The sequence below is a fragment of the Melospiza georgiana genome, chromosome Z (genome assembly GCF_028018845.1).
Source record: "Melospiza georgiana isolate bMelGeo1 chromosome Z, bMelGeo1.pri, whole genome shotgun sequence".
In the NCBI taxonomy this organism is placed as follows: domain Eukaryota; kingdom Metazoa; phylum Chordata; class Aves; order Passeriformes; family Passerellidae; genus Melospiza; species Melospiza georgiana.
In genome coordinates, this window is record NC_080465.1 from 31,206,709 (window position 1) to 31,495,066 (window position 288,358).

The window sequence follows — 288,358 nt, forward strand, 5'->3', positions numbered from 1 at the left end:
AGCTCCAGAGACATATGAGACAACACATGCAAAAATAAACCGATTTCTAGTTCCTGCTAGGTCACTGGATCTCAGTGTCTTCAGTTTAAGCGGACCACTTTAACACTTCTGTGTTTTGGTGCCACATCAGATGCAAGAACACACAAAACTTTCACTATGGTCAGCTAAGCTGTCTTAGCCCATTGCCTGTAAAACTTGTTCCAGGAGCAGTATACATGCATGCTTGCCTACACCCAAAGACTTCTGTGTGTGTGTATATCCATCTATCTGTCTGTGTGTGTGCATAAATATATACATATGCAGAAGTGTCAAAATACTGCTTGATGTGCCTACCTCTTATTTTCACAATCTTCACCTATGATATTCCATGTGCTTGAGATGCAGGACTGACATGGATAGAAAACAGTAAGGTTTAATTTCTAAAAAGTTACATCTGTGATTAATATTGCATCCAAAATGATAAAATTTTGCATGGTTCCTCTATCTAGTGAAGTTATTGGCAGGACTATTCACAGAGTACCATATTTCAAGAAAATAGTGCACTGAATTTGCAGTGAACTTACTCAAAACGCGTAGAGATAAGCCCTGCTCCCAGACATCTACCATCCTTCCAGCCAATTCACGCCTTTTCATAGTATGCCGTGAGAAACTGCAGGTGCTTTAAATACATTCTGCATTATCATCACCCCCTTGACCCCCCTAAAAAAGGAAAGGAAAAGGAAAAAGTAAAACAGCTGTCATTAACTTATGGTTGACTGTGAATTTGAACCAAAATGTTGAAACCATAAGGCTCTTCTGGATTTCTGTGGTATATGACAGAAGTTTGACAGGCAACCCCTACAACAAGTATCAGGCCCCCAAAGCAATGAAGCAGAAAATAAAAGTGCTCCCAAACATGTTTAAAATTATTAATCTCACTGTTTCGCTTTGAAACAAGGAACAAAAATGGAAGCATTCCTATTCCCTATTGAAAGTAATCACAGTTTTATATCCTGCAGTATTTACATAGGGAGAGCTGTTTATTTAGAATCCTTGGTGATAAGGACACGGCAAGCTCATAACTTATTATATATTCTCTTTTCATTTTGTCTTTTTTGGGGCTAGAATTATGTATATTTTATGATAACCCAAAATGACTTATACATAAAAAATACAGACTTTAAAGATAAAAAGGATTAGTAGCAGGTAATGCATTTTCCATGAGTGGCTATAGGGCTCTCAGTTCCAGAATGTACGGGCTGCATACAAATGAATTGATAAAAGTCTGAGGCTGCGGATGGGTAGAAAGGCTCATGCTTTGCTGGAGATGATTCTTAAAGTTACAATAAATCAGACAGACAGTGTCGGCCTTTGAGGATAAACCTGTGATGGCTTGTTGTGCCTCTTTGAATCGCCTCAGAGGCCCAGGGACTAAAAAGTGCCTAGATGTCACATTAAATCTACCAGGAGGATGGAGCACTTCAAAGAGGAATGCAATCAGATCTGATGGAAAATACATTTTCTGAAAGCTACTGACAAAAAAGTAATCTTTGATGTGGATGTTGAATAACAATTGATATTGTCTTTCCTGACATTTTTCATTATTGCTGTCTTATACAGCCTACTTCATGTATTAAAGCAATATTAACTGTTTGACAGGGACAAATCCTCAAACTATCACATAAGCAATTGTTTCTGAATTGTCTTAGCCCACTGCCTGTAAAAGCTGTCCCAATAACTGCTTTTAAATATGATGGTATACTCCTTTCCTTGACTACCTAGACAGTGTCTGAGCCTTGGTATAATACAATAGATTCTAGGGGATATTAAAAATGGTTAGGTGGTTATGAGGTGTCATTTGATTATAAGTAAGGTGCAGCAGTGTTTTCTGAAGGTGACTTTTAATGAGAGAAGTCTATAAAAATTTAGTCTTTATTATTCCCATTCTACAATACACATTTATACCAAGTACATCTACCCAGAAATTTTGAATCTCCTACAATACTTGCAGCTTAAAAGCAGAAAAAAAAAGAAATGTACATTTATGCAAAGGAATAAAGAACTCTGTAGCTACACAAAATGTGCAGACAAATCACCCAGTTTTTACTGGAGAGAAATTCATGCAGATCTAAAGGATACATGTCATTTGAAAGGCCTGAATCCCTCTTGAGGTTTGATGTCTTAACTCCCTACTGTAACAATGTCCTATTTTGCCCAAGATCTCTATAAATCTAGACCCCCTAAATCCTAGATGACCTCGAGTTACTGACGAGGTAGATGGAAAGGCAGCTGTAGCTCTAATCAGGCTGGTATACAGGGGTTAATTGCACTAGCACCAGGGAAAGGCACATGCAAGGATCCCCAAACCTGAGAGTAAATTGCAAGAGTGAGGTAATCTACTGCTCTCAGGCACTTACATGTTACTGGCATTTCTGTTGCACCATAAAATAGTAAAGCTGTGGATGTCCCTGTTTACTTCCAATTTTCTTGACAGTCTTCAGTTTTTCACATACCCGGAGGGTGGTTTCACCAGCTTTTTCTCCCTTATCATGACTACCAGTATCAGAGCCACCACCAGCAGCCTTCTGTAACCACACGTTTCAGACACTTGGGTTTTTTTTATGGAAGGGTCCCATGGTAAAGTTTTCTGTGGAGTCTCTACCAAGGGAAAATTTTCAATGCTTTACAGTGAATCTGTTGTATAGCATAAACAGAAAATAGAATTGTTTTTAGAACGGTCCATAGAGAAACTGAAATAACATCTCTGGCAGGATAGAGAAAGCAGTAACACTGACCAACTGCATAGTGCACAGCTGCAATGCATTAAATATTTTAATTGAGCAAGAAAGTTTGAAAGAGGGTTCAGCTACACCTCTGTCTGCTACACAGAAACATTCTTCTGTTGCATTCTGACAGGGAGGACAGCTTTCATTTGCCACTCTTCTGCATCACTCTTTGCCTTGCCAGTATGTGTGCTCTGGAAGGCAGTCATCCCCAGGAGGACAAGGATAAGTCATGCTGCCACTAAGATTTCTGCCAAAACATAGGTGATGCATGGCTGGTGCCAAGTTGGCAGATTCCCTGGGGCCAAACATTCAGACATACTTTGTTTCTGCCCAGAAGGCAGTTGCTGTCTTCTCATGAATCAGACACAATGAAACCTCCTTCTCTTGGATGACTTGCAATTGATGAATGACTCTACTTCCACCCTCAAAATAAATAAATAAATGCATACATAGGGAAAAAATACATCAGCAACATTCTCAACAGCTTCCAAGGCTATTTTCTTATCTCCCAAGCCTGACTCTTGTTTTATTATTTCAGAGTTAGCCAAGGCCAAAAACATCCTGTATATATTTCAATCTGAAGTCCTCACTGGCCCCTTTAGGACTCCAGCTCCTTGACACTTCAAGTCCAGTTCCACCAGGATGGATTTCTTTTCTTTCCTGCTCTCTATTGCTCTGTCCCTGGTGGGAACTCCTCCACTCTCAGGTTTCCTAACACCTTTCTTCTGATTTATTGAAATGAGGCTGCTTGGCCAGCTGAAACTTCTTTGAAGTCAGGGGATACTTCAGATGTCAAGTAATGAAATTTCCTCTCTCTTTACTTTAGACTGCTGCCTGTGTTTGTAAAAATCTATGAACTACTAACCATTAAAGCTGCATACACAGTGTACTCCTGGCACTAATTTTGTAATCCTACAGTAAATGGGGAAAAGAAAACCACATACATTACTCTGTGGAAATATTAGAAGGATAATTGTTGGGGGCGGTGGGAAAATAAAGACCCATAAGCTGGCAAAAGATGTGTAAAAAGCTTTTAGTTTTGCTTTTGCTATTGAGGTCAAGCTAACAATACTCCCTCTGCACAGGTCATGGTTTGACAATAGAGAAGGTCTGGCTAGCCCCACATCAGAAATACTGCAGACACATGTTATAAGGTAGCCAACCAGTAGGAACTCATGCCACTGCTCCACATTTGGCCACAGTTTTCTGATGGGTTTTTACTGGGCATGCAGGCTTTACAGCAGATACACCATTGTCTATATGCCTACAGCCAGCTTCATCCCACATGCTCTGACACTGACTGAAGCACTGGCATGTGCCCTCACATGACATGTGCTGCTGCTCAGTCTGGCAGGGTCTGGCAGCACACAGTTTTGACTCTAAACATGGGGCAGCTGCCACTTCCCTTGCTAGTTTGGGGCTTAATTATATAAAGCACAAAAATAGAGTGCACTACTGCTAGGTTCAATAAAGGACAGTAAGGAGCTATCAGCAGGTCAGTGTGTGAAAGAAATCCAGTTTTGCACTAATGAGGACAAAGCAGCTGTGAGACAGATGATTTCCAAGGCAAGCAGCCAGAGCATTTGTCTGGGACTCCAGGCTCATGGTGATCCTCTCAAAGATGAATTTTGGCTACATTGAATGGTCAGGAAAAGAAGGAAGAGGGGAAAGGTCCAAGTTGTGACTTCTTCCCATGGTATCCTTAAGCAACCAAGTTGCTCCTGCTAGGTAGCCAACATCCAACACAGCATCAGTACAGCAACTCCTATGATTCAACCCAGTTCCACGCAGAAACCACAGTCCTCTACTTCAGCTGATCATTTTCATATGTACAAAGAATCGGACTGCCATGACATCTTGGAGGCTTTGAATCACTGCTTCCAGAGAGGAGGAGCCCAAATATAGCACTTCATTTTGCTTATGCACTTGTTCAGCTTTTGCACACATACCTTTGCATATTGAGCTGGGCTTAGAGATTCACAGCTTTCCTGAGCAGATCTGTGAAAGGATGCAAATTGCTCCATAATTACCTAGATGCCTTATGGAGGCCTGTGCACTCAATGTCCAATTTATAACCAATCAGCCCTGTACAACAAGCACCTCCACGTACAATAACAGCTGATTCTGTCTGGCTCTCAATTCTTAGAAGTTATAGCCCGGCAGGAAGTAACAAGACAGTTTTAGAAAGCTGTGCAAGTAAAAAGAATCATCAAGGTCACCATTTTCAAAAGTACCCAGAGCTGCAATGAAAGGCTAAGCAGATGGTGTGTGGCACAGAGTCAAACCTCTCCTAGCTATGGTCTTTTTTTTTTCCAGCTCCTCTGAAAAAAAGTGCGTGGAAAAGTTGTCTACATAAAATCAGCTTTGATTTTCAATATTTTGCCTTAAGATCGTTAAACTATCCATTATACTGTCATGTTTTCAGAAACAATCTGATGAGCATGTAATTCTTTGTTGTATCTTTGAACTGGTAAGAGCTTATATATAAGCAGATATTTGTATGGCAGAGAGTTCAAGAATTCAAGATTCTGGATTTCTTACTTCTTCCTGAAATACACTGATTTAAAGGGCAGAACTATTACAGGAACACAAAGTATCATCTTCACACTGGTTATACCAGGATCAGTATTCTTGAGTTCTGTTCCCTCTTTTGTCACTAACTTACTCTTTGTCCACGCTGTGGTTTTGGTTGTGGGTTACATTCACACTGTAAATTAAAGGAATTGTGTAACTAGTAGTTAGTTAACTATAAGGTAATAAACCCTCTACATGAACAATGTGTGTTGGCTCCAGCCATCGGCCAAATTCACCCCAGCCACTCCCTCACTGCCCTCTTCTGCCAGGTAGGAATGAGAAGCAGGGAAAGGGAGAAGACTCATGATTGAGGGCACAGACAGTTTAGGCTGTGAAGCAGAAGCTGCACACGCAGGCAAAGCAGAGCGGGGCACTCCCCCGGGCAAGTGCACGTCCCAGCGGGCTCCCCAGGAAGCCGGGCCTCAGCACAGCTGGGCCTGGCTTGGGAGCACGGGCACCGTGAGCCTCCTGCCGCCCTCCTGCCGCTGTGCTGGGCACCATGGGCCATCTCCTCATCCCTGGGAGCAGCTCTGCCCTCTGTGTCCCCTCTCAGGCACTTGCCCGCCCGGACCCCGCTCATTTGGAAGGCGCAGGGTGGACGAGAAACAGAGAAAGCCTCGGCACTGCACAAGCGCCGTTCACCAGCAGCTGAAGCTCTCAGGATTGTGTTACCAGGCTTGTTTTCAGCACAAATCAGAGAAGCAGCACTTTCTGGGCTGCTCTGAAGAAAATGAACTCCATCTCAGCCAGAAGCAGTGTGATGAGAAATGGAAATGAAAATGGAATTGGAATTTTTCATTCCTCAAGCTGCAAGGAGCAGTCATACTCTAGGAGAGCTGCACTGGCCTCTAGATAAAAGTGGAGAATCCAGGTAGTATTCTGGCATCCAGAAGTGGCATATTTTTTAGTATCCTCCCAAGAGACTAAGGCAAGCATTTCTCCATTGCTAATATATTTCAAAGATTGTTCTGCCCAGCAGATTTTCTTGATGATATGTTCCTTCCCATATGCCTAATTGATTCCTCCTGCCTGACAAGATTTTCATGGAACTCCCCATTGAGGCCTCCATTGCCAATCCAAGTGAAGTACAGAAAATGCTACCTAGATGTACAAAGAGCTGTATCTTTTCTCCTCCTGAGGCAGACTAAGACTTGTGCCCCAATAGTATCCTGACATCTGTCAGCTGAGGGAATTTAAGACCCAGCTTTGATTTTTATTTCAGATTCATGTAAATGGCTCTTCTGCTCTGTAATTACTTTGCTGATAATTACACAATTACTCTCATTTATAGTAATCATTTAAAAATGAATTGATGTTAGCCTAGTCTAATTTGCAAAATAAATTAAGCAAATTATTACTTCATTTTAAATCAAGTAAATCTACCCCTCCATTATGTTTGCCTGCATGGTGCCACATCCCACTGGGATGCTGCTGGACATTGATGGCGTTCATGACAGATGCAATTGTTGCAGCCTCACTATAATGCAGCAGGGGAAAGACTCGGGGGTGTTGCTACCTCTGGTTGTGTGGGATTTTGCTTTTCCTGAACTCCTGTTTAAACTGACCACTTTGATCTTTCTCATTATGAAGATTTATACCATCATCTAGTGGAACTCCCCTTAAACTACAACTCTTTAACTCTTCTACTCTGCACTTGACATGCAGCCTGAGATGGGAAGAGCAGGCAATAAGGTTGTTGTATTCAGGTTACTATATATAGGAGGATTTTTGACACCTCCAACAGCAGGAAAATTTGCCATAACTGCTGTAATTAAAATCTTGCTCAGTATTTGCCTAATGTCACATTAAATCCACATAATGCTGCTGCTCCCCCACCCCACCCATCTCCCAGTGTTATGCTTCTATATCTAGAGACATAAGTACAGCAGTAACCACAGATAAGTTTGTTGTATAGAAAGGAAAAAATCCTAGTTTTAAAAGCATACCAAGAGAACAAACATGCAGCCTATGCTCTCTCCACACCAGATGATAAACAGTGCCTAAATGAAAAAGGTATTTCATCCTAATTTCTCATCACATTTGAATAGACAGCATTTCCTCTTCTCTTGTTGCAATCACTCTTGTGTAGCAATACATGCATGCTTTTATCAGGCATAGAAATAATTGCCTGATAAAAGTTGCCATTCTCACGGTTAATTCTCTCAGCTCTGAAAAAAACAGCATCAAAGATATTTCCTTATTTAATTCAGGAGTTCCCCCAGACATCTTCCAAATGAGTTTGTTCTTCCTAATCCAGGAAAAAACGGGGACTTATCTATAGTCCTATACTGCTTCAGGGCATCTAGAGGAGCTTCCCACTGGCAGAAGCAGCACACTAATTCCATGGCATGGAGTTGATTAAGAGATTAAATCAGAGGTAGTGTGACTTTACATGAGTGCATCAGTCAGGAGGTGCATTTCCTGTCCAGGGCTCATGCCTCACACACTGGTTCCTGGCTGTGTATCTCCCTCTATAGCTGTTGATGGAATGCAGTGTACACCTCTCCCCAAAACTGGGCAAGCTGAGGAGGAAGCCTTGTGCCCCCCAAGCTCATGAAATGCACGTGGTGAGGTGCACACAGTCTGCTCCATACATTATTGCTCATTTCTGATTTAGCTGTGGCTGTTGGACCACAAGGACCTAAGGAGTAATTCCAATGACTATCCCCATGCTAGTAGCCCATCAGGTCAGACCCAAGATCATGCCAGGATCCGTACCAGGTATCCTCTTCCTGTTTCTATTTTGTGATGGTACCCAGTGAGCAGCTACATCAGTGCTAGCCCCGCTACTCCAGAGCAGGAGTGGCAACTTCTATTTCTTATTGGTACATACAGTTATTTTCCCACAAAATATTTTGTCTCCTTTCTACTGTTGCAGCAGGAGCCAGTTGATACTGCTGAGAGCCTTTCTGGGAAAAAGCGCTGACCATGCATCCATGCTGTGGATTAGTTTGCTTTCACTCTGATTTAACACTAACATAATTTTCTGTGACCAAATGCCTGATGCCTCCCTCTCCCCAAAGGCATGATTATACCCCTTCAATCCCAGGCATATGAATTTCACAACAGTCAAAAGACAACGTAAAGGAGAATAGTAATCCAGTGTAACAGCACTTCTCTTATAATAAAGTGTACTAGAGAGCTACAGTACAGCTGTTTCATCTAATCTGAAGCATGTGCAGTTCATATTAATCGTTAATTTAATCTGCTTTTAAATCACAGTAAGGTGAACAACAACAAAAAAGCGTGACCTGTCTTTCCTGGAGGAGCCGAGTCACGTTTCTCTCCAACTTCTCCATGTGACAGAGTGGTGCTACAATTAAAGCACAATAATGTGCTTGTTATTCAAGTCAGGCATTAGTTCTAGTAATGGGGTGCTTGGTGGCGAGATGGATTTCCTTGTTAGGAGCTAAGCAGAGGATTAGCTGAATTCTCCATGGAGAAATCTTGATTTGTTCAAGGTCTTTCATGTTTTCTACAGAGAAGGGATTATGTCTACTTAAAGAGGGGGCTTGCTTTAAAAGCTACAAAGTATAAGAAAAGGATTTAGGGCAGTCGGGCCTGTGGTTAAGTAGCTGAGGGGTAGAGGGAGTTTTAAAGCAGTGGATTATTTAAAGCCATAAAGTTCAAAAAATAATTGGTTTAGCACTACTGGGTCAATGCAGAGTAACATGCTGGAAAGGCAGTTAAGCATAAGCTAATATTCATTTTACTTCAGCTAATTATTGCAAGGATTCAGAGTAGAGGGTGAAAGAAGAAATGTTCTAGCTCTCTTATTTGTGGTCCAACCATATGGTACGCACTCCTTTGCTTTGCTATAGGTATATGTTGTGACATGCATTACTCACCCAGCACAAGAATTGCAGAGGGCTTTTTGAAGCCCTAACACTGTTCTTTGAATGAGGACATGAAGCAAACCATTAAAAGCCTTGTAAAAGAGTTGTAAAATTCATAGTCTTCCTAAAGCCTCCTGTCTCAAAGGCAGCTCTGCTCCCTCTTCCCTTCAATATCCTCTGGAAATATCATTAGTTCACTTTAATTGCAATCGGACTTTCATGATCATCAGTGTCTCTGAGAAATCTAAGCAGAAGCATCCTGCCTTCCTGTTCAGGGGAGTGGCCCAGCCCTTGGGGGTTATGCCAAAAGCCTGGCAATGCAGGAGGCACAGGGAACTACCACACTTCAGTAGAGAGCATGCTTGGCATTGAGGGAAGAGGTGCAGGCTGCAGTTCACACTTTCACCTTAGTCATGCTGTGGGTTCACAGCAGAGATCTGATGACAGCAGAAGCAAATCTCAGCACAGCTGGAGAGAGAGCCCTGTGTTCTCCTAGACAGACAGGCCAATCCTAATGGATTAAGGTGTCTAGAGATGTTACTTCCATAGGTAGAATAACAAAATGAATCATCACAACCTGAAGACAACACAAGCACACAAAAAAATGGATGGATGGTTGGAAGTAGCTCTTTAAAGCTGTCCAGGATGGACAACAGCTCAGAAACCAGAGAGTGGTGGGAAAAAAGGTGTCTTTAGTCATTCACTGTGAACAGTTCAGTGAGTTTAATGAAAGGTAACAAAGAGACATTCCGTAGGGTGGTGGTAGATATACTCTCCAGGCAGATATACTCTGGGTTGGTTGTGGAGAATGGAGAAGAAGTAGGAGGTGGCAACGTAGAGCTCAGTATGATACAAAGCATTGAAAAGGAGAAAGTGGCTAGATTTGGGTGTCACATGAGGAAACTGAAATGGGCTTGTCCTTGCCTTGTACAATCTCATATATTCACATGTCGCACATTGCATACAGTCTGCAGACCAAAATATGTTGACAAACAGGTTGGGAGTTTTTACTAGAGCCTCCAAAAAACTAAGGTTCCACAAGTGAATAATGAGGCAGAATTATAGGAGCTAATTATGCATGGCTAAGTGACACCTCAGTGCATAGTGGGGAGACATAATATGAGATATCAAATATTCTAAAGCTAGAAAAACATAAGTAATGAATGGAGCTATTTAGAGAATATATAAAGTAAAATGGATACAGAGTCCAGAAGATGTTCAGAATGTGTGTCTAAAAATTTACTGAAGTAGCAAATATTCTCCCCAAGGGAAATTGCAAACCTGATTATTCCGAAATGGTAAAATATGTATAAATTCAAGATTAAGAAATATATATCAGAGAAATGCCACAGGTGGGAAAAATGAGTAAATTTTTGCATCTGATATCCCAATATGAGTCAAGGTACATTGGGATCTAGACAAAGCAAGATATTTGGCAAAACATATGCAATGTTTATTTTGGCAGATTCAGCCAAGCACCTGAAATCCATTAATATCCATCCAGTTATCCTTGCAAGGGTTCTGCAAGGTAAGAGGGACACATTTATTAGCATTCTATGGGTCTCAAATTGACATAGTCTAAGAACTAAATCCCCAGTGAGATCAGGCATTGCCACACAATTACTGACCTGACCTAGCTCAAGCCATGAGTATGTTTGCCAATGAAGTTAACATATGGCTACTTTTATTCTACTATCAACACAGAAACATTGGCAGTCAACTGGTGAGTTTGCATCCTCTGCCATGACCAGTAGACTCAGACTAGATTCTTTAGAGATGTGTCCTCTGCATGATTTCATTTCCAAATACCAGTAAACTACTTTTATCATGATAATGCAGGTCCTATTCCTGGCTCTTAGTACAGGTTGCCTATGTCAGACTTTCAAGAAAACATTGTTCCTCATTTTGTCTTGACCTAGTCCCCCTTCAAAGTGAAATATCAACATTTGCAAACACTGTATCATGAGGGGAACTAATTTATTCCTTTTTTTAAATCTTTTTTTCTTTTGCAAAGTGCTTTGGATGAAAGGCAGGATAAAATTCAAAATACTGTTTTTTTCCTTGCAAGTTCCATGCCATTGAGGAGGTGAAAAGGTTCCTTTGAACAAAAGCTGTTGATTTATCTGCATTTTAGTGACTTCCTTTGTTCCCTGAAGCTGCATATTTAAACTTTGCTATGCAGGAATTTATTACAGATACAGGAGGCCAGAGCAGCCTTTTTAAAACTCAACTGCTCTACTCTGACCAAAGTTTAGGGATGAAGTAGAACTGAATCCACTGGCATTACAGATAATTGCTTTTTGTGTTTCAACATCTTTATGGACTTGAAAAATAAAAAATACAAACATAAAACCCCACCCAAATGAAAGTACCAACTACAGTCATGATTATTAAGACTGAGGTAAGAGTATCTAGCCCCTATTTATTACCTTTTTCCTGGTACAAATAATTCATTAGTATCTGAAAACACTCTGTAAATTCCTACTTTGGTAGCTCAATACAATAATTTACCACCACTGCCTTCTAGCATCACACATGGCATCTCTTCTGCATGAATACCCAGTAGCTATACTAGAGATGCCAGTGAGTCATCATTACCGGCATGGCAAAGAAGCATTTTACTGTCATAACTCCCAGTTCTCAAACCAGGCACACATTTTTCACATCCTGATTCATCTTCAGAAGTAAAAGTGACTGTGTGAGGAACTGCAAATAAGCAAAAGCATTCACACTGGTAATGACTTAAACCACTCTGACAGATGGGTAGTTTTCTGATAAATTGAAAATTGCATGGTGGTGGTGTTAATTTTGACGCTTCATTTTTTTAACTTCAAATCAAAACAAGACTGGAAGGAACAATTAGGGTCATATAGTCACTATTTAATCTGGTGTACAGAACACCCACTCTGCACAATGCTACTCACTAAGTGCTTTTGGAATCCTTTAGCAAACTAACACAAGCTGATACAGAATAAAAGCAGTCCCCAGGGGAGTGGCATAGGATGCCAAGCAAACAGAACCAGCCTCACTTTCAAGCACAGCCTTTCCTCGACCTGGTCAGGTGTCTGAATGAAGAAATGCCTGTAGCCTTCTCATCGGGTGTCTGGACGTACTGCTGCCAGCCTGTCTCAGAAGCAATGTGGTGCCTGCCCCACAGAAACCTCACAGCCCTGTAATCCTTCTCACTGGAAAACAGCTTGAAGGGACAGCCAGAACAAATCTTGTGTAGCCATGGTGACTAAATCCAGCTGGTATCTATCGAAGGGTTCATCCCCTTTCCCTTACATGTATAAGTACATAGCCCATGTAATACATTTGACACCATTAGGTATTCCTGTCTTCATGATTTTATCCTTCCTATTTTAAATCGCTTTGGTTCCCATGTAGCCTTTTGCTACTTAAGTAACATTTAGAGTTTCCAGAATACTATCTCCATCATCTCTGGTCCGTGGAGAGGGACAGCAAGGGAATAAGACATTAGAAGGATGTTTGAAGAAGGAAGACTAAAGTTTAAATCTGAATGCAATTCATCAGATTTAAAGAAACAAAAGCAATCAACAATCACTTCTGATTCACCTCTATACCTCTGAAGAACAGGTACCGCCTAAATTAAAAAAGGAAAAATAAATTCCTTATTTGTAAAAATCAGTTGAATTTTACAGTACTATATACATAATGTCTGCATTTCATAGTATATCCAGTGAGAGATCTCTAATCTCTGTCCCATCATTTCAAATATTTCCATGTTCAAACTGGCTTCTTTTGTAAGTAGGCTTTTGTGTCTGATACATATATATTTTAACTGGACTGATATGGCACAGTAGAGACATCCAGTGGTTTGTTATATTATTAAACTCATGATTGTCACTGAAGATATAGCACAGAGTTATTTCCATTAGCTAATGGTAATTTTAATTTCACTTCAAACACAAATCTAAGATTTTATAATAATCAGCACTAATTTGGGAACTTGCAGCAATCTGACATCAGATATTTAATTTGCCACACATCTAGTTTCTAGTGATTTATGTGAAACACAAGCTCCATTTATACTAAGGTATAAATTTCAGTCATAGTCAAAGTAAAGATGATAAAGTCAATGGAATATTGTCAAGATACTGTCAGAGGATATGGGCCAATCTAGTTTGAAAGGCATGCCTATTAGGATTCCTTTGAAGAAAACACTGGTTTGGCTTGACTTACATTCTCCGTCTAGGTATGCTGGGAGACAGAACAAGAGTGTGGGTTTACCCATCTTTGTTAACTCACTAAATGGCAGCAAATACATTATAGCACTTGAGGATGGAAAGAAGATTGCTGGGAGCCAGCAAAGATCTGGCAGCTGAGAGAAAGAAGGCAGCCCAATAGACAGAGACAGAGATTTAGCAGCTGAGTGATGGGGCCAGAGCTCTGGAAACACAGAAATAAAAGAGAAATGAAATTTTGAAAGCAGATGAGGGGAAGAGACAAGCTGGATCAGAAAAAGACAACATCAGAGAATAAGAGTCTGTTCTGACTTACAATCTGCAAAACTCTATTTAGGTTCAGTGAGGCTGTACAAAACATAAGTCAGGGTTGCTTGGGTAGAATAAAATCCTTAAAAAAACAAAAAAAACCCTAAAACTAGCAGGCCATAGAGAAGCACAAAGGTATGCAGCTCATCAAAGAGGCTGCAAGACTGTGATTTATTAAAGTGCTGCCATTGCTAAGAGATTGATCTTAAATATGTTTAACCCAGTAGGAGTCTTTCCATGGACTCTGGATCAGGCTCTGAAACAGCATTGCTTAACTGGCTGATAAAGTGAATAACAGCACGTATCTTTTATACTGACAAAAGTGAGGAGGAGTTTTTTAATTGCTTTGGTTTAGAAAAGTCATTTACAAACAAAAAGCAAAGCTGGCAAATGCACAGTGCCCTGTTAGAAGGAGACAGAGGCAAGTTAACACCTATCAGTGTTAATTAGTAGTTGGCATATTTACACTCTACTGTATTTACTATTGCCACTTTTTTCATCCTTGCAATAGATACACATGCAGGTAGCTGAGAAGTGAACTCTGGTTTAAACCAGTGTCCTCTTCCTTGTGGTGACTACAAGCATGCAGCCAGGGAGAAGTAAGAAAAGGACCAGTATATCCCTGTGTCTCATTCTACCACATATTTTTTTGGTCACTACATGCTTCCACATGAAACAATTTTATTAATACAATTTGAAATAAGCAGCACAGTTTCAGAGACCAAAAAGCAGAATATTACATTGTGCCAGGAGCATTCTCAGTTCTGACCCTTTTCTTACAGTTAGATCTACATGTAAATCTCTCAAGACCCTCTTACTCTGCAGATAAGTAAAATTGCAATGTTTTTTATTGAATGGGCTTTGGAAAGCTACATATCAGGAGAAACTGTAAATCATCTCTGCAATGTAAGAATTTGGCTTCATTCTCAGACTTGACTTGATACTAATACAATTGCTTGCAAGACCTTAATTTCTGGACTTGATTTCTTAAACACAGAACTTTTCACTCAGACTTGCTAGCATAAGCCAAGAATTCTTCTATCTCTGTCAGAAATGCATTCACAGACCTGAATTTGAGGGCAAGGTAAATGGAGGGATAATTTCTTCAAGTGAACAAAATAGCTCTGCCTGCACTAATGCTTTTTAACATCTGCAAAGTGAGGCCAAACTTCAATAGCTGACAGAGCATTGTGTTGAAAGAGGTGACAGGGCAACAATTTAATTTTTATTGAACCGTGTTTCAAAAAATCAGTATGGGCACAAATTATAAGCTAGTACTCACAGTGAAAATAGATCACCAGGTTTCCAGCACAATTAGCACCTACCACATTCTTCTCCAGATACCACTGAAATATTACAGGTGACATTCAGCAGCAGTTTTTCTTCAGTGTCTAGTATGTGATATAAAGAATGTATCACGGGTTTTTTAAACCTCTGCTCAGGCAAGAAATAAAACAAAACAAAACCACAGCCTTTCTCAAGCTGCCTACCAACATCTCCATATCAGCTGGGCAAAGTAAGAGCAGCTTTAGGGACACTTTAATATTCAGTATCCATGCTTATTCACATATTGCATGTTCTTCTGATCCCATGATCCTGTGGCAAATTATTCTCTTTACTGTCACCCCTGTTATTGTGGGGAACAGAACTGCCTCGTGTTTCCTGGCTCATTTCACATAGATATCAAATGAAATATTGTTCAAGTAGGCACTGTTGAAGAAATCATTTGCACCTTTATTAAAAGTTAACAGAAGCTGCCAGCACTGGAATGCACGTATGTAACTAACTTTGTACGTGGTCAGTAAAAACAAGTACTTGAACCCCTCACAGCTCATAGTGTTTCATTACAATATGTATTTGTGTAAAGATGCCTTTTTTTCTTTTAAGGCATCTTCTCATAGGTTGTTGACCAGAACGGAGAAATGGAGTCACTTCACAGAACCTTTAGATGGATTTTCTTGATTTCTATTTCCATTGTCTTAGATTTCCACACGTGCTACTCAAAACAAAATCTGAATTCAGTAATAAAATTAGGTATTAAATGTTGAGTTAAATTTTAATACGTTTAATTATTCTGATCATTGGGAACTTAAAATCTATTACTTATGAAACAGACCAGAAGATTTAAGACAGAATTGTATTCCTGATGGGCTTTAATCCATAAAACTAAAGACAGAGAAACAGTGATTTGACCAGTGATACTTCCACCTCAGGCTGAGCTGGCCAGCCTTTATTTTAGCCCAGTCTTCCCAGCATCAGTTTTGTGTAACATTTTTAAGAGATTTCTGGTAGAGCTCCTTAGAAAAATTATTTTGGACATATGTTCTTCATTTTGATGGCTGAGCAATAAATCACTATTGTTACACTGCCAGTGTTTATGAAGTTTTTAACATTAGAGTCCATTTAAAAGTAAAATTTCATCTTGGTGAGAGAAGAAAATTTGCTGTAATCTGTGAATTTATCATGAAAACCTCAGAAGGAAAACAACCTTTTCTAAATAGATGTTCTTTCATTCTACGCCAGCTACAGAAGGTGCTAACAAAAGAAAAAGAGCAGTTGAATACGTACGAAATACCAGACTGCAGGGCAGCCCAGGACACAGTTGAGGTAGCAGGAGATTGCAACTAGCTTCTCTTCTGAGCTCATGGATAGTTTTCAAATATCAAGAGCTTTGATCTGGATTGTTCTATCTCTTGAAAGACTACATTTTACCACCTCTGTTCTTCATAACTGTCAGTCCCATCACAAAATATAATTCTCTGGATACTTACTTAGATCTGTAAATTATATGTAGTACAGTGGGTGGTAGAGGAAAGTTGCATTCTTTGCACATTGTACCCTAAAAGGCACAAGACAGGCTAAAGTCTACCAGGATATATATGACTGACTTTCATCAGCTCAGATGCTGAGCACTCACTGTCATTAGTGGTACAGGATCCTTAGAGCAAAGAGAAATTCTTCTTTTGCAAATAAGGAGCCTTGAGCAGAGGGAGTGTAAGTGATTTCCCCAGGTCACAGGGAATCCATGACACTCTGACAAGAGCTCTCTCTGAGCCTCCTCAGATTTCAGTTCAGGGCACTGAGGTTCTTCCACCTAATGGCCACCTCTCTGGGACACCTGCAGTCTTTCTCACTTTTAATTCGTATGTGGCTAGTTAAGAAAAAGGCTAAGGGATTTTTCAGACAACTAAATCTGCAACATACCTAGAGTCCTTTCAAAAAGCATGCTTTGAATGGAATGGACAGCTACATCAGAAGATATATGCTATGATGAGTTGAAGAATGCAGAGCTCAGATGATTCATTTGTCATCATAATAACCTCTGGAAACAGAGGGGAAAGGGTATTTTATTTTTAAATTTAATCTAGATAATATCTAATGCAGCTGAAGAATGTTTGCATTGTCTTCCACTACATGGGTGAGTAGAAGAAAATGAATGTGAGGTTTCTCATGTTTTCTGTGTGACAGAAAAAGAATCAAAAAATGGTTTTGAATCTATACACAGGAGACCATTTATCACAGGACTTATGTTTTGAAATTGATTTAGAAGAGCAAATGCTGACTGGAGCTTTTCCCTAAAAAAAAATCTAATTTTGAGATTTGAAGGAAAACCTGGTTCAGAAGGATAGAAGAGAAACAAGCAGATTCCCTGTTCCTTTCTGTTCCTGAACAGATCAATATCAGCAATTACTACTCATTCTGACAGCTTTCACAGAACTCTCAGCCCCATGTTTCAAAATCACGAACTACACATAGCTATGAAACTTACTTGAATTAGTCCAAAACCTAAAAATAGACAGGAATAGAGGACCTTGACAGGTGTGGCACAGCACTGAATAAAGAAGTCCTAAAAGGAGTTAAAAATAAATAAATAAAATTTTAAAAATTAAAAGTTTTAAGAAGTGAAATTGAGGAAATAAATGGAGCAATTATTTACCAAAAATACTTTTCTCTACCTTTTATTTACCTAACTATAACCAAGAGCTCAGGGCTATGCTGGCTACTTAACATGTGTGAGGAGCCAATTTATTTGTCTCAACCCGGACTGTCTGCGGGGGACGGGTTGCACGTGTGCCACGTCCCGGAGACGGCCGGGAGAAGAAGGAGGAAAGCCTTGTCTCTGGGGGTGCCTTTGCCTGGCACCATTTCATGTCCCACGGGGGACAGGCAGTCAGCAAGGGAACCCCGAAGGCTCTGTACCCAGGGACGCTCTCCCGCCGGGCGGCAGGAGGTCTCCGCCCGCGGGCTGCGCTGGCACACCGGCCTGGGCCGTGCTCTCCTGTCCGCAGGCGGCCCTGGGGAGGAGCGGGGCGCATGGAAAGGAACCGCACCCCAAGCTCCGGGGGCTGTTCTGTCCCTTGCCTTTCGACTCTCTTGGGAGGGCTTTTCGAACTCGCTTTTGGAGTCCTGCCTCGCTGGCCCTCGCGTCTGTGCTGCTTCCCTGAGTCCCTGGCCAGGCCCGGCCCGCTTCGTCCCAGCGGCCTGACCCTGCGTCCGGCCCTGCCGCCTCCGAGCCTGACCAGGCCGCTCCTGGCCGCGACCCTGCCCGATCCCCTCCCCTCGTGTCCCGCCGCCCTGCCCGGGCTCCTTCCTGCCCGATCCCCTCCCCTCGTGTCCCGCCGCCCTGCCCGGGCTCCTGCCCGATCCCCTCCCCTCGTGTCCCGCCCGCAGGGGCCGTGCCCAGGCCGGCAGCTGCACAGCGCCGCCTCAGCGGGGACATGGCCCGCGCCTCCGGGGCTAACGCCCTCTGTCCCTCTGCTCCTCTCGCCTTCTCTCTCTACAGCCCCGCTTCTTTCCCATTTTAATTCCTCTTGCTCTGTCTTCTCTAGCCCTCTTAAGTAGGGTAACTCCGTTTTCTTTTTGTTTATTTCTTTGTTTGGGTTTGGGGTTTTTCGTGGGGTTGTTTGTTTTTGTTTGTTTGTTTGTTACCAATAAACGGTTCTCAGACACAATGTTTGCCTCGTTTGGCTTAATTTCGTTCCTGACCATCTATTTTTAAAAGAACTTCTTGTGGTTCCTCACAGTGGAATGCGACAACTTGCTACATATTATACTGTAAAGTAATGTCAAGCGATACAATTCAATTTGAACTCACACAGCCTGACCATCAAGGCAAGAATACTTACAGAAGAAGCAGTTACAAAATAAGCAGTTACCTGATGCTGAAATTATGGTAATTTAATCTAATCTAATTTTGGGAGATTGCTAAACTTGTGTTCTTGCTCAGCAATATTTCTTATAGGAAACTGGCAGAAATATGCTTATATAATTAGCAAGTTATACCAGACTTTCCTTGCTCAGTCCACCCATGCACCCTCTACCCTGGTTTGAGCCCTTTCACAATTAATTTCAGCCCCTTTTGCTTCCATATACATCCACTGCCATTTGAACCTTGTGGTTCTCAAAACCCCTGTCTGCAAAATCAATTTTAACCCATCCTGGATGCAGAAGAGCTATTACTTGAAGGGAGTTTTATGCCCTATTTCCCTGCTCACCAATGTGAAGACATCTGCACTCCTCTGACTGTTCTCATTCCCACCAGCTAGCCTCAGCTGCCAGGGGAAAACCTGTCCACTTTGGGAACAGAAAGGGAAACCATTCTCCAGCCAACCACTCTTTATCATTGTGTTAATAACCATGTCCCCATCTGTCCTCCATGTCCATCTGCTGTCCTCTGTCTTACACTGGGCTTGGACAGTCCTTGGTGAATGCATAGCCCTTGGTGACTATATTTTTGTCATACTTCTAAAAAACTGATTAGACTAAGCCTTGATCCATGCATAACAGATAATTTAAGAGAAAGAGAAGGAAGAATATTGTTATACAAAGACCCTTGTCCCCTGCACACCATAGTATGGTCCCAGAAAGGCCACCAGCTGTCTGCTCTGTTCTGAGAAGGGAGCTGAAAACAGGATCTCGTCTATCCCATTCCACCTGAGCACCAAACTAAAGACCCATAGCCACTTGATGGGATGTAAGTCAAATGGATTTTAGGGATCCTGAAGGCTGCCAAGGTGGGGCAGCAAAATGACTGGCCAAAATACATGAGTGAAAAGAAAGAGAATATTTTGAATGAAAACAGTGTGGGATCCATAGAAGATTTCATATTTTCCCAGGGGAGGTGGTAGGTAGGAGGGGGGGATTGTGATTGATTTTTTTTATGGATCAGTGAATGTGGCAAAAGCAAGGACCTATGTTGTACCTATAGCCAACAAGCATCAGTGTGCTGGAAGTGTTTAGATTTATGGGTATTTTTTATGCCTATTTCAGTAATGGTGTGTAAGTCTTTAGATAAATGAATTTATAAGACCCTGATACCACAGTTTTAACAATATTTTGTGTTTCAGCCCTTTCAGAATACCCACAGGACAGAGTAACATTTGCAGGACAGTGACCATGAACTATTGGAAATTCTCAGGATGAGACCCTAATTTCCATTATTAAAAAAAAAAATCTGTCATTCTAAAGAGATGAACCAGAAAAAAATAAAATACTTTTTCTCTCCATCAATTTATTCTGATCCAGTTGTAATATTCTGTTACTATTTCTGAAATCTGTAAATATCACAAAATGTGCAAAGACAATCATGTGAAATGCAAAATCCACAGGCAGAGCATTGTATTGCTCAACCCATTGGAATCTGTCACTGAACAAAGGAACCCGAAAAAAAAGAAAAAAACCCACTGTGTTGGAGGAAAAAATGTTCATGCAGACGCACAAACCAATAAAAGCAAGGAAGTTCTGAATCCAGGTCACTGTGGAGTCCTAAACACAGGCCTATTGTGTTTTGATGCAGCAGAAGCCCATATGGTCTTCCATTAGAGGGTCTCAAAGCAATGGGCAATGTTACCATACCATATGTGCTGATTTGAACTACTGTGATGATTTATGTTAGTGAGCATAAGGAATTTTTTTGCCTTCCCATTTTTTTCTTATTCTTGTTCTGTTAGCAGAAGCCTACAAATGGACAACCTTGTCACTGGGGGTTTCCAGCAATAATATTATATATTTCTCTGAAAAAAAAAGAGCAAAAAACTATAAGGCCAACAGAGCAGGACTTCATGTTTAAAAGCGAGTTGTCTAACCTGGAACTACAATTTTCCACCAAATGAAAGATCCCAGTTTGTACTTCAGTTTCACACTGCTTCAAATCAATTCTCTGCTAGGAAGCTACAAAAAGGCAGTGGCCAAAAATGAACCTTATGGAAATTTACCTCTCAGAATCTGAGCCCTACAATGCAGGTTTGTTTCTCAATTTCACATTCTAAAACAAAGCAACTGGAAAGATAATCAAACGTTAAAAGTATCAGTGAATAAAAAAAAAAATCTTGCTTTCTGGGACAAAGAAACAGTAATGTAGCTAAACAAAGCAATAAAAAAGCCAGCATCATCTCTCTTTTTATCCATAGTACAAACCACAGCTATCCATGACTTTTCTACCATGGATCGGTTCAGTGTATAAAAGTCACTGCACAACACCCAACAAACATGCTATTCATCCTGTTCTGCTAAGTATTGCATACTTTGATGTAAGATCATAAAAAAGACAAAACAGCCCACTAAACAGAGGAGCAGATTTCTTTCTCCTTTCCATGCTGTTACAGCTCTAACTACCCCACCCCACCAAATGTCATTGTCAAGTGTAACTGCTTGGTGAAGACACTGGTTGTAATCTATAGACTGAACCAGCTGAATAATTAATTCAGCTGACAATTGTTGCTTTTCCATATTTATAAAATGTCAAGACAAAAATGGCATAGAAGGAAACTTCAACAGCACAAAGATAGGAGATATTCAACCCCTTATAAAATCCTGGGCAGCTGCCAGCCAGCCAGCCATAGCAATTGCTCTCCTCCAACTCAATGCAACCCTCCAAATCAATTTTCCCTACACCTTTTTCTAAATCTCAGAGAAACACCAGGTGCTCCAATGTCAGATGGTGCTCTGAGCTGTTGATTTAAGAACGTGGAGGGGGAAAATTAAGATAACTCACCCAGTTATATGTGCATGGCTTTGTGAATAGAGATGCATATGGACTGTATGGGCAAACACACTGACGAGAGGTTGTGGTAGTTTTACAGATTCTTTCTTTATCATCAGCACATTTGCAATTGCCTATACACCATGGGAATTAAATCAGAAATCAAATAAGCTGTTCATATATTTTATAGAATTTACTAGCTAAAGCAAGGCACATTCTGCCAAAAAGCCAGTTGCAAGAAGGATCCACACAATCAACCCAAGGAAAGCCCACGGGGGTTTCTGTTAGGGCCAGATGAAGTGAACTGGGCAAAGCAGAACAGACAAGCCAGAAAATATGTGGTTGTCCTGAAACATATGCAAAAACAAGTGCTTAGGGCCAAAGTGCTGGCTAGAAAGTCAGCTTGCTTACCACAGGCAGAAAAGCAGACTCATCTCATCCAGGAAATGTAAATCATGTAAATCATGTCATTCCACTAAGTTACACTGAATCTACCAAATAGTGCTTTTAACAGAATCATTAATCCTTGTGTTTTGAAGTTGTTTAAATCCTTAATCTATTGACTTCCAAGTCCCAGATCTCAGGAAGGACAGAGCTCTGTTTGGTGTGAGGAGATGGCAGGGCTGGACAAATGCAGTGTATTCAACAGAAACAGCAGAGCATCCTTCTCCTGGAGTGAAGTCCCTCCCACGGTAAATAACGATCAGTTATATACTTCATCTCTATCTCCACCCAAGTGATGTCCCTCATGGGTCCATGCTGATGCTGCTGCCTTTTCCAACCTAGAAATGAAACTCAAGATAATTTTAATATGGGAGCTAATATAAAAGTGGATCTTTATTGAAGGTCTTGAGGGGCAGTTATGGAAAAGTGTCCACAGAAGCCCACCCACATAAGGTGAATACAGTTTTTATATGTTTAGCAAATTAGCATAATTGACAAAAAAGCACAAGTTAGGGGGACAAATGATGATGGAATTTCCCCCCAGGTCAAGCTCCTTCTCTGGAGCCCCCCACCTTGATGCTAGCTCTACTTTGTTAATGAAGATGTTTCTTGAAGAGTTGTTCTCAGCCTTGGTCCCAGGAAGACAGGAGAGATAGGATAGGGGTTTTGTATCTCCCAGGTCTTGGAGCTCTGGAATTTGTTTTGTCTTTCTGGCTAGGAAAAAGCCATGGAAAATTACTGAGAAAAACACTAATACAATAGGCTACAGACCTACAAATATATGTGTGAAGAATACAGAAAACAATACATATAAAAGGAAAAAGGGCAAACCAAAACAGCATCAGCACCAGTGTTATTTAAAGTCTTCATTAATGATGTAGATGAAGGTATCTAGTACACCCTCAGCAAATTTGCTGGTGACACCAAGCCAAGTGCTGATGTTGCCTGAAATACAAATGCCATCCAGAGGGACCTGGAGAGGATCAAGAAGTGGATCCATGGCAACCTCATGAGGTTTAACAAGACCAAGTGCGATGTGCAGCACCTGGGTTGGACCAACCCCTGGTTCTAACACAGGCTGGGGGATGAACAGATGCAGAGCAGCCCGGGGGAGAAGGATTTGGGGGTGCTGGGGGATGAGAGGCTGGACATGACCCAGCCATGGGCACTCCCAGCCCAGAGAGCCAAACGTGTCCTGGGCTGCATCCAGAGCAGCGTGGGCAGCAGGGCCAGGGAGGGGATTCTGCCCCTCTGCTCTGCTCTGCTGAGAGCCCACCTGCAGGGCTGCATCAGCTCTGGAGTCCCAGCACAGGAAGGACATGGAACTGATGGAGAGAGTCCAGAGAAGTGCCACAAAAAGAATTAGAGGAGCTAAATACTTTTCCTGTGAAGAAAGGCTGAGAGAATTAGGACTGTTCATCCTGGAGAAGAGAAGACTTTGGGGTGACATAGTTGCAGCTTTCCAGTACATGAAGGGAGATGCAGGAAACATGAAGAGAGACTCTTTACAAGAGCATGTAGCGACAGGATAAGGAGTGATGGCTTCAAACTGAAAGTTGGTAGGTTCAGATCAGATATTAGGAAAAACTTTTTCACTGTGAGGGTAGTGAGGCACCGGAGCAGGTTTCCCCAAGAAGTTGTGGATGCCCCATCCCTGTGAGTGTTCAAGGCCAGACTGAGCACTAAGCCACATGGTCTATTGGGAGGACTCCCTGTTCATGTCAGGGAGAATGGAACTAGATGGTCTTTAAAGTCCCTTCTAACCCAAGCCATTCTATTTTTCTAAGGTTCTATGATTCCATGACTCATTGAGCAAGTCCTTGTCTTGGCAACCAAATAGATAGGGGATGGATGGATGGATGGATGGATGGATGGATGGATGGATGGATGGATGGATGGATGGATGGATGGATGTCAATTGTCCACCAAGCTTCTCGATCACTTCTGTCTTCCATAGAACAGGGGGGAGAAAAATAACACAGAGAAAAATATTGTGGGTAAAAATAAATGCAACTTAATAAAGCAAAACCAAAGATTATGCACAGAAGCAAAGGAAAAGCAAAGTTTTGTTCTTTATTTCCCATCAGCAGACAATGCCCAGTTGCTTTCCAGGAAGTAAGGCTTCCAGATGCATAGTGGTAGCAGTAAAAGACAAATGTATTAATAACAAATGCCTGCTCTCCTCTTCTCTCTTTCTCTTAGTTTATATTGCCAAGCAGATGCCATATGGTGTGGAATATCCTTTTGGTCAGTTTGGGTCAGCTGCTTTGGCTGCATTCTCCCACCATCTTGCCCATCCTCACTGGTGAGTGGAGAAATGTTGGAAAGCCTGCAGTGATGCTGTGACAGCACTGCTCAGCAGTAGCTAAAACACTGGTGTGCTATCAACACCTTTCTGACCACCCGTGCAAAGCATGGCACTAAAAGGGCTGCTGTGGGGAAAATTAGCTTCGTCTCAGCCGGAGCCAATACAGTGGATCAGTCCAGCCGCAAATTAGTTCTTTCATTCATTTTTGCATTACGACAGAATACCTCACAGGGAAGCCTAAATAACTCCATTTTATCAGTTCTTAAAATAGAGTCAAATGTCATGCAGAACTTAATGAACTTGGAAAAGAACAGTAATCAAGCTGCAAAAAAATCTGATTTTTTAATCTCTTTTTATTTGATCCTAATCACTGTGTGCTATAGGCGGTCAGTAGACACAGGATTGGAAGATAAATAAATGCACCCTGGCAGCTGCCTCAGCTGCCACTGCAAGTGCTTTCTGACACATAATTAGAAAACAAATGGAAGATTAGCTTAATAATATTCATTAGCATCTAGCGAAACCAAGAGCGTTTCATGTTCAAAGCATGTTGGGCTTTTAGATGAGTTTAAGAAAATTCTGTATTTCCACCCTTCAGTTATGAGAAGACTGGGGGATGGGGAAAGAAAGGGAGGGAGGAGAGGTGGGGGGAGAGAGGGGGAGAGAGAGCTTGCACAGGGTTAACTCCTTTCTTTCTTGTCCATGCTATTTATTGATGTGGGTTTTTTCCACAAGTCTTTCTGCTGATCTTCAGGGCAGGAATAGTTAACAGAAAAAAGCAGGGCCTCCTTTCAGGCATTGTTGTTTTTCCATGCTCCCCTTCTTTTTTTTTTTTTCCTCAAATTATCCTAAGTAAGGATTTTAATGATATTCAGAAATCACGGCTGTCTTGCTGAATCGCTGTAGGACTGACCTCCCTTGACAGTTCTTAAATTATTCAGCTATCAAGGGCCTGCTAAACATTAAATTAAGCATCCTCTCTCCCCTGTCCTAAACCATTAAGTTATGCAAATGCACAGATAATGGGGCATATGACAGCTGGAGGCATTAATCAGGCAGCTCTGTCTCTGGGCTGTTGTTATGTAGAAACCGCATCTGCCAACAGACAGAAGAGACACAATTAGATCTCACTTAATGGAATAAGAAGAAACTACCGAGCTCTCTACACTCCTGTTAGGTTGTAGACCTGGGAGGGAATAAGGCACTTGGGAAATCTCACTCGCTCTCTGTTTCTCTTGCTCTCCTTTTTTTTAATACCTGTTCTTCCAATTGAAATGAAAAATTACCTGTAATTGTTATCATTTGCAAACAAAGCCTGTCAGAAGACCCACCCGCTGTTTACAATGGATGTTTTTCTTGTTCCTTGCTAAGGTTCTTTGGGGAATTTTCCTTCATTTGTTTTTTTAACTAATGCTCTGTCTTTTGCTGGAGGAGGGTGGAGGGGGAAGGAAGCAAATAAATGGGTCTCCCTTTACACCATTCAAATTACTGCTTTGAAAATGAACTGGCATGCTCAATCATAGCGAAAAAGCATATTGCTGAGGCATGACTCAGTTTGCCATTTTTACATATGTGATGATTTCTTTCTTATTACTTGCTAATTATTGGAGACCAGTCTTTGCAGGCAGATTTTTCTGGCACTTTTTAACACGTTTTCCCCCACAAAATTTCTTCTCCATCTAATGAGGTGGGTGGGGGTGGTGCCCAAATTTTGGGATGGCCTATGAATTTCTTAAAGCAGTTTGGAAAATAGTCTAAATAATTTGATGCAGCTTACTTTAAGAGTGGCTTTAAAAATCCTTGTTCAAAATTTGGGCTGTGATGAAACATGGATCAAAAAATACTGAGTTAGTAGGTAAGTGTGCACACATGACTCACTGTGTTAGAAAGGAACCTCTTTCCTATAGAGACTAACCTTATGTAATCTGCTGGAATTTCTGAAAGCCTTCATTATTAATAAAGTATATGATGAAATTTTCTTACTACAAAGATCTTTCACCCACGGTAAACTCTTCCCTCCTCTCTGAAAGAATACCTACTAAAACAACTTCATTAAATCCTTTAGACAAAATCTTTAATACAGGTATTTTCTCATGGAGAAGTGTCTTGGTTTGAAAAGACGAGTGTCTACTAAGGAAGGCAGGAGCCTCTCTTGAAATGGAAATGTAAACCTCCTCCCTCTGAATTATTGTCATTTTGAAATTAAGGGGCTTTTAGGCAAAGACATGGGAGCAGGAATAACAGTTCTTTATTAGGAAAATAAAAATAAAAATGCAGTAATAGAAAACAACACTGACAGAGTTAGAATACAAACTGACACCCTGTTGGTCAAGATGTTGGTAGCAATCCAATTAAATGGTGGCCACAGTCTTTTTGGAGCGACAGATGTGGTTCTGTTGAAGCAGTGAGCCTGTAGAAGGGTGTAGTTTTTCTCTGAAGGTTCAGTCATGGTGCAGATGAGCCTGGTCTTCCTCTGTAATTCAGTGGGAAAAGGCTTCCTGTGGTATTCCAAATCTCAGATTATATCCAGGTAGGAATGCTTGGCTCCCCCCACCCCGGGTGGAGCATCTCCCAATGGGATTATGTCATTTTATCAGTCATGCAGTGAGACTCAATGGCCTCTCCGAGCAGATATCTCCTCGGAGAGAGGATGGGTCATGGAAGAGATAAAGAAAACCACCCCACCTGGCTTTAACCGCTGACCTACTCACAGAAGATAACTGCCCCACCTGGTTCTAACAGATGGCAATGGAATACACACCCCCAGCCACATCTTGCATCACAACCTTAGATAAGAAGCTGATTCCCATTTTAATTCCCATTATGTGTTAACTTATTTAATAAAAGCAAAGAAATCGATCTTTACTGTTATCAACTTTGATTTTAGAAAGCAGTGACTTTTTTCTGGGACTAATGTGAGGATTAAGATGTTATTGAAGTAGTGGAACAGGTTAGTGAGCATACATCAGATTGCACACTGCTCCTCAAATAAGCCCAATATGTGCTGCATGCAATTAGTAATACAGATCTTTTTCTACCCAGCTGCCATGATCAGAACTTCTACCAAAGGCTTTACAAGCCAAACTGCTACCTGAACATATTGGTTGAACTTTTAAAATTGATCTCTAACCCCACACAAAAAATAGTCACTACCTCTTTCACTACTGAAAGCCTGAGACCTTATGAGCTTAACTGTCACCTACAGGTGAGCAAAGCTAGAACCCTATATCTAAGGAGGAAGAGAACAAATCTCAGAATCCCAAAACACCAGGTCTTCCTTAGGAATTCACTTTGGGGGAAAAAAGGAAGCCCTAGGACAAAAATTATAGATGGTCACAGCTGCCAGATTTCCACATTTAAAAGAAGAGAGAATGATAGAAAATGGAAGTTGCTTCTCTTATTCTGTGACTGAGTCTCTGACAAGCAGCTGGAGATCTAAGACCTTAAAACAGCACACCATGAACCAGTACTAAATTAAAGATGTGACTCTCTAATTACTTCCATTCATTTTGGTTTTTCTGTTCTTTTTATCTCAGGAGTACTGGGAATTTGGGCCAATTTACTTCATCTCTATCTCCACTTTTTATGCAGAGGACAATTTTTCCTACCAGTCCAACAACCTTCAAGGTAAGAAAAATAGAAGCCAGGTAGAACATAACATGACCAAATCTTATTACTTTCATTTTAATTTTTGGCAATCATGGTATTTCAGACATTACTCAGCTGCCCAGATTGTTTGATGTGTTTGCTCCCAGCGATCATATAGACACAGGTATCATTTCTCTTGTTTACAAAGTGCTCCCAGAGATCTGGATTATGAAGCTCTTTATAAACTTCTCAGCACCAAAAATTACATGCTAGCTTCATGTTCGTTTCTTCATTATTGAGATGTTGGATGGCTTCTGATTTGGGTTTGCAAGTCTTTATTGAGGTATTTTACTTTGAAGTCAAGTGTGTGGTGGTTTGACAGGAAATGGGATTTCTGGGACGCTGTGGTCAGGCCAATGGCTGCTCAGATTTTAATATTGGCACCTGGTTTGGCCATTGGGACATTGGATCCACCTCTGAGAACGCAGGATTAAAAGCAGGGCTCCCCCATGGCAGGTTCTCTTTGGATTTCTGGCGAAGGCAGCCGGTGACACCTCCCCTGCCCAGCTCTCCACTGCTGGGCGGGGGACGGGAAAGCCACTGGGCCTGGGAGAAGTGGGCCTGACCCTGAGGGCCCAAGGGTGGAAGCATCGAAGAACTACTGAGACATATTCCCCCTCCCCCCTTCTGGGAGACTGAGAGAGAGAGAGAGAGAGAGACAGAGCCATGCCTGGGAGTTACCTTGAAACTTGATAAACATGTGCAGCAGCAGGCAACACGGCTGAGAAGGAGGAAAGGGGGGGGAAGGAGGCAGTGATGTGTCCAGCCATCACTTGTGGGAGCTTTTAACCCCTTTGTGGACAATGAGAACTTTACAGAACATTAACCCTTCCTAGAGGAGAGATAAGAAAAGAGGATGAAGAAGGAAATGGGCAAGTGATGAAGGTCTGGGCCAGAGAGAGAGATGTTGGAGGAATGGAGAAGATGGAGTGGCATTTTTTGCTGGACTCTTTCTTGTATAGCCATGGGCTGTCTCCTTGTGATACAGAGACTGCTTCCAGGGGGAGGCAAGGCCTCAGAACCAGGAGGGTTCGGTGTGGGTTCCCCTTGGCCCCAGGGGGTGCAAAAAATGTGGGGGGGACAGGAGTCCCGAAGTTGAAACTATGCCTTTTTTGGAGTGAGACAAGGCATCCTTGAAAGAGGAACCCTAGAAGCAGCTCTGGTCCATGTGCAGTGGTGAGAGCACTGGGCATGGAAGGAAGATGTCACGATGGCAAATGATCTCAGGGTAGTGCCACGTGTGACAGGAAGCCCATGGCACAAGAAGGACTCCTTCTCCTCTTGATGAACTGAGGATTGATTGTTTGAAGGGTGGTGCCGGACTAAGAGTTGTTGATTTGGGGAATGTATTGTATTGGAGAGTTGGGGAGGAGGAAAGGTATTTATGAAGTTTTCATTTTCCTTGTGGTATTTTTTTTTTTCCTTCTCTTGTAGTTTGGTTATTTTCTTGTAGTTTGGTTAATAAAGTCTTCTTTATTTCTAAGTGAGAGCCTGCTTTGCTTATTCCTGGACACATCTTACAGCAGAAACCAGGGAGAGGGTATTTTCATGGGGGCACAGGCATTGTGCCAGTGTCAAACCATGACAAAGTGATACACAATTAACATCTTAGCTTTTCTATAAGGCTAGAAGTATTGTGTCAAATCAACAATATGTGTATAAATTATTGTGCACAAATTCTATATCTATAAATTGCATAAATTTCTGAATCCTTCACTGGAGAGGATGGGACAGATGCAGATAATCAAACCCACTGTTTGTCCCATATTGTATGCTTTGAGGCATTTAACTACTTTCTAGTTCCAGTTCTGAAATTGTGCTGACTGTGCTGAAATGTGCAGCATGCCATTAACAGTAAATAAAGTTATTTTTGAAATTCCTCCATGCCAATGCATACTAAGTTTTCAGTTGTATTTTTCAGAAGAAGCTAAATGGAGGTATCTGACCAATCTGAGTGCTTGTTCAGCGTTATGACAAGATAGATATGGCATTGTAATTAAATGCCTCTATAAAAATGCCTGAATGGAGCACTTACAACTGTTCCAAAATTTATCTAAGGTAGTCTTGGCCTATGGTACTACTTACAGTCTAACTACATACTTACAATAAGATATTTGCCTTTTCTGGCCATTGGTTATATTTTGACAAACATATGTGGGGATAATTTCCTGTGTGATCCTGTGTAGCAGGTGAACTGTAAAAAGACATACATATATATTGAATTCTATTAGAAGAGATTGAGCATATCAAGAGATAAAATACTTCATGATGCAGAAAACTTTTTCTTGCATGATGGCATCATACAGAAACTAGAGATCACAGCATACATCGGTATTTTAAGTAAGGAAGTACATGCACGTGGTTGTTGTTACTGCTTTTATTGGTGGCTCTCAATTTAATAAAATGTAATAAGATATTAAATAGGTTGCAGTAGCCATTCATGTTCATTCCTGTAATCACCTTGCTGTTTATTTGTTTCTGGCAGAGTTGCAACCATACAGGCTGCTTTAGAAAGGAGCGTGGCAGCACTATCTTCACAGTCTCTCTTAGGGAAAGTGTGTGTTCAGCAACACTTCCTTAAGTGAGACAACAGTGGAGAGAGCAGCACTGAAATTGTTGATTTGTGGAACAGCTATCTCAATCTTGTTCAAGAAAGCTTGTCCTGAAATGTTATTTTAAATTGATTTCTAAGCACCATAATTGATAAGCACCACTACAATAAGGTATTCTGCCAGCATATTTAAACATTTGGCATTTTTAGTATTTGGAATCCAAAAAAAACTACTGCCATCTTCATATGTGTTTTACACCATATATATAGGTACATTTATTTTGAGATTAACTGGGAGCTTAAAATGTGCAAGAGCAGTCCTATGCTGAATTTCTAAATTTGAAAAGAGAATTTGCAACATGTTCATCGTCTTGAATGTGCAAGTGCTTTTTCATATATGCTGAGTGGTAATATATCAAGCTAGGACTGAATATGCAGATTACTTTTTGAATGTAAGTTTACTATAAAGTTGACTTTTGAATGTATGTTGACTATGCATACATACATGCAAATAAACTCTTTGTTTTGTAATTTATCCCTCCATCCAAACCCTATTACAATGTAATGACTGAACTGTTGTTTATATTTGCCCCTCCTTCAGAGACAATTTTTTGCTACTTTATTACCTGGGACATAGCCCAGACTGGGATGTTTCTCTGAAATTTAGTGCTAACTTTCAGAAATTTAAACCTTCTCTCACAGCTTTTCCACCAATTTCATGACAATAAGACTCTACCTAGTGTAGTAATTTGACACAAAATTACATTGGTTTAGCCTATTAAGGCAGTAAACAACAGCTTTCACTGCTATACAGTGAGAAACGGTCACAAATATGTCGCAATTTAAGTCATCTATATCAGCAGAGTTACTATATTGGTCATTCAAGCTAAGCTTATTTCTGATATTAGCTGGTTTTTACTCACTGGCTCCAAAGCATAACCTGATAATTTCCTGCTCTGATGCTTTCCTTGATTGCTTTGACTGATTACCTTTTTCTCTATTCAGTACCACTTTTCTCCTCAAAATTAAGAATTGTGCCTGTGTCTTTACTTATTTCATATGTTTTCAGGTTTGGAACATTATAGTTTTCAAGCTGCACTTATTTTCTATTGAAGGATATTTTACACATGTCAACATTTCATACAGATTGCTATCTCTATTAGTAATCTCTGATATGTTTGGATTTTATTGTTCTGAAAGGAAATACATGCTTTTGCGCACGTTATTTGTCTGTGGACACCATTAGACCTTACTTACTGTTGCTCAGATACTGTATTTTCTTTTCAGGTCTGCTTTTTGCTTGGTTTTACAAAAAGCCAGTTGTTGAAATCCTGGTCTCTGGTGACTTCAGCCTACAATTTGATAAAGGATTTTCTCACTGTCACTTACCAGTTCCCTGAATTTCCCTTGCCACTGCTTGCCTTTGTCCTCACCTTTACACATTCTGTCAAGGCTTGTCTTTCCAAAGCTGTAGGGACAGGCCACGTTTCTCCATTCACTCTCCTTTGGGAGTCAGCCTCCACCTGAGTACTCATGGCCTACCTGCTTCCAAATGCATCCAAAGATCAAGCAGATACCCAGTTTACTGTCCAGAGAAATACAGTATTGGGCAGTTGCCTGTCTGGATAGGAGGAACAAAATTACCACTTGTGCTCATGGCCTATACACACAGGAAAATACTGCTGGCAGGTTTGCCTCAAGACTTCCTCAGTGTGAGTGCTTCCTGGACACTCACCAGCAGAATCCTCATCACATCAACAGATGCATCCTTCTCAAACTTGTCTCTGGTTGCCTCTGATCATTCTGCTTTTCACTGCCATCAGTCAACAGAAATGAATGCAAATCCACTGGTCTTCCACAAACTGATGATACTTCATCAGTCATTCAGATCCACCCCAATAGATCAAGCAAGACCAGCTTCTTATCAGGCAAGAAATTTGGCCCTTTAATTAACAAAACTTTGCCGTACCTAATTTCACCATGACAAGGGAGTTATTTTTCCATCTTATGCAGAGTATCATGGCACCATCTCTTTTGTACTCACTCCTCACACTGCACTACAGTGAGAACTCTAACCCTGCACATCCTGGGCTACAGGGGACTTTCAAAACAGTCTGTCAGTCTGCTAAAAATGTAATTTTCTAGGATGCGATCCGTGAATCTTTTAGTAGTTTGCATGTGAATTTACACAGAATTCTTTTCCGGGTTTCCATGTTTTCTATGAGACTTTTACAAATTTGTTAAACCATCCATTGGTCATTCACTTTCTATTTTCACCTAGGTGATTGATTTTTATAATGTCCCAGGCAGCAGGAGATTTCCAGTAAACACAAACTGGCTCACATCATTTATTTCACTCCCTTCCACCAGACCACTTACTCATTGCTTTCCTCAGATTGTTTTATTTCTGATAATATTAGACATTGAGATATCCCCCCCCCAATTTTTTTAGTCTATGTTCCATAATCACTGTAATGTATTATCTATATAGTTTGTATATACAAGGAGATATAAGATATTCACAGAATAAGATTTATGAGATAAAAGATAGCTTCTTTGTATTTTGTATAAAATCTGTCAGATATACACTTCTATTATGTGTCTCATATATAATACATTTTTATGTCTTGACACCCATGTTCATTATAGATATCAGCACTTCCTGAGTGGAGAGAAGCTGAACTCTGAGCCCTCCGGCCACCCTAAGTCCAGGGGCATACTGAAAATGATAATAATCCATGGTTTGTTTTGCCATATTACTTAATTAATCCAGCAGCTCTTGAATTGCATTCTTCTTTCACTGGATATTAAACCAACTTGTCAATTGTAATTGCAGAACTCCTTTTACCTTTTTTATCTCATTCAGGCCAGTCCTACTGAGTCCATCTTTTCTTGCATGATATTGCTTTAGTTCAGTCATTTTTAGTCCAAAGCAAATATACGCTATAGAGAATTGAAATAAAAAGGCCAGCAAGTGCATGAAATAATACTTGTAATTCATACATAAAATCAATTCATATTTCAAAATATTTTCATTATAAAGCTGTATCTGTTAGAAACATAATAAAACTTGTACAGATTGTTCTAATACATCAGTAGTCAATAACTTCAAGTTTTTAGGAAGTTTCCACTCTGATGTGTTAAAGGTGCATGAGTCTGTTCAAATGGAATGCCACTTGTACAGGAAAACAAGTACTTCCAAGGAATACCAGGTAACATTCAGTACTTGTAAAGTTGCTTCTTTCTCTGTACAAGCACACAAAGTTACTTTTAAAAATTAGTTGCACAGCTTTCTTGTCATCATTTAATTTTTGCCTTCCCTCTTCTATTGATGCTGAACAGGAAAACATATACAGACACAAAGAAAACACAAGCAAAGCATTAACAAATTAGGGTAAATTAATGACATTAGATCCATCACTACTTGAACCACAGGAATACCCACCTGGACATGGATATTCCTGGCCTTCAGAGAGACATAACCTTTGTGTCATCATTTGTGTTATTTTGCCCACCAAATATTCTAGAGTCAAGACCTGTGAGTAGCTCCCTTGAGTACACAGAACTTCAACCTTTATCATAACTGTGAGTGAGATCAGGCTCAAACAAGCAGATGTGTAGTCACATAGTTTTGCCAGCTAGAGTCTGTAAGTGAGCATTATCCTTTTTTGTCCTTTTTACAGAACAGTCCCCATTTTCACTCCTTCTTGAAAGATGTGGTCTTCACAAATCTTTTCTCTTCAAGTATCTACGTGTCTGATGTTTAACACCAGTAAAGTTTTTTCATTTCCCAGGGAGCTGAAACCTAAAAACTACTGAATCAATGCTAACATGTGATCTGCTCATCTTGTTTATCTCTCTGCGCATTAGTTTTATTTATTTTCTCAAGCATATTTAATGTGCAGTCTTGGTGGAGAATTATGTATTTCTAAATGATGCAATATTGCTGACAGAATTTACATGACGGAATCACTGATATTGATGTGACAGCCTTAATGTCTCTCTGTTTATTATTATGAAGTATCTTTGCTACAATGCAGAAAGTAGTATTCCTAATGCCCTCTTCACTCTACATGATTATTTGTGCTGCCCTAAAATAAAATCGTAATTCATTCTGGATAGTGACAGTGATCTTGACAATCAGTAACACTCATCCTCAGTGTGATATCCATTCACTGACTATTCCTTTCATTCCCCATTCTATGAAGCAAATTTCCCAGACTAGGCAGATACCTCCAGTACTCACTTGAGTCATCCGCATGAACCGCAGGCAGGCAGGTTGCCCCAGCCATGCAGGAAGCATGCTGCCACAAGGCACTAAAGATACTGCTACAGACAAGAAAAGGAAACCTAAACATCATAAAAGGGAGAAACTCAAGTTCTTACGTTACCCAAAGTGAGTTTTTTAGCATTTCTTAAGTGTTGTCTTAGCTAGAGCTCAGCATCATCATCTCATGTAGGCAGGAAGGCAGGCGGGAACTGTCTACAGTTACCTTTTCTTAAAATTTCTCACTGGTGCAATCGTTTTCTTGTAGTTCTGCCTGCCTGTTTATGGCTAAGTTTTTTAGATGCACAGAACTCAGCTATCTAAAATTCCAGCAGATTGTGCTATGCTAATCACTATTGCCAGCAAAGATCTAATGCAGAACTGACATAGCAGTTGCTTCATTTTAGAAAATGGATTGTAGAGAGAGTAGTACTGGCTCTGCCACTTACCCCAAGTAGCTATTCCCAGACTGCCTGAGAGCTCATTTTGCTGTATATGTTAAAGGTATGGGCTCTGTTATGCACTGTTTCAGCAACAGTAAATAAATAAATAATAATAATAAATAGCTGCAACAGATCCACCATCAATTTACAATCAATATTGTTCTTGTTTAAGGAACAATTCCCAATGCTGCCTCTCTTACCCAGCTGCAGATTGCCCATCCCTGGAATTGTTCAGGATCTTGAATGGGCCTCTGACCAGTCTTGCTCATGACAGGAGGGTTGGAAAAAAATGATTTTTATGTCCCTTCCAGGCCAAACCATTCAATGATTCTATGATTTTATAATCCCATGATTCTGCTAGAGTACAGTGAATTTCTCTACACTAAAAAAAAAAATCATTTATTTTAGTTTGTTTTGTTGATCTAAAAGTCACAGAGATGCTGCATTTGTGTAGTCCAAAATAAGCCACAGACTTACACTAAACATCTGGCTTGCATTTTCTTTTCAATAGCATAGAAGTTAGCCACATTTCAAGAGGTTTTAATTGCCCAGTAGAGTAGTCCTTTACTTTATTTCTGTATATTTCTTGTCACTATGAATTGCTTTCATGTGTGGAAGTAAGACAGCTCTTTGATTCAGTTTGGAAATGTTGATTTCCTGGTTACAATTCATAACAAGACAAAACAGGCTGGGTGATTATGGATCTGAGAGAAGGATGTAAAATCATCCAGAATTGAACTGGTATCTAGAGTACGGAGTGGTACTGACGAATCTACCCAAATCATCACCCCCTGAATTTAATTTTACCTTGAAGTCCTTGGAATTATTTTTACACAATTTTACTATACCAAAATGTAAAGATTAATTGGTGTTGTCATTTTAAAATGCCATAAGCAGATATAAAGCACAAAAGCAGTATTACAAGGATGGGGGGGTAACCAACTTGGTAAAGCCCACATAGAAAACAACTCCTACCATTCAGAAGTTTGTCCACATTATCACTTTTTTGCCTTATCATATCCAGCTCTTTTCCACCATCTCTAAGTCAATTGATAGGATTCACTGCCAGTCAGTTTTGTTTTCTTTACTATATTGCTGCAATGAAAAGTCCATCCTGTAACTCTTTGTTGCCCAGTGTACGAAGTCTCAGTTCAACTCTCAGCAAGTAGGAAACCATATAAGCAATCAGAAAAATGAGCTGACCTTCAATCTCAGCAGACAGACCTCATGTGTACGAAACAAGGAAAATGAATTCAGGATGGCCTTCTTCAGAGATATGGCTAGCTCACACTGGCAAAGCCAGGCATGTTGTTGTGCTTCTGCTGCAGGGAAAGAGGGCTTAGCTTTCCCAGGTACCAAACATCCAACATTCCTCAGCTCTGCTCTCACTGCAAACTACAGAAGACTGTAAAAGTTGTGCAGTCATGCCTGGCTAATTGTTTTATGCCAAGAGGCTTTGAAAGGAAACGTTTTTTAAAATCTTTATCATATCAGCTCTTTGCTAAGCGTTCTCAAACAAAAGAAAGCACTGCAAACACTACATGTTCATGGCAAATGGTGCTCAGTTAAAAAAAAATAAGTGCATCTTCCTTCAAATATTAGTGGCACAATCTGCAGGGGAATTATAACTTTTATGTGATTCAATGTAATTTTTCTATTGGCAAACATACCTCAATGTCAGCTGTAGGCAGAGACAAGGGAAGTCTATCCATGGTATCAGTTCCAGAAATAGGCTAAGAAATTATCACATTTGAAGCAATTTATAAAGGAAAAAGATGAAGGGTGAACTATTTCTCAACAAATAATGTTAGGGGGCAATTTAGAAAGCAATATGATATATGATAAGAATATTATTTTAAATCAAACACACTACTTGTAAATCACTCTACCCATTTTTTTCCCAAAGTTTAGCTTTTAAACACGTTTCTGCATCTATCTTAACCAAGTCTTTGTCTCCCTCCTGTGTTCAGACTGTTATTAACATGACTTTGACAGAAACAAAGATCTCTTTCAAGTATTTCCAGTCACTGCTTTAAAATAATTCCTTTTTAACTCAAGTCATATGTAAAGCCACTTTCATCTGAGAAATTAATATTTCTCAGATGAAATAAATACTTCACAGATAAAGGCAAATTCACATCTGATAAAAACAGGTCAGAAAAAATTGCAAACACCTTAACAAAATAAATGTCATCCCTTTGCAATTTATGATTGATTATTTTCCCCCCTGCTAAGATACTGCATCTAAAATTTCTTGGTACTTGCAATATACTAATTTTCAAAAACTTGTCCAAGACCTCTAAACCTTTCTTTTAACTGTCAGACTGCTGAATTTACATGGTGTCATCAAGCAATGACTTTCAAAAGCATTAACATCAGAAGGGGGAGAAATGATTAATGCATAGATGAAACATATCATTAAATCTTAAACTAATCAATTATTAAATTCTGCAATATCTAAGTAAAGTTGCTTGTTTTTATTTCCAAGGGATTATATGAAGCTAAGGTGGGTATATCATACATTTTTGATGCACACACACATCTATGCTTCACTCATTAAGTAGTGTGAGACTGCTTTAAAATAAATATACTGCTACATGGGAAAGACCCTTAAACATGTCATATAAAATCTACCCATTGATTTTTCCTTTATTTCCCCTTTATTTTCCTTTTTCTCATATTTTCAACAGCCAGGACAACTGTCTTTGTGAAATCAGTATGTATGAACTAGTATGAATGTAGTTTGTTGCTGTATTTTTATATTTTCTAGTGCTGAATGTGTTCCCCTTTCTAAGAGAATCTGTAGAGCAGAGTCTTTCTCTTTTGCTGTAACAGAACAAGTTCCCAAGTCAAATCACATTATTTGGAAGGCAGTGCATCTGATATTTGAATATTTGAACCTCCAGGGCAGTAGGAAAAGAGTTTCCAAATAATAAACACCCTTCAGAAATTTGTAGAAGAATGCTCCAAATATTAAAAAAAAAAAAAAAAAAAAAAAAAAAAAAAAAAAAAAAAAAAAAAGATACACATGAACAACTACTGTCCATGTGTTTGGTGTAAAAAGATGTTTATGAAAAGCCATAATTTCAATCTATTGGAAGTGTGGGATAAACCCACAACATGACACCTGTCTAGTTACTTGTCTCTTACTTGCTGTAAGTCTATTCCATCAGCAATGGCTTTTAGTCTTCCATTTCTCTTTGCTGCTATGTGTCTATCTCTTTCCAAAAGGAGAATGAAGACCTTAGGCCAAACCTTTTACTCATATCTGCTTTAGCCACACACATGCTCCTCAAAGTCGAGCCTGGTAGATTCCTTTCCAATAAGCTGAGGCTGATGATCCAATTTTAAAAGTATTTAAAGCATTAAAAAATACCTTTTAAAATGAAAATTACTTTTGTAGCCCTTTTGTCGAGCCTGGATATATTTGTTATCATTTCTGTTCCCACTTCTTGACTGCCCATGAGATCACAAAAAACTTCTAGATAATTCTTGGTTTGGTATGGTAAAATAAGAAGGAACTGAACAAAAATGTCTTTAGGCAAAGAATCTTTTATTTTAACCACCAGATTGTAAATAATTTGGTATAACATAGCCAATAATTATCTAAAATTTGCACACTCTTGTTATTATTGTGAATTACTTAGCATACATTAAATCATTGCAAACCTTTTGGGGATTGTACTCTAAAATGCTACCTCATGCTTACATTTTTGACCCAAAGGAGAAGTCAAAATTTTCCCCCTGTGTCTAACACTCAGTTGCTCTACCAGAAAATATTAGCAGTTTTCAAATCCTTCTATTTTTTTCAGGCACTGGAATTGTCTCTTATTCAGCAATCTGTGATCTGATTTTCTATAGACCTCTACCTTCACTGACCTCTACAGAACGGTACACATCTCTCTGAAGTTGTAACCCATCACCCTGGTATGTTATCACCATTCCTGTTTCAAGAAGAAATGAAATAGTTGTTAGTTTTATGGCTTTGAAAATTCCTCCAATAGGGGAACAGAGAGTACATTGAAGTGTTTCTCACTATAACCTTTTCTCATCTAGCTAAAGAGAAAGGCAGTCTAGTAGAGCTGGAGTAAGTCCTGTTCACAGAGATTTTTCAGCACTTATCTTCTATAGCATACCTGCATTTAAATATATTTTGTCTCCCTGAATCTTTGCTTTCCCCCTTTTCCATTTTCTACAATTCAGAAGGTAAACACAACCACAATAATGTGTAAATTGGATTTGTAACCCATCCCGAGGGGGTCAACACTAAGTAGGTCACAAGAACACAGATACTGATGGGGTGAGGAAGAGCTCCTGCGCTTCTGTCACACACCTCTTCTAATGCAATGTGATAGAATGATCTTAGACAAAATGTTGAGTCAAGTAGGTTTTTCTTTGGCCTTCGGAGATGATTTTGCTTAAGTGTTGACATACTTAATCCACCACTCAATAATAGTCTTGAGTAGTAACATTACTGAAAATTAGCTTTGAAATAAGCAGTAATATGAGTGCTTTGTTTGGCAATAGATGTTGCACGAATTCAGCTGCAGTTAGACAAGCCAAGGTTTCAATTACTGCAGACGCCATGGTGGAAAGAGGACCAGCATGTGGGCAGTAATTTTCATTGTTTGCTTTGCTCCTGTATCCTTTGATAGCCAGCTGGTGATGGATGGGAGCAGTGTAATGATGCAGACTCTCTTCTCTGAAAGCCGTTTTGTACAGCAATCCAGATATAATAAAACCCCATGAAATACCACATTTTTATGAACTGCTAAAGTGATATGACTGTTATATGTTGATAATGATGAATTGAAGGAGTAATTGGCAATAATTTATTACCCTTTACCTTGTGAGGAAATTACTCATACAGCTAAATTATACCAGTATATTATGAAAATGAAGTCATTCTCTTTCCAGGCAACTCCTCTTACAGCTAGAAGCCATGCCTGCTATTTTTACATCTTTCACTACTGTTCAGTTCTGAACTCCATGCAAAAAGAACTGCTCTTTCTCTTCTTTTTGTGGTACACAGAATGCTGTGATCTAGACAAGGATCACAGGATTAAAATCTTTTAACATAAATAATAGCTCCAGAATAATTTTGTAGCCTAAGGATATTGAAAGAAAATATTTCTTTATACAGCATATAATGATACAGTCTAATTTCCTGAACAAGTAACTGATTCAAGATAGTAAAGCAACAAATATCCTACTGAGAAAAAAGTTCAAAATTAATTAAAGAGGCAGAAAGAAATTATCTGAATAATTAGAAAGTCATCTCTAGTTGTTCAAAGCGAGATAAGCATACAGGAATATCTCTTTAGTTCTCATCTCTGAAAACAGATCAAAGATTACCTCCTTGGGATGAGAAAGAAATTCATTAGATCCTTAGTCATTCAGTGGAACCATTCACTTCAACAAAATTTGTCTTCGGTCAAGTTTGTAATTGCAGAGATGTGATAAATACACAAATAGCATGGAACATCTTTCAAAGAGCCAAAGGAAAGCTTTTGAGAGCCACATTGACAGTGGCATGAGGTCTCCTGAGCATTCTTTTTTATAGGAAATGTTTAATTGCTTTTTATTGAGCAGAACCTTTCCTTCTGCTTGTAAAAGAAATTATTGCTTTCTGCCTCTGGTTCAGTCAGAGGAAGTTAATAGTCCCAGTTTCCTCTGGCAAAAGACACAGTTAATGACTGGAAGACTATCATAAACAGGGTTTATTGCCCAAATTACAATCCAGTTCCTAACCAGCCTTCTCATTTCAAATTGCCCTCCTGGCATTTTGGTGATTTTGTGTCTTATTATCTGGTACACAGATAATAAGTTCTCTGATATTTTAAAACTTTACGTGCTTGTTTTTCTTCTTTTAATTTTTTTTAATTGTATTCACATTGCTGGAAATTGTTAAGTTCAGTGTGAAAGCTATATTTATTGACTTCACAACACCAAAGTGCTTCTCAACAGAAGTGATTCTTCAGCATGCAACAAAACCTGTGTCCAAATACAAAAAAGAAATTATTCCTTCTCTGCCCTGAAGCTGTTCCTTCTGGTGTAATATCTAAGGGCAATTATTAGGGCATGTATAAAAAATACGATTGTATAGGAAAATACTTGTGAAATCTTTAAGGTAAAAAAGTTAATAGAATACTACATATGTGATAATTTTATTCTTACTATGACATCATAAATGTACAGAGAGATTTGCAGTTAAACTAAAATCCCTGCTTTATAGTGCTATCAAGGAAGTCAAACATATTGACTAGGTGTAGCTGGTACTATGGTTGGAACATATTGTGAAATGACGAGACTTAAAGAAAAATTAAGTCAGATTTTCTGTAATTTACCAATTTAGCAATGAGAAGTGTTATACAAAGCAAAAGCTAAAAATTGTGTTTCTTTGAAGGGGATTTCAGAAAGGAAGATTTTGGGATTGCACACTAGACAATTTCTTTGCTATTACACCTCATACCTAGGTGTCAGATTTTCTAAATAGATAGATACATCCAAGACAGACATTAATTCAGAGTGAAATACAGTAGCAAGAAATGTAAAAGCCACCTTCCTGCCAGGACAAAGATATAATTACAAACACTGCATAAACCTAATCAACAAGTTGTATTGTCACAGATTGTCACAGAAATAACAAAAGTCTACAAAGAAAATAGGTTTGAAATGTGATCAAGTATCATCATGAACTCTAAAAGCCATTACTGCATTTATATCAAACAAGTCTCTAGAATTTTACATTATTAAAATATAAAAAGCCAAAACAAACAGGATAGAGGGAAAAAATCTTAAATTGTGGGAGAAAACAGTGATTATTTTAATTATATCACCCACTCCCTAAACTTCTGAAGCATCTGAAGACTTCCAGCGCTATCATGGCACTTCAATGATGCTGTCCTTTATAATTCAGACTGGTGATCTTTTAAATTTAAGTGTTGTGTAACCATCGGCATTGCAATTCTGAAAATATTTACTATCATTGCATCAGGATTTTTACATCTTATATTGGCATTTTTATACTCTAAATAAAAATAAATATATAACTTCTAATTTTTCATTGAAAATGAAGCGTCTGTAAAGGATTTCAAGACTTACAGGAAAAAACCCATCTATGTAGAATAGAGATAACATCTAGTTTGCTTATGGCTAAGGATTCATTCAAGGATATATCTATGTCTCTGTAAGAGGTGTTTAAACAGGCGCAATAAAGATAGTAAATATTTTGAACAATCAGGCTAATCTATTAGAACACCTAATTAATATTAATAGAGCATTTCAACGTCACTAACTGTAGCATACTACAGGATTGAATTAGAAATCAACAGTAGCAACTGACAGAGGACTGTGTAACCAGGGCATAAATGGAGAGTCTTCCAAAAATTGCTTATTTTTAGCTATAGTAAAGATGGTAAAAATGTATTTATTATTTCTAAAAAGCAAAGAGTGCTTTGAAGCACAGAATTTTGTTTAAGTCCAGTTTCAGCCTCACTATATTCTTTCCTTACTGTGGCAGTATTCTCTTTGGCTCAGAAGCTATTTTGTGCAGGGGGGATACAGAATAATAATGCAGAAGACTGCAGCTGATGACCAATCCCTTAACATTTTTATTTTCTGTTATAGCTGTGATATATAATCAGTGATTTCCTGAGTCTGGTACCACACCAGAGAGTCATGGACCATAGTACATGTACAGATTCTCCAGAAAAGCTGTCCCACTCCCTGGTTTCTGCCTGGGAATTGGAAGCTCTTCCACAACATCAGCAACAGCTGCAGCACAAACATACTACAAGAGTTGCATCAATCTGTGAGAAAAAGCCACTCTAAATTAACCCTGCTGAGCAGTGCCACTTTCAAGAGAGCTGTCCTTCAAATAAAAGCCATCAGACATTAAATTTGTCACTCTGTGTCTTTCAGCAATCAAGTGCCATCATTTCACTTTGACAGCAGAGAGAGGAATTAATCTCTATAAAAAATATCAAACAGACATACTTTGAGTAGTCCATGAAAGTGAAGTTGAGGGCTGGGTTGTTTTCTGCAGCAGGTACTTATGTCAACAATTCCAGCAAATGGAAAGAAAAAGGATATATAAACCAAACCAGAGCCTTACAACAGTAACGGAATGGCCACTTCTACAGCATTTCTACTCCAACATGTCCATTTTAAGACTCTCAGTCTATATTTCAACCTGACTAAATCCTGAAAGCCTTCTCTGAGTGAGAGGTAGACAATCAGAGGACTCGGAAATCATAGCCTCACATGGGAAGAAGCATGATACAAAGATAGCACCTTGCAGAGCACCCCTCAGGACAAAACTGCACCCTGATTTTTTCAGATCCCACAGTCTGCATAACACTTTAACAGCCCCATCTTATGTCTGCCCTACTCACAAAAAATGTCCCAGCACTCCATGCACCTACAATGCAGGCAATCTGATGATTGTCTCACAGCACAAACCTGCAAAACAGGAGATGGATAACATGAGGTTGTGGGAAAATAGGAGAAGAATAACCTGGGGTTGGTCTCTCTAAGAGGAGATAATCCCTAGAACGGATTAGTTCTACATACTCTGGCACTTGAGCTCCCTCCTCTCATCCGGGACACAACAGATTGGCATTATGGTAAACTCAGTAGCCTGTACCTCTGTTGGTAAGAAAGGCAGAATGTGTGTCACAGCTCCTACACTCTACAATTACTTTATGCATACCTGGTATGGGACCTTTATTTTTTAAGTGAAACAAAATCCGAACAGATTAATCTGATTTATCAGCCTTATAGCTACCATATGTTGGATAAGAAGATAACTGGTTTGGAGTTCTAAGAGTCATAAAGATCCAATTTATATCCACTTATTCCTGAACTAAAAGGATATATGTGGTAAGACACTATAAAGTATGGTCTAATGGACTATTAACAGAAGCATGCTAAAACTGTGTGGCAGACAGCCTTTACTTTTTATCACTAAACACTTCATTAATGACCAATTAAAGAATCCCCCTGAATTAGCTCATTTGGTGCTAGAGGTAAGTTTTTAAACAATATTTCAGAAAACTAAGTTGTTACCATGCAGCATATTGGAAAACATGGTGCATCAGAAAGATGTGCACCACTATTAATAACATGTCAATAAAGTCCATCATCCACCCAGTTACGCTTCCAGCAGTACTGAACATTACCTTGGGAAAATCAGATCTGGAACATTAAACACTCCCCTTAGTGACAGGAGTGGTGCAGCTGCAGCTAACAGGGACATCACAGAGCAGGCTGTTGCTATCTCTCATAAGGAAGGAACTGAAATAACTTTCAGTGACTGCAACAAAATACACTGTCTTGTTTAAAGCCTTGCTTCACTGAAATATTTACAGATATCTTACATCAATGCCCATATGCTAGTCTCAAGACTTCGGGTGATTTCATGGCATATTTTCAATTATTGTCCAAGGAAAAAAAGCACAAGATGGGCATCACAGTTTCAATGCAGGACAGAGAGATTCATCCCCCTCTCTACAAAACAGCAGTCACAGCCATAAAAAGCCCTCAGCTGTGAAGCTGAGCTATCTGCCCTTTGGCCAGTTTATCCCCAGTTGTCACAGATAAGGAAATAATTAAGAGAACAAAATGAAAAATGCATGTATCAGCAAAAGAATAATCAGGTCATTTGCTCCACAGCTCTTGCTAAAAGTGCAGGGCTACAGTCTTCTGGAGAGCAGTTTTTTCCTACAGGAGCATCCCACAGCCTGCTGCTACCTGAGCTGTGAAGAGACTGGTCCAAAGCATGCGGCTGGAGCCTGTCTGTTTCTCACCCCTTGACTGATGGCAGATGCACTCTGTCTCTATAAAACACTATGATGAAATATACCTAAATTTTTGGCCTTTAAAGCAGCACCTCCCCAAGAGCACTGAACTTGAGAGCACCTGGCTGACCAATCATCAGCAGCAATGGCATTTGCTTACACTGGCACCCAAGCCATGACTTCTCACCCACTCCACTCATTCCTTCTCTTTTGCACTTCATATCAGTCTCCGTGTTCCCACACTGCAGCCACCTAGCCTTGTATCTCCTGCACAATTTTGATCTATCTCCCTGCAAAGGGAACACTCTCTGGGGACCTAAGCCACCAATGTGACTTCTGAAAAATTCATAGCATGCCCAAGTTTAGGGAAGGAGCTTCAGCATTTCGTTGTAAGGACTTTTACAACTCCTGCACCAGAATATGAGAAGTTGCCATACCATGTCAATTAAGTAACACTGGTCATCTCTTCTTTTTCCTCACTGGCAACAGATCTACTTTCTTTCTGGAATTCAGAAACAGCTTAAGAATTCCTCTCATCTTTGCTACTATTTCCAGCTCAGTTTCTGAGTCTCTTATCTTCTCTTGCTCAAAATATTGTCTCAAGTGTGAATTGTAACTACCTCTGTCTTAAATACCTGTTATTGAATAATGGTTTTTGTAATAGGATAATAAAACACTGCACCATATTTTGTCATAGGCAGCACAGCTGTAATTTATAGTGTGTTTTATGCTTATTGTCCCTCAAACAATAGAAACTGCTTTTCATTCTCCTTTACCCTAGCATGGGACATAGTGTGCGTCCAGCCAAGTTCAGATTGTGTTGCTCTCTCTTCTTTAATCCTCATGTATTCCACTCAATATAACCAAAAGTGGCAGTGGCAGTGTTGAGAGCAGCTGCAAGGTTTTTGGGATCCTTGTTATGGCTGTGATGAACTGCAAAGTATCCTGCAATAAACTGTAATCAGTAGCACACCACCTTCAGCCAGCTAACCTGCCTGACTGAATGTGTGAATGGGGAGAGAGATTCAAGAAGTGCCATGACTCAGAATATGCCTGGAGTAGGACATATCAAGGCCCACTGCTAGTGAGGTCTCTGTCTTCTCCACTAGATCTTCACATCTTGTTTCTAAAACTTACAATCTGGTATCAGTTCTCTTTAATAGCAATGTAAAATAGATGTAATCCAAATAATTTAAATGAGCATAAGTAATGGAATGAGGGACATAAAATTCGCTTTTATCCTACATTTTCACAGTAATTAATTTTTTTCAGAGAATAATCACCACTTTCTAGAACTGAGCTTTTAAAAGTATTGCAGTAATTTAATATAGGGACTGTAATTTTTGAGGCTTCATTTTAGACAACATAATACCCCTTTCAGATATAAAAAAAATTTTGCAAGATAAACATCACTCTAAGAACAAACTCCAAGCAATGCCCACACTCAGCAGTCTGGGACATTTTAGTTCCTTTATATCACAGGTTTTGAGATGGGTTGCTAGATTAATATATTCTGTAAAACAGCCTAAAGATAATCCAAACATAGTCAGACATGTAACAACCAATTCTGTAACTGCCATTTGAATACTTAAATGAAATAAATTGCTCTTTCACAGTTCCATGCTGCAGTACCAGGAGCTCATGGTTTCTCAGGGACGTACAGCAAATTGTCCACCAATTGCCTGTGGTGGTTGGAATCTTTTCCATTAGTGAGCCACACCGGTAAACTGAGAAAAGAGATTCAGGCCTTGCAAGTCACATCAGAACTGTGGCCATCTCTGGTGATGCCCTGATTCAAGTAAAGCATGGCTTATCTGGCTCTTCACTCTTGTGCAACTCATGAACTCTGTGTTCCTGGACCTCTGCTCTACACAGAGCTGAATTGGGCTAAGCTATTAATTGTCCACAAAAGAAGATTTCTTCCCAACCTGAACTATGATTTGCTCCAAAACATTTAAGTTTGAAATGTGCACTAAGCCTTGAAATGTGCATTTTCTGACCTTTTTTGACCTTGCCTGGAATTGAATTTTCCAAATTCACTCATATCTAAGCACTGATCATTTGCTTTATACTGAGTAGTGCTCCATCCCAATGTCCTTCACACAGACAGGCACACAGAGTGTTTGCAAGCACTTGAGCAGAGGAAGAGGAAGCATGATGCTGTAAATCAGTGACCCCCTTCTGCTTTTGTGGATCTTAACCATGAGTATCTCCTGAGACAGAGAACTTCCCAGCCTTTCACAGATTTCTTTCACAATTTTCTAAATGGTTAGCCTGTTTCTTTGGTTTAACCTGACTGAGATCAGACTGATATACAAGGTTATTCTTTGTGTGAAAAGACATTACAAGGAGCCTTTCAGATTCTCTGGGGGTTAACACAGAGGATAATGGGTATCAACACTCCAGACTATTTATGCTGTCTTCTAGCATCTTCCTCTGTGAATACCATTTTATTATTTATTACATATACTTCTGGCCCAGTCTTATTCCAGAACTAAACTGCTTTAAAATGCTTTTTTGCAAAATATCCTTCCTTTCACAGACATGTGAGAGACACACAGTGTGCTGCTTCATATCTCATCCACAGATATTTGATCCTTTAAGTAAACTCCTCAATGCTTTCCATTCTGCATTGACCATTCTTAATATAATAAGCTCTGTATTTCCTACAGTCAGGAATGAGAATATTAAGTGAATTGCCTAAACAAAGTTTTTAGGAAAGCGAGAACTGGAAGCAAATATACTGAGCACAAGAGTTTTCCACTGCTGTTTGTTTTCTTTCAGTAAGGATTTAGCAATGCTCAGCAACATTTTAGCTCAATATTTAAAAGCATTATTTCAGTATTGCAGAGCAATACTGAATTGGTAATTCTATGCTGTGAACTTCCCCTATTATTCATTTTTCCCATTCCGAAATCAATTGTCACACAAACATCTATCATTTTGCCAGGTTTCACACTGATTGTGGTATGAATCTTGAACTGAGATTTACACTAGCATTTCCCCAAAGTAAAATTCTTGCTTCATCACAGAGTGGTTTGTGTTGCAAGGCGCCTTCAAAGATAGTCTATTCCAACTCCTATCCCTAGTCCTACGCCTGCTGTGGGTAGGGACTCCTTCCACTAGAACACGTTGTCCAGAGCTCCATCCAAACCTGAACACTTGAACTTCTTCCAGGGATGGGAGATCCACAGCTTCTCTGGGCAGCCTGTTCTAGTGCCTCACCACCCTCACTATAAAAAATTCTTCTTTATGTTCTATTTAAACCTAGCATTTTCAGTTTAAAGTTTAAAACAGTTATCCCCTTGTCCTCTAAGTACAGATCATTATAAAAAGTCTTGCTCTGTATTTGTTATAAGCTCCCTTTATATACTGAAAGGCCACAGTAAGGTCTCCCCAAATCTCTTCAGCATCAATGGAATAACTGTGGAACTATTTCCATATTGGATAGATAAGTCACATTTAAGGGTATATATAAAATAATGGGAATCAGCACGATCAGAACACAAACTAAAACATCATAAAACAAGGGTATCTAATATTCATCTAGACATGGTATATTTTAAAATTTAAAGGATCTGTGGTTGAGTTTTGAATGCATTTCCTTGCATGTGTATCACTGAATGGATATGACTGGAAGGCATCAGGGTAGGTCATCTGTTTCAACCTTCCCGCTCAAACAGGGTCATCCTAGAGTACAAGGCACAGAATTGTGTCCAGATAATTCTTGAACGTTTCCAGTGGAGGAGACCCCACGACCTCTGTGTGCAATCTCTTCTAGGGCTCAGTCAAGTTCTTCTTTATAGTCGAAGGAAAGGTCCTGTGCATCCATTTGTGCTCATTGCCTCTTGTCCTATTGCTCAGCATCACCAAGCAGAGCCTGAATCCACCCTCTTGACACTCTCCCTTCAGATACTTATTGACATTGATCAGGTCCCACTCAGTCATCTCCCCTCTGGGCTGAACAGGCCCAGCTCCCTCAGCCTTTCCTTGTAAGAGGCATGCTCCAGTCCCCTTGTCACCTTTGCTGCCATCCACTGAACTTGGTTCAGAAGCTCCATGTCTTTGTTGTGCTGAGAAGCTCAGAAGTGGACACAGCACTCCAAACATGTCTAACCAGGCTGAGCAGAAGAGCAGGATGATCTCCCTTGACCTGCTGGCACTGTTCTTCCTTGGACACACCAGGACACCATTGGCCTTCTTGGCCACAAGGGCAAAATTTGGGGGTTTTTTTCCATTCAGGAGCAGGTCAGAGCATCTAACAACCAGCACTGAGATGTCAAATCAATCAAAACTTGGCAGAGAGCTACCATCAGCATTCCAGATGTGGTTGTCTTCTCTGTGTCAAATGTAGTAGGGACAGAAATAATATTCTGGCTTTACACATACAAATGTGTGAAATTTGCATGAAAAAGCTAAAGGTTTGATGTTAATACAGTGGATTATTTTTCACTAACAAAAATGTACACTCTATTGCCACTTAAACATTCTGACTAGGGCTGTCAAACAAGCAATTTGATTTCAAAGTAATGCTGTAATTAAAACTACTGCTGGTGGGCATCTGGAACACAATGGGACTGCTTCTCTCATCATAACAGAGATGTAAAGAAGTAATTGAACAGAGAATTTTGTTCATCTGCAGCTATCGCTACAATACGGATCAAGTAAATTATACATTGGGGATACATTGTGTGCTTGTAGAGGGGAAGTGAGAGTGTAGTTCCTTCATTTAACTGACATAAGAAGTATGTTCTGCCTTGCTTCCCCATCTAGCCAGGTTTTTGCTACAGCCCTTATGGTTATAGAGCCCCAAAATAAGCAGTATTCCTCCCAGATGAAGAGGGTAGGGAAGCAAGGCAGAGGGCCATCTCTCCAAAGTGGTACACCAATAGGTGACAAAATAATAACTTAAAGTTGTACTATATTCTCATTGTTTTTCTTCTGTTTCTATTCCTCTCCTTTAAATTTACACAAACTAACTCTAAACCTTGCAATATATCCTCCTATTCACCAGCAGGCACCCAGACATACCCTGCTCGTACCCCACCACTAACATCCGATGCTTCCTTCAGAAGCCACAGAGCACATAGCTCTGGGGTCAGCATCACCCTTTCTCTTGCCACAACTGAGGACCCTTCACAGCACCACAGCAATGTCCTGTCTTGCACCAAACTGCTTCATATCACCAGACAGGTTTAGGAAACTGAAGACAAGCTTCCATGATGTACCAATCAAGAAGAGGTACCATTTAGGTGGCTTAGTAAAATACCTCCACTGACAAAATAATCTATTTCAGTGCTGGGAGACTAGAGCTGACAATACAACTCACATTACTGTCACATGTACTGTGACATCAGGCAAAGCACAATCACAACTGAGTCAAGTACTAACATTTCTAACACTAAGGCCAAAGGGTATGTCTTCACAATAAAAATGTGCCCAAAAGCAGCATGATTGGGGCTGTCCTGGAAAGAAAGAAAAGCCATAAGCCAGCGTGACCCTATCATACTGGCAGGGCACTAGCAGCTCAGAGGCTTTCCAGCTTTTATAATTCTTTAGGTCTGGTTTGCCAAGCTTCAAAACTTAGCACCAGAGTGTGAAACTTCCAAATTGGTTCAATTCCAAAGACTACTGCTTACTCTATGGAAGAATATTTACTAAGTTTTACAGTAGAGAGTTTGTTACTACCATCCCTAATTCTAGCAATATGTCTCCCAAGTCTCTTCAGATTACATCATGGAACTACAATATAGAATTATATCCAGATTGGTCTGTTACATTAAAAATTCTAAGCAGTTTCGTGGCAATTTCTCTTATAATAGTTTAGCAAATTTCCACTGTCTCACATGATTTCTTTACATCTCTTTTGTAATTAATCCATTTAGCAAAATATACAATTTTTTCATTTTATGCATAGTGTAAAGGTACGAGATACAATTCAAATTTTCTCAGATTTCAGAAAATGTACAGCTTTTGGTTTCCTTACATCAAATACACATTTATTCTTCAGCTACTTACAGAAAAATAAATCTATCCTTGCATCTCTTTGATCACTCTCCTCCAACCATTCAGTAATCCATCAGTAATTATAACTTCTTAATTTCTTTAGTCTAAAAGAGTGTTATTTAACACAGATTGTCATGAATCCTGGTTTTAAATTATCAAGAGTCCAATTGCTGACTGGAATGGGGAATCTTCTTTCTAATTAAATGGACTGATTTAATGTAAAAACTTACAACACTTTAATTAGGTATATCATTATTAAGTACAAAAAAGATCCTCCTCATTTTATTTTCTACCCAGACAAGAATATACAGTGAAAATTAAACATATACCAATATATTGCCAGACCTAGTAACACTTTCAGCATACCTTTGCAACTACTAATACATCAGTATATGATGTCTTTAATTCCTGTTTCATTCCAAACACTTACTTGAATGTCAGGAAGAGGCTTAAGCTTTTTATATCCAAACATCCCTGGGTATATTGAAAAATATTAAGTTACGAGTTGAAAAGAAAAAAATGGGATTAATTTAAACTGAAACAAGAAAATATAGAGCATCAGCTTACAGAAGAGCAGGACTGCCGCACACTGCTGCATGTATGAATCATTCCTCTCCACTGGAATTACTAGTTAAACAAGGATGTGGCAATCCAGACTTCCAGTTCTTATTTAAGTCTTGCCTGATTTACAGATGCTAACTACCATAGGAAGTTCTTATTGTAGACGACTGACAGGAATCTCTGGGACATTATACCCTCCTGAAGGACAGTCGACACCTGGACTAAAGCATCCCTCACCGAACACTGCAGATACAGAGGGAGCATGCAGCTTTCTCCTTTTAGGCCAGGTCTGGGAAAGACAGTGGCCAGAGACTTTTTTACTACAAAGGAGAATGCTAGAACGTGCTTTTGTGAAATCAAACACAAGAGGTAGGAGATAGAGATGATTCATTAGAAAAGGAATTCAAAGAATTGTTCATTGAAGAACTTGTCTTATGATTCCCTCTCCATTTGGGCCAACTCAGGTGAGACCAGTATTTTCTTTATTTTTTAACATCTTTTAATGTCTTCAGAGTATTCATATCACACCAAAAGAGCCCTGCTTCCAAACACTGAAATTACTAACCCAGTTTGTAAGTGCTGATGAGAAAAAAAGACCAGGAGTCTCAGCAACAGGTTGCTGCAATTCCTCCTACAAATCTGATATGGGAGAATCAGGATTTAGCTGTCCAGAAGGGCTCAAAACCCCAAATACGGACAAACAGCTTGGAAGGCTAGAATTGCTGTATGGACAAGTCTGAAACAAACCTCAAGTAAATAATTTATTCAGAACGTGCTTCTGTATTCCCTGTATGCCCCTCCCTTGATATTCAATCTACCATTGTCTGCTTAATGCAGTCTTCACTCTGTATTTTATTTCTACAAGATTTTTGCCTTCCTGAGTTAAAAAAATTGACAAGATGCTAGGCACAATTCAGAAGTAGCAAGAACTTCCTTGTCAGACTCATGAATCAGCTGCACAAATCAGTGCAAGCTTTTCTTGTAAACACACACAAAAGCATGCTTGCTAAGAGGAATGCAAGGCTACTACAAAATGCAAAGGTTGGCCATTTTTTAGAAAGAGATAAGCCAGAGTTACAGCTGCAAGCAAGTACAAAAAACCCAGAAAAATAAATTTTTGAAATTAAAAAGCTTAATATGGAATCCAAATTAGATATTTGTAATTGGCAGGGCAAAAAGGGTTCTTTAAGCATTCATAATAATACTTTTGTTTCTATAGCTCCTATAGGAAAGAATCTTCTTGCACAGAAATAAAACATACAGGAGGGAAGCTTGCTTTTTAGGGAAAAGGAGTACACCAGAATCTAAAATTCTAACACACATTAGTCTTGATTTTCATCCTGAAAATGAAAAAAATCAAAAAGTTTCAAACACAAAGGTACTTCACATCATGACATGATTAGATTTTATTTTTTTCACATAATTTACTTACTTTGATTAAGACTAAGTTGACAGAAATCTCCAAACAGGTAGTCTTAAAATGATAATTTTTCACATAGGAATGTAACTCAACCCTAGCACATTCCATTGACTTGTTCTGAGATTACATCAACGAAGGGATAGTACATCACTATCATTAATAAATTGTTACCACTGTACTGACGTTACACAAAAATTAAAAAAAAAAAAAGAAATCCCCATTGTGTGCCAAAGAGTTTAGTCTGAAACCAGCTGTAGCAATACTAAACACTCTGACAATAGCAGATAGCTTCTACACTAGTTAAAGTAGGAGATTAAAGTCAATATATGGACATTGGCAGTAAAGTCACAAGCTGAGATAAAAGAATAAATCAAGGGTTCTACAAGAGGAGATCCTCTGAAAATCTTTGTATAACCACAGTGACCTCTCTAGCCCAGGGTATCAAAGTGTGCAATAAGCTACAAGGACCAAGTGAGAAAGTGGGACCAAAATTAAGCTGCAGTGTCAGGAAAAGGCAGAGAAGACTATTATTTACTCCAGCTGGACAAACTTCCACGTAAAAAAGGCTACACAACTGAAAGAATGAAAAGGTAGAACAAACACTGGAGCAAGTAGAGAGGAAAAACAGTTAAGAAGTCTGCTGCACTTTGGGCTCAAAGTCAGTGCACAGAAAGTCACAGGCTCATTGAGTGGAATACAGCAATCCAGTCTGGCACTAGGTTAACAAATTAAAAGAAATTTTTTTGCAGCAGCAAATATGCATGCCCAAAAGTAACAATAACAACCTAGGAGTTTAATATACAAAATGCATAGAGAAATAAAAAACATCTTAGAAATTGATTTAATCAGACTCATGAATCTTAGGTTTAAACTAATAAATGTTAGTAGGAAAAAAGGCCCAGTCCTGCAGACCTTAACCACAACTAATTGCAATGGTTATGAAAGTACTTGTAGCATTGGAGCAGTAGTCGAAAGGCCAGATTCTCAAGTTAGGCATGCTGGTGTTAACTCCTAAGTACTACTGGTGTTACACTGTTGGAATATACCCCAGAAATCAATTAGATGTCCCTAGAGGCTGTGTCAGTTTACCTTCATTATGCAGTCAGAGAGTATTTGTAAAGCATTACAGAGAGCTTATGACAAATGTAGCTTCCTGAATTTTACTAAAAAGGAGGCATTGTTGAAGTCACTTGTAACTAGAATTGAGAAAGACTCAGATCCCTACCGTCTTAAAATGTTATTCATGTTTTAACCACACATTTTCAAATTTTGCAATCAACCATGATCAGTCTGGGGGATCCTCAGCAAAGCCAAAGTTGCCACATCACTGCAAGACTGGGCCTCTGTTCCATTCAGTTAATTAATATTGCTACAGGAACTAAAAGAAAATAAAACTTGTGCGCTACAGCTGTGCAGTACCACAGACATGTTAAAACCCTTTAGCTTTTATTTCATAGATGTGCAGCATGGCTCTAACCCATGGGCATTTATGACTGATGCATCTGCATGAAGCTTCTCATGAATGTTGCAAGCTTCTGAACATCTTCTACAGTCACTGCATTATATAAAGAGGCACGGATTCCTCCCACAGACCTGAATTGCAAATAGGAGAGAAAAAAAAAAGAACCAGAAAAGTTTTGTATATTCTAAAAAAAGACATTAGTAGCAGTCATAGACATTTAAATCTATTCCTACTCTAAAATTATAAAATTCACATTTATGTGCATGGGAAGCAATATTTAATTCTTCAAGGCAGGCTTGCAGTCTAGAGAAGCTTAGTATTTATTAGTTATTTACTGCTCCAAAGCTGTAGCCCAATAACATCAAAAAACTAATCCCACAAACACTACTGAACATTGGAAAGAACTCTTGCAACCAGGCAGACAAGCCATCTGAGACATTTTATACATTGACACAATCTGACCTCAAAAGATATCTTTGGCATCTGCACAGAGACAGATTTGCAGAAGAGAGCAGAATTAATGATAAAGCTCTCTGAAGCTCCCCACTTCACCTAAGCAGTAGCTGAGCCACCAGCAATCTCTGATTACAATCTCTAGACTGCTCATCTCAAGTGTTGCCAAACCAGTATGAGGAGCAGCTTATGTGTGAGAAAGGCTGGTAAGTCAATGCACAATGCCTGATGCTGTACCACTGCAGTAACAGATTGCTCTGCACAGCACAGACTACTTGACTAATACTTACCGATGTCCTTTCAGAGATATCATGTTAAGTTCCACAGCCTTCTCAAGGAATTTCTTTTCCAGGGCTTCATCGCCCTTGACACTACCAATGCGGAAAGGTACATTCATTCTGCTTCGGCTCTTTCTCTCCACTGGACATCTAGAAAGGTTGCAGAACGTAATGCTTAACCCACTTTGTGCTAAATTTGTATTTCAGCTATATGCAGTTTGAGAAATGAATAATCACACCTGTTTAAAACCATAATCAATCCTTCACAATCAAAACTGTCATTACTTTCTGTGAAAGACAGCAACCTTCCTTTTTTAACCAAGTACAATAATGGAAGTGGTAAAGTGGAAGGCTTATTAACCCTTCCTGACACACTCAGAATTGTGCCAGAGAAATGGACACAAGGCTTGTATACAGACAAAATTAAATTTTAAATAAATAAATAAAAATTAATAAACAGTTACTTTGGCTAGGTGAGGTAATTACAGGGAATTCTGACTAAGCCTAAAGCAGTTTCTTCTCTTACTCTTCCAAGATTGACTTCTCAACTAGCCAAAAGTGCTGCCAGAATTACACTCAGCTAAACAGAACTAAAGAAAATACAAGAACACAGCATAAAAAAATTTTCATAGATACTAGAAACTTCTCTCAGTGACTTCAGTGCACCTTCTAAATTAACATTACTCAGAATCATGAAGCAAAGAAGAGGTATCTCTAGAACAAATCCTGCAGTGCATACATGGCCACAGCATTACAGGAGATGCATCACAACTCCTTAATTTCCTAAAAATTTAGCTGAAGTGGAAAACTCAAGATCTGTGTAATTTCTCTTCAACTATTTTGTGAAGCTAAGAAATAACAGGGGAGGAAAAGAAGATTTAAATTTTTTTTAGTATTTCTGCTTATAAAGGAGATCTGAAGCCTTCAGGTTTATTTTTTTCTAAGTCTGATGATGTAGATTCTTGCAGACATTCAATATAAATGAGTGTTCATAAACTGCAGGTGGATTTCATACCTATTATGATGCTAATTGGAAATAGCATAGTGAGAGAGAATGAGTATCATTCTTTTTAGTTCCTCTCTTGTTCCTTTGTCCAGATGTCTCCATGATGAAAAGAAAAGAAAAATCCATCATAACACCTGCTGGTGCAAATCTTCTACTTCAGGTTCAACCAGGAAAAAAATGTTCAAAAAGGCCTATGCTTCTGAGCACTCCTATATCGGAATTACTGCAGCCATGCTTTAGTTTTAGAATATACAGTTGCTACTAGGCAATCTGATGTAATTCAGTGCACAGACATTGAAAAACAAACTACAAATGGCACAGAGCACTTCACGGAAGAAAGGTTCCATTTGCTAAATGGCTTGTCACATGGCTTACTCAGGGAAGCACGCCACAGATTAAGTGCCACGTTACAGCTGGGAAGGCAGCTTCAAATTAAACCTTCCTTTAAGTTATAGACACAATTTAAAAATTCACAGTCTTAACTGTATTGCTTAGGAAGCTGCATACAGCTCAGTTAGTGAAGCTTGTTCTGCTTTCCCAACTGACTATTTACCATCCCATTTGCATTGCATTTCCCACTCATTGCCTTACAGACCAACTTGCCAGATACAGATTTCTGTTTGTCACAAAATGTTTTTTTCAAGGCTTCATTTGCTTACTGACGTCTGTGAAAAACCCCCAGGATTTCCATGGAGTAGGATCACAATCCTGATCATGGTGATACTAAAGGGAAAGCTGTTTTCATTAACTAAATTAATAAGAAGAGTGTATTAAATATTATGATGAAACTTTATCCCTGACAATTATGACTGCAGACAGCTTTAATTTAAAATCCAAATTTAATTTGCTCTATCCTAACTTGGACTTGAAAGTAAATTAGGTCCCCACACTGTTGCTTTTACGCTGAAGGTGAAGGAAAATATTTTGCAGTTTCATGGTCAATTAGTAGTCTGAACTTGGCAAATAATAAAATTATTACAGTACCAGCTTTTAACTATGCACAGGTCCTATGAGCTCAAAAGTACCTTACTATTCTATGTAAAAGTCAAGAGGGTTAAATCTGCTTTGGAAAGCCAGCAAAAATAACTGAACAAAATCAACGGTGCATAAAGTACATAAAGAAAATGTATTCCATTTTGAGGTCTGATCTTTCTATTTTACTTCAGGAAGTGTTTCAGAACTTAACATAATTAGCAATAAAAATGTTCTGCTTACCAGAGACAAAACAGAGTCTTTGACTCCTGGAAGGTGGTAGGCAAAATACAAGGCAAAGGGGTCTCTACAATTTCTTACAGCCAATTTTCTCTGTTTTGGTCTACGTGCCACCAAGAGATTCCGTAAGCATACAAACCAGCATCTGCCTATCTATTCTTTATATACTCTTCTCCCACGCTCCTGTTTTGTTCAGTTTAGAATATGTTTTTAGTAGGGTTCACTACTAATCAACATTGATAAGTTGAAATAACTTCCTACTGGAATGAGACTTATCCTTGGACAGTTACCAAGCGAATGGTTCGCTCAAATGGTATCTCTAGGAGTCCTCAAAAAAGGTGACTTCAAAAATACAATTAAACTCTCAAAATTTATGAATATTTGGTTATGTAGCAAATATTGAAGCAAAGAGGGAAAGCATAGGAACTTACGAATAAAATCCATTAGATTTGTCTATAATATCATAAATCATCCGTGACTTGATTAAACTGTGTTTATCCATAGCTGCAGCTCCACCATTATTCTTTATCCATTCCAGTACCAATCCCATGATATAAATACTGCAAAAGGAAAGAACATTTTTCAGTGAAGTTATTCAAACAGGAAAAAAATAAGTCTTGTCTAATACTTCACAAAATCTTTCAGTAACACAATGCCGTGTTTGATTTAAGGGCACTTAAGACTAACAAATCAAAACCTAGACTATTTTACAAGTTATGACAACTCAGATAATGTTTCCTGTACACAAGATAAAATATCCTGAAATTCAAATGTCACACATATCTGTTGGACCCATTTTAATCCTTTGCACCATGGAAGGACATGTCCTGCAGGCTTTCTGCGGCCCAGCAGGGCTCCCAAAGACACCCCCAGACACGCTGCATGCGCTGCCAATTCATTGCCTACACAACGGCCTCTCAGGTCCTGCCCAGAAGCACTACACAACTGCCTAGTGGCAGCCAGATTCAGCAAAAAAGTTAATAGCATTTGCCCTGTGCAGCTGCTCTAGCAAAAATGCAGGAGTAAATCTCAAATACATGTACATTAATATGCCAGAAATGTAACCATATTTTCACAAATGTTAAAAATAAGAACTCTAATCCCATTTCTGTCTACAAAGACCTTTTGCCCACATGAACAGTGAAATTTGGTGAAACAAATTATGATGTATCACACTTGACTGTTACCAGTCAAGTTCTTAGTAGAGATCTGGAAGCCTACTGGCATCACATGGCTTGAGACCAAGAATTTCAATGCTGGTCACTAAGTGCAACACAAAAAACCCTTAATGCCTTTTGCCTTTGTGCTTTTGCTACAAAACTCAGCTTGTTCAAGTTCAGACATTTCCCACGACTGCCACAATTTACATAAAAACCTGCTCACAAGTTTTTATGGCCTATATCCAACAAGTTCATTCTTATGAATCCCTTCATTATTGATTCCAAGGGAGTGCTCAGAGAACATTACCTTACAAGTTTCCCTAACACATATCTAGTAGGAGGCTGTTTAAAATTTCGCTGCTTTTGATTTCTAAAGGGATGCCAGTACCAAATCCTTGAACAGTTCCAAAAAGCAGCAGAATAACCAAGATTACAGACTGCCATTTATAGGAAGTACCTTACTGCACTGAGAGCACAATCTTGCCACATTTATGACAGGACACTATCAACTATTTCAGTGTAAATTATTTAAGTGAAGCATAGACTATGCCCTTGGCAAATATACAGAGCCACATTCACATCTTGCCCTCACTTCCTTGAGCAAAACTTTTTGGACAAGTGAACTCCTGGAAGCCAGCCTTAGAATCATTCACAAAACCCCAGACAGCTGAAACCCTTTATCCTTCTTTTACATCAATCAAAATAACGTTTCTGGAACAACTTTAAGCACAAAATGCATTTCAGAGCTTGCAAATGAGATTTTTATAGCAAATTCATTGTTAATTTTAGCTAAACAGATTAGGGTCAAAGAGTCAACTATGTAGCGCCATGAGGTTAAAGCCATTAGCATCACCTTAATTTAATTTAACATTTTGCTGAAATAGCTTTTGCAAATTCAGTTAATATTTCCTGCCTGTTTGCCAGCAAACCATTAACAAGTGCAAGGAAAAGAGTACAGAAAAAGAGAACTAAGAAGCTTTGCCAGTTCCTTAAACTGGAACAGGCAGCTAGGGCCAAGCCAAACAGATGTGCATCCTGCCAACATTTCAGTCTGTTACATTCTGGATTCTGGAGCGTACTCCAATCTGAGTCTGTAGCATGAAGCGAAATCCGGCAAGACAGCGATGAGAAAGGAGAAACTGTTAGTTCAACTTTATTTTCAGTTCCCTTTACCACCCACTAATCTGTTAAGGCTGGTGTCAGATACTGAGTAACAACTAAAGCAGCACTTTTTTTTCAGAGGTTCTTTGCAACGGCTAAAATAAGGCTGCAGAATTTGATTTGTTGTGCTTTTCAAATCAGAGGAACAACACTGTGTCCAAGTACTGAGATAAAGCAGAACTTCAGTTTTTCAAATGGAAATAGCTTTGTACTTGGAAAACATGAATGGCTGGAATTAAAACCTGGCATATTTAAGCATACAGTGTCCAAAAACAGTATGTGTGACTTGGCAGTCAGGCACATAATCGATCATGAAATAGAGGTTTCATCAAGCACTGGAAAAGACATACATCCTGCCTATGCTACAAAGCTACATTGAGCAGACCAAAATCTGGAAATATTGAATAGCTAATTCTTACTGGTGTACCCAGCCAACAGGGCAGACAGGCTGCCAGTAAGAAATGCATAATTACAGCACTACATACTGTAGAGTATGCACACAACTTGGGGGAACAAGTTCTGCACTGTAACATCTGGCATAAACAAATGTTCACAAGATTTAGTGCTCTGTTGAGAGAGATAGCAGCTCCTATGTCATGGCAATGGTACACTGCAGTGACAATCAGCAGATTCAGGGATACCTAAATTGAGTAAAATTTGAAGTGATAGTCATGTGTAATGATGGAATTAAGTTACAGGGTTTATGTATGGGAATCACAGAACTTTGGGCCTGTACAGTAAGTGCATTTAACTTGTGTTGGAGATCATTGCAACCTAACTTTGCCATTCTGGAACATGCAAACAAACTATAAGAGCTGAGACTAATTATCAGTATAAAATTTCATTATGAAAATATCCTGAAAAGGGAATCTTTATTTTCAAAGTAATTTTAAAAGCTTCTGGGGAAAAAATGACAATTAGATAGAAGATTTACTTTAAATACTCATTTCAGAGGATGCTGGCATAAAAACTCTTCAGGATAAGAATGCGTAGATACTACTAGCTCAACAGCTAAGCATGCTAGTACTAAAGCACCATTTCACTAGTTATCAGAAGCTACAAGATAGCTACAACTTAAAAAAGCAAGGTATAGTCTGATCTGCTTCTTGCATAATGAAATCATCAACCACATGCCAATTTTATGATTTTGATTGCTAGCAATGTTTATAAAGCTAGATAAATTTTATCTTTGGATGTCAAACCAAACACTGAGATGGCGTCAAAGAGTTATGCAAAACTTCACAAGAGTAAAAGCAAAGCAGCTACTAAAATGGCTTTTAAAAAGTTCTTATACAGTTTCATTTCAAAACCAACAGTAGTGAAAGATGTAGAAAGAACAAGAAATATTTTAAAATATTAAAAGAATACATATTCTTGTAATATCATATACTATTTAAAACTTTAATCACAATATTATTTACCATTTTCCAGTAAAGAAAGTCAGTGGGGATCTGGAGGTTCAAATGCTCAGAACAATGTCAAGAAGAAATTAAATCAAACTATATTTGGATCAAGAAGCAAGTCTAAGTGCCAAATTACCTCCTTGCAACTGACTAGTGCTGTGCTCGTGTAAACCAGGACTGCATCCCGAAACTTCTACAATGGAGCTATGACATATAATATTAACTTTGAAAAAGGCTACATCTTCTGTGGCTGAGTCGCAGCAGGCAACGCAAAGCCTACTAGTCGCACAGCTGGACATTTCCCATGTTCTCACAGGAATCACGTGAAACACTCCAAGGTATCGGTGGCTTGAGGGCAAACACGGAACTTTGGAAGCTTTTCTAGACAAGAGCGGCAGGCGGCAGTGCGGCAGCTTTCTGATAAAGCATACCACACAGCAGGGTGAGTTACCTGTAGCATGGTGGAGTGTTATACAATGAGCTGTTTGCTGCCTGTGTTTTGTAATCCAGTACAACAGGGCATTCCTTCAGTGCAAATCCCAGCAAGTCCTCACGTACTATTACAACAGTAACTCCAGCACAGCCAACATTCTTCTGAGCACCAGCGAAAATCACACCAAACTTTAAAAGGAAGAAGAAAAGAACTTGGTACATGCATTCACTTGTAGATCTCATTACTGAGTAATACCCCAGGCACACTAGTCAGCTGAACAGAGAATGTGTTGAAAATTAGCAAGTTGTAGGTTAAAAGAAGAGTTAGCAGAAGTTCTGATTTGAAAGTGCACTTACACCTACTCAGCTGAGGAAGATAATCACAAATTTCACAACAGTTTGCTAAATGTTTATTTAATAGCTGCAAATAATTCTCAAGGCAGCCTGTTGCAATTTCACACTACTCCAAGCAAATTTACTAAAAACAAATTCCTACACAGTTCACACTATTTTCAATCCATCTGGAGTTTCAGAACAATCATCATAAAATTCACCTGTACAAAGAGGCAGATCAGGAAAGGCCAAGTTGAATGCATTAACAACTACTCCATTTTGCTACACACAGGTAAGAAAGGTCAAACATGCTGTTTCACTAGTCAGTAACACTTCTACAAATAGTATACTTTACAAACATAGTACAGGAGCAGAACATAGGCAGTTACTATCTGTGAAACAGACACCATAATCATGAGGCAGAGGAAGCTTTAGGAGCTTAAAAGAGGTTACGGATTTTTCATGACAGAGGCAGGATTCAAAAACTTATTAACAGTACCCTGCTGTAGCCATACACTATCTGCAGGCTAAATATTATTTAGAAAACATTTATTTTAGCTGTTATTTTCTTTTAGCAGGTATTTTCTTCATCAGTGAAGATCACACAGGAGATAAATAATCTTGGGCCACTATTTACATGAACAATGTCAACGTAGTTCAGTATGTTTTTATGAGAAAAAGGAAAACAGACATTGAAACCTCAAACCTGAAATGTCAACACTTCTATCATCAGACACTCAATTAACAAAGCACGACTTCCTTAATTTCACCGCTCAGCATCTCTAGCTGAGATGCCAAGACATTCAAATCCAGACATTTCAAAGTGCTTCATTATATGCATTAAATCTTGAAAATGCTTTGTGCAGTCACTATGTCCAATTGTTTACCTTGGAAACATCCACAGGTTTGGACAGGAAGTTTGATGACATATCACAAACCAAGACTGCTCCTTTGACATCAGGTACAAAATCAAACTCCACACCATGAACAGTTTCATTAGCACAATAATACACATAAGATGCATCCGGATTAAGATTCCAAGTGCTTGGGTCAGGAATGCCTAAGAGCCAAAAAAGAAACCCAGAGGTCACAAGTAACTTTCTTGGCATGCAGTTTTACCTGAACATGAAACTTAAGTGGAAACCAAGAACAATTTTGCCATATAGACTATTAATCATGTTGTTCCCAGGAAGATAACGTATCTGCAAAGTCAATACACCAGTGCATTCCCAAAATTCCCTGGTGAGACATCATTAAGTTTGCAAAACTTTTTGATTTTCACCCCTTATTCTTCAAATTATTTTCCTCCCATTGCAATTGCAGACTACAAACTACTGGCCTAGGGATTTAAAACAGCACTTCAGAGGAATTCAGACACAAGTCCAAGAATCTCCCTGCTGCCTCTGGAACCACTGAAACATCCAAACTCTCACTGACAAAGTTCTCTAAAATTCTGTTTCTGTGTAATCCCAGAAGCATTTAAGTCTTGTGCAAGCTCAACAAACACAAGGTCACCCACCTTTCTCCCATTTTAAGCTTTGCAACTGATTTACAAAGCTAAGATCTCCTCTGTCAACAGGCAATATACAGGCATGTCCTGACAGCACAGAACAGGTTTGGCATAAACCTGTTGCCCTCCCTTTCTTTTCTCCTCCAGGACGTGATGGGAGGTGGAGGGAAGGGTGGGAGATGGTACCATTGCCTCCATCATTATTTACTGGCTCTCCTCTTATCTACAGCTATGAAACGATGAATTACACTCCCCCAGACTGGAAAGTTGTAGCTTCAATTCCTTCCTGTGCCTCACAGAATATAAACTTACTTTCCAAGTTAGTGCCCTAATTGCCAGTTAATACACTAACTTGTATGGGAATATTCTTTGTCTTCTTGCCACTCTTTTTAGTTCAAGTGCTGTAATTTGGACCAGAGAGAAGAAAAGTGAGCAAAAGTAGCAGGAATAGAAACTAGATCTCATATTCCTGCTCCAAGAATTAATTATGTATATTCAGTGACACATTGGTGGGAAAGATAATAATTTAGGAATCCTTAAAAGCGGGTAAGAGAATTCAGGTCTCCCATGTCCTGGGTCAACAAAGACCTGCTTCTGAATTTTAGAGCATTCTTGTTACTGAGTGTACATGAAATTGAAATATCTCACAATATCCCTGTGAATAGCTTAAGAACTCCGTTAAATATTAAAAAAAAAACCTGAGTGAGCCCAGACAATTTCCCTACTTAGACACTTTTGTCTTGACACTTATTTTCTGGCATCTGCTCAGCCCCACTTCACCATTTTTTTCTGGTGGAAAATGTTAAGCCATTAAATAAATCTCCCAGTGTTGAACAACGAGGGGCATGGCAGACATTCTTTCAAGTGCTGGGCAGTCAACTCTAGTTAACATTCAACAGCCCAACAGCAACATTGGATCCATTTTTAGAGCGATTCTAAAAGCTACGCATTCACACGGACAGATGCAACCATCAACTTACTTGTATAGGCTCCTAGTTTGGGATGAACAATATTTACTTTGGCATACTTCTCTGCTTCTTTAGCTGCTTTTGCTGACCAGCCTCCAGTAACCACATAATCTGCCTGTCTTGCCTCCTTTAAACCAATAAGGTTAAGTGGGACTGCACTGAACTGAGCAGATCCACCTCCTTGAAGGAAAATAACTTTGTAGTTGTCCGGTATATTTCTGCATAAAAGAAATAACCATTTATGTTATTCCCAGGTTACACAGGATGCATACAACTTGATATTATGTATTTAACTGTAACTGAGGAAGAATGCTGCCATTTTAGAAGACTCTTTGCCTAGAGGTTAGATCAATCCCACTAACTTACCTCAGCACTGGTCTAGAGAAACAGCTTATTTAATAAATATTAAATATTTAATAAATATTAAATATTTAAATATTAAGAGTACATGCTATGAATTTTAGTGATTCCTGAAAAAAAGCTTCCAGCCCTGGCACTGCATGAAACAAACTCACTCCTGACTAGCTGTACACACAGACTTGAGCGATATTCCATCACAATTAATGCTGACTTTTAATTTATCTATTGGAAGCTTCATGACTTCTCTGTCATGAAGTGACCAAAGTGCTTACAGTAGCACTCAGCTCTGAGACTCTTCAATTTGAAAGTGCAACAGTACAGTGACGTATACAGGCAGAGCAAGTGCAATAGAGAGTTGCTCATACAATCACAAAAATTAGATATCCAAATTATTCATTAAAATCCCTTTGTCAATGATTCTGGCTGGACTGAGGGTCAAGCATTTGTGTTAAATGGCCGACATTATTAACTACTATGAGAACAGTAATTCTAATCCATTATATATTTATTTCAATTTTTTAAAAATGTGTCATGCTACGAGTAGGAAAAGGGCTCTTGCCTGATTATTCTAACACTGATCCACAGAGCTTTGTTAATAAAACAGGACTTATGGACAACGTTCAGATCGCACTTATACCACCAGAGAACTGATTTTTATTGTTTGCACTTATTTCTTTTAGTTCATGTCCTTCATTAATTCTATGAAGGTGACAAAAATCAAAATTTAAAAAAAACTCAGCTGGACACGTAAAACACATCATAACCTAATTAAAATCCATTGTCACCTTCAAAAACATAAGTATCAAATTTACATATAAGAAGATGGATATCCTCCTCAAAGTTATTACTCTACAACACACTCATGAAAAACACCACCAAAGAGGTGCTTTCAAGAACAGGTCTCCATATTAGACATTAGTGATGCAACTAGCACACGCATAACATAAAAATAAGCAGAAAGTAATTCACTTACAGCAATTCGCGCATGAGATTTTCAGTTGTATTTAGAATTTTTGTGAAATCTGAAGACCGATGGCTCATTTCTTTGGTGGAATAGAGAGAAGAAATAACATGAAGACGGTAATACATGAATTTGATTTTAAAATCATGTTAAGCTTTAAACCTTTTACACTACAGACCCAAAATGTCTGAAGGTTGTCCTTCCCAGTTCCTACTCTCTTTAAGTACATAAAAACTACTAAATACCCACAGAAGACTCATACCTGCAGTCTTGTCCAGATACAGGCAAATCCCATATGACCTTATTACCAATAGGAACAACCATAGGTGTCAGTAAAAAAATAGTCTCTAGAAAGATTTCATTCTTCCTCATGCTAAGAACCTTCTCTGCTGCTAATGCTGTAAGAAGTATATAATAAAGCACAGGAAAAGTACAGGTTTTGTTCTCTTACCTTTAGCAAGGCTTCTTCACACAGTAAAGCTAATAAAACATTAAGGACAATTACACAGTAATTCCTTCTAAATCCATAGGCTGTCTTCCACACGTAAGTGTACAATTTAAACATTAATCTGAACTGTGCAGAGACAGCTGCACGTTCTACTTTTAGCAACTAATAATATGCTCACCATCTTGATGATAAATCTTTTGTGCAACTGGGCTGAAAAACCAGCCAGCAGGAGAGCACTGCTTTCCTAATGGGAAGGATGCTATACATCTACGTGGTATCTATACACCTATATGGTATCTATACACATCTGTACAGATACACAGGTATTAGAAACTGAGCCAAAAAGACCAGGAAGTCTTATTAAACAATTCAGTTAAACAACAAAATAATGAAAAATGTAGATTTTTTTAAAGTCTTACCAAGAACACTTATACCAAGTCCTTTGTAGTCCACCAATTCTTTCTGTGCTTCTAATAACACCTATCAAAATAAAAAAATCCAGAAATAAATTAAGGGAATTTTCCACTATCTGGAGTCTCTGATGCATCATGCCTATGCCAGCTGCCCCATATTGCAATAACCTGACACTTGTCAAGTGAGAGTAACAGAAGTATACTTACCAATACAATTTTGCTGTACCTCCTAGCAGCTTAAGGCTTTTCATAAGATAACAAATTTAAATAATATGCTTGTTGTGGAGACCATGTTGTAAGTTATTATTTCAAATGCTACATTTCCAGATTTGTGAATGATTTCTAGCAGTTGAATGAAACTCTTGGAACTCTTACATCTAATGTTTGCATACATACTCTTTCTAAGCATGCATCCTAAACACCCACTCCCACCACTCCATCCTGCGTCCTTTCACTTGACTTGTGCAAATAGGACAACCAAAGTATTGAAGAAAACATAACAAGAAAGATCAGCTTGGGGAATTGGATATCTCAAACTGAGCCAGCATGACAATGACTGGTTTCACCAAACGAAGTTCCATACTTTCTGAAGACAAGCCTCCATCTTATTAAGAGTTAAGAAAGAAATTAAGCAAAATTTTGAGACAACCAAAAAAACCAGGTCACCAGCCAAGCAGTGCTTCAGCCATCCTTTTTTTTTTCTGCCTTCTCCCCTAGCTTTTAAATATGAACAAAGTAGCATGAGATTCTAACCACTGGATTTGCAGCTTCTGATTTTGGTAAATTCTTGTCTGAGAGCCAGAACAGTCTTGGCTGCTCTTAAAGGAAGGAGGAGAAGAGGGAGCCCCAGTAGAACCAAACAAATGCTGCACGCATGCACCCTGACAAGAAACTGCACACTCTGGGCAATTTCAGGAATAAGAAATCTACCTTGCTGACCCGGTATCTGCATGGCCTGTCAACTGTAACAGCTGGCTACCAAAAGGTCAACTAAAAGATTCTGAAGTTTTAACCACCACATTTTACAAGCAAACTTATCCATGCCAGAGAAGGAAGGAAAAAAAGTAAGGGAGAACACACAGACTGCTAGAGTAGTGCTGGCTAAACTGCTTGATAAAATCCAATTCTGTCAGTAACACTCTTAATCTGAAAACCTGCCCATGCCTCACAACAGACATCTATGACACAAATTATAATCTATGAATTGCTCCCTTTTTTGCTTTACTGAGTCTGCGTGCTTCATGGGCATCAGCCCACAATCAAGAGGAATAAATCATCGAGGTGATACAGCAGTCCACACAAGAGCACTGCATTTTCAAGAGGGTAAACAGATTAATAATAGGGAGCTCAGCTGTGCCCACCTGCACTCCTCCAAACTTAAATCCAGTTTTTAATCATCTCTGTCAGAGAGCTGGGTATGGAGGCAGTGCTGTGAGAGCCCCTTTGGAATCTAGAACTTGACACAGAACAACAAATTCCTTTGCAACAAAAATTTTTGCAACCTTATCCAGAAAGGGCATTTCCTCGAGAAAAGAGATGGGAGGGGAAAGAAACACAAACAAATAAAACCAAGAAAGTTGCTCCGCAGCAAATCTGTTAATCTAAAGAATTTTTTTAAATAATTAACACATAAAATAACAAAGAATACTATGAAGGATACTAAGGGAAGAACAACAACAACAAAAATTCCACAGCAGATAACCCTTAAACTGAGAGTGAGGTACGTACAGTTCGGCAGAAACCACCCCTCTCCATATGTAACTGTATAATCCATGGCTGCTGATGCAACTTTCCAGAGGGTTGAGTGTACATTATAACTTCTTATAAAAAGGCGTCTCAGGGAATTACCATGCTATTTATCAACTGACAAATTTCACACTCCACAGAGCGATCTTTGCGCGCTTAGGTCCTACTTCCCATCCCAAAATAACGATATAGGTGCTGGTGCCATTTCATCCAGCACTAAAAAAACCCCAAAAACAAAACCCTAGAGAGTATTCGAAGAAACCACACTCGAGCTCGTTTGCAAAAATCCGAGTTTATCAGGGAAGCTCGTTGTAGAATGGAAGACAAGAGGTTTTGGCGCAGCGCGGGTAAACTCCGGTAATTACATTTATCCCCCTATCCCTCGCTTTGCAGCCGGAGCCCCGCGGGGAGCCGGGGGAACGAGGACACCCAGCCCCGCCGTGCCCCTACTCACGGAGCGCGGCAGCTTCGCCGGCCCGGCGCCGAAGTTCGCGACCTGCCGCCCACCCTCCATCGCTGCCACGCTGCCGCTCCTGCTCCGTCTGCCGCGGCAGCGCCACTAGCCCCTCCGCTATAAACCCGCGGCCGCCGGGGCAGGCACTTTCCACCCCTGTCCCGGCCGCCCATTGGCAGCACTGCCACGGTGAGGCGGTGTGAGGGGAGGGGAGGCGGTGTGAGGGGAGGGGAGGCGGCGTGAGGGGAAGGGAGGCGGCGTGAGGGGAAGGGAGGCGGTGTGAGGGGAGGGGAGGCCGTGCGAGGGCGGGGCCGGGCCGGGCCGGGCGGGGAGGGCCAGGGGGCGCCCGCGGCGCTCCGCGGGGTCCCCACAGTGGCGCGCCCCCCACGGGCAGCGCAGCGAGCCGTGGCTGATGCAGCCGCCCACGCTGGGTGGGCGTGCGGACAGACGCAAAGACACAGACACACACACACACAGAGAAACACACACACGCACACACACGGTGAATGCACATCCTACTGTAACTTCCTGCCTATGCTTTTCCCCCACGCGGTTGCTGTAGTAGCGCTGGGATGCTTGTTCCCAAAGCAGTCTGGGTGAATGCGTGAGGACTTAAAAAGCAGCGACCCACAGTTACAGTGAATTTTAGGAGATCCTTCATATTTCATATGAAATGGCAAGAGGCAACGGACAGAACCTGATGTACGGAAGTTCCACCCTACTTACCTTAAGAAAGAACTTAATTGTACAAGTGACCATGCACTAGAACACGTTGCCCAGAGAAGTTGTGGAGTCTCCCTCACTGGAGACACTTAATCACCCAGGTACAATCCTGTGCAATGTATTCTAGTACGTCCCCGATAAAGCTGTCAAGCTGGAGATCACTCACTTTATCCAACCAGACCGTTTCTGTGATTCATCTTGAAAGAGATGATCTATTATTTTGTGTGAACTACTTGCCTTGTAGAGGAGGAGGATCCTAGGCTTCTATAAGCCAACAAGTGTCCGCATGTTGAGCAGTTTCCCCAGAAAGTCTGTTGCAGGCAATTTGCTATTTGAATTTCATCAGAGAGTAAAAACAGGAGGGCTGTGAAACTTGATCACCTTCACACAATGGATAGCATAGCTTGGACTTGCCTTGAGGTTTGCCAAATCCTAGGTTAATATCCCTGAGTACTAAAGCATTCCTCCCTCAGGTATCCATGGAACAGATCTGCAGCATCTTGATTATTTCAAAATACAGAGGTAATACAACTGAACTGTTGTAACTGAGAGAAAGAGACTTTTAATTAATTCCGTTTTCCAATTGTTTCAGGCAGAGATATTCTGCCCAGGTCAGTTTTCAAAGTTATTTTAAAGGTAGTAGCAGTAAACCAATTTTGATAAAGCAAGCCATGAAGTATGACTGAAAAGAGATGGGCATTGCAGAGCCCCATAATTTCCAAGTATCTTGGGCAAGATTCGCAATTCTCATAGGTAGCTGTATAAAGCACAGCTCTTGAACACATCAGATTGCCCAGTCCTTTCCTGTAACGCTGGCCCTATTTTAGTCTCATGGGTGTTCACCAAGCTAATCATCACCATTAATCATCTGTAGAGAAAACTGCAAGTATCGATGTGTGTTATTTTGTGAATTCTGAGATGTATATAAAATACAATCTTTCATTACCAATTGTTTCCCTGAAGAAATACTGACTATGTGAATTTGTTCCTTTTCCTGTCAAGCCAGGTGATACCTGGAACCACAAAAAGAATTTATAGACCACAGCCTGATCTGGTATTTAGTTGAAAGATTTTCATCTTAAGGAAGTTGTTTTGTTCAAAAAATTGTAAACAGAAACATTGGTATTAGAGCAAAGATAACTTTCATTTCAATGATAGCTACAACTTAAGAAAAATCTATCAAAATTGCTTTCAGACACCAGAATTCTTAAGAGATAATAGCTAACTTCACAGACGACACAGGCTGGATACATTATCTTAAAACACCAAGGTATTTTTAAAGTATGTCTCACACCACAATAGCAAGAACAACTGTGTTACTTCTTAGTTATAATTAAACAGAAACTGCTACTGAGATGCGTAACAACATAGATGTGACTAAAATTTTAGTTATTTTTACTAGTATCTGTAGGTAGAAGCAAGATCAAAAGATACAGGTGTCTCATATAGGCTTTTTTCAGTATTAAATCTGAAGTACCTGTGTAGGCCCAGACAGGCAATTTTAAAACTGCAGTTTGGCTAGGAAAATGGTATCCAAGGTAGTAAGGAGTAGTGGAAGCAGTCAGAAATAGTGTAGGTTGGGGATTCAGGTCAGGAAGCCTGCCTACTACTACAGAAAGTGCTTCAACATCCTGCCAGATCAGTCTTGAATCCTAACTGTGTGGCAAAAGGGAAATTAAAACTTTGGAGTTAAAAATGTACTTCAAATGCTGACACAAAGAGCTAGAACATGAAAATAGAAACACGGCAAGCTACTGCTGGTATCAGCTCAGAGCACTGATGGAAATACCAGTATTGGAGTTTTCAGTTCACAGAAGTCTTATCCTGACCAGAAGGGTCAAAAATAGCAGCTCCCACGAGATAGAGGACAACTCCACTGGAAGCCTTGTCACCGGGAAGCTTTAGAAAACCCTCTTCGTACCGTGCATTGATGGGAAGTATATAAAATTGGAAAGAATGTATAAATGTGAAATTTTGCTGTGGACAAGGAATCATTATGCTTTTGCAGACGGAAAGAATAAAGAGAAACAGTACAGGTCTCATTACAGTTTTGTTTGTATTGGATTGAGATTTCTCCTATTTTAGCATTTTGCCAGCAGCAATTATGATGTCATGTTTGAATTACATCAAAACCCATGAATTCCATCATGGAATCATGGACAATATTCATAGTCACTCAATATAAGCTTTCAAAACCATGATTTCCAGGAATGCTTCTGATTTCTACCATTTGACTGAGAATTTCAAGTGCCACAATTTCAAGTGCCATCAGTCCATGCAGATGAACCTGGATTTGTGTAATTAACACAAAAGCAAAGAGAGCAGTATTTATTATGACATATAACTGGAAAAACAAGACAGATTAAAAGTGTAAATAAGTCTTCAGAGTTTTCAGTGAACTTTTATTAAGTTCATTGTGACTTCATGTTATGCTGGACAGCAAAAACTTGATCAACTACTGCTGGAAAAGAATCAGCTTGCTCAAGGAGAGCATACGTACACGAGTTCTCTGTCTGGTACCACAAATGGACGTCATTATTAAAAGATAAATAATGCTGACTACATAGCAACCTGGCAAGCATTTCAGGAGGCAGCTGGGATGTCTGGTCCAGCAAACTAGTGAGATGAGCAAATTTTGGTGAAACCTTACACTTTGGTGGTTCAAACAATGGTTTGGGGCTATTTATTTTGTTTTTCAGAGATCGAAGTCCTGAACTGTGAAGAGTAGGTCTTCAGAAGACTAAGTGAAAAGTGAAAAAATATTGAGCTTTATGAGTAAACAGTAACATGTTCTCTAGCAAATAGTTGGCCTATTGATTTCAAGCTTTTAGGTCAAACAAGAACACAGACAATTATGTAAAACATTAACTAATAGCAAGAGAATGAAACTGTTTCTATTCCAAAACTCAGGGTAGGAAATGGTTTCCTAAAAATTAAAAATAAAAATATTTTTACTTTTCATTAGAATATTTTATTGTTAAATATATATAGAATACATATGTTTATATGTGTAAAATACTTTTTGTAAATGACTTTTTAAATTGTTAGAAAAAACCGTGGAAGTTCTGATGTATTCATGACAACCTCAAAAAAAATACTTCTCCCCAGGCAGCTTCAATCCACTGTCTCTGCCAATTTCAGATCCAACTATATATAAAGTATGCAGTACAGATTCTTACTGTGAGAACGCAATACCATAGCAGCAGTAACATGAACAATCCTTCATGTTTCTGATTTGACAGGAAAAAAAAACATTAAGTTAAAAAAAAAAAGGTTAATCCACTGAAAAAAACTATGCCCATCTAAATTGCAAACTGCCTGGTCAATTTTGCTTTAAAAGATGATTTTTTGATGTAATTCACACTCTAAATGCAAATATTGAAAAGCAAGTATGAGACAGAGTAGAGATCCATTCTGAATTAGGTGAAGTGTCTAGGAGAGGTGAAAAGTCTGTGAGGCCAAAGCTGAAGGAAGAGTTGGATGCCAGAGACAGCAAGACGACAGAGAAAGAAAAACAGAAATGACCACGAGGCCAGTTTGCCCCCGACCTAAGAATTCCTTTGATAAAGAAGAACTGGCGATAAATGTCACGCGGAATGAATATGTATGAACCTACTGTGAAACTGTATGCATATGCATTTGGAAAAATATGTGAAAAATAACAGATTAATATATTACCTTCTAATATTCCGAAATGACAAAGTCTGTACAAAGAACATACTTTCATTGTGCAATTACTTGTGCAATACTGCAATAGCTAAGGTAATCTTGTGCTATTTGCTCTGTAGGATGGAATTTGAGGATTCATGGGTTTTTTCATATTTGTCACGCAACTGGAGTCAGTAACTTCTACAGAGCCTGTGTGTTCCAGAAATCACATAGCAGATGACTGAGTAAAAAATAGTTACGAGCTGCTTTTTCTCCCAGTTCACGCTAAAGCATCCTGTCTAGTTCCTGTATGTCATAAGTATATTCTAGTTCAGAAGCAGCAAACCAGCTGCCTGTGCACAAGGACAAGAACAAGATGCCGGGACTAAATCCTAGAGTTTTAAAACAGTGATAATTCTCTTAGTTTTACATTCTCACATTTCTCTAGGTCCTGAGAGCAATCTGTGTTAGACTACACATCCTCCAGAGGCCCCTTCCAGCATGTGCTATTCTATGATCTGCAGTCATAGCACTAATGATGGCTCTATTTAAAGGTTTCCTATAGCAATGTTTCTGGGCTCATTTTTGACTCTGAAACTTCCGCTAATTTTCGGAATGTCATACTCACACACTGTTATGCAGGAATTGATGTTTGCCCCAAAAACATTTCTGCACTCCCACTGAAATACACTGAAAATAAACACTAGGAAAAAACTGTACTCAAATTAACTTTATTATCTCAAAAATCTGTGATAATGAAATCTGTATGTCGAGTCCCTCATGCGTAGTACAAACTCATGGGTATCATTTTAGCTGCATCACATGTTTTCAAAACTAAAAATCTAGTGACAAAGAATGTAAGCATGAAACAGGAATACTGAGCAGTATGCAATGCTTTAAAAAGTCCAAGTCTACAAAACTTTACAAAAAATTCACTAATTATACTGAGACATTCAAAACATAATCTTGCAAGTGCAAAGAACAGTTCAAACATTTTAGAACCACTTCAAATGCTGTTAACACTTGATATACTTTCCTGTATTTCAGAGACAGATCCTACAGTATCAGTTCCAGAGCTAACATTTACTATCTGCAGTCTACTTTTGTCTCCTCTCACTCCATTACTTGGAGCTGCTGTTTCATTTGCTAGAGGAATGTGTTTCTTAGAGGAATAATTTTTGCTTTTTTCACCAGGAATACCATTGGATATTCTGCTATCATCACTTCTAATTTGTACACTGGAATCAGCAAATGAATGCAGACTGGTAGCCAACTGCCTTGCCGAGTGATTTCCTTTTGCTTGTTCATTTTGTTTGACTCTTCTCTCAGATAATACTGGAGTACTACTTCGAGGCTTATTCTCTTTATTTTGGTTAATTGTTTGAGCTTCATTTTCCCTCCACAAACCTGGCTGGTACTGCTGTCCAGCAGCCTGAAGTTCTCTCTTTTCTTTAAGTGATGAAAAGGCATTATTCACAACCATCTGGGATTGAAATGTACCAGGAAGAGGAAGTTGGATGTCTCCACCTCTGTTCTGAAACAAAAGATTCCAATGAAAAGACAGGCAACTAGAGGAGAGGGACAAGAAAAAAAAAAAAAAAAAAAAAAAAAAGGCCAGTTTTGCAACTGCCACATATACTGGAGTCTGCAGAGCAAAATAGAGTCTTTACCTAATACAGGTAAGAGACAGAGTAATAGCAATTGAACAATCTCTATCACCTTTTAAAACAGATTTCTGAAGATTACTAGGGTGATAATGACACAGAAATTGGCACATTACAGTTTCATATCTAGCTTCAAATCTTTACCAGAGATGCATCATTTACACAAAAGCAGCCAAAACTTAATCACATCTATCATCCCAAAACACCTGCAATTCTTTATGTTTACTAGCAATTCACAGAAGTGTAGTCTCAACATTCTATACCACAACACCTAGCTGTTACAAGAACCCAAACTAATCACCAGTATTGGGAGGCAAGAACAAGAGTCTTCAAACCGCAAAACTGGAAATTCCCTCCACACTGTTAAAACAACCCCCAGATTTTTAACATTACATTTAAGGATCTCGTGTGTTCTTGAGGAAATTAAAACAGAGTGGAAGACTTTGGATGTAAGAAACACACTGGAATGCAGAGTGATTCTTGGTACAACAGTTTTATTCAACTTGGACATAGCTACAGGCCTCCAGTATCTAAATTTTTAACAGCCTTTAAAAAAGCCTGGGTTTTTTTTTTTTTTGTTACAGGAATTTTAATATCTCCTTTGAAAAATCCTCAAGGTTTACTATTAATTCACAGAGTAGAAGGTCAAACTTTATGCAATATTTACAAATATTACAAATTTGATATTACAATATTACAAATTTGTAGTTGCCTGAAGCTCATGTCATGGCCACAGAGAAATCTATCGGGACCGGACATATACACTATAATTATTTACAAGAAAATTTATGATTTTCAGTAGGTACATTGTATAGCCTCTCCTATAAGACCAGGGTTCTTCAAAACACTATACTTCATTACTAAATGTTTCTAAGAAACCTTATCATGATATTTTCCAATTTGAATGGATGCATTCCACTACTGGAACTTCCTATTTCAGACAAGGAAACAACAGAATTACCACCAAAGTTTAATATGTTGCAAAGTACTGCAGTTCGTGCTCCAAGTGGTAAACACTTTAAAAGCTTACATTAATCACTGAATTATTATGATCTGTATAAATGCAGCTACAGCAAAGGGTTGCAGTAATAACTTCATGAATCAGGGGGATTAACAGCTAAAAAGTACATTAAAGAGTATAAAGTAGAATTGCCTCTAGCATTCCTTATAAAGACTTACTTTGTTATTCTCGGTATGTTCCTGTCTTTCTTCTTCAAAAGACTTCTCCTTTACCACGTTCACAGGCTTACTGAGAGTAGCATTCATTTGTGGATGCCCCAAAATACCAAAATCTGATTGGTCTATCCCTGCTAATACAGCAAGCTGTCCAAGCCTGTAAGGTAAATGTTTAATATAAAATCACACTATTCTTACTTTTTGAAACTATTCTTACTTTTTGAAAGACTAAACATTCAAAACCAGAAGCAGAATCTGTTAAAGCTTTGAACATAGTTTTCTATTACTTTAAGTGAAGCTCAGAGTATCTTAACTTAGAAAAAACAAGCAGCTGAAGGTATTTTCTTGTCTTTGCACAAATTAGCCTGCAGAATCAAAACAAGTGTTACAAGGCTGAGAATGAAGTTCTCTAGTTAGCACTGAACTCAGAGCAGCATACTGGCAATGAGATTCCATGTCAGGCAGAACAAAGATTAAAACTCTGTCCATTCAAGCAGAAATTGATGCACATCTCCAAATTGCATAATCTCTTAACATGTCAATGACAAGCTTCACAAATACAATGATATTGGGTCACCTGCCAGCTTGTAAGTTCGCCAAACCAATCACATGTGGGTTTTCATTCTCAGTAAAAAGCTGCAGTCTATGCTATGCTATTAACTGATAGCATAGCATATGATAAAAAGAAGCTTACTGAGAAGAACATTCTTCATGACTGGGGATCCTGTAATGCTCAGTGAAGCTCCTTATTTACTATGAATAGACATAGGGCTGATATAAAGAAACTTTTTTCATGCAGTGAAATTGCATTTTTCCCTTCCTGAGAAATCTAAAACTCCTGTAGTAATGGCAACTCTACAAACCGATTGTCACAAAAATTAAAACACAGCCTTAGGGTGAACTTTACAGTAAGTCAGAATCATTGAATCATTAAGGTTGAAAAAGACCTCTTAATATTATCAAGTCCTGCCATTAATCTAACACTGCTAGGTTCATCACTAAACCATGTCCCCTAAGCACCACATCAAGATGTTTTCTGGACACTTGAAGGGGTGGCCATTTCACCACATCCTTGAGCAGCCTATTCCAATGTCTGACGACACTCTCAGGGAAGAAATTTTTTCTATGTCCCTTCTAAACCTCACCTGGCGTAACTTGAGGCCATTGTCACCTAGTTATATCACTACAATTTGCAAGTGGGAGATAGGGAGGGCAAATAAAGTCTTCTGTGATCTTCTCTGAATCCACAAAGTAGACTACAACGCATATTCATATAATTCCATTCTTGTGGATGAGACTGCCATGCTTGGTCATACAAACTTTACAAGCTGGGTTCAAGCTGAAATTCTTTGAAAAATGGAAAGGATGAACCATCCTCTGACAAATTGCAAATACAGTGGTAATACAAACTTCAGTCAATTTTCTGTTGTTGTTGTAGTAGTAGTAGTACTACTACTATTACTACTAGTAGTAACAATAAATACAGACTTAAAATACAAAGGGTGAAAATACAAATCCCATGTAGATTTCCATACTTCAATTTGTGAATGGAGAGCACAAGGTAACAGGACACTCTCTGAAGGCAGTTCAACTGCATTTTGAGCCTTTCATATGGTGGGAATGTTAAGAGCCAAAGATTAGTCTTTAGATTCACTAAAGACCTGGAAACAGGCTTTAATAGAAGCTTTTTACTCTTTTGGAATAGGCTTCTTGAAAGCCTTTCCTAAAGACAGATGCATGAACTTAGCTGAACAGTACTTAGATCATGCCTTTGCCACTAGGAAAAGACTAAACAATAGGTAATTTATTTAAACATTGGTCATTTATTTTAAAAACGGCTAATTTATTTTCCTTTGCTCTCTCAGACTACACACCTAGAAATCTGGCAGGGTAGCAGGCAGCATACTTCATGGTGAGGATAATTTTGAAAAGATCTCAGGAAAAACAGCAAGACTAAAAGTGACAACCTACCCAGCATCTTTAAGGAGGTCTAAAAAAGCATGAAACTTTTGGAAAGAGTTCTCAATGCTGCCTAGAACACCTTCATCTTCCAAAATCATGTTGGTTACTGACTGTGCATGAAGAACCTCGGATAGGGAGATATTTAGACTCCTTAATCTTGCATTTTCAATTTCCAGCTATGCAGGGAAAAAAAAAAAAAAAAAGAAATTTCTTTCATTTTCAGTTTAAAAGACCCCAAAATATCAAACCTCACCTGTGTGCCTAAACAGCAGCATCATAACTGATGTAACAAGATGCAGAGTTTGCTGTACCACACACTTTCAGGGCACTGTTGCATGAGCTCTGTGAAGGTCTGCTTATCCACAGATGCAGTTCTATGCTTCCATAGATATTCCTGCAGGCACTCAAAGCCACTGGCTTAGCACTGTCTTCAATATGCACAGAATGTTACAGATCAAGTACAAGCGGAAAAATTTAGCTTACATATTGTTTTACTTTGCATGTATTATATGACATGTTAACACCAAAGAATTTATTTTACCATTAAAAACTTTAATGAAGACAAATGCCCGCCTTATATTCACCCGTCTATATTGGGGGTATTATGCATACTACTGATAAGTCTCCCCTGCACTGTGCATCCCAAAACTGAAAGTTTAAGATTATTCAATCTTTCTCTACAACGACCAGTAATCAAATTGATGATGAAACTGAAAACTGCATGATCAGTACAGGATATACATGGTTTTGTGTTCGAGGGAAGCATTAACTCACTCATTGAAGATTACAGCTATGCAATCAAGTACTAACACAGGCTGTCTTGTATTTTTTATGAGAGGATGAAAAAATTACAGATTGTGTAGTGCACTGTAGGTGATAAATAAGCAACAAAATAAACACTTTTAGAGATTAATGCTACTCATTTTAGTCCATCTCCTGGTTCAAGGTGCTAAATCCAACCAGCCTACCCTTGATAGAGGAAGATTTCTTGTAGGGGGTGTTCAGCCTAAAAAGCATTTATGGATCTAAACAACAGACAGGTAGCAGAGCCCAATGGTGCACATCATATTACAGGAAGATGGGGATAGTCACACAAGAGGGCTACAATCTGTCTTTCAGAAGTGGGGAGTTCTTTGTGGGTATCTGCTGCGGGGTATCACCTGTTGCTAATATTTCAAAGGATATCACCGCTTTCACTTCCCCCAAATCACATGTAAGGACCAAATCCCTTTGCTTACACTACCTTACACTCAACTACATTACAAGAAATTCTGTTTATTCAGAATTTATTCATAATTCACGCAGAAGAGTATTTTTAGGTCAGCAACAGCAGAGGGGAAACAGACCTCACAATTCAACTGTGATAAGTTGTTCAGTTTTGTCAAAGCTGAACTGCACTTCACAAACAAGTGACATGCAGAAAACCATCCAATATGGTTAATGCCTGCAGAAATAAAACTTAAAAACCAAAGGTACAGAATAAACCAAACTGAACAACAGTTGCGACACACAGCTTTCAGCACAAATCATGGTTAGTGAGTTGGGAGACAAAGAACTATCTATGTGTACATACTGCAAATAGATTTAATCACTTTCTTGAGAAAAGCAAGTATCAGGATGTCCCAGATCATAAGTGTTTCAGAAAATGAATAAAACACATTGAAAGAGTAGCTTGAGCTGGAGTTCAAGGCTCTGGAACAGAATCAGTAGAACAAACATTACTAAACACAGATTTCATCACTGCCCTTAAGAACAGTAAACGGTCCACGTGACTTTGAACTGAAAATCTGGAAGTTACCACATTAGCAGTCATTGATAATTACCCCTAAGCAAGTGCATTCTCTGAGCAGTGCCTCCTTTAAAAGTAAATATCGTCAATAGTTAAGTATCTTTACCTCTAGTAATCGTTCCTCAGCCTTTACTCTAGCTTTCTGTTCTTCCTTTAGTTTTTCCATGCATTCTTCCAGCTCCAACTACCAAAACACAGATAAACTATAATGAAATTTATCTCAAAATGTCAGATTAACATGCAATAAGAAAAAGCTTAACAGCTAGCAAATGGTATTCCAAACATACCTTCTTCAAAAATACAAGACAGAGGCCTACCAGTAGACCATCTAGGATGCAAAATATTAAGACAGAGAAGTAGAAGTAAGTGTTATTCACTTAACAGATTTGTAAGACTGCAACAGATGACATGAAATTACAGTCCAAGTCTTTTTGGCCTATGACATAACCATCAAGAACATATGTTCTTCTCTACTTACCCTTCATTTTTTAAAGCATCATCTTTAACTAAATATATCTACATCATAAAGCTCAAATTGGGCTCTAACAAGAAATCCTTAGCAGCCATATCTAGAATTTCCAACTATACTCTTTAGCCAGGATTTTATTCCTTCCTTTATCCCTTCTTATAATTGTAAGAATACAAAATTCTGAAGAACTGTACTCTAAGTAGTCAGAATACAAAATTCTGAAAAGTAAGAACTGTACTCTAATTGGTTTCATTAGCTCTTCAATAAAAAGCTTTTCACAATTCTAAGGTTAGTGTTGAGTTAACAAGAATAAAAACAAATCCAAAACACCTAATAAAATATATTCTAGTCTTATTCATAAGATGCCTAAACTTGTATTTTAATTAAAATCTCAATTTCAGTAAGAGTAGTCAAGATTTGCAATACCACATTTTCTTGCATCCCAGCTGAGCATTATTGTCTTTAACTACAGCATTTGAACTAGGAAAACAAGCAAGAATTTTTGTTCTTGTACACCTTAAAAATCTTCTGATTTAAAAGGTGAAAACTGTTCGAATTATCATACTATTCTATTTTTCAGAGATTAGACTATACAAATTAACAGTATCCAAAACTTCTCCCTTTCACTTTGTGTACAAGCACATATATGTAAAAGGACACTGCATTTTGTACGCACTATATCAACCAGTTCTAAGGAGAATCAAAGATTCAAGTAGTACTGAAATAGTTTGTTTACTAGTAATAGCTTTTCCAATGCATACTACTGCACTTCATATAAGTAACCAACTGGGAAAATTAGTGTGCAACAGAATGCACAGTAAAAAAAAATCTTCTACAAATGCAAAGGTGTTATAAGTTGCAAGGTACTTCTGCAACTGGTTCCAAGATGCAGGTTCTACAACCACTTCAAGTGATGACTACGGGTCTGTCACTATTCCAGTGAAGCCCACTCCTAAAATCCCTAGACTAGTATCAACCAAGCAAACGCTGCAAGTAGAAAGCTAGTCATATTTTCATCATACTCCTATTTGAGCATCAAAGCAGATTTAGCACTATGTCTAACCTGCAGGCGCAGGGTGGGGGACAAATATCTAAGGAGAACCATCCACAAATATCATAATCTTACTGCCATCTATCTTTGAAGATGTGGAAATAATGGGAGCTACAAAACCTCTACATACACAGAAGCACAACACAGAAAGTAGAAACCGTAATGTTCTGCACTGACAACTTGGCAGTCCCACAGCCTAGCTTTGAAGACCAGTATTAGCTATCACAGACTGAAGAATTCTTACCTTTCCTTTTATAGTGCATGTGCACATGTATAATCATTCATATTTTGAAGTTTCTATGATGTAGGCTAGAACTCTACTTTAGAAACCATAGCTCTCTAGTATTTTTGTTGTGGATGGATTTTAGATAATTTTAAAGATGAAAGCGCTGACCTTTTTCTTGAAATTGTTGGTTTGTAATACTAAAGGTCAATGGCTTAGGCAGTAATCAAATTATTGCAATTTTTTAAACAGAAATGTAGATGTTTTGCAGTGATGTTTAAACTTGATTTATCACACTCTATATGTACATAGTATTTCATGGTTATAGACTGAGTTCATAACAAAACTGAACACTGCAATTGCATCTCCTCATAAGCAGTAGCAATGCCAGCATTTAAGGAAACTGATCTGTCACCATTATGTTACAACTATATGTACATTTTAATCTTTGATTTGCTTTCAAGAAATTCACTAGTTTACACAACCCCCTAGTCTCTGTGAAGAAAAAAAAATATTAAAATTGATATCAGAGAGGTAAATGTACATCCAAGCTACAAGACTAAGCTTTCAAGTATTACAGCCCAGAAGGATAACACTGATAGACTTTAAGATGAAACTGAATATCAAAAATACAGGTAGTCCTTAGAATTACCATAAGCAGTATGTCTGTTCAACACTAGACACAGGTATAAAACTGAAGTTTAAAAAATTATATTTAAAAAAAATTTAGTAACTGATCACCCATGTTCTTTTATTTGACTGCATCATACTTAAAAAAAAAAAAAAACCAGTCACAGTGTAATCTCTACTTCTTTGCAATTCACAAAGTAGTGAGATGTAGAAAGAGTTGCCCTGATAACTAATTAAGGGTAAAGTTCACCATTTAAATCCCTAGTTAAAATTTAGAAGTATGGGAGTTAACTACATACTTCATCAAAACCAACTGTGACATCTGATTCCCTCTAGTGGAAGGAGAGAGTATTTATCAATCATCAATTCTCATTTTTCATTTAAGCAGATACTAGGCTTTCACTAGCCAAGGCTTTTTTCTTTTTTTAATGAAAACACAACTAAGTACTACTACTAGTTATATTAAGTAGTATGCCTAAAGCCCCTTTTTCTGCAGAAGGATGTAGAGAAGTTCTCCAAAACTTGCATACTTAAGTGAAAGTCTGGTCCTTCAGTCACATCAAGAGATGCCTGGAGAGCTTTTTGTTGACAAAGCAGCAGTTTAAGGAACTCCCACCCCTTACTGTTTATTCCTACTCTGCATTCCCATTGTTGCTCTAACACAACTGGTAGTCCCCTGAACTGAAAGTCTGCTACCACCAAATACACTGGACTACCCTTTTCAGTTGGATCAGTTCCTCAAGGCATGTCCCCACACAAGCCACTGCATAGTAACAGCGGTTTAATGACAGTCTCATGATCAGACAAATGTTAAAAAAGGCACAAGAGGAAAAGATTGAACCCAGAAATGAAAAGGCTAAGAGACAGAGGGAAAAGAGACAATTCAGCGAGGCAAATTTGATAGTTTGATTCTGCTGTAATGCGAAACCTGCTTTTTGTGAATGTAACAAAAACAACGGGTGAGGCACAGAATCAAGTGCAGATTGCTTAACTGGTGCTATCTGATAAGCAACCATGGCCTAAAAAAGTATTTTGGTTTTCAAATTCAGAAAGTCATGAAAATCTGGACCTTTACAAGCACACAAAAATCAAAACTTGGGTAGGTTGCCAAAATTTGTGGGTTTCTCTCCAAGGAAGTTGAAATTAATCATAAATTGTCTCTTCCTTATAGCTGCCCTACATGTAGTACTACAGCTAACACTGATGTGTTAGCTGTGGTATGGTCAATATGACATCCTAGAGGTCAGTAAGACAGCCCTTCCCCACAGCACCAAACACTGCATGCCTCTGCTGTGTCTTATGAATATAATATTCTTCCCTCTCCAAAAAGCAAGAATAAATACATCAAAAGCTTTCTGCAAGCACAGTAGTTCCTACATACAGGTTTTTGGAGCAATTTACGCATGACATAGAATTCTATGACTTCAGACAAAGTGCTCTTGGTAAGAGTGTTGAAGCCACCACACAGCACAATGTCAATACATTGCACACTAACAGCAAAAGTTGCTATAAACTAAACCCTATAAACTAATAAAACTAATTTCCAGCAACATGTGAAAACCTTGAACAAGAGTTCTAGGGAGAAGAAGGTCTAAAGAAAAAGTATACATCAGCTGAAAAGGCTGGTAGTTATTAATGCAGTATTTGTACAGTCCTTTTGCTTTCCACAACTCTATCCCAGCCGAAACATTCCCACTACTAATAAACCTACAGCAAGTTAACTTAACTTCACTCCTCATACACAAAGACAGGTATACAGTCCAATATTTACACATACAAACAGCATATTCACCCAGCGTGGTGCTCTGACAACGACCTGCAAATCCAGACTGACTGTGTATCTTATTTACAGAAGTAGTCATTGCTTTCTCTGAACGGAATTAAAATCTCAAAACTTTAGAAACAGTTAACTCATTTATTCTGCCTGAGGGTGTCACCTTACAATAGTGTTAGATTACCTCAGCAGCATTACAGAGCCACTGATATACACCTTTTCTGCAACCCTTTCTTTTATAAGATTCCCAATCAAGATATTTGCACAAATAGTCTGTTTCACTACCAGGTAAGTTTTTTAAGTATCAAACAAATAGAAGGAATAATAAAAAGCAGATGAAAAAAGTTTACTAGGTTCAATTATAAAATGAAATTCAAACATTTTCAGCTATTTCTGTAATTATTTTTAAACAACAGTCATTTCTGTATTTTAGCTCTTAGAAATAACACTAAATTACTTTTATAAAGGAAATACTTGAAAGAAAATACTACAGGCAATAACATCAAAAGATCTGTGTACTATGATGCAAGATTGGAACAGAGAAATTACACATACTGCAGTTGTATTAAGTTATTCTGAAATCCTGCTCCAAAACTGGTTATTTGTTTTATTACAATTTTCTGAATAAAACATAGTTTAATTTATATAATCTGCCTTTACGGAGTCTAAGGCACTGAACATGCTTCTTACCTGTAACTGTTGATATTGTGCTACATCAGTCTTATCATCTAATGATTTCAACAAACCAGTCTGCTGGATAACGTCCTCTAAATCTTCTGTGTCTTCAGTTTCAGATGTAGAAGCACGTTCTAGTGTCACTTTCACAGGTACAGCTGTCTAGTTACACCAGAAAAGAAAACCATGCCCACTCATAGCATTACAATGTTTAGCAAATATCAAGATTAAATCATATCAAAAGCTTAATTTAAATACAGTTGTTTCCCAGAGTCCTTTACAATGTATACACATTGCCCAGCCATACATCTATGAAATAAATTTGCATAAAACAATATTAAAGAAAACAATCCTATGCGTGCCAATGTTGAGTATTTGTGGTGAAGATTTAGCAGCAGTCGGCCCCTGAAAGGCACAGCCAGGACTGCCCCACACAGGACACAGCCAGTCTCAGCTGACCCTTTGCAAGGCATAAAATGCCAGAAAGGCACAAGAGGTGGGAACAAAAAGAGTGAGAAAAAGTAGAGGGAACATCAGGCAGGGAGCAGGAAGAGGTGTTCCATGGTGGAGCCAATACTCTCATTCCAGCCAGGGAAGACCTGGGTCAGAGCAGAGGGATGGGTCAAAAGAGCTGCTGCCCACAGGCATCCTACAATACCTATGTTTTCCCAAAGGACTGCAGTCCATGGGAAGCCTACACCAGAGCAGAGGATAACTGGTGGCTTCTGCAGCCATCAGATCCTTCTGTGATGGAAATGAGATACGACGGAGAAGGAAGAAAGATGGGGTTTTTTCTTCTCCTGGTAGAGCAGCTCACAGAGAGGTGCAAAAATAAGCATATAATCCAAATCCAAGTCAGGAAAGATGGTGCAGAAAGCATTCAGAGAAAAATGCTGTTGGTTATTCCTATTGTCTATGGAGGGACTGTGCCTATACTCCAACTCAGCTAGCTCCTAAGACTAAGAACCCAAAAGATACAGAGATAGAAATTGAAGTAAACTAATTATCAAAGAAGATTCAACCAAAGGCTGATGTAAACTACTTTTTTTAATACACCTATGAGTGATAATCTTTAAAAGTATGTTCCAGTCTTAGCTTTCAGACAATGACAATGTGTTGAGAACATTTTCCTCTTTTTTTCAGGCAGCTACCCACTAAAATAAAACCAGTGTGTGAGAGAAACAGTACCTGAATCTTCAATGGCAATTCCCCAGCACAATCCGCTGCCCTGCCTCTGAAGTTCAGAAAAAAAAAATCAAAACCATACTTTCGAGGAAAGTTTATAATGCTCTGAACACAAAATTCTAGGACAGGTGAAGCAGAAAGAGTAAATAAACAGCATCAGACACTGCACTATATCCCTTTAACCCTCATTACATTCTCATTTTGATTAGTACTCCCTAGTTAATCATGATTTAGAGCAACACTACTGGATGCTAATATTAATATCTTCAATAGGCATCTTGCTTAGTTAATTATTTTGAACTAAAGTCAATAGGAGAATTTGGTGTTCAGTATTTTGAAAAACAAACTTAATTACCACAGTTGCAATATAGCATTAAGAAATTTTTTTGTTTAAATAATTATATAGTCTCCATTTTGAGCAGCCAAGATCTAGGGAATGGATTTAAAAAACAAAAACAAACAAGAATTGTTTCAAAAGACAGCTTTCATGTGTAGGTTTTTTTCAGTTTTATTTTAATTTACCGCTCTTAGATGATCACAATAATTATGCTGGTATTGAGTGGGGTGAAGCAGAAAAAAGAGGCAGGAAAATACCTAAGCACCGTGGACTGGATCTCAAACCAACTATATTAAAACTTTAGAATGCTAAACGTGCCTCTTCAGCTATGATACATTTGATAAATCATAATTAACAAAAGAACAAGCAGAGAAGGTAGATTTGGTTGTGGTGGGGTTTTTTGCTGCATATGAGTGGCTATCATGTATTTTTGTGTATTTTAAATCCTTACTAGAGAAGAATTTATGTAAAATCCTCAAAATTTATATAAACAGAAAAAACTCTGACAACAGTTACAACATTCTGTGTGTAACTTTCAAATCATATTTTAAAATGCTAACATTGCTCTCTACTGTATTTATCATGCAAATTTTATAGTTTAGTATTTTCTCTTGTACTATGAAAACCTCACCTGTATCTCTTTGCACGTTCTGCAGTCCGCCAAGGAAGGAAGCCCTTTGTGCCTGGTGGTAGTGGTTTTGGTGAGTAACTCTCTCTCACAGTAGAATTTTTCTTCCCAGGACTTACAGATTTTTTGGATGATAATCCTGAATTGAAGAGCAAGACCAGAAGAAAAGATAATTCATGATACCTTATTATTCACATGCGAATTCACAGCTTACTGTTCATAAAATTTTCTATGTGATAAATATAAATAAGGACTGTAGGAAATCTGCCATTCAGTCTAATTTTGCTAAAAAAAAAAAAAAAAAAAAAAACAAAAACTTGATCCAAAACCTTGAGATTATAAGATGGTATACTTAACAGCTGTTAGGTTGATGAAAGACAAGCTGGTTTTCAAAAAAGGAGGCAAAGCTTTGTAGCAGAAGAGCTTAGAGGGTTTTAGACCATCCACCACAGACATTAAAGGCATCTGTGTGTTTCAAATTGCCCTCTAGTGGCTTTAGAGTGAAGAACATTAATTTATTTATGGGCAAAATAATTAAAAATAAAGCTGATACTCATGCAGATGACTTGTACAGGACACCAGCAATCTCTTCCTTTCAGAGCAATAATAAGAAAAAGTAGGGTTTACTGGTCTGGTATTTTGCTGTTTAAATCATACAGCATCAAAGTAGACTGAAAAAGAAACCTAATGTGGATCATCATTAGAATATCTACCAGGAGTAATTAAACTTTTTATCAGGGCAAGAGGAGCCTCACATTCTCTCTAAGCCAGAAACCGGTAAGTCTTGAAAATTAATCATCTTATATTTCCTACAGTTAAACTAGTGAGAACCCAGATTATTGTTTTTCTGAGATCAGTACAATAACTGATTTTGTAATGGTTTAGAAATGCATCACTTTGTTAATAGGATTCAAAATCTCAACTCATTCTGAACATAATAACCTGGATAGTTTTCACCTTGACTTCATCTTTCTCTTAAAAAAAACAATCCCAAAGCACATAAAACCCCCACACACAACAAATAACCCCCAAAACAGAAAAAAAGACAAAAAACCACAAAACCCTCCACAACCACATTTGCCAGGCATTTTTTCCTCCCACTACCACCCAGATCACTTACCTCTCTGCTTCCAGATAACTAGAGTGAAGACAAGAGACAGTGAAATGTATTACAGTGAAATTTTTAGTAGCTTACTGAAAAATGTTGAGTATCAGTACTTAATTATAAATATTCAAGATACCTATGTTATTTTAAACATACTATTTATAATAGGCTTACATGAAGTTAAAAAATGTCTTAGAACACTTTGTACATCAGGTAAAAAATGCATGTTTGCTTGTTCTGGCAGAGGACAGCCTGCTACAAAAAGATTACAACAGCGGGAGAACTAGACAACTTACTACTGCCAAGCTTTGCAGAAGTGAAAGCTTGTGGAGATACAGAATAAATATGTGCAATGCTTCCACACATTTTAAAGTCAGCATATCCTACTATTTTTCCAGCCATGTTTCTAGCAGCACTAGAAACAAGAGTAAGTTTCCTACAGATATCAGCGATAATACAAGATGCATTATATCATTAAGAAGAAACATTTTTTTTCTATTTGGAGAAAAATGTTCTGTAAAACACTAATACTTAGAGCCATCATACATTTTTTTTTAATTTAAGCTCTTAAGCATTAAGATAAAATTTTCTAGACAAAATGTACTATAGACAGAAAAAACAAAGAATTACCAATCCGAATAGTGGCTTTTCCTTTCCGACCACTTCCTAGGACAATAGTTCTTTTCTTTGGCTTAGTTTTCAAAGCATCTTTGGAAGACGGAGACATCAGCCACTTAAACTAGAATTTGGTTTATTTTTTAAAGAAAAAGAAATCTGTTTAGCAACTGACAGCTGAAGAGGTGTTATTTAAAATTAGTTTGTCAGATCTAGAGAACACTGTACTTACAGGAAACTTTATAAGCTGTAAAATCAAGAAAAAACAGAAGTCTCACAAGGTCCAAATTTAAGCAGATGATAGTGTACATTACCAGAAAGTGTTCCCAAAACATCACTACAATATCCCATCCAGTATTATCCTTTCTCCTGTGGAAAACATTCTCCTTCTATAGCAAAAATCTCTCAGCATTAACCCTATAAAGAGGCAACTCTGGCTTCTGCACTTCATTCTCAGACAACTGGCTTGATAGGAATGACTGGCTCAGACCAAAGCTCTCCAGAGTAACAAAAGCCTCCCCAATGCAATTTTGTATTACTGATAAAGTCAGTATTTTAAAAAACACAAAGTTTATTATTATTTGCCTGTAATGAAAATTCATCCTTACAAAGTAAAAGCCCCAAAGTAAAATTAAGACAGTGATGATCGAAGGCCACAGCTGTACTTCAAATTTCACTTCCTTACACCAAGAGTTCTATTCTAAAGACTCCCCTTGCCCTGATAAAAAGTTTAATTACTCCTGGCAGATATTCTAAAATTACTCAGCTAAAATTACTTACTTTTCATTGTGCATCACTAATACAAGGTCTAGTGCTGGAGCAGTCATTGAATAAAATACAGATGACACTAACACAAAGCTTGTCTCGCATGGCCCTAAATCCCACATCAGAGTACTAGAAACAGTATGCCAGAGCTATTCCCATCTAAAGCATTAGAATGATTAAAATGCCATTACTGTGCTCTAAGTTTAATTCAAATTCATCATTGTCTAGAAGATCTTTTTCTTTTCACATTGGATACAATTAAACCTTGTATAAATTTTGCTGTGTCTCCAGGTGGGTCTGGTCCCTGCGCAAGTGAATTGATCATTTTAAACTAAAACATACCCAGAAAGTGTAAAATTAATTTGCAAGCTTCTAAGAGCAAAAGTAATTTTAATTTTGTTTTGCCAGACACCTAAAAGAGCAGCGTTACTAGGTTAAATCAAAAGTTCATCTAGCACATAGCCTGTCTCATCTCTGCTCTTGCTGTAAACCATCTAAGCATCCAAGTATAAAAACAGCAAAATATAAAACCAGTGCTCTGAAAGTATCCTGTTTTGTAGACACCTTCAATGGATTTTCCCTTGAGCTATTTATAGTCTCTCAGAAACCACACAAACTTTCGTCACCTATTACACTTGGACATACTTATGATTACATATCTATGATTTCACCACTACACAGTGCTGCTAGAATATAGAGCTTTTGTTTTAGCAAAGGCATCGATTAGCAGTAGACAATTACTCTTGCAAACCCAAAAAAAAGGTCCAGAACAGAATCAACTACATGCTACTGAAAAACAAACACTCACTTTTTACACAAAGCAGGATGGAAGGAAAGACAGATGTGACTAGCAGAAGAAGCAAAGCTATGTAGTAAGCCAATGGAAGTATTTCTTCATCCATGTTGTTAATGAAGTATAAAGAATTACTAGCAGTGCTAATAAAACTTAAGATACCACACTAACTGGCTGAATATAAAACTAAAGTCTTGAATCAAGTAATCTTTTAGTACATGGGAGATTTCCCAGAGTTGCTTCTTTCCGTGGTCTGGCTTTCCAATTATCTTTAGCATTTCCAGGTAGATGTTATTTTCACGTGATTCCTGTGATATTTTCTACGTTTTAATCCCATCTGCCAAGCAGAAAGAGTACTTCTTCACAATCAACCTCAACTTCTCAAAAAACATCTTCTAGAGATTGAAGTGCGGAACTGTAATAATCCTCCAGAAATTCTGTACACAAACTGTCAGTTTATTGGACAGTCTCTACACATCCACAGCTCTGTCTGTATTTAATCTTTTCAAAAACCAAAAGAACATTAAATTCCAACACAAGAACTGGGATTGCTGGGACTTCTTTGAGAACTGAATCACATTTCTGTATATTTGAACAGTATACCTAATGATAAACGGTCTAGATATTCAGTTTATGTGCATTACTGTGAACTCTCTGTGGACAGTTAGACCAAATTGAATGGGGGTAATGTACTTAAACTGAGCTCTGTTTTCATAGATGGTCTGCATTGAAAGGACAGGCTTGAACAACTTTAAAAATTTTGGGTTACAGAAGTTAGAGACAAGAAATAAGTTCTAAAATAAATTAAGTGCTAAATTCCAAATTGTGGTTTCCTTTACTTTTTAGTTAGAATTTACTATTACCATGTTGACAAGGACATATGTTGTAGAAAGCCCTCCAGCAGTCCTGGAGCAACATTTAATTAATATTCTATGGTAATACCCAAATACACACACATTTTCATTTTTCTTTCCATTAAATGGATATCCAGGTTTTATTATGTGTGACAGTTTTAATTCCATAAGAAATCATACATGGAAAGAAATACAGAAACATGTTCATTATAGTGGTTTTAGGTTTCCCCCTAGAGAGTGGCTTTTTTTTTTCATTTGTACTGAGTCAAACTTCTGTTTAGAACCAGAATAGCTGTTTCAGATTCATTCTGAAAAAAGTCATCCTTTAAAAAAATAAATGCAATGGAATCTATAAAGAAAATCCAAAATGTGTAAAACACACCTCTGAGTCAGCACTGCTTCCATTCTTGAGAACTCTTTCAATTATCTTTTTCATTAGACCATGACCTAGAATGAATTAAAACACGGTTTCAAGAATTTTCTGTAACAGACAATTCTTTCTGTGAACAAACAGATCATTGACTAGTAAGTAGATATTACATATCCTGGTTGTTCTCTTATGTTAAAAATGTTTAGCAAATTATCGTGGCATGTTCTTTTTTTCTTGAAAGTAGTTTACCTTTCCCCATATAGTTAATGAAGAAGAAAAAAAAAAAACCAACAACCACACAAAGAGAATAAATACAGACACAGATACATACCAATTAATGGATTTTTTCTTACATCAAGTACCACTAATGTTGTGTTAGTTTGAAGAGCATCTAATAATGACCTTGCTCCTTCATTGGATATTCCACACTGCTGCAAATCAAGCGCTAAAATGTTTAAGGAGGAAAAAAAAAAATCAGCAGAGGTAGTATAGCATTTAGTTAGTAATTTAATTTAATAGTTAATATCTAAAAAAATTAATCCTGCTGAAAACCTCCATTTCATAGAAAATGAAGCATGAGAACTGAGGACATGATGATAACAGTCATCAAAAAAGTGTAAAAACCGGAGTATTGCTTTCAAAGATCACAACTAGCACTTTTTAACATTAAGAAACAGCTGTTAACATCTGCAGAGGAGGTAATATGAACCACTCTACAACCACTGTGGGCAACCTGTGGCAGTGTTCAGTCATCCTCAAAGTAAGAGGGTTTCATCATGTTGAGGAAAAACCTCCAGTGTTTTCATCTCTACCCACTCCATCTTGCCTTGTCCACAGGTACCACTGGAGAGAGTCTGTCTCCATTTCCTTTACATCCTCCTTTCAGATATTTGGACACCTTGATTCCACTCTGAGCCTTCTCTTCTCCAAGCCAGAGTCCTAGCTTTCTCAGCCTTTTCTGAAATCGGAGCTGGTTTAGTCCCTTCATCTTAGAGGCAATTCACTGGACTCTCTCCAGTAGCTCCAGTTCCCTCCTGTACTGCACATTCCATGGCCTCACTTGTGCTGAGTAAAGAGGAAGAATCACCTCCCTCAACCTGCTCAAAAAGTCTTTGCTTAATGCATCCCAAACACTAATGGCTCTCTCTGCCACAAAGGCACCTCACTGTTTCATGGACAGCTTACTGTCCACCAGGATCTGCAGCACCCTTTCTGCAAAGCTGCTTTTCAGCCACACAGTCCCTACATGTTCTAGTGCACAGATTATTCCTGTCCAAGTGCAGGACTTTGCACTTCCTTTTCTTAAACACCATGAAGTTCCCATCAGCTCATTTATCCAGACAGCAGAGGTCCCTCTAGATGGCAGCACATCCTTGCCTTTCTAGGGATCCAAGAAAGACTGTAGTTTCCTGAGTCCTTCTTCCCAGACTTCTTGAAAATAGGCAAGACATTAGCTATCCTCCTCCAGTCCTCAGGCACACTCTCCCAAATCACCATGATCTTTCAAAGGCTACTGAGAGTGACCTCAAAATTACATCAGCCAGCTCCCTCAGCACTTGTGAACGCATCCCATTACGGCCTATGAATGGCTGTTTGTCCAGTTTAAGTATTCTCTAATCTGATCCTCTTCCATCAGGATGGATGTTATCTGTAGACCTGCCTCAAACTAGAAAACAAAACTATAAAACAGGTATTTTATTCCACACACAGAATGCTATGATTTACACCAGCACTATTAGTAATTTTGTATAATTACTAGGTATAGCAATACATATATTGCAGAACAAATTAATTCTCAAAGATACTGACAGACAATACTAAATAACACAACAGTATTCAGATACTTCAAAAGAGGAAGAGAAATTTCTTTGGGAAAAAAAAAGAGTACTCTTCCCAAGCAACACAGTAAGCTACTCCTCTGGCTGCAACTGTTATAACTGATAATTTTAAGTCTTCTGCCTGCCACTACTATATTTTAAGAGATGCAGTAGTGAGATATAGAGATAGTAGAAAAGATATTACTAGAGATAAAGAGATATGGAGATCCTGCTGAAATCCTTACAGCAACTAGTAACAAGCAGATATGCAGTATATCGGGAATTTGCTGGTATAGACCAAGTTCCACATTATATGGAATATCTTATTACATATACATTAGTATGTCTATAGTTACTATGTAAGGAAACTCCTGAATTACTCTGCTGCTCATTAGTAAAAGACTTAGTAATACCTTTTAGCCAAAGGTCCTCTCCTAGACAGTCCGCAAAGGCACTTGCTCCTCTATCTCCAACAAGCATGTTGCAGTTCAAAGTAATCCGCCTCAAACCTGTCATATATTCAAGGTCAGGTCTCCTGTAACGTAGGCTGTCAGCCCAAGCTTGACCATGTCTTCTTATTGCCTGGTGCTTTGCAAACAAAGAAGCTGTTAACAAGTGAAATGGCAAAGCCATAACTGAGGACAGGATGACAAGTTACCTTTTTCTGTAAACCATGTTCAATGGCTTGAATGTTGGTATAAGAAATATATGCTGGTATAAGTATTCCTGAGTTCAAGAAACAGAACTAATTTTTAAACCTTACTGTTAAGTCATAATTGTTGTGACTGCCCAGTTTGCAACGCAAATTATTAATCTTGGCTACAAATTATTTTATCACCTTCTTGTGACAGACACTTTCAAGGCACGTTGAATAGGAAATAAATACATACTATGAAAATTTTGTGCTTTCACAGAAATCACAATTAACACTAATTAAAACACAGTACCAGGCAGAAATCTCCTGATCATTTAATCAGCAGCTTCTGAATTGTAAACTTGATTATTCTTACTCAGAATACTTGAGACATTTTTCAAAATTATTGACAATGAAAGAAACACCCTGAAAACAGGTGTCAGATGTTTACAGGCCTAGTCCTTAAAGAAAATACTTTATTATTTATGTTTTTTTCTAATAAATAGCAAATTTAAATTCCACACCAGTAAACTAAACTACTTTTGTCATACAAATTCACATCTTTCATAAGAACATACACTTAATTTTGGTGTTCACACAAGCTCCTCATGAAGTGCTTTAACAGATTTTGGACTTTAAAGCAGAAGTAAAAAATTAAATTTATTAAGTTCTTACAAACACTCTATTCTAAGAAAGTTCATCAAATTACCTTTAATAAATTTGCTATATGTTCTGCCCCTCGCCACGTGAGGCTACATGCTGTGAAGTTAAGAAATCTGATAGTAGCTGTATTCTTTATACTCTGACAGATTGCTGAAGAAAACAAAAGCACACATGTTATCTACACACAGCATTTCCACATTATCAGAACATGCTTTTTCATCGGCCTATTAAGAGACAGCTTTAAGAGCCAAAAGCTTTGACAAAGAACTAGTGTTGAAATACAGACTATATTTTCAATACAATTAATGTGTTCTAAATTCATACATTTCTAGTGCAAATGTTCAGCAAAGAATACCTGAACAAGTTAGAAAATATTTGATTTCAATTTACTTATAGAAGCTTAAGCAAATCAGGAAAGGGTAAAGAAATACAAATGCTGTTTTAGATAAAAGTATAAACATCACTATAAAGTAGTATATATATTTACTAGCCTGAAGTGAAGAAATTCAAGTCTTTAAATGCTACTGAGTTATGCAGAATAAAGTAAAGATTGTTCTTATAATCTCCATAGACAAATTTAAAACAGGAACGGAAATACTGAAAATTTTGCATACCTATTTGGAAACTTAAAAGAGAAAAGTATATTTACAGGTTTTGATTCTGAACTTACTTTCCAACCCTCCATCTCCAATTGGACAGTGGGCTAAAGAGACATTTTCCAGAGATGAAGCTGTGGCCAAGCCCTGAAGAATAAAACAAACAATGTAGTTACCTGGTTGAAAAGAAGAAAGAAAAAAAAAAAAAAACCAAACCACTCATCCTCTGTTCCTTACAAGAAACTCTAGGGGATTCAAACAAAGGTCAAAACCAGCAAACATTCACCTTCAGTTTAAGTGCGTTCATTTCTTTAGCTTGCAGAAGAAGCTTGCCTGTGGGCAACCAGCAGCAACCACCCCCCCAGAAGACAGTCATGCGCAAACTGGAGCTTTCCAGTAACACATCTGAGGATCAATTTCTATCTCCTTGGTGTCCCACAACTTCCCTTCTACCACATACATGCACAGTGATTTCAGTCATAAGTCTATGACGTACACCTCAAGCACATGGCAGAGATGTTGCTAAGATCTTTCTAGTAAGCCTTGTGTTTCTGAGACATTCAGTTAAGACCAGGTCATGCTGAAAGTCTCAGCAGAATCATTCTTTATGTATGTGTAAAGACTACATAAGATAACTTTGCATGTATTGTCTGCAACAAATACATGCAAAGATTAGTTGCTACTATTCTCTGTTCTGGGCAATTTGTATATTTTGTACTATATGTACTATGTATTTGTACATACTATTATATTCCCACCTTTGTTAAAAGTGCTAGGTCTCTTTCCCTCAGAAGCAAACCCTGCAGTTCTAAATGTTTTAGTACATCTGATATACTGAGACAGCCTTTCACAGCTTTGCATAGTTGGCCAGTCAAGTCTTTTGGCAGAGTTGCTGGAATTCTCCTTCTAAAGTAAGTTTTGTATCTTTCAACACCTAGTGAAAAATAAAAACCAGACATTAGTAAAATCCAGTCTGTATTGGCTTAAAAGCAATTATAATCATACCTTCCTTGTTTTTTTGTACTTTCTTAAATTATAGCAATTCCTTAGGCATAAGAATTCCTCCCTCCATGTATTCAATCATGCAGATGTTTTATGCAACAAGTTTTAAGCATACATCAACATACTTATCTTTTATACAGACCTGATTCTTCAAGACCATGTTGATGTAAACTTCTTATTTTAATAGAAGCCAAAGTCTTATTATGCCTGAGAGCATCCAGAAGTGGTGCCCAATCAGTAGCTTTGATGTGATCCACAATGAGATCAATAGCATCACGAGTCACGTTAGCCTTCACAGCTTTCAGAGGGAGAGAGCCTTGAAGTTCACAAAGATGTTCATAATGTGAGAAGAAATCCAGCATGCACTGTCTTCTTAATTTGACTGACTCAATCATTTCTTTTATGCACTAAATTTCTCTCTAAAATAAGAAAGAGGAAAAAAGCCATAAAATTTCTTTTCAATACATAACTATCTTGCATCACAGTGCCAATTCAACACGCATATTCAAAACATGAAAATGTTCCTGTATATTCTCCAGCATTTACTAATCTTTAGTGTGTAGCTTAAAACCTTATGTCTTATGATGCTTACTACCTGTGCAAGTAAAGTTGCATGAGCAAAGGGCTAGGGGAAAAAATCCCAAACACCAAAAAACAACTCATCTGTATTTTTATTCTCCTCACTCTAACAGGTATAACAAGAACACAAAAGCCCAGATCTTTAAGCAGGGACTGCTGTAGAGATCTTGCTTTCATCTTAAGATTTAACTTCGTAGCATCAAGGTCTGCCCAAAAGCCTTGGACACTCCCTGACCCACCATCAAGGGAAACATACAGAGCCAGTTGTGAACTTCTCTGCTACTTCAGTTAAGTCTAAATTATCATCATACATAATAAAATTTGATTTCCTAAATATCTTTGCTATTGCATACCGGATATACATATCCCAGTAAAATTCACTAAGCAGGCATAAGGTTTTGTTACACTTTAGTACTCACAGAGAATAACACTACCAATTTCCAAACAGAATCTCTAAATACTGCTATGACGTAACTATTAAGAGTTAAGTAATTCTACTGTCTCAATAGGGACACTTGTCAGTATATTTAGAAGATACATTTATTTATTTATTTATTTATTTATTTATTAATTCTCAGGACAACATTAAGTATTCCACATAGGATATCACACATTGCAAACCTTTTTTCTTATTTGTCACAGACTAGAAAGCTTTAACCAATCTTCTCAAATATGCTGTATGTCAAATTAAGACAAGTTATACTAGACATGTGAGGACAGCCATTTGTAAAAGCATAGTTTAGAAAAATAATATATTGTTAGCATCTAAATGACTGGAAATATAGTAAGATATTAATTCTAATAATACAGTTCCTCCACACACTTTTACCTTTTTTTAGCTCTGATTTACTAGCATTTAATGACCACACTGTGGCCATAGGAACAGAAATTACTGAATTATAATCTTACACTTTGTGTTGGGAAAATGACCATCAGGTTTAAGGCACCAATGGCTTCTGGTAATGTATAAATGTGCAAAATATTAGCCTTTTTTCTCCAGAGCTTAAGCAATATTCTCTTCATGGAGGCTTTCACTGCAACACCTTAACATCCCACCTCTAACTGAAGAAAGGAGCTCCTGGCCCTACCACTGAAGTTTAACCCACTTGTAGGAAGAGACAAAAAGAACAAACTAATCAGACCCAAAAGCTTTCCAAAAGGAAAACTATATAAATTCGAACTCTTCTGCACTGAAGGTGCAACCAACCTGATACCACCTTTGACCTGAGTGGTTCTGAGAATGTATACAGACGATACTTATCTACTCAATACGGATCCCAGAAATCACACTAGCTGGCCACAATTTACGAGAAATATACAGCACACAGTAAAACTGAAAAATCCAGCTCCATGCTAGGAGTTTTCTGGAACCTGTGAGTTTGTAGCGATTAAAATAACCAGCTGGCTAAATGTCTACAGGGCGGGCAAACGGCACCCAGGAGCACGGCCAGCAGCAGCCACGGCCAGCGCCGACCTGCGGAGCACACGGGGAGGCCGAGCCGCGCTCACCCTGGGCGGGCGCGCCGCGCCAAGCGCGGCCTGGGGCCCTGCCGGGGCCAGGCACCCGTCACTGGACGTGGTGCACAACTGCGTTTAAGGATGTAACGCAGCACCCAGCGACAGACAGCTACGGTTAGCACCGGGGTAATAACAGCGGGGCTTTTATGCTACACCGACTCAAGACCGACACCGATTCAGGGAATCAGTTCAGACCGCACACCACTGAACGGGCATCAACAGAGAGCTGGGCTGTCCGCCACCACCTCGAGGGCTCTTGCCAGAGGCGGCCTGGAACAGACATCAGCAGGGTCGCTCCCGCGCCCACAACGGCCCCGCCACCCCCGGCCCTGACGGCCCCATCTTCCCGGAACCGACTACGGCTCGCTCCGCGGGCACCCCGCTCCGCCTCCGCGCCGCAGGCCCGCCGTTACCGCTGTTAGGCGCCGCTAACCGGCGCTGCGCACCGTTACCCGCCGTCACCCGGCACTGCGCAGCGTTACCCGCCGTCACCCGGCACTGCGCACCGCTACCCGCCGTCACCGGGCACTGCGCACCGCTACCCGCCGTCACCCGGCACTGCGCACCGCTACCCGTTGTTACCCGGCAGTGAGCACCGTTCCCGCACCCCGCGCCTGGGCCCGGCGCCGTTGGAGCGGCCGCCGCGTGGCGCGCCAGCCTGGCCCCAGATTGGCCGCCGCCGCGCCGCCCTCCCGCCCGCGTTCAAAATGGCCGCGCCCGGCCGTCGGGACGGCGGGGGTGTTACATAGCAACAGTACCGCGCAAGAGAGTACCGCTTCCCTTTCCTGAAGAAAAACAAACAGAAACAAAGGCAGAAAAAAAAAAAAAACAAAAAAAAAAAAAAAAAACCAAACCCCCCCCCAAAAAAACCCAAGAAACAAAACCAAACACAAACAAAAAAAACCCGCCTAAACCCCAAACTCATAAAACAAACCAAAAGCCAACGACGCAGTGCTAGAAGAAAGCAGGCACTGCTTCAGCTTTCCGTCAGCAAAGCACGCGATGTAGGAGCTCCACAGGTAGGGAAACGTTTTGATATACAGCAGTAGCCACAGCCAGGCGGCCTGAGCCGTCCAACAGGGTAACAAACTCGTATTTCACAGCCGTGTTTCCCATTAGGTTGCTAGGTTACACAGAGTTTTCATTAGCATTCAGTACAGTGCATTATACGGTGTGACATTTAGGGCAGAATAACTCAAAATGGAGTTCAGGTGCTGCTCCTAGGACTTGCAGTTCATTCACGGATAGGGACACCAGCTAATTAGGAAAAATTTTTACTGTAGGTTGATGACTAAGAGCAATTTGGTTATTTAAAAAATTATGCTTGTAATCTGCTCGTAGGCAGCGGGATTTAAACTCTTAAGGTGAGCAAGCTCCAGAGAGCTTTCCACAGAAACTAGACAGGCTGCTAGGACATTCAGAGGACACTGTGTTTACGCAGATGCAATGTTACTTGCTGTCTCTGACTGACATCAGAAGCAACTGAAGCACCTTAATAGCTATCAAGTGCACCAGAACAAGACTTATTTCAGTAAGTCTGACATCACCATCTGTACAAATGTTTCACTGTGACATTTGAGGAATTCAATGTAAAAGACAACAAACATAGGACCATTATCAGTGAAATGGCAAAACCAATGTTTCCATAACTGTATGACAAAATATTCCCTGTGTTTGCCATAAATCTTGGTGTCACAGACTAAACTCAAGCAAAATTAAATTAATATATTTTCAAGAATCTTTACTTTTAAAGGTTTATTGTTCATGCTACTTAGTTACACAGATATCTCCAAAACTGCAATTCAAATTCTTGCTGAGAAACTGCTTCAAGTTGCTCTCTACCAACCTTGCTTTTCTTTAAAAAATACTGTTAAGTGTCCATTTCCTCAGCATTTGATTCAGTCCTTTAGATTTGTTTTCTATTTGCAACTCTATTTTTTTTTTTTTTTTGTTTGATTTAGGTTTGGGTGGGGCTTTTGGGGCGATTAGTTTTTTTTGGTTGGTTGGTTGGTTTTGGTTTTGTTAGCTTGGGGGTGGGGGGGGGTGGTTTTGTTTGGGGTTATTTTTTTTTTGTTTGGATTGGGTTGGGGGCTTTTTGCTACACGGAATTTTGGTATACATGACACAGAGCTTTTGGTACACCTTCCAAAAGGGAGGATTATCAAAAGTGTTCTGTGTATTTCAATCATTGAGTAAGCCCTAAACACAGGCTTTGTGTGGTACTTGTGATGATGTCTCCTTCTGCATTCCAGTCTCCCACATGTGGGCCTTGCAGCAAGCCCACAGATTTGTTGCAGAACACACCTAGTGCAGGTAGCTTGAAGTCCTGCAAAGGCTGCAGGTTGTGCCCTGGCTGGTGGGAAACAGCTGCAGCCCCAAACAACGAGCTTTGGAGGCACACTGACCTCCTGCCTAACAAAGGGCACAGTCCTGGAATGCCAGCCATCACCCAGAGCCTCTGCAGGGCACAGTGAACAGGGAGAAGAGCCCATGTACCACATAATTTTTACTGTTGTTTTATGTTTTCTCTTTGGTTAGAGATCTCATTTATTTTGGAATATGTCCTATGTATTGCATTTGGAACTATAATCACTACTTTCTTTTGTAGTCAAAGGCAGTTCCCTTTGCTGTTTTAGAGCTTCAAAAGCATAAAGTAATTTGGTGAGATACCAGATGTCTCTGGAGAGAACAATCCCAAACAGACCCAATTCTGTCACTTTGGCAAATGACGTCTTCTTCACCAGTCATCATTTTGCTGAATTTGTTTAAGTGATTTTTGTTCTCACTATTTTCTTCCTGTATCCTTCTAGGCCATATGCTATTGCGAATTTTTTTGTTAATGTATAATTTAATTTTTTCATCTGATTCAACAGTACAAGCATTTCTCAGTCTCAGACCATAACCAATGTTATCTTTCTTGGAGACATCTGGAGACAAAAAGGGGCTGTGCACTCTACCCTGTTAGTGGGTGGGCAGCAGATGTTTTCTCTTCACTTTATGAGGATGTCTGGAAGGTATCCTACTTGATTGGTGTTCTTCCACATTATCACTTACTGCCTAGTAAGGATGTGTTAAAGGAACCACTTCACATTGTCCTTTCTCTTTTTTTTTAACTCCCCTATCTAGCCTTTTAAAGTCTGCTTCCAAGCTGGCTTTAAATAGCTGTCTGATTCCAAAGCAAAATAACTAAAAATTATTTTCCTCTGTTCTGCAGAATGCCAGTGGGGTTGAATGCTAAGTGCAAAAAAGGAAAAAAACAAAATTTCCAGAAATATTCGACAAGTTTAAAAAGCTGCTGACAGGGCAGCTCTGTATAGCTTTTGTCCAGAAGCCTGAGAGGGTCCTTTGTTCCTAGGTGGCAAGGTTCATCAAGCAAAGCTGTACTGGAAGAGCCCATAAATCTGCATAAAGCATGGAGGAAATAGTTATTTCATTCTGGCATTATTAGATAGCTTTATCATATTTTATTGGAAGCTCATAGTTGCAAAAGTGCCCAGTGCTCCTTATTATTTGCATTATATCGTAACAGGACTTGACCCTTCAACACACACTAAATGTGACAAACTGGCATAATTTCAATGTCTTCTTCAGGGCAACCTAAAAGCACATCAAGTTAAAAAGAAAAGTCATTGTTTTCACACCAAGGGATCCAAAAAGGTATGAAACTTGGTTTGAAGACAGAACTTTTTCTGGTAATCCTCAATTGTACAAAACCTCTTGCAACATGGACTGGGCACTGGAAATTGAAGCAATGCTAAGAAAATATGCTTCAAAAAACCTGAAAGGAAAGAGGAAACTTGGCCAAGATGGAAGTAGAAAATACTTTATGGACCAAGGAGGGAAAAAGTGCTGAATATTCCTTGTCTTAGAAATCTTGGGTTGGACAAGATTTGGGGCATAGACATAGATTCAGTTCTTGTCTCCCTGCAGAATCTGATGATTACCTCCATTCCATGTATTAGCACTCCTTTTCGTAGCCTTGGAAGCTCCACATCCACGTAACAATGACAGAAATGCAAAGCAGGACTTGTTCAGTGGAAATCGAATTTTTTTGTATTTATCTACCACTGGCTTGGTTTGTGTTCTCAAAAGATTGTTGTTTCTTTCACTGTCAGATATGTACAGAAAACTTTTGCTCTCCTTTTGTCTCTTCTTGTTATTCACTATCTCCCTTTTTCCTACTTTAAATTTGTTTTCTCTTTTTGAAAATTGCTGTTTAACTATATCAACAATGTAGATAGAAAAGTCGTTGAAAAGAAATGATTACTCCTTCAAAAGTTGCACTGAAAATTATCTAGATGAATTCTGAAAGTCATAACTGTAACAAGATGCAACACTGAAAAACTCACCTAGAAATGCAATTCCCTAAAGTTAGGAGATGAGTAAATACTGAGTATGGAGGATATAGAAAGGCAGCATGAACAAAAATAACAACATTATGGACCATTGCAATAATATATATTCAATAAGATATCATACATACAACATATATCATTGTATAGAGAAAAAAATATATAACATGTATAATTATATACAATTGTGCACATAAGCATATAAATTAAATATGTAATATAACATATGTGAAAGAACATCTTTTTTTCCTTCTGAAGTTAAGCTGAAAGGTCTTATGTGCAGGAAAAGAACACACTTTTAGCTAACTGTCCTTGATCCTAAATTTTCTCCTATATTGGGAACAATTTCAGCAGTTTCATTGCACAAAGTTTGTCATTTACTTCTGATTCACTACACAGATCTGCACAGTCTCAACTGCCAGAGTAAGTAACAGCAACAGTAGTAATTACTATACACTAATTTTGAAATATATACTAACTTTCAGAAACAATGCTGAGAAAGGATAGAAAACATGGGTTTTCATTAAGGTAGCTGTCAGATATTATAAAATCATAGTATGGTCTAGGTTGGAAGGTACCTTAAACGTCATCTAGTTCTAGCCCCCCTGCCTAGGGACATCTTTTACTAGATTTGCTTGTTCAGAGCTCCATCCAGCCTAGCCTTGAAAACTTCCACAGGGATGGGGCATTTGCAACATGTCTGGGCAACATGTTCCAGTGCTTCACCACCCTCAGTAAAGGATTTTTTACTAATATCCAATCTAAACCTGCTCTCTTTCAGTCTAAAGCCATCCCCCCTTGTCCTGTCAGTACATGCTCTTGTAAATAGTTTCTCTCCATCTTTCTTGTAGGCTCCCTTCAGGTACTGGAAGGCTGCGATTAAGTCACCCCAAAGCCTTCTCTTCTTCTCTTCAGGATGAACAGTCACAATTCTCTCAGCCTTTCCTCACAGGAGAGGTGCTCCATCCTCACAGGAGAGGTGCTCTGATCAACCTGGTGGCCTCTCCTGGACTCTCTCCATCAGTTCCATGTCTTTCCTGTGCTGGCACCCCAGAGCTGGATGCAGGTTCCAGATGGGCTCTCAGCAGAGCAGAGCAGAGGGGCAGAATCCCCTCCCTGGCCCTGCTGCCCACGCTGCTCTGGATGCAGCCCAGGACACGTTTGGCTCTCTGGGCTGGGAGTGCCCATGGCTGGGTCATGTCTAACTTCCCATCCACCAGCAACCCCAAGTCCTTCTCCCCAGGGCTGCTCTCCATCTGTTCATCTCACAACCTGTGCTGCAACCAGGGGCTGCTCCAAAACAGGTGCAGAGCCTTGCACTTGGTCTTGTTAAATCTCATGGGATTGCTATGGGTCCAATTCTCAAGCTTGTCCAGGTCCTTCTGGATGGCATCTTCAGATGTAGCAACAGCACCCCTCACCTTGGTGTCATCAGCAAATTTGCTGAGGAAACACTCAATCCCTTTGTCTATGTCATTAATGAAGATCTTAAATAACGCTGCCCCAATAAGAACTGGTGAGGGACACCACTTGTAACACAGGACTCTGAGCCATTGAGCACTACCCTTTGGATGTGACCATCCAACCCTAAAAGGCTGCCCTCAGGGACAAAGATGTGGAATAGAGCTGTCAAATCATTAAGGAATTAATCTATAGAGCACAAAAACTATCAATCCCCAGGAGTAAAAAATGATGCAAGGAAGGCAGGAGACTGGCATGGTTGAGCAGGAAACTGCTGGTCAAAGTAAAGGAAATGCAGACAGCAGAAACAAGAATAGGTGACCTTTTATCTCCTTTATATAGAGATAAAATTCAGTTGTGTAGGGATGGAGTGAGGAAGGCCAAGGCAAAGCTGGAACTGAACCTATCAAGGGATGAAAAGAATAACAAGAGATCTCCTACAGATATATTAAGCAAAACACAAAGGCCAGAGACCCTGATAAACAATGCTGGAAAACTAGTATCAAGGGATGAGGAGAAGACTGAAGTAATCAACAGTATTTTTCTTTCAGTCCTCAATGGCAACGTCTTTTCTCACGTCTCTCAAGTGGATGTACAGTAGGATAAGGACTGAGGGAGCAAAGTCCCTCCCACTGTAAATAAAGATCAGGTTTGTGACCATCTGAGGAACCTGAATGTATATAAATCCATGGAACCTGATGAGATACATTCCAGAGTTCTGAGCAATTTCACTGAGGTAGTTGCCAAGTCATTCTCCATGCTGTTTGAAAAGTCATGACCATCATGTGAGGTCCCAGGGGACTGGAAAAGGGGAAACATTGTACCCATCTTTATAAAGGGCAGAAACAAGAACCCTGGTAACTATCACCCTGTCAGCCCCTCCTCTGTGCCTGGGAAGATCCTGGAACAGATCCTCCTGGAAGCTGCACTAAGGCACAGGGAGAACAGGGAGATGACTCGATGACCAAGCTAGTGGTATATGATGGAGTCGTTACATCAGTGGACAGGGGAAAGGCTACAGATGCCATTTATCCGGACTTCTGTTAAGCTTTTGACACAGTCCTGCCAACATCCTTCTCTCTAAATGGAAGAGAGATGTATTTGGTGACTGGACTGTTAAAAGGATAAGTGGTTGGATGGTCACATCCAGACGGTAGTGGTCAACAGCTCTATCAAGAGATAGATATACCAATATGTTTTTTATCTGCTGGTTAAATGTATGTAACAACATACTCAATCACATAGAATAAAATAGGTCTATATAAAAATATATACTTTCAAATAGAATTTTAAAGGAGGAATATTGTCTGTCCTCATTCAAGATTTGTTACATTAACAAATTGATTATGTTGCAAGGGGATTCTAAAGCCTGAAGAACACCAAGTTTTTGAAGTAAAACATCTCCCAGGCACTTTAAGGAAGCAAGACAGCCAGAGAGCTACTGTAATTGGCACTGCTGCTGAACAGCCAGGTATTGCCTCTGAATGCTGTGGCCTTTGACCAGAAGAAGACCAACCAAAGGCAACTATCAGCACAGGCAGAAAATGTTCTAATATGACTTCCATTGCCAGACCTAGAGTTGCCAGAGCTATGCTGGGTACAATTGGACCAAGTCAGGAAATTGAATTCATTAATTAACTATTTAGTGCATAATTACAATAATACTTTTAGTTGTCCTGTTCACCATTCCATCATTACTAGTTTAATTACTTTCAAAATTTTACTCAATATATATTTGTCATGGTTTAGGAATGGTATTCTCCTATTTAGTGTTCCCACTGAAGCAGTCAAAACCATGCACTGCTCACTCACTACCCTTCTCCTCCACCTCCCTGTGTGGGTGGCTGGAGAGAATTGGAGGTTCAAAGGGTAAAGATCACTGGCTGAGATAAGTACCATTTACTGGAAACAGCAAATGAAACAGGAAAACAAACAATAACAGCAACAATATTAATAATAGTGTATGAGAGACAAACCATTCAAACATGATTGCTCACCACACAACAATACCCCACTACCACCAAGCCACCCAAAACAGAAGGGCCCCTTCCCTTCCATCTGAAAAAATTATGTGAGGTGGTACAGAATAATTTTCATGCCCTAGCCATGCTTCCTCCTGGCATGAAGGACTTGGGGGTGCTGGTGAATGAGGAGCTGGACATGACCCAGCAATGCGCACTTGCACCCAGAGCACGCAGCAATGTCCACCCCTTCCAACCGAAACCATTTTATGATTTGCAAAAATTAATCCTGTCCTGGCCAGAACCAGGACAATATTGAATTCTTATTTTCTGCTAACAGCACATGCCCGTGCAACATTAAATGACCTTGCTCTGACTCAGAATTTTTTTCATACTTTCTGAGATTTCCTGTCAGGGTAATCCATTGACCATTTTAGACTTCTAGACACAACATTCCATCAAAAAGAGAACTAAAAGATCATTAAATTGAGCTAGTCCTTCTGATTTCTTCTTGCAAAGCAGCTGCTCGACCACATGACTGTTTCAGTCACCCAGTCTCTGAGTTTTCCTTAAGTCCACAAGATACTTCTTGCCATGGAAAAAACTGCAATGGAAATTGTACCTGCAGCCCACAGGTTCATTTAGATTTAGAACAAATAGGATGCATTCTGACCTATTTTCAGCACCCTTTTGGTGACTGTCAGCATTCAATGGCATTTTAAGCAGCTAATGCGCAACTGGCTGATAATCAATGATGATTCCTAGAACTCCCTTTTGAGTTTTAAGTTTGAGTTACGCATTATGAAAGCATCTAATCATGTCTTAGTGTATTTTGCATTCTGAGTAAAATAATTTTTTGGTGCCAAATTTTCCTATGCTTCCTCAGTCAAAAATAATGAGCTCCCATGAACACCTATTTTGTTGAAAGAAATACCTCTTCTGTGGTAGTCTTCATCTTTGGCCTATACTTTATGAAAAACCATTTGTTTGAGTTCAGTGGTAGTGGTTTTTCAGAAAGAAGAAAAAGACAAAATTACAACAAAAATGGTTTTTAATATGGAATCACTTTTCTTCATAAAATACATATAATAACAAATTTTCTGGTTATTAGCTCTCTTCCAGGGAAGATTTACCTTCTTTTTATTTACAGAGGATTTTAATACTGTGCTGGATGCTGTTCTAGAGGTCATACAATATTCATCTAACAAGTCTTAACTATTAAAATAGCCTGAAATAACACTGTTTTGGCAAGATGAGGCAGTTGGGATGAAGTAAAAATACTATAGCAAAATTTTAATATTATTGTTTAAAAGCCTTGGAGGAGTGCAGTTTTTCAGAAGTAAGAGCTGGCATTATTCTATAGAATCCAAACTAAAAACTGAACAAAAACTAGATAAGGAGACTTTGTCTATTACAGTAAGAAAACTCAGTTGATTCACTAAAGATTCTGCACTACTGCTTGAACTTTCTCAAGATGATAGTCATATAGAAAACTGGAAGACTGGGAATTTAGAAATTAACCAAAATGTATATATGGTTGATAGCATTTAGAAAACAACAAGAAAAACATCCAATTTTCCCAGAAAAGTAATATTTTTTTCAAAATTGTAGGCAAGGAAAAACCCATTTTCACAGTAGTGATATATTAAATTACCAAAACATTTGTCCAGCTCAGAAAAAAAAGTACTCTGGCACCCAGCCAATCTTAGGGTCATTGTTTGAAAGGTGTTAAAGGACAAAATCCAGCATCACATTCAGTTCACGTGGAGGTAGGAGGAGACATAGAATGAAGAAGTGAGAGTATAGATATAGAAGACTAGGAGTATAGAAATATAGGAGTAGGAGTAAATAGAATAAAGTGTCCTTGTTTTAAGCTGGTATTTATTTGATGGTCCTTAAGAATTGCCTAAACAAGTAAGGGTTTTTTTTTTTCCCTTGGATTTCACTGCCAATAATATCACAATCTGGAAGTAGATTGTTCTTTTCTCACTCATTTTCCCCCTGTTCTGCTCAACGTCAATTCATGGCCTTTTCTCCCTGCTTTCAGCTTATTCAGCTTGAACACCCAATTTCAATTTTCTCTAGAGAAGTCATACGTAAATCTTTGTACCAGCAGAGAAAAATATCAAAGAGGAATCCAGTCCAGTGCAATCCCTAGTTACAAATAGAAGCTGGGCAGAGAATGGATCAAGGCTAGCCCTGCCATGAAGGACTTGGGTGTGCTGGTGATTGAGGAGCTGGACATGACCCAGCAATGCGCACTTGCAGCACACAGCAGGCAGCCATGTCCACCCCTTCCAATCCAAACCATTTTATGATTCTGTAATTCTAGGAATGGCATTTCTGTGTGTTCTCCATGTGTTAACTGCTGAATATAAATCCACTGTATGAAAAACCTTTCAGTGTATTTTATGTAATGTTATTAATAGATCAGTTTCTTTACATTATTGAGCACCAATATGTTGCAAATTCAGATCTCCAGCTTGCTAGGAGAACCAACACAACACTGCAGATATAAACTATACTGACATTGTTTCTGATGCAGTTTAAAGTTTAATGACATGGCGATGCTGGAATTTTTAGTCATTATTTAAATTATTTAGTTGTTGGATATAGTGCCAGCTCATTTGACGCTACCACATTAAAAGTCTAACAAAGGCTCAAGTTTTAGTGCACTTGGCACCCATGCTGTACATGTTGTATTGACCTTGACTAACTGCTGGACACCCACCCTACCCAGGTGCTCTTTCACTACCTTACACACAACAAGGGAAGATAAAATAAGATAGAAAAGCTCATAGACTGAGATAAAGACAGAGTTACAGCTTACTGATTATTATCATAGGTAAAAGAGACTCATCTTGAGAAAGATTAATTTTCTTGGTGGTAAAACTCAAAGACACTTACCTACCCCTTTTCTTCCCAGCTTCAACTTCAGTCCTTCATCCCCAGCTCCCCTTCCTCCTCCCACGTCAAGTTGCTTGAGGCAACAGCAGTGCCTGTATTTGGGAAAATGTAAGTCGTACAGGATTCTCAGTCTTTGCAGTTTCTGAAAAGTAAGAACAACTTCAAAAATATAGTTTCTAATTGGCCATTGTTCTGATTCTGGCCAAAACAGGATTAAATTTTGTGGTAGCTAGGAGGAGCATGGCTAGGACAAAAAGGTTATTCTCTATGACCTGATATCATTGACAGGGCAGGGTAAAGGGACTCTCTTCTGGCAAGATGAGGTTTCTTCCAGTTGAGAAAATGTAGCAGAAGCCACCTTGTGTTAATTGTCATGGGGTCTGCAGTGAGCATTTTTGCATGTGAATCACTCTGTTTTGTACACTTCTATTATTAATATTGTTGCAGTGACTGTTTGTTCTCTTATCTCATTGCTGTAAATTGTTCTTAACCCATGATCTTTGCCTTTTGTGCCTCCAGTTGGATGAAAGGAAAAGGGAGAAGCATATGTTTTTCTTTTTTTTTAGTGGGAATACTAAACGGGGGAATACCACCTCTATGCCAGAACTGCCATATATCTTTAAAGATAACTTAATATCTGTATAACAAAGGCAAATGGATATCTGCTGGAACAGCATCACTAGGGACAGTATAGAGCAATTGGTAGCGAAAGTCAATACTGCCCACTCTATTACTAGCCAGGTCAGAGGAGCAAAGCAAATTTAGAAATAGAGTGAATGAAACATATAAAAATTAATGCAGTAGCAGGCTGATTTGTTATATAAAATCTTTTTGGACAATGAGTTACATACAATTGCCATCACGGTTGTAAAAGATCAAGTTACCCCAAAAAGTACAAGAGAATATACTGCACTGAGTAGTAAACAGAATCTATATTATTTTCTCATGCGATGGTTTCATTAATTGAAAAAAAAAAAAGAAAAAAACAAAAGAGTGAGAGAAAGCTAGAACTGGGAAGATGCATGTAGAGATGTGCAAGTGTGCAATCCTGAGAAAACTGGGAAAGAGCAGTAAGGCAGGAATGAATCAAAGCACCTGAAAAGTGGTTTGAATGCAATGGCTCTTGTCTCAAGTAGGTAGATAGCAACATGAAATCATTCCACTGTCACAACATGACATCATTGTGAAGACTACACTGATGCTGTCTGACCCAAGATCAAATGTTCTCCTCTGACTTGTTTCAAAAACTCCAAAAGAAGGCATACTTGTTTGGAACCATATTCCCTTAAAAATCTTCCATTATATTTCAGTCTTTCTTTGCAGGTAGGTTTTCTTTCTAACTTTAGCTTTAAAGTTAATGAAACAAATTGACAGACTAGCAATAAGTTTTGTGGAAAATCAGTATCTTCAATATGGAGGATGATGCATTTTTTTTCAGGGAGGTAATAATAACTGTTAAACTTTTTTATTTTTTTCTCATGTCTGGTAATAAGAGATTCTTTTTTTTACTCAAATTGGTCAAAGTTATTATCCATATTGATGATGCTACTGTAATTTACTGTACAGAGAAAATGCCTTTCTGTACTACTAAAATAGGAATGCAAGCACTGAACAAAGTCAGTGCACTCAACTGTGTTCACACATTCTCCTGACCAGCAGAAAGATGTTGATTTGGGGTTTTAGACCATATTGGGTAGCTAATATTGAGTAGCTAATATCGGGTAGCTAATTCTATTGATCAAAGTTACTGTCTAGGTTCCAAGAAAACAAATACAAATTAAAAGCTGTGATAAAATACCTTGGAAAAGGATTCTAAAGAAGACAGGGACCTGGGGCACAGAGTCTGTTGAATTCATGTGCCCCCTACATGGTGAATAAATAGCCCACGAGCAGACACATTAAGCTGGAACATCAAAAAAGTCCCTGACCAGTCAAGCAGCTAGATACTAGATTCTACTTCCAGCAGTGGAACCAAAAATGGTTTCCTGTAAATTTGAGCTCCACATATTTATGAAGGTGGTTATACTGAATTCCCAAAAGGATTGCACAAAGCTTAGTAATTTGCTTTGGGAGTGGAAAGTGTGTGTTCAAATCCCAGGTCAGAGTCTTCAGCTAGTAGCTCTTTTCTCAGCGTTTTTTTTTTCTTTTTATAAGTAAGAACATGGGATGTGTATCTTCCAACAAAGGCATGCACATAGCCTATGACTCCGTGTTAGATTTTATATAAAGCATAGGCATTTCCTGGCAAGCAGGGGAATGCCTGTTATCACGAAATAATTACTTAGACTCTGTACAGAAATCTGACAGATCCAAAAATTAGGCGGAGGGGCGTGGCCTCACTTTGTCAGCCTAGAAAGTGAATTAATTACAGAATTATCAAAACTTCGGTCTCAGAGAAGATGCATACAAACCTGGAGAAGGCTGTTTTCCAATGGTTTCAAGAGTAAAGACAAAGGATAAGAAGGAGGAGCCTCTTGCTAGCCCGGTCCGTGTTGGTAAGCTCGCCATGACTGACGAGGATCTGGCGGCTCCGCTCTGCGCGGGGAGGGGGGAGCAGCATCTACCCTTGCCGCGCCCATTGTCCCCTGCACTGGTGGGGCGGGCAGGAGAGCTGCCACCGCCGTCTGTGCCCGCCGCGGCTCTGGTGACAGCAGCGGAGACAGCGGCAGGGCCGCCACAGCCCCCGAACGGCCCGGCCGGAGAGCGGCAGCGCCGCGGGAGCAGGCCCCTGCCGGCCCTCAGCCCCGGTGACGCCCCGCGGAACAGCCTGCGCTGGAAGCGAGCGCGGTGCTTCCCACACAGATAGCTAGCTCCTCGGAAAATGAAACCGAGGGCAAAGCTGCTGCAGCCACTAGTAAGAAGGAAAAGGGGGAAAGCAGCCCAAGAGGCCATAGAAACACCCGACCCAGTAGCAAAACACATCAGATCTAAAAAGGAGGAGTCAGAAAGGGAAGAGTCTGCCATACAAGCACCTTTAGGCTGAGCTGTTGGGAATCAAAGGGTGATTTTCATAAAAACACTGTTTTCTCTGGTAGAACTGCAACAGTGGAAAGCCTCAGTTGGACGACAAAGAGACAATCCAGAGAAGGTAGCTAATCTTGTTAATAGGGCTATTAAGACACAAAACCCAGATTGGAGTGATCTGAATGTAATGCTAGACACATTATTAGATGAAACAGAAAAATAGATGGTTGATAAGGCTGTTATATCTGCTACAGAGACTCTAATTACAGCTGGAAATCTTCAACGGCCAGTTAACAGTATTTTTTCCTTTAACTGACCAAGGGTGGGACCCTTATGTGGCAGAACAAATGGCAAAGTTAAAATGTTATCAGAATTGGATATTACTTGGCCTAAAATATGCCATTCCTAAAGCAGTGACTTGGTCGAAATTATATGAAGGCACAAAAAACAAACAAACAAAACCAAAACAAAACAATCAAAAAAAAACCAAAAAAAAAACCAAAAACAAACCAGAAATAAAACCCCTACAGACTTCTTGAGCAGGCTTAAAGAGGCTGCATGAAAACACACAAATCTGGACCTCAAGGCACCTGCAGAGCAAACCCACCTGGCTTATTTGTTTATAGGCCAATCTGCAGATGGCATAAAGAATAAGCTGTCAAAGATGGGTGAGATGCATGACATAGGTAAATTGTTGAATACAGCCTGAAAGATACATCAAAATAGAGATTCAACAGACAGGAATAGATGCCAGCAGAATAGAAGGGGTGATCAGGGAAAGTCATCTAATGTGTTGAAAAGGAGTACTCCTCTAGACAAAGGGTACCCCCAGTATCTGAATTAGCTGTGAATGGGAAATGATGCAGACTGAAGGGACTATGCCGCCCAGCACAATCTTTGGTTATAGTTAAGCTGGGGAAAGAGGATGCTGAATTTTGGTAAATATAGGGGAACATATTCTGTGTTAAATACTTTAAAAGGGAAACTGAGTCAAGATACTTTAAATGTGATTAGTGCTACAGGGCCTCTACAGGGTCAGTGAAACAAGGCCTTTCTTCTGACCTTTAAAATTTAAGTTAGGAAACTGGGTGGCTTACCAATTCCTCTATAAGCCAAACTCCTCAAAGCCATTAATAGGTAGGGATTTACTGTAGAAATTAGAAGCAGAAATCACATTTTCCAAAGAAGGTGGGAGTGAAAGTTATAATTCCTAAAACTAAATTTGTCAAAGCAGCTATTTTCTTACAGGAGAATTATGGCAAAATTCCCAAATCCCAAAATTCCCATCTTCATCTTCAAAGAAGTTGAAGATGCTGTCATTCTAATAGTGTGGGCCAATGATTTTCCTGGGACATGCAAAAGAGCTGAGCCTGTATTACACTCAAATTAGGGTCTACAATGGCAAGGCAGAAACAGCACCTTTGAAGTTAGAAGGCCATAGGAGATTAGAATCTATAACTAAGAAGTTCGTTAAATTTGGGTTATTAGTGGAATATGAATCCAGATACAACACGTCCATTCTTCCAGTAAAGAAGGCTGATGGTAAGAGTTATTGATTAGTGCAGGATTTAAGAGAAATTAACAAAATAACAGAAGATATATACCCAGTTGTAGCAAACTCCTACATTCTTTTGACCATGCTGATAGATGATTTAAGGGTGGTTCACTGTTTAGATCTCAAGGTTGCCTTTCTCTGTATTCCTGTGCATAAGAATAGCAAAGAACTCCTTGCTTTTGAGCGAGACAATCCTGAGACAGGGAAGAAAACCCAGCTCACTTAGATGGTTCTACCCCAGAGTTTCAAAAACAGCCCAACAATATTTGGAAACCAGCTCGCAAAGGAACTGGAGGACTGGAGAAGACAGGAACCAGGAGGAGTTATTCTTTAATATCTTGATGATATCTGAATTGCAGCTAGAACACAAGGTGACTGCATCCAACTCAGTGTAAGTCTTTTGAACTTTCTGGAACTAAGTGAGTATAGAGTCTTGCAAGAGAAGGCACAGGTTGCCAGGGAAACAGTAGTCTACTTGGGGCTAGAAATATTCCATGGACATCAACAACTCAGCAGAGAACAAAAAGAAGACACTTCCAGAGCTCCACACTATGAGAGAGATGCAAGCCTTCCTGGTAATGGTAGACTGGTTCTGCTTATTGATACCAAATTATGTACTACTGGTAAAACCTCTGAATGGACCCCTTAAGGCAGCTGAAAAGGGAACCATCATATGGACAGAGAACACAAGGGCTGCATTTAAGCAGCTGAAACGTTCCTTGATGTCAGCCCCAGCTCTGGGGCTGCCAGAATTAAGTAAGCCTTTTTGAATTCTTCACATATGAGTGACTGAATATTGCTCTGACGATACTGGTGCAACACCTTGGAGATCAACAAAAGGCTGTGGCCTACTTTTCAAAACAGCTAGACAAGGTTAGTCAGGAGTGGCCTGGGTGTTTGAAAGGTGTGGCAGCTACTGTCATCCTCATACAAGAAGCCCACAAAGCCACCCTTGGGCACAAATTCAAGTATGTGTCCCACACAGTGATCACTGTACTGGAACATAAGGGAGGACACTGCCTATCTCCTAGCAGAATGCTTAAGTATCACTCAGTGTTGTTGGAATGGGATGATGTTACCCTTAAAATACAACATCTGTTGTAAATCCTGCACTGTTTTGTTATCTACATTAATTTACATCATGCCTGAGCATGGCTGTTCACAGATAATAGAAGAGGCCTATTCCAGCAGACCAGACCTGAAGGACATGCCTCTGGAGAATCCAGACTGGGAACTGCATACAGAATGGAGGTAGCTTCATGAGAAATGGTAAGCAAATGACAGCTACACAGTAGCAATCATGGATAAGGTGACTGAAGATCTGATTTAACTTCTTACACTGATAAGAGCTCTAGAACTCAGGGAAAGAAGGTGACTATATGGACTGATTCCAAACATGTCTTTAATGTTGTCTATGCCCATGGACCCCTTTGAAAGGAGAGAGGGCTATAACTCCTCAAGGTAATGAAATTAAGTGTGAATTAAGAGTATTTGGAAGCCTTCAAAGTAGCTATTATGCATTGCAGAGGTCATCAAAAAAGGAAAACAAGTCCCCAAATGGGAAATTGCTTTGCTGATGAAACTGTGACTCAGGGTTGGCCCAACAATTTGTACGGGACTTTAGTCCAAAATGTATCCAAAGCTCTTAATAAGAATAATTACTGAATTTATACTCAATTGCTGCCTTTCAATGAGAGTAGTAACTGGCCACTGATTGGTGTTTTAATGGAAGCAAACTGTACCAGAAGGTGGTAACAAGTCAGTAAGACTCTTCTGCCTCCTATACCCCTGAGCAGTCTAATAGATCACAGGAACAATACAGTTCCTTGTGCAGTTAAAAACGACATAGGAAAGACCATTCTCCCTTCATACTGCCATAAGACTAGATTCATGGAAAAAATAAGCCCAAGAACTGTGAGGAAAAATGGAGTTGACATCACGGAGACTAGTTCTACCACTTAGGACAGAGTGGTATTGGATATGTGACAATAAGGCCTGGAAAATCCTGCCCAGAGATAAAGCTCAGGTTTGTGCCCTTGGGCTGTAAATCCAAATATAACAATATCTGATCTATTTGAAAATCCAGATGGGAGGAGGAAAAGATTTGTTAGTCCCCACATTGAATGTCATTGAATGTCCCCATGGTATAATCAGAACTCTCATTCCCTCTTTCAGAATAGTCAGGCTGGAGAGGGCAGTTATAAACATCTCAGCCATTACTGAATATATTTAATGGCACACTCTAGATGCAATTTCAGTCTTACAGGAAGAAATCCATGGTATGTCTCGTGTTTGTGCAGAATACAATGGCTCTCAATTTCATACTGGCTGCACAATTATGTGCTATTTATGTGCTATTATTAATACCACTGTTCTTATGTGGACCAGATGGTAACCTCATGGTTACCAAACTGGGCCTGGATAAAAGAATTGTTCATAATAGCTGTAGTTATAATTGACATCTGTATAATCACAATAACTAGTGGGACAGCCAGCTGTGTAAAATGGTGCTGTGGTTAAATACAGAGTAGAGACTAGACAAGATAGTCTTGTTAGTCTCTAAAAAAGCGCGGAAATGACGCCGTATTGATTTTTGCTATTTTTTCTTTTATATATATTCTATATTCTTTACACAAATATTTGTAGCTCTATAGTCTACTATTGTAACTTAACTTGAGTATTTTCTTAGGGAGAAAGACAAAACACATTCCAAGACCCCAATGCTATCCTGGCTCTCCTTAGAAACCAAGACTGAGACCAGCTCTTCAAGACATATTTTTTACAGAGCTTAGGCCTCATCTGAGGAGGACGATTTAGAAGATACTAGAGCACAGGGGCATGACTTCACCGGGTGTGCATCTAATTGCGGATTCTTGCATTATGCAGAGTGTGCATCTTCAGCATTTTCCAGCTGGTGAATTGGGTACCTAAGGATCCTTATATAAAGGATAACCCCTTTTGATCTCCCTGTGTCTGGCTCATAGTTCTAGGACCAGAGAGAAAGGCATCAGTAGGTGCTAAATAGATACCAAAAAAATGGAGAGACAGAGGCAAAATAGATCCCAAATATTCACTAAGGAAACAATGTCCTGAATGAAACAAGTCATATTTGTTTAGTAACAAGGGAACTGATAACTCATGGTGACCTTTTACTAATAGTGGTGCGTGTAAATTAGGAATGAGTTACACTCTTATGGGGAGTGTGGCTGATATTTTCTCCAAACCGAGTTCTACTCCTTTCTATGTGGTCTACGTGAATAGATGGAAGGATTTGATATAGCAGAGGGAAGAAAACATACCTGTAGAGAGAAATTCTGTGGTTGAAATACCTGTATTAGCACACAGGGCTTTGCACATGAATTTTTCTTACAACTACTATCCACTAGGACTGGAATCCCAATGGTCTGGACACTAAATAGAATTACAGAAAGAAGGATATATACTCTTAAACTGTTTATGCTTGTGGTCTATCCATATGCATGACAAAACAGATGTGGTACTAAAGCATAAAAATATGCAACATGAACAAAGCAGTCAAATAAAAGGATGGAGACAAAATGGGAATGTAACAGATTAAACAAACAGTAAGAGCTACATTTTATAAAATAGAATTCTAGCAACAAATAATACTCTCAGCTCACTGCTAGAACTGGCTCTTCTCAGCATGGTCAGCTGTTTGAAATATTATATCCAATGTAAGCCTCCAAGTAGGACTTGATAAATCTTTTGTTAAGACCATGGAGCTATTTTATTCAATTCGTAAAGGAAAAGACAGAGCAAAAGTAATTATTAAAGTGAGAGAAGATTGAGCATGTAAACAGCAGGAAAAAAGAATTAAAACTGCAGTTAAATTGAACGTCCCTTGATCACAGAATCAGTTAGATTAATCAATAATCTGAGATTATCAAATCCAGCCTTTGACCAGACACCACCCTGTCAAGTAGATCGTGGCACAAAGTGCCCCATCCAGTCTTCTCTTAAACACCTCCAGGGATGGATGACTCCATAGCTTCTCCAGGCAGTTTGATCCAGTGCTTAACAGCTCTTTCTGTGAAGTTCTTTCTGATGTCGAGCCTGAACCTCCCTGGTGCATGCTTCAGACTGTCCTCTCATCCTAATTGCCTGGGGTCGACCTCACTTGGCTACAGCTTCCTTTCAGGTAGTTTTAGGAGCTGATAAGGTCACCCCGAGTCTCCTTTTCTCCAGGCTAAGCAACCCCAGATCCCTCAGCTGCTCCTCAAATCACTTACCTTTAGACTCTTCACCAGCTTCACTGCCCTTTTCTAGACAATGTAGGGAACAGAAAAATGGTGAATGATCTGAGGGTAAAAACAAATGTCTTCATGAATCTTGGAGTGCTGTCTCTCTAATGAGACCATGAAGTGGCATCAAAAATCAATCACTTTGGTTTACTGGTTTATTTTCTCATTAACTATCACAAAGCAGCAATGTGATCCTTGAAAAGAGTGCAGGTAGATACTGTACTGGGATCCTTATGGAAGACATTAAACCTGAGGAGCTGGTGATCTTTCAAAGGCCACATTTCTCCTATTGGAACTTGCACTTGAGAATGCCATGTTATTAATATGATTTGTAAATTACAACATATATTTGGGAAAGGTAAACTGTATAGGGATCAAGGGATAGAATGCATTGATCCTGACTGGGAGACAGCAGTACACTGCAACTAACATGGGACAGCACAGGCAGCTGCCTGTGGGCAGCTCCTGCTTAGCACTGCCATGATACCTCCTGCATGGACTTGCCCTTAAACAGATCTGTTTTCTTCTAAGGAAATTATAGATGATATCAAATGACCGAAAGGGTGAGTTTCTTTCCCCAGACAGGATCTGCTCTGTGCAGTGTGCCATGGGAAAATCCACTGGGGCACTGTTGAATGCTCCATGGAGTGCCTATCACCTGAGGAGATGTAAGATGTTGCTATCTCTACCCCTCTTCTCAGCGTGTCTTTTTGAAGTAACTTTATTAAGCCACTTGTGGTTGGGGTTGTTGGGCCTTTCTCACTGAAATTTAGCAAGACCCCTGCACCAGCTCATTTTCACCTCACCCCACACCTCCATGTGGAACAGATGGTATTTGGTGTTACCAGGCCAAAGAAACAGAGGTTAGTTTAACTACTTGCTGGAAATCATAATGGCAAAAAAGAAAGATTATTTCATTAGAAGAATTTTGAACTCCATAGGGAAAATCAAGGAGAAGTACCAATACATATATGATACACTAGAGAGAATTTTGACTTTTTTTTTGTTACAATGCTACCACCTTTATGTCACCTATAATGAGACTAGCAGAGACTATGAGAATGGGTATAACAAGACTTGAAATAATCAGTACATTAATATTTTTCAGTTGTTAAAATAATGAAAGCACATAACTCCAAATAAAGCTCAGTCTTTGTGCAAAGACAGGATTTTTTTTTCTGGAAAAAATTAAGTGTTATTTAACAAAGAAATACTAATAAACAGATAAAAAGTGCTTTGATCATGAGCACTGATGATGAACTCATAAACTATACATTATAGACAAATCTGACCATTATGAAATTAAACACTTTCAGTGAAAAGTATTTGTTATGTCAATCAGTACATGGCTCAGAATTTTAGTTCTTAAAGTACTCTTTATAACTTGCAATGGTAATAATGTAAAAGAACTCAAAAATTAGATTTACAAGTAGTAATTTATTAAAAATTGCAGTGGGAGTTCCCAAATCACTTATCTGAATAAATCATAGCTTTTTGAAAGCTTTCTGGAAAAGTAAATTAAATTACTAATTTGTATGAATATGCCAATATTTAATAAGTTCTATGATCCACCAATTTCATGTAAAGGGAACAAGATTAAGTGTATGCATATACAAACACTAAATCATATCTTTGCACAGGAAACTTGGAAAACTATTGTATATGAAGGTATACATTGTCATACACATTATGCTGTGAATGCCAAAAACCTTAAGAGTTCTAACAACTTGGGTTCTCTCCACTGTTAACAGAACATTATAAGAAACTTAAAATAGTACGTCTGTGTTGTTAAATTCCTCTTCTATCTGACTGATATTTTATCCATCAAAACAAAATTCAGGTTTTCCATCTTTTTGGATGGAAAGAACAGTAGGGGGAGCTCAAAGCTTTTTTTCTTTTCTTGTAAATCTCAGACTTATGACTAGTTCTTAGCAGAAGCAGGTATTAATGACAAAAGTTTTCCCTCACAAATACAAGAGATTTGAATATCCTATATAATTCAAAACACATCTATTACTCTCAGTATTCAAACTAAAATTTAACCACTGATTTTTCTGAAAATTTCCTAGTCTCTTCAAAGTCTCAGTTCTGTTAAACACTCTTTATTTTGGAGTAAAAAAATTATCTTCTTTCAATCAAAACAAAACCAAATTTTCAGAGGATTTTTATTTAGATTCTATGTAAGGCAATGCAAAGCCACAATTCAAAATACAACCAGATTAGTAAGCAGTCCCATAGAAATACAGTACCCTGACAGTTTGCCTCACAATTATACCCACACCAGGGTAATGCATGTATTTTATCCAAAGTGGTATTTAAACAATCTTAGAACTCTATCAAATTCTGTATATGTCCAAAACAGAATTTTCTAAGTGTTGAAAAGTCTCTCTTCTCTGTCTCTTAGACAAATGAAATAAATGTTATCCTTTTCCCTACTAATGAATTTCTATAATTCCCTTAAATATTATTATAGATTCACCAATCTTCCTTAAAAGTACAGAGCACTATCTAAATTCCATGTTAACTGCAGGGGAATAATAACAGCAATCTACTATTAGCTCTACATCACAGGCACAAGAGTTATTTCTATTTCTGCCCAAATTCAAGTTCACAAGTCATCCCATACTGATTGAAGAAACATACTATCTGTCTATCTGAGATTATAGGTATAACTGAATTTATGTAACTGTAATTATAGTTATACAATTCAACCCACATTTTTACTTCAATATGTAACTGAGTGCCTTGATTCCTGCTCAATACTTCCTAAAGTATTAAATGGAAGCCAATTATTTTGCTGTCTTCCAACTCAATTTTCTCCATTACTTTAAATACTTCTGTGGAAATACTACTTCTGTCAAGTATTTGTGATGGCTTTATATAAGACTTAATGAGGACCATTTTTTCTAAGTACCACAAGCTTTTCTAATAGATTTTCATACAGAGAAAGAAAGATACTTCCCTTATTACTGTACTTCCACTTAGAGGAAAACACTGATTACCTGTTGTCTTAAGATCCTTCTCTGCATTCACTTTAAAACCATAAATACTTGAAACAATCTCATGATGGGCTTCTGCTATAATGTTTTTTAATTATATATATCAATAAAAAAATTTAATTGCTCATCTGAAAACACAATTGACTGGGTCATAATTTTTATCCTTATGTCACTTATCCCTCATGCATTTGCTTATGATTTTCATTAGAAAATCTGGTAGTAATGTGCAAAATATATTGATGCTCCTATTAATATAAGACATGAATCATATACAAAATACAGAATTTATTCCTAAAGAGTCTAAATTCTTGCATTTAATTTGTGCATAAATTGCATATTGAAAAGATAATTTTATGAACTACTACTACTACATGAAAGTGGATCATTATTTTCTGTTCATCTCCACTGGAAAAATAATTTTTCAGTTTACATACTAAAGTTTGGTACAAGATTGTGGGAAGTATTCAAGAATGCTTTGATTTCGGATTAGTCTTCCATTTTAAAATTATGGGCAATGAGATAGTTATCCGTGGTCCTTCTAGTGACGTACTTTGGATTGCAGGAAAATAACCTCCTCTGACGCACTCTTTGGATGATGGAAAGATTTATAAATAATACTTTTCCATGAAATACCAAAAGAACTACCTCTGTCTGGGTGATGTGTAACTCTTGCCTCCCTGTCCTGTGACATAGTGAGAACTAAGATGGGAATGAGGGCGTATCAGTTTATGCTTTCTAATGGTTAGACTATTCTGAAGTTTTGGTTTTTTCCTTACAAACTGGAGGAGTCACACAATTACAATGTGAATGTTAAATATCTTAAAGGAAGCTCACGGTCTGACACTACTGTGTATGATAATGAAAAACAATTCCATTGTTTTTCAATGGTGCAATTCCATTGAAAATGATGGAGTTACTATGCTATGAAACTTACATGAAATCAGAATTAGGAAGCATATATCCAAGAATAGACTGTAGGGTAAGAGTAAAAGCTAGAATAGAATGTTTGAAGTCTTAGATAAATAATCCAAACATACAATACCATTAACCTAGCAGAGCATGAGAAGCCCTACTGATGGCAAATGAACTAGACATTATACAAAGTCTCTCTAGGTTAATAAATAGGTGTGATTATATTTATGAATAACTTACTTTGGACTTGCAGAAAGATAAAAAACCCATAAAGATTGAAAGCCGCCTTGTTAAAAATTCAATGACATGAAAGAAAAATGTGCTTGAATGTGACATAATAAATGCACATGAAAGGTATTTTGAGAGAAGCAATAGTATTTCTATGATGCCAAAATATGAATTTATAATTTATGTCACGGAGGTGGAAGACTAGTATCCTCCATACTGTATCCTGGGCTGAACACTTCATCACTGGCCTTGCTGAAACTTTTGGGAGGAGATTTTAACCTCTATAACTCTCAAATAATAAAAATACAAATAAGCCTAGATCCATAATTGGCATCCATTTCATGGTAAAAGCAATACAATAGGACAAAAGTAATCAGAGAAACAGCTGGTGCCAATACTGAAGACTTAAGTATTCATTTTCAGTGAGTGGCCATATTGCAGTACTATCAGCTCATACTCTACCAATTTATTAATGTAATTTGTGTCATGTCAAGCACAATGAGATTTTTTGCTTTGTTTTGGGTTTTTGGTTTTTTTCAAGGTTGAAATTTATGATCCTGTTCCACCAGACTTGTGCAGAACAATACAGGAACAAGTGGCTCATGCAAGTGATCCAGCAGCTAATTCCCACAGAAGTGGTGGCCTGGATCACATTGTGCCTACTAGACGCTTCCCATGAGCAGGATTGAAGGGTCAACTGAAACTTTGTGAAAGACAATGCAAATCCTTAAACTAACAGCAAACTCTGGGAAAATACCCAGTCAAGCAACCAAGCAAGGAACCAACCAACAAACCCTAACAACCAAGAAAATTCCCACCCAACACAATATACCAGGATCAGTTCTGCACGCAATTAAATCATGCGGCTGGCAGCCTGTCCTGCTGGAGCGGGCAAGGAGCGTTGCGGACAGGATGCTGGCTCCTGGTGCAGGCGCCTGCGGGTCGCTGCTCTGCACAACACCCCTCTTCTGCTGCCTGCCGGGGCAAAATAATATTAAGAGATGAGTCTGAAGAACAAACGTATTTTGAAAAATACTTGAGCTTTTTCAGATAGGTCATTCATAAGAACCTCGACATACAAACAGGTAGAAGGAAGGAAGTTTCTAAAATTCCACATAAATCAGGTGAAAAACCAGGGGGTTAACTCTTCCCTAGTCCTTAGTTTATACCTTAGCACCTTGGCGGGCACCTTTTGCTTTGAAATAAGTAACACTGAGAAACATTCAGAAGATAATTTGTCAAAACTGCACACACTGGAACAAATGGATATCTGTTGAAGGAAATTGCAAAAACTAGATGTTATTCATTAAACAGCAGAGAACAGCTGATAATTTTTGGGGGGTTTTTTTCCCTTTTATAAAAACAACCAACCAGAAACCAACCAACCAACCAAAACAAAAGCCAAAAAAACCAACTCAAAACCCCCCCAGAAACCCAACCAAACAGAGGAAAAAAAAAAACACCAACAAAAGGAGAGCCCCAACCCAAACAAAACCAGCAAACAAAAAGCTGATTAGAAAGGCATACTGGAAGGATAATTTGCTCAACTCAGACATACTGACAGCCTCTAAATTTACTGGAAATATTCACAAACAAAACTGGGATGTACTTCTGCATAGCACTGTACAAATGTCTTCTTAATGCACACTGGCAACCAAAAAGCACTCACAAGATATCCCATTGGTTAAGATGGGAGGCTTACTCATTATGAAAATCCTATGATGTTGCTATTCACAATCTTGTCTGTTTTACGGTCATGTGAGTACCAAGTTCAGGTACCATTTGGAACCTGTCAAAACATCACAGAAAACCTTTCTTAAGCAGAAAAGACAGAGGAAAGTGACAATAAATATCTTTAGGCATATGGAAGGAAGAATTTGAAAACTGGGATAGATTAGGGCAAAGAATGTTATGGACATGGTTAAACATAGTGGTAGTTTCCAAATCTTTACTGTCTTATGAGTAAGAATACCTAAGACACAAGGTGTTTTATACCATGTTTTCTCCCTCTGTCAGTCTCACTTTTCATTTCCTGTAGCTGTAAGCAACATCAAAATGTCTCATAGGCAATGGGTTGCTATGACATGCACTGGAGACTAGTTGGATAGAGGAATATGAGATTAGTGCTACAGGGAGGCTTATCAGGAAGTATCTGTCTAGGATTAGGGAACAGTATAGATATCTGTGGTATCTATGGATAATAATTATGTGCATAGGCAACCAAGATTTCTGTCATTTACTGATAGTTGTTATTAGGATAAAATATTTATAAAGGATGTTTCACATTTCAAAACAAAAGCCAACCATTATGGAATTGAGGTCTGGAAAGAAATTTCCTCATAGGTTTTATTATCATGTAATTATCCATAATGGGATTCTTCTGACTTCCACTAAGTCATGAAGCAAATGAGTAAAACAGTGTATAATGGCTATCTGCTGATACCATACTCAGGACTAGATGGCTCATCCATTAAAAATCTGAAGTTATTTATTCTGTAAATATTTGAAATTCAGTTATGTCAATAGAAGTAGTACATACAGATTACAGTTTTGGTCTGTAGGGTGTCTTGTCTCATTAAAAATGCAAAATTAAATTACAGTTCTGCATTTGAGGTATACACTGTGTTCATGCCTTTTATACTGAGCATATAAAAGTATAGTTAAAAAAGTTTATTCCAGCTAAAACAGTTAAGAAAGTTTAGTCCAACTTCTTCTACTGCAGACAGTTTTTATTAGAACAGTGTGCCCTCAGTTTTGGAGAGGATACTGATTCAGTTTACCTAAAGGTTGGAAACTCATTGACCTGTTCCTAACCTTTATTCAAGATGTGATTCCTGGAGATGATTGCTGTGGATTTGGGCACCATGTACAAAACATCCAGCAAGTATTTCTTGTGAGCTTTACCACACTCACCGTCACTCTGGCATTTCTAAGAAAACCCTAGTATTTATCTCAAAAACTCTAATAATTATTTTCTTGAAGTAACCTCCCCCTCTTTTTTGTTACTTGTTGTCTCTGTAATTCAGTGTTGGCACTTTAGAAATCTTAATTTCATGTAATATTAATATATCTGGGACCAGTACACAATACAGGTGAATACATAGATACAATTGTATACATACAGGTTTTAAAAGAGAGAATATGCTTTGAGTGAAATCTAATCTATTCATAGTAGCTGAAACTACCCAATTTTGACTTAAAGTCATTGACTGGAATTAAAAAAAAAAAGATTCCAAGTTGTATCAATCATTTTATACACTATATACCAGTACAGTATATATCTACATGAAAATGATGCATTTTTAAAATATGTAATCTTTTTTTTTTTATGCTCTAAAAAATTGATTGAATGTGTTATTTTCTCGATTGGTTTATTATCTTTATTTTTAATTCCATCATCGTCTTACTCTTTATAGTAGACCTTACTTAAATAATTTTGTCGGTACATATGGAAGCTTTTAGGAAAGAGCACATGCTTTCCAAAACAGATGTTAGCAGGTGCTGGTGAGGTATCAGACATGGAGCTAGAAGATAGAAAATGATGTGCCTTTCTACCCATTACCTAGGCTAGTACCAGATTTACAGCCGATTTGGCAGCATTCCTAGATACAAGTAGCTTAAAATGGAGGTGGCCAAAGGAAGTGCAGGTGTGGGAATCCCGTGAGGCGTTCATGAATTCACAAAAACTAGAAGGTGCATCAGTGCGTTCTGCTTGGTTGTATGCCATCACCCTGAGGGCTACCGAAAGCTACATGGGGACAGCTTTCCAGGGACTGGGCCTGCGGCAGGGGCTGGGGCGTGGGGCGAATAGAACTCACCGCAGCCGAGTATCGGCCACACTGGTGGCGTTCCGTGGGGTGTCCCAGGCTTTGCTTTCCCAGCAAGGAGTCAGGGCGCTAAACCTTCCGGGTGCCTGACGGTGTGCGTGTATCCCGCTCTGCTTTCCCATTCCGGCCAAAGGTGGAAAAGGAATTTTCGGCTCCTTACTTCTTCCTTCCTTTCAGCCGGCCACATTTTCCGCCCGTCCCTGCCAACCCAACTCATCTGTCCTAGGATGGGAACCGAATAAAAATGTGTGCCCACGACTAAAAACAAAGGAAGCGAAAGCAAACAAGGCGTTAGGGAAGGAGCTGCCCGGCAGAACAAACCGGTGCAGGCACAGCTCCTCGCAGCCATTTGGAGTGAGAATCCGTTCAGTCTCTTCCCGCACCTCCTGCCCTCCTCTTCGGCCGCCGCAGGGCGGGCGGCGCGGCCCTGGAGGGCGGCACAGCGCGGGCGGGGGCTCGGCTGCCCCGGCCGCTCGCCCCCACCGCGCAGCGGGGCGGAGAGAGAGCGGGAGCGGCGGCGGGAGACGGGCCGCCATATTCCTGCCGCACCACGCCCGCGGCGCCCAACCATTTAAAAGCCGGTCGAGCTCGACCCCTACTAGTGCGCTCGTTTCCCTTTTCGCTGCTCCGTCGGCAACGCGGGCAGGGTCGAACCGAACGGAGCCGAACACCGGCAGCTCTCTGATAGCGAGCTCCGCTTTCCCTCACCACCACCCCCGCCTCCTTCCTGGAAGGGCGAGCGGCCGAGGCGGCGGGAAGGAGGAGCGGCCGCGGGGAAGCTCTTCCTGCCGGGCAGCGGCGGTCTCGCCCACCCCGCAGGAGCTGGGCTCCCGCTCTGGGGGCGGAGAGCGGCGGGGAGATGTGTGCGTGTGCGGGGCGGGGGAGGGATTAGTGGGCATTAGCGCTTCCACGGGGGTGGGGTGGTCGCGTCGGGGGTGTCGGCGGCCGCCAGGGACACTCGGGGACCGCGTAGGCTGCGGGCGGCGGCGAGGGAAGGGAAGCAGCGGGACGAGGGGCGGCTCGGCTGGGTAGCGCTGCTGCTGCTGCCGCGGTGGATGTTTCCATGTTGTTCGGTGCATGATTTAGAGGAGAGGAGGAGTTGGCAGCGGCGGGTGTCAGCGGCAGGGAGCGGGGATCCGCGCCGCCAGCGGCCCTGCCTTTCTTCTTGCCCCTCTGTGATATCGAGGCTGCTCTGCCTGCGTGCTTGCCCTGCGGCGGCCCCCGGGCCCTCGGAGAGCGCCTGTGCCCCCCGGGGCCGGAGCGGCGGCGGGGTGCGTGTGTGCGTGCGGGTTTAGGGGGGGTGGGGGCTGTGTCTGAACCAGTTAGGAAGAATGACTCTGGAGTCCATCATGGCGTGCTGCCTGAGCGAGGAAGCCAAGGAAGCCCGGCGGATCAACGACGAGATCGAGCGGCAGCTGCGTCGGGACAAGCGGGACGCCCGCCGCGAGCTGAAGCTGCTGCTGCTGGGTGAGTGCGGGGCTTCCTCCTCCCGCCTCGGGCCGCTCGCCTCGGGCCGCTCGCCTCGGGCCGCCGCCGGCGCGCACGCTCCAGGTGCCGCCGGGCTCCAGCCCGGGCATCGCCGCCGGCGCGGTCCGTGCCGGGCGCAGGTACCCGGCGGCGGGGACGGGGCGGCAGCGGCAATGCCTGCAGTGCCTCTGGGCGCTCGTCGCCCCCGCCGCGGGGAGCCGCAGGCCGAGCCCCCGCCGCGGGGAATGGGGCGTGTGTGCCCGCCCGCGGGCATCGTCGGCGGGTGGGTTCGGTGTGGAACGGGAAGAGGCCTTCCAAAATGGAGTGGGAACGGATGGCCGGTGAGAGAGGGGGCTGCGGGACGAGGGGCAAATGTTGATGTGTGTGGGAGAGCGATGGTAACGAAGCGGATTAAGGAAGGGATTCACAAGGGGAGTCGCTGTGCAGGTCGATGGTGGCGGGTGTGATATCTGCATTGTTCCGTGGGCTTCGGGAAGGTTGTTAGCTTACCGGTTGAATTTTTTATTGTGATTTTTATTTCTTGAGGTAAAGTTGGATAAGGGGCTTGTGCTCAGCTTGCATACCGGTTTCTATAAAGAAAAGGGAGCCGCAAAGGCCCAGATGCACATGGCAAGCTGAGGGGTAACCTGAAGTGTGCTGAATGATTATAGGATCTTTAGTACCGTTGGCATCCACCCACTGGATGGTGGAAATAAAATCAGCTGCATCGTTTCTCCTTAATTAAAACAGGTTTCTATTTTAGACCTGCAAGTGTGTGGAGGTGGCATTTATCTAATAGAAATTTGGCTTATCTTAAAATAAGGCTTTTGAATTAAAATATGCGTGCCTGTGTCCAGTGTGATGCACTGTGTCGTGTAGCTCTCTGGTAATAGTTCCTGCCTGGACTCGTAGGCCTTTATGTGTTGTAGCACTACTGTCTGGTGTGTGGATGAGTGAGTGTGTTCCAAATGGATGCGGGATATTTACAGTGAAGATGTTTTTCTTGGGCCACGTATATGGAAGTAGTGGTTGATACTGGGGAAGTAAACTGCCTATTCAATGAGGTAAGGCAAGTTGGAAGGAAAAGTTTTGATATGTTTTAGTGCTTCCATATGAATATGCTGTTTCCTGAAGGTTATCTTCTGAATGTAGAGAAGGTTGGGATTTCTAACTGATCTGGGAGAGAAGTAGTGGACATGGCTGCAGCACTCACAGTAATAATGTTCTGTTGGATTTTGGCCTGATTTTGGTTTATGGCAGCACATGGTGTGATTTCCAAGATTCACAAAGAAGATTAAATAGGTTGCCCTTGCTTAATATTATGGATGTCTAAGTATGATTAATGATAGACACTTGCTTCAGGATAGGCAGTTTATGCATTTGACCTATTACTCAGGTCCAGGTTTTTTCTGTATGTTCTGGATTTCTCTTACAGTAGTGCTAGAGGCTTCTCCCAGATTTTGAGAAAAGTCTGAAATCCATTGAATGAGACTGAATGTATTACCTAGAATATATTCCACTGAATATATTACCTAGAGAAGAAATTCAGAGATTGACTTCTGCAGTTAGGAACGCGGAACTTGAGCTGCTTTGCAAGGTCTTCCCACCACTAACATGAAGTATTGGCGTAGTTGGTGGTAGAACTGGAGTCCAGTTACGGCATCACTTTGGACCACGTGATGTGTGGTCACTTGCAGAGGAATGGGGGAGAAGCCACCCCATAGAAGGAACTGGGGAAAACTCTGTGGAGTTCCTGTATAAAAGACTTCGGCATTCATCATAAATGCCTGCTAAGAGTTCCAGCAGGCTTGTGAAAGTATAGGCATGATATAGAGAGATCTGGAGGGATGAACTTTTGGGTGCATGTACTTAACAGCACATCCATATACCTGGGTAATAAAACCAGTACAGAAATTGTTACTGTGCATGCATTTTTTGTCTTTTGTTTTGTCAGCCTCTGTCATATGTTTGACTGAAAGGAGTATGTGTGCATTTGGATCAACACTTAATGATCTTGTCTTGTGAAATGCTGTGTGTAGTGAAGGACTCTTGGTGTCTTGGTATTTTGTAGACTCCAGTTTCAATTTCTGAAAGACATTTAGGGAAACTTCTTTCATTAGTAGGTTTACCTTAAGTACCTTAGAGCAGTTTTTTTTTAGTCACTTTCATTGCTTCTCGGCATAAGCAAATGCTCAGTTACTAAGTTTGTTGTTTGTTTAGGTCATTCACTTGGTTATGAGGCAGATAAAACAGTTTTCAAATGAAAATATATTCATTAAAAATGGTGAGGCTGGTAGCAGGGAAACCATCTGAACATATTTGAAGTTATCTGATTTTTTAAATACTGAATAGATGTTTACTGTCCCATTTCATCTCTTTCCCCCTCATTATTAGGAAGAAAATCACTAGTACAGCTTAACTCAAACATGTTCACTTATGCTTACATAAAATTTTCTTCCTTTTTTTTTATTTTTTTTCTGGAAGTGCCAGTTTCTCAGTCCCACTCTCTCAATGGGTCTGAAAAACGTAAGTGTATTAAGGTTTTAAAATATGGGACTAAGGAATAACCTTTGACTTTTGGAGGGAATATTAGTGCAGTTTAAGCTGAACCTTGTTAAGTGGCTATGTGTGTTCTTCAGACTAGTTGCAAGTGCAAAGTGAAAGGTATTATCAACCTCTAAAGGCACAAACAAGTGTGTCTGTGCTAAGTTGTTTTATTATTACACTTGCTTTAAAATTAGATGTACACACATAAAAATGCGCATAGGTAGAAAACAAAGAAAAAATTAATCTTTTTGCTTCAGAGGAAAAGGATTTTTTTCCCTCCTTAACTTGTGAAAGACACAGTGCCTTCTTGGAAACTTAGTTTTCTCCAAATTATTACTGTGTCACGCACACAGACACAAACACACACACGCTGCTTATGTGTGCTCATGATATCTTTTTACTTTTCATGAAATAAAAGAGCTCAAAGTCAGAAGTAATTTGTGTAAAACTTACTGTGTGCTAAGATTAATTTTAGGTTTTAGTTTAAAAATAAACACTCTTTGATTAAGCATTAAAATACCAATTTTACATACCTTTTTTGTACATCATTATTTGATTTTTTTTTTAATGTATTAGAATAGGACAAAGTATTTTTTACAATTGTAATTGTGGAAAGCCAGAATCCATAAATATGCACGGAAGCATCTTACATAGTAGTTTCAGCTAGCACAACTTGCCTGTAGTTTTTTGAGACACTTTGGAACAAATTCAGTCTTCCACTGAATTTGGTTTTAATCTGTATTTTAACTCTTCTGGGTGTCATTATTGATGAACACTTTGTAAAATGCTGTGATTGTTCTCCAGAGCTTACAGTTGTGAATATCCATCTGTTGTTTGCTGTTATCTGTAAAAAACACATTGTTTTTATAATTAGGGGAGAAAATGAAGAGGTGTTCTAATGTTTTATATTTGCCTGTGCTAATGTGTTCTGCATGCTTTTATTTTAAGCATTTATGTATGTATTTATATTAAAGTAGTAAGAGCTATATACTTATGGATATATTTTTTTGGTCATACTTCTGTATGTAATTTTTTTCCTGCCATCCATGTAAATGGGACTCAGAAAGCAGCATTTGAGCCTGCATGACAGGTTGTAGCCATAAACCATCAGTCCTAGATGTAGTCTGCCTGTAGACTGTATACATTAATATTGTAGTCTATTTTCTCACTGAGAAATGTCTTGAGTATCTAAGAAAATGATGTAGGTGTTGTGCTAGCTGTGTCTGTAAACCCTGGCCAGATGAGCTACTGGAGATGTGTGTGACAGTGCTGTTTTTTGCAGCATATTGGTTGGTATTGTGTCATATGCAAAGCATGTTTTTATAAGAGTTAGGTACTTCTTATATTGAAGACAGCAAATGTGTCAGTTAAGAAACTTGCCTTGGTGCAAGTGTCCTCCTGTTCTCTGTGCTGTAGCACAGAAACTAGATGGACAATAAGCCATTTAAATTGGCATCAACAGCAGTCAATCTTATGCTTAAAGATGCTTTTGAACATAGGGTGACTATATGTATTATTTCCTAAACCTGTGTCAGCCGAATTAGATGTTGAACATGCAGAATGTGGCCTGTTCACAGAAGCAGACTTTGTGTAGATACGTTTAAGAGGAAATGGATCGTTAAGCCAACAATGGCACACTCGTGTTCCTATAACTTCTTCAGCTGGAGAAACAATCTTCCTTATTTTTCTTGTAACTTGTATTTTTATCAGTCTGCCCTGCTCACACTGAACTCTTTCAAATAATTTTAGGTAATTGACACAGTACATATTTACTACTGAAAAATGAACAAATAATTAACTTACCTCTTCATACATATTGTAACTAGATAGGTAAATATCTCTTGTTTAGCAGAAGCTTTTTCAAAGGAAATACAATTTCATTCTAGATGTTTAACACCTTGATGTATTCTCATATACACACCCGTGTCCATATATGAGAACATTTTATTGTGGGGTAGGAAAACAGAAGTCACCATTTGGATATCAGTGTGATAATGTGAAGAACATGTATTTAGAAAATATTTAAGAACATTTATTTTTGGTGTGCCACAAAGGGACACCTTGTGTGCAGCCGTTAAAGAGGGTTTGTTGCTCTTTTGTTTTTACTACTCAATAAGTGATCTACACCCACCAAAGTTAATAGGAACTAGTGGAGAGTCTGAAGAGTTAAAGAATTTAGACTAATTTAGCTTTATTTATATTTATTTATAGAGCCAAGTGGCCCCTAATTTGTATGTTACACTGGCAAACAATGTTGAATAAATGTAGGATGAAAAAATACATGCTGAGCAGAGAAATCATTGGAGAATGGACATTTGAGTGTGTGCTGCAAAATGAAGAAATAATAATTCTCCTCATTTAGTTGCTTCAGATTAATTTTGTTGTTGTATGGTAACAGCAATTTCATAGAGGAAGGCACTACCTTGCAATCTCTGAAAAACGAATCACAGAGAGATGTGAAATAAAGTAAGATAGATGTCCAATTAGTGGTGATTAGCTTTGTTGCAGAATAGAATGCCGTCAGCACAATATCTTTTTCTATGAACTTCCTTAAGCTGAATGGTAGAAGACTGAAGAAAATCTGTTCTTGTACACAAATGCTGTGTATGAATAGCTGTTACTGATGAAATTATGGAAGTTTTTCAGTATTCACCTTTTATTTACTGTAATTATCACACCTGGCAAGAACAAAGAGCAGGAAAGCAGGAGAAAACAAAGGAAGAATTAGCATATAGGAAACACTAGGAAGCCATACACTTGGTGCTGGCCAAAAAGTAGGAAGCATGCTACAGGTTTTAAATATTAACAACTCTGTGCAAAGAAGTTAGATGTGTTAAAACTGGGTAAGAGAAGTCCAAGAGATACCAATGTTTTAGAATTTAAAAGTTTTAAAAGTCTCCTGTTCCTGGAGAGTTCTGGGAACAGCACAAATGTTTTTTCAGGCTAAACTGAAGTTTAAATCTGAAGTCTTCTGTAAGCACATTGTTCTCTCAATAAGTAGTGCTGATACTGAGGCTAAACTGAAATGTGATTTTCTACAGATTTTTGTCCTTTGTAAGTTTTCAAAGGACAAATGGCAGGGAATAATTAAACTGCCTAATTTGTACACTGTACTTATTGTTTATCAGTAGCACAGAGTTTTATCCCAGAACCCTGATAGAGATGCAGTTGCCAACAGAAAAGTACTGTTGTCCATTTCATTCTGCGCTTGAGAAAGCAGTGTGGCTGTTCCAGGAACAAAAATAAACCCTAACCAGCAAGACTCCTCCTTTGTCAATACGTTAAGGCGGAATCATCTGACAGACTGCTGTAATGAACTGCATGATTTACATGTGCTCCACCGTATTGATTCAGCTCATCTTTCTGTGGAAAGCAGGTGATGTGCAATGCATGTGTTGCTTGAATAGGCAAGAGAACATTCGAAAGTTGATGGAAGTGGAAGCAACTAGTGATTCAGTAAATTGAAAAGATAAAGGCTATATCACTATTGCCTCAGCACAGCTGAGCTGTGTATTGACAGCTTCATCTGGAAGCTTTGCTATTTGTAATTTAGATTGATCTGTGTGTGGAAGAAGCATCTGATAGGAGTGAATGAGACTAGCTAGTTTTGACTGGTGTCAGAGTCTGAGTCTGTTTGCCTTAGAGTACATGGATGAGATTTCTACCATAGGTCCTGTTCCCACTGATATCTGTATCTTTTGTTTTGTATCTAGGAGAATGCCATTGTGGTCCTTATTGAAGTACTTTGGTACTCTGTCCCAGCTGTCAAAGGTCTGTTGAAGGAGGATTTGTTTTTCCCAAAGGAAATTGTGGAAAGGGCAGTTAAAATTTGATATATGTTATATATTTCTCCCTTTTACCCCCAATTTTGTCTTCTCTAAAGAGCTGTGTGCAGTTATACCCTTAAGTCTTTTGAAGTTACCGAAAGATACAGCTCAGATCTTAAGTATCACGAAATGTGGATCCGAATAGTGTTTGCCCAGATAATGTTAGCTGCCTTTAAGTTAATTCAAGGTAAGAGCACAGATTTCTGTTCTGTAGGAACTTAGTGTATCTGGATGTGAAAGAAAGACAACCTGTTAGAGATTCTTTGAGTATATAACAATCAAGATAGAAATTACTCATTTAGTTACAATATAGCCATGAAATCAACCAAAGGGATCCTCTTCTTGATCATACTTTTATAAACTAAGGTATAATGTAGTAAACGTGTTTTAGGTGCACTTTGAAATTATACAGTAGGAAAAAAAATTTAATTGTAATAGTACTTATTCTTATGGCACAGAATATACATTGCTATCTAGTTTTGTTAGTGTGTCTTTCACTGTCCCTGAGCTATGTGCTCACTAGACACTTGCATAAACTTCTTGGTCCTTGGCTAATTCATTACTCTAATGATAATCTTTGTCAAGAATCCTTATACTGAATGATAATACTTCTGTGAATTAAGGAAAATTTCTTTGATTTCCTTATTCTATGAACTGATCACAGGAGAGTTTTAAACTCCAAGTCTTCAATGTTAATGTTCATTATCTTGCTTAAATTAGAGAATGTTGAAAAAGAATCCTGAAAGGTATTCCAGCCCACAATTCTATGTGAACAGCATCATCCAGAAAGTCAAACTGAAGGTTTCTGAAGCAGCTGGTAACTCAGAACACCAGAAAAATGCAAAAGACATAGATGTTGGAAAAGATGCCATCATTCTTTATGTTTTTGGGAGCTGGTCAGGCTTGGGAAATTGGTGATCAAGTATGGAACTTTCATTTTGCTCTGATAATGCATTTGCAAAGCACTGTGAGTGCCTCTTAGTCTCACAGACCAGAGCAGCAAAAGCAATTGAAATTAAATGTGCTGAAAAATAAAGGCATCATCCACGTATCTTGAATAGAATCTTACACAGCTGTTCAGATACTTGGAGGATCTGATGCTTGTGTTTTTGCAGTGTGCTATCTAGATGGTGTTTAAGTGAAATATTTATGTTGATGGTTAAAACCTTTCAAAGATAGTTTGCAAAAAGGAGAAATAAAAACAAATGAAAAACAAACCCAAACTACTCCTTTGTAAAATTTGTTTTAACTCGGTTAATCTTTTAGGAGGGAGAATAATGATTCTTACAATACTTCTCACTTGTATTTCAGTTTGATTGTTTTTAAAAAGAAAATAATAGTAACATGGAAACAGACACTGTGTAGTTATGGTGGGGAGGAAAGGCCAGAGAATAAAGGACGTATTCTTACACCTATATTTGAATAACTGGTAAATTCTGTTTTCCTTCTTTTAATTTCTTGTTTGTGTGTTAATGGAACCTGATGCTTAGAAGTACTTACATACATAGCAACAATCTTCATGCTACTCGAATCTCTCCTGTCCTGTGATTCCCTGTTTTCTTGAAGGTGGTTCTGATGTATGCACCTGGTCATCTTCAGCAGTGGTGGGATTAGTAGTTAATCCCAGAGTGCAGGCCACCAAGCAGCTTTCTGACTGACTTAGCCCATTATTAAAAGAGAGAATTAGAGATCAAAATCTGTTTATCTCATTACTATTCCTCCAATCCATTAAGTCCTTTAAGAGATTTTTTTATGGAGGTTTGATCTGAAGTTACAGGTCTTGCATGTCATCGAAAAAGGATTTTGTACAAAACCCCATGACAAACATCTGAGAAACTTTTTTTAGTCCCGCCAAGTAGGGGAACATCTCTGGCAACATTAAAACTCAAGGCAAAACTCAGGGTATAATTTAGGCTTTAGATTATGGAACAGGTAGTCTTTAAACATTTATTGAAACGTAAAGATGATGTGGAGGTGTTCGTTATAGAGTCAGCCAACAAGATGTGTAAAGGACTAACTGCCTGACTAATCTTTTGGCCTTCTATGATGGAGTAACTGCATGAGTGGACAAAGGAAGAGTTAGAGATGTCATCTGTCTAGCCTTCTGTAAGGCCTTTGATAGAGTGTCCCCTCCCAACATTCTTACTGTTAAATTGAAGTGAGGGAAATCGGATGGACAGACTCTTTGATGAATAAAGAATTTACATGATGGCTGCATTCAAGGAGTATGGTCAATGATTTAATATCCAAGTGGAAGCAGTAATGAGTGGTGTCCCTCAAGGAATCATACTGTTTAATACCTTCATATGACATAAGCAGTGGGAAGTTGCACCCTGAGCAGATTTCGAGGTCACACCAGTCTGAGATGTACAGTTGATACAGGAGGTGAGTGGGCCCATTGGAACCTCAACAAGGTTCAGCAGGGGCAATGCCAAGGTCCTGGGTGTGTTGTCCATGGCTTGGGACAACCCTTGATGTCAGTAGAGCGCGGGAGATGAATGGATTGAGAGTAGCCCTCTGCAGGAAGACTTGGGTACTGATGAATGAAAACTTGCACTTGGAACCTGGAATGCCATCAGAAGTCTCCCCGGTGGTTAAGGGAGGTGATTCTTGTCTGCTGGGACCTGGAATCCGTTAATCTCTGTGCTCCTCAGCACAAGAAGGACAAGGACCTTTTAGAGTAAAAAGGACTCAGAAAAGAGCCACAAAAATGATCAGAGGGATGAAGCACCTCTCCTGTGAAGAGTGTCTGAGATGGTGTGGGTTTTTCAGCCAGGAAAAAAGAAGATGCCAGAGAGACCATGATGAGCAGCTTTTCAGTATACCAGGAATGTGTATATAAGAAAGCTGTAGAAAGACTTTTTACATGGGTCTATCAGTAAGAGGACAAGGAGAAATGGGTTTGAGCTGAAAGTGAGTAGATTGAGTTTGGACTCACAGAAGAAATCTTTACAGGAGGCGGGTGAGATGCTGTAACAGGCTGTTCAGAGAAGCTGTGGATGCCCTATCCTTGGAAGTGTACAAGGCCATGCTGGAAGGGTCTTTGAGCAACCTGGTGTGGTGGGTGGCATAGATGATTTTTGAAGGTACCTTCCAACCCTAACTGCTCTGCGATGCTATGATCGGACTGCTGTGGTAATAAATGATTTCCTGAAGTTAAAGCTGTTGTACATCTTCCTAATTGATAGCTGTAAGAAATAATGCTTTATACATGTATTTTTCCCCCTCTGAAAACACAAAATGCACCTAAATATACTCTTATTTTTCTTGGTAGAAGAGAATATGGAGAGAAAATAACATGGGTTTTTTTATTTTGTACTGCGTTCAGTATCCTCTTGGTCTTTGTTTATCTCAGCATTGAATTGGTAAATAAATTAAAGGGGATAATAAACATTTACTCTAAGTGATGCAAAGATGGGTTTCATTTAGGTGACTCTCCTGATTTAGCAGAATTTCATAGAAAAGCAGAACAGACAATTTAGGAGTAAATTTGCTTTCATCTAAATGTAAGACTGGGTATTTTCTGCAAATGGAACAAAGATTCACTGGAATTACTGTATTTCATTAAATTGCCTAACAGCATGTTTCATAGAATCACAGAACAGTTTGAGTGGGAAGGATCTTAAAGTTCCAGCCCCCTGCCATCGGCTGGGACTGTGCACTAGACGAGGTTTCTCAGTGCCCCATACAGCCTGGCCTTGAACACTGCCAGGAGCATTCGCAGCTTCTCTGGGCAACCAGTGTCAGTGCCCCACTGCCCCCACAGTCAGCATTAGTAAAATGGCTTGTCTTACATTCCTTAACTTGGATTTTAATGCGTTTGGTGTTCATAGAAATCCAGAAACATTCTCTGCCCAGAACAGTTTTTGTTCTCTTGGGGTTTATTTACTTAATTGCATTCATCCTCTTTTGTTACCTGCAAGGCAAGATAATAGTGAATTCGGATTTGCTTTGATTTTGTTCTGTGTTTGGCTCCACAACATAATTATACACTCCTATTAATTATTAGGCTTAATTAGGGTTAAGAACTAGACTCATGGTAATCTCTAAAGATTTTGGCCTTTGAACCAAAACTAGAGAAACAACATGAGCAGAATTTGCTAATAGCTTAATTGTGGCTCTATTTCCTACACCAAATGCAAACCCCCGATGCTGAACAGTGAAGCTAGTATGTATGCCTTTAAATTGTTTTCTCAGAGAAATTTATGACACATTCTCTGGGTAATCACATTTTTGTGCTTTTTTAAAATTTGTTTTGTTTTGTAAGCTAACAACCATGTTAGTTTTATTAGTGCGTTTTTTATTTGGTTGTTCTCAGAAAATACCTTGTCAGAATGTTTTGATTTATGGACTTTTTTGGTTTACAGTTTCATGTAGTGAAGTGAGAAGGATAGATTTAAATACTTACATTGCATTTTTCATCTATGGAATTTTCTCATTAAATAATATAAAAGCAGTAAAGCAGGAGGAGATTGTCTTTTTGTTGTTTAAAATGACAAAATATGGTGGGATTTCTTTAACTGGTAATTATGCAAAATTACTATATATGACTATGATCTGTCAGGCTGCTAGGACATAGTCTTTTGTTAGAATCACTTAAAAGGGGGGAAACTGTCATGAAATTACTTTGTAATGCTTTTGCTTTATATTTTAGTTATTTTCAAGTTGTGACACAATTTACTGGAATAATCTGTAGCTGCAGAAACATGTGATCACCTTCTTACCTGTTAGTTTTGTCTTGTTTATATGATGCCAAGCTACTTCTGGTTAGTGACATGGAATTTTCTTACACCTTGCCATTTCTTTGCAGGTTTTTTTAGGTGTACAGAGGATCAAAACTCTGCAGAAGTAGTCAAAACAGAGCTATAAGACAGAGAAATGTTTATTTGTTAACTGAGTTCAGTCTTATTTAAAACAGTATTTCAACCTACAAATCTAGACTGTTGTTTGAGTATAGTGATGTTAATTGTATATATCACTGTACTCAGTAACTCTGGCTTTTTTGTGGGTTTAGAAGGTTTCTTTTTGTGGGTATACATGATGAGGTTTTCTTTTCTGAGTATGGGTGTCTTTAAGGTGATACGTGTTTTTTTGAACCAAAATGCATGGTTGCACAAAACACCAGCGGCCTGTTTGATAAGCTCTTTCTTAATATATTCTGGATTTTATTTTCTGACATTAGATAAAGCATAAGAAGTAAAATTACTGGACTACTCATTTTTTTAAGTTCATCATAACCATGAACATTTCATTTATTATCCATTTTGACACTAGAAAGAAAATACTCCAGTATCTTGGGGTTCAGTCTGGATGGTTCCATAGTTCAGTTCTAACTTTGTAACTGTAGAGTGGATTTTATGATCCTGTAACTGTTTTTGTAGCTGGTTTTTGAGTTCTTCCCAATTCAAGGTTAGTACTAAAGTAGAGATCATGAGAATTGAACAGTGATATGTATATACTTGTTGTTATCATATTTCTAGAGTCCCATACCTTCTGGGTGGTTTTCTTACAAGCAGCTCTTCACAGCAGTGTTGTTCCTGCTTCTCCATCAGGGCTCCTCCAAGGCTCTCCCTGACCAGCCAAGCCACCCCCTTTTATCCCAGTTAGCCTCATTAGCCACAGCTGCCACCCAGTTAAGGACATCACAGCTGCAGCCCATTTAGAACAACTAGGACTGGGGCAAGGCCACTTATACAATACATAGATTTTACTGAGACTCATAGGCCACGTATACAATACATAGATTTTACTGTGGCTCAAAGGCCACCTATACAATACATACTAAGATTCAATGGCCACCTATATATACTTTCTATTACAAGTATATAAGTACTGCTAGGTGGAGTACCATTGTTGAGGTGTGTTCAAGGAGTGTAACAGCCTACTGAGCCATGACATTAAACTATTCATGTTTAGATGACTGCTGTAATTTAAATGCTTTTATAAATAATTGCTTTTTAGGGTGGGTTTAGTAATTGTTTAACAAGTTTATTTTTAACAGGATTTGGATACACAGTATTTGCCTCTTTCTGTTTTACAGATTATTCTGATACAGTTTTCAGCATCATATCATCATCATTGTTTACCAGTTCACAGCTTTTGCATCACCTACAAGTACTGGCAGTAATGATTCTATGTTTTTATTTTATCTCATGGGTGAAGATTTTTAAGGTTTCTTTTAAGTTTTAATATTGTTGGGATCCTGTTTGGAAGACGGCTGTCTGCTGAGGATTTTTGCCTGTGTAGTTTACTACTTAACTGTTTAAGCAACTGTTACTGAATGCACGCAGTGTTGGTTTATTGTATGATCAGTTACTTAGCAGATGCTTAGTTCTTCAAAACCACTAACTTTGACAGCTAACCATCCAAATACTGTAACTCCATCAGTCTTGGTATGCAATCTCTCCTCTTCCCTCACCTCTTTTTCATCTTTTGGGCTTTTTTGGGTGATAATTTGAGAGTTTCAAGTCAGTATGCCTTCCTAGCCAGTCCTTCTAAAACCTTTGGACTGTCTGACTGCCATTCTGACTTGAATAAATCCTCTGTGTTGTTCATCTTCAGTGGGCACTCTTTCATTATTGCAAATGTGGTCTGTGCTTCCCTAAAAGAAAAAAAAAAAAGAAAATTACATGAGTGTTTTTCTGTGTTAATAAATATTAAGTATTCTACAGCAACAGTTTCATAAGGAACCAGTGTGGCTTGTCATTAAGAAAAAGTGGGGTTTTACGTGGAGCCCCAGAGGTCATAATTTGACTTTTTCTCTTAAAAAGAGTTGAGATTTCCCATGTTTTTGGCTTGCCTATTTCAATTTTCTTTTTATACTTCCTCTCTTATCCACGCTAGTTTTATTGCTTTTCTTTTTTCTTTGTATAATTGTGGCTGTCTAGGCTGCTTCATGAAATGTTCTGAAATTACTCCCAGTTGTTCCTGTTTTAAATCTAAATCCAGTAACTTACACTTGCAATTCTGTCAGGTTTTTGCTAAAGTAGCTCTCATGAACACAATGTGCTTATAATGTGCCTTTACTACTGGTTTTGAAATTTGCTCATTTACACATAGCAGATGGTGTACAGTCATAATCATATGCTCCTGCAGTTGCTTTTGACTGTGGTTCTGACACATGCCCCTTTTCTTAAGAAGTATTTCTGTATGGTGCTTTTCTGGTTTAGGAATCACAATTTTTAAACTTGCAGAAATACCAAGGTAATTTGCTTGAGACCTTTAGTGTCAGCTACATGGCCTTAGGAGGTCATACTTCTCCATCTTCATGAAAGCACTAGAGGAACTCCACTTGCTTGCCCTTACCTGAGACTGTCGGCTGCTATGCCATCAGCTTTTGTTTCAGTTTTACTCTATTAGAATTTAAACCAAAAATGTGAAGATCTCTAGCTGCCAGACAATTCTGAAGTGTAAAATAAATCCAGCCACTGTAAACTTCAACTAGGTAAATTCTTTCTTTAGTTATACCTCCTTCTTCAAATCAACATCTATATATCAGCAATTCTGTGGGTTTGTCGCCTGTCTAGAATATTTTGCCTTTTGAACAAACGGTTCAACCTCTCAATTTTATTTGATTATTCATTTAATTTTAATCCTTCTTCGATTTTTCTGCTAAATAATTGCACTCTGCTCCCCATCCTTCCCTTCACTTTCAGCAGTGCAAGGATACTCTGACCTCTCTGGCCAACCCGCCTTTCAGAATGCTTTTCTTCTTCTTACAATGGAAATCGCCCAAATTCTGCAACTTCCATCTTCCACAGAAATCCAGGTTCTAGTCTCCTGCCCAGAAGTCTGTCGTGTATTCTTTTCCCATCCAGTAGTTTACCTCCAGGTTTTTCTGTTTCATTCTAGTATAGCACAGTAATGTTTAAACTTGTTAGGTGTCAGGAGTTGTCAATGTTAGGTGTTTAGGTATTTATAATATACAAGATTCAGAGTAATTACTCGGATGGAGCATACTTCAGCATACTTCCATATTGCTGTCATTACATCTATTAAGTAATGTTCAACAATCCCTTTGAGCTATTTGCAGGGTCTTGCTTGCATCCAAATAGAGTGTGATGATGTAAGAATCCCAGTGGTCTGTGCCTACATCTCAGTGCCTGCTGGCTTCTCTTGTGTACTGCATGCACAGTGGTCATGGCTCATCCATCTTGGGAGCACTGTCTGACTGTACAGACTGCACACCAGTGCTTTTGTGTAAGGGTCAATGCTTGGTGAATGCTGGTAGCAGCTGCTTAGCTCTTGTGTGAAATATGAAAACAGCTTTATGTTGTATCTTTAGGAATGCTGGCTTTAGAGGCCTGCTGTAAGAAGTCCTGCATCTTCTGCAGAGGAATCAGATTTATCCTGGGAAAGTGAATACTTCTTGATATCAAGAAAGAACTGGGTGTTCCAGGACTCAACCGCGGTTGGAATAGTCTGGGATACTTACCGGGTACTTTCCTCCACTTACCCTCATCTAGATTGGCAGACTTTCATAAATAGATCTAATCTTGAGAATTTGAGAATATAAAAATATAAAAATGAGAACTTGAGGCCTATAGGATATAGGACCCCTGCTTACCTGTGCGACTGTGTTTTCTTGTGTACCTATAGAGCTCTGAAAGGTCTTACATAATTTTCAGATGTGCATTAACACAGCTGAAGCATGGTCAGGCCTTGACACTGTACTGACGCAGATGCAGCCCAAACACTCTGGGGAAAAAGTTTCCTTATCAAGTAGAGAGAGCACTTAGCCCTCTTTGCCTCTTGCTTGTTGAGCAATGAGTCTGAGGTTAAGCTCACCAGTACAAGAGAGATAGGTGTGGAACTTCTGGAGGGGTTCAAGCAAGGAGTGTCTAAGGTAATGAAGAGACTTGAATAGTTCACTGTAAGGAAATGCTGAGAGAGCTAGGACTGTGCAGCCAGGAGAGGAGAAGACTCAGGGAGGGATCTTACCAATTCGTGTAAGTACCCAAAGGGAACTTGCAAAGAGGACAGAGCCTGGCTCTTTTCAGTCATGCCCAGTGATAGGGCAAGAGGCAATGGACAGAGGCTGAAACACAGGAGATTCTGAACATCAGGAAATACTTTTTCACTGTGAGGATGACTGAGCCGATTGCCCAGGGTGGTTGTAGCGTATGCCTTCTATTAAAAAAACATGGTCCTGGGCAGCGTGTTGTGACCCTGCTTGAGATCCTTTCTGACCTCAACCAGTTTGTGTTTCTGTGAAATACAGTAACTGTGCTGCAGCATTGGGTCAGCTGAGTCACCAGGTGACCCTGACCTTTAATCATACAATGGGGGGGAAATCCTATGGGATTTATATTTCATTATGCTACACTTGCTTATCAGTGCTTGTAAGTATCATTTGGTAAGTAGTCCTGGACCACTGTGACCAGTTACCTGAGTAGTCCTGGACCACTGTGACCAGTTACCTGAGGGGGAATCAGTGAAATCCTGAACCACTAGTTTTGCGGATCAGAATTCTTGCAGTGGCAGTATGCCAGCATGCTTTTCTCAGAACAGCCACCTGTGCAGCTTAAGTCAGTCTGAGAAGACAGCAAGATAGCTCATTACCCTCAATTGTGGGCTAATATAGGGCTGTCTTTCAGCTGATCCCTGAATAGCTACAGGACTGACACAGGCTGTAGCTTCAAGCTGTTGATTGTCGGCTGGGCAGCCTCTGAGCCTGATCCAGTCTCAGTGCTCCTGGTAATGTCACATCAGTATGCATCATTATATAGGGTAGTCATGGTTTTAGGGGTTTGACATGTTATTATAAACTAAGTAGACACAGCAGGATTGAAACCCTCCAAGTTGTAAAAACACACTTTGGCAACATCCTGAGACCATGTTGTAAACTAGGTGCATGATACTCACTGTGCATGTAAGCCCAGATCAGTGCCAGCACATCCTGGTAAGTGGCACATGGATGCGATCACAAACTGTTGTTTTGGTGATGCTCAAAAAGATGGTCTGTCTGTTGTCAGCAAATTCTTTTTGTAGAAGACAAAATTACTTCTGGATAAAGTAGCAGAAAGAAAAATAGTCTCTTCTCCTACCCACAAAATACTGGTAGTATTGTGCTGCAAAGTCAGAAGATTATTTGCAGAGGTGAATGTTAATTCTCGGTGTGTACATTCATGAGAGAAAGAAATGGATAAAACTTGTGATTCTCTACAAAGGTGCTGTGCACCAAATATGTGTATTCTAAAATACATATAAATAACTTTTTGAAATAATCAGCTTGTTCAGTCAAGGTTGACAAGATTGTAAGGAAGAAGTGCATGTACTACCAGTCTATAGCCCTGCCATGCTTAGGCTGGGTACTGGAATAGCAAAGCAACCAGCACCTGCCTTGGCTCTTGGCAGAGCTTTACTGTCTAAGCGGACAGGACTTTGCTTTTTAGTATGTTTGTGCCTGCTGGAGGGCCTGGTGGCTTCCCATAGGGGAATTTTGGGAATGGTGGGGCAGGATAGAGGCTTTTAAGCAGAGAGGCACCTGCTTCCAAAGTGAGTCCTGCTCTGTCCTTATTTCTTTCTTTAAGAATGCTCCTCCTAGCTAGTGTTTGAAGAGGAGCCTGTACCCTACAGTTGAGTGATGTGGTACATCGTATCTCCAGTGTCCCATCTCCATATCTGCTGTCTTGGTGTCCACTGATTGCTGTGGTATCTGGGACAGTGAAGCATGAGGAGGCTGTGAAGCACACCTTATCTGTCTGCCTTGGCTGTGCTGCAGGGAGGAATTGGCATGGTTTTATGGCAAAACATCTCATTCAGTACAATTAGGGAGATGTGAGACATTTGTCAGGTTGCACTCGAGTTGGAACCTTGGCCCCATCCGTAGGTCTCTGTTTTTAAGACTGGTGCTCAGTGGTCCTATAGAAACTCAGCACTGTTTTTCGTGAGGAGGGCTGGACCTTAGCAAATGAGCGTGTAGTTGTGCTTGGATCTTTGCTGTTACTTTCTATAAATGTTACTTTTGATGTTACCTTTTGGAAATCAACTCTTGGGTTTATTTTCCTCTTGTCATAACACTGTGTAGTATTGGGAATTTGTTTGTTTGATGTTGGATTTTGGTTGTTTTTGGAGCTCTCAACCTGTTGGATTTCTTTGCATCTTAGCCTGTAAAATCAAATGATGGCAAGTTGTTTTCCAGGCTCTCCTGAGGTAATGCCAGTAATGAGTCAGCTGTTTGGGAGTACACTATTTTCTTCTCTTTGCGAAAACCAGTAAATGGAAAGAAGGGAAAAGCCATTTGAATGCTGGATTTTCTTTTCCCCTGTCCTTAACAGCCTGCTTTAAATGTACAAAAGCCTTTGCCTCCTACAAAGATTTGTCTTTTAGTCTTACCCACTTGCCCTCAGAATAAGGTATGTTTAAAATAAAAAAAAACAAATCAAAACCAGAAAATAAGAAAAAAACCCCCACATCCTTAGAAAAACCAAACAAATCCCAGAAAACAAAACAAACCAGCCCTCTTCCGTGTTATGGAGCTACCTTGAAATATATCAAGTTTGCAGTTGTAAATGAAATTCACAGTTTTGCAATTGTAAATTAATTGTAAATAAAAAATAAGCCTTCCTGCCATTCTTCCTTTGGACTTGCCTTTTTAATAAATCTGCTTTCACAGAGAGGGGAAAAATGATTTTCTGATGAAGTTCTTTTGAGGCAGAAAACCTTCCTGAACAGCTTGTAATGCAAATTGTGAAGTTTATTGCCTTCACAGTGATCTATTTCTCAATTTCAGGCAGTCCTTTAGCAAGCAAGGTAGATTATTTTTTAGTCCCTCAGCAAGCAAGGTTTTTTCTGATTCTATGTTGTGACATGAAAGTCACCTAGGAGTATTTCTTTTTCTCAAATTAATGGTATCTCTGTAATTAAGTGTTTTGAGCTGCTTGTTCTGCCCAGTAATGTCTTTGTAATTATGGTGTTATGAATTACATTTCAGAATTATACTGGAAATGACACCAAGCTTTATTCTGGGTTCAATTAATGAATCCGTATCATCATTTCTCAAACAAAATTATGATTCAGACTGATCTAGGGTTGGGTTTGGTTGAGTTTTTTTTTTTTCTTTTAGTTTACTTTGTAATGCTTCTGATGCTGTAAATTACCTGGAAATGACAGCACGTTGCCAATTTTGCTGGTTTTCTGCGATTCACTTAAATAATTACTACAGTTTGATCATAATGCATGATTCTTTCTTAAATGATAAAGCTTGAATTCAGGGCTTCGTGGATCATTATCTTACCTTCACACAATAGGTTTTCTTTTTAGGAAAGTGTCATACTGAAACTAAATTTTAAAGTAGGGAAAGTAGAAAGGCAGTAGCTGTTACTTTCATAGGTGATACTGCTTCCCCCTCTAGCATGTCACCCAGTTTATACTATGAGATAGAAAAGAGACTGAGGTACCAGAGAGGTGGATTTTAGTTTACATTGGACTGGAAATGTTTGCCTAGGAGTAGTAAGTTTTTCATGTCTTAGCCAATACTGCCTTAATGTCTGAACTAAACTTCATATTTTAATATCTTGGGAACATCTTGTTACAATTCCATAAAAAGTGACTATTTATAGAAGTTCCTTTTCGTTCTTTCTATCGTGTACAATCAGGTACTTATGTTTTTGATGGCACCAGTAGTTAACTTTTTGAGAAACCTTACTGTAAAATGTATTTTAATGTTCTCTTTTATTTAGTCTAACCCATGTAGTCATACTGGTAATTGGAAGTAATTTTGATTAATATTTTTGAATGTGTACATGAAAGATCCTGTCACTCTACTAAACATCTGTTTAAGAGCATTGAAATTCATTAATTTATTTGCAGTACATCTAGCTTCTTTAGTCACTGGTTTTTCAAACTGCAACTTTTGACATGCTTGGACCACCTGATGGTTTATGTTCATCTTCATCATGCCATACTGCCCAGGTGAAGAATCTGTGCAGAGGGATTGCAGGTTTCCTGGAGAGAATGGTGACCTCTGCTAGCAAGCACTGAAGTACTTATCAATCCTTTGACCTGATTTAGAAGCCCCGAGAGAACTGGGTGAATGAGTAAGCATGTGCCTAGTTAGCTAGAACTGGCAGGATCAGAAGCTGAGACTAACTTTTGATCAAGGGTGAGAACGTGATCACTTTCCTTCCTTCATCTGACAATACATCCTGCTTTTCAACACATGGATGGGTGATACATGGTAGTGTAGTTGGACAGCAGGTTATCTTTCTTGAGAGGTTAAAACTGGGAGTTTGTTTTGCCAAACAAGAGAAGGTAATTAAAGTTCTTCTGTGTAGTCTTCTAGTAGTCTTCTAGCTGTCTGTGACTAAGCTAAGCAGAAAGCTGTTTGAAGTAGGAAGGGTTGTTTTCTCCTGTAGCTGTATTTTGAAGCAGAGAAAATGTCCTCACACTATGTGAGGCTTGCTCTGGACTCCTCAGGTGAGCCCCCTGGGGCTGTTGCCATACTGCAAAACCTAGGAGGTAAGGAACTCTGGAAGCATAAGTACAGTGCCAAAATGAAACATGAAAGATAGTAATTAACAAAATTGCAATCTTTAAAGTACTTATTAATAGATTCTTTATATTGTCTTTGGTTTTATTAAGCAAGAATAAATAAGCAGGAGATGCATGAGAACAGCAGTAGGTACTTGTTGCTTCTGTTGTGTATAGCAGTACTATTGAGGAGTCATTTCGTTGTTCATGGGTTTTTGGATCCTGACTGATAAATAACATTTTAAGATCCAGAAAAGCTTATATTATATGGACAGATTTCTGCTGAACTGAACAGCATCCTAGCTAAAATCAATGCATATGCTTTGACTGGACACATCATATCATTGTTAAGTTCCATGAAATAAAGCTGCTGTCACCAGAGTGGCTTCAGCAAGTGGATCAAAGTTGTGCTGGAGAGAAACCAAGGGTGTTCCAGATAGGGGTTTTCTTGTTTATACGCTACTGTCTTATTGGATGGTACCTGCACAAGAGTATTTGTAATAAGAGGGAATAGCCACATAGCACTGCAGATTTTCAAAATATTGCCCACCTACTAGCTAATCAGTCACTCTGTCACCTCCATAGGGTTCATAATTACTATCCCTGTGGTGATAGGTGGGGGAGTGCAGAGAAAGGCCATTCCTGAGTTAGCAAATACTGTGAATGAGAGTGGATCTCTAGGATAAAACAATAGGTGTGGAGAACCCAATGTCCAAGGGTTTGTTTTTTTTTTTACTTTAGCCAGGTCTAATCTGATCCTAGGGACTAAATGCCTGTTTGTAGTTGGAATGATTAGTTGTGGTCCTTAACTTCAATTTTTGCTTGCTTCGTTCTAAAGAAATCCATGTTCTCACCTGGGGATACTTTGATAGCAGTGGGAAAGAGCACAGTCCTTGAAGGAGTTGAGGAAGTTTAAGCTAGGTTCAGAAGAGCACTTTTGAAATAAACACTAGTATATGTCCACCCACAGGGACATGGGACACTCTGGCAGGTGGTTTCAGGTAGGAGCTTCACTATGTCTACAGGTTAGTTGTTTAGCCTGAAGAGAAGAAGGCTCAGGGGGTTTCTGCAGCTACCCAAAAGTGGTTGTAGCAAGGTGGGAATCTTCCAAGTAACAAGTAATAGACAAGAGGAAATGGCTTCAAGTTGTGCTGGAGGAGATTTAGATGGGGTGTCAGTAAAAATTTATACATGGGAAGAGTTGTCAAATACTAGAACAAGATGCTCAGGGAAGTGATCAAGTCAGCATCCTTGGACAGTGCTTAGGAATGTGGTTTAGTGCTGGACCTGGCAGTGTTAGGTTAATGGTTGGACTTGGTGATCTTCAAGGTCTTTTCCAACCTAAATGATTCTATACTTCTGTAATTTTCAGAGCTGCTAAGGGCACTTCAACTGAACAGAGATTTGTGCTTGCAAAGCGTCTCCCAATAGCATTTTATATACATGAATCTGGTCTTAGGAATTGGCTGTTACTTTGCATGAAAGTGATGGAACTCACATTTCACTTTTCCCTGTAATTGCTGAGCGATAATGAAATATTAATTCTTTGAAGTAGATTGATTTATGTTGAGAAACATCTTCTGATTAAGTCTGATTTTCATGAAGAACATGAGCTACTTACTCTCTTTTTCTATGTTTCAGTGCCAGAAGTAATTAGTCCATTATGTGCAAAAACTTGGATTAAGTTGTCCTCTTTATGGTCTTTTTTGTTCTAAATTGTCTGAACCATTAATGACATTTCACTCCTCCTTTGCTTTGCTTTCGATGTTGGACCCTGCAGTAGGTTTAAATTGCAACATAACTAATTGATCAGAAAAGTGTTTATTCTTTGGTTAGGCAGTATCTTTGTTAACATCTAAATTATCAGTCCTTTTTGTTTTATTTGACTTCTTGTTTCAGCTAATGATAGCAGCTACTATCAATTCATACCAATATTCTTCAACAGAAGCATCAGAAAAATAGATTTTAACAGATGCTTTTGATCTTAAATCAAGGAATTGAGCAGGGAAAAATACAATCCTTCTAGGCTGATTTTTTTCTGGAAGGAAAAGAATAGCTATCCTTCTGTCTCTCTTTGCATGTGTAAGTAAATTTAGGCAATCTTTAAAATAATTTTGACCTATAGATTTTATGTAGCTGCACAACAGAGCTATTAGAATGAGAAGTTTGATGCTGGCTTTCCCGTATGTTGGTTTTGTGTCTACAAAATTATTCCATATGGAACTTTTTCATGCTTTAAACTGAGCTAGATGCCTTTAACTTGATGTACATTTATCTTTCACACATTCCTCAGGAGATTTTTGGCTACCAGTAAAATTGGGAAAGAAAATTTTAATTTAGTAAAGAGACAGGAAATTTATTTGTATAAATTTGCTTTTTGAAAAGCTTATTTCATTTCAAAGATGATCAGTTCAAGCAAACAAATCATAGTGTAATTATATGATGCATTAGATTCTACCTGAAATTGCTGGTAAAATATATGAAAAGATACATCTATTCATGTAGCATTATGTTAGCAATCCTTCCTTGCAAAAGTCAAATCAGTATTTTTGTTTAATAACTGGTTCATGATAGTACAGTCTTAAATAATATGTACAGTATTGCATATGAATCAATAGCCATGTGTCAGTAGTTGACTTAAAAGAGCTCTCTCCTTGTCCTAGGAAGTTACCTTGGTGATGCAGTGGCTTTCACTAGTTGCAGTCTGAAACCCAGTGCTATAAGTGTCTTCCAACATAAAGTCTGTATATTGTTCTTCTACAGAAATAGAAATTGTTGCATTTCAGTCTTGGTAAGTCAGAAAATACCTGTGCAAGGGAAGAGAAGAATTTAAGGTACTTAATTTTGGCTTTAGGCCACAGCATTTAGGGCTTTGAAGATGTAAAACTTTCGTTTTAAATTTCACATACCTTCCAGAGTTTAGCAAATACTAGATTGTCTGCAGTCATGTGTTGTTTGAGAGCAAAAGTTTTTGGGTTATTGGAAGTTATAATGTACAAGTCCTTGCTTCTGTGCTTACTTCTTCCCAGGTTGCTGTCACAGTATCTATCTTTTACTGAAGATAGCCTAACACAACTTCTTGTGGAGAGTATGGAGTCAAAAAGGAATGTGTGTGATCATGGAATGCCTGTAAGCAGAGTTTTGAATAAATCCAAATGGCAGGGTGGAGGTGTAGTCAGAATGGAGCTTCTTCTCTGCTCTTGATACTGCATTTTGTTTAAAAATCTTAAGTGTGCCAAGCAACAACGAAGGTAACATTTTAGTAACTGATTTGAAATGGATAGCTCATGTAGAAAAATGGTATGTGGATTTTTTTTCTAAGTTTCACTAAAATCTGGCATGCAGATGAGATTTATAGGGAGGCAAAAAGCCTCAAGAAAAACAGTGCTGAAATTGGTGCTTGTTGGTTAGGTACCAGTAGTCTTTAAAAGTAATTAATAACTGGTCTGTTTGATTGTTTAGTGAATAGAATAAGTGCTTTTTTTTTGTTATGAGAATTAACAACAGTAACATAAACACATGCATAAGGAACTGTTCAGAGGACTGGTACATCACACACAGCAGCTGTAACCACACTGTGCTGAAGTGTTCTCATTCAGGTAAATATATGTTTCACCTCTTTGTTGAGAAGGAATGGGATCATGACCTGTATGCCTAGTTGTGTGACATAACGAAATAGCTTGCCAAAGAATTGTTTCTCAAGTAGAAGTTAAAAAGCAGGTTAATAATAAACTTGTAACTGCAATAGAAGTGCAATAATAAACTTGTAACAGAGCTGCAATAGAATGGAATCAGAAAATTAGTAAAAATTTAAGTCTTCTTCTATTTTCATCTGATACTTCAGTTTAAAAATGAATTAGTTTCTATAAAGTTATATATATCGTTCTTCAAATACATTTTTCTTCATTTGTTTATATGGTATAATATAGGTGAAGTCACTTTTTAGGACAGTGTTTAAAGGTGTTTAATCTTCTCATTAGCTGTGTAGTGCAGCAAGATTTACTGAAATAAAAAAGGACTAACAAATCAGTTTGATAACACTTGACATTTCCAGGTAACTGCACTACCCATGCAGAAACCACTGTGGAGCAGCTAATATATGGTAACTGGTCACACCATGGTAACTCTCTTCTTAGACTCTCTCTGATCTTAAGAAACATTTTATGTACTTTGATTAAGTGATAGGCAGAGAATTTTGGAAAGCATTTGATATTCTTTATTCCTATTCCTTGTTTTTCAAGAATACTTCTAAAATTATTAAAATGGATATGCATTATACTTTATGTCTACTCTCAGTTTTTTACCCTCATTCATATTAATAAGGCCATACTTTGCAGTAATCTGTTGGGACTGCTTAAAGAGTAAGGATGGCAGAAAAAATCCTTAATAAGGATCACAGGAAAAAAGAGCAGGGGAGGGGTATGATTAACCTTTCCTGAGGTCATTATTACTTTCTTTAATTTCTTTTTCCAAACTCTTCAGTAACTTAATTTCTTTAAAAAATGATTGGTTTTTCTTTACTACTGACATGAGAGGAGTCAGTATATAGAAGAAAATAATGCTTGCAAAACTGGGGAGAGGTCGTAGGTTGCTTAGGGGTTTTCCCCTGCAAATACCCTGAACATACCTTTAGTCCTCTTAGTTGCAACAAGGTTTGCTCTTTTTTTTGAAGTTCTGGTAGTTGAAATTTAGTTATTGACTGTAAGCTGCATAGTGTAAAAATCCATATTTTTATGCTAATAGTGTGCATTTTTTCTTGTTTTCTGCTGCAAACAGATTGCAGGAACAATTTTGCACTCACAACTCAAATTTCTCTTTTTGTTATGTTCATACTTTGGAAATTTCTTACTAAAGTGTAGGAATCCCTCTCTGAATTTTCTGACTTACCAAATTTTTGTTGGGGAAGAAAGAATTTGGCTGTTTGAAGGGAAGTTACATGATACTTACACAGAAGTGCTAGTAGTTGAAAACTTGTGCAGAAGCCTTTATTTCTTCATCTTTAGAAATAAAGAAAGCTCTTAAGATGGCGTGAGAAAACTTGACCAACAAAAGAGGCGGTCTCTGATGACAGTCAAGAAAGATTCATATTTATCTGGGCAGAAACATTCATCTTAGATTTTGTATCAGGGAATAACACAGGCCATCTGGGATACACTGGTCTGTTGTCTAAAACACATTTCCTTAGCTTTGTGCTTTGTCAGCCATACTGAGAAGGTAGTCTTTAACTGCATATTTTAGTCAACAAAATTGCTTTATCTGAGTTGATAAACCTAGAGTTTGGTAGATAACATTTTCCCAGAACTGCAACAATATAAAGACCATCCCCAAAACGCTTCAATTGTCTTTTATGACACTTGTTCCCATGTGGCAGAGATTAGAGGACCAGCATCCTTCCTCGTCTAATAAATGTCGGAATGCTTACATGATTTTGGAGATCATGTTTAAAGAGACAATTGACTTCCTCATGGCAAACACTTTTTAAGTGTTTTAGATAATTGGTAATTAGTGTGAGGTGTTGATTATACTGGATGTGCACGTGTAATTCATCAGCCTGGGAGGGTGCAGTGGTTACCCTTTTACTAATGCTCGAAGGCTTCCAGTGGTGGATGGATCTGTAGGGTAAGACACACACTGAAGCAGCTGGGCTCTCTTCCTCTCTTCTCTCTCTCTTCTCTCTCTCTTCTCTCTCTCTTCTCTCTCTCTTCTCTCTCTCTTCTCTCTCTCTTCTCTCTCTCTTCTCTCTCTCTTCTCTCTCTCTTCTCTCTCTCTTCTCTCTCTCTTCTCTCTCTCTTCTCTCTCTCTTCTCTCTCTCTTCTCTCTCTCTTCTCTCTCTCTTCTCTCTCTTCTCTCTCTCTTCTCTCTCTCTTCTCTCTCTCTTCTCTCTCTCTTCTCTCTCTCTTCTCTCTCTCTCTCTCTCTCTCTCCTCTCTCTCTCCTCTCTCCTTTCTCCTCTCTCTCTCCTCTCTCCTTTCTCCTCTCTCCTTTCTCCTCTCTCTCTCCTTTCTCCTCTCTCTCTCCTTTCTCCTCTCTCTCTCCTTTCTCTCTCTCTCTCCTTTCTCTCTCTCTTCTTTCTCGATAGTTGGAGTCAGCAAAATATCCCAAAACCTGAAAAATGACCACAGGAAAAAAGGATAGTTCAGAATTTCCTGGTTATCACATTGTCTTCTGCTTCCCATTGTCTTGAAAATAAGCGTTGCAAAGTGTGGACTAAGGGTTGGCTGCTGTGCTGAAAGTGTCATCCTTGTCCTTTTTTACACACCTCTTGCTCCTCAGTGTGACAGCAGCCAAATGGCTCTATGTTGCTTGCACTTGAAGGCTGGGGAAGGAGCTTAAAACTCTCCAGAAATAAATTCTGCACCATGACCTCTATAGGGAACTGCCTTGTCAGCTTCTAGTCAGTGGGTGGAGGAAGGGCACTTTCCCGGTACTCCCTCCCTAAGGGCCAGGCTGTGCCTGACTGGGGAGAGCTGGCTGGCAGCTCCCACTGTCATGTCCCAGGCAGAAATTGTTTCGGCCACACACAGCTCTCCTCTGCTGGCACACACAGTGCTGAAACCTGCGGATGAGGCTGGACAGCTGCTGGAGGGTTTGGGTGAAGGCGTGCGCCTTTGTGCTTGGTGGTGATTTTGCAAATTTTGCAGACCAGTAGGGAAAGCTGTGTGGAGGGACCCCACACAGATGGTTAGAAATTGTGGCGTTAGTGGAGAAAAATGGTGTCTGTCTCTATTCTTTGTTTTGAAAACTTTTAGTGTTTTCAGCATTTGTACTCTCCATAAAATCAACTTTATTTCACAAGATTCAAGGCCTTTGGAGCAATAGGAGTGTTATGACATGGGGATTTTTTAGGAATATCTAAAAGGTGTGGGCTATTTTCTAGTCATATGAACTATTGCATGTTTCGTTCTGCCTGCCTTTCTTTCTCCTAGAACAAGCCTTATAATAAAGAGAACATTTTTAATATCTTCTTGGATTTCCCAGATTTTTTCATTATAGATTTTCATACAGTCCAGCCCTATACAAAAGGGATCAAAGAGTATATTTTATCAAAAAAAGTCTTAAAAAAAATGCAAAATTGACTGCGTAAGTCCAAAAGAAGTTGGGGGGGATGTCCAAAAGAAGTTGGAGGGGATGTTTTGTTTTGTTTTTTATTGTTGCTCTAGAGGTATATAAAGAATGATGCAAAAGGAGAAGTAAATACGGAGGTGCCAAATATAATCACCTTTCAGCATCATTCCGTTGTGGTTGTTGTGAGTAAGTTCTTGTTTAGCTTTGAATGGTTAACTCTGTGGTTTGTGGTGACAGCTGGATATGCCCTTGCTTGTTTTGTTGTGGGGTTTTTTAGTTGAACTGAATTGGTAATTAAAAAAAAAAAAGAATGTTGACTTGGTGAATAGCATTTTATTAGCCTCAAACATAAAGTATTGGACTCAAATACTTCTTATTTGACTATTGTGCAAAGGATTGACATGTTAAATAAATGTTTACTTCCTGGAAGTAAAAGTTTCCTCTAGAAAGAAAAATAATGGCGAATAGAAACTAGTTCTTCACTCTACCACCTCGTGTCTGTATGAACTGCACTTGTGTTACAGTTCTTTGCCCTGACAGTTAAATTTATTTCTGCTTTGGTGTACTAAATAAGAACAGGAACAGATTCATAGTGTTTTTGAGTATCTTTTGCCATAGCGCTGAAAGTGGCTAGAATTGTATTCAATGTAATCTTTTTTGAAACCAGATGCCAGTACAAGTGAAAACCAGAATTACATAAATGTTCATAAAACGAGAACCTGTCACCATAGAAAGCCCAATTACTGAGGATATTAAGTGAATTTAGAACTTTCTCTCAGATGAACCAGGATTTATAATGCAAGTAACTTACTTAAATGCAAATGAACAGCATGTGGATTTTAATTATTTAAACAGAAAACCACATGTAATTTCAGAAGAGGTCAGAGTGATGAGGCGCTCAAGGAGAGAAAGGAGGTGACATTTCCTAAGTTACATATCCATGTGTAGGTGGTACATACTATTGGCTAGAATAGCTGATGTTTGAGTAAAACAATAGTTGTTTCATTGAATTCAGATGGCATCTAGTTAATGGATTTCTGGAGATTTCTTCTAAGAATGTAAGAGTATCCAGCAAAATAATGCTTTCCTGTGACACAATTTTAACTGAGTTCTGAGTGTGCTATTGTCTTATGGGTTTTATTACCTTTATAAGTAAAAAGTAGTTATTTATTTATCTATGCAGTCTTTGTTTGTAGTACATGTGTAAAGTGAATACAAATACAAAAAATCTAAAAACTTTCAGAGTAGGTAATAATCTGGTATATAATCAGATTATATAATCAGGTCTAAATAAATATGTAGCTTCAGCAAGAAGGTTATTATAAGGAGGATCTCCTGAGGAGAACAAGAGTAGTGTAGCTGTCTGTTTTGGCATGTCAGAGATGTGACTGGAAACTCTTCCTTTGAGCTGCTGAAGTTGCTCAGCTGAGCAGGGCAGTGGCATGGGAGCTGGGCCCTGTCTGGGCAGTCTGAAGGGGCACAAGCCATGAATGCTCTCTCTGTGATGCTGTGGTACTCCAGAGTGGTGCCACCTGACTTTCCCTGCTGGAGAAGCAGAACATTGAAATGTCACACAGTTCAGCCATACCAAACCGATGCTTTAAGCAGTATGCATGCTGGGACACTGTGCTGTTAAAAATGCAAATGCAAAATGATGGCACCAGATACTTTGACCGTAAAATCTGCCTGCTTGTCCCTGTTCTTACTGATTGTGACAGTCCATGTTCTTACTGACCCAGTAGTAGTTTTCATCCGTCACTTCAGGCAAGCATAAAGTTTATTTTGATTTTTCATCTATTTGCTTGAGCAAATGCAGCATCTGAAAAGAATACTGCATTTGTCATGTACTAAGCATGGAAGTACCTATATGATGTAGTGTGTATGTGTAAAGCTAGCAAGGATGTCCTCTCAGAACTTAGCTATTCGATTTACCTTTTTTTTTTCTTAACAAAAAGCAGGGATTTTTTGTGGGGGGTGGAGAATCTAATTATAATTTTTTTAATTATAAAATTGTTCCTTGCTAATATTACCCTTGACCTGATTTCATAAATTCAGAGTGCCAGTGGTATATTTATGTCTTTAGAGCCTCCGTCACTTTGTGTGTATGTATGCACATGAAAGTATGTGCACAGATGGTATTTATATTCAAATATGCAAGGAACATGATTAAAACGTGATTTGTTCATTCTTTACTTTTTCAGTATTATTCCAAACTTCCTAGATTTGAAATATTTCAAGTAAGAGCTACAATAATATAGCAGTTCTGTCACTCCTATCCAGCTAATGAGCTGACTTGCCCAGGTCCCCTCTCCTTGTAGGAGGAAAAAGTGTACAAGGGGTCTACCTTCATTTTGTAGGAGCTGCTTAATTAGTTAGTATAGCTTCTTGGAATACCTCAGAAGACATAAAATATGAGAAGACAGCATAAAAACTCAAAAACTAGTGACTCTCCAAGGGAAGTAGCAGCTCAAAAACACTCTCAAGTTTTGGATGGTCTGCCATAAGCTGCAGGAAATGTGCCACAAATGTGCACAAACTGTGCTTTCCTCTGGGTGGATTTACAATGGGCTTGGCCTCAGAGCCTGCCTGGATTTCACAGTGTATATGCGCAGCCCTGCCGGTGTGCACCAAGGAAGACGTAGAAGTTGGGAGCAACACTGTGAATGTAGGAACAAGCGGAACGCAAACCCAGCATTTGAGCCTCTCACAGTATTTGTGGGATGAAAATAAAAATCTAATCATATGTTTTTACTTGGATAGCTGCTGTGCCAGAGCTTCTTATCATGGTTGTCAGCCTTGCTGGGCTCTGTGTGCACCTTGGGGGTGAAGAGATGAAGGAACACTGCCTGTAGTAAGGGACGGGTCTTTTGGGGATGAAGTCTTTCCAGTGGCTGCTAAATAGCCTCTGAGAAACTTGCACATGGAAGGAGGCTGGCAAGAGGAACATCCCTGGGCTCCGAAGGCCTTGTCCATGGGGTGAAGGACAGCCAGGAGGAGCTTTGCCTTGTAGGGGATGGCAAAAGTTCTTCCCAGGGCTACTCACAGCTCCTGATTTGGAAGCAGTCTCTGCACTGGACTTGCCTTTGACCTCCCCAGTTCACCTCCTTTTTAGGTCTCCCAGCAGTCAGTGTCTGCTGAAGCTGCCTGCCCATTCTATTTTCTGTTAGTAGATTTCTTTGTTCCTTATAAAAGGCCTGAGCTCCCCACACCCCACCCTCCTTCCAGTTTAATGCTGGGATCAGCTGTAATGACAGTGATATCCCAAATGGAGTAATTGAGTTGGTGCCATGTGGAGTGAAATGGGTGCTCATTCAGTGAGAGGGCCTGAAACCGGGTGTGGGTGGGTTTCAGTTACCACAACCTCTTCAGTCTCCCTGGGGAAGGAGGAGCAACGCCTTCACAGTAGCATGAGAGAAAGGGGTTAAATGCTAGATAGAGATATTTGCTGTAAAACTTTCGCTTATACCATTAAGTATTTCCTTTATGATGCTCTCAAGATGTGTTTCCTGGGGAAACCAGGAAGATACACAATGTGTAATAAACACTTGTGAGGTGTAATATTAAAAAAACTTATTAATTACCCTAGCTGATTCCTTACTGCAGTCAGTTCAGGGCTCTACTTTCAAGACCCTGCACTTTGTTTGTACTTGTTTATAGTTTAACTAAAGAAAAAAATACTTCATCATTTTAGTGCTGGGGGTGTATTTGAGGCCTGAAAGAAACCTCTGTCTCTCCTCTAGTACTGCCTGTGAATGGACCAGGGAAGCTGTCTGACAGGTATGTGCATACCAACATTTGATACATAGTTCCTTTGTTTCTAGTGTAAGTTTTATAGTGACACCAATAAGCTGACTCTTGTCTAATGAGGTCTTCAGCATCAGCTGTCATGTTATCATACTAGTGCAGAGGTCATTGAGAGCTCTGAAGCATGAGCAGCAAAGAAGCAGAAGCAGAGGAGACCAAGAGAACAGCTTAAATGTCTTCCTCAGGAGTACGTAACCTAACACAGAAAGACCCCAAATAGCTTTGTGGGAAAAATATTCTTCTCTTCATGTGTAAGAAGAACCAGCAGGATTAGCTTTTCTTTCTTTCTTTTAAATCATCTCAATCCATATGAAAATGTTCTTTCTTTGGCATGAATGAAGAACATATAAAAAAAGTGGAAAAACAAAGGGGTTTTCTGTTCATTCATTTGTGGTTTTCTTCTGTAAGGAGTGCTTCATGATCTCTAGACTAAAGCTTGTAACTGGGGTGACTATCATTCTTGGAAGCAGTGGCCAGCCATTCTTGAAGAAAAAATGTACCAAAATGCTACAAAACAGTTGCTGTTCTTAGTTTCTGATTTCAGATAATAAGATTTGCCATCAGCAGTGTTACTTGACCTAAGTATTGGATCATAACAAATATGCTATTATTCATATGACTTGTTTTCAGTAAATTTATATTTATACTAGTTTTGTTATAGCAAAGCAATTTACTTGTATGCATTTCCACTTGTAAGAAAGAAATGCTGCACTGTGTACTTTCAGCTCTGGGATGGAGCCTTTTTGTATGAAGGGTAGGTCAAAAGTTTATATCAGGCTTTCAAAATAGAGCTCACAGAATAGGCATAGAATAGAATAAATATTGTTTTTAAAAAAACCTTTGGAAAGGGTGTTTTCATGTTTTTGGACTTAGTTGTCCGAAAACATATTGTTATGCTAACATATTGTTAGCATAACGTAGTGTTAAACAAATTACATAATATACTGTTTTATATTGGTATTTCAGATGGATGCAAATGCGCATCTAATATACTCTGAGTACTATAGTACTTCTTTAAAGCACAGATTAGAGAACAGGTCACAGAATTTCTAGCTATACCTTACGAAAGCAGAACATGCAAACTATAAGGTTTTGTGTGTTTGATAAATACAGCTGTTGTTTTGTTGATATGTTCTTGTACATGATAATTATGTTTCCAGATAGAACATACCAATAGAGAAATATTCACCTTTTGCAGTTTTCTGTATGGTGGAAGAATGGTAGCCCTTGGCATGGGGGGAAACATAGATGGCCAAACTCTGTTGCATTATCTTAGACATGAAGACCACTTTTTCTGAAGACATAGGGTTTGAAGTAGTTAAGATATTTACCTTCCATAATAAAACTAAGGGAAAACCATTGCAATTTAGAATGTTACCAGTATTTATCCTTGCTTTTGATTAATCATAGATTTATACTGTCCCTGAAACAGAGTCTCTCAGAGTTGGTAGGAATCAGAGTTGTGTTTACCTGTTCATAATCCCTCCGACTAACAGAATGTGAAAGAAATTTGAAAGATTTAATTATTAATTAAATAAATTCTATGTATCTTCCTTAATAAAAGTTTAGAGCTAACTCAAGACTTTTCTTGGAATGCAGGAAAATTTTAATCTCGTACTGAAATTCCTGGAGAATACTCCTGGAGACCTGCAGGACATGTAGTATGGCCTCTCTCAGCCTCCATCATTTTTAGTCCAGCTTAGGTGTAGAGGTGGTGAACTGTAGGTGTAATATGAAGGAAACATAAAAGATTTAAACCCTAAACCCTGTCTCTATCAAATTAGTAGTTAAACTAGTTTTCACAGAAAATCAGATGGTGCTCAGCGTATTATTACCATTTTAATAAATAGCTTACAGAAAACATACATGTTGATTTATGAAGAGTTGCGTACTGTACTGATCTCAAAGAAGATAATAAATGATCAATCTTGATTTGCTTGTGCCTTGGAATCTACTGGAGTCTGCTTTCCAACACCCTCATGTAAACATTCATTTGAAATTAATCACACATGTTCGCAGACACCGATTTTGCCTTTCCTCTGTGCTAGGAAGGTAAGAGTTTGTATGATACCTGCTTTTATGAATGCTGATGTTTGCTTCTGGTTTTGTTTGTAACATTTCCATCGAAGAGCAGCAGCCAACAGACTGACTTTAAACAGTTTGCTGTTCAGTTGAGTTGTGAGTAGCATCAAGAAAATATTTTTGAGGTTGAAATTTGATTTGTGATGCCTTTTCTGCACAGATGAGTTCTTTAGGCGGAATTTATCGAAGCTGCTCCAAACTGTATAAAATGGAAAATAAGCACTGACTGGAAAGAGTTGATTCTCTTTAGGGAATCTGTGGTTTATCAGAGGATCCTTTCAAGAGAAGGGAGGAGAAGATCACACGAGGTGGGATCCTGTCCTGCTTTGAACCCATTTACAAAGTTGTGCAAATTCTTGAGGAATTACTTGACGTCTGTGAAGGCACCTAGTTTATCTCTTCTCTTGCATACTTGCTTCTGAATTACATCTGAACCATAATAAGATACCTCTAAAATGGTGACAATTGTGTTGGTGGTATTTTTTGTTGTTGATTTGTCTGGTTGTTTTGATTTTGGTGGGGGGGGGGGTCTTGCTGGTTTGGGTTTCTTTGGTTGGATGGGTAGGTTTGGGGTTTTTCTGAATTGAAGGTGTGGAGAAGAGAATGCTGACTTTCAGCTGCATAATAGTAGTGTAGTTTTGCTGTGTAATTTTGATTATCTGGCACAAAGCTGTATTTGATTAACTGCATTTCCTGTAAAAGAGTTGGAGGTTCTGGTTCGCAAAAGCTTGAATTAACGTTAGTTAAGCTACAGAACATCAGCTGAATTTTATGTTTCAATTCTATCTTCCATTTCCTTCAGTAATTCAGTATCTGTCTTAGGCTTTATTGTAGTAGTCACTTGAACTATTTTGAGTGCATCACTTGTACAATGAGGATGGGTATTTTGTTTCTCTAAGTTTGTGGCTGCACTAGAATAACTAACTTTATTATAGTCTCAAAAACAACTAGATCAAATTTGTAAGAGGATTTTTCTTCTGTAGAAAGCACTCAAACTAGCTGTTCACATAATGGCAGGTATTCTTTCCCCTTTTTTAAGGAAGATGGTCAATACAATTTCAATCACGTAGGTAAGAAAATGATGGAACAACTTAGTAATATTTTAATGGAAAACTTTTGCTTAGTTTTTCATAAATATTTAAGACATTCAAGATTATTCTTGAAACGAATTGCTCTACATGAATTTAGATGTTTCATATTCCTTATTTGAGGTAATTATGTACTTCATGGGGTACTTCATAAAATTCTATCCATCCTTTTTTGGAATAAATATTTTCTCATCTTGCTCTTTTTTGTTGTTCCATTAGTAATTCATGAAATAATATTGTGTAGGATATTGACAGTAATCTTAATTAAATGTTTATTAATTATGAAAATGATACAGAGGAGATAATTCAGTGAATAGTGAAATGATCATATGCTTACTCTTTTTTTAAAAAGCAAGTGGAATATGCAAATGTGCCTTTTAAGCAAAACAAGTAAGAAGATTGTGTAGTGATTTTAAATTAAAGATATTCTGTCAGTGGAGCAAACACTTGGCAATAGAATAATATGTACCCCTCTCCCATTTTTTCTAAGTGGTTCTTAACTTCAACCTGTGTGCTGTTAAGTCTCAAAATGCCATCACTGGGGTTCTCACTTTTTTTTGCTTTTTGTAGTTATTCTGTTCAATTTTTAATATAACTGCAAAACATTGTGCTATTGATATAGGAACAGACTTCAGGAAACCTTAGTTCTCTTTCTGGCTTTTTTTTGACTGAAATTTGAGATGTTTTCCTGTTTCATAGGCTTTTCTGTAACTCTAAATGAAATGCCATTGAAATGTTTCCGAACATCAAGCAACTCTTGTGAGGTTTAATCTCTTAATGTCAGTTAATAAGTTGGATAATCATACAAGGAAGATATAATGGTTCTACTTTTCATTTTGTGAAAAATATTAATATGCCTACTGTATCCGTTATCAGCACTGGTAATTCCTTACAAGAATTCTGTTTATGTCTCTGGATGAGTTGTCACTGAAATTTTTTGGTCTTTCTATGACCAAGGTGAAAATGGTCAGTTTCAGCTATTAACTTGTAGTAGTATAAATTGGTTGTTGATGTAGGTTGGTACTTGTGTATCTTTCAAGAGGTATGATACAGTGATACAATGTCATTGAGGTAATACTTTTTAAGCACTAGAGAAAAAAGTTCATAGAGTGCTAGCAGTCTTCACTTAAAAAGGACTGCCTGATCAATAGCTGTACCAACTTGAAGCAGGTCAACTCAGTTGTGGCAACTGTTGACAGAGGTGATGGCCAAGGATCTCTTCATGCGATGTCAGGATGAGAGCGCAGGCTGCCTGGGCGCATGTTTGTATGGGGGACCCCTCGTTTCCCTAGCCTTGCTGCCTTCTTTTGATGGAGAAGTGATACTCTAGTTCCGCTCCAGAGCTTGGACAGATACATGTTGCAGGGTGAGGCGGCGAATTTCACTTCTACTTCAGGGAGTTTTGCTACAGTCTTACCAACTGAATATCCCTCCCAGCAGCAGCCTCCAGCTTGAGCCTGAAAGCCGCTCTTCCGAGTGGTCGGACAGACTGGCTGCTCTGCCTCAGTTCCCTGGAGGATCTTCATGCATTCCATACTACATTTTAACTGATTTGTCACCTACAAAGCCAAGCTGGTCCAAGACCTGAATTCTGCACAGTTTCATGTTTTCATTTACCCATACTTGGTTTCAGTGGAAATGTGATCCAAGCATTCCACTGCTAGAGCAGCAACAGACCAAACCATGTTTTTTGTTTTCTCTAACACTGAATTAGTGGTAGCATGGAGGACATTAAACTTTCTTCCAAGCGAAGTACAACTTTAAGTGAAATCAAGTATTTTTCTTTTCATGCATTGCCTGTCTAGTACTGTTTTAGCTCTTACTCATCCTAGGAATTACTCTGCTACTTAGTATCTGATGAGGTTTATTGCTCCCATTTTCAAAAATCTATGAGGCAATGTACAACCGACTGCTTTGTCTGAGTACATGTTTGATGAAACTGTGGTTATAGTATGGTTCTGCTCATCTGTGTAGGATGTTGATTTCACCCTTACCCATGAATCTTCACTTTCCAGGTACTTGTAGGCTTTCTTTCTGCATCTAAGCTCCAAGATGAAAGCCAGTTTTCTGCAACTGTACACACTGTTGTTTTGACAGTTCCTAATAAGTGTGTGTGTACAGTGACTAACAGGGTAGTGGATTTCAATGGCATTCTCCTTCCTTACATGTTAAGAATGTCCTCTTCTCTCTAATTTAGTATAAATTTTCAAACTGTAAAATAGCAGGGTTTTTTTGCCCTTTCATAGGTCAAACTTGGGGGGAAAAACGCTGTCAGGTGTAGTTTAGCAGTCTTTCTGTTTAAGAGATGTCAGTGTGAATTTTGCTTAGAGAATGGTATGTTTGTTGTTTTAGTTAAAAAACAGCCTTGTATTTGATCTGAAGATACTATACCTAAGATTTTTTTAAAGTTGCAATGCAGAGAAATGCAAAAACAAATACAGGACAACCATACAAAGGAAAGGCTTGTTGTTCTAGGCTTCTACAGTTGTTTTTCTTTTAAATTAGTCTCCTGTATCTTTTTTGTCAGTCACCACAAGTTCTGAAACCTCTCTGCCAGTAGCTGCATTGTCACCTATGTTAAAAGGTTTTCCATAAGTTTTGCAGAGCAAAGAATGTTGTATTTCAACATTCTGTATCTTGATTTTTGCAGGAAGTGTGCCAGGAGAAATAAATTGTACGTGATATGTATGTATCTGGGTGCAAGTGCATGCATAAGGATCTACTCTGCATTTAAGCAATCTGGCTTCTTTCCTGATTCTGCTTGTGGATGTAATATTGCTAGAAGTACTTTCAGATCTCTGCTTGTAAAATTCTTGATGATACAGTAATTGTTGTAGTTACTAACATTTCAAGAAAAAAAACCAAAGAGGTTTTCAGAAACTTTCAGTTTTTAAGGTGCTAAGCTCTTAGAAATTTTGATAATCCTCTATGCCATGATTGAAGAGTTCACCACTATTACAGACATTTCTTTATTATTTTTAGATGACAGCTAATCTTTTTTCATTCATTAGGTTGATTTTATCTGAGAAGAAGTTTAGAAGTCAGATGACGAACCAAGCTGTGTGCTTGAGTCAAGAATGTGGGCTTTTACTCTGTCACAATATTCAATTCTCACCTAAGTACTAGACAAGGAGTTATGTTAGGACTGGAGAGGGGATGGGGAGGGAAAGGTTGAAAGTAATGTTTTTTAAAAGATGAGGGTGTGTGGCGGTGGTATTCTGATTATGATTGAGTTTTAGGTACATTGTGTGGCCTCAGCAGTCTTCTGACAGATGAGAAGATACTGTATATCTGGCTTCAGGGAACTGTCTTGACCAATGTAAAGGTGCTGTGGTAGCCAGCAGAAAATTGGTCTCAGTATAGTTTTATCCCCCATTGGTCCATTCTGCTGATCCACTGCTGTTTCACTTTTGCTCTTATCTTGTATCCACTGGAGGTATAAGTAGAATGATGGTAGCAGAAGCAGTGGCTAACAGAGCCCATAAGGCATTCATATCCTCTCAGAAGAATATGTAGATTTTTTTCTTATGTAATTTTGGTTTTCTTTTCACCCTGTGAAACAGGCTCACTCAAGGGTCCTGTTCATGCTGTTACGCAGTGTTGTTTTTGTTTATTATGGCAAATGGTAAAATTTTTAGACTGTATTGCCATGATGTATTTTTTAGCTTGTTCTGTAATGAATGGTTGAGGCTGTAAAAGTTGATACCAGTCAGTGTCTTGATGTCTAGGGAGATGATCTAGCAGCCTTTTGTTACCTAAATGGAGCCTACAAGAAAGCTGGAGAGGGACTTTTATGAGGGCATGTAGTGATTGGAGGAGGAGAAATGGCTTTAAACTTAAAGAGAGTAGATTTACATGAGATACTGGAAGAAATTCTTTACATGTGAAGGTGGTAGGGCACTGGCACAGGTTGCTCAGAGAACCTGTTGATGCCCTATCCCTGGCAGTATTCAAGGCTAAGTTAGAGAGGGTCTGAGTAAACTGGTCTAATGGAAGATGTCCCTGCTTATGGCAAGGGGGTCTTGGGATTAGGTGATCTCTAAGGTCCTTTGTAACTCAAACCATTCTGATTCTGCAGTAGGTAACATCATGTTTGATTTTCTGGGAACGTGTGCGTAAAGAAAACCTGCATTAGAAGTTTGTTATATGTGTGCAGGAAATTGGAGTGATGGTTTCAAAATTATGCTTGTGGTAAGGGCAGAAGATTTTGGAGGCACAGATTTTGCAGTGTGTGCTATCTCAGAAATAGTTAAGGGTTACTCCTATAAACTCCACTGCTGTGAAACACTTTTTTGAGAAGACACCAAAAACATTATCTAAGAGGCCTATAAAGCTACCTTGTTCTGGACATGAGTATTAGGGCACAAGGCATGAAATCTTTACAGAAATGATTAAAATAAAGACGAGGCTGAAAGTCTGAAAACCACAGCACTGAGCAATGCATTTTGTTTTCTGCAGAGCTGAGCAGCTGAGTGAACACAGGGCTTATGTAGCTGTGCAGGTTCAACTCCTCCTCTTAAGCAAACACAAGGATAATATAGATAAGCTCTCGTAGTCATAGAGGAGCTTGTTGAATTGGAGAAAAGGAAAAATGTGTGTTGTAATCTTTGTGAAGTTTCCAGCAGAGATCTTAACTTTAAGTTAACAAATAGTCATATTTTATCAATAAATTACTTTTAGTACAAAGTATAAAAAGACATGAAAAAGATTTAGTGGAAGGAATGACTGCGTATTGATAAATATGAATCAAATTTTAATTAACAGTGATTTCATATGGTTCTGAGATTGAGGTTTGTTGGGCTCTGATTTTTCCAATACTAGCTTAAAACCAAAAAAAAGCTGCAACCCAACCATATCCCCTCAAACAAACAAATTAAAAACCAAACAAACAAATACAATGAAACTGAAAACCCAAACAAACCGACAACCCTGAAAAGAAAAACCAAAAAACCAAAACACATATATCTGTTGCTTGTAATACCAGATTACTGTAATGTCCTGAGAGTTAGCCTAGGAAGATTGTTTTTCTTCCTTTCAGAACTTTTGTGATGAAATGTCTCATGAAGTTAGAGTTTTGTACAATTACATCTTTAAAAGCAAAATATTTTCAAATACCAAGTCATATATAATATGTATATTTTGGAGTGCCATTTTGCTCATTAGTTTAGTTGTTAAATCAAAGTGCAAATTTTAATTTAGTTCTTCAGTAGCTACTGATGTTGCTGTTCGACCTTGAGCTGGTCCTTGTAGCTACCTTCCAAGCACCACTTGACACTGTTAAGCTCTGCAGTAAGCAAGCTGGTAGCATTGTGCAAGAAAAGTCGTGTTTGTGTTCACTAGGTAAAGCATATCCTTCTTATTTGTCTTGCAGGCACAGGAGAGAGTGGCAAAAGCACATTTATCAAGCAGATGAGAATCATTCATGGATCAGGTTACTCTGATGAAGACAAAAGGGGCTTTACAAAACTGGTGTACCAGAATATATTTACAGCAATGCAGGCCATGATCAAGGCCATGGATACCCTCAAAATCCCATACAAGTGTGAAAATAACAAGGTGAGATTTATGTTTATTTCTGTAGCTGAAGTTTTTCCTCTTTTTTATTTTCGGAAATGTACTGAAGGTCTCAGAAAAATGACACATCAGAGAAGTGATACTGAAAGCTCCGAAGAAAAGGGCATTTCCTGTCCTGCCTTTTTGTCTACTTTTACAACACAAATATGCTTTTAAACAAGAGATCTCTCTTAAGATGCCTGGGGGGCATTGTCACAGAACAGAGGTTTAATGACAGGCTGCCATTTGACTTCACTAACTCTTGTCCTTTGCTATGAGAGCACAGTTAAACCATTCTTGTGATGTACTGCTTAAGGATGGGTATTACATTACAAGTGGAAAAAATTCAAATTATTAGACAAATAGGTGAAGATATCTATTTGTGTGTGAATAGATTGTTAAATTAAAATTTTCTGCGCAAGACCTTAAAACAGTCAGAGTCTTCTTAGATTGATGCTGTTACTGCAGTTGAAAAGGACAAAATACATTGAAAGTGTTTCTAAGGTTCATCTCTAACTACCTTTTAACATTTTCTAACAGTTTTAACATTTTTTTAATAGTCAGATTTTAATAGTATGGTTACTACAATAGTTTGTCTCAGTCTGTGACTAGGGATGAAATACTTGCTATTTACTTAAAATATATGGTAAGCCACAGAATTACATGTCTATATCTCCCAAGATCACGAAGTCACAGAATGGGTCAAATTGGAAGGGACCACTGTGCATAATCTGGTCCAATCTCTCCCTGCTCAAGCAGGCACTGTTTTATAAGTTCCCTGAGAACTTCTTTGTATTTTTACTGTTGATCCATTATCAGTAACTTTGTCAAAAGGAGAATTTAAGATCCGTGACAAAGTGGATGGCTCACCTTTCTTTCCATCTTGTGAAAGTATATTTAATGATTATCTAGTAGTCCTGAATAAAAGTAGTATTTTCTTTGATAAATTACTCAAAAGTTCTTTTATTCTATTTTTTTTCATTAATAGAAAATATCAAAGAGCAGCAACATTTACAATTAAAAAAAGCATCCATTAACTGGGAAAGAGAAAATGAGATAAACTTGGGTTAATAATAGAATCTTTTGTGTCTAAATATATGAAGCTTAATTTTTAGAACTGAACTGCTGTATGTGTTTTACAACAGCTGACTTATAAGTAGGGAAGATAAAGCTTATTAGCAGGCTAATGATGAGTTGTTTTTTCATTTGCATTTGCTGAAGTCATCACAAATGATCATCATTTTGTTGGTGATGTAATGTTGCAATAACAAGAGTCTTGCAGGAGGGTGACTTGATGCAGTAGGAAGTCAGGAGGATCCCATCTGTCAGAATCAATATTGTTAACCTTCTTTAATGGTGGGTGGGGTTTTTCATGCACGTGAAAAAGATTGAAAAATTTGTATTTGGTGAGACTCCTGACTGTTAAATTTCATAGTCTAGCTGCCTGCTGGTGCTGTCTGTTTTCCCATCATCCTTTATAAATCACAATCAAATGTCTAATTAGTTTTAAAACTGCGTTTTCATTTTCATTTCAGTCTTTTGGCTCCATGATTTTGCTGTGTGCAAAGCATGAAACATACTGGCCCAAAAAGTTAGTTGATTGTAAAGCACATTTTTTCTTCAAAATTGGTGTTGACTGTCACTTAGCCTTAATATCTGGAAATCCTAATGATAGACTAGGATTCTTTTTTCATTGTATTATATTACAGAGTATGGGTTCTGTAATTATTTTTTAGATGTGCTGACTTTTTCTAGTGTGTTTGTATGGCTGAGTGAGTCAGGTAGGTTTGCCATAGCTGTATACGCATGGCCAGAGCTGTTCACTTTCTCTACATAAAAATTACTTTGCTTAAAGTAGGGGTCTCTGCTCAGCTACTTCACAAGGGTTCCCATCAGTTTCTAATAGGGCTACTTGCAGACTAAAATAAAAGTCACCAGTTATCAGGCTCTCAAGGCAATTCCTGTACAAATTCCTTCAGGAATGTAGGAAAAACCAAATGTGCTACAGCATTGTGCCTAAATAGACATGATTATGGTCTACTATGCTTCGTATTTGTATACAAGGTCACTTCACTTCAAAGCACTGAACACCAGTCAACAAATAAATCTGCTCCTTCATTTATTTACAAGCTGTTGAAAACATACTCATTAGTCTAGCAATCTAGAAAACACAGGAAGGGAAAACACAGGAAATTCAAATTCCTATTAATTTGAATCTCCTATCAGGAAATCCCATCTCTGGAGAGAATATTTCGAAGTTTGAGTAACAGAATATTTTTAGCACAGTAGCTGTTGTACACTGTAGTTTAGAAAATTGCAGGTCAAGTTGGTATTGATGTGGTTGGGCCTGAAGAAAAAATTACCCTTTTTTGGGGTCAAGTTCTTCATGCTCTGCAATAGACTTTGGGGCTACAGTATAAATGGTTTTCTCTTACTGCACCAATTTTCATACCTTTAACTGTGATTTATTAAATTTGAAGTATTTTGAATCTCTGAATGCTGCTGGAATATGAAGTGTCCTTAGCAGTCAGTTAAGTAGGCAGCTGTTTTCTTTGTGTGGTGTACAGCATCACAACATTTACATTGGACTATTTTAGTATAATCAACATAGGTAAGTTCTAAATTTCACAGGTCAGTTCTTGTGAGATTATATTTGTCTTCATAGTCACAGATGTAACTAAAGAGGCAGAGACTGAAATGCATTGTCCTGTATTATAATAACCTAGACTGTTTTGAAAGATTTATTATCAGAATAAAGCCTATTGAGAAATATAATTGTGTTTAGAAACTAATATCTTGGTACTGATGTTATAGCATTACATCATGAAAGGCATTCATTTTTATGTGTTTAAACTTCTGAATGTGAGCTCTTCTGAGGTTTAAGATAATGGGTGAGTGTGATCTCCGCTTTTAGTAATTTGTCTGTCATGGGAAATAGTTGCTTATAGACTTTTTTAGTTTCCCTTTAAGTAAATTTTACTGTGCTTCCATTAATTCTTTTTCAACTAGAAGTTGTTGTATGGCTTTTGAGTTTTAGGGTAAGAAGTATTTTATGAAATAAGGGAAAGTGTTAGTTTTTAGAGAAATGTTCAGAAGCAATTCTGAAAATTGCCTGTCTTTTGCAAAGTTTTGTTTGTACAAACAAACTGGTGCAACCACAGCTGTTCAAATGTATATTAAAAAAATACAGGCTTATGCTTTTTGCAGTTTGTATTTTAAGACAAATGCATCTACTACTATACTAATCACCAAATACTATCGTTGTCCTATGCTTTTCCATTTTAATGTAACTTTCAACAGAAAAGTTGTTACTCTGTTTCAGCAGACAGTATCAGGAAGGCGTCATTCCATGGTGATTAACAGGCAGGAAACCTTACTTGAATCCCATTCCCATAATTTCCTGAGAGACTTCTTAAATATTCATAACATTAAAACTAATGTGAGTCACTGTAGTCTTCAAGAACAGGCTGCAGGAAAGTTTTTCAAGAAGCTGGAAACATAAAAGCAAGTTTTGTGGTAGACATTTGCTGTTAAGTTTTTAAGAGTGTTTTCTGATTAATTTTTGTTTGTATTTGTGCCTGTTTCCCTTGGGAAATGTTTTGCAGTCAAAATGAGCAGATATCGGAAATGCTTTCAAAGTTCAAAATCTTATTAGCATTATCTTCAAGTTCATAATTGTTTTGTTAGCTTGGTTTTTTCCATGTCAGACAGATCCACTGGAGAAAGCTAATAAAATTGCAGGCAGAAGTGGGACAATAGGAGCAGGAATGCAATGAGATTGCATAAATTTTTGTCTTGGGTAAACATTTGGGAATGTTAAGTGGTGAAATCCCATGGTGAAATTTGATGTTGAACAAACATAGTTTGGAGGAAAGGACTTACTGCAGACACCTCACCTGAAACAGGGTGTGAAGGACTGAATCTGGAGCAGTAGTGTGCAAACTGGGAGGAAAGTCTTTCAGTTTAGAGAGGGGTTTTATTTAACAAAAAAGTAAGAATTATGTTCTTGGGATAGTGACATAAAATGCTTAATGCTTTAGAATAATCAAATGGCTCTTCAAGCAGATGGAGAAACTTGTATGGTTCTTGTTTAATATTTAACAATGTTTAGTGCTTGGTTAGTATTTAGGTTCTCTGAGGTGTTTCTCCAAGCACTCAAAACCAAAAAGTAAAATTACCCAATAAATAGCAAGTCTTGCACAAGAGTTAAATGCTTCTAAGACCAGGAGGCTCCATAGGCATTACTTTAGCAAGAATTGGATAGCTGCAGTCAGATAATGTGCAAGAGCGTATAGAAGATTTAAAATATCGTGGTCATTGAACTACATGTATTCAGACAAAGGAACTGAAGACAGCTTACTTTTTTTTCACTGGAAGCCGTAATATGAGGGAAAGCCCATTTCCCTGATAGCTGTGTTTCCTCCCATGGGGATATTGATCCATGAACTCTAGGGCTTCCAATAAAGCCACAAGCAGTTTCTTCCTGAGTGCTTAGTAAGGAAGCTTGGTGAGGATTTCAGTGATCTTAAATAGATAGCAGCCTCTCCTCAGCTGCCTTTCTCATCTTTTTATCAGTCTCCTGTCAGTCATTTGGTTTTCTCATTCTTTGCCACTCTTTCTGGCACCTCCTCAGTCTTCTACACGAGATAGACTAAGCTTGTTTAATACTTATCTCTAAATTAATTTCAGATGGAAGTATTTTTGTCATATTTTCCTCTGAAAATTTATAAGAATATTTCTTTCTCACAATAACCTTTTTTGGGGGGAATTCAGATCCTGTTGTGTTCTGGTTTTATTATGTACAATGACTAAAAGTTACTTGTTTCTTCATTGTAATTCCTAGTAATACACAAGATGCTTGAAATAAGGTTTATTGCAATCAATTAATAGTTCTTCAGATTAAATGGACAATCTATTTCTCCAGATTTTGTCAGTCCCTTGTTCAGTGTGCTCTTCCTATATGGTAAAAATTACAGTGCAAGCAGGTTTTATCTTATAATAAAATTCAGCCTTGGCTTGACAGAAGAGTAGTTAAAAAAATCCACAAAAAAATCAAAACACAACCCACCCTTCCCTCCTTCCTCCCCCCAACCCCCTTTTTTTTGTTTCTGAAGTTTAATTTGTTTTGTGTTGTTGGATGTATTGCCTAGTAAAAGTATTCACATTGACCTCTACTTTTTCTGAAAGATTATTTTGGTTTTTTTTCTCCCTGGTTAAATTAGGATTAAAGTCTGCACATGAAGAGGTTATTACATATTTACACTTCATCAATCCAATCACGTGCCTACCTGTTTTTAGGCTATGGGCCCATGTAGCTCCACTCTTAGATTTTGTATGCACTTTGGGTGATTGCATAAAGGTGAGTAAGGAGGCAAGAATCCAGGGTTTTGCTTCTGGAAGAGTAGGTTGGCAGAGGAAAATCAAAGCATGACATTAGTCATGTTACGTTTTAATTTTTGTCTAACAGTTACATAACAAACAGACAATCACAAGGCTATGGTTGTGTGCTTCATCTTTGTCAAGAAAGTGTAGAGCTCTTGACTGTAGATTGTGATTGATGTAGATTATGAGCAAGTCACTTCTGTGAACAGTTTCAAATATTACAGGAAAAGCTAAATGTTGAGTTGTAGGGATGAGAATTACGAAGAGCTGCTTTCTAACATTTCTCTAACTGTAATGTCTCTCCTCATTAGTCTTGAGATACGTATGAGTTTCTGAGACAAATGATACTATGGAAAAGCTGAGACAATTAAAGTAGTAGTTAAAGTTGTTTCTGATGATGACTTTCCATTTTTCTTAATATTACCCTCTAGCCAGTGTTAAAATTTGGATTACTGTTTAGTTGTTAATCTTCTAAGCCAATTTGTAGATACAGTGTACTCATAGGTCAGTCATAAACCCATGGAATTGAGTAAAACTGATTTTGGCACAGAATATTTTTGAAACACTTCTAATATATGTTTTTAATATTCCTTTGACCCTTTGCATATTTTAAAGCTGCTTTTATTCAAAGTCTTAATTGAAAAAGGATATCTTTAAAGCTGAAATATAACCCTAAAGCTTAATAGATTTGCTTTAGTTATTTTTTCCTCTTTTTCTTTCTTTTATTTTCTTTGTCACACTTAAATACTACCTTGATCTTTGAAAAGGTGAAAGGGTTATGATGAACAATTGAAAATGAAGCCATTCAAAACAGTGCAAAAACATATCAGATACTGTAAGTTCTTCTGTAGCAATAGTCTACAAATAAGAAAGGCACAGGAGAAAATGAAATGTAGTGGCATTTTTCAAAAATAATTTATAGATATTTTAATTTAGCTGCGTAGTAGGAATTTGGGGGAGAAAATAACCTTAAAACTTAGTCTTTGTTTTGAAAAAGATGGAATTTTTTCCAACCACTTGCCACTTTGCAAGGAGCTTTTAAAAACTCTTGCAGAAAAACAAGTTAAGTGGCACTGTGATAATGAGCCATGAAGGAGCTGTTGGTGTTGAACTGAGACATCAGTAAAACACATGAAAATATGTCTAGGACATGTATCTGCAGTTACATTTGCAGTATAAAATTGATTTTTATTGAAGAAAGTTGGAGTTGCGTATATCTGATTCAAGCTTGCTCATAAGGGAAGGTGTTTGAGACTGTGTATGAAAAGATTGAGTAATGCTTGTATGGACACATCTCCTCAGAGGCTGCAGAGGAGCTTGCACACTGAGATAACCGAAGCTTTCCTGAAGGAGAACACAGACCATGCAGTTGGTATTTAAAGTATGGTCAGGAAGGTTCTAAGGATGCTTCTATGGTTTTGAGGTGATAGGTCTTTTTGCAGACTTGTTATTTTTGAAGCTCTTTTCAGAATTTTTATAATGATACTGTGTTATGTATAGTTCACTTACTTCTTGAAAATCCTGTCCTATGAAAAATGTCTTAACACCAGTCAGCATTTTTCCAAGCTGAGTTGTGGAAGTTTTTAATTTCAACTGTGGGATATTCTAGTACTTCTGATAGGGAAAATAAATTGTGTGACATTATTATTATTATTAGACTCATTGTGAAAGGCCCTGTTTTAAAAAAAAGTTCTTTTTCTGGGGCAGCTTTTATAAACAAAACCATCCTAAACATAGAGGAGCATGACAGTAAAGCCCTGTAGCTCATGCCCTTCTTGTGTGATAAACAATGACTTGCATTGGCTGCTGTTGCCATAGTGGTATACTCTGTCACTGCATTGCAAAATGTTTTAAATAGCAGCTCCTTGCTGTAGAAAACTACTCAAATTTTCCTCATGTCTTTCAGAAAAAAAGTGTACCTTTTCAAGAAGTAGTTTTTTGAGGATTAATGATTGGTAGGAGCTATAGCTTGCTCGCTCACTAGCTTTGTTGTTTCCTGATTCCAGTATGGTGTGTAAGTTCTTCCTGGTATGTTTCTGCCTATCTGTCCCTTTTGGGACACTTGTCAGCTTTTGTGGTCTTCCTGTAGAGCTTCCTGTGCACTGCTGTGTGATAATACCATATGAATCAGCACTATGGGTAGTGTTTTGCCTGTCTGACAAATAAGGAACCTCCAACAGTAATGGTTTTAATTTTTCTACTTTGAAGTCAGTACTATCTAGAGTTACTTTCTTAGGGCACACTGGGATGGATTTCTGTGATCCAGCAGGTCTTTTTTGATTTATCATCTACTGGCTAGAATATGCAGTAGAAAACAACCTTTTATGAATGCATCCCAAGCAGGTGTTGTAAATGTCTGGATGTACTGAAACAGACAGAATCCTTGCCAACATAAAATGCAATCAAATTCTGGCTTTGCTAGATTTTAATGCAATTTTTCAATGTGTCTTTCATTACTGGTGTAAACACAAGAATTAGATTTTACGAGTTCTTTCCTCTTTGGAAAGGGATGAAAATTAGATTTCTCATATGAAGTTACTACAATGAGAGGAAATTTAAATAAATATGCCTTGGGGAGAGGGGTTGGTAGAGACATGGGCAAAGGGAGGAGTGTAGTTGATATGTAGGCTGAGTTGTCAAGATGCTGCTTTGTAAAGAAAGAGTCCCTGAAGAGAGTTTGTTTAGTAATGCTTTTCCAGTGTTCAGATGGTCTCATTAAGTCATTAATCTTTGAACATGATAGAATTATTTCTCAACAGGTTATCAAGTAAGGTATTTCCTTAGACAACTGTTTCTATCTTCTTGTGTTAAGGTTTGTGGGATTTTTTTTTCTTTCACTTTGCATATTCTCAGATTTTATGCAATTGTGTTTGGCAGAAGAGTGTGAGGGAGAGTACTAAATGAGAACTCTTACACTGCTGTGCCTTGTGCCTGGTTCCCATATTCTTTTTGAGCTTTCGGACTTCTTAGAATTCAGTGAGTTTTCAGGACAGTCTTAGTTTTCTTTAGCAGCACACAAGTAATAGAAGTAATCACATGAATCAGTATTTAACACAGTTGGAAAAATGGTTGATATGACAGTGAAACACAGGCTTCCTGTTATAGTTGCATTTTCCAGCACCTGCTTTGCAGATACAGATTTATACCAGCTGCAGAATTCCAGGGAATTTACTACAGTTCTTGTTAAAAATAAGTATTCCCAAGTGGCTGAGGAATCAAACAAAAAACAATGCCATAATTTTGGGTCTCCAGTTAGCAGCATTGCACGAAATACATAACATCCCTTCTGTACAGTGCAAGAAAAGAAGAGACAGTAACTATCCCATCCTTAAAATGAGCAGAAATATAATGCATGCTTTCACTAGGAAGTAATTTTATAGTAGAAATTGGAGTTCATAGATGTTTTGAAAGGCTGAGTAAAAATACTCTTAACTAGAACCCTACTGCATGCAAAATTCAGATATGTATTCATGCCCATCTCCTAATTATGCTTCACTACATCAACAGATTAGTCTCATGAAAGAAGCAATGATAAATCTCCACTGTAACAGTGTGTTACAAGTGCCATCACTGTTACCATTTATAAATAAAATCAATAAGTGAGCTAAGTATTCTCCTCTGCACTTCATACTTTTTTTTTTTCTTCAGCACAACCAATTTTAGAATAGGGGAAAGACTCATATCCCTTAAAATACTACTTCTGTTCTGTGGTAATATTGCCATTCTGAGTGTTAGTCTCTACTGTCTTTTGTCTTAAAACATCTTGTTATATGGAGACCTGTATTCAATAGAGATTAGTGGTTATGCCTGAAGTACTAATAGCTAGACATTAAAATGAAGACCAGTGTTGGAAAAAGTGTTCAGAGCTATTGTGGGGAGATTCTTCAAAGGCAGAGCTTTTCCTCCCTCCTTTCCAGTATTAACTGTGGTTCTGTCCAGTACCAGATTCTGTGCCCTTCGCCCTGCTTGCAGTAGCAGTCTTGCTCTGAGCAGTCCCAGGACAAACCCACATCCAGTTTGCAGCACAGATTCATAAATGGAGAGCAGCAGTAAGAATGCTTAGCGTGTGCTGCCTTCAATCACCATGAACTGTCAGTCTCTTTGAAGTTCTCTCACACACCTGGTGACCTGCAGTAAGCTGTAGAGATCCTTTCTTCGGTCCATGTCACTTTCAGTGGCTTATATGGCCCTGAAAATGTCAGTCTTACCACAAGCAGCATAGCTAAGAGTCTAAATATGGATCTTGGATGGTATCCCACAGCATTTAAATTAACATTAATGTTGGTTAATTCAAAGATAGGAAACTTCAAGCAAACTAGTTTGAGTAAGGTTTTTCTTACATTTTTTCTTCCCCTTTCTGACCTCTGAATGAAAGAAAACTCTTTCCTCCCTTTATGACATAATTTTACCAAAGTATTAGTCGCTGCTAGTTTGGTGTTGCTTCACAACCTGTATCACTGCAGAACTGAATGCTGGAATCATGTTTGTGGCTCAGTGCCTTGGGCAACTGCACACACATACAGAAGTACATGCTCTGCAGTCTTGAGAGCTGGTTCAGAAAATGGACTGCCGTGGTTTTGGATACTTGTTCCTTATGGCCAACCTGAGGATCTGCGCACTAACCTCTGCTCCCCTAGAGTGTTCAGTATTCGTGTATAGAGATGTGATTTGATAAAGTAGAGAAAGCACCGAATTGCCAGACCCACTAGCTGCTGCTGAAAGTTAGGTCAGCATGGAGGATGTTCTAGCCTAACTTGGAGTAATGCCTGAAGCTAAAAGCATCAACTGTCACGAGGGTATAAAGATGATTTATCCCTGTCTTATGCTTAAGTCTTTCTTTTGAATCTCTTTCCCCCCACACCTCACCTCCCCCAAACTCTCAATTAAGTATTGCTTGGCTGATTTTCTAAGTTTGACCTCAGACCTCATGTGCAACTATAGAACATGCTAGAAAATGTCGCGAAGTCCATACCAGATCATTTTGGAGGTAATTTTTAATATATGCTTATACTCGTTATGTGATCATGCAGGTAATTGATGCAAGTAATGTCTTCCACTGATTAAAACAAGAAACACCCTGAGCTAAACTAAGTGATCTGCATGAAACTAAAGTAAGCAACTCAGATTTTGCTGTCAGGTTTCATTTCTTGCCAACCTGATTTGTTTGTTAAAGATTTATTTGCCTTTTAACTTAGAGAGGTTGATACTATTCACTTATCAGAAAAATCAAGATGGAAAGTATTTTTGCTGGTAAAAAAATGTGTGTGTTCATCTTTATTTTGAGATTAAAAGTGTGAACTGTTGCCTGTCAAGAAATTTTTCTCCCTTCGTTGGTTTCTGAATGTGAATTTCACACATTGTCAGGGGTTTTGTTCTGCTTTTGAGTGTTCATATTTTTAATGGTGGGAAAGTTACTTTTAGGAAGTGAAATTCTCTATTGTGGATATGAAACAGCAATGATTTAGCTACCATTTAAAATGTAAGTAAAGCAATTTATAAAGAAATTACCTTCAAATTTTTTCTTAATTTTAATATTGGCTGTGTAACAAGCAGGAAAAAGACAATCTAGCTTCAAGAAGCACAGTTTAAGATGAGCTCCGGTACATTTCTTTTAATGGGACAAAACTAATGCTGCCTCTTCTGGCATCAGTTTTTTAAAACAATTAAAACCAAAATCTACTCCTTGTTAAAACATGTCTGGCACCATTTTGCAGCGTTTTTTTGATATATTAGTAATTGTACTAGCATTGTCTAAACATAAGGAGGGGCTTTTGGTATCTAAGCTGCTAATTCTGCTTTCACTGACTCCCTTTTGCTTACTTTTTTTAGCGTTAGTAAATCTGTCCTCTGCTGTGAGAAGTTGTAACAAAATTAATCGTAATTTTGGTAATTGCAGGATTGTGCATAGTCAGTTTGTAGTGAATAATGCTTTCTAATGCTTTCTGTCACCAACCTGTTTTTGCTTGTGTTGCCACCTCTGATCTTTTTAATCTAATACACACTTGCTTTTTGACCTTTCCACTATCACTGTTTCAATTATATGAAAAGAGAATGATAGGTATTTACAACTGAGTAGAAGTCGGGAATAACAATTAGGAAGGCAAAGCTTATTTTCCTCTCTTCCAGCTCTTCTAGTGAAATGCTATTAACATAAGTGATTCCTGCCTAGTAGATGAACAGTGAAAGCACAGTTGAGCTTTCTGAAAGATACTTCTTAATTGCATTGCCAGCCTCAGACTCCGGAGTCTGACTCAGCGAAGCAGTGTTTTCCTCCTCCCCCTCTGTCTTGTCAGTGTGAGTTCACTGTTGGTGGGGTATGTGACTGCCATACAGATAGTGCACTTGAACAATCCCTGTCTGTAGTCCATAGGGTAGCTGATTTGGGCGTACTGACATTGGGGTGCACACGGCAAGCTAACGAAGACCCCTTCCAGTACCAAAAAAAAAAAAAAAAAACTCAGCTCAATGAACACCAACTTAAATCTACACTTCGATCTGCACTTTGATCTACAGTTACTTTCTTGTTATTTATTTGACCAGTACCCCACTACCACTGCAAAGCAGCAGGCTGAACCAGTGCCATGTGTTTTACATGCATTTAACAGGAATATGGGTAGTTTACCCATGGAAACCTATTTGCCTCTGTACACAGATTGTCAGTAGGAGGAGTTATTCTAGGCAGTTAAACAGTATTTAGGCTTTTATTCAGGAGCCACAGTACCTGTATTTCAGATTACACAGAGATGGTAGAAAGCTTCCCCACAAACTTTCTTCAGCAAAGTAATGAAGATTAAAGATGTAATTGAAATTATAACCAAAAATATGTTCTTTCCATTTATTTATTCTACATGGCATTCCCTCTTGGCATCAAATATCCTTCCAAGCACATTTCACAAGTCTAGTGGAAGTATTCATGTAAAAACTTTAGGAAAAAAACAAGTGTTCAAAGAAATCTTTGCATGTTTTAGTAAAAAATGCATTTGATCTGGCCCAGAAGTATTTATCTTTTACAAGGGTACCTATAACTTGTGTTAATTGTCACGAGTCCAGTGGTTGTCCTCTTAATCATGTTGATAAGTACTTGCTCAGACTAATACCAGGTTATTCATGGAAGGCTTCATAAGCATGAGCAAAGGTTCATAATTTGGTCAGTGTATTTGCAATATCAAGAGGCAAGTCTCTGGCTGACTGCGTCCCTCTCCAAAGTATGGGACTTAACAAATTCCTTCTCAGGGGGCTACTGCATCTTTTCTATGTTGGGTGTAAAGGCTAAGTTACAAAATGTGATATGCAGAGTCCTGCCAGTAATAAAATCCCTGTTCAAGAAAATGAAAGATTTATTTCTATGCTTTGTATTTATTATATAGGACCCAGTTAAAATTTAGTTTTAGACTGTGCTTTAGTAAATTTTGGTGAGCAGCATGATCAGAATTTTTGTAAGACACAGTTTTACTTTTTTCTGAAGATTTTCTTTGTTAGGAGCCTGACAAACAAATGTTAATATTACTGAATACCTTGTTGAAATGAAAAATATGGGGAAAACATCCAGAGAAAGATTGCAATAGTAAGTAACTGAAATTCAGTTACTATTGTTTTTGTTAGTGGAATATTCTGTGGGGTTTTTTTACTTGATAAATTTAATACTGTTTTCCCTTAGTCATATAAATCTATGGCATTGTCCTTGTGCTACCTTAGTCACTCTTTCCGCTTAGCTCTGCTATCTGTGGGGGTGGTGAAAAAAAAATTACACCTCAAATCATACTGCCTGAACGAATTAATTTTAGACCTCTTCTGAAGATCTAACTGCTGAAATACTGTTTCCTTTTTAACTAAGGGGTTAAGAAAAAAATAAAAAGGAGGTGCTTACTAATGGGATGAAGGTGTTTTCAGTCTGTATAGACAGCAATTCTTTATGGCAATCCTTCTCCAGAAATACATTGAACATTTGAGTTTGGAGCAACCCTCAACTCCTTGGGTTTAGGTTTGGATGCTTGATGGCAAGCAAACTAGGAATACATGATGTTACTTAATGCAGAGTTGGTTGTGTTACTGATAAGTCACTGTCCAGCTAACTGTGTTCTTTTTAATCTGCTTTGTTCATTACTTTTCCCTCTCCTAACTGTGAAATAAATATTTATTGTAGACCTTAAGTGAAGTAAATCTATAATGCTGACTAAATTTTTTCATTTCAGTATGTTGTTGTGTTTGAGGTTTTTTTCTGTTGTTGCTCCTGAGGCGGTAGCTGAATAAATGGGAGGAATTTGCTGGTTACCTGGCAAAGTCACACATTTTTTGGTAGTTTATGTAAATACCATGTCATAGTTATTCATCTGTCAGTTGACTGTTTTCTTTGGAGACTTTTCATTCCTATTCCACTTACCAAAGAGACTAAACATAATGTACCAGAGTTAAGTAAAATGAAGATTATTTTAAAAAACACACACAAAAAAAGAACAAAGCACAACCCCCCTCCATCAACCAACCAAACACAAATCTACAATTTGCAATAGTTCTTGTTGTAAAGTTTTGGTAATACACACTGAATATCTTCTGGGGAAGGGAAGGTAGTATTTTCTTAGTTATTCTTATATATCTTGAAGGTCCTAGACTGGAATTTCTGGAGCTCCCTTTTGCATTAAACTGATTACAAGGTGGTGGCATTGTAACTCCTGCTCAGGGTAGAAGAAAGAGGAGCCTTTATTTATGAAAGCCTCTGTGTGTATATTTCCCTTGATAACTGCCTCAGGCTGCATTTAAGGTTTACTTCCTCCTTTGGAGCTTTAGTCTAGAAGAGCAACAGTTCTGCATTTTGTAACTTCCCTTAAGCCCTTGCAGCAGAACCAGATTGGCATAGTATTTTAATTGTGTCACTAATGCTGAAAAAAATAATGAGGAGGCTGATCATAAACTTGTTGAAGTTAAGAACAGCAGCACAAGCAATTTAGCTGTCTGGCCAGTAACTCAGGAGGGCAGCACTGTTTTAATGTGCATGTGAGTCATGCTTGTTACCTCTGTAAATACAAAAGAAGAAGGCAAGAAAAGTAGTAATACTTAAACTCTAAGTTATTAATGAAATAGGCTTGAAAACTGAAGCAAAACCAGCATATCACGGGAGTTAGGAAAGTGGCTGATAGTTGTTATGAAGCAAGCAGGTTTTCACCTTGCTACATGAGCAGTTCTATAAATTGTGAGATACAGTGTCATTCAGGGGTTGGAGGCAGGGGCCATTTCATTGTTCCTCTGATTGAATTACTTGTAGAATTTAGCAAGTCAGTGCAGCTATGTCTGCTTAACATGTTGCTAGTGTCAATGAAACTGCTTTGCTTCTTGATACTTGACCCTCTGTAAACACAGTAGGCAGATGCTTTATCAGTTACCTCCTTTGTTCATAAACTCCATCTGCCTTTCTATAGGCTCTGCATGTGCCGTGTTTAAGATTTAAATAAACCTCTGGACACCAGGTTCTTCTCATTTCAGTGAGAAGTAGGGAACCCTATAGAACCAGAAGCAGTGTTTTGAACTCAGGCTCTGGTATTTGTGATGCTGTTGTGAGAGGCCCTAAAGAGGAGAACACGGTGAGCTGTGTGAGCATCAGGTGTGACACAGCACTGAACAGCTTCACTGCTGCAGGCTTTTTTTTTTTTACCTCTTAGCTTGACAACAACATGAATCACGGCAAACTATTAGGCAGAGGTCAGAAAATGTTCCGTACAGGTGACCAGGCAATTGTTAGGCTACATAGCTGTGTTTGTTACTATACAAATAAGATGGCTTGTCATGTAATCTCCTGCTAGGGTAAGGTTTGTCTCAGTGGGTCTGGAGAACTGTTCTGTTCTTCAATTACCTTGTTTTGCTAACTAATTAATAGTGCTCTTAGTTTTATGATGCTTGGCTTTATTATACAGACATTCATGTGCAGTTTTAAAAGAGAATGTTATACTGTAGTTTGTTCAGAAAAGGTTCCAAGCTATTTGAAAAACTGGTTTTAAGCTCTGTATCAATGATTATATGTCCTCTGATAAACATTTTTGCGAGAATTTTTTTTCAGAGCTGCTTTAATTGTTTTGATTGAAGTAATTTTCAAACAGGCTGGATAAAGCATGCCAACCCTAAATTATCTGTGCTAAAATAACTTAATGTTAACTCATTTCACTATTAAATAAAAAAATCTAACATCCTGGATGATGACCAGTTAAAAGCTTAGAGAAAGCACCATTGGCTGTATAAAAAAGACAATAATAAAATAAGTTTAGAACCAGATTGATGTAAAAAACAATGTTGGCTACACAGGAAAATTTCTTACCAAAATCTTTGTATGTCTAGGCATCTATTATTTGTAGTCGTGCTTAGGAACTTATTAGTAAATATTCAGGAAATAAGAGGGAAAAAACCCATTAGTTGATGTTAATAAAAGCATGATATTTGGGGAGAAAAGTTCCAAAAATGTTAACTCCTGCACAATTCAGAAGCTGTGTGCACTGAACTCACTCCTTCAGTTCAGAGTCTTATGAAAATAAGTTCAGTGTGTTTGAAATGCTGCTTGAGAACAGAAAGAATGAAAGCTATAATTAGAAATCCCATGGGAGTTTTTGGGCTTGTACTGTACAGTACTGTAACTTTGTACATCCATGTCACTAGAAGTTGTCTCCCATGTCCTGTCCCCAGGACACGTTTTTGGAAGCTGGAGTGTTTATAGGTAGTATGGGATCTAAGACAAGCTCTTAGGGCGGCACCTTGCAAGATCTTTGATGGAAATACTTGGAGCGATGGAAAATATGTAAAAGAAGGGAAGGGAAGGAGTCATACAGGAGAAGAGTAGAGATTGCAAAAATACGGTTATTAATTGTATAGCAACATATGATCCTGCCATTTATCACTGATAGTCTTCTCAAAATGATAGTAAAAAAGTTAATACCAGGTACAGAATGTAGTTCTCAGGTTTGGCTCAAAATTTCTTTGTTTGTTTTGTTTGATTCTGGTGTCGCTTTTTGGTGGGGGGCTGGTTGATTGCTTTTTTTTTTTTTTTTTTGTTTCCTTTTTCTTGGTGTGTTTTTTGTTTTTTAGATTTTGGGGAGAGTATTTTTTGGGGTTTTTGCCAGGGTCTCCTAGTTCTTCTGTGAGACTTTTAATGTTCTGCTTTCAACCCACAAGGTGTTGCTATTGCATATTTCTCTTTTGTTGATGGCAGACTTAATGTGTTTCCAGAGACTTCAAAACAAGAATGGTTAGTCTGTACATAGTTTTGGAATCAAGACGTTTCTCTCATTTTTCTTTTGATGGCGGAATATATACCTCCACAGTAAGGAAGGATTCTGTTAAGAAAATAATTCTGCACCTGCTGCCAGAATTAGATAATTCCAGACTGTGTTGTTGTAACAGGTTCCTCTGTCCCGTTTCATGTGCTGAATTACCAAAACCAATCAATTACTTTAGATTTTCTTCCTTACCTACAGCCCCCTTTTTCCCCGTCAAAACTAGTTTTGCTTAGTTTAGATTCAGTTTAGCCCTTCTGCCCTTCCATATGAGGGTTTTAATTTTAATTGTTAATGTATACCTGGTTTTATTCTTCCACTGATGCTTCAGAAAATTATATCTCACAGTTTATTTTAGGATTGTAAAACTTGCAGCTTTCCAGTGTTCAGAAGTTTTAGATCATACCTAATATGTTATATAATATGATATATGCTTCACTTCATGGTATTATATTTAACTGTGCAGGTTTAGTGTCTGCTTTCAGCAGGAATAACAAGTAACTGGAACTGTAAAAAGAAAGTCTTCATAGGATTACCTAATTTTGTACTGTTCAGAAAGACTAATGTGTACTATTGACATTTAGGAACTGTCAAGCACTGTCAAAACTGATAAGCACTAAGTTGCATAGCAGTTTTTCCGTGTTTCTGAAATTGTGATACAATGCAACAAACATCAAAGGAGCAGTACCCTTTGTAATATGTTTTTTCACTTTGATTTAACTTATTTTCAGTTTTTGAATATAACTGCTGAAATGGCTACGTATTTCCAAGTGCAAAGCCATACAGTTTTTATCATGAATGTGAAAATAGGGAAGTATTTGAAGCAAATTTTGAAGAGGACTAGAAATAATCAATGCTTTAAATGGTCATTGCTTGGAGCAGAAAAAAAAACCAAACACCTTTTATCTCTTCCGAGAAATCTAAATTTCATAATAAAGAAACAGCAAACACTTGCAGTTTCAACAGCAGAGCAGGTTCAGCCAAAAAATGTAATGCAGGAAAACAAAAGTAGCAATATTTGTAACATTGAATCCTGTCCCATTTATGTTGCTTCAGTATATATACACACACTGCTTTTTGCTGAGCTTCAATTAAGTTTTGAGTACTTACAGAAAAAGCCATAAATCGGGAAACTGATTCTGTTATTACTGGTTTTGGTATTGTTTTCTCAGGAAACAGAACATTGGTCAGGATGCCACATGATGTATCATTATTCTCCTTAGATTTGAAAAAATTAACATCACTAGTAAATCCAAAATTTACACTTTTTTTCCTGAAAGTGAGCTAATTCTGTAGCAATACTTACAAAATTGTTACATGATGCTGAACATGTTTTTATAGCTGTGCTGTACACATACCTGAGTACTAATACTTGGAGTTACTTCTGGTTTTGAAGACTTGCAGTGGATCAGCAATACTTCTGTAACTTCACAGACCTGGGAAATGAGTCTGTTTGGCAGTGTTGATAATTGTTTGGTGAGAACATTTAGATAACCTCCTTTTTCCTGGTTAGATTCTTTGGAGTGATCTGCTGTAGGATCAGATGAGCAAACTTATTTTTTTCTCAGATAATTTGTCTAATTTCAGAATCTTGATTGGATAAAGATACCTTTGTGTTTGCTGCCCATACTTGGGGCAGTAGGTCCATTGTATCATATTTCATTATAACTCTTACTGGAGCATATTTTTAATGCTTCTTTTATGTATATTTTTAACACACAAAAGAAAGGATTCATATTCCCAAGTTCTCTGTTATTCAGAAAAAGAAATATCTTGTACCCTAGATACTCCTTCCTTTAGATAATTTGCAGGTACTGGAAAAATCGGTATTTTAGAAGGCTTCATGTGGTTTCATACATTAAAGCTCCTTTCTCCTAATTTATTAAGAAATTTTCTTTAACAAACTTCATTGATCATGAGAACAATTTTATACTTACCTTGTAATTCCCAGAAAAGTCACATTTATCCTTCTGCCTCAGATGTTTTCCTGCTTGCCTGCCTCCCTTGAAGGTCTCTAATGCTTTATGGTTATACTTTGCTTTGTTTTACCTTTCTTGGTTTTTTTCAGTTCACATGTGATTACAATTTGTCCTTTAGACCCTTTTTTCTGGGCCTGGATGGGATTCATATTATCATCTGTGGGACTGATGAGGCAATATAATGTCAGCCATAGGATGCCTATCCTGCCAACAGCCTTGGGGATCATAATTTATGTGGCAACTGCATTTCAGGGGAAAAAATATTCCTTCACAATTTTAGATAACGCCTTTGAGTTTTATGCCTGAAAGTTCTTGGGGAATGCATTATTGAATGGGTTATTCTTACTCTTTAGACAGGAGGATCTGGAGGAATGGAAATGGTTTTGTTTTCTCACAGATCAGAGGCTAGAAGGCAACTCATCAGCATCCTAGAAAATTCTAGTTATTTCTTTTCTTGTTTTTCACATGGAGTTTTGTGTTCTGGTTTCATAAACTAGCTGAGTATGTTTTTTGACAAAGGAGAACAAAAGACAACTCATTAACTCTTAACTTGTTACAAATATTCATTGAATATTTACAAGAAAACAAATGTTCATGTGATTAGTTCATCTTTTCTGAAACCCTCATTGTCTCCCAAAGAATTATCTGTCAGATTACAGTGAGTAAAAAACTTAAAAGGAAACTTTGTGTTGGTGAAGTTAGTGGAAAGTTTGTTTCAGCCTTAATTATAAAAAAGCTGCTTTGTGTGGTTCTTTTCTTTGTTCCATTTTGCATCTTTTCTGGTTTTGATTGGGTTTTGTGTTTTTTATTTTATTCTGCTCCTTGTCCAGGCTAACAAACTCTTCTGTGTTATTTGCAAATAAATTTGGAGGGAAGACCTTAGGGCGTGAGGATTGGAGTGAGGACAGGGACATGGGAGAGAGGGAGTGTCAGACCCAACAGATTAGTCAAAAAGGAAGTCAAATGCACCTAATTTTGTATAATGGTAGCCAGAACTGGCATCTTTTTGTGCTCAAAATTCTCAAGAAGTTTTTTTCAAGCCACCTCTTTCATGGCATCCCCCGCACTGCCCTCTTTTTTTCTCTTTAAGCAAAAAACTTTCTATCAGACTTGCATCCTCCAAGTCAAGGCTTGACATGTATGCATGAGCGTGCAGACTTGGAAGACAGAATAGAACTTGATCTCTCAAAATTATTTTTCTTTTCTGATGATCTTGATGATTATCTAGCTTGGAGCCAGAATATAGTTAATTTGGAGCACTTTTCTTACTGGCTTGCAGGAAAGTAGAGAGTTTTTAGTGGAGCTTCTCCATACTGTTGTATGTAGTCTAGACTAGCAAAAGTGCCTTGGATTGTTTATGTTTCACACTTCAATTGTATCTCCTATTTAAGAGTTTTTCAAAGGCATTACATTACTTATGCAGGAGTACAAAGCTACTGAAAGAGTAAACTGAGAAGTGTGCAAAGAGTTCTGTAAGAAAGTCCAAGCTAACATTACTACTTTTAGCTTCCCACTGAGAATATCTGTCCTTGCTTATGGAGAAGCTGTGTCTGTTTGAAAACTTAGTTCTGTAAATTTTTCATTATCCACCTCTTAATTTTTTTCTTCTCAAGTCATGTAGGGCCTTCCTGCCTCCTTTTGAGTGAAAAAATCTAATTGGAGAACAGACCAGAATTAAGAAAACTACCTATATGCATGCTATTTCGTATTGTTCCCTTAGTGAAATAACTCAAAATACATAGTAAACAGGTTAGATAACTTAATTAATTATTCTAATTTAAATTCAACTGTTAATGATACTGAAAACAGAAGATGAAATATCATTACCTCAGACACTGTGTGACAGACACACCTCTGTCAATGATTTCAAGATGCATGTTACTAAATATGAGGCTGTAAAAATAACACCCACAAACTTCCAGACTAATTATGCTTAAAAGAGCTCTATATGGGAGACCTTGAAGTGTGTGAAAAACTTTGAATTCAGTGTTCTCTTAAGATGATGCCATCCATGCCTTTTTCAGTGGGTTTAAATTCTTATTACATATTGCAGCCTTCAAGAGATGACTGATGTGCAGTTTGAATGGATTTGCTTGCTTTAAGGTAATGACAGGCTTTATAGTTCAAATTAGCTAGTTGTTATAGCTGTATTAAGCACATTACAGTCAATATATATGGACACAGCATGTTCACTTTCCAGATTATTTTCTACAAATTTAATTTTCTCCTTATTTGCATAGAACATATATTTTTTGTTGATTTTCTGTTTCTGAGGCCTGTGGCTGTTGTCCTCTTAATTTATGGATCCAAAAGTAGCGATGATCTCTTGTCAACATTTTTTAATTTCTCTTGCTATAGATAAATGATGAGAAGCAAAACTTACACTACACTTACTTTCTAGCTCTAAAAAGAAATATCATCTTTTATAACAAAGCAGATATATTTTTACCTGTTTACAATTTCAGTTATATTTAACACTGTCCTCACACTTTAAAGAGGTTAATACAACTAGGAAGTTGTTTCCTGTATTTACTCCTTTCTATATATTTCATGTTTTCTCAAGGAAAAAAATATTTTTTTAATATCTCTAAAATGTTTTTTCTTGTGATGCAACATTTTGCTGAAGTTGTGCTATTTTATGAAATTTCTTTGTGTTCTACTTAGCATTCCACCCAAGAAGAGTCTGAAAATTTGAGAGTAGCTGCATTTTTACACATCATTCCAGTTTAATAATTTTATGACGTTATCCAAGATCCATTTTTATCTGTTTCTTTATATACTTTTTCTCAGCCTAATATGAAGTCAGTCATAAATACCATAAATATTAACTGTGTTGAATGCCAGCCTCTTATTTGGCATATATTTCATACCTAGGAGAAATTAGGTGTCAATAGCAGAATGGATTGCCTTAACTGAAAATATTTACATTACATGTAATGACATCTCTTTAACTTCAGATACATGGTAGTTACTTCATATATCCAGAATGACTGTGAACCCATAGAATCCATTTGACAGAAGAGATTCTGGATTCATACCAATGGCATGTCTCCCATTTATTGGCTTGAAGTAATATTCATCAAAAGGTGGTGCTTGTTTGATGATGTAACACAAGGTGTTGGGTAAGAGGCTGGTGAACATCAGAAAATCCTGGCAAAGCCACAGTGGTTTCAGTGAATCTACATTGATTCACACCAATTGCAATCCATGCTCAAAAATTGCAGATAACTATTATTCTTTCATTCTCTCAAGTTTCAATAGAATTGCAGCTTCTCGATGAAAAGAAACCTTATCATTTAAAAATGTATTTTTCTATTTGGCATTTTGTTTTCATTGTTAGAATATATATAATGCTAATGTTTTCATCATAACAGTTGTTGTAATGCATATAAACAGTATAGCACTACTATATATTTATTTCATCCAAACTGCCTAAGAGTGACTTAAATGCCCCTTGTGATTCATAGTGTGGTGAAAGAAGTCACTGTTGCCACCAAAGGCTTGCTTTCTAGCAACATGGTTCCAGAGTTAAACCTCTATTTTGCAGTTTCAGTGTAAGGCTAGAATGTTCTGTCTTGAAGAGATTTTAATATATTCAGAACTCACAAAATAGGGTTTTCTAATAAGGAAAGAAGCAGTATTAGAAAAACAAGTAGTGTGAAGAGAAACTTGAGGTCATCCAGCGGTAGATGTTTTCAGTTGTATTTTAGTAAGGTACACATATGTGGTCAAATGTAAATACTGCTGAATGGTTACAGAAAGCAACGAATCACTTAATCACCTTCTTTCTTTATTGTGTAATGTGTCATAAAAGGTGTATATGGCATATAAGGTGTATAGGAGCAGGACCTCCTTCAGCTGCAGAATTTGTTAGAGTGTCTAACTATGAACACTTGTATTTAATTTTCTTCAGTAAATAACGTGGAAGAAAGAATGAGAGTATTAAGTTTCTCATACTGATTATTAAAAAAGGGGGAAAATTTGTCTTGAATCATTATGTTTTGATTCTAGTCAAACCCATTCTATTGAACTATAACTTAAGCTCTAATCATTTAATAAAATGAACCAATGAATCACCATTTAAAGATTTCAGTTTTTCAAAACTTTTTATACAAGTGGAAAAAATATGTAACTGTTCTTGGTTTAGTGAAAAAGGAGCAATATTGATATAACTCTGGGTGTCTCACTTTAAGAGCTGCAAGGACAATAACAGATTTATTTACATACAGGAAGTCTCAGCCTCCATCAGCTTTAGAAAAAGTTTAATGTTAGGCATACAGGAAAGGATGTGTGATAAGTATCTTCATTCAGATATTGTTGTAGTATAGATGTTAGAAATGAGAACACTTAAGAAATTTGGCAAAGGATTATGCATTTTGAATACATTTCTGTTCAAATACATTTCAGTCTGTATTCAAATACTGTAAAATATTTTATGTCAGCAGACCAGTTACATTTCTTAAAAAACTCTAGGTTTTAGCTGTTGCCCTTTAAAAGGCAGCATTTCTAGTAGCCATCTCATGAGTAAAACCAAATTTGAGGATATCTACACCACAGAAGTTTCTTGGTATTTACCTCATTTATGTTCCATACAATCATTTTTGCATCTTTCCTTCTCAGTTGCTCTTGGGTGGGCAAGGATTGCTATGATGGAGGTAACTGCATTACACCAGATGTTCCTTGTTACCCACTCCTCTCATAATTTTCCACAGTGAAACAGTTAAGGGTGCTTTGTGTCATTTGCCACCTGTATTTGGAAACTGCCTCCATGGTTCTTCCTGTCTGTTGGATTCTTCTTGCAGAAAATATTAATTCAGTAGTTTGTACAGTCCCATGAGTGATAAATCAAAATTACCTAGTTTGGTACAATTTCATGAACATTTATTTTAATGTGGATGTCTAGAGAAATATATCTACCTTTAAAATTGCAATACCTCACCTTATTCTCAAGAGACCAAAATCACTCAGAAGTCTTTTCCAATATCTCATTCCTAGGCCAAGAAATTGAGAAAATAATAACTAACAACTCCATTAACACATGCCATCTGTGAACATCTCAAATGTCCCACACTCTAGGTTCAAACTAGGGCAGAGCTCACAGATGAGCAGGAGGTCCATATAAAAACCAAGTCTTCATTCTTCCCTCTTTTTTTTTTCTGTCATCAGCCTGATCTGAATGAGGGACTGATTACTGAATTAGTATGTTTACACTTCATTTAGTTTTTACGAGGGTTTACATGTTTACATAGACAGGAAAGGAAAATGAAGGAACCTCCTATTTTATTCTTAAAATAGATTTATGAAAAATTAGAGTCCGGTATTGTATTTCTCACTGTTCAAAAAAGTATGCAAAGAAATTTTTTAAAAAGTACAAAATATGTTCCATAAGCAATAGCCTAAATTAATTTCAAAATTAATCAGTGAGTATAGCTGCAACAAGCCTAGCACATATAGTTACATTACAGTTGCCATGTAACTATATATATATATATGTATATATCTGTATAATGTATCAAAGAGGAAACCCAAAGCAATTATTTTAAATTCACTTCCTCAAGAACTGCATGATAAATGTATGCAGCATTGGAATCCAGTAAATGTGATTCATTAAGAGCTCTCATGCTGCTGAAAGAGTGAATTCAGTTTAAATATCTAGCTTTTATGTCCAGAAAATAAAGTGGCTGTTCCCATCTACAGTACAGAATTTAGTACAGAATTACAGGAGTTATTTGCCTTTAGGTTCAGTAGACAGTACCTCTTCTTTTGTTTGATCTTCTTTTTATGTGATAAACTGATGTTCTGGAATGTAAAAGCTAGTTTATTTCAAGCTTTCTGAAAGGACTCAGAACAGTTTAACATCTTTAAAGGAAGTTAAGGCATAAATGTCTGGCTCCTGAGCTGTGCTCCAGCAGAAGTTGAGAGAGTGTTAGTTTTGCAGTAACAAATATTTGCAAATAACAAATGTGTTATTTGTTGTTGGGCGTTTCCTCAAAGGGGGCTAGTTTATTAGCTTATCTACAAGGCCTTCATCAAACAAAAGAGTTAAAAATTGCAGACAGAGCTGTCAATCAGAGCTGTTCATATACAATTATTTGTGTATATCTGTTAAGTTTTAAGAGCTTAGTATGGGATAAAAATAAAGTAATGGTTAGTGGAAGGCTATCTGAGGAAACAATTAAGAGGAACATGGTTTGGGTGAAGAAGGTAAACAGTACTGGTGAGGATGCGGTGGTGACAAGTTCATGAGTGTGTTCATGGTTTGCTGGAATTTTTGCTCTACAGCTTTCACTTTTGCTGGTTCGTCTACTTAATAGTTCCTGATTTCAGAGGGTTGCTGTCTGGTTCCAAAGCTGCCAGAAGTCTATCTTCCCCCAGCAGCATACCATTGCATTAACACAATTGCATATGCTTGATAGTTTTTTATGTCAAAGTCTTCTTCTTGCCAGCTAAGTCATGTTAGTGATAGCTGAGACATTAATCTTTAGGATGATACAGGCAAAGTAATCTATTTTGAATGAGTGACTTCAGGTTTTAATTAAAGACAATGGTTTTTTTCTCTGTATTGATCAGAAGAGTGATATCATAGATTTTAGTTAGAAGAATGGAGAAGGCCCTTTCACCCATCTCACATGATACCAATGAAAGCAATTTTTATATCAAAGGGTTTTGCTTGGCTCTTTTTTATCTTTCTTTTTTTTTTTTTTTTTTTCTAATCACCCTCTTTATAAATATGCATTTTTTCAGGTAAGTCAAGAGATACAGTTCACTGTAAGGTCTTGATTCAAGGCACTGAAGCTGCTTTCTCTTTGCCTTTTGGAGAAACTCCAGTGCAGAGTTGAGAAATGTCAGTCTCAGGTCCTCTTTCACGCTATTTCCTCTAGTCACTGTTTTCTAACGTAGTTCCATGTTTTCATTTGCACTAAGAATTTGGAACTATTTCCAGCCACACCATTTTAAAGTAGTGAAGCACATATGCTGTGTCTGGCATTTATTCACACTATCAAGTCTTGCTCTTCTACTTCTCCTTAGGTCTCTTCTGTTCCTCTGTGTTCAGCAATTCCCAAAGCCTTGTTTTCTCTTCCAGAGTTACTGTTGCAGTACTGGCTTTGCTGATGCTACAGATTGTACCAAAAAACCCCTAGGATTCAGATAGGCTCATTCAGGTAAACGTTGTCCAGAGTAACTGTTTTCAAAAGTGTATGACTTCTGAAAATTAAAAATTAGGGTTCGTACAAACACAGAAGGATCAGTCTGTTTTAAATTTGGAGAATAGACTACAATATTATAGCTTGAACAGAAAGTTTTATTTCCTGTGGTATACCTAACACAGTGACTTGTTAGGATTGTAGATGTGAATCACCTTTTTGTAAAATATGTTCCTGTAGTACTTTTGTGTAAAAGGTTTCTGCAGTTTCTTTTAGGTTGTAGTGACTTACTGGTTTCTCACACAGTCATATTAATATGTGTGGTGTTTGCATATGATTGTAACCAAAGAGATGATGCTTATGTGTAAGGATCAGCTGAATGGACTGTTTGTCATCTCTCTGGCAAGCAGTTTCATAAGTTTTTTTAGAATTAAGTATACATGTTTAGTTATTAGGAAAAGTAAAGATTTAGGATGCAAAGTATTGTTGTCAAAGTTTAGGTGTTGAGATGGGAACTGTAGTGGTGACTTGTTTTGGAGTTTAGGATTGGCGTCAGCCTTCTTTGAAATGTAATCAAAAGGCATTGGAAGCAGGAATTAAAAAAGGGAGATTTCTTTTCGATCATAAATTTTCTTTTCTTCTATCAGCCTTCTTCTTGCTTTATTTATGGTTATAACCCTCTCCAGATTCTTCAGTTTCAGCTTTTCTTTTGCAGCCTGACTCTGACAACATACTTTAGGGATTACCAAATATAGTACACAGTCAAATTCAGTCCCTGGTATTCTGCAAATACAATTCAGAATTTAATTATGAAAGTATGGAATCAGTGGGCATGCCCAGCTTCTTCTACTCTCTAGAAGCTGTTAGGCATCTCCATTGTTACACAGTTTAGGAGGAACAGCTGCACCTGCTTTGTTTGATGCCATTTGCCTATGGATCACAAGCTCATGGCAGGCTGTGACTGTGACACTTGGATGAGTAATTGTGTTCCTCTGAGTTCTTGTTCTGGTTGTCACTTGTTCCAACATCTTTATTTATTTATTCATGTTGGGAGGAAAGACCAGCATTATTATGGACAAGGACTCTTGATGAAAAAAGCTTCTTACATCATCTGTCTTCAGGTTTTTTGGGGAGTGTGTGTCTAAGGTTCAACAGTTGTTTTTCTGTTGGTGTGGGTAATGCTGATACATCACTTGAACATTTAATACTGGGCTGTCCTTATGTGTAATAAGATGCTTTAGGTGATTGAACATGAAAGAAGGCAATATGTGGTGCATTTACTGTGAAAATAATCGTGAAAAATCTATAGCCATATGGTTAGAGCTGTGTTTCTCTGGTATTCTTATTAAATAAGAAATTCTTTACCTCACCCACTGAATCTCTGTATGAAAGTGGGGAGACCAGTATAGCAGCATCAGTTTAAATATTCTAGGAGTATTTTTAATATTTCCCTGACTTCAGGGTACACAGTCTTCCTTTTATAATTATAATTTTATGATCTTCTGAGAGTAGGAGGTGACACTGCCCACAGGATACTGTCTTTAAAAATGTCATTTCCTTTCCTGTCACTTCTTCCTTGTTGCCATTATTTTGGGTTGGCTTTTTTTGTTTAATCAGTTGGCTGATTTTGCTCTTTTGGGCTTTTTTTTGTGGCACATGCAACAGGAAAATGCACTCAGGAGCTGTACTTTGTATGAACAGGAGTAAGACTTGCTGTAAATTAAGGCCATGGAATTCACAGTAATGCTCACAGAAAAATTGCCAGGCATTTTGAACATACCAAACCTGTCATTAGGCAACACAGCCTTTCAGACTACTTACTATGTATGGTTGATGTATTTCCAGTATGGTCTGATCCAAGACAAGTTAAGGAATGGGATAAATACACCACTTACAGATCTCTGTAAGACCCTGATGGAGTTTGCTAAATTTATTGGGTTCTTGTAGGAGTAGTGATTTCTGCAGTGCTTATTCAGTAAGAATTACAGGAGTTATTTGCCTTTAGATTTCAGTGGACAGAAGATGAAGCTGCAAAACAGCTTAAAAGTTAGAGAACTATATCTTGATGTTTATTTCCTTTCTTCTGCCTCCCTGTTCTCCTTTTTTTCTTGACATGGAAGTATTAGTGTCAGACCAAATACGTTGCCATTGATCCTGTAAGTTGTAAAGGTGAAGAAGGATGCATGTATTTGAAGGTTGATAACGATCGAGCACTTCATTTATTTATTTTTCCTTGATTAAAGGCTTTGCTTACAGTTACAGCAATGGAGTTGCAAGGAGACATAATAGAATTTGCGGATTCCTGTTAGACAGTAAATTATGTGGGAGAAAAACAAGTAGTGATGCATCTCTGAAAGCACGGAGACACCAACCACAAATGTATATGAACACAGTTTGATGATACTGCTTATCAAATCCTTGGTCTTTATTGGGTCAGAGTTGAATTGTAGTTAGACTTGTGTTTGCTTGTCAACAGTCTGTATTTTAACAAACCTAGTTAACTTTTTTCTTGCTAAGGTGTTTTCCAAGTGGGTTGTCAGAGCTGAGGCAGTATTTGGGACCTCTCAGCACTATGCAATACTTGTAATAATTGTGGTGCAGGAGACTAGAGGGGCTTCTGCAGACCAGCAGCCACAGAAGGGTGCACAGGCAGAGCTTCTTGTTCTTGTCCAAACTGTTTTATTCTTTATGAGATTTTTTCCCCTCTGTTAAACTTGACTCATGTGCTGAAACTCTGGGGGAAACACTGTGGACACTTGCAGCTTTCTGCTGCTTAAACTGAAAAGAGTGTGGCCTAACAAGTGAAAAAGAATTGCTGACCTCACAATGTGAACTTCTTTCCTTAATAGTATGGAATGATTTTACTGTTCAGTGATTAGTGTTTTAGGAAAAGGTAAATGTGATTGCTGATCCAAATTTACATTTGGATAAATACTTCTCTTTGTGGTGAATTACTGGGACCTCTGTATATACTAGTAACTTTCTCTATCATAGCTCCCCTAAATAAGGAAGTATTTTCTATACTCTGAAAAGCTGAATTTTGAAAAAGAATAGGACTGAATTTTTCATCAAAGAAGAGGAGTGATTACTGTATGGAAAAGAATCTTACAACAGAATTTGATATTCTGTTTTCTAAGGGGTTTTTGTTGTGTTTTTTGTTGTGTTTTGCGCTGGTTTGAAAGCAAACCAGTGGGGGATCCCAAGTCAGAAATAAAATTTAATAGGAAAATTAAAATAAATGCAATAATATAGAAACACTGAGTCAGAATACAACCTGACACCCTGTTAGTCAGGGTGCTGGTAGAAGTCCAATTAAATGGTGGCTGCAGTCCTTTTGGAGTAACAAATGTGATTTTGTTGAAGCAGTGTTCCTGTAGAAGGGTCTCATCTTCCTCTGAAGGTCCAGTGGTGGTATAGATGGGTCCAGTTTTTCTCTGGGAATCCAGTGGGAAAAGGCTGACTGTGATGTTCCAAATACCAGATTTTTATCCAGCTAGGAATGCTTGGCTCCTCCCCCTGGGTGGAGCATCTCCCAATGGGATGATGTCATTTTATCAGTCATGCAGTGAGACTCAATGGCCCATTAGCAGAAGATATCTTCCTGGAGAGAGAATGGGTCCTGGAAGAGATAAAGAACACTGCTCCACCTGGTTTTAAGAGATGGTAATAGAATACATGCTTCTGGGTACATCTTGCATTGCAACCTAAGACAATTTTTAAAGCCACATTCTAAAATTTAAAACAATTCAATGTGGAGCAATTTAACAGCTACAACAACGAATGTGCTATCAAAGGAAGTCACTGAAATGAAGATGCAGGGGAAACAGCACTGAAATCTTTGGAAAACATGAGTTCTGTGGTTCCTTTGTCCTATCACACAAATAAGACAAAGTTTAGTATTTTCTTAGAACTGTAGTGTGAATTTTCTAGCTTTCCATCAATTGATTTTTAAACAATTAAACATAAAGCCACCCGTGTGATGCCACTGTAGTGAATTCTTCATCTACTGTAAATTCACTATAATCCACAGCCAGTCAATTTTGGTTAAAACCCAGTTTTGATGGTATGACAGATTGCAACTGAGAGTACTTTTATATAATAGGAGGTGCTCTAACATTGTTATGTTGATGCATTTAGATCACAAAATTCAAACTTTATTACAAGGAGCATTCCATATAACATTCCATGGTTACCAGGTTAACATGCATCACTAAGTGTTCTCTCTATATCTATTCAGTGTTGACCTTTTTAACTAAATCTGTAATTTAAATCATTTGAATATATATTATTAAGAGCGTGAAAGTAGTAGTGTGAAGGAAAGCTCGCCAGTGTACAAAGAAAGTGGCAGAGCCATGTCCTTATCATTTATTCTCCAGCTTTCTAGCCTTTTAAACTTTTACCCTCGTCCGATAGCATTTCCATGTTAGGATTTGTGATGACAATTGTGGAAGAGTGCTTTGTCCTCCGCACGTCTCCTGCTGCTTTGTATGTATCATTGCAGAGATTGTTGAAGGACATCAGTGGTCACATACCTAGATGCGCAAACTGCCAGGTGCTGTGACGGGGGCTGTCAAGTCAGTCACCATCAATGCAAATTTGAGTGATTGTGGGGCTGTGGTGCTTTGCAGATTTAGTAAACAACACTTCTGAAGAAGGTGTTGGGTGGCTGTAAAACCAGCATAAAGCTTACTCTGATTCCTCCCCTCCAGCAGTGTTCTCTTTTATTTGATTAATAATGTCCTGACCTACCTGCAAAAATGCAAAAGTGTTCCTAGTTGGAGATGTGTTCTGCAGGTGGGGGATTGCATTAAATCAATGTACTATAATTATCCACTGAAGCTAAATGTTATTAATATTTAATCCAATTTGTGATTCATTTTATGGCAGAAGTCTGAAACAAAATACTTATTTACCCTGTCTAAAAAGTAATTAGGGTTATTTTCATTTTGATAGTTTAAAGCCACTGAAGAAAAAAATTTTAATGATAGCATCAGGTAATAACTTAAAGCAAGAGGGCTTTGCTAGCTTTTTTAACAAAATCCTGCCTTTTTTTCTTATGGTGAATTAATTATTTTGTTTTAAAGACTAATTGCAGGTTATTTTTGTTAACCATTCAGTTCAGTCTTACTATCAGCATTTGAATTAATACTGCAATTACAAATAGAAATGTTTCTTTGTGTGTGTGTTGTAGTTGCCTGCTGATTTCGTAAGTAGCTGCCTGTCTCTGATAATACTTGTGAACGGGGTAGATAAGGCCTGTTAATAAACGTTCTTTCTGGATAGCAGGATATAACTCAAACAGCATGTCTTTTCTACATCAACAGCTTCCCTAAATTAACTTGATTAATTTGTTTTGAAAATTTTCTGGAAAATTGCCTTGGACATTTCTGAAACTAACAAACAACAATAACGGACAGAATTAAGAGGGTAAATTTAGATATTTGTGGCTAAGTAGAACCTGTTGACTCCAGGAGATGTGATGTGATGTCTGGATGTGACTGTTTACTTCATCATTCATGTTCACTTTTAGATTTTCATCTCGTTGCTTAGAGAATCTCCAGAGTATATTGAAGAGCAGGCTTAGGTGACTGAATTCAGAAACTTTGCTATACTAGTAATGAGGACAGTTTTTCTCAATAGACTGTTAGTGATTTCACACCTGTGTTATTCACCCCTCACTTCTTCCAGATGAAATTTAATCAAAATTAATTCAAAAAAGCCCTCAATTTTGTTTACCTTCACATAGATGTCATTCTTATTGAAAGCACAGGCTTTCAAATAAATCATGTAGGTTATTAAAAATGTACTATTAGGACGCTAACATAACCCTTCAAAAATCTATTTCCTCTCATGTGATGACTGATGGTACCTTTATAAAGAACATGCCTTATTTCTCCTGAGAATCTCATCCAATTGTGCTTTGGTGGATAAATAACCTGTCCAAATGGTTGTTTAAAAGGCCACTGTGACCTCTCACTGTAAATATTAAATAGTTAATAAGCTGAGTTAATATTTGAAAAATACATATGAATCAATTTTACACACGCCAGGCAGCAAAGTGAGTAGCTTTTCAAGCTCTTAAAAATAGAAAAATTGTTTCAATATTTTCAGTCTTGTAAAGATGTGTTTTATTGGTTATTTCTTCCTCCTTCCCAAAGATATAAGTTGGCAGCATATTTCAGGACTGGCGTTTGCTTGAAGCCTTGAAAGAGGAGTCAGTAGTGTTTTGCCGTCCTCCTTTAAATAAGCTCTTCTTGGCATCTGATACCAGCCAGCACAAATACAGTCCATTTCTAGGAACAGAGAATATAGTACCTAATTTATAAGGAACCTATCACTTTTTTAGGTCACACATGGCATAAAACTTTATTTTAATTTTCCCTCAAGGCATTTTTCAAATAGTTGCTCATCACTATGGTATAATATGTCTGTGGTTTCTCTAGAGAAAATATTGTTGGCTTGCTATCTTTAACATCTTGGGGTTAAATTGATTCTTGTATCACCCTGTTCTAAACAACAGCTTTTCATCTGAGATTACATTTTGCCCCCTTACTTCAGTCTTGCCAACTCATTGTTCTAAACATCTAGGGATTAATGAGCACACTCAAAATAAGTAGGTGATAGGGTGTCGTGTATCTTTGCATGCCTAGGGTAAGTCTGAAGCTCACTTTCAGAGTTTACTTCCAAGAAGTGAGGTAATTGTTTAGAAGGACAATCTTCTTGGTTGGACAGCACACAAATGCAATCATTTAAGTTAGTTGCAATTTTTACAGAGGAAAATTCCTGCTGGAATCACTCATTATTTTGAAAGGGACCCTCCCAGTTCTCTGATATTTCTAGAAATACCAGTTTGAAATAACTGCCTCTGCTCTTATGTATTAGTCAGTAGAGGGCACTCTGCTTCTTTGAAGGTAAAAAAGTGTGACTTAAAATTATGGAGGCAAAATGCTTTTCTTTTGTGTGGTTTTTTTTTGTTGTTGTTTTTTTTTTTTTTAACTTATCACATCTGACAATTTTAATTAGTATGGGTTGTATAGAGGATTATTTTTCCACGTAGTACTTTCTCTCCTGAATTGAAATTCAGATGCGATTGCACATTTCCTTGTCCTGGTTTAATCCCAGTCTAGCGCTACATACCACACAGGCACTTGATTGCTACATCCATTGGGGAGAAGATTCAGAGAAAAAAATATTAAACCTCATGGGCTGAGCTGAGAGCAGTTTAATAATTGAATCCAAATAAAACATCATAATAATAGGAATGAAAAGGAGAGCAAGAGAGGAACAAAACCCAAGAGAAACATGACATGCCCAGAACAACTGCTCAGCACCTGCTGAATGATGCCTAGCCCATTGCCCAGCAGTGATCAGGGCCTCTCAGCTGCCTTTCCTTGGTTCACATACTGACCGTGACATTCTGTGGTATGGAATATCACCTTGATAGCTCAGATCACCTGTCCTGGCAGTGCTGCCTCTTAGGTTCTTGTGCACCTGCTGGCTGACAGAGTATGGGAAATTTGGCTTAGAGTAAACATACTTAACAGCAAGTAAAACATCGGTGTGTCATCAACTTTATTGTCATACTAAATCCAAAACTGTACCAGCTGCTAAGAGGAAAACTATCCCAGACGAAACCCGGACATTCCCTTAAAAGGAGCTTGCTGTTTGTTTCCCTGTGCCCTAGGTTCACCATAGGTTCTTCTCTAGGTCTGAAATACAGTGCAATTCCTGCAGTTTCTTTGTGTAAGCAAATAGAAGAAGACAAAGAGCACACCAAAAAAATAGGAAAAAATACTTATAACATTGATATCTTTCTGAAAATATTATTGTAGATATATAGAATAGCCTGGAAAAGATCATCTAGTTTCAATTCCCCCTGCTGTGGACGAGGACATCTTCCACTAGACCAGATTGCTTAGAGCTCCATGCTTGAATGTGTTTTTGTAAACATTCAAGGATTATTTGGTGATAATATTGTCTTTTTATAGATGGAGTAGTAATTTAGATAATTCCTTTTAACTACAAAAATTGTTGCGAGAGGAGAGCTTGTTGCCAGTTCTTGCCTATGCTTGTTCAAATCTGAAACGGTTTTTGTTAGTTTCTGTCATTGAAGATTTGAATTAAATTTGTAAATAGGTTTCATTGCTAGAAGATTATTTTACTTGTTTTCCTTGTCAGTTATTAATTGTGAGGACTTGATGAGATTGTAATTTGTTGCTAGTGACTATGTCTAAAAAGAAAAAGATTTGGTTTAGTTTTATGTTCAGATTATCAATGTTAGAATTCAAATGCTAAAATTAAATTTTAAAAATGTCAGAACATTATCAGGTATATTCCATGGTATCCTCGGGAATCTTAAGGATTTATCTGAACCAAAGTGTTAATCCCAAAATTTCATCAGCTGCTGAAAACCTTTGAAAAATTGTCAGTAAAAGTAATACTTGGAAAACAAGTCAAAATGTGACTTAATGAGACTGTTTGCTATTTAAACCCAGTAGTAACTTAGCAAAAATAAATTTTTGCTAGTTGTTTTGGATCTCTCTTTACTTATATGGACTGTATTTTACTCATTGCTCTGTTTTCTTTAAAAAGGAATTTGGCAAAGCCTGGAGAATAAGTTGAACTTGTGAATAAATGTCATAGACTCCTAATGAAGTAGTTAAATATATATAAATTAAACATAATTGAAGCTATTGTTTACAATTAGAATAAAATTGCAAATAAAATTGGGGTTTGTTTGGGTTTTTTGAAGTATTTTAGAAGTGAATGTAAACAAGTAGGATGTTTAGGCAGACTTGACTAATTTCAGGGCAGAATACCTCATCTCCTGCCAACACAAAACCAGCTCTTAGGGGGTGAATTACTAAAGCAGTGGAAAGGATGTGGCAGTTGGTTGATCCATAGAGGTATTTCAGAAAGTCAGCTGTAGAATTTCCCCAGCTCTACAAAGCAAAAGTGTTTTCCATAGAATAAAGCTGTTTCTTTTTCTAGGATCCTCAACAGCAAAAATGACACATTTTACAGCACACATCAGGAAAGTATTCGCTAGTTGCAAAACTTTCACACTACTGTGTGAAAATTTCATGTAAGGTGCTACATTTAGTACCTGCAGGAGGTATGAAAGTGCCTAATTTATAACCTGTTGCAAATGTAACATGCCACACACAGAAATGTAAATATTAGTTATTTTTTTGTGATAGATTTTTGCAACCTGCTGTTCAGTTTTGCACTGATGTCATCTTCCAGCTTAGCTCTATAGTTATGCCAGTATTTGAAGAGTGTAATACCCTATGCAGTCATTGGCAAGCAAAGTTGTAGCATTTAAAAGTTGTAATGCTTAATGATCTCACCTTCTAAGAAAGAAAGTAGGCAAATGTCTTGAAGATCTGGAGAATTAGAGGTCTGGAGAGTTAGAGGTATGAAACTTTTAAAACAGAGGATAAAAGAGCCTCTAATTTTTGTTTATTAAATCTTCATATTTTAGTTTATAGGTGGAACAACTAGAGAGAGTGAAAAATATAAAAGGACGATTAATATTTAGAATCATAAGGTGAAATTTCTCTTTTGCCTCTGTCATCACTGTAGTTGAGGAGGTTATTGCATTATCTCTTTGGCGTTTTAAGTCTTGTGTAGCAGAGAGAGGAAGTGAGATGTTCCTCCTCTCTTCAAATAACAGGTATTTTTTGTTTCAGATTTTTTTGCTTCATATACCAGCAGCACAGGGAATAAAAGATGACTAGAAATTACTGTAATGTTTTTCATTAAAGGTAGTCAAATAATTTCAAGTATTAGAATACGTTTCAATTTCATTGTGCTTTTGAAAACAAGAGTTATATCTGTATTTTACATCAAGCCTCAAGTCTCTGAAGTGCCAATATATCTGAAATGGTATTATATCCCTGGTGAATCGCTTTACATACCAGACACAGACAAAACATTGGAAATACTTTGGTAACTAAGATTTCCTTGGAGGTGAAAAAATGCCCCACAATACTACATTATGTTAGTAATTTTTGTCGTTGTAAGATTTTTGGGTTGTTCCGCAGAAATGGCATACAATTTCCTGCCTTCATGGAAGAGTTTACTTCCTTCATGGAACTATTTACCTGCACAGTTTACATCTGCTTATTCCATACCTTAATTCTTGGGGATGTTTTGCAAATAACAAATTTGGTCATAGAGTCATAAAAATATGATTTAATTATGAGAAGTCATGAGAATTGTGTAATACTTAGAGTGCAAGTTGTATACACTGTTTTCATTCCCCTGTTTGTGTAGTATTTTAAACATTTGAGTAGCCCTGTAATGGCATTCCTAAGGTGACCATAGATCCATGTCCCAGGCTGGTTTACACAGGCTCTGTGTATGTTTCTTTGAAATTCTGATGGATTTCAGTTCACACAGCTGAGATGTCATCCTTTTACTATGAGGAAACAAAGAAGCTGTTATACACCCTTATTTCTCCCTTTGTGCCTTCATTGTTGTTTATATCTTCATGTTGCAAGTGGAGCCATGGTGAGGAAGATGCTGCTCTAACAGGTTTTGTGAGGATTTGGCAGCCTTATATGTAAATTACCATATAGCACATACTGACTGTCTGACAGCTGCAGCATTCTCAGTCTTTAAGTGTTACAGTAGACATCCATAGTTGCATTTAAGTTCAATTAAAAGTGTTGGGATCATCCAAAGCTGCTGTGCCATTTTTATTCTGTAGCTGGGGTTTTAGAATGTGGTGATTATCCTGCTCTGCTCTGCACTATCCTTTGAATGGCCTTCCTTTGAGTCTAATGTGTGGTTTTGAGTGCCGGAATACACAAATATTAAACTATTAGGGAGTGTCCAAAGGGGGGCCATGAGGATGGTGAAGGGCCTTGAGGGGAAGCCATGTGATGAGTGCCTGTAGTTGCTTGGTCTGTTCAGCCTGGAAAACAAGAGACTGAGGGGAGACCTCATTGCAGTTACAACTTGCTAGTGAGAGGAAGAGGAGGGGCAGGCACTGAGCTCTTCTCTGTGGTGACAGTGACAGCACCTGAGGGAATGGCATGAAACTGCAACCTGGGAGTTTTACACTGGATATTCTGAAGATTACACTGATTTTAAAAAAAAGGCAAACCAAAGAGAGATGACTGATTTAGTTCCTCCTATAGCTGGAAAAGGGAAATACATTTTTGGCATTAAATATTTTTATTTACTCAGTTTATTCAGCTAACTGTTATTGTTGTCATAACCACTGTGGTAGTTCAGGAAAATATATACAGCATTTTTGTAAAATCTAGTTTAATTTAAACGCACACAAGTAGCCAAAGGAAAAAAGTGCTTCACAGTAGTAAAATGCCAACTCACTGGTCTTATGCAAATCTAACCACCATTAGCGTAGTCCTACAAACCAAAGAACAGAGAAAATATGAACGTTTTTCTTAGTAATAGTGCTGAGTTACTAGAACTTTCTCAGCTCTTTTGAAGTAGATTCTGTAGGATCAGGTATCTCCTAGTGGCTTGGAAATTATTTTGCATTGGGAAAATGGAAATTATTTTCCATTACTTTCCCATTACTATAAAAATAAGAGATGATAATAAAGATAATAAGTAGAAGACTGAGGTGATGAAGCCTAAAAACAAAAAACCCCACACTTTTGTAAGTATATAATGGATTGTGGCAAAAAGAGTATTGTCAGGAAAACCAGCATGAAGCTGTAATACAGTTGAAGCTCAGAATCAGTTTTTAACCCTGCTCATAGCTTTCTGAGGGGAATAAAGAGGGAGAAAACATGGGTGCTATTTCAGTATCTTCTCAAGTGGTGATACCGTGATTACAAAATTCCAGTTTCTGTATTCTGAAATCTTGCTTTAAATACTTATAGAAACCCATGAAGAAGATCCTAAATGTATGAGACGTGGTTTTCCAAAAATAATTGATTAGGTGTTTACAAGATTTCTGGTAAATAAAAGGAGAAATTCTTATATTCCCAGAAGGCCATGGAAAATGTTGTCTGCTGTTGTCAAAAGTGTAGTGAACTGAACAGCCATCTACGCCATCTAGATGTTGGTGAAACAACTGAGTTGAACTATCAGTAACCAGATCTTAATGACCAGTTTGAATTTGGTGGTACTTACAGAATCCTTCTGTTTTGTCTGTTATTTTTATTTTTTCCTTTGTTTTAATGTTGTGGTAACAATTGCTGGTGTCCCAAAAGAAAGAAGTCTAAGAAGATGCAATTTTCCCGAGAGCAACTTCACTCCCTGTGATGTTAGCTTAAAAGTTACCTCCTTTTTGCATCTTCACAATCATCTTCATGATATTTGATTTTTCAAATTTAAATTCATGTTGGTGATATAACCAATGTGAAGAATTATAAATCTTGTTAATTGTATATGAGCTGACTGCAAACATAGAAAATGAGGTACATTTTTACTGTTTTGTTTGCTTTGAATTAGGTTCATGCACTATTAGTTCGAGAAGTTGATGTAGAGAAGGTGTCAAGTTTTGAGAACCCATATGTAGATGCAATAAGAAGCTTATGGAATGACCCTGGAATTCAGGAGTGTTACGATAGACGACGGGAATATCAATTATCAGATTCAACTAAATAGTAAGTACATGGTAGCTATGAACATCTATATATAATTTTCTGTTTCTAACAAAGAAATTTTTACTTTTTAGCTTGTTGTACTATATCTCTGTGTGCATGTTTGTATGTATATGCAGCACAAGCATAGCTGAATATAAATTGAATTAAGGAGTGGTATACATCTATTTTAGGATTATATCTGTGCTTATTTTACAAAATCATAGTCTGTGATCATACAAAGTCTTAAATTAACATTCAAACTAGGGATGATTAATTTGGGGGGGAATTTTTGTTAAACCTAGTCAACTTACTCTCTTCCAATTTATAATCACAAATGCAAGATATGCAAAAATAATTTAATGTAGTGTGACAGTAGTGAATACTGGGAAGTGCAGCCAAAGTAGACCTCCATACAATTAATAAAAATTGAAATATCCAATAACTTCTATTTTCCAGATTTTCTGGTTTTCCTCTCTGGCATTTGCAGTCTTAGTGGTGAGGTAAACAGTACTAAACAAAGAGATTTGTTTTATACTGTCTTTTAGAACTGTCTTTCTATTATGGAAACAAATTCTAAACTTTAAAATGGCTGCCAGGAAGAAATCAGTTAATCAAGTTAAATTGTTTGTTCTAGAGCAACAATAATAAAAATGCGTATGTGACTAAAAAATATCTGAAATGTTACCCTTTTCTTGGGACTGGGATCTGATTAGAAAAACATGTGAAATTTGTCATTGGAATCTGATGTCTGCCAGAGGTTTACTCCATGAATCTTAGTTATTTTTTTAGTGATATGGCATACAGCTCAGGTGAAATTTGTCATTTGCTGTCAAAGAAACAGATGATGGCCTTTTGATGTTGACCTGTGCTACAGAACACAGCTTGGTTTGTTGTTAAAGCTGTGGCAAAAACCTCCACGGGTTCTACCTTGATTTCTGTATTAGCTATGAAAAAAAATTATTCCAGTGACATAATTCCAGTCTCCATTTGGCATGTGTATGTCAATGGAAGCCTCTCACTTAGGAAAGCACAAGGAAACTTCCATTAAGCTCATTGTAGCAGGACATTAGACATGACAGGTGTGGAATGACATTTATCTGCATAGTAGTCTAAGCATCCCTATCTAGTACCGCACTTTATAAGGGAATTAGTCAAGACGAACTTACTAGGATCTTGCTGATAGAATTTAGGCAGCTGAAGACTATGGATGCATGACAGAAGTCTCCTCAGATCTGTTGCAGTGTTATCACCACACCATGACTTCCCTTTGCCCTGAGCATAGGGCTTCTCTTGTCCTGTGCAGTTCTCTGTCCTGGTTACCTTCCCAACCCATCATTTTTGCACATACATTTTTGTGTAGCGTGGTGCAAAGCACAATGTCATCTCTCTTGTATTGTTCAGATTCTCACTGTCCCCAAACATACCATACTGTGTTTTGGTTTTAGGTGGTAAGGAAACAAATATAATATTGCATAAAGAGAAAAATTTCAGGGTGCATAAACGGTGATAAAAAAATTTTAGAGACACGTTACTAACAACATATTTTCAGGTTGTTTCTGTACTGAAATGAGTGGCAGGGTTAACTAGAATGTGAAGCATCTCATATTTTGAATTTCTTGTATTTGTAGGTCCTAACCTTATTTCCACAACAGATGAGATACTGGTTTTAAAGTTGAAGTAACTATGTATTTTGTGTGCTCTACCTTAGAGGCTAAAAATAGGATTACTCTCCTAAGTAGGAAACAATGATCTGATGCTACTTCAGATCAGATTGTGCTGAATACCATAGTTTCAATCTACTTTTAATAAATTGGCACTGTAGTGGATCTTTTGGGTAGCATTAAAAATAGTAGGGAATAATCATTAAATAGCTATTAAAAAAACCTTCTAGTACATTGTCTTGTGAAAGGTACATGTACTAGTTGATTGGTTATTTCTTAAGCTCAGCATGTTTAGCAGTCTACCATGAGTTTGTGCAGATTTGGTGACTTTATTGTAGTTCATACTATGGATTTCAGCAAAATCTTTTAAATTAGACTTGTTAATCACTGTATATGAGTATTTAGAAAAGCCTCTATGTATACTTATGCTTGCAAGTAGAATTTTTTCCGGGTGTGGAGGTCCACTATAAAAAATCAGCAGACACAAAAGAAATGTTGTTTCAAAAATACAGTATGTGTGTTTACAATTAAAACACCCAAACAAATTCATTAACACTATAAATGTCACAAAGCAAGGAAACAAATTGGTTTAAAGCTACTACTGGGATTCACAAGGCAGTAAGACAGAAAAAAGCACTTGATGCTCATTGTCTTCTGACTTGATGTATAAACCAGAATAGTTTGTTGTCCACCAGCTCTCATGTTAGCATATGTGCCAGTATCTGGTAAATGTATGTGTCAATGTCAGGTGTGTTCTTCATTCATCCCTTGCACAAGCCTCTCATCTTCTCAGTAGTTTTCCACTGTTTTTGTAGTAGTAGTAGCAGTAGTAGTAGTAATAGTATTTTCAGTCTGCTGCCTATATTGCTCTTTTCTGCCATCAGTCTTCAACAAGGTTGACTGCTGAGTGCTGCCCTTGGGTCACAAGGCCAAGGCAGTGATACAGGCAGGGGCAGAGTAGCTGGAAAGCTGCCCAGCAGAAGATGACCTCAGAGTGCTGCCTGACAGCAGATGAATATGAGCCATCTTCTGGCTGAGAAGGCCAATGGCATCCTGGCTTGAATCATAAATAGTGTGGTCATCAGGACCACATCTTATTTCTTGTATCAGAAGGACTGTGGAAGGGTTTGTCCCCCTGTAGTCAGCGCTGCTGAGGCCACACCTCAAATCCTGTGCCCAGTTCTGGCCCCCTTACTGCAGGACAGACACTGAGGGACTGGAGCATGTCCAGAGAAGGGGCACAGCCCTGGTGAAGGGTCTGGAGCACAAGTCTTGTGAGGAGCAGCTGAAGGAGCTGGGGGTCTTTAGCCTGGAGTAAAGGGGGCTCAGGTGTAAACTTACCACCCTCTACAACTGCCTTGAAAGGAGGAGGTAACCATCTGGGGGTCAGACACTTTTCCAGGTAACAAGAGATAGGACAAGAGGACAGAGCCTCAAGTTGCACCAGTTGAGGTTCGTTTTTCTGAGCATTAAGAATAATTTGGTCTTGGAAAGAATTGTTAAGTATTGAAACAGACTGTTCAGGAAGTGGTGGAGTCACCATCCTAGAGTTGTTCAAGAAGTAATTGGATGTTGTACTTAGTGCTATAGTCTAAGTGACAAGGTGGTGATTGGTAAGTGTTTGACTTAATGATGTTTGAGGTCTTTTGCAATCTAAATTATTCTCTTACTACACATAGTCTTTTTCCTGTTATTTTACTGTCTCTAAATTACGTTTCAGGTTTCTATTATGTCCTGTATATCATACTACTTTCACTTTCTGCCATCTTTTGACCCGTTTTGTCATTCTTTGTCATTGTTAGCTTCATTTTTGATGTGCTCTAGAAGAATACACTCAGTGTATGTTTACTAGAAGAGGTGGGGGTAGTGTCTTAAGAAAGAAGAAAATTATGGGAGTCGATTTGACCTTCTTGGAGGCTTAACAAATTAATTCTATTCTCTTTCCTGACCATTGAATGCTCCAAAGCTTGGATGTTTGTGTTGTTTTAAAATCAACTTTTAGACTTCTCTGTAGTAAAGTCAAGAGCACCTGAGGTATATAGAGGTTATTTGCTTTCCATGTGCATTACCTGGTGACTTAGCCACTTAATTACCATCAAATTAGTCCCCTTTGAGATGCTGCCTCACAGTGTGAGACAGATGTAAACTAACATGGAGAATTGCTTTTAGTAGTAGCTATGTGAGATAAGATGAGAGAATTCAGAATATGCTGTACCAGCTCCCTAGACCTTAATCCAAATGTAAAAAGGTTACCATTAAACAGTTTGATTGTATCATACTTTTTCAAAGCCTAAGGAAAGGAGAGCCAATAGTCTTCTGTGTTGGAGAATTTGGGTTGCAATTGGAATTTTTGAAAATTCTTCACCATTTTTCTCCAGTATGACACTAAGGGTTTACCATTCATTAACAAAATGTAGGAAGTGTCAAGACCTAGAAAGTGTCCCAGAGCCTTGCTTGGCTCAGATTTTTAATTTTGTCTTTTTCTAGCCACATGAAATTGAAGTATTTGGCTGCTGTGTACCTCCAGCTAAGGACTTCCTAATTGCTACAAGCACTGAGAATGTCTGTTTAGTTTCCCTTCCGTGGCTATGTTTTCTAACACTTCAGAGAATTAAGTATAATTTTCCCATTAGTGTGTTAGCTATGCCAGTGGATATCTATAGCAGATTTTGTTATTATATAATGTACTGCTTCTTTAGTCATGCATGCCATTGCATTCTCATGCATGTATAGTCTTTCAGGCTTTTGTTTCTGGACAGTTAGTATAGAAATGCAGATTCCCATACTTTACTGTGTAATATAAGAGCTCAAGTGTGTGAATCTGAGGTCATTTACCACATATCACTGATTTTTAACTGGAAAGAAAGATATGAAACCTAGTGATGTCTGCTCAGTAAAGTACACCTTTTATAAAACTTGTTGCAGGAGGTGTAAGGCTTTGGTCATCTAGTAATTTTTCTATGACAGTACTCCATTTAGGTTTGAAGTATTTTCAAAACTTTGGGTAAAAAATTCATTTATATCTGTCATCTAAAACTATCGTCTTCCTTCTGTGTTACTTTTCTGAAACAGGTAAATTTCAGTGGAACTAGCCCCCATTAAATACAACGTGCTTTGGGGTACACAGGAGGGCAAGAGCAGCCCAAGAATATTAAGTTTTTACTAATGCAGTTTATTCCATTTCTTGACATTGCCTTTAGCAATAATTTTTTAATTTCATAAAGGCGTAGGGCACTCTTAGAGCATGATGGGTCTCTCAGAAGTAGTAATAATGTCTGAAATTGGGACCTACTATGAAGTTGAACTGATAGCAAGTTCTGAACAACTGTCTGGGATATTTGTGTGGCAGTCATTAGATTGTAGTGACAAATATAGTCATATAGTGATAATTTAAAAGATGCATAAGTACATTATTATTTAATAAACTGCTTATTAGTACTTGCTTACTTTCATTTGTAAAAATATACCTGAAGGTCCTAAACCTATACTTGAGGGCAATTTGTGTTGTAGAATTGTAGATTCTGCTTTTGTGTATTCAGAGTTTACACAGCCTTACGTGTGGTTTAGAGTTAAGTAGAACCAGCAAATAAAAATGAAAGTCTTGAATTCAAAGATCAAGTGCTAGGAGCAGAACTATGACATAATCCTATCTTATGCTTTAGATATAGTCCCAAAAATAAAAGCAATGTCTGAAGAAAGATGGGATGTGCATACCAAAGTACTGCTTCCCATACAAAAACTGCAGGTTATACAACACAACTTGGGAAATTCAGAAAGGAAAGCGGGACCATGTAAAGCAGTATACAGTATGTGTTTATTTCAGGATATTTTTTTTGATGCAGCACCAAACATGTTCTTAATGACTGTATAATTTTTACACCACAGTTCATAAAAAGAAAAATTTGCATGAGTATTTTTTTCTTTTTTGACCAATCCTTTTAGCCTTTGTTAATGTTGGCTTTTAGTGAGGTAGGGAATTGAGGAAGACAACTAGGTAGGGCTTAGGTGGAATATGGATTAAAAAACTGCTGTGCCAACATCTTCCCACCTCACTTCAAACTATAGATTAAGATAAGATAGTTCTGAAAACTGGCAATTTACTACAACTTTTCATCAATGGTGTAGAGTCTTAGAAACACAAACCTCTATAGACGTTCTGAGAACACAGCCAGTACTTGTTTACATTTAGTTTTGTACGCTGAAAATCAATTCCATTTACTGGACTGCTGCCTCTCAGCATAGAGAACACTTGTGTCAATTATTCTGGTAGCTCGGTGATGCAGGAAAAATCCTGCTACAGCAGCTTTAGCATTTTGCATATCTGCTGTTGAAAGTCAAGCCAGTTGTATGTTTTCTCTAAGAAGCAAAAAAAGAAAGGCTTTTGTTTTTCAGCACATGATCCAAATTAGTGCTAGGGGTTTTAGGAGAGTGGCCTCATCAACTGGCTCAAAGTTTTGCAGAACAAACTAAAAAAAATCCAACCCCACCCCAAAACCACACCAAACTCCAGCAATAGTATGTAGTATAGCTCCACCCCACTCCAAAACAGGCAGGCTCCAAAGGACAGAGATATATCAAATCTTGTTTATTATCTTGCCAAATTATCCGTTGTCATAGACTTCGGTTAGGTTTCTGTTTTCTCTTGCACTGCTGTTATCTGTGTATGAAATAGAGCGTTTCAAGAGGGTCATACCCATGAACTATCTTAATATTAAGGGAAAAAAATGGTTTTTTGCATTAAACCTCTGAACTTTGGGGTTGAAAAGATGTAAATGTTTATTGTTACGATCATACCAAAATCTCTCTTGTCATTGAATGCAATGAGAAAACATTTGCATGTGAAATGTTTCTGGTAAGGCTTGCTTTTATAACTGTGATTATACTGAAATCATGAACAAACTCTTCCCTGTACTCTCATTCTCACCATAAACATGTGTTGGCTGGTTGGGTGATAACAAATCCTTACTGGTTTTATACTGACCTTTCTATCAGTGTCAATAATTACTTCTATCTCAATGTTTGGTTTTATTGAGAGGTTTATAACATAACGTTTCTGGTATGGTGCCAGTCAGATCCTTTCTCCTCAGCAGTGTGTTACAGATGCATTCTGCTCTCCAGAGACTTCTGTGCTCAAAGTGTCTCTCAGGCTCCTAAGCCCAGGGTTTGATAGTGTGCCAGTGAGTGTTAATTCAGCACCTTGCTACATCAGTTTTGCCTGTTGAGTTTAGGAAAAGTTATTAGACAATACTGATGAGCAGACTAGTCTCATTTTTAACCTCAGATAGGGAAATTATGTTAGAGATGTATTGAAGGCTGTATCCTTTCTACTTTTGTCTGCCCATGCCTTACTGCCTGCATGTGATCAAGTAGGCTATACACTAGTATAGAACTAGAACAAAGTTTAATGTTACAGAAATTCATCCTATGAATTCCTTAGAAAATGCTTCTTTATCACCTGATTACTTGGAAAAATCTGACCTCAAAGATGCTGGTAAGTAGTAGCTCATAGCTAGAGGAGGGTGTTTCTTTGAAGTGTCTGCCCCATGTTGAAGGTGCTCCAAGATCTTGATTTCTGAAAGTAAATTCAAGTAAGTTTTGATGGTCTGTCTTCATTAGGTGGTGTAGCCCTAGGAAAGTAAGGCTCAGTATTGAGCTCCCTGTTCATGGTGACTGGAGTTATACTCAGTTTATTAAAGAACTTTACTGGTTAAAACAACTGTGGTCTGCTTATTAAGCTTAGGAGTCTCACTTCCTTGCTCAATTTCCATATGGGAAATACATGTAGGAAAGTACAGAGTCAGTCTATTCCCATAATCCTATTCCTGCTGTTTACCTGGAAATGTAGACCCACAGTACCTTTGATATGTGCTTTCTTTCAACAGCATTGTTAGCACGTCCATAGCTTGGCAGCTTCACTGAAGCTGGCTGCAGGCTTAGACCTTGTCATAGGTGATGTAAAGTGCATTAAAAATAATTACTTAGCTCTTGGTGCTGACTGGGAAATAAAAGTCTTCCTCTGCTTCTAGTCAGCGTGCAGATCACGGGTATGTTGCTAGATGCTGGCAGCTTGTCCTGACGTCAAGGGAGGTCCACTGCCAGCAGCTCATTACATACTCATTGCCTCGATAATGCACCTTCTGCCTGTCACTATAGCAACCCCCGGAAAATTACCTCAGCACCACTAAAATTCATGTTTATTAAAACTAATTACGGATATAATTAACTTTAGAAACTTGGTCTGTATCGTAAATTTACTCAGAACCATGTATTTTCTCATTTTATCTCCTTTCTATAATGCCTAGCTGAGTAGGTGCTGTTTGGGTGAGAGGCCATATAGCTACAGTGTGACTCATCAAAACAAGATTTCTCAGTAGATCATGAAAATGAACTCTGAGTACCATGTAGCTGAGACCTAAATGTCTTGCACAGTTGCTACTACCTGTACAACTGATTTTTCTGTGGTAATGCTGGTGGTTACTCAGTGTTGAACTAGACCTCAGGATGGCTTCCAGAGTGTTTCCAATAACCATATTGTTATTGTGACTTCAAAGTTTGAAGGCAATAAACTGAAAAAATACTTGCTCTGTGCAATTACTGGCTACTGTCCTTTTTTGTAAGATTGTATCTATGTCAAGTCTTGTGGTTTGTTTGCTAGAGTGCATGTAAAGTCAGTTGAAGTATACATTGGAGAGTTAAGTGCATTGGTAAGACTGATTTGCAGTATGTGTTATTCCATTTTGAATAGAGCATCTACCCTAAAACACACTGTGCATTTCTCTTATTTGTTTAAATTTCTTGTTTGTATGTAGGATTTGTTTCCTCAGGAGGGCAACATAATTGTCAGTACTTGAGGGCTGCATTAGATAAGTGCTTTAGAACCACAGTGAATCAGTTTATTAGTAAGCAGATACATACAAAAGCCCATCAAATTTTCATTTACTCCTCATCCATCTGCATTAAAAAACTCAACACAGTTCATATGGCTGTGGCTTCACAAGTTTTCTTCTGGTTTCAGATAAACCAGTGAAGAGAATAAATCCACCCTGCTTTCTTGCTGGAGTTTATGGACTTGCCACATCCTAGGACATATCCATCAAATAAACCATAATCAGAACAATTTCAGTAGTGTTTCTTCACTGTTCCAAATAATATTGACAGAGATGTGTTATCAAGCTGTTGCACAAGTTAAAGAACTGGCAGCTGGGGATGGGCAGAGGAGCAGCTAGGGTGGTCTGGAGCCAACAAAGTTGAAAGCAGAAGACAATTGGCATTAGCTAGCACTTTTGAAGTTTTAATTTAAAGTTGCTGCCTTATAAAGTAATTCAAAAACAAATAAATCATTAGTTTGATAAGCTGTAGAATGTTTAAAGCTTATGTGTGCAATGCTGCACTTCCCTGGTGATCAGGGAATTTCTTTAAGCCCCAGCTTTCATGAGGGTAAAAAACATGTCAAATATCCAATTCTTTTGGTACAAAGAAGATTTAAAACTAAAAGTCTTTATTGTGACAGTAAATAAACCATGATAAGCCAAATAATAAAATCTCAATGCTACAGGAACAGTTACAATAGTAGTAAGTGGAAAATGTGTGTGCTGCTGGTATGTCTTTAAATATTAATTGTATTCTAGTTGTCTTCTCTTTTTATGTAGTCAGCTGCATTCACTTACATATTTCCTCTCAGCATTTTGAAATAGTGACTCAGCTCAACAACCAGTTGTTCAGAATAATCAGACTGTCACCCCACCCCTTGTAATGAAATGCAAAAATCCATTTTTGTGCTTCATAAAGAGAAAGTGCTTTGGGTTTTCTCTGTGTAGTACTGTGGATGTAGAGATGTAGTGTTTTGCAATTAATGCACAAGTTATGATAATGTTTTGAGGTTATGAGTATTGATATGCTCTCGTTAGTATTGTAGGAAGATTGCACCTGACTGAAAAGAGACATTTTATTTCTGTCATATCAAAAGTCTTCAGACAATGTTATAAAACAGTGAAAAAAAGGGAACAGAAAGACCCTGATGTCAATCCCAATGATAGATGTTCTTGCTTAAAGAAAATAGGTGGTTTTTTAAAATTCCTTCTTTATTTTAGAGGTTATGTAAATTTTAAAAGAGACATGCCACATTTTTAGTGAATTTAGAAGATCTTGAAGACAACTTTGTGTTGCTGCTGCTGGCAGAACTTTCAGCTTGATTTTCAGATTTTAATGTTTAATCCCCCTGAAGCTGATAGCAGAACACCAAGTTACATATCTTCATGGGGTAACAGGAAGTGTAATTGTCTGCAGAACTATCAGTAGCAGAAAATACCGGTTCCTTTGTTTCAGAGCAACAGTGCAAAACTTAATTTAAATCTGAATTTCAGTACAAGTAATTTTTCAGCATAAGTTAAAAGAGTCTGTTAAAATAAAATGTAAAGAAACTCCAAAAAACCCAGAAAAAACTCAAACAAAACCAAAACCAGAACAAACAAACAACAACAACCACCAAAAAAACCAAACAGAAAAACCACAAATCAAAACTAAATCCATTTTTTTCTCTCTGGGAAGAATTTAATTGACAATTTGCAGTACGGTCACAGCATTAAAATAGCAATGATAAAAGACTTCAATTTGTAAAACTAAGACCTGTGATATTTTCATTTAAATAAATTGATACAATAATACATTAATTTATTAAGTTTTAAGTTCGAAGAAAAGGGGATAAGGGCTAAATATTACTGGAAAACAACAACAACAAAAAAAGTAGGGTGTTTTCTAAATGGCTTTTGTTAGCCTGTATATTCTATTTATGATTGTAAAAAAGATTTTCTTCTTTTAGAGTTTTGGTGCACCCTTCTGTTTTGATTTTTTTTTTCCTGTGAGATACTCCTACTGGTTTTGACACTAATTCCTTGATTCTGGGTTTGAATGTATAATTCAGGACAGTTCTTAGAGAGCCCAACACTCTATTCTGTCAAGTGAAGCAATCCAGGATATTAAGTAAGACTGTAGATATTAAGTAAGACTCTGTAAGTATGCATAAGGACTCTTCTGTGGACTGTGTAGACTCTGTAGGGGGCTACAGGTGAAAGAGGAAATGACCTGTTTTTGGTTACTGAGTGAGCAGAACTTGAGCATAAAGGATGAGGACAAGGTTTTTTAAGGATAAGTTAGTGTTTCTAAAACTTTGGACAAAAAATCCCCAAAAAACCTCATCTACTTGTTTATTGATTTCTAGAAACATGAATGAGATGTTACAATTTAATAGTATTTATCCCTTTGATTTATTACCTTTCTAAAATGAGCCAGATGTGCATTACCAGATAGTAACATGTCCACTGTGCAAAGATGCAGTAACCAGGCTCACCTTGGAGACTGCTTGCCAAAGGAAAGCAACAAGACAGTTGTGTAAATGGGCACAATGGGCCACCTGCCAATTTATTCAGTTAAAATTCTCTTGCTCTTATGAATACCACTGTAGCATGTAATGACTGGCAATGCTTCTTTATCTCCCTCCAAAATTTCATCACAAAATGAAACTAATTATTCTGTGGGTGGGAGGGAATAAGAATCTAATTGAGTCTGTCACTTTCTTATGGTAATAGTTATGGATTTCATTCACTTTTTTTTTCCTTTTCTGCCAACAAATTGGTGGTGACTTGTTCCTGCTGCTTTTTGTGTAAAAAAACCCTGATGGCAGATCCAGTGCTCAGACTCTCAAGCCCTTTTCTCACTGCCAGAAGCCAATTAGCATTCTCAGAAAATATTTTCAGACTAGTACCTTCTGGATTAACTGAGATAGTGTTCAATTAATCTTTCTCACATTGGTATTTACTATTGAATTGATACTCCATTAATAAAACATAGTGAAGGAAATTTGATAATTTTATAATTGAGCCAGTAATAATTTGGCTCTTCCCAAAGCTAACAAATTCTTCTGTATTTTTACTGTAAGGTAGAAATTAAACTTGTTTGTTTCTGTCATCATTCAGGATAACTTCTCACTATTTTATTAAAAAGTAATCCAGAACCTCTAGAAAAAGTCGGATTATTTCTTGTGTGGGTTTATTTAAAAAGAGTGTCTTCACTAGTTACTACAAGGAAAAGAACATGTTCAGAAGTTGGTGACACTTCATCATCATTTAATAAATTATAAAACCATTGCTCTCATCCCCTAGAATGAATGAGGGGATCCCTACATTAGTTTATCTTCTTAGTGACCAACTGTAGGGTTACTGTTCTGCTGTGAACTAGCCAAATGTCAAAGAGCTTGGTTTCCTGCAGCAGTCCTTCTGCCACATGTCCACCATGGGGAGGGCATAAGCTTCGTGGTGCACTGACTTCATTAGATGTCTAGCTCCTGGACACACACATGGGTACCTTCCTTTTTTGGAGGATGTTTTTCATGACAGCTAATTAAAACCTTCAGTAAACTAGTGCTTTATGGTTGAAACTCATCATTAACCAATAAGCAGAATAGGTCTATGTTATAGTTACTGAACATTTACAAGCAATTTTATACAATTTTGGGTTATTTGTTAGCCAGCTGGAGTGTGTTTCAAGTACTGCAGACTTATCAACCTAATCAGAAGTTTCAGTGTGTATGCAGGAGTACAGGTGCCAAAGATCCCACTAATTAGTTTGTGCTGCCTTCTGGTAACAAGATCTGGAGAGTGTTTTAATTGTCAGTGGTTGGTCTTTTCAATTTTTAATTTAGTCTCAAAACAGTGCTCTTTATCTTCCTGTCATTTTATAACTGGTAATGATCTATTACCAGTCAGTCACACCAGACTCCTGTAGACCACTATCTATTCTATAGCAGTCCATTGTTTTTTGGAAGGTTCATTCAGTCTTATGGAGTTGATATTCATACAGACTGAATATCAAGAAATATGTTACAGATTCAAAGCAATTTTATGTTTTTCACACTTTGTACAATACTATGCCTCTGAATTTCCTAGAATGATGTAATTGACAACTTTGGTGAATTTACATGTGAAAGCCAAGCAAAGTTATATGAGATTAAGAAAAAAATATAATAATTTTGCTAACTTTCTTGTAGAATTAGCTTGCAGGTGGTGATGGAGTACCTTTTTATATTTTATCCCCTCTTTTCTGCCGATAATGCTTTTTTTTTTTTTCCTGTTGTACTTCTCCCTACCCCACACCCCACTTCCTTCCCAAGCTTTCCTTCTCTTTTCCTCATGGGATGATGGTGTCACTGTCTAGCATTCCTGTTGTTTCTCCCTGTTTATAGCTATCTTAATGACTTGGACCGCATAGCAGATTCCACCTATCTGCCAACCCAGCAGGATGTGCTCAGAGTTCGAGTCCCAACAACAGGGATCATTGAATATCCATTCGACTTACAAAGCGTCATTTTCAGGTAGGAAAAACGTTTTGGCACCCACTTGCTTTGCTTCTTTTGTTTCCTTTTACATTAGCAGTGTCAAGTAAGGATATTCATTTAAACTACATAGAAAGCAATTATTCTGGTATTGAAATTTGAACTTGGTGAGTTTATTTTTATATAATTGTCCACATGTATTCAGTAGCTCATGTTAAAAATGTCAGAGGGATCAAAGCCAATTAGATTAATTTTTGAGAGTAGTTTTTACTGATAAAAAATCTGTAATTAATCTTTTCAGTAATATATATTGAAGTTTCACTATGCATAATAATCTGAAAGTCCAACCATGTGCCCTTGTCAGTCATGTAAATCATGGAATAAAAGGTCACCATTTGTTAGTTGATTTTTAGAGAGATACCACCCTAATTTAGTGCAAGTACAATTGTTTAAAAACACCAAGGAATTGTAATAATGAGTTAGACACCTGTGTTTACACTGAGACATGGGATGAAATGGAAATACACTGCAAGCAAACATGAGTTTTCATTTTGGCTGTCAAAGCCTTTATTAGATAAGTATTGTTTTCTATTTGTCTGCTTAAAATGGGGTAGCTTTGACAAGTTGTGGATTTTGACTCTGTTATGGGGAGGAGAAAATGGTGGTCCACCATCTGTTTTGTGTTTGTTGCTGAATACATGGGGCATGCATTGCCAAATCTTTGCTCATGAGACCTTTATATCTCATAATTCTGAGGGGTTTGAGGTTCACAGTAGTTCAAATACAGAAAACCCATCAGCAAGTATGATTAACATGCTTATAACAGATTCTATTAAATATCAGTGGCAAAAAAGCAATTAAGAAAACCTAGCCAAACTGTGTTTTAAACTAAATTCTTGTATTTTGCTGTGTTTGTATTTGGGTGTTTGTCTGTTAGGGTGTTCATGGATTTGATGTGGTTGTTAATTTTGCAGAATGGTGGATGTAGGAGGCCAACGATCAGAAAGAAGAAAATGGATACATTGCTTTGAAAATGTCACATCTATCATGTTCCTAGTAGCTCTTAGTGAATATGATCAAGTGCTTGTCGAGTCAGATAATGAGGTAAGCAACCGTCAGCAAAACCCATGAGTTCAAAAAAAAAATAGTTTTACTAGTCCAGTCCCAGGTGTTTTCTAAATGCATCTACAAGCAATCATACACAAAAGGCACACAGAGGAGAAGCACTTCAGGGATCAAAGGGGAGGAAGGGTTCAATCTTCAAGTATGGGTAAGTGGATCTGCTCCATGAAGGATTCAAAGAAGTCTCTATTTTGTGTTGAAGAGGAATACAGTTGAAATGTATGTTCAGTTACTGTTATGAGCAGAGGGACAATAATAGGTGGTGTAAATGAAGACAAAATTTATCAATTCCTAAGGAACAGCCCCAGGGTAGCAAACTCCATTCCTTTGACTTAAAACCCAAGGTGTATATTGTATTTTTGTTTCAAAAAACCAAGAGAAGTAAGCAAATGGGTGTGCTGACGGTTCAAAGCACACTATCCATTATTCTGAATACAATTTTGAATGAAGACTAAGGATGATTTTTTATGTTGAAGGTATTTTTCTATCCTGAGGGCTTTTTAAAGTTACTCAATGAACTTTTACAAATTTTAGTAATTAGCACTGTTCTGTGAAAATCTTTCAGCACATACTTCAAAAAGTTAGATGAAAAAAGGAGAACATCAGACAATATCTTCTTCATGGCTGGATACACGTTTCACTGTTTAAAACAGTTGTTGACATAAAGTAAAACAGGCGTCCCTGGACAATCACATTTTGTATATTGAGCTTTCTTTAGAATTTTTTTTAAAGCCTTGGAGCTCTGGAAATTTTTACATTTGCAGTGTTTTCATTAAAAAAAAACCTGTTTTACATTAAGTGTATAATTACCTGTGTCATTCAAGGCTGAATTTCCAGAAATTATGATGTAGTCTGCACCAGCTTCATCTCCTATAATTTATAGGAAATACAAGCTAGACACATGTAGTTAAAAAAGAGAAAACTATCAGACTTGGTATGTTTCAAGTCAAACTGGAAGTTTCTGGTTCTGTCTTCTTCTGCTTGCATTATTCTTTTGTAGCCACAAAGTCAACGCACCAATACTAAGCATTTTAATTATACAAAGCAAAGCAGAATTTATTGGAAATTGCATAATGTAAAATTAGTTATGATACTTTCAAACACTATTCTAACTATCCAAAATAAGCTTCATGGAAATCAAAAATTTCTTGCAGATGGTTTTTACACCTCACTACTGAACTATTTATGTTTTTAACAACAGAGGAAAACTTCTGCGCCTTTTTGAATTGTAGTTTAAAATATATTCATGTCTTTAATTCAAATCAGTTTTTGTTTTCAAGTTACACATACCTAGTGTAGTAGGCTTTCCAGCACACTTGGGCCTGTGTTACTCTAACTCTGGAAAGGATCTAGACAGTCTTAGAGCTGAGCACCAATCTGGGCAGCTCAAGTTGTGGCTTTCAGCAAACTTGCCACCTGTCTGTCTAGATTTTCTTGGTATGCTAGGACACTGCCTTCTTCCCTTCTTTTTCTCTCCTCTGTATCTCTAAACATTGCAGTCCCAGAATTAATGGAAGAATTAATTCTGCAAAGCATAGTTTATCTGAATGTGGGTGTGGCAGAAATATGGCTTTAAATGTTTGTTGACACCTTGAATTAGGAAATTCAACCCACAAAGCTATTTTTGTTCTTCACTGAGGTGTGACAACCTCAGTAGGGAAGATAGTGGTTTAACTTGAAGACTTTGGTAACCAGCCAAGAGATTTTTTCACGCTTAGCTTTAAATTGTGGAGCAGTACTGAAATTTTAGCCCCAAAGTGGAGGGAGTGTGTGTGAATGTTCTACTTTCTTAATATGTATGCCATCAATGTGATACTAGAATGGAATCTAATAATTCTTTGGTCTATGTGGCTCATATTGAAATTAAAATATCTGACTTGACAATTTACAGTGTTCTGCTATTTCCTTTTCATTGCTTTCATGGCCTGATTAAACTATGATTTTTGTATGGTGGCCTACTTTCTTTTTTCTAATTAGTCCATTGCATATTGCCTTAAGTCTCATTTCCTGTAGTACATTTTTACAGAGAAAAGTGTAGTGTTTAATCATTTATGTCATCCTTTTTAGTTAATACAGTTTTTCATTGATATAATTTTAATGAGTAAATAGAAATATTTAAAAAGGACTATTTTCTATTTGGGGGGGCGAAGGGGGTGTTGGTGGTTATATGAGCTTTCGCCTTAGGAAATAAAGAGTCCTGATTTTTATTTGAAAATGTAATGCCTGATGGATAGTCAGTTGTAAATCTGTTTGTTTCCTTGTTTATCTTATTCAAGAGAAATACATTTGGATTATAAATCAGATGAGATTACGCTTAGTTGGGAGTCTTTGTTAGTGTCTCTCACTGGATATATGTGAGGTAGTGCTGGAAAATGTTTCTATTTTCATGCCCTTGCTGGAATTTAGAATTAAAAGTTCTGAGGAATGTAACTCTTGTGTAAGTGGACATACACAGAAAATAAGACAAGAGTGCAGAGTGCCTGTTATCCAGAGAGGTGCAGGATGACTTCTAAATGACACACCTGTGAAATTGCACTCCCCTGACAAATACCTGAAGAGTTGTGAGCTTCAGTCCTGAAGACAAGCACACCTGGCTGCCCACCTGTATTTGTATGATGTCTCTAACAGGTGATACTCAGACCCAATGGCATCTCTTTTAAGTGTGTTTCTAGATAATTTGATTTTGGTATGAAATACAAAACAGGAAGAGTCAGTAAGGATGGTATATTTTAACACATCCTGCAAAAATTTCAGTTGATGTACAGTCATGAAATATTTCTAACAAACACAAAGGAGAGATAGCTAACTGTTCCAAAATCTGCCCTTAATAAAATAGTCTGTCTAGACTCATAGCTGAAAATTAAGAGAAAACTTGAACCAGAGGACATAATACACTAATTACATTAATAGTACTGTAAATTAAGTAAATATTTTATCAGTCTGATGTGATGTGACAAAGGACAGCATGTTATAAATCAGATTATTAGATGTTTGACCTTTTCAGTTTTTCAGAAAACTCCAAGGGGATTTATGGTGAGATAAAAAATTAAGGAATCATCTCTCCGTTAAATGGATTTATGATCTGTTATGTCTTGTGGGTCACATTGTAGCTCTGAATTATGCCAGCAAATTTGGTGAAATTGGCCATTTTATCAAATGGCACAGTTTAGAACTTTTTCTTATGTTTAAAATCAACTTACTTGTTTAAATAAAGTGGGGTTTTTTTTAGATTTCCAGGATATGATTGGTTTGAATATTTGTTGGAGATAGCTTCTTTCAACATGTCAAGTCTCAGTGTCTCAGTGCAATAATTAGAAAAATGAATTCCAGCTTCGTAAGACATCCATAACCACTTGCAGTTATGGAAGAACTAGAGAAATAACAGTATATCTGTCAAATGAAGTTCTATAAAAAAGTGAGTTCGTTATCTTTGCACATCTAATTAAGTACTTTAAAAGAGCAAAATAGAGAACAATGTTTATTGAAGCTTGTAGATATTTATTAGTGCACTAAAAGTCTTCAGGTATATAAGATTTCATATAGTTTGTATAGCTCTGTGGTAGTTATGTGTACATTTTTATAGGGTTCTCAGATCAAAACCAGAAAAGACAGAATATAATTTCCTCTGTTCAGATAAATTAATTAATTAATAGGCTAAGTGAAAATTGGAAATTTTCTAAACTATCAAAAAGTAAATGCTGTCTTTCCTGAGGTATTTTCAGAAGTTGCAAAGCAACAGAGGCATTGGACAGCATGAAGTATGCATTGATAAAAGATGATTTTTTAATGTAAGTCATTATGAGTATTCTGAACATTGCCCAAAATATATTCGGGGGAAATGCCCGTTTAGATTATTCTCATCAGAGATAATACATTTTGATTAAATTGAAAAATGTGAAATTCTTACAGGATTGGAGAGAAATTGTGAATCTCCATGCTAAGAGGAAATTGTTGTTAAGTAGAGTACTCTACCTTTTAAAAAATAGCTTTTGTTTTAAAGCCCTTTTTGAAGTTTATACTGCATCTTAAGAAATTACATTTGATTTAGCTAAAGACCAAATTGGTAATTTTAATATCATAATGCCATGGAATTTATCTTAAAATAGTAGCACCTTCCCTTCCCTTTTATCATCAAACTGTCACTCAATTTTCTTTGAGGTTTTATTAAAAATATCATCTGATTATAATCCATGTATTTACAGATTTTGTCTCAGATTACAGTTCTTGTGGAAAAGAATTGTAATGTATGTAGCAGGCAGGAATGGCTTAAGAATTCTGAGATTTTAAAATTATAGGAAAATTGATTTTTTAGCTTAAGAAATCCTGGACACATTATCCTAGAGATCTTTTCCAACCAAAACCATTCTATGACTCTGTGCCTTCAAGCTGTGTCTAATATTGCCATTACTTGCTGCCTGTTCTCCTTTCACGCATCTTAAGGTGTTTTCTAGGATATGTCTCTTCTGAGAGCTTGGCAAATCCTGTATTGTTCAATGGACATTAAAAAAAATGATGCCATAATGATAATTTCTCCATCTTTTGTCCACAGGCTTTCACTTTCTTACAATGTGGTTTGTCTACTTTAAGGACCTGCATTGTTTAACCTGGTATCATAACCAGATTGAATCTTTTTTGTTCCAGTCTTGATCAGTCCCTTTTGAAATATTCTAACAGATTTTTGCATGAGGTACAGTTATCTTCATTCAGAACTGAAGGAGTTCCTCAGAAACTTGTCTAAACCTTCTCTGTTGTGCTGCAGTGTGACATACAGTGGTGTAGCAGCCAGGTGTGTGAAGACTACTGTTTGCACTGGTTGAGAGTTCTGCTGCTGTAACTTTATGCTCTCTCATTCTGTCTTCAGCATGCCTTTGTTTTACAGCTTTTTATCCTGAGCTTACAGACTTCCAAAGCAGTGGCTGTTACTTAAAAAGTGCAGCTGTGATCCTCTGTCAAGTCTTCCAGGTTTCTGAAAGGTAGAATAGCAGGTTCATTTATCAATACCAGATGTTTACGTGGCATTAGCAGTAAGAAGGCATAATTTTGTAATTTGAGATGTGAACAGAACCAGTAGGTCTGGAGGCGGCTTGAGCAACATTTCCAATAGCCATTGCAGGTGTCTTTCAGGAGTTCAGGGGGGTCTCAGACATATTAGAACATCTATTTCTCTGGAATATGGAGGAACCATCTGACTGAGTCTTTCGTGGAAGCAGCATGGAGCTAAATACTCCAGGGAGAAGGTTTCTCTTAAAAATGTTTTGTCCAAAACGTTACCAACAGGGGATTATTGAAGTGACTTAATAGTCTGTAAATACAGTGACCGTCAGTAAAACTGTTTCTGATTTGATGTTCCTATATCATGAAGGCTGAAAGCAGAATTGTATGTTTAGAGAGGTAGGATCTCCATCCTAAAGAGAGATGTTCAAAGCTTATCTGAACACAGCCATGAGTAAAATTATACGATGACAAATTTTTTCCTGGCAGAAGCAAGGAGTTGTACCTGATGACTTCCATGTACAGATCCACTCCAATGTAATTTCTTCTTTGATTTTAGAAAAAAAAAATTGTATGACATGTGAAAGGAGCAGTTTTTTCTTTGTTTCCTTGGTGAGCATCTTTGTAGTCATATCATAAGTTTTGCTTTAATACCCCTGAAGAACCCTACTTTGACAGAGGATATCTGCATTAATGCAGTTACCTTCACAATACTTAATTTACACTGAAGAACTGTCTTGCAATTTTATCAGATGAAGGCAGAACAGGATATTATGAAAATTAGGGCTTCAGTATCTCAACCACAACTACAAATTGAAATGGAACGAACTTTGTAGAGGGGTTTTCTGCAATGTTTTTGTGCTCCAAGTAACTAAATAAAGGCTCTGTTCTTTTGATTGATGGAAAAATTTGTTGTTTGTAAATTGCCCCACAGAGAAAGGATCAATATTGCTTGGTTTGTTAAAAAATATTGCAGTCAAAATCTAATTTATTAAAATTTATTAAATTTTTATTAAAATATTGACATGAAACATAGGGCTTACAGCTTAACTTTTAAATCCGAACAAAAGTACATCTGCAAAACAGATGAGCCTAGATGGAACTTGTGTAGTGTTAATTTGTGTAATGCATTAACAGGTGACAAATTGCTACCATGTTCCAGTCACACTTTGTTCTGAGGTGTGCAAAAATAAGAAATAGCATGAGACTGCACAGTTCAGAGTATGTTTACTCTTCAAAGAGGCAATTGTCTGAACAACGTATTTCATTTTTTCATCAGAGCTCTCATGCTGTTCACATCTGAGCATGCTTCCACTTCTCTTCCAGCACTGTGTTACTTATTCTCAGTCAGTCATACATGGCTTAGCGTGAAGGCTGAAAGAAAACAATACTGAGATCAGAGGACTTCAGTCTTTCTACATCATAAATAAATGTAATGCTTCATTTGCCTGGTTTTTTCATCAACAGCCAACAATCCAGAACAATTGAAAATGTGGCAGTGGGATAATACAAACTCCTTTAGTTAGAACTAAAATCCTCAAAGAGTTTTCATACTACCTTATTTATTTTTTTCCCACGGGAAATAAAATCTCCAGAATTGATTGGTTATTTGGAAACTTGAGAAAATAGCCCATTAACTACCTGTGTCAAACCCCATTGCTCCATGTATTGTAATATCTCTTAATACCTGTCCACACAAATGCATATTTATTTTTGGCTTGTGGATAAAGAACCTTTTGAGTGTAAACTATCAATGCCGGGAAAGATTTTCATTAGGAAGAGTCAGAGCCTCTCTCTTGTTGAAGTGGATGGTTCATATTGGAAGTTGGGAGCTTGGATGATCATGAACCGCCATACAGAGGCTGCCAAAAATATTGCTTGTAAATGGTGCTACTGGCAAAGATGTGACTGTTTGGGGGTTTTTTTCAGGGACAATTTGATTTTAAAATTTTTTTACTTATTTTTCTCAAATATATGTAGGTATTATGAAAATAGCCAATTTAGGCATTAGTGTTATGTGATGAAAAATAATTTAGGAGCCATTTTTGCATTTAAAAAATACTTGACAGCAATACTTGAAGCATGTTTTATGAGTACTTTATAGACCGTTTTTGCTTTGGACAGTATGTTTGGTTTTTGATGGTTGTTGAACATGTTGATTTAATGGATTTCAACTGTCACTTGCTTCATCTGTGTCTCTGCTGGGTACATAAAATTGCCATGTACTTTCAAGTTCAGTGTTGCAAATTCAGTTCTTTGGAGAGTTGAGAGTTCCTCTTCCAGGTGATTTAATAATACAATTCTTATCTACAGAGACTTTTTTCCAGTCCTCTACCAGAAGCTGTTTTTTTCAGTCTAGTTTACAGAAATATTGAAGACAGTGAACAAAATAAAGGAATTATTCCTGAGCTCTGTTTGAAATAGCCTATTGACTGCATTTGTGTTACTCATCAAAATATTTGTGTTGCAGTTTTTACTAAGATGACTAGTTACAGCAGTAGAGCTATGAGATTATACTTCATACTGGTGGCAAAAATGCAAAGCACTTCCAATTTTGATACTGTATTTACTTTTTTGCACAGTGGAGGACTCTGCACTTACCTCCCACTTCCTCATTTCCACTACTATTTCCCAGGTTTTGCAAAGCAGCTTCATTAAATATTTAGCCAAGAAATAAGCTGTAGGTCTTTCTGTAGAACTTGACATTGCTTCTGTGAAAATAATTGCTAGGGATCTTAGTTGGATAATAGAGACATTCCAAGTTAATACAGAGTTGTACATAAAAACCATGCAAGTTTTTGTCAGCCAAAATAATAGAGTCCATGACAATGACAATAACCTTCAGAAATACTAACTTCTGCTTTTTCTGAAGCTCTCATGTGTCAGTATCTCGTTTTCTACCTTTATCATCTCTGAATGCCCTCTGATTCATATAAGCATTTTTGCCAGCATACAGAAGTTGCATACACAGAACAAGTAGTTTACTGAAAAGAGCTTGTTCGTTTACCTCCTTGCCACCTTGTCTCTCACTGCATTCCAAGAAAATGTAGTTCCTCAGAATATGTGAAATCCTAATTTTTCTAATAGACACTGTTTGAATTGCTAACATTTTTTAAAGAGAAAAGTAATTACTACGTTTTTTGTTCAGTGTGTGAATTACAGTACGCCCACTAGATGCCACTCTGGATAGTCATAAAGACAATAATGGGTGAAACTCCACTAGTGCTTCTCTGTTGTTTCAGATTAATATTTTACTAAGTGTTTTCTGTCAAAGCACTGCTTGTTAGCTGGAAAATGCTGCTTTCCCTTCACTGAGTACTAGCTGATACAGCTTTTAAATGCTGTTTTAGCACTCTTGCAGGTATTCTTCAGGATCTGACAGTTGAGTGCTTATAAATTACTTCCATTTTGTTATTTCTCTAATTGTAGGAGTAATTGCATTTTTCCAGAGCAACAGATAGCAAAGAGACATCCAAACAAGAAATCCATCATTTTAATAGGAAAATTGAAAGTGTACATATAAAAATAAAATTTGAATTAAGTATACTCCTTTTTAATCCATTAAAATTTAAGGAAGAGTAGGTTTGCATTTGGATAAAAATGTGGGGAAACATGGTTTATACTTCTGCTTGTATTTGTATTAATGTTTAATTGTTGTACAAAAACTTTCCAGCGTAAAATATTTTATATAAGAAGTACATGACAGAAAGAAATTCCATTTTATTTTTCTTTCATAGAAACATATTTCTAGTCATAAAATTGGACAGTCATGTAGCTCATTAGTAAGTACAGTGTTTTTTCTTGATATTCATTTAAATATTAGGATAACTTTGTCCAAGATTATGTAACCTGTTTATAGTTAACAAATTCACTATTGGAGTATGTCTACTGTATTTCTTACTCAGTTTCATAATGATATTTTTACCTTGGACTGACAACTTCATCAGGTTGTATGGAAGATGGAGAATTTTACACTGGCATCTGTATATCCTTACAAGAAAAATAGAGGAACAGCTGGTGATATCAATATGTTTTTATGTAATTTGGGATTGACAGCAGACAAAAGCTGATCAGGGAAGTTGCCCAGCCCAGCAGATCTTTAGGGATGGTGAAAACAGGAATCCTGCTGCTAATTTTCCATGTGCCAAGCCAGAGAGGCCATGATGAGCTGTTGCTGCTGTTGGACAGAGGTTGCTGTTGAAGGTTGGCTTCATTGCAGACATTGGCTGTCAGCTACTGAAAAAGCCTTGAGCCACATCCAGCTGCACATTTCTGTACATTACTTATTCTAGTTTCTATCTGCAGCATTTTTTGTTGAAGCTGAAATAAGATTTTTCTGGAAACAATTTGGTGAGATAGAGCTGCTCATAAAAGGAGATTAAGTACTTGGACAACCTAGTAAATATTGCCTGCCCCACATTGTTGCTGGATTTTGGTTTTTGTTTGTTGTGGTTTTGGGTTTTTTAGGAGTTTTGTTTGTTTGTTTGTTTGTGTGGTTTGGTTTTGAAGAGCCATACTGTAATGCTTGGTTTGGCAAAACTTCCTTCATGTTGCATCTGACAGAAGGTCACATCTCCAGTGCTAGTCTCTTTCCATACTCCTTGTAATCGTATCCCTACTATCAGGGAAAATACTGTAACATAAAACTATCTTTTACACAAGCAATAGTGCATCCTGTTAAAGAAAGGTTTTTTCAGAAACCAGTTCAACCATATGATCTTGTGATTAATTAAACTGCTAAAAAATATTATGGCACATATATTCAATAAAGGAAAAGAGTAAGCATTGAAAGGAGTGAGCTGTCATTAGAAACAGAAAACCAGTTTAAGACAAATTTTAGAGGATAATAAATTCCTCCAGTATTGGAGGAATTTACTCTGGCATAAAAATTGTTTTTATCTGCTGTGACAACCATAAAAGTTGAATTGCCCTTAGTAATTGGACAAACAGAGAGATGAAAGACAGCAGAATGTTAATCAGAGATTGAGAAGTCAAAAGTCAATCACTTCAAATTTTTTCTTAATCAGTCAATCACAGTAAATTAATGAAACCATTATTGCATTTTAATCTGTTATGGCAAACTGCATTTCTCTATATGGGCAGATAAAATTTACTTGAAAATCTCTAGGCCGTTTTTCAGTTCCTACAAAACATCTGCAGACTACGGATATAAATGACAACATATCAAAATGTCATTTTACTGTCTGTCCTTAACACAGTTTGCTTCTATTTCCCTTTGAAATAATTTGCATTCTATTCTATTCTATTCTGTTCTGTTCTGTTCTATTCTATTCTAAATTTCATGGTCACCTATTCTGCTGGGAAAAGCATGAAGAGCCCACAGCCAATGTCCTGTGAGGACCTGAGCTTGTTTAGTCTAGTGAAGAAGACACAAGTACTTGCCAACAAGTATTTCTGGAGTTACATGGAGCTAAACTTTTTGAGGTGGACTATATAACAGATATAACTATACTGGGTAGTTCCCATTGCCTTTTCTTAAGGTCTTGTTAAGAGAAGAATTCTGCATATAATGTTGAGAAGAAAATAGCATCTTATTAACAGTTTGTCTAAGGAGTTATGTTTTATGCTCAGCTGTGTTGACATTAGAGGTTCTTTCTTTTCAGAGTGAAATCCTGGCAGTGTTGAAATCAGTATGAGTCAGGAGATCTGACTACATGAAAGCAAATGTTTAATTAGTCTGCATTAGTTTCTCAATATATAAATTCAACTATTTATTTTCATGCACTACAGCAACATGCAATAAAGTTTAACAGACCAAATCATCAGCTTTTAGTACAACGTTGAATTAGCTTACTATTTGTTTTTTTGTTTTATGTTTGCTTTGGGTTTTTCATGTTCCCATTCTTGTTTATGTTGGCCTCTCTAAAATGCAAATACTATAGTGGAAGTAAATATACACTTACGGCAAAACTTTCTGAGTTATCTAACAGATTGTTGTATGGCTCAGTAACAGCAGAATCTGCAGGATTCATGTTCTTATCATCCTCTGGAGGCCCATTTGGTGGTGAAACAACCTTTTCAGGGAGCTGCAGCTTTAAATTATAATAATAGTAAAAGGAGTAAGTTAGTTCCTGTCTTACAAACCATATATTCTCTGGCTCTGTATTAACCACATCGAGTCAGCCTAACAGTTCAGAACTAATCGAATTGTAGCATTATTTTACAATGACAAAAGTTTTACAAATAGAAATAACTGTAGGCTTTTCTGGTATTTCAGTTATAATGCAAAGTGGTTTCAGGAGCAGCTAAAGAGTTAAAGGCTAATCCAATGGCATTGTTACCAAAAATCAGTAAAAATTAATGTAGCCCCAATGCAGCATTAAGAAGCAGAAATTCTTTATTTGGCCAGATGCACAAGGGGATAGCTCCTCTAAATACTGTGTGTGCTGAGTACAGAACATTTTCCCTTTATATACTGTATTTTGCATGCATACATATTAATTTTCCCAGAATAAACATACATACGATCATAATTTCCCCAAAATCCTTGACATGTGGTCCCTTCCCTCTGTACATGCATTCTTTTGTCCTGTGGTTCTCTTTGGTGATACCTGCTGGTCAGCAACCCCAAAGTCATACCTGACTGCCTGGTGAACTGGTAAAAGTTAACATAACTGGGCTGGCTGGTTGCTTTCTAATTTTTCTTCCTACAGAATAAGCATTGTGTTCTTCCATAGGCTAGTGGGTTCTGAACAATAAGCATTGTATTAAGTCCAGGTGCCAGTAATTCTTCATCTGGCAGCAATGCTAGAAACAAAGGTAATAATTTACAATTTTTTAAAATTCAATGTAAACCTTTGATGTTGACAAAATATATTGCCAGGTTTTAAATTTACTAGCAATTATTTTAACCTGATCTCTAAGAATTGCTGAACTCTGTATTCAAAATTTGGGAAAGGCAAGTAAAATAAATAATGTTCTTAAACTTTGAATTGGTTGTCTTGTGTTGTTATATATGTCTCTAGCATGAATGACTTGTATTTCAATAACCACCAGTGTGTTGGCTGATTGTAACTGTGCATATTCAGGTTTAGCAAATGTTCTTGTTACAACTTTCAAGTTCGTGACTAGTGTTTTAAAGAATACTTATGGCTTAACTAGCTGAATTTGCAAAAGGAAGATGCCTGAAGGTTTCATTTATTGTTTGCTCTTTACTTTTAATTTAATTAATTGGATCATAGGAAAGTGCAAAACAAGAAATGGATTCTTTTGCCAAATGGAGTGAAAATGCATGAATTTATTTTGAAAAAAAATAATCTCATGACCACCAAAATTCTGCTCTCTTTTTTATTCCAGAATCGAATGGAAGAAAGCAAAGCACTCTTTAGGACAATTATCACATATCCATGGTTCCAGAACTCTTCAGTTATTCTGTTCTTAAATAAAAAAGATCTACTAGAGGAGAAAATTATGTACTCCCATCTAGTTGATTATTTTCCAGAGTATGACGGTAAGTATAATGACATGCTGTGTTTACACTACAGTACTGGCAAATTGTGCTAGCTTGACCAAATACTAGACAGATAGATACTTTGGTATATTCCTTTAAAAATACTAAAAAATTGTAAAAAGTGATTGAAGTTTTTTGGAATTTTTAGGCTGCTAAGATTTTGATTTGTACTGTATTGACTTGTGGGTAGGATGGCAGAACCTCTATTGAGAAACTGTTGACTTTAGATGATATTGTCATATTAGTAGTAAACCACTTTTTGTCATTTTTCAAAAGTTAGGGTGAGAGTTTAAATTGAAACACAAGCGTTAAAAATAAATAGAAACATATTCCTTAATTATACATATAGTTTTTATATTTTTGGTGCTTTGAGGTTTGCTTTTATATAAGATTGAATACTGAAGGGGAAGTGTTGTGAGCTCTCTGTAACATTCAGAGAAACAAGCAACCTCCCCTTCCACCCTTTTATTGTACTTTTAAAAATTGTTCTTTAATTTTACATTGATTGTGTGGAGTTAATGTGTTTGTCCATAAAAAAAATTGTGGGCTGTATAAGTGTTTCTATTAAAGCTGTACTTTCAGGAAGTTCTTATGAGGGGAAAAGCTACGTATTTTGAGGTAACTGAGTGGAGGAGGCCTTGGTAACAGAGAAAAATCAAACTCATATAATAAGAGGTTTAAGGAACTAAATGTTCCTTTTTTTTTAAAGAAAGAATCGATTTTGTCCCACCAGGAAGGAATAGCTGATTGGGAAGCTGAGAAGATGATTAAAACTCCCATGTTCAAATATGGAAAGTACTAATGGGAAAAATGTACTTCTTGTTTTCTGTTAAAGAGGAAGAGAACAGAAAAAGCCTGCAGGATCAGATCATATTATTTATGAGTCAGTGTAAATTTAGTTTCATAGTAATGTAGAGAAGAGAACCGGCAGCTGAATAGAAATATGTTTGTTCTTTTGCATTTACTTTGTGTTACAGGTTCCCTAGACAATATCCCAAAGGTGAGTAGACCCTACAGTCTACTCTGTTACCTCCTCTCAAATGTTGACAAAGCCTTTGTAAAATGCTTTTCCAGGGAAAAAAAAAATTAATTCAAACAGTTTGTAAAAACTTTGTTTCTCTTCTCCTTTTTCATTGATGAGGGGAAAAAAACCTTTTTGGACTATCAAGGATGTGGGAGTGAAGACCTGCAAGTCTTTGAGAATCTTTTGTATCCTAATTCTGTAGGTCTTGCAGGACCTAACTCCAGAGACAATTTGATGTGATTACAATTTGATGTGTTTACTTCTTACGGGAGGGTGGAGTCTGTGACTGCAGAGGTGGTCCCCTCTTCTATCCCAGTGTATTGGGGATGTGGGAAGCGGGAGATCTGAGGAAGGTTTCAGAAATAGGTATTTTTAGCTGGATTGCTTCTCTCATCTTCAGAAGGGAGAAAGTAGCCTAGGGATGAGAACTACTGACCAGGGTGGCAAACTGGACAGATTAAATTAAGGAGTTCTGCTGCACAGTGCATTAGTAAGAGCTTTGAAAGGGAGGCCGAGCCATGCTGCTAGGTCGCTGTGTCATATGAAGACACACTTTGTATGCTAGTACTTGACAACTGACTCACAGGCTGGGAGAGGGAGTGAGGGCAAACACAAAAAGAGGCTGTAGTTGGTAGGAAAATAAGAGAAAAATACTGTTGTAGCACTTGTTACATAGATCTTCATGGTATCATATAGAGCCAGCCATTGAAAACTGCTGATTAGGGAGAGCAGTGAGCAAGAAAGCTACTAACTCATATGATAGTTCTTTTCTAGGTTTCTTAGACCAGAACCACTTTGCCATCTAAATTTGACATTAACTCATTCAGTTTTTTAAGTTCCTGAGGTCATACACATACTTCTCTATGCTTGAAGTCAGCTAAAAGTTTAAATAACGTAAGATTAGAGGTGTGCAGATTTGGGTATATCTCTGAATAGGCCAATAGGTTTTGAGAAAACAGTGTGTGTAGCTACTGTGAAACTGTTTAACAAAATTCTGTTAGAAACTGTCTAGAAAACTAAGTGATTTATTTTGATGAAATCATAGTCTTTGGAAGCCCAAGAATTTTCTTCATAAATACTCATATGTGCTATTGTGAGACTTAATGTTGCTGCTCTTTGTCTATGATAGAGTCTAATGTCCAAGCTAAAGGCTAGAGCCAGTTGTGTTTTAGAAGCTGTAGAGGTGTTGGACACTGTCCAACTGTCCAGTGTCCTCTGTCCTGCCTCAGAAAACTTACTATCTGTTTATATTCCTAAATCTCAGAAAATATGTCATCTATGTATGTATGTGCATATTTGTACATCTACTCACGTGCATACAGCCATTTACTGCCAAAGCCTACTCTTCCTCCACATAGATTTGGAGCACACCAGAAAGTATGCGCTTTCTCTTTTATACATCCCCGTCCTAAATTTTAGTTGCACAAATTGGAAGTGTTACAAATTTTAACAATGTTACAATTGTACAATTTTACAAATTTAAAGTGAAGTATTAAAATAAGGTCTGTTACCCAGCTGGTGAAATGTGTGGACATGTGTTGGGCACCAAACTATAGATTTTATGATTACTGAAGGACGGAACTTCAAATAACAGCTGGATGCTGGTATTTGTATTGCTGTGTAACAACAGAACTAATGAAGAGAATAGGATGAAACAGCACAGAAAATCTTTGTTCTGTAGAAGCCCACATTTCAGAAACACAAGAGCAAGGGAACAATGACTTGGTGGCAGTAGTAGAGTAATTGAACAGGATTCACCAGCTTGTGGCTTATGTTCTTGCTTCTGCACTGCTCTTTTGGCTGTGAACTTGAATGAATCCTCACTGTTGCAGGCTGGAAGTAATTACTTTACCTTCTGAGATCTTTTAAGCTGAAAATGTAGTTTGGTTAGATTGACTCTGTCCTTCTGAGAGTTACAACTTTAATTTAGATATGATAGGATCATTAGCATATATAATTTAGATACCAACTAAAATACTAGATACTTTAAATTGTTAGAACATGAGCCTTTTACAGACAACAGTTTCAGCTGGAGAGCAGCTGTGTATTTTATTATCACTTAAAGTAAATTAAGGTCTATTGATGACAATGTCAGATCCAGTTCAGGATATGATTTCTCTATGCTTCCTACTCAAATCCATAGAGAGCTAGTAAACTTGCAGTACTAAAATAACTGAAGTAAAATTTAAATATAGTAGGTTTAGACTGAACATTCACCATTTCTACTAACTTTTAAAAGATTTAATTATATATCTAATTTTTTAAAATTTTCATTCTATGCATTTATAAATCACCTGTTCTAAAACAGGTGATTTATCTTGGTAAAGAAAGAAGATAGTCAGCAGTGAAAGACCAGCTGTGACTTGGTGAACATCTAAAATTTCTTTTCATCTTTATTTTTAATAGTTCCGACCACAAGGAATGCGGCCAGTATATGAAAATACTGATTAGTAAAAGGTTCCCCATCTTCTTTTAGGTGGGGATCACAGACTGAGCCTTCCTTATTTTCTTTTAAAGAAGTGGAATACAAAGTTGACTGAAAACTGAACTTCTCTTACAGGACCACAGCGGGATGCACAGGCAGCACGAGAGTTCATCCTGAAGATGTTCGTAGACCTGAATCCAGACAGTGACAAAATTATCTACTCTCACTTCACATGTGCTACAGACACAGAGAACATCCGCTTCGTCTTTGCTGCTGTCAAGGACACAATCCTACAGTTAAACCTGAAGGAGTACAACCTGGTCTAACTGTACCTGGGGCATCCTCCAAAACCAACTTTCCGTGATTGAAGATATACAAGAGGGACTGTATTATAATCTGTGAAAACAATTTGCATAATACTAATTTATTGCCGGCCTGGACTCTGTGAATATCCACAGAGTTTGTAGTTAATATTATGATTTTATTTAAAGTATATGGAGGAAAAACAAAAGATGCTGAAGTACATTCACAGCACATTTCCTCATTTTTTAGGTAAAACCATGTGACTCAATGTGTTTCAAATTCTCAGTCGTACATTTACAAAGGATAGCAGTTTTTTGCTATTGAAGCAAAATCAAGCTGATTTCCTCTTTGCCTAACCCTTTCTCTTCCCCTTCTTTCCTACTCCACTTATCTTTTAAAAGGTACAATGGCCTTTTTTTTCCCCCCGTTGCATTCCTGGGGAAATGTTTTCTGTTGAATGATTCGGTCAGGAAAATACTATCATCACTGTTTAAGTCATCAGTATGACTTAAATTTTACAGTATGTACTTTGAAGGATCAAAAAGTATTGATACTGTGATTTTTAAATTCTTTACATGGGTGTCTTCATTCTGTCTTCACTTCTGAGACTAGAATATTTGGATTGCAAAACAGAATTACAGTTGTCTAAGGATAAAAAATGTAAACATAGTTTTACAGTTAAGAAAGGTGCACAGAAGACAGTAATGAAGTAATTAAGACACAATCTGGGATGTACATGGAATATGTTAGAACCTCTTTTTAATTGCCATGTGCCATTTTTTTCTCTCTTCTTTTATTCACAAATGCCAAATAGAAAAGTCGTAGACACTACATTTTCCTCAGTGGCTGCAGCCTGAAACAATGTTTTTCTCAGTTGTGTGGGGTGTTTTCTCTTATGTTAGAGCTTTTTTAAGTGTTTGTTTTCCACAATAGAAAAATTATTTTTATTGTACAAAATTCATGTTGCCAAATCTGGCTTTTTATAAAAGCAATGCGCTTGAAATATAAGATACTGATTGAAATGCCAAATGGATGGGTTGGGAACTGACCTGATTGAATCAACTGCCAAATGATTAACACACACAGTTTCAGCTCATGTGTTCCCTTTTTTAGAAAGTGTACCATTTTCTAATGCCAAAACCAACATGTAAGTGAATATTCTATAAGGTGTACCGTGCACCCGCATGTAGTCTAGTAATTTAAAGACAATTTAGATCTCTCATTTTGTAAGTTATGACATGAGATTGTTTTCTGTAATAATGTCAAGGCACCTTCAGTTGTATTACAAGAAGTTATTGATGAGAGATCACGTTCAGGAACCTTTTCTGATAAGGTTGATTGTTAATGGATTCACAGGCATTTCATAGGCTTTCATGCAAAATAGCCTTTGTCAATGTTCTTTAGAAGAGATTTATAAATGTAAATGAAGCAGTGACAAAATCATTCTTGAAATTTAAATGTGCAATTTTTAACAAACAAAAGTGCAGCACATATTGATGAGCCTTTATTCCGCAGCTTAGGTTGAAGGTTTTTTGACCACGTGCACGATTTCTAGCAAGAAAACTCTGTATAAAATTCAGACATGTAATTGGATTGATTATCTATGATGCCAGCTGGCACTGGAGTGCACTTAACACAAAAATGGCTGCCACATAGCAGCAGATGGGAGGTGGAAAAAAGAATGGTTTATTAGTTGATTTCCAAAGTTAACAATGAGATATTTTTCATCCTTAACCCTCCCAAATTCAAAAGAACGATAATAAGAACAGTTACTATTTTTTGCTCCCTCTTAAAACACCTTGTAATTTAAAACTGGTTGTAGGTATAGTGCAATTATGAATGCTATAATCATTGTACATACATATATATATATATATATATGGCAGCATCCATATTGGCTTTGTAATCATTAATTTTTTGGCAAATTGAATGTGCTGTATTGATATGTATCTATGTAATTGTATTGTATGTCTTATAGCTAATTCACATTTTAAATAATGTTATTTTATTTACTTTTTTAAGAGAGAAGAATGTAAATTTTGTCAGTTTATTTCTGACTAGGGATTCGTTGTTGTTTTTATTTACAAAACAAAATACTGTAGTACAGAGCGGTACTAGAATCGTGCTGTATAAAATCATTTGCACATTCCTGAGTAGAAGTAAATTGGAGACACCGAGACAGAGATGATTCACATTCAAAACAATGCTCAAATCTTATCAGGGCTTTATACAGCTGTAGAAAACAATCCTATTACAAGAACTTATGCTGTTATATCTCATATTGGAACATAAACTTTAAATAGAAATTTCAGGTCTTGAGTGATTCGCATTAGGTTATTTTCACTTTTCTGATAGTTGTATTGGAAAAGTAAATTCAGAGATATTTCAAACCATTGTACCATAAGTACTAATGTATATATGCTGTTGCCCTACAAATACCATGATAAAATGCAAAACTTCAGATCAGTCTTTCAGAAACTGTGGAAACCTTAGGTATAAAAACAACAACCAAAAAGTCACTATTGTTAACAATTTTAGGGAGTTAAAGTGTTTTATTTAATGAAGCTAAAGCAGGTAGATGTAGATTATAAGAAGTGACACTGACATTCTGAATAGGGGATCAGAACAGTGATTCTTTCTTACATACAGCTCAACAAAATTGGTCCTGATCCTGCTATAAATGCAACAGAGCTTCTGTTTTTACAGTTCCTCTGTTGATAATATCCCTTTTTTTAACCTGGGAATACATTGCCCACACTGGGTTCAGTGCTATAAATGGAACTGTGGCCAAAAAAGGAAGGGGCAAAAAAAAAAAGAGGGGAAAAGGAATTAAAAACCAAAAGAAAAAAAATACAAACACAACCAAACAAAAAGCTTAGACAGTGGTGTCTAACAAAAGTTTGGGGATTTTTAATTTGTTTGGGTTTTTTTTCTTACGGGATATTGGGTGGGGGAGAAGGAAATGTGGTTCCAAGTTTTGTATAAAAACGAAACAAAAGTTTACTCATGCTTTATAGTAATATTGTGATTGCAGAAGTTTTCAAGAGTGTGTGCCACTGGGCTATTTTCTGGTATTTTTTAGGTAAGTTGAACCTGTGGCAATGTTTAGATCATTTGAGCATGTTCTGGGAAAAAAAAAATATTCGGCATGCCGAGGCAAGCTTTACATGAATCACCTAACACAGCATTGCAGTATGACAGTTTACAAAACATTTTCTTTTTAAATAACACAGCTGTTCCCACTTGTAGTATATTCCATTGTGGTGGTGGTGGTGGTGTTGCTGTTGTTTTAATTGGTGGTTTCTACTATGCCTTATAGTGCTTAAGTCCAGAAGTTTGTGCCTCTAACGTGAAGCTGAAGGCAAAAACATCAAGACAGAAACCCTTTTAACTTTGCCAAAATGATGTGTTTTCTTTGAATGTTATAAATGGGGGAGGAGGGAAGGAAAATGTCTTGGGAACCTGTGTATTCTAAATGTTCACTAGCACAAGAAAGCTGTAATATGTGTTTTACAGAAACCTGGAACTTGCCTTTTTCACAAATTAACTGTCACTGTCCTTACAGATGTAGGATGATGCAGCTATAAGGGCAGTTTACTTTTTATAATTCAATCTCTTTTGATTGTCAAGGTGTATGGACTGTACTTTTTAATCATACTGCCACATGATTGTGAATCACTTTTTAAAGTTTGAAAATGGAGAAGAGACTTTTAATGCTGGATAACAGTCAGAATTGACTGCATGATTTGCAAAAACTCTATATGGGGGAAAAGGGCTGCATATAGATTTTGCTAGACTCCCAGCCTTGAGTTGTAAGGTGCAGAAGACTTTCAGATTACTCAACCTCATGACCCTTTCCTTGTTAAACAGTCTTCACAAAAGAATGAAATATTAGGAGAAAACAAGTACATGTTAACCCACATGAAAAAAATAAAATTTAGACATTTAATTTATTACATGTGCTGCTATTCTTGGAGATCTGTGCATAGTTATCCTGCAGACTATTACATTAGTGAACTAATGAAGTGTTCACAGCATATTAACAAGGCCTACACATGACCTACCTCTAGTTAAGAGATTAGTAAAGTAGCTATGTTTTGGAGAGGCTGACATAAGTAATTTAGAAAATTTAAATGTCCTGGTATTTAATTAACCATGGTATTTTAGAAATTGATGCTTTTACAAATGCAGTCCCTCTTTTGACATAAACCATAAGTTCTAGCATTTAATAGACGTTAAACAACTAAAGCCTTACCAGCTTGTTAGTTTAGTAGAAGTCTTGCAAAACAATAGCTTTAGTTTGAGAAGTGGAGCTACTGATATTTCCTCTGTTTTGCCTTCTGGTTTTCTGTAGCATTTTGAGTTCTGTCAGTCAAACAAGAAATTTTTCTATCTAGTCAATACATTGGGGTCACAATTTAGATGATAAAAGAATTTTACTGTAGGTTTATCTTGAGCTTTTTCACAGTAGTCATACTGCAGGTAAGAAAGGAAGAGAGATTTTGAAAACAGTGTCAAAAGATATACTAAGTTTTATGTAAATTATTTGAAGGTTTTTTTGCTCTCAGAATACAGTTTAAACTGGTTTCCTCGTTTACCATGCTGCAGGAAATCCTTATTTGACCAGTTCTTAATATTTTTTTCTTTTAAGGAAGGGATGTCAGATGCATTTTTAAACTTAAGAGTATTTAAAATAATATTTGCTGTTCTTAAAGTGTCACATAAATGCATGTATTGTGTGTTGCTCGAGGGATGGAAATAGTTTTTTTTGAAAAACTAATATTGTACAGTTTCTACCCCTCAAAAATGTTGATGGTTAAAAAGACAGTATTTTTTGCCATATCTTCATACTATAGCATCTTCGTTCCTTGAAATTTAGTTTTTCTGGAATATTTGGACTTATTGTTCTCCCAAAATGATTCTTATTTGGTAAATGCTGGAGACATGTATTACTCCAAAGTTACTTTTTAATTATACATGCTCCATCATCAGTGTCTAAATATTAAATTTCCAGAGTATCTTTGTTACAGCCAGATGTTCAAAACATTTAGGGTTTGTTACAGCGGAGAAGGTAATTCGACAGTATTATAAAAGTTTTGGAGTGTTTTTGACTTGTGTACAATGGAAACTCAGAAGCATGGGAGAAAAGAAATAAAACCTATGTCTTAGGAAAAGAAAGCTCATGCTTTGCAGGCAGGAAATTTTCTTAAGGCATTTTGAATGATTGCAGTACTACTGCAAGAGTAGTGTGTTTCTTAGATCTTTTTGTTTACCTGTGTCATGACAGCCGTAACAGAAAGAGGCCCATGTGCTACTTTTCAGGAGTTTGACTCATACCTGGTCAACAGTCAGTGGATCTGAGATCATCATTACTGAAGAAATAGTATTTCAGGCAAGTTGCAAAAATTAGTTGGTTCTCTGTTAAGTGAACAAAACAGTTGAGGTAAGAATCCTTACCTCCAACGGAGTGCAAACGGTTTGCCTAAGCAAAGACAAGAGTGAATGGTTCCTTATTTTTCTTTCCAGTTGCAGAATGTATGGGAGAAGGATCAGTCACTAGGAAAGAGATTATTTTATGTCTGTGTCTCAGTGAAGATAATGTCAACAAACTACAGAGTCATTGTGACCCTTAGATAAGTGCAATAGATGAAGAAGCCTGTATCTGTGTGATAAGTTGTGCATACTTGCGATTAAAATCTTACATCAGATGCTGTGATCATCTCACCCAATTACCAAGCACTTTGTAGGATACTGTCCCAAACATCTAGGAGTTCCAGAATATTTTAAAAATGCCACAACTACACAATTGTCAGATCCTTAGGAGCACATCTGGTATCAGTATCTGATATGAAGGCACCAGACCCCCTCTCACAGCTCATTACTTTTAAAAGGAACTACCCTCCAATACCTCTGATCCTGGTTTTCTTCCGCTCAGAGCTTTCTCTCTCCCTTATGTCAGCCCTGCTGCTTTGTCAATTAACTGGGTGGAAAAACAACCACCTTATTTTTGATCTTCTTGCTTGGCTGCTGTATTAGTCTAATTTTCAGGAGTGTCAGCCAGTTTGGCTGACCAAGAAGTTCCAAGAAGTCCTAAGTTGACCAAGTGGAAGGGGTAGAATTGTGTGGCCCAAAGACTTAGAAATGAGGAAAAAAGGGAGTAACACATTCCTCCCTGAAAACCTCATCCTAGTGCTGTAGTTTCTAAACCCTTCATTTTATGCACTATTAGCTATTCTGGCTTGGAAGTGTTGCACTTTTCATTTTTAAAGGCCTTGATTGCATACTTATTCTTAAAAAAAAAAATAGGAAACTGGAAAACAAGGAAAACTCTTTCTTGTTCCCCTTTAAGAATCACAAGTTTCTGTGTACATAGACTAAATGAAACTCTAGTCAGACTGATGACTGATGCCAAGAAATCAAACTTAGTGTTAAGGATAGAAAAATAAAAAAATTGGACTTTTATTCATACCACCAAAAAAACACTCAAAACATAGCTAAACAAAACAAAACAAAACAAAAAAAAAAAACCAAAACAAAAAAAAAAAAAACCCAAACAAACCAAAACTTGTTCTTTTCCAGTAAGCGCAAAAAAGATGTTTTCTATCTTATTTAAAATGCTCTGTTGCTGGGCATGATATTCAAGGTTTACTGTGTCTTGTCCAAGGCACTTCTTTCTCCATTCACATTTATTTAATATCACACATTAATTGCTTCCTCTTCCACACTCATTAATTGCCATCTAAAGAAAATACAGTATTGCTTTATGTATGTGCACTCTGGAATACGTTCTGATCTTTGTGAATTAAATGTAAATTGATCTGGTAAAATTCAACAACTGCTGATGTGGAACACACAGCTGAAGAGGAACACACTTTCTGCTTAATCTTCTTCCTCCTGCCATTTTGTTTTGATTATTTTTTGATATCTTTCCTTTATCCTGTTTGCCCCAAAGAGAGGGTTTCTTGACATACCAGATTCAATTCTGGTAGCCATTGCAGAGTTGATCATACTGGCTGCATTAAAAGACAAATCGTGGATAAGAACAGCTTCAGAAGGTTCCTGTAATCAGGGGAAGATACAATTAGCCTTTTGGCTAATTGTATTTCAGAAAACTGTAACACCATAGTTGGAATACAATCATTTAAACAATGTAGTTGGCAAACATGGCCCAAATTTTGCTATTTTAATATGTCATTTTGCATTGTCAGTAGAGAGCTGTTTTCTAAGATGTTGCTGAAAATTTGCCTTTTTTCCTGCAGTCCTGTATGAGGTGGTTAATGCAATGATCAGGCTGGCACTCAACTGAAGAGATGCATTAATTCGACAATAAGTTCAAATGTATTCTTGCAGACACTATGGCATAAGATTACTTTATATGATGCTAACAACAACAACAAAAAAGATACTTGCATGCATGAAGTAAATATTTAAGATATTGCACTTTTATACATTTATTTTGAAGAGGAATCACTCTCTCCCTAAAAATAAAATTCCATTTATCTCACAATGAAGTATCTGGAGTCTCTTAACAACTGTCAATTACGTGTGCACACCAGTGTGATTATTGTATACTAGAGGTTAATTAATCTGTTGTCACATGCTGCAGAATACTTGGTTTATTTCAAATGCTGATTTTGGAAAAGCCAAGTAATGTTTTTATTAGTATCTTGGTGACTTTTCTCATGTTTTTAGAAGAACACCCACAGTTGCTGATAAGACCTGATTTATTTTAGCTCAAGAAATTAACTGATTTACTATTATTATCAAAGTTTTTTATTCAAAAAACTTTGAATAAAAATTTTATTTAGAACTTCAGTGTTTCATCTCACTTTGCTGAAGTTAAGCAACCTGAGTGTAATTGAGAGGCAAAAAGCTAGATATAAATGTAGTCAAATTTGATACTTCCCTTGCATAATAATCTTCTAATGTACAAATCAATTACATTACTATAATTTAGCTGATGGAGCTATTCCTCTTGAATTGCAATGAGCTGTGGTGGTACTAAAAAGAAATCAGTTGTCCTTATCTTATATACATAATCATAATATTTGGATTCTTTACGAGATGTTGGAAGAGTTCAAATAATATTATGACTAATACATGTAAAAACAACTGATTTTCAGTATTATTTAATGGTCTAGAAATTGTTGGAATCTCTTGTAAGAAGTTATAGAACTGGTGCTACAAGTGAAAGATTTCTGTAGTTATGGATTAAATAATTCTCTTTTGATACATATTCACACTTATATATGCTGATTTTATTTCTGCTAATACGAAATAAAAGAAACTCCACTCTAGATAGCAAACATAGTCCTCAATTAAAAACCAGAAGGGCAAAGCATTACATAGCTAGAAGGTAAATTCAGGGCTTAATCTAGATGATAGTGTACAATGTAAATGAGCACATCAAATTTCTTAAGCAGAGAAAAGTTTATGTAAACTGAGAAATAATTTGTGAGTTATTTAGTTGACTGTTCACTTGTTCAAGCTTAATAGAAAAAAAACAATCTGCATTTGAGATACTTTACTAGCATCTCTCTTCTTTAAACATTTTGCAGGTCAAAGCAAAGTGGGTTAAAAGCTTATTCTCCCTTACTCTGATGTTCTAGAGTTGAGAAATACACACTCACACTCACAATACATACATTTCGGGATGTTTAAACCGATGCCTCCAAATTGCAGCAGAGGGGGATAGTGAAATGCTGCAAGGCATGGAAGGCAAACCTTATGTCCCCAGTCATGCAGATGAAAATGATTTTGCCAGTTGATCTGCAAAATACACATAATTTAATTATTTCATTTGTCTTCTCAGTAGAAAATATTATGGCTTCAGTACCCTAGCAGTCATTTTAATTCTAACTGAAGAGTTCTTAATTAACAACTGTTCAGTTTTTTCTAATGGAAATAGGGACAATTATTGTCTTACCCTAGGCTACAAAAACAGCTTCACACCTTTCCTGAACTCTTGGTCATTCAATGTTTGATTTGCTGTCTTGGAGAGCCACAAGTATGACCTTTATTTAGCCTTCTGTTGCACAGCAGGCAAAAAGACAGGTCCTAACCACAATAAATTAATGAAAGGGCAGACAAATTTATCTGCTGCAGATTCATTGTCTGCAATCTATTCATACTGGCTTAGTCTTTGCTTTTAATAATTCTGTGACCAACACATTTTAGGAGAAAATAGTTTCCCTTGTCTGCCTGGAGGTATTTTGAATAAAACTTTGATTCCACTCACATATATACATGGAAAAGAAATCTGTTTCTCAGAAGAGGCTTCTTTTACAGCTGATTATCTGATATTTCCAAACATTAACTTGGTAATTGGAGGTCTGTGAGTGATAGAGGGTGAAGCATTAAAAGAAAGTGTGTATTTCCCTCACGTAGGCTGAGCAGCATTATTTAAAATGCTTATGGGTACATGGAAATTGCTATTCAGTGCACAGCAATCACCTTGGCCTGCTGTGTCACCTGTGAATCCAGGGCCCTAAAGAAAAATCATAGCAGAAAGTCATGGTGTCAGATGTTCCTGTGTTCAAAGCAAGAGTAGATGTGCTGCTGCTTTTGTGGAACAAACTTTCTCTACAACAGAGATACCTGTTTTCTTCCTTGTCCCTATCATTTCTATACATAAAAAAACAACCAAACAACAACAAAAACCCAAAACCACCACACGCGACCACAAAAACCAACCCTAACAAACAAAACCTCCCAAAGGAGCTGGGAAGGCTTATGACACACACACATTCCAGACAACAGTTTTCAGCCATGTTGTTTGAGCCTCTGAGTGCCCAGGTCTACAAATATGACCACTGGCTGTTGATGTGGAGCCTGTAACTACATCAAGCCTGTAATGTCAGGCAGGGTTTGATATGTGGTATGAAATACGTGGCTACTGTTCTGTAAGAAGATGCCTTTCCCAAGTGGCAAAAGAAGTAATAGGTAATGACATATGGCCATCGACCATGTACTAAGATCTATGGTGAGAACAGGCAAGACACTGGAATGTGAAGAATTCCACAGACCAAAGTTACTGGTAAAGGAGGGGATTTCTTATGGCAGAAAACTATTACACTTGGACCAAAAATACACCGGGAAAACAGCAGCGTGGCATATGTCATACCACTTAATATAAGTTCCTTTGAAAATAAAAATTGTAAAGTCTGAGGTATTTTGCCAAGACTTCAAGAATGTCATTAAATAAAACACAAGTTGAGAATATATCTGTGCATATACTACCTAGCAGTAAATTCAGGAGCAGTGACATTTGGAAAATGGCATATATAAAAGACATAAAGAATGCAACACTAAGCCAATGGCAGGCCGCACAATTTTTCTTCTTTCATCATAGACAAGTACAAATGCTTTTAAGTACATTTTTCTATTTGTACATGCACATTTCTATTGGCATAGCAAGCATATCCAGGCATTTTGTGATGTCTGAGAGTGCCACAGTCTTACAGATAATGCTTACCTATGTAAAGAATTTTCAAGAAGTTATTGTAAAACCATTGTAATTTCGTAGTTGTCAATGAAAACTAAAAATTGTGTTTTGTTTGATTTTTTTTTTTTGTGTTTAATTAAACAAGTTTATTTTAAAGGTGCTTTCTACAAGAGCCTACTTTCTCGATATTTTACATCAAAGTATAGCTATGGTTTTGCCACTGGCTGAAGAGGATTCGGTTTCACAAACTACAATGATAATGAGGAAATTATGCATGCTGTGGTCGAGAGACCAAAAGTACTTTGTGAGAGCTAGGGGCTCTCCTGACTCTGCCTCCTTGCCCTGTCCCCAGGGGAACGGGAGCCAAGAGAAAGTGGGCCAGAAGCTTCCTGGCTGGGGCCGGTGCCAGGCAGAGGAGAAAAGCCGGAGCCGCCCGGGGGGAGCGCGGCCGGCCGGAGGCACCGGCGGCTCCGCGAGGGGATCCCGGGCACGCCGGGCGCCGGAGCCGGGCTCTGCGCCCCGACCGCCTCCCAGCCCGCGCCGCTCCCGCACGGCAGCCCGCCCCTCGCCCCTCGCCCCTCGCCCCTCGCCCCTCGCACTGCACCAGCGGCCCCAGCCCCGTCTGGGCCAGGCGCTTCTCTGCCGGGCGTCGCGCAGCATCGCCAGCAATTCACACCAGCTCGTGTCCCCCGCAGGCACACACACCCCGCTGCTCTGCAAAGCGACTCCCGCCTCTGGGGAGCTGCCACCATCCGTGCGCTGCTGTCTCCACTGAAACATCCGCGGCGTCCGTCTGCCTGCAGGTACTGCCCTGTGACACACGGTGATAGCAGGGCTTGGAAGAGCTGCTGCAGGTGCTGGGGTCATCCTCTCACTGGTGGCATCCTCTCATCAGTCCAAGGGTGTCCTTTATTTCCCTGGATCGGAATTGTCCCTCTCCTTGCAAGAAGCTGGGGTCGCTTACTCATACTTGCACAGTAGACAATATCAACTGCCTACCCATGTACCCGTTGTATGTATGTATGTCTGCTTGTGTGTGTGTGTATTTATGTATGTATCTCTTCAGAAAGTTCATACAATTTAGAATCAGGATCATTTAGGTTGGTAAAACCCTTTAGATCACCAAGTCCAGCCAGTGAGTGCAGCTGCCATGTTGACCACTAACCCATGTCTCCCTAACTAGCCAGATCTACTCAGCTTTTAAATTTCTCCAGGGATGGTGACTCAGCCACTTTATGGGGCAGACTGTTCCAGTGCCTGACAACCCTTGAAGTGAAGAAGTTTTCCTAATACTCAGTCTTAATCTCCCATGGCACAACTTGAGATCATTTCCTCTTGTCCTGCTGCTTATTACGTGGGAGACTGACCCCACTGCACCACAGCCTTCTGTCAGGCAGCTGTAGAGAGCCATAAGGTCTCTCCTGAGCCTCCTCTTCAGACTGAAAAATCCCAATACCTGGTATTTATTACTGGCGAGAAAGGAGAGTTCCTGGAAGTAATTTATGTACCTGATACCTTGAAGAAGCCAGTTTACAATAGTTTGGGAAAATTTTAAGTGATGTATGGAATAAAAAAGCACAGTGTTCTGCAAAGAAAAATCACAACTTTTAAGACAGTTACTAGATTAATAATGAAGATTCAGTAATAAGACAGATACTGCTGTATGTTCATTTTTACTCAGTAGCAAAGGGAAGTGAAAGGCAGTACAACACAGAAAAAAAAATCCAGTCATAAATAATCAGAATTCAAAGGCAGGGAGTACAACAGTTAAAGGGAAGTTTAAATACGAAAGGATGAGGTAGCACCAAAAAGACAGATATTCTAAGTACATTAGAATAATATTAGCAATGCCATAGGTCCTTCTTGGTTTTACCCAAATGGTAAAACATAAATATGAAGAAATTAGGAAGCAGGCATTCCATATGCCTATGTCTGGTATATGTCTGAAGGGAATATAGCAAGGTGCTGTCAAGTGAGTATGACTGAATACTTTCTAATACATTTGTCACTATGTATAATTGTGAAAAATATTGAGTAGAAATTAAAACAGGCCCAGATAACCTGCAGCCAAAAATTCAAAAAAGTTATTGTTTCATTTAATGTAAAATTTTAATAAATTAGGAACTCCAAGAGAAATCCCAGAATGGTGGAACCATGGTGCTGTTGTGCTACAATGAGATGTAGTTTAACTAATTAAACACTGCCAACAATGAGCATAAGCAAACACCCTGATAAATTTTCAAATATATTTGCTTGAATGTTTACTGAGTGCTTTATGATAAACTGAACAACAGTGATTATACTCAAGCTTCCTGTTCCAGCTCTGTCATGTTTGTGATGCAATCCTGTGGAATTGCTCTCCTGCTTTCTATGTACAGTCAGTGGACTTCAGGGAGTAAAACCAGTCCAGCCAAACAGACTTTTGTGGGAGGCAATGCAGTTATTTTTGGTGAAGTTTAAACTACTGAAAAGAAAATATAAAAATGCAAAACTTCATTATATTTGCCAGCAGAAAAAACACGTATTATTCCCCAGACAATATTTAATGCAATATGTTTCTAAGCTCCTCTGAACCTGCCATTACTAATATATTTTTACAAGCATTATAAAATACTTAAATCTCATAGAAGACTGCTGCTAAGGCATCACTCTAACAGGAGATGGTGGGTTTAAACTCTGCAGATACAGAACTGTTTATGCAACAATAATCTTAATTAGTGGTTTTAATAATAAAATGATGGAACTCTTTCCTCATACCTCAGGATTGCAGACATAATTATTGTGCAATAAACTGCTTTATTCCCCAACACCATAAATCTTTACAAAACAAAACATGAGTAAATATTAACATCAGCATGCACATGTGGATTTACTTGGGAAAATTATCCTATGTGACCAAACATTTAGGATTTCTAAACTATGTGACCAAACATTTGACCATTTAGGATTTCTATCCTATGTGACCAAACATTTAGGAGAGGTCCTGGACTTATCCTCTCACAAGAATGATTATGTGAAAAATGCTTCCTCATTTGGTCATCCATAATGTCTTTTTTACTTCTCTCAGGAGAGATAAGGTACGCCAGCAGTTTAATTTTGCTCTCATAATTTCTTGTTTGTTTGCAGCATTAGGATAGTGGATAACTTCACATTGCCAGATGAGATTAACCTACCATGAATTAGACCAGCAAAATCTGGCCATGATAAGTCTCAGACATCTGGTAGAAAGAAGCTTAAGTAGTAGAAAGAAGTTTAAGAAAGTAGCTGGTTGTTTTCAAAGTATTCCTACTGCAAGGACAAGTTTTGCCTTTGAGAATTAGACCGCCTTCTGATTTTTATACAATTCATTATTCACATTCAAAGTGCTACTTTAATTCATATCCTTTAACCCAGGTATTTCTGTTGAAGGGTAAGAATACGTTCAAAAATGTGCACTTGGAAGGTGGTTGAATCTGGGATATTTTTTCACTGCACCAGTATTTGGGGTCATTGAACGTGTCAAACTAGTTTGGGCCAGTAAGAAAGTTTCTCTGAATCTGTTCCTTTTAAGGAGTACAGCTACTGTGAGTTACTAAGCAATGACATGCACAAAGTGCACAAAGTGAGAAAGAAAATAAAAAAGTCAGTTGAAGTAAAACTTTATCAAACTGTAAAATAGCAAAACAATAGAAAACAAATAGAAAACAAATAGAAAATAAACCACCACCCTAAAGAGAAAGCCACACACGGCATTAAAGCAAAATTAAGTTTATTTTAATCTCCCAGTTTTGGAAAATGTATAAGAATTGAGACCTGTTTCTGTCTGAATGTCTGTGTCCTACATAACTCTTTTTGTTCCTAAGAAAAGTGGACAAAAAGCATTGCAAAAAAAAAATGTGTATCCATTTTTCACAGGTTAAAATGACCCTGCTCTATGAAGGCTCAGAAAAAATAACAGATTTCTCATTTTTCAGTACTTCTTGAGTGAAGGACAGGAGGATTTTTATGGTCTTCTACCACTACTCCCATTCATAGTAGGTATGAAAATATAAATAGAACGTAGAAATAGGAAAATGTATCTGTAATTTAGGAGTAAAACAAAAATATTTTTGGTATCAAGTACTCTGCCTTGAAGTCCCTTCTCCATATCAACAATACCCAGAAAGCTGCTGTGAGCCATCAAAAAAACCCCAAACATTTAAAAATAGAAAAACTGGTTACTTTCTCATTGAACCTACATTAACACATTTTTGCTCATGTTTTTTTCTAAAACATCATCTTCCCCAATCCTATACTCATTACCTTTCTTAATCAACCAGCTACTTCCATGTAAAGCACATCATGAATACAAGCCTATGAAGCATATAAACATTTCCTTCTGCTTCCTACCTCTACTCAAAATATCGCTTCTCTTCCTAGCAGTTGCTACAGAGCCCTGCTTCATGGTCTTTTTGTTTGGTACCCTCCTGATTTAAAGATGTTCATCTTCAAGGAATCATAACAACAATGAAAACCTGACAAGAAGAAGAGAGCAGTAAATTACTGTGTATGCCTCTGCCCTTGAGTAACAATACGCAAGCAGAAGAAGGAGGAGACTACCTGTAGCTGTTTTATGATTTTGTTACAAGATATTAACTGAAAATTACTTCTGACCATTCTCCATGAGGCCAAACTAACTCTCACTTAGCTTAACAAAAAGGGGTGATTTACAACTTTTCCCAACTGCATGTGGGCACAGCTTTTGAGCTAGTTTTCAGCAATATAGGTATGTGAGACAGTGAGATGTTTGAGTTATAAGGATTTTTACATCATATCAGATTTCTAAAAATTTCAAATCTACCCCATAAAAGCATAATTTTTTCATTTTAGCTGACAGTAGAATTTTCATCCGTGACGGCATAATAAAATTTTATACTGTAATTAGCTCTCAACAAAAACTGTACTGACACCAATCATTTACCTACTCCTTTGTTTTTGGCAGTCTTATCAAGATTGTTGTGAGTTCATATGCCTGAATGTCTGAGAGTGGGCATGACTCACTAATGGTGGATCAGCCAGAGGAGTTAAAAGGAAGAGAGCTTGATGCTTATATCTAGTCTAAGAAATACAACTGGCTGACGGATATTTTGGGTGGCAGTATTTCTCTTCAGCAGCAGTGTGCTGGTTTTGGCTGGGATAGGGTCAATTATCTTCACAGGGGCTGGTATGGGGCTATGTTTTAGATTTGTGCTGAACACACGTTGATTATATAGAGATGTTTTGTTATTGCTGAGTAGGGCTTACACACAGCCTTTTCTGCTTTTCATGCTGCCACGCAGGGGAGGAGACTGGAAGTGCATGGGAGCCTGGGAGGAGACATATCAGGGACAGGTGGCCCAAAATGACCAAAGGGATATTCTAGACCACTTGACATCATGCTCAGTGCATAAAGCGGGGAAAGAAGGAGAAATGGAAGGACATTTGGAGTGATGGCATTTATTTTCCCAAGTCACCGTTATGTGTGATGGGGCCCTGCTCTCCTGGAGATGGCTGAACATCTGCCTGCCCATGGGAAGAAGTGAATTAATTTCTTGTTTTGCTTTGCTTGTGTGCACAGCTTTCACTCTCCCTGTTAACTGTTTTCATCTCAACCTGTGAATTTTCTGACTTTTACCCTCCCAAATCTCTCCCAGTCCTACTGGTGGGGGAGTGAGGGGCTTGGCTGCTGGCTGGTGTTAAACCATGTCATGCATCAAGAGAGATGGAGCAGAATTTTGACTTGAAAAACCCCACAGAAGAAAATATTGACAGCCTTATAGTCTGCACAATTATATTACTCATCTACAGAATAACCAAACTGTAAATAGTGCAAGCTTATTGAAGAAAGTAACAAGTAAGCTGGAAAAAAAGATAATTAGTGATTGGAAGAAAGCTTAAGCATATCACATAAATATTTGCTCCAAGAATAAATTGCCCAGAGGATTACCTACATTGTACTGACTTGCTCTTAGATAAAGAAATATATGAACCAGAGTGTTATATGTTGGGAAATATTGCCTGAAAGTGTTAAACAAGTGTGCAGATATGACATTTGGAGATCTGTTTTAGTGGTGAGCATGGAAGTGCTGGGTTAAATGGTTAGATTCGCTTCCATTAGAGATCTTTTCCACCAGTTTCCATTTACAGTTCTATGAGTCTGTGAAAGTTATCCAGCCTGTTAAAAGGTGCTATGAATAAAGCTGATAAAGGTAGGACATATACAGAAAAATAAATTTAGATCTTGATTCCTTTCCTTGGAGAGCCAACCCTAATGTGGGAACAGAGATATGATGTAAATTTTCCAAGTGATTAGCATAGTGGGAACTGTACTGCTGTGTACACCTTTCTGTTGATCCAACAAAAAACCTAATTCTGACACTTATCTCAAACTGTATGCACAGGTCATCAAATGCTATTAAACAAGGCAAATATTTACTTGCAGTAGCAATGAGTAATGTCATTCAGAGAACAGTCACATTTATATGAAATTCCATGATCAGCAAACTCAGAGATCCTGTCTTCTTTAAAACCTGCCATGTCATTATGTCAGGAAAATGTTCTAAAAACTTACTATGAATAAAAACTACAAAAATATTTCACTTTTAAATTTTGAAGCAACTATTATATAATTACTTACTCCTGCATATTTGCAAAGTTTGAGACAGTTGTTTTCCATCAACCTAGAAATACTAAGCTTAGATTTTAAAAAATATTTTATATTCAGGATATAAACACAAACGCCTATGGGTAAAAAAACCACCTTATGCTTATTCAAATATTTGTTCATATTTCTATTTTCTAATGGTTTCACCTATCCCTGTTGCACAAATCAAAAGCTTGTTCCTTATTATTAAAAGTGCTCAAAACTCTAGAAGTTCAAAAGTTCAAGTATCATTAGAAGGTTTGTTTTCCTTAGAATAAACCAGTAGAGAAAAACTCGATGAGGGAAGACAAAGTAAAGTAACAATCTCTAAGGAAACTTTGAATGCATACATGGAGAAAAGAAAAATTGAGGGGAAAAAACCCTATAACAGTTTAATTTTTAATGCATACAGTGTAATTACAAAGCTGAGTATCTAGCTTCTATGCAATAAATGTTTCTCCCCATCACAAAAAAAAATTTAAAAAAAGAAAAAATAATAAAAGATTTTCTGTACCTGAAATAACATTGAAAAGATATTTTAAAATTATGTTTTTATTTTACTGAACTTCAGTACATTTAGAAGGTCATAAAGACTGTATTCTCCACTGTTTGCAAGCCTGTAAATGAGCCTCAGACTCTGGAACATGGAGTATCACATACTGCTACATTAGCAAGTGTGTCCTTAAAGAGCAATGGAATTCATTCTGGCCTGAGAACAGAAAGGGCTAAACCTGAAATAAATTACTGAAGCCATGAAATCTTTAACCTGAAGGAGTTCCCACCTCAACCACCCTCAGCACAGAGGTGTATTTCCAATTGAAGCACAAGTCACCATGCAGATCTCTGTGGCTACAGTAGTTAAGCAGCTTACTTGAAGTACCATGTCCTCAAAGGAGACACATAGTTGTACAAATAGTAATTGTTCTAAATCAGTGATTTATGTATTAAGGAACATCAAACCTGCCTTTTGTAATGCTGCTGCTAATTGCTGGACACCTGAGGAGCCCCTGTCACTGCACTGCATCTGCCCTGAATGCTGCTTTGCTACAACTGCAGGCAAGACCTGGGTGTGAGCAAAATTCCCAGACTGTATGCCTTAAAAACCACAAAACAATAAGCTCAGTGCTAGATCCAACTATATCAGCAAGGAATGAAATACAGCTAAGTCCAACAAAGCCCTTCAACATGAAAACTGGCGACACCAATGGCAGGCACATCCCCCACCTTTCAGCTTGCAGACAGCTTGGGGACCCAGAGCCCTGCTGCGACAGGCACTCTCCCATCCCTCCTCCCCTTCCCCTTCCCTTCCCTGGTGCCTGGGTGGTTTTTCTGAGAGGAGCCAAAGGCCAGCCCGCAGTGCCAGGGCACTCTGAGGACGCCGTGGTGTCAGGGGCGGTTGTGCTGAGGCCTAGCAGCCATGTCTGTAGGCCTGGTCCCTCCCGCATCCCGCACCCAGCCCGCGCCTTCTGCCACCAGCTCTGTTCCACTGCCGCTCATCCCGGCGAGGTGTCGGTGAGGGCTCCAGTGCAGATGAAGCTGACAGCTTTAAGCCTTTCTAGCCATCTCTATAAAGCTCCGCACAGATGCCAAACATACATCCAGTAGAATTCCTGCTGCTCTGGAACAGAGTGTGGGTGGAAACGAAGCCCACAGCAGTGGCTGAAAGAAAACCAGATACTTGGAACTATCTGATACAAAATCCTAAACTAGGGGGAAGCAGCCTCAGTCAGGAAAGGTTTGCTTTTCTGTGGCAGCTGCCTGTGCCCCCACAGCTTGATGCAAAAGGTCTCAGGAGTCAAAGCTCCCAGTTTGGAGCTGCTTCTCTGCTCTAAGCAGCACTAGAGAAGTCTGTGAGCACAGTGAGCTGGCAGGACTCTGTGCTAGTGGTCACACTCCTTTGCTACAGACTCTGCCTTCAGCTCTGACGCCCATGGGGCTCAAGGCTTGGCGTCATGAATGATGCGCCTCACCAAATAACCAACCAGGCTTCTGACAGAAAGTTGTCAGGAAGACTGAACAAAACTGTAGATTGGGAACTAAGTTTAAACAGGCTTCTCTCAGCACTGGATTACAAAACTTCTTGTTTTGTGTTCTGTTTCTATTTTTTCTTACTGAAATACCTGTGAAACCCACTTTCTTTAGCTACATGCAGCAGTGTATGTTGTGCTTAATTGGAGAAATTGTTATGTTGAACTGTTGGCTGTTTGAACAGAAAGCAGAAGATATAAATAATGCTTGCAGTTTCAGGCCAAGCTTAATTTTGTAGCTTTTTGAACAAGAAATAACAGAATCTCAGTGTGATTTTAGTAAAAGATATAGAAAGCAAATGGAAAAGACAGAATCTAGTAGGCAAGTCATAAGGAGCTGCTAGAAACTGTGTATAGCTTCATAAGAGATGAGATAAAATTTTTGACTGGGGATGGTGTCCTTAGGTAACTGCTGCCTTCCTGTGTACAGCTTGGTTAACACCACTGAGCCATGGTGGGGTGAGCCGCAGATTGAGCAACCTGGAGAGTCTTGGCTTTGGAGTGTGGATTTTGCCAACCCTAGAGTTATTTAGATGAAAATATTTTTGGAGTGTACTAGTTCTGGCTGAGCTGGAGTTAATTTTCCCACAGCAGCCCTCACAGTGCTTTGCAATTGTGTCTGGAAAGGTGTTGATAACACGGCAGTGTTTTGGCTACTGCTGAGCAGCACAGGCACAGCATCAGCCATTCTCTACCCTGTGCCCCATCAGCAGGCTGGGGTGCTCCTGGCAGGGGACACAACTCGGCCCGCTGACCCAAACTGACCAAAGGGAACTCCATACCATGTGATGTCTCTCAGATATAAAACTAAGGGAAGGAGGAGAAAGGGGGATGCCTTTTATTTACAATCTTTGCCTTCTGGAGAAACCTCTATATGTGCTGGTGCTCTGCTCCCCAGGAGGTGGCCAGACATCACTCACTGATGGAAAGTAAGGAATATTTTTTTCCCCCTTTGCTTGTAATCACACAGTTTTCACTTCTGTTTTAGCAAACTGCCTTATTTCAACCTACAAGTCATTTTCCATCTGATTTTCCCTCCCCTGCCCAGCTGAGAAGGGGAAGTGATAGGTCAGCTTGATAAGCACCTGGCATCCAGCAAAGGTCAACCACACATAACTATTGGGAAAAAATTTGGTTACCTTAAGACTCAGATCTGATGGAGCAGTTAGGGTGAAATCCTGTGTCCCTGTTACCTGTGATGTAAAGTGAGAATTGGTTTGTTTTGAGAGTGAACCTCTCCATTACAATGTTTGGGACCAAGTTTAAATTTTAAACAACTGTAATGCTACAACTTTAAAGGGCCAGACTGTTTGACTACTCTCTGGGTTTGTCCACTGGTTCTTCTTTCATTCTATTCAGCTTCTCCTTCTTTAAAAAGTTTTATTTGTTTGTAGTAGTGCAAATCCATCAGAGAAAACTTTAGACAGAGGAAGAATATTAGTATTTACTATTAATATTCATTAGTATTTAAAAGTAGCTAAATTTTAGCTAGTATTAGTATTTAATCAGCAGCTGAGAAGCTGCTGATTTGGGGAGAAAAAGAAGAAAGGAGGATGAGATCAGTCTTAATAATAGGTAGTTAAGATTAATGTGTGGGGGGTTAGGGGGTATTTATGTTTTTTTTTCTAAATAGCCCTGATTTTTTTTTCTGGCAATCCCTAATCTTACTGGTAGACTTCAAACTCTTTGCCTGCTATCTTTTCTGATATAAAGCCCGCACTTTAGTCTTTTTTGAACAGAAATAAATAATACTGCTAGGAAAAAAAACTGTTGGAGAATAATAGAAAATCTGTGGTCTGTAGTCCAAATGTCTACATAAAAATTGGATGGTATGCAGTACGAAGGCATAGCAGTTGTGCCTTGATCCCACTCAGCCTCTTAGGAGACTGTCTTCATGTACTCACCACTCTTTCTCTACATAAGATCCTGTTTGGTTCATCTCCCAGAGCTGTGCATGACTGGTGGTGTTTGGGTTCTTCTCTTGTCCTCTTTCGACCTTTTTTCAACCTTTTCAAGCTCAGTAATATTTTGGCTCAATGGAAGTTTTGTATGAGGTGTCCCTGCCTCTGAAGAGAGGGTTTCAGTCAACTTCCAGATTCTTGCTGCTGCACTGCTGTGTTACTTTGGGCAGTGTTTTTATTCACCCAGTCATAGAATAGCAGTCATTGAGGTAGGAAGGAACCTCGGGGATTGCATCAGCTATGCCCCTTCTCAAAGAAGGGTCACCTGGAGCAGGCTACTCAGAACTGAGTCCTGTTGGGTTTTGAGCATCCTCCAAAGATAAAGAATACCTCCCTGGACAGAATAGTTGTGTATTAAGTCACCTTCACATTAAATAATGAGGGGTTTTTTATGTTTAATCTCTAATATTCCAGTGTATGTCCATTGCCTCCTGTCCTTTCAGTGGACAACAGTAGAGGACTTTAACCCTGTCCTATTTGCACTCACTATCAGATATTTCGGCACACTGATATTATTGATTTGTAAGAAGAAGTAAACAGAACTATGGTAAATTATCCTCCCTGTGGTCAGCAGCACAAAATGCTAATATAAGATCCAACTAATGAAGGATAGTCTCAGACTACTTGTGGTTCAGAGGTAAATAATGAGTAATGCATGGCAGATTTTTCTTTTGTTTTTGTAATTTCAGTTAAGAGTCTAAGTTTCACAAAGATGAGAGGACTTGGGGTGGTAAATTGCTCAGGTCCTCCAGAAGCACATAGGCTCCAGCCTCCATGAAAGAAAGGAAAAAAAAAAAAAAGGAAAAAACATTGTGCTGGCAAACTTCAATTTTTAATTGAGTGCTTGCTCTATTAATGTATCTATGTCTATAATGTGACACAAGAAAATTTTTAAGCAGTTTTGAGCAAGTGTTGATAGATTAGTGTTCAGACTAATCCTTGAAATGATCTTTTAATAGAGCTCCAAGTATGTTAATACTGAGTGCTGCCGATCTGCATCTTGATAGTATACCTTGGGGTTTGTCTTTGTCTCGTGTATCATGGAGCTGTCGCAGCTGAGGGCAGGACATTGGAGGTTCACATGGCCACAGCCCATTCCAATGGAATGGGAATCACCTTTATCCAGGGTGAGAGAGCCAGTGTGGCTGGTCCCGACTGGCTGCACTTCACTGGCCAAGAGCTGTCTGCATCCCCAGCGGCCTCGGCTGGGGGAGTTGTGTCACCAGGGTTGCCTGTGGCTGTGGGGCCTCCAGGCCAGCTCTTGGCCACCACTTACTAAGGTAAGTACAGCAAGGGTAAAGAGAAAGTTGCAGTCATGCAGTGAGGTCTCCCCTCAGTGTCCTCCAGACAGAACAGACCAAGTGGCCTTATGTGCTCCTCACACAGCTTCCCTCAAGGCCCTTCACCATCTTCATAGTTCTCCCTTAGACACTTTCTAACAGCTTAAGCTGAAAGGTGCCTGATGCATCCCAGGACAGGGTTGGCCCTCCTGCCTGCCAGGGCACTGCTGACCCATGTTCAACCTGCCAGGACCCCCAGGTTCATTTCTGTGGGATTTCACTCCAGCCACTCATTCCCCAGTCTGTCCTCACTGCTGCAACTCCAATCTTGCCTCTATACAATGGCCTCTGTACCTCTGTATAGATCAAATTTCTCTTTCTTTTGTAGTCAACAATTACTGGCGTGATCTTGCCAAAATAAATAAAAAAATGTATAAAGTTTAAATTTTAAACATGAAGGATAATTTTGAAATAAACAAAACTGTCATAAAGTGGAGGAGTATTGCTGTGCTTTAACAAACATGTACTCTGGCCTACCTACCCTCCACATGCTTGTTCCAGTGTTCCTGACAGAATTATTAAAGGAAGTTGTTTCTGAAAAGTTTTTGGTTTTGTTTCTATTTAAAGCCCACCCAAGTGCACATGTACACACATGTGTCTGGACTGTCTGTGACCTACCTTTTCTGTTTTTTAATAAAATTATTAAAGAAATACTTTTAGCACTTTTTAGATATTTTCAACAGTAGCAGACTCTTGGGGGTGAGAACAGTAGCTTTTGCTCATTAAGCATGTGAAATGCTTTACAAAGCCTCATACATTCCTACATGAGGAAACTTTAGGGGATTTGATCAGAGGTTGTAACTTTTGGTGACAATGCTGATTTTGCTCCCATGCTTTCCTTCAGGATGTTTGGAATTACTTAGAATGATGGAATTAAGACTAACTTTGTCCTGCGCTTCTATAGGATGAAAGACTTGAATGTGACACGGAACTTTATTAAACTGTTCTCACTAAAGAATTCTGTATTATATTTTTTGATAAGACTCTTATAATTTAAAGGCTTATTTGAAGATACATTGTCATTTCCACCTTTACACTTAGTAGCAAAAATATCATTGAAGTAGCAAGTTATGTAGGTGTCATGTCAGAAGCAGACATTCAGATATATGCATAACAATAGTCCGTATGAACTTATAAATAATTTTCTAAAGTATTTTTTCTTCTCTACAGAATTTTTGATAGTTATTATTAAATATGGTTGGAGCCTCTCCCTCTGTTCATTTAACTTTGGGAATGGAGAATCTCATATTCTGAATCATATTCCCTGTCATCAGCAGGGAAAAATTCTCCAGAATATGCTTTTAACATGTGTGATTTTAGAATGCATGAGACCTGTTTCCCTGGTAACCAGTGTGGAAGATGGTTCTGAACCCTACAGAATATGAATGGCATATCTGGAATAGCTGCTGGGTTTAAGGGGGATGCTTTTTTCAGTTTTTGCTCCCCAACCTCATCTTCCAGGCCAAATTTGTTTCTTTATATATCTGTGGAAAGATAGCTTTTTTTTTGTTGATTAGTAAAAAGTCACAGATAACACTTCAAAACATTGCCTGGCACAGATATTAGGAATGCTTGCTTATTGGTAAATGAACAAGAGAAGTGAAAACACATTTTATTTTTGGATTACATCCCTACTGGAAAACAATAACTTCTTATGAGTAATAGCGATTAAATCTCCTTTGGTTTTTCCACTGCTCTTGTCACTGCCTTGTAGTGGAAATGGTCATGGATTTGTTTTCATGTAGCTATGTGCATTAGGTTGTGAAGCTATTTTCAGCATTTATTATAGTACCTCCATAGAAGTGGTTAACAGAATGAGCATGGTAGTCCTCCAAAAGTGCTGAATTGTCATAAAGATTTTCTTCCTGACAACCTATGAAAAATCCCTTTCTGCTGCTTTTCTCTTATTTCAAGAGAAAATTCTGACAATTTTTCTGTTTCTTGTAATTAAAACCCTATGGTTTTTTTATAACCTTATGTATTTTCAGTAATTCAGGTTTATTTATTTGAAAGCCATTTTTGTTATATCCACATTTGCACACTAGCTCCATTTAGTTCTGCATATCAAACTCTTATTCCTACAATTACAGAAAGATGTTTTCTTCTTTCAGTGGTACAAGCCTACCAGCTACAGTACCAACTATTGCAGATCCTGTGTCAAGGTGGTTTAGTTGTTCATGCAACAGTGAATCTCCTGATTTAATCACTAAATGTTGCTATCTTTATTCTCCTAAATATTTCTGCCCTTTTTTCTTCTGTAGAGAGTCAGAAATGTGGCCTGTCAGAGGCTTAAGCAGAGGCTTGAGGGTATTGAGTTTTTGCAGAGCTGGTAAGTCACCTAAAGCTCAAACATGATCCTTTTCCAGACCCTTTTCCAGTGGCCATGCCTAACTGGAGGAACAGGTTATACTTACCCATGTGGCAGTCAGTATTTGGAGGCAGAGTTAAAAAATGAATGCTTGAAGTGGCTGGGAGGAGGATAATTGCATAGCATCCATGGAAGTATTTGCATGCCACCTTTTGTCTGTGACCTGCTCGGCAGAATACATAATGCCGTATTGTGGCAGCAATGATTCAACAGATAATTTCCTGAAATTACATCCACTAAATGCATTCTGAGAAAATGCTTATCAGAAATGTCACTGAAGAGTAAAATACAATTTTCCTATGTTTTGGGGGGTATGTTTTAAATTTTTTAAGCACAAATAATGTTTTTAAACTTGCTAGTAATAACAGAATCCCAAGAACTTGCTGGTATATAGACATTTTTCAAAGACTCCTGTTCTCCCATGATGCTAGAATGGACAGCTTTAAAATATGATTATATATTTCTAGATATATAATTCATCACTATTTATCTGTTCTATTATCTATACTTTCTGTATTACCATCTTTTTATTACCTTTTTGGCACTTTCTGTTATTCCTAACATAACAACTATACTTTGTTTTCTAAAGATGCACCAGGTCTTAAAAGGTACATTCCAATTTGTGTGTCCATTTATTTTCCAGCCATTTTAATTAGAAAGATACTCAGTCCAAGTCTGACTGCATATGCTGTTCTATCCTGAATTTCAATTATTTTTAGTTTAATATCTCAGAAGTATGCATATTGACTGGAATACTCCATATTCAAGCTCTTTTTTGAAAGCCCTAGCCTCTTCTTAACATGCTTTTAAATGATGCTCTGTCAAGATGTGCTTCAAAAGCCTAGTTTCATTTTAGCTAATGAGCCCTGGAGAGTTTTATGGGAATGGAGTAACAAAACACTGTGTATTGTGGGATTTCAACAGACCCAGTATTCAGGGTTTATGTCAAGAGGCACAGCAAGGCACATAAGGAGCTGCTGGAAGGAAAAATACAAGAGGAAGACTGTGTACTCTACTTAACATCAGATGGGAAGCACAAAACTTGTAAATCATCTTGTATTCAGGGTTATAAAAGGCCATTGGGTAAAGCAGGATGGCTCTGGTTTTTACCTATGTATTTCATACTACTTTGTGAATCATATCAATAGCCCATTTTCTTTTGCTATAGGTTGACATAGAGTAGATAACTTGAATATTAATAAAATACTAACCTAACAATTCTTTAAAAATTAAATTGGTTACATTCAGTGAAGAACTGCATGAATGAAAGGAACAGGAAAAGTCAAAAGTATCAAGTGGCTCAAAGGCTGGTGCCATTGGCAGAATTTTGGATTCTTTGATCGTGGGGTAACTTTCATGCACCTGGCCTGCTGGAACTGGATGGGCTCCATCTCTCTGTTAAGGGCAGAAGGATTTTAGCTCACGAACTGGCAGAGCTCATTGAGAGGGCTCTAAACTGGGTTTGAAGGGGGAAGGGCGTGCAGTTGGGCTGTCTGGAAGCAGGCCCAAGGGTGGTAAGCCAGAGTTAGGGGTGAGATCAGCAGCCCAGCTGAGGGGCATGTGCACTAATGCACACAGCATGGGCAACAAGCAAGAACAGCTGGAGGCCGTGGTGAATGAGCAAAGCTCTGATGTAGTCACCATGACAGAAACGTGATGGGAGGACTCACATGGCTGGAACACTGCACTGGTGGCTGAAGCTCTTCAGAAGAGACAGGAAAGGAGTAGAGGAGGAGAGGTGGCCCTTTATATTAGGGAGGCTCTTGATGGCATGGGCATTGAAACTAATGACAATGAGGTTGAGTGCCTATGGGTAAGAATTAAGGGGAAGGGCAACAAAACAAGGCTGCCATCCTACTGGGAGTCTGTTATCGTCCACCCAGCCAGGAAGAAGAGGCGGATAACACATTCTACAAGCAGATGAAGGATGTTTCAGGATCACCAACCCTTATTCTTGTAGGTGACTTTAACCTACCAGACATCCCCTGAGAAGTCAACATAGCAGAGGAGGGGCAGTCTAGGAGGTTCTTAGAGCATGTGGAAGAACAACTTCTTGACACAGCTGGTGAGTGAGCCCACCAGGGGAGGGATTACACTTGACCTGCTGTTGCACACAGAGATGGGCTGGTAGGAGATGTGGTGGCTGCAGGCTGTTTGAGTTATAGTGATTATGAAACAGAAGTTTTCAATATTTGGCAAGAAAAGAATGGGCATCAATAGAACTTATGCACTGGACCTCCAGAGGGCAGATTTTAGCCTATTCAAGAGATTTGTTTGAAGAGATCCTTGGGAAGCAGTCCTTAAGAACAAAGGAGTCCAGGAAAGGTGGGCATGCTTCAAAAGAGAAATCTTGAGGGCACAGGAGCAGACAGTCCTGATGTACCAAAAGATGAGCTGATCAGGCAAATGTCCAGCCTGGATGGCAAGGAGCTTTTGGCAGAACTAAGGAAAAAAAGGGGTGTATCACCTTTGAAAATAGAGTCAGGTATCTCAGGAAATGTTTAGGGCAGTTGCTAGGGCATGTGGAAAAAAGTTAGAGAGGCAAAAGCCCAGTTGGAGCTCAAACTGGCAACTTCTGTGAAGGACAATAAAAAATACTTTTATAAATACATTAATGGCAAAAGAACAATCTCCATTAATGGTAAGGACAACCTCCAATCTCTATTAGATGCAGGAGGCAACTTAGTACCTAAAGATGAGAAAAATGCAGAGGTACTGAACACTTTCTTTGCCTCAGTTTTCAACAGAAAGACATGTCCTCAGGACAACTGTCCTCCTGGGTTGGGGGATGTGTCAGGGAACAGAATGGTCCCCTGTTATCCAGGAGGAGGCAGTCAGAGAACTACTGAGCTGCTTGGATGTTCATAAATCCACGGGACCGAATGGGATCCATCCCAGGGTGATGAGGTAGCTGGCAGATGAGCTTGTGAAGCCACTCTCCATCATTTACCAGCAGCCCTGGCTCACTGGGGAGGTTCCAGATGACTGGAAACTTGCCAATGCGACGCCCATTCACAGAAAGGGTGGGAAGGAGGATCCTGGTTATTATAGACCAGTTAGTCTGACCTCAGTGCGTGGTAAGGTAATGGAGCAGTTTATACTGAGTGTCATTATGCAGGATGGCCAGGGTATCAGACCCAGCCAGCAGGGATTTAGGAGGGGAAGGTCATATTTGACCACACTTTTTTATGACCAGGTACCCCCTTGGTGGATGCAGGAAAGGCTGTGGGTGTTGTGTACCTGGATTTCAGCAAGGCCTTTGACACTGTGTCCCAGAGCACACTCCTGGGAAAGCTGGCAGCCCAGGGCTTGGACAGGAGCACTCTGTGCTGGGTTCAGAACTGGCTGCATGGCTGGGCCCAGAGAGTGCTGGTGAATGGTGCTGCATCCAGCTGGGGGCAGCCACCAGGGGTGTCCCTCAGGGGTCGGTGCTGGGGCCAGTTCTGTTCAATATTTTTATTGATGACATGGATGATGGGATTGAGTCTTTCATTAGTAAATTTGCAGATGACACTAAGCTGGGAGTCTGAGTTGATCTGTTGTGGAGGGTAGGAGGGCTCTGCAGAGAGACCTGGACAGGGTGGATAGATGGGCCAAGTCCAATGAGATGACGTTTAACAAGTCCAAGTGCTGAGTCCTGTGTTTTGGCCACAATAACCCCTGCAGCATTACAGGCTGGGGACGCTGTGGCTGGACAGTGTCCAGAAAGGGACCTGGGAGTGCTGGTGACATCAGGCTGAACATGAGCCAGCAGTGTGCCCTGGGGGCCAAGAAGGCCAATGGCTCCTGGCCTGTGTCAGGAACAGTGTGGCCAGCAGGAGCAGGGAGGTCATTCTCCCCTGTACTGGCACTGGTGAGGCCACACCTCGAGTGCTGTGTCCAGTTCTGATCCCTCAGTTTGGGAAGGACCTTGAGGTGCTTGAGCGCATCCAGAGGAGGCAACGAGGCTGGAGAGGGGCTGGGAACACAAACCCTGTGAGGAACGGCTGAGGGAGCTGGGGGTGTTCAGCCTGGAGAAAAGGAGACTCACAGGTGACCTTATCACTCTCTACAATCTCCTGAAAGGTGGCTGCAGCCAGGTGGGGTTGGTCTCTTCTCCCAGGCAACCACTGACAGAATGAGAGGTCACAGTCTTAAGCTGTGGGAAGGGAAGTTTAGATTTGATGTAAAAAAAGATTCTTCACTGAAAGCATGATTGGGCAGTGGAATAGTATGCCCAGGGAGATGGTGGAGTCACCATCCCTGCACATGTTTAAAAAAGGCTGGATGTGGCACTCAGTGCTGTGGTTTAGTTGATTAAGAGGTGCTACGTGATAGGTTGAACCCTATGATCTTAAAGTCTTTTCTGACCCAGTTCATTCTGTGATTCTGTCAATTTCAGCTTGCATTATAGATTATGACCTCTTCAAACTTGGCTCCATCTGCCTTTGGTGCTTGTGGGACTTGGGAAAAAATACTTTCTTTTAAAAACTGAAATTGGGGGGGGTGGGGTGGGGGTGATGAGGGGCTGTTTATTTCACAGCATTGTTTCATAATTCTGACAGTCACATGGCGTTTTTTCTTTAATTTGAGCTAGAGGGCACTGCTGTTATGTGATAGGGCTGTTTATTTTGAATTTATAAAATTTTGGCCAGAAATTAAGTGTAGGTTAGGTAGTCTTCCTCTGAAATATAAGGGTTCCACTGGCAGTGAAAAAAGTGGTGGAATTTTTGGATGGGTTTTTAAAACTGAATTGTATTTGCATTGTGCTTTTGTTGACTTCTGAAAGATGACACATCAAAACTGCCTTCCTGATGGTCATGGTGTACCTTGTAACATCAGCACTTTGCTAGAACAAATTCCTCCCAAAATTTGTTTGGCATATGTTCCATCATATTTTTTATCATATTTCATATTTCTTTCCAGTAAAGCAATACAACACCAAAATTAGAGAAATAAAAAAAATGTTGAAAGAATGACTGTATTATCTTTTTTTTACATACAAAAATAGATAGGAAATATTACTTATTCCTTGTCTAATAAACTGCTTCAGTCTTCTTCTGGTGGTCATATTAACTGGAAAGCAGAGCTGTGCCAGCAATGTCCTCGAGAGGGGCTGTTGAACATATCAGGCTTGAACAAAGGACTGATGACAGCTTTGAAAGGAAATCCCCAAAGGATGACGCAAATACAAAAAAAAAAAAAAAAAAAAAAAAGTCATAGAGCAAGAATTGATGACAGTAATAAAAATTTTAGAAAAATGGCCGTGATATAAAATAATGCGTACCATACTGCACTTTCCTAAGTTACCTGGGTTTTGCTTGCTCTTACTGGTAATATTAGGAGAGCCCTGCAGCTGGGTGATTGCTCATTAATGTGATGGTACGGTGTGCTACAGCAGTGACATACAGTGTGATGAGGTGGTCAGTCACAGCGTTTTCTTGCTTTGCTACATCTGAAGATATGACATTCAGAGAAAATCTTCCCTCTTTGTGTTGGCATATTTTCGACACCTAGTGGTACAAAGTATAAATTACCGAAGGTTTATTAATGGGAATACTACTTTACCAGCTGTAACTGCTTAGTAAAGAAATTAAGCAAATAGTAAACTCAGACAGAATGGAGTCAATTGTTAAACTTAAAAAAAAATTACAGTCAATGTTTTAAAAAGAAATTATAACAGGTATTATTTTGCTCCTGTATCATCCTCCAGTTGGGGAAGAGCAAGAAAATGCTGTCCATGTCCCTCTTATTTTAAAGCTTTCTGGGACAGGAATGGATTAATTCAGCCACATCACACTGATGCTGAATAACAGGAAATAAGAGAGAAACTGAAAGGTATTGTGGGAAAGAAGCTGTGCAGCCACAAGAAATTTTTCTGTTGAGTATTAATGAAATTGGTAAGGATGACTGAAAGTTTCAGAAGGATATTATGAGAGTAAGCAGTGAAACAGCAGGTAAAGTTAATTGTAGATCAGTATAAAATCATGCAGATGGAGAATAAACATATAGCACATGCTCTCCCTCTTTCTTTCAATTGCTTACAGTGCAGATAAGACAATGATGTCACTTCATAAATCTAAGTTTTGTCAGCAAGTTTTTGACATTTTGGTACCTCAAGTATATCTCAGAGGTAAACAGAACTGATAAAACTTCAATATGGGCCTAAGGCACGATCAAGTTTTGGAGTGTTTTCCACCTGAGAACTGAAATTACCTGGTTAGAAATCATCAGTAGAGGAAAATACAGCAGAAGGTAAATATATGTTGTCCTTTGTTGACTTTCTTGAGCTCACCATGCTTCTCTGTCCTTTCCCCTCCCATCATGGTTTAACCAAGACTCACCCAGCTGCTCACTCACTCCCCTGCAGCAGGATGAAGTGAACCAGCAGAGTAACAGCTGCAAAACTCATGAGCTAAGGGTAGTTTAATAGGTAAAGCAAAAACTGTCCACACAAGCAAAGCAAAACTAGAAATCAATTTACCGCTTGCCATGGACAGGCAGGTGTTCAGACATGCCCAGGAATGCAGGGCACAATCAAACATAACAGTGACTTTGAAAGACAAGCACGATCATTTCTCCTTCCCTCATCTCTACAGGCTGACCATGGTGCCATACGATCTGGGATATCTCTTTTGTCACTTGGGGGGACCTGTTCTGGCTGTGTCTCCTCCCAAATCCTTGTGCATTCCCAGCCTTCTTGCTGGTGGGCTGGAGTGAGGAGCAGAAAAGGTCTTGCCCTGAATAAACCACCCTGCGTTATCAGGACTGTTTCCAGCTCAAATCCAAAGTGCAGACCCACAGTAGCTACTCTGAAGAAAATTAACTCCTTCCCAGCCGAAACCAGCACATCTTCTTAACAGGGCCAAGAAGGAAACATGGTGAAAAAAATTCATGGATCAAGATAAAGACACTTACCCATTACCATTATGGGCAAAAAGGAGTTGGCTTTGGGAAATTAATTACCACTCAATGGGATACCCTGTAGGGAGAATCAAGACAGAAAAAAAAAATCTGTAGAATTTATGAATTTATTCACTGAAGCACTATATGAACAAAATACAGTCGATAGCTTACTTTTCATTCAAAAAATATGATTGCATATGACTGATATGAATACAAAAATAATTATCAGACTTCTCATTATTTACATTGGTTTATGTTCTTTTTTATCATTAGGATTATAGAGAAGAAGCACAAAAAACTGGTAAATTAAAATTATTTTATTTTTTGTCACAGAAGAACACATGGTGTCAACAAAAACGAATTTTGGACTTCATAGACTGGAGGAACTAGGATTATTCTTTCACATAAGAAACTATTTTGAGGGTTAGTTAATAATTTGTAAAACACCTTTGGGTCCTCAAGAAGGCAACAGCTACAGAAGCAGCTAATATGATTGAGAATATACTTCATCTTGATTCAGACGTGTATACTTTGATGAAAAGTTATGACCATCAGAATCTATTTGAGGGAGTCTATTTTGCACTCTCTCTTACTGAATTTCATGTTTGGATTTGGGTTTTCTTCTTCTCATTAAAAAAAATATATGAAGACTTAATAAACAACAAAGTTTTTCTTATTCTGAGCACTGAGAACTGAGCTGGATGCATTTCCATAACACATTATTCTGCCAAAATGTTGTTCTTGATGATAGCTGTGCTGGCAGTGTCTTCTGATTCTGGAGATTATAATGCTATTTTACGCTTGTTGGAGAGAAGCAAAATGTAGTGTTCTGGCTCTTTATCAGAGGCAGCGAAGCACTAAGTGATAAGAAGAGTTTGGCAAGGCCAGCTTCAGTGACATGGAGAAAGCAAAATCCCTTTTGCTTACACACAGAGAAACCCCTGAGAGACAACATGAAAATATCCAGGCATCACTCCAACCACTTTGCAGAAGACTACTGCATTTTGATCTTTCATTAGGTACTGAATATAATGCAAAGTACTGTTAGCCTTGTAATTGTCGCACATTAATGGATCTTAGGCCTATAATGAAAAACAGTTGTCAACAACAGTAATGAACAGAGCAATTGTGATTCTGCTGTCATAATGTGACAAGGAAGAAATCACCATGCGTGGTCCCCCACTTTACACCGTGCCTGCCTTTTCCATGGCATGACTTGTTTTCTCTGAAGTATTTGTTTTCCTATGGCACTTTATCAATTTTGTTTATCTGTTTGCATTTTTATTTTTCTTGTATTCAGCTTTGTGCTTTAACCAAGTCAGCGCCCATGAATTCTCTGGCTGCTGAATATCTGCCTTTAGAGCTTTTGTAGCAGAGAACAGATTGTTCTATGCTCTGTCTCTTTGTGAGTGTAATATATCTGAAAATCTGTAACTCCTGTATGGGTAGAATATCAAAAGGACTTGTTAACCTTCAGAAATAAAAGCAATTTACAGAAGGTATTGAATGAGGTTTCTTATTGCTGTTTTCAGCTGTAGTTATTTATTTTCCACAATAGATGCTGAAATGAGAGGGTAAGAGGGTTGTTTCTTGGATGAAGTAGTTATGTACTATAGTCATGCTTGACCTTTAACTGAGGAAGCAATTTTTATTTAATTTCAGGTTGTGTGTTCTTTGGGATATTTTTTCTAGACCTCAACTTGAAATTAAAAGGTGTCATAGCATGTTTTGGGTACATTTTAAGTGAAAATCCTGCAGATGTTTAGGAATTCTACAGTTCATAAATAATATAAGGCATGATTATACTACCCTCTAAACTCTACAGTTCTGGAAGGGCTATTTGGGGATTTTCCTCCTTTTTTTTTTTTTTTGTTTGTTTGCATTTGATTGTCTGTTTGTTTTCTTGTTATAACCACTCCAAAATTTCCTGCTAGACGTGAACTCATTGAGGGGGTTTGGTGGAGGAATTTTTATTAATATTCTATATATTCTACATTTTTTGAGCACCATAGAATAGGAATTGGTAAATTGAGTGTTGGTTGAATAGCCCTTTACAGTACAACATAATTTAGAATCTGAGGATAGTGCTTTTGTGTGACAGCTTGTATTAACTACTTTTACAAACACTTCTTGTGAGAACACAGATTTCTAAAAAGCAAGTTGAAAGTTAATGGCTTCTTTGAGAAACAGTGCTTGAGTAACTGTGACTACTAATATAAGTAAATGAAAGATGAACTGTAAAAGTGAGGCACAGAGAAATGAAAAATCATTTGACAGCAAGTCATTGACAAGTGAAATAGTGAAAGCCCTTTCTCACTGTACTGGATTTTTTTATCAAAGTCAAATTGTAGGAAATTAAATTTCAAACATCGTAGACAAAAAAATCAGTTGATGATGGAGGAAGTGAAACTATACCATTCTGCTTGTATATGTCAATCTTAAAAGGATCATTTTCAGATATATTCTTGGGTGTTTGTTTCTGCCAGCCAGTCATAGCTTGTTGAATTACATTAGTTTTTGCTGTTGCTACTCATATAAAGATACTAGGGATGCAACAGAGATTTTAAAATACTAGTTCAACAAAACTTTTCCCTCATCTTCCAAACTAAAATATAGCCTATATTGCAGGAAAATCACTCTTTCCCCTCTCCACTTTAGGTGACATTAGAAATTTCAATTTACTTGTGCTGAAGAAAAGAAATCTAAAATTCTAAATGTGTACATTTAGCCAGCTATGAAGAGGTTTTTATATAACTGTCTAGGATGGGGATCATAGAAAAGGAATTCAGCCCTGTTGTTGTGGGTTGGTTTGGTTTATAAATGCACGTGGGAAATGACAGGGCATATGTCTGCAATTAACAATTCTTTTCAGCAGTCTGAACAATTCTTTTTTTCCTAGGGAGTAAAACAGAATACTGTGAAAAATGTATTTCTCCAAAATTTTTCTGACTTTCAGTAAATGATAATCTAGTGTCCTTCAGTCTTGCAAAGTTGCGCCAGCATGACTGTGACAGCAGGGCTAATTTTTTTTCTTTTAAGAAAGTACTGTAATGCCAAATTAATATTATGGGATAGGTAAACAGCTTATGTCAGAAAAGGGGAATGCAAAAAAGACAAGTATAGCAAGATCAAATTTGGGAAGTACAAAGGGAACCCATGTAGTGTGGATGAATGGAAAACACAGCAAAGAGGCATTGGTTGATTTCCTTGCATGTAGGCATTTGAAGTTTTGGAAAATTATATAACACAGTCATTTCTTCTCTTCATTATTTTAAACCTTAGGAGAGAAACCATTTCTTATAGCACATGCTTTATTTTAAAAGTAATCTGATCATAACAATTCTATTTTGTGCTTTTAAAAGCATTTTTACTTGCAATTAAATTTAGCTAAAAGACACAATACTTTTAAAAGTGATTTTCATTGGGCTGGCACTAATTCAGGTGATAAAGGGATGGAATTTATGGACAGTCTAGATGTATTTTAGAAGTTTGTTTTATAGAGACTCTAATTCAAAGCATTCCAAAATATATTATACCCTGCTTCATAATAAACATTTAGTTATTGGCCAATGCACAAAGTATGGGTCTAGGCACTCCTAAACAGAGGTCTCAAATTGATTTTCCAAGGAAATGAGACTCATGTAAACAGACTAATTGTATCTGTCTTTGGACCTTTTGTGTGATTTTAGCTGATCTCCACAAAGAGGTTGAAGGTAGAAACCTGAAATTCTTCACTTCAGAAAATTTAGTGCTGCTGGATGGTTATAAATAAGAGAAAGGAGAAAGCTTCTCAAATTGCAATAAAAGCAAAAAGTCAGCAGAGGAGAGGCTCTTTTCAAAGCACGAGAAGAAGTTGTGTTCATTCAGTCACAAAATGTAGCATGTAGCACCATATCCTTAGAGACTTGGGCACACAACACCAGATCTTCCGCTTCCTTCCAGGAAGGGCATAGCTTTTCTTGTTCTTTTTTTGTTTTATAAGCTCTTATTTTGAGAGAGAACATTGGTCTCCTTCCAGAGCAAAGTGATTCAGTATCCACTTTGGGGGCTTAAGTTTGTTTGCTGCTTTACATGACCAAGTATAAAATGCCATGCAGTGAGTTAATAGGACTCTACATGGAAGTCAGGAAGGAAATTTTCCACTTCTTAAATGGCAACCTTCCCTGCCACACAAGCAATACTCACGTGCCCAGCTGGGATATGTTTGTTGGTATTAGAATATGCGGGACTTGTTAAGGATGTGTTGGGAGTCTTTTTTTGCTGATTTTATGTTGATTTCGTTTTGGTTAGGGTTTTGTTGTTTTTTTTTTTTTAATGGTCCTGTTCACCAGAATGCTTTATTGTATTTAAAAATTACCAGACTCTTAAAGACACTGTTTCCAGTAATGCCACTGCTTCAAATGAAGAAGTTCTTTTCTGGCATGTCATAGTAAAATTGTGTGTTTATAAGACATAATACTAGTTAGTAATTATTATTAAGAGACCTGTAGGAGTCTGTACAGTTTTGTAAATACACGGACCATTTCCTTTTACTTTAAAGACTTCAAGTTTCTGTACTATGCCGCGTTGTTGACAAGACTGAGTACTGGGATCTATTTCATCTTATTGCTGCCAATACTGGAGAGGTTGTTTGCGTCACTGTTTGCATTACTCCACTGAATGTAAATAAATATGACAGGCTGGGTTTAGAGTTGCTTTTTACTTCTTCTTTGGTAAATTCAGAGTAATGGGCTTCTAGTAGTCCTCCTTCCTAAATAGTTTCTGGATACACCCAGACGCAAAAGCAATAGTAACAGGAGTTTTCTTGTTTTCTTAGCATCTAAGTTCCAAATACCCATTTACTTGTTTTCTAGTGGAATTGCTGAATTAATTTGTTCTTCAAAACATGTGACTGTTGGTTAGAAACCTGTAGGTATTTCTCTGCCTTATAAAATATCAGAGCTACCAAAAATGTTAGAGTTTCCCTCCTCACTTACGAATTAATTCCAAGTTTTGTGTCATCTTCATGTTATTTTGTTCAAGGGATAGGCCTATTTTGCTTTATTTTCTGGAGTTTTTTTTGTTCTTTGGGCTTTTTTACCGATCTTTAAGTAAAATATTATGTTACATACATTTTCATTTTGCTTTGGTTCTTTTGCACTAGGGGAGACGGTTTAGCTTACCAGAAACAGAGTTAACCCTTCGAGTTATTTCAACTAATTATAACAGACTTTTGGATGCTTCTGGGAAAAAATAACATTAAAAAACTGTAACTGGAACAATATCACAAGGGGAAGAGCAGAAAGGAGGAAAAAGTAGGTCTTAAAAAGTGCATACTTCTACAGTTTTTCACAGAATGGTAGAAAGACTGTGTGTATATATAGGATTTTGAAGAAAGTTTCAGCTGAACTGGCTTACTTGAGTCTCTAAACTGAGTTGCCTTTGTGATAGTGATGATTTTTAATTTCTTACATGTCCATATCTTTGAGGTAGGTTCCTTTTTTAGAAGGAGCATATTTTCTCAAAAAATACTATGAGGGGCACCCATACTTTAGACTGGGCTGTTTTTAAGAAAAGTAAATATTGGTGAATACTGAGGCAATGGGCGAAAAATGGGGTTTTTTTTCCTGGTCAATATCACCTATGTATTCATAAATACAAATATTTGAGCAGAGGTACACCCATAAATCTACCAAAATCAGCTCTGAGGTACCCCCCAGAGCTGATACTTTGTTAGCCTTTCTCCACAAAATGTCGTATCTATATCTCCTGGATATAGATATATATTTTTCACTTTATATGGCCTTTCATCTAAAATGTTCTGACTTTATAGTTGCTATTTCTATGTAGCATTTAACATAACACACAAAGTTACACACGCACACAGCACATAGTAACCCAAGGCTTGGGTTTACTGCATTAGGAATGACTGGGAGGAAGCCCTTCAGCCAGCAGTGGATTTACTGCAAATTGTTCTACTCTTACTTTGCCATGTTATTAGTGGCGTAAATAGTACATATAGAGAAGATGTGATCTGATAATGAAAAAGGAGGACAGTAGTCATGGAAAAAATCATTAATGATGCAGAGCTTGTAAGTGAGGATACCAGAATTAGCGCTGTACTTGGAAGTGGAGGATTGCATGTAACGGTTCACATTAGAAGGATATGTACAAGTGGTGAATATTTTCTGGCTTTTCAGAACAGACTTCAATGTACTGCAGACCAAATATCCTTTCTCTTCCCCATGCTCCTTCCTTTGTAGTAAGTGAATAATTGTGTTGCTGCCTTTGTTGCTGCACAAGAATTATTTATTGGCAAAGGGAAGCTTGAAAAACAAGTCTCCTAAGGGTGCAGAAGATGGAGCAGAGTCCAATTATTCTCTGAGCTGTGGCTTGAGGAGATTTAAAGTGTCAAAGCTTTGCTATAGAGACTAAAATAAAGACACTGTACAGAGACAGCTGTGGCTGAATATATTTTTTCACCCAACTTCTCTATCAGAACTTGATGCTTCTGCATCAGAATCTGGATGGAAGCATATGCCCCTGGTTCTGTTGCCTGGGTACAATCTGGCAAATTCACATCTGTAGTAGTCACAACAAAATCAACCAGAGTACATCTCTCAGCAGAATAAGAAAAAAAAAATCTAATCAGAAGGCAAGAAAAAATTTCAAAATATAATTTAAAAATGATTCATCAAAGACTCTAAGAAAATAAAGTTTAAAACAACAAAAGACAAAAATCCGTGCTTTTAGATTTAGCATGAGGAATCAGAGATTGAATCAGTCCTGAGAGGAAGATACTTGTAAATGTGTGTTGCAGCTGGAGAGTTTTAATACCTGTACACAATTGGCTGTATGAAACACATGCTCTCTGTGTGAAAGCAATGTGACTGCTATCACTGCTATCACTGACAACTTTTTCCAGGTCATTAGGTTTTCTTGCACAGTCTTGCTTGCATACTTCAGCTTTAAGATAGAAATGAGTGAATATGTACAGTTGAAAAATCTTTTTTCTTAGAAGAGAAACATACTATTTTACAGATATTTACAGTAATATGTGAACAACTCCTTCCAATGGAAGATCTGAGGATTTTGTTTTAATGAAAAGTTTAATGGGCATTTCTCTAAAGGAAAATTGGCAAATTTCTATTTTACAGCAATTAAATCCCTTTGTGAATAAGAAACAAAGAAATTAATTGCATATGAAAAGACCAATTAGTAGCAACTCAGCCAAAATCATTTATATCAGCATCTGGTGTCATGTTAAAAATGAAAAGGCCACTTCAGAAAGAGAACCAGCTGGAAAGCTCCTCTAGGCCTGCTCTTTCCTTAGTGCTAGAGCCTGTGACACATTTTATGGATTTATGATCTGCCAACAAAATTATTGTCTGAAGTGTATTTTCCACAACGAAGAAAAAAAAATCTGGCAAATTCAGACAGTGTTCAGAAAAAATTCAGAAAGTGTTTTTAGTGTTAGTCTATTTCCTATCGAATGCCATGGTTTTCCACTCCTGTATGTGTATTGAAACATGATGTACACCATTCTTTTCGTGTATTTGATTTAGATATTCATACAACGTGTGAAGAGACTCTAAAGGCCATTATATTGATGTTGGTCAGCAAATCTGAGCATCTGTCTTGGAAGGATGCAGAATATTTTGCAGGGCAAAAAAGTGAAACTCTCACACTGAATTTCTCTTTGCATTTTGTGGGGTTTTTTTTGCTTCATTTGGAGTTTTTTTGTTTGTTTAGTTTGCTTTGGGTTTTGTTTGTGATGGGGTATCTTTGTGCGGATTTTTGTTAGTTTGTTTTTGTTTGGTTCTTGTTTGTTTGTTTGGGGATTTTTTTGCAAGTCATTTCCACATCTTGTTTGACTGGGAGATTAATTCAGAGGCATGAAGACATGCCTGCTTGCTGCCTAGAGGCCACACTGCCAACACAGAAAGGAAGTCCCTCTACTCTAGCAGTGATCATGGTGCTATTTGCAAGGGCTCTGAGTAGGTGCTGTGGTCAGTAGCTGTCAAGTAGAGTCTACAAAGACCCTGTTTGCTTGCAAAAAAAAAAAAGGATTTCAATGGCTTTGACATTTACAGCAGTGTTTATCAAGTCATCTATAGATCAGCAAGAATAGAGTAAGTAAGCAAGAATAGAGTAAGGAAAGACAGAATTTGATGTGCAAACCTTATTCACTGTGCTTCATCAAATTGTATTGGTAGCACTCACTGGTGAATATTGGCTTTGAGGAGAATGTGTAGTAGACCTGTAGGGGAAAAACCTGCAGAGCTGAGAGTAGCACCTCATCACAGGAAAAAGAAGCTTCAACAAAATTTTGTATGCTTTAAACAAAAGACCTTCCCTTCTGTCTCTTGATTCTTAACACTTTTACTGATAATTTGCACTGATATTTCCAGATAGAACACATTCTATCTGGATGCAAAATACAGTGAAGAAATCCTGAATTAATTTTTTCAATTCATGTTGTACCGTGAAAAACTGTATTTCTTAGAAGTAAAAAGAAATAGTATGTTATACAAACAACATTAAATTAGTATATTGTGACATTAAAGAGTATATCTTACAGTTTTCACGTATTTATATAATGCTATTTTAAAATGGATGGGAAAAGTACTCTAATTTGCCCCTAGACGAGCATGTACAAGAGATTTAATTGAAGAAACAGAATAAACTAAAGATAGGCAATTCACATCAAAGAGGAAAAAGATCACATCATAAAACCATAGAATCACACAATAGCTTGGGTTGGAATCTGCCTTAAAGTCTAGCATCCAGTTCCACCCTCCATGTCATGGAGTTGCCTCCCTGCCACCCCCTGTAGCAGGTGCCCAGGGCCCCCTCCAACCTGGCCTTCAAAGAGGATGTGAAAAGCTGTAATAACACAGGCTTTCAGGAACTGACTTCAGGTCAGATTTTGTCTCTGTAATGTACTACTTTGAACAGGTTTGGTCAAACAAAACTTCTAGCTTTATACTAGAAATTTAGAAGAAAATTCATTTTACTTGGTAATTAAAATAATTTTGCTGGGTTTTTATTCCACTTGGTTATTTTGTTTCTTTAATAAACAGGTCTGTCCCTCTGAATTCCTCTCTCAATTTTATTCGCTGTCTTGGAACATAAGTATATCTGAGTGGCAGATATATTATTCTGAAGGAAGTCAGTATTAATTTACACAGAAATTTCTGAGAATTAATGATAGGCATTACAGTAAAAAGCAGAGTAATTGTATGTTTTATTGCTGGTATGTTTCTCTCCTGCTCTGTTTTTTATGGGTTTGTGCTGCTGCTTTTTCTTCTTTTATTCTTCTATTGCTTAGTTGTTGAAAAAAATAGCAAGCAAATCTGAAAATTTTAATGTCTTAGAGAATTTTTGTAATTTGCAAGTTTCTGAATAGGTTCCCTAAGACACCTTGTGTGAAATTTCTTGGATATTGACAAGCACTGTTTTAAAACAGAAATATAAGTGTAAGTGTCCAAAGAAAGAACTGCATTGTCAAGACTTTCTTGGGAGAGGAGCTCACGTAATATTAACCATTATGGCATTATTAGTGGTAGAGAACAGATGCAAACCTCACACTCACGCTACTTATTCATTCGCATTGTGGCAGTGTAAACACCCTGACCATCTTCCAAGCCTTCTGCCACATGTGCTAGAGGGCAGCCATCCCGTCAGAACTCCACATAAACACTTGTACTGGCCCACCACTGTCTGAGGTACTTCAGCACTTCACTTATGTGCTCAAACCATTTGCACTACCATGAGTTCAAGCTTTGCTCTGGAAAAAAAATAAAGAAAAGAGAAAAACCCAAATCAAACCAAAACAACAACAACAAAAAAAAAACAAACAACCCCCCCCCCCAAAAACAACAACAACAACAAAAGACAAAAACTGTAAAAAACACAAAACCACAAGAAGACAAAAAACAAAACCACCCCACACATTTATGGGAAAAGCAATTGATTGCTAATGGAACAAAAGAAAAGAAAGTGAGCTTCCTTAGTCTGGGTGACCTCCACAGATCTCTTCCAACCTCAACCATTCTGTAGCTCAGTGATCCCTAGAGGGATGGTGATAGACAGACCACAGAGAGGGCACAGTCCCTGGGGCAGTGTGGGAAGATGTAGTCTGGGGGGTAGACAGTGGGAAAAAACGCCCATAGGAGATCTACAGCTTTAGTGAGTTTTTGAGCAGATATCTGAGAGGTCTTTTTGGTAGCTGGAGTCCTGACCTTCTTCATAGCTGTGAGCCATGAGATCATGAGGCCTGTGTTATTTAAGAGCACAGCAAAGCTAGGAATATCTAGCATTGAGTTCGTTAGTCTGAAAGAGACTTTACAGAGATTTGCCAAAACACCAGGCTTTTCCCTTGCTTTCTTTCATTTCTTTTCCTTCTACTTAAAGGGATAATTTTTGTCTGATGAGCAGAACCTAGGTAATTAAGGGCTACAGATGCTGTGGTGTAGCAAAAAGAAAACTGAAAGTTAAGAGCTTCTTTCTGCTTTACTTGTAGAAAAATAAAATTGATTATTAGTAGAAAGACTAGAGTGACAGCATTCTTTATTTTCTTTTTTCCCCCAAAGTCACAGTAGAGGAACTAAGGGATTTTTCAATTATACCTCCTTTGACCACAGGGTACATTACAGCATTCTTGTGCAAAAAAACCTATTTGGGATAAGGGATCAGAAACCAAAATATAAAGCCATAGGAAGTTCAAATGGAACAGGGACAAATAGTGAGCTGGAAAGTGGAGTAGGAACTCTTTAAGTAAAACTTAGTATTGTATGAGTTAGTATTTTATTCCCAGTTGTCCTCTGTTAAATTCATGTTTATTTCCTTTTCATAAATTTCAAAATATTGTGAGTTGGAAGGAACTCACCAGGATCATTTAGTCCAATTCTGCAGTGAATGGCCTGTACAGGCATGGAACCCGTAACCTTGGTGTTCTTACCACCACGCTTTGATGCTGGATATATGCATGCAATTTCCCTGCTCAGCTGGCTTCTGCTCTATGTTCCTGTTAGCAACAAATCAAATTAAATAAATGGAACGTAGCACACATTACTCTGAATTTCAAGCGATAACATTTCTTAGAAGTCTCTCAAAAGCTGACAGCAATTCTTTTGTTATACCATGTCAATAAGCCCCAAGATTGCTGGCACAAAAATGCATTATAATTTAACATAAGGACTAGAGAGATGTTGCTGCAAATTTCTGGTCTAATTTCCTGTACAACACAGACCATAGGACTTCGTTTCATCCCAGCTTGTCTGTTTTTCTAAAAGCTATGCTCCAATTAAAAATAAAATGAGAGTTGCTATAATAGTAAATTCATTTCTGCTCCTGGTAAAATATTCCAGTGATAGGTTATTCGCATAGGAATGGGTGGAAAGTTTGCCTTCTTCTGTTCCATGCCAAAGTTCCACTTTTGATGTGTGGAAATTGTTACATATTTGTTGGTTATCTTGAGAAGTCATCTGTTACTTTCTGTTCTACACTTTGTGTGATTAAGTTACTCATGCTTATTCTCTTTGATCCCTTAAAAGTTTCAGTTCTCATGAAGACATACATTAGGCATCACTCCAGCCCTTTAAACAGGATCAGTTCCAAGCTTCTTCATGGTGAAGGATAAAAATCAAGAGCCAGACTAGCTAAACTAGCTTTTTCCCAATTTCCATTGGCAATACCAAGCCGAGCCTGGCTCCATCCTCTTGACACTCTTCCTTCAGACACTGATGAGGTCCCCTCTCAGCCATCTCTGCTCGAGGCTGAGCAGGCCCAGCTCCCTCAGCCTTTCCTCCCAGGAGAGATGTTCCTGTCCCCCCCATCATCTTTGTCACCTCCACTGGACCAGCTCCAGCAGCTCTGTGTCTCTCTGGTCCTGAGGAGCCAGAACTGGACACAGCGCTCCAGTTGTGCCTCCCCGGGGCTGAGTAGAGGGGCAGGATCACCTCCCTCACCCTGCTGGCACTGCTCTTCCCAATGCACCCCAGGACACCATTGCCCTTCCCGGCCACCAGGACACACTGCTGGCTCACGGACAGCTTGCGGTCCACCAGGAACCCCAGGCCCTTCTCCTCAGAGCTGCTTCCCAGCAGATCAGCTCCCAGCCTGTGCTGGTGCCCGGGGTTCTTCCTCCCCAGGTGCAGGACCCTGCATTTGCCTTTGCTGAATTCCAGGCAGTTCTTCTGTGCCCCTCTCTCCACTCTATCAAGGCCCTTCTGAAGGGCAGCACGGCTCTCTGGCCACGGCTCCCACCTTTCTATCAAAAAAAAGTTCTATCTTGGGCAGGTTGTGTAAACCGTATTTATTAGAAGGCTGTGGATTTTTCTATTTTACTACTACCACAGCTCTCAGTTGAAAAGTTCTATGATGGCATCTTCTCATTCTTAAAGCAAAATTGAATCACTGATAAGTAATAAATGAACCATGAAACACAGCCAACTGTCCTGCAGAATTCTTTAGAAGGCATTTGTTTGGCATTTTCATTTTTATGAAATGCATTTCATAAAATTTCATTTCATTTTTAGCAGCATTTACCATTTTTTTCTTTTAATATCTAAGGTAGTAGAGGCAAAGAGGATAAAAAGAGGGTCTGGACTGTAGATATCAAATCTTACAGGTGCAGAGTATTCACAGATTGAAAATAAAATTATATACTCTAAAAATACTGATCAACATGGTATATTCTGCTATTCAAATATGGTACTGTTCTCATAAATGGAATCAACTTTTTGGTTTAAAATTGGATGTCATTCATTTTGATGACATCTGTAGTAAGTAATTTTAAAATAAAAGAAGTATCATACATTACTATGTAAATACAAGTTTTTAAGCAATAAATTGTAAGTAATGACCTCTATCATAAGCAATATATTATTCACACTAATATGCAAAATGAAAGAGGTAAAGTTTACTATGTGAACTCAGAGAACAGCATAGAAAACATAAAAAGTTCAGCATACAAAACATAGAAAGTTGTCATGTATGTTCCTTGTGAAATGTTTTTTAACCATTTTTCTGGAAAGGTATGCAGCACCAGAACACAGGCTCATTTCTTTCACACAGCTGAGTCATAACAAAATTAGAAAACCCACATCTAGTATTTGTAATGCCTTTAACAAAACTGATTTGCATGACAAATAACTATTCATTCACTCTCCATCTCCTGTCCCAGTGTATATGGAATGTTTGGGAAAAAATGCCAACAGGAATATATCAGAACTTACAAGCTAAAATTTTGGGGAGTTGGTTTTTCCATTTGTTTTTTATCACTTTAAAAGTAACAGTTATCTACAGGGTAGAGGCAAATGGGTTTTCTTACATTCCTTGTTAACATAATTCAGTACTGGGCAGGCATTTAAGATGCATTTAAGATGAATCTTCTGTCTTGGCATATCAGTCATGTCAGGGCAATCCCAAGCACAAATGCAGGCTGGAAGGTGAATAATGGAGAGCAGCCCTGCTGAGAAGGATTTGGGGGTGCAGGTGGATGAGAGGCTGGACATGACCCAGCCATGGGCACTCCCAGCCCAGAGAGCCAAACGTGTCCTGGGCTGCATCCAGAGCAGTGTGGGCAGCAGGGCCAGGGAGGGGATTCTGCCCCTCTGCTCTGCTCTGCTGAGAGCCCACCTGCAGGGCTGCATCAGCTCTGGGGTCCCCTACATAAGGAAGACTTCAACCTGTTAAACAGAGGGCAGGAAGATGATTCAAGAGCTGGAGCAGCTCTCCTCAGAAGACAGGCTTAGACAGTTGCAGTTGTTCAGCCTGAAGAAAAGAAGGCTAAAGGAAGACATTAGAGCACTACCTAAGGAGTCTCTACAGGAAGACTGGACTGTCCTGGTTCAGGGCAAATTTTGGAGACAGCCTCCCAGAGGGGCTCCTCTAGGAGAGCAGATTCAATTGCCCCCTCCCCCCAACAGGTCTGGGAGAAAATAACTCCTTAGAGAAAAGTGGAAAAAACCTGTTTATTAAACAATAAAACCTAAACAATATTAAACAATAAAACCCCTTGCTGCTCCCAAAGAGATGACAAACTGAGAAAATCCCTCCATGGGCTGCAGTTCAGCTCACTCAGTTTCTGGTCAGTCCCTCAGGTGCTGAAAACACCACGGCCCAGGCCCGGCCTGGTGGGCCGCAGGTGCAGCTGCCAGTGCTCTGCTGGCTGTACAGTCCAGAGCAGGTTTAAACAGGTCTAAAGAAAAGGGAAAAAAACCCCCACAGTCCAGGGAACTTCTTTGCCTCAGCTAGCTAAACTAACTAAAAGCAAAGGAGAGCTCTGTCCCACTGCCTGTCAATCCACAGATAACACAATCCAGGAGCCAGAATGTGAAGGAGTGAGTGTAGTGTCTGAAAACAAACTGCATGCCTTTTCTCTCCCCCCTTCAGTCTCTGTAACAAGTCTTAAAGGTGGAAAACTTATTATTCAGTCTTATGTTTGCTTAATTATTTTATCAAAAAAACCCTAGATAATATTTAAGGTAGCAGCAATTTTAATTGAATAGTTTAGAAAATATATAAATAAGGGATAATTTGGTTCAAATAATAGCGCATAAGCAAAAACAACTGCGGGGTATGGAGGGCAGAGTTCTTGACTCTTGCTACTTCACGTATAGTCTTGCTAAGTGAAAGTCACTCCTTATATGCCATGTGTCAATACCATCTCCTCCTATTTTCAGTTCATCACTTTTCTGTCTCCGCTCTCATTACTACTTTTATTATGCATGCGCTACTACTCGGTTTGGTGGTGGCACAAGTCTTTGGGGGTCGTCACTGATGAAGGCCCTGTAGTCTTCTTTGTTGTCTTTTAATTCACTTTTGGGTTACACATGCGCACTAAGCTAGTACAATGTAAGCTAAGAGTAACGTATCACTGCATCTATATATCAAGGCAATAAATCTATTATAATTAGCATTTTCTGGGACCTAACTGGGTTCTTGGTCATTTTTAGTAACTGTTTCTTCAGCTTCTTTCTTGTGGTCTTTGAAAACATCTGGGAAGGGGGGGTGGAGCCTCTCCTCTCTCTTCTTTGGCATTACAACTTTTTAACTATTTATTATTCTCAAATATTAATTACTGTATCAATACTAATTACTGTTTCAATTTTCATTAGCACGAATCGTACTTATTTATCACATTCAGCATAAACAGAACAAGACGATTGAGGATAAAAGCATCATATAGTCAGCCTAGGACATGGACAAAGACTTCTGGCAATGTCATATAGGGACAGGAAAAGGGGGCATGACTTCATACTGGAGAAGGGTGGGATTATATTTTATATTTAGATTTTAGGAAGAAATTCTTTGCCATGAGCATGGTAAGGCATGTCAAGGCACAGGTTGTCCAAGGAATCTGTGATTGCCCCATTCCTGGCAGTGTTCAAGGCAAAGTTGGATGGGGCTCTGAGCAACCTGGTCTGGTGGAAGGCGTCCTTGCCCATCACATGGAAGCTGGAACCAGGTCATATTTAAGATCCCTTCCAATGCAAGTTATTGCATGGCTCTATGTTTCTATGATTCTGTGATTCTACGATTTGCTTAGAGATTGTCACTACTTAGCAAGCCAATGACAGTTTATATAATTTCTTTCCTTTTGTCTTTCAGTGGTTAAAACCAAAATGCGGAGTGGTCTGCTTCCCCATGTTTCAACATATGAGAGAAAAGGCTTTTGTGCCTGTGGATTTTAAGAAGCTCAGAGTAATGAAGAGGAAATAAGGAAATTACTTTCATGAAAATGTGAAGCTAACATCTTAAGTAAAATTCTTTGGGTCTATTCAGTACTTAAACTGATAAATTAGTATATTAAACACAAGCTGATAATGCAAAATATTCAGAGCTTTAGGAGAGATGTTTCAACAGAAGTCTAGCAAAGGATTCTTCTTATTCAAACACGTATTCTTATACGTGTTTGAGAATACAGAGATATTTTTTAATATAGAAAGATAATAATGACATTTGTGTTTTACATTCATCATCACTTCTTTTCTTCTGGGTACTGAAACAAATAGCATATCTGGTACCCTACATAGGTTGAAGGCAAAAGGAGAAATTATTTCTGACTCGTATGTATCCAAAGCCATATTTACTTGAGCTGTGCTGTGAGGTATCTGAAGTGTGTTTAGAATGTAGTCTCTCAGGGCAGGGTCAGGCTATATTTGGCAGCATTCACTTTCTGTACAACATGATATACCCTTACAATCCTACATAAGAAAACATCCAAGGAATTCACTTACCAAGGAAATTAGACAGATGAGTAGCTTGGCACACTGGGAAAGCATCCACTTTCAAGGACATTGTCTTTAAAACCAGTCCTTATTAATGGATGAACATCAAAAAACTTGGAGTTCATTTTAGTTTAGATAGCAATGGCAGCTATCTAAATTATGTCTACAGATACAAACTGGAAATATGGCAAAGCAGATTGTTAGATATTGTCAGATAAACAGAATTTTCTGTGCTCAAACCATTTTAGAAATTCAAGTCATTAGTTACTTTAAAGTGATGGAAAATTTATTATTTTTGAAAGGAAGATGGGGAAAGTTTGGAAGAATCAGTTAAACATGCAGTGCAGTATAAGTGTTAACACTCAAGTGTGAAATGTTAATCTCATAAACTAAGATATATTTTGGGGAATCATCTAACATCCATTCAGATTATTTTCAGTTGAGGCCTAAATATTCTTGAAGATGTATTTTCACATATCTTTGTACACTGAATTAACAGAAGTATTTAATAGCTTGTTGTGGGAATACCCATGCTAGTGTTGTCGCTGAAATCCAAAATGCTGGACTTGAAATTTCTGCAATAAAAATCCAAGAGGTTCCACCCTGAAGGTATCTGGGTTGGAAGATGACTGAGGAGACAATAACACCACAGAAGATACAGCTCTGGACCAGTGTCAACAATCTGCAAGACTTACAACAACTTTTGGGAGAAATCAATTGGGTCAGACCTGTTTTGGGAATCACCAATGATGAACTAAGTCCACTTTTCGATTTACTGAGAGGAAGCTGCAACATCACCTCTCCAAGAACCTAACACCTGAAGCTCGTGCAGCCCTCGACAAGGTCAGGGAAGCTCTTCAAAGAAGACAAGCTCATCACTGTATTCCAGAAAAGCCTTTCTTTTTTGCAATTTTAGGAGAAAAAATGCAACTTTGTGGTCTCATTTTCCAGTGGGACCCTTCTGAGACAGATCCTTCGTTGATAATAGAATGAACTTTTCTTCCCTACAGGTTTCCAAAGACTATTTTCACAGTTTTAGAAATGATAGCACAAATTGTAATTAAGGCCAGAACCAGATTGCTAACTTTAGCAGGTCAAGAATTTGCAATTATCTATTTGCCAAAGATTATCTTAATTGGGCAATGCAAAATTCTGATGATTTATAGTAGGCATTGTTGGACTTCCCAGGTGTTTGTTCTTTTCACTACCCAGCTCACAAATTATTGCAAGCAAAATTGAGTTTTAGGGAGAAACCTAAATTAAGTGAAGAACCTTTAAATGCAGTAACTCTCTTCACTGATGGCTTTGGCAAAAGTCACAAATCAGTCGTAACTTGGCTGAACCAAAAAACTAATGCTGGGGAGTTAGACATTCAAATAGTAGAAGGGTCTCTACAGGTGCAGGAATTAAGTGGGTTCCAGCCAAAAACATCAAACCATATCACACCCCAGAACATGTTGAAGAGTACAGAACTGAGGAAGCAAGTACACAGATGTGAGCCCAGCAGAGGGATCCTGGGTCACGCCTGACGTTCGTTGTGCATCGGTGGAACCTGCAAACTCTGATTTTGTGCTAATGTTATTTATAAGTGTGGCAATTGTATGTCAAGTGTTTGTTTTGTAGAGCTGATTTTTGGGCAAAAGTTTGTGGTTTTGTTTTTGTTAAGTTATAGATCCCCTCTGTTGGATTTTCAACGTCAAATTTTATCTTAAGGCTAAAAGCAAAGTTTTAAAATTGGTATATATGTGAGGATTTTGCCAAAACTTAGCTCACGAACAGAATGGAGCAAAATCAAATTGTCTGTTGGTTTTGGTGGGTTCTAATTGTTTTTTGTTGTGCAGATTTGCCTGTGGAACAACCGAAAACAAATGTTTGGGTGACCTTAGCCAAGGCTGCCGGCTCGGATACTATATGTTTGTCTGATTTGGAACCAGAAAAGCCTTTCTCAACCTGTCTGGTTGGTGTGCCAGTAAAAGAGTTGCCTTTGGTCAAAAAGCAATGCAATGGAAAGCCAGGTGAAACTGACAATGGGAACGATCCTGCATTGAATTGGAACGTTTGGGCCAAAAAACTTCCCAGAGCAGTATCTGAACCCCAAGAACCGGAAATCCTTGGTTCTTTAACAATGGACTTTTGCTTTACCTTCACAGCTAGTGGCTGGTGAGAAGGTGACTCTCCAAAGTACAATGTTACTCCCCATTATTTTGCATACAGAAATTTAAGTTTTTGGTGTAATTTTTCAAACAGTTGGGATGTGCTTTCTGAGGCTGACCAATATCCACGACAATTGCCCAAGGGATATTGGTTCATTTGTGGAGAAAGGGCTTGGCAAGGCATTCCAGCACACCTTGAAGGTGGCCCATGTAGCATTGGGATGCTCACTGTAATTGCGCCCGCAGCCAAAGCAGTTATGAAAAAGAAACAAAGGAGAAGAAGATCTGCTCATCCTTATGATGAGAACTATAGAAGTGATTTCATGCCTTGGAAGGCTGCAAAAAGGGTTTCAGCAGGTTTGTTTTTACCTCAACTGGCTTCAGCAATGGCATTGAAGCAATTAGATCGAGTTGGATGCTGGCTGAGCAAAAAAGTTAATGACACATCCTCTGCAATTGGTGATATGTTGACTGATGTTGATAGTGTTAAACATACTACCCTTCAAAACAGAGCAGCAATTGATTTTCTTTTACTGTCACAAGGACATGGTTGCGAGGAATTTGAAGGATTGTGTTGTATGAACCTGTCAGATCATTCTGAATCCATCCACAAAAGCATACAAAAGCTGAAAGATTTGACAGCCCAAATTAAAGAAGACGGTGGGTCCTGTTTGGATATTTGTTCCAAGAATGGAGCTTTGCTCCTTGGCTAAGGCAACTTTGCAAGATAGGTCTCTATGTATTGGGCATTTTGGTAGTGATATTGATAGTAATGCCCTGTATACTTCAGTGTAAGCAGCGAATGATGAACAAAATGGTCAAAGAAGTTTTTGTCATACAAGAGAGAGAATTAGGAAGTGGAATCACAGAAAGTGCTCGAAATCTCACAGAGATGGTAGATAAGGGTATAGAAAGGGAGGAGGGTTTTGAATTAAGACCCTGGAATCGACAAGAGATTTTTGAACAATGACTTGTAACTATTGTCAGACATGATTCATACCCTTTCTACTGACTGGGCCTTCACAGCATTAAGTTGTTGTGTTGTAATACAGCAATGCTTAGTGTCAGCAAGGACAGGCCTTTAGCAGATAGTAAGCAAAAAATATTACAGTAGGGCTATGAAACGCAAGTAATAAATGACACGGTTATGAAGGTTTCTTTTTGGGTCAACAGAGAGGGGGAATTGTGGGAATCCATAAAATCAGAGGGTTTTAGGAAGGTGGTAAAAAGACAGGCCTCAGACACAGCGGAATTGTGAACAGTGCTAAAACAGCAGAAAAAATATCTAAGCTGTAGAGAAGACATGAGAAATAGAACAATAGAGCTGTGTAGTTTGGCTTTCTAAGTTGCAACAAGTTTATCTAGCAGATATTAAGAAGGTTAAGTTTATGAATAGGATTCTATTCATTGTCTCTTATAAACGGGCATTGTATTTGAGAATAAGCAATTACTGTTTTAACGAAAGCTACGTGTGCTTATGGTGACTGGATAGAATTACTGCCAATATGCTTTTGCTTTGTGTAATTGGCTAAGACGGCTATATGAGATGTTGTTACATTAAGTTTTTTGGCCTGCTTCTTGGATAGCGAGCTGTTCACATAGCTCTATTGTCATAAGCACGTAATGAGACTCATGCTGAAAAGTAAATAGCTCAAGATGCTTTTCACAGCAGCCCCATCTCGTTCGCGTCTGTACACAAACTGCTGGTGTCACCTGGTGTCTGGGCATTCTACTGAACAGAACATGTACACTTGCAGTAGAAGGCGCTGAGAAGGCTGAGATATCCCTGAGATGCCTTTCTTTGCATCAGTCTTCGCTGGTCAGCCCACAGGTATCCCTGGCTGAAGAAAGCAGGGGAAAATTATGGATGATCTCTACTTGATGAAGCTGTTATACATCTTAACGCACACACTCAAAAACAATGCCCATAATCCAAAACCTTCTCTGCAATAAGTTTTTTACTGTAAGTACACCAGCAAGGCTACAAGAGAGTTAATTCTTGATAGGTGGTGTGACCTGTGAAATACCTTTGACATGTCCATCTCTATTCTAAAAAGAATGCCAATAACTTTGCAGAAAGTGTTAGGTAAATGTTATACTGTTTTAAAGTACTGGGTGATAATGAAGATGCAGCATTTTGTCCTGAAAGGAATCAGCGGAACTGTATTATATTTGCCTCTTTTTCTCCTGTGGTATATTGCAAAAGCTTAAGGTGGCCAGAAATTTAATTTTCTTCAGATGTTCTTAACATGGATTCTCCAAGGATATGGTGTATTTCTTGTTACTTTCAATTTTGATGTTCATAAGTGTCTTAAAAATGAGACAGTATGTAATGTCATGTCATATGGCTGCTGATGGCAAGAGATGTCATGTATTTTCTTTATTCAGATCAGGATTGCTTGTGTCAGAAGTAATGAAGACAGAATATCACCAGGAATGGAAAACTCTGTATAGAGACCAACTGAGACAATTTCATTCCAGGACAGTAATTAGTTTTCAAGGAGGGCTCCTTTTATTGACACTCTTAGTCCTTCAACGGTGCAGAGACAAAACTGCTCCTCTGTCTAGAGCTGTTTGAGAATAGATAACCAATAGCTCTTGGTTTCCCATGTATATTTTCTTTCTATGACACAGTCCTGGGAAAGAGAGACGTTTATCTTTCAAGTTTCTCCTGGTTCCATGGTACAGTCTAAATCATTTGAATGTCTTCAACTGCCTGTAATGCAGAACCTCTACACAGTAATTTAAGAAGATGGAGATAAAATACATCAATGAATTCCTGAAATTTTGGTGTAAATATCTGAAATAGTTATTTGCAATTATTGACTGCATAACTCCTTTTCACAATGTATTCTTATTCTCTACAGCTGAAAAATTTTCTCTTTCCAAGAGGTTGAGGTATTTGCTGATAGAACTACAGAAATAATTGAGAGGAAGTTAATCTTGCAGTATCAGTGTTGACTCCTGCAAAAATTTGATATGTTAATAGGTGGAAAGGTCTGTGGTTTTGACAGAAAGAGGAAATCTAGAGAATTTGCACCAAACTGTAGAAGTTAGACATCCCCCCTCATCCACATTCTTGTCCTTTTCTATTTTTTTTTCCTTTTTTTGTGTGTATATGTGTGTATGCATGGCTTCACCTGGCTAAAGAACCTCTTTATGACTTCAGTAGCTCTTACTTATATAATAATCACATATTTAAAAGCTTCTTAACGT

At 38.1% G+C, this 288,358-nt stretch overlaps 3 protein-coding genes across 13 annotated transcripts; 1 reads left to right on the top strand and 2 right to left on the bottom strand.

The window, feature by feature from the left end:
* Window positions 1–53,077: 53,077 nt before the first annotated feature.
* PSAT1 (phosphoserine aminotransferase 1) lies at window positions 53,078–68,976 on the bottom strand. Its single transcript, XM_058044078.1, has 9 exons — window positions 68,879–68,976; window positions 66,685–66,745; window positions 65,830–65,899; window positions 64,509–64,714; window positions 62,906–63,078; window positions 61,705–61,874; window positions 57,961–58,089; window positions 55,324–55,461; window positions 53,078–54,711 (listed from the first exon to the last, which is right to left on the bottom strand). The coding sequence occupies exons 1-9, from the start codon at window positions 68,936–68,938 to the stop codon at window positions 54,606–54,608; spliced, it is 1,113 nt and encodes a 370-aa protein (XP_057900061.1). The 5' UTR covers window positions 68,939–68,976; the 3' UTR covers window positions 53,078–54,605.
* A 4,983-nt stretch (window positions 68,977–73,959) lies between these two features.
* On the bottom strand, window positions 73,960–125,900 carry CEP78 (centrosomal protein 78). 11 transcript variants are annotated; one of them, XM_058044389.1, is made up of 20 exons: window positions 125,543–125,900; window positions 123,427–123,513; window positions 122,557–122,699; window positions 108,805–108,946; window positions 96,169–96,445; window positions 95,783–95,958; window positions 95,099–95,171; window positions 94,475–94,578; window positions 93,545–93,719; window positions 91,646–91,759; window positions 91,327–91,391; window positions 88,548–88,656; window positions 87,933–87,950; window positions 86,816–86,951; window positions 85,851–85,896; window positions 84,678–84,824; window positions 79,947–80,024; window positions 78,061–78,227; window positions 76,093–76,246; window positions 73,960–74,783 (listed from the first exon to the last, which is right to left on the bottom strand). In XM_058044389.1, the coding sequence occupies exons 5-20, from the start codon at window positions 96,419–96,421 to the stop codon at window positions 74,256–74,258; spliced, it is 2,343 nt and encodes a 780-aa protein (XP_057900372.1). In that variant the 5' UTR covers window positions 96,422–96,445; window positions 108,805–108,946; window positions 122,557–122,699; window positions 123,427–123,513; window positions 125,543–125,900; the 3' UTR covers window positions 73,960–74,255. The 11 variants fall into 11 exon arrangements, with proteins under 11 accessions (XP_057900372.1, XP_057900375.1, XP_057900382.1 ...); XM_058044392.1 differs by lacking the exons at window positions 108,805–108,946; window positions 123,427–123,513; window positions 125,543–125,900 and having other exon boundaries at window positions 122,557–123,087; XM_058044399.1 differs by lacking the exons at window positions 87,933–87,950; window positions 123,427–123,513; window positions 125,543–125,900 and having other exon boundaries at window positions 122,557–123,086.
* Window positions 125,901–126,494: 594 nt separating this feature from the next.
* LOC131095515 (guanine nucleotide-binding protein G(q) subunit alpha-like) lies at window positions 126,495–235,554 on the top strand. The gene is made up of 7 exons (XM_058043373.1): window positions 126,495–127,018; window positions 166,275–166,459; window positions 204,650–204,804; window positions 217,681–217,809; window positions 218,745–218,874; window positions 231,202–231,355; window positions 234,940–235,554. The coding sequence occupies exons 1-7, from the start codon at window positions 126,883–126,885 to the stop codon at window positions 235,128–235,130; spliced, it is 1,080 nt and encodes a 359-aa protein (XP_057899356.1). The 5' UTR covers window positions 126,495–126,882; the 3' UTR covers window positions 235,131–235,554.
* Window positions 235,555–288,358: the final 52,804 nt, after the last annotated feature.

Coding starts and splice junctions, on each gene's coding strand:
- PSAT1 (XM_058044078.1), bottom strand. CDS start 68,938: ATGGAGGGTGGGCGGCAGGTCGCGAACTTCGGCGCCGGGCCGGCGAAG. Junction 64,715..65,829: donor AATCTCATGCGCGAATTGCT/GTAAGTGAATTA, acceptor TCTTTTATGCAG/AAATATACCGGACAACTACA. Junction 63,079..64,508: donor CAAACTAGGAGCCTATACAA/GTAAGTTGATGG, acceptor TTTGGCTCTTAG/GCATTCCTGACCCAAGCACT.
- CEP78 (XM_058044389.1), bottom strand. CDS start 96,421: ATGATTGAGTCAGTCAAATTAAGAAGACAGTGCATGCTGGATTTCTTC. Junction 93,720..94,474: donor ATATAGCAAATTTATTAAAG/GTAATTTGATGA, acceptor TTGTTTGCAAAG/CACCAGGCAATAAGAAGACA. Junction 91,760..93,544: donor AGAGGACCTTTGGCTAAAAG/GTATTACTAAGT, acceptor TAAACATTTTAG/CGCTTGATTTGCAGCAGTGT.
- LOC131095515 (XM_058043373.1), top strand. CDS start 126,883: ATGACTCTGGAGTCCATCATGGCGTGCTGCCTGAGCGAGGAAGCCAAG. Junction 127,019..166,274: donor GCTGAAGCTGCTGCTGCTGG/GTGAGTGCGGGG, acceptor TTTGTCTTGCAG/GCACAGGAGAGAGTGGCAAA. Junction 218,875..231,201: donor TTGTCGAGTCAGATAATGAG/GTAAGCAACCGT, acceptor TTTTTATTCCAG/AATCGAATGGAAGAAAGCAA.